The 238725-nt window shown below is 48.3% G+C and overlaps 11 protein-coding genes, 3 long non-coding RNA genes and 1 other non-coding gene across 45 annotated transcripts; 9 read left to right on the top strand and 6 right to left on the bottom strand.

Annotated features, from left to right (window-relative positions):
* Window positions 1-33742: 33742 nt before the first annotated feature.
* PAFAH2 (platelet activating factor acetylhydrolase 2) lies at window positions 33743-64556 on the bottom strand. 11 transcript variants are annotated; one of them, XM_035714047.2, is made up of 12 exons: window positions 64377-64556; window positions 63516-63693; window positions 57012-57149; window positions 55886-56039; window positions 55228-55324; window positions 50728-50796; window positions 49993-50134; window positions 48500-48613; window positions 45155-45246; window positions 43145-43315; window positions 41077-41231; window positions 33743-34253 (listed from the first exon to the last, which is right to left on the bottom strand). In XM_035714047.2, the coding sequence occupies exons 3-12, from the start codon at window positions 57099-57101 to the stop codon at window positions 34159-34161; spliced, it is 1179 nt and encodes a 392-aa protein (XP_035569940.1). In that variant the 5' UTR covers window positions 57102-57149; window positions 63516-63693; window positions 64377-64556; the 3' UTR covers window positions 33743-34158. The 11 variants fall into 11 exon arrangements, with proteins under 11 accessions (XP_035569940.1, XP_035569939.1, XP_025302723.1 ...); XM_035714046.2 differs by having other exon boundaries at window positions 63534-63693; XM_025446938.3 differs by having other exon boundaries at window positions 63603-63693.
* On the top strand, window positions 64480-74245 carry LOC118354145 (uncharacterized). Its single transcript, XR_004814158.2, has 2 exons — window positions 64480-64832; window positions 71767-74245. It is a non-coding gene; the product is annotated as an uncharacterized LOC118354145 (long non-coding RNA).
* Window positions 74246-81376: 7131 nt separating this feature from the next.
* On the top strand, window positions 81377-96766 carry EXTL1 (exostosin like glycosyltransferase 1). 4 transcript variants are annotated; one of them, XR_003136665.3, is made up of 12 exons: window positions 81381-83070; window positions 88983-89073; window positions 89350-89457; window positions 90273-90392; window positions 90967-91099; window positions 91287-91393; window positions 92160-92249; window positions 93080-93166; window positions 93756-93916; window positions 95146-95329; window positions 95457-95751; window positions 95941-96766. XR_003136665.3 is itself a non-coding variant. In XM_025447402.3 (11 exons), exons 1-11 carry the CDS (start codon window positions 82295-82297, stop codon window positions 95625-95627), a joined length of 2028 nt encoding a protein of 675 aa, XP_025303187.3. In that variant the 5' UTR covers window positions 81381-82294; the 3' UTR covers window positions 95628-96766. The 4 variants fall into 4 exon arrangements, 3 of the variants coding, with proteins under 3 accessions (XP_025303189.3, XP_025303187.3, XP_025303188.3); XM_025447402.3 differs by having other exon boundaries at window positions 95457-96766; XM_025447403.3 differs by having other exon boundaries at window positions 81384-83070; window positions 95146-95317; window positions 95457-96766.
* A 1149-nt stretch (window positions 96767-97915) lies between these two features.
* On the bottom strand, window positions 97916-105328 carry SLC30A2 (solute carrier family 30 member 2). Its single transcript, XM_025447406.3, has 8 exons — window positions 105193-105328; window positions 104309-104529; window positions 103435-103581; window positions 102562-102715; window positions 101684-101840; window positions 100876-100981; window positions 99685-99819; window positions 97916-99213 (listed from the first exon to the last, which is right to left on the bottom strand). Exons 1-8 carry the CDS (start codon window positions 105240-105242, stop codon window positions 99068-99070), a joined length of 1116 nt encoding a protein of 371 aa, XP_025303191.1. The 5' UTR covers window positions 105243-105328; the 3' UTR covers window positions 97916-99067.
* Window positions 104987-117758, top strand: LOC118354144 (uncharacterized). The gene is made up of 3 exons (XR_004814157.2): window positions 104987-105218; window positions 114210-114401; window positions 114897-117758. It is a non-coding gene; the product is annotated as an uncharacterized LOC118354144 (long non-coding RNA).
* A 93-nt stretch (window positions 117759-117851) lies between these two features.
* Window positions 117852-185803, bottom strand: TRIM63 (tripartite motif containing 63). Of its 4 annotated transcripts, none has more exons than XM_049098700.1 (9): window positions 185679-185803; window positions 128631-128803; window positions 125605-125773; window positions 124742-124837; window positions 123303-123536; window positions 122536-122558; window positions 122082-122206; window positions 119878-119952; window positions 117852-118445 (listed from the first exon to the last, which is right to left on the bottom strand). In XM_049098700.1, the coding sequence occupies exons 2-9, from the start codon at window positions 128759-128761 to the stop codon at window positions 118435-118437; spliced, it is 864 nt and encodes a 287-aa protein (XP_048954657.1). In that variant the 5' UTR covers window positions 128762-128803; window positions 185679-185803; the 3' UTR covers window positions 117852-118434. The 4 variants fall into 4 exon arrangements, with proteins under 4 accessions (XP_048954657.1, XP_048954656.1, XP_048954655.1 ...); XM_049098699.1 differs by lacking the exon at window positions 185679-185803 and adding an exon at window positions 166123-166312; XM_049098698.1 differs by lacking the exon at window positions 185679-185803 and adding an exon at window positions 129673-130722.
* Window positions 165309-177937, top strand: PDIK1L (PDLIM1 interacting kinase 1 like). 2 transcript variants are annotated; one of them, XM_025447140.3, is made up of 3 exons: window positions 165309-165534; window positions 167923-168224; window positions 173840-177937. In XM_025447140.3, exons 2-3 carry the CDS (start codon window positions 167940-167942, stop codon window positions 174578-174580), a joined length of 1026 nt encoding a protein of 341 aa, XP_025302925.1. In that variant the 5' UTR covers window positions 165309-165534; window positions 167923-167939; the 3' UTR covers window positions 174581-177937. The 2 variants fall into 2 exon arrangements, with proteins under 2 accessions (XP_025302925.1, XP_025302924.1); XM_025447139.3 differs by lacking the exon at window positions 165309-165534 and adding an exon at window positions 165874-166031.
* On the bottom strand, window positions 173240-173312 carry TRNAR-CCU (transfer RNA arginine (anticodon CCU)). Its single transcript has one exon. It is a non-coding gene; the product is annotated as a tRNA-Arg (tRNA).
* A 4181-nt stretch (window positions 185804-189984) lies between the features above and the next one.
* On the top strand, window positions 189985-191944 carry LOC118354011 (uncharacterized). Its single transcript, XR_007404457.1, has 4 exons — window positions 189985-190322; window positions 190404-190512; window positions 190617-190680; window positions 190767-191944. It is a non-coding gene; the product is annotated as an uncharacterized LOC118354011 (long non-coding RNA).
* A 1712-nt stretch (window positions 191945-193656) lies between these two features.
* Window positions 193657-201060, top strand: FAM110D (family with sequence similarity 110 member D). Of its 2 annotated transcripts, none has more exons than XM_035713722.2 (2): window positions 193657-193807; window positions 199801-201060. In XM_035713722.2, exon 2 carries the CDS (start codon window positions 199897-199899, stop codon window positions 200731-200733), a length of 837 nt encoding a protein of 278 aa, XP_035569615.1. In that variant the 5' UTR covers window positions 193657-193807; window positions 199801-199896; the 3' UTR covers window positions 200734-201060. The 2 variants fall into 2 exon arrangements, with proteins under 2 accessions (XP_035569615.1, XP_025303694.2); XM_025447909.3 differs by lacking the exon at window positions 193657-193807 and adding an exon at window positions 197901-198057.
* Window positions 201061-202133: 1073 nt separating this feature from the next.
* Window positions 202134-206817, bottom strand: C2H1orf232 (chromosome 2 C1orf232 homolog). The gene is made up of 4 exons (XM_035713552.2): window positions 205464-206817; window positions 204072-204155; window positions 203855-203952; window positions 202134-202489 (listed from the first exon to the last, which is right to left on the bottom strand). Exons 1-4 carry the CDS (start codon window positions 205671-205673, stop codon window positions 202189-202191), a joined length of 693 nt encoding a protein of 230 aa, XP_035569445.1. The 5' UTR covers window positions 205674-206817; the 3' UTR covers window positions 202134-202188.
* Window positions 206818-207016: 199 nt separating this feature from the next.
* ZNF593 (zinc finger protein 593) lies at window positions 207017-207902 on the top strand. 2 transcript variants are annotated; one of them, XM_025447379.3, is made up of 3 exons: window positions 207017-207216; window positions 207452-207514; window positions 207606-207902. In XM_025447379.3, exons 1-3 carry the CDS (start codon window positions 207017-207019, stop codon window positions 207754-207756), a joined length of 414 nt encoding a protein of 137 aa, XP_025303164.1. In that variant the 3' UTR covers window positions 207757-207902. The 2 variants fall into 2 exon arrangements, with proteins under 2 accessions (XP_025303164.1, XP_048954617.1); XM_049098660.1 differs by having other exon boundaries at window positions 207102-207253.
* A 37-nt stretch (window positions 207903-207939) lies between these two features.
* Window positions 207940-223178, bottom strand: ZNF593OS (ZNF593 opposite strand). 9 transcript variants are annotated; one of them, XR_007404449.1, is made up of 4 exons: window positions 218772-219031; window positions 215425-215524; window positions 213845-214209; window positions 211954-213357 (listed from the first exon to the last, which is right to left on the bottom strand). XR_007404449.1 is itself a non-coding variant. In XM_049098662.1 (3 exons), exons 1-3 carry the CDS (start codon window positions 223005-223007, stop codon window positions 208239-208241), a joined length of 369 nt encoding a protein of 122 aa, XP_048954619.1. In that variant the 5' UTR covers window positions 223008-223178; the 3' UTR covers window positions 207940-208238. The 9 variants fall into 9 exon arrangements, 3 of the variants coding, with proteins under 3 accessions (XP_048954619.1, XP_048954620.1, XP_048954622.1); XR_007404444.1 differs by lacking the exon at window positions 211954-213357 and adding an exon at window positions 213366-213550; XR_004813805.2 differs by lacking the exon at window positions 211954-213357 and having other exon boundaries at window positions 214072-214209; window positions 218772-218890; window positions 219002-219133.
* On the top strand, window positions 213010-222322 carry CNKSR1 (connector enhancer of kinase suppressor of Ras 1). Of its 3 annotated transcripts, none has more exons than XM_025447371.3 (21): window positions 213010-213143; window positions 215002-215159; window positions 215264-215445; window positions 216052-216136; window positions 216552-216593; window positions 216677-216781; window positions 217300-217359; window positions 217475-217543; window positions 217834-217935; window positions 218017-218096; window positions 218210-218283; window positions 218430-218536; window positions 218615-218645; window positions 219026-219198; window positions 220080-220153; window positions 220317-220388; window positions 220667-220740; window positions 220894-220955; window positions 221039-221138; window positions 221240-221421; window positions 221676-222322. In XM_025447371.3, exons 1-21 carry the CDS (start codon window positions 213092-213094, stop codon window positions 221943-221945), a joined length of 2154 nt encoding a protein of 717 aa, XP_025303156.1. In that variant the 5' UTR covers window positions 213010-213091; the 3' UTR covers window positions 221946-222322. The 3 variants fall into 3 exon arrangements, with proteins under 3 accessions (XP_025303156.1, XP_025303157.1, XP_025303158.1); XM_025447372.3 differs by lacking the exon at window positions 213010-213143 and adding an exon at window positions 214028-214167; XM_025447373.3 differs by lacking the exons at window positions 213010-213143; window positions 215002-215159; window positions 215264-215445; window positions 216052-216136 and adding an exon at window positions 216205-216279.
* An 11-nt stretch (window positions 223179-223189) lies between the features above and the next one.
* Window positions 223190-237946, top strand: CATSPER4 (cation channel sperm associated 4). 2 transcript variants are annotated; one of them, XM_025447374.3, is made up of 11 exons: window positions 223190-223348; window positions 223477-223551; window positions 224056-224199; window positions 227722-227823; window positions 233099-233196; window positions 233377-233497; window positions 233700-233833; window positions 235095-235269; window positions 236103-236314; window positions 236658-236823; window positions 237473-237946. In XM_025447374.3, exons 1-11 carry the CDS (start codon window positions 223280-223282, stop codon window positions 237524-237526), a joined length of 1350 nt encoding a protein of 449 aa, XP_025303159.1. In that variant the 5' UTR covers window positions 223190-223279; the 3' UTR covers window positions 237527-237946. The 2 variants fall into 2 exon arrangements, with proteins under 2 accessions (XP_025303159.1, XP_025303160.1); XM_025447375.3 differs by lacking the exon at window positions 237473-237946 and having other exon boundaries at window positions 236103-236323; window positions 236658-236798.
* Window positions 237947-238725: the final 779 nt, after the last annotated feature.

Raw genomic sequence — 238725 nt, 5'->3', positions numbered from 1 at the left:
CAAAGATTTGACAAAGCTGCTGGGAATGCAAGAAGGATTCTTGCATTAGAAGGAAGGTAGACTCCCTTCCTGCTTTAAGAATCTTCTTTCTTTCTTTTCTTTCTTTTCTTTTTCTTTCTTTCTTTTTTTTTTTTTTTAAGATTCTATTTATTTATTAGAGACAGAGAGAGAAAAAAGCAGAGACACAGGTAGAGGGAGAAGCAGGCTCCATGCAGGGAGCGCGAGCCGGACTCCATCCAAGGTCTCCAGGATCACTCCCCGGGCTGAAGGCCGCGCTAAACCTCTAAGCCACTGGGGCTGTCCAAGAATCTTCTTTAATGAGATGGGGAAAGGCTTGTGATATTTACGCTAATGGAAGAAACAAACAAAGGCTACCCAACTGTGTGTACAATATGAACTCAAGTAGGAACAAAATCAAATGCACCAAACTGTTTGCATGGAGGGTAAAATAACAATTGAGTTCAGTTTTCTTCTTTGTATGATTCTGGAATTTCCTAACTTCTTAAAGTGGACATACATTATTTCTATGAATATGAAACAATTATATTTTCAGAACAGAAAAGAATGTTGTCCTCCTGACTGATCTTATGTGCCCGGATGGTTCTGAAACCCCTACCTTCCCTTGACCCCTCCGAATCTCAGCTCTATTGCACTATTCCCAGCTCCACGAAAAATCACACACCTAGGTCTCAGTGTTTTGCTGATACTAATCCTCAGCCTTGGGATCCCTGGGTGGCTCAGCGGTTTGGCGCCTGCCTTTGGCCCAGGGCGCGATCCTGGAGTCCCGCATCGGGCTCCCAGCATGGAGCCTGCTTGTCCCTCCTCCTGTGTCTCTGCCTCTCTCTCTATGTCTATCATAAATAAATAAATAAATAAATCTTTAAAAAAAAATCCTCAGCCTTGAGTCCCTTGACTTTTGTGTCTATTGACATTCTTTCCACCCTCAGGGTCTTGATTCATCTGACTCCCCCTTCCTATGCCTGGTATCCAGTCGATCCATACACATCTTTGTCTTCCTCACTGGAGAAGAATTTCCTTGAGGGCAGGATTATATATGATTTTCTCCTCATATCCCTACAGGGTCATGAAGGGACATTCAAGCAAATATTGAATCTTTTGGCTGATGTCTCTTTGACCACTAAACAACACGGAGGACCAAGGGTCAGACAATATAACTGAGGATTAATCTATTGCATTTCAAAAAAGTACCACCCCAGGGACATTTAAACATATGCATTTTTTTTTACTCGTTTTTAAGCTTTTAATTTTAAAATCATTTCAGATTTCCAGAGAGCTGCAAAGACAGTACACAGAATTCTCATATGCCCTTCGGCCAGGTAGCCCTAACGTTTACATCTTACATAATCATAGAACATTTATTCAAACTAAAACATTAACACTAGTACAGTACTATCAGCCAAATGGCTGGCTTTAATTGGAGTCTCCCTTTTCCCATTGAGATCCTTTTCGTGTTCCAGGATCCAGTTTGGGATATCACCTTGTAGGTAGCATTGTGCCTCCTTACCCAGTGACATTTCTTTCATAGAGGCTGAAAACAATGCTATCTACTATTTCTTCCAACCTACCCTTTTCCAAATAATCAAAATGTGAACAAGAAAGATGGTGTGTGGATGGCGAGGCTGCAGCACTCGCCCTCTCCTGAGCTTCTGGGGCTTTGGACCAGTAAGTGGACTGTTCCTCCCACACGGGGTCAGGAGGATGGCTTTCATTTCATAAGGTCTAGTCTTTTCTTGAATGGGGACCCATAGTCCTAAAAACAGAGGGGAGTTACTAGTTACTTTTAATTCATTAAATTTCTGGGTCATTCCACAGACAATTTCTCCAGGGCCTGGCACAGGAACATGTTCCCAGTTACTTACAAAACCTCCAAGCAGTTGGCATTTATCAGCAATTTTAGCAATTCAGTGAGAACAGAGGTTACAGCTGTCACAGGAAGCTGAAACCAAGTCTGCTGAAATCACACCCATTGGAAGGTGGGTGAAAGTATAGACTGAGTAGAATTCAGGCTGGGAAGGTCAGGGTGGCTGGGGTGTCAGGAGCAGGGTGCTGTACAAGAGAGAATACACAAGGAGAAGAAAAGCTAATGTGTCACTGGAACTCGGGTTGATTTACAGACCTTCATGGGCTTATTGCTAAGCTTTTGTATCGATTAGTAAGCATCAGCACTGCTGGGCTTTGGCAGACCCCACCATGCTCCTGGATTACCACAGCAGCCTCCTAATTGGTCTTCCGCCCGCCCCCTCCCTCACCTCCGTTCTCAGCATGGGCACCTGCCAACTCAGATCTCTGGAGAGTAAAGCCCCCATCTAAGCAGGAGGGTGTGCGATGTATTACTTTCCTGGGACTGCCTTAATAAAGTGCCATAAGCTGGGTGGTGGCTTCAACGACATAAATTTATTGTTTTTGTTTTTTAAAGATTTACTTATTTATTTTAGAGAGGGAGAGAGAGAGAGCAATGGGAGGGGGAGAGGGAAAGAATCCTCAAGCAGACTCGTTGGTGAACGCAGAGCCCACTGTGGGGCTCGATCCCACAACCCTGAGATCATGACCTGAGCCAAAATCAACAGTCCACCACTCAACCAACTGAGCCACCCATGCACCCCTGACAGAAATGTATTGTTGCACAGCTCTGGGAGTTAGAAGTCTGAAATCAAAGGTGATGGCAAGGTAGGTTCCTTCTGAGGGTTATGAGAGCGAATATACTATGCTTCTGGCTTCTGGTCATCTCTAGAAGGGGAAGAAAGTGCCAGGAAGAGGAAACAGGGCAACTAAATGCCCAGAAGAAAGAGTCAGCCAAGCATGGTAGGGAACTGCTAGTGGTCTGTGCTGGCTCCAGCTCTCGGGTTTTAACTGGTAAGACTGGATTTAAGCTGGGGAATGGCCAGGGCAGGAACACCAGGGCCCTTGAAAACACTTCAGGGTGTGGCAAGTACTTTAGGGATGCTGACCTAGAATCACAAGCAGGCTCTTTGAGCTGAGGGATTTAATGGGTCATACAATCACTCTTGAACACCTTCCCTGCATTTTAAAAACTAAAACAAGACCCCAAAAGTACAAAAAAGAAAACAATTACTTACATTCCCCACCACCTGGAATTAACCATTGTTTACATTTTGACATATGTGTTTCCCAGTGTTTTCTTTATGACTGTATAGTTTTAAATTCCTTAGGCAATATATGAACCCACTATCATTTTTTTAAATAAAAAATCAGGGGATCCCTGGGTGGCACAGCGGTTTGGCACCTGCCTGTGGCCCAGGGCGCCATCCTGGAGACCCGGGATCGAATCCCACGTCGGGCTCCCGGTGCATGGAGCCTGCTTCTCCCTCTGCCTGTGTCTCTGCCTCTCTCTCTCTCTCTCTCTCTCTGACTATCATAAACAAATAAAAAATAAAATAAAATAAAAAATCAGAATGTTACAAGGAAAGCTAAAGTTCCCTTCCAACTCCGCCCTTCTCCCCACAGAAAGACATTCTTAGGAGTTGGGAGTGTATCTTTTCAGAAAAAAAAAAAAAAAAGCATTACATATTTTTAAATATACCACAGTTCTGTTTGATACGCTGCAAAGATTGAATTATGCTGTGTGCATCATTCTGTCACTTATTGTCTCCATATATTTTGAGCTCTGCCTGTGTGCCTGCATATATAGATCCAATTTATTCCTTCTAACTGGAACATGGTGATCCATTATGAGATACACTCTTCTTTATACTTTCCCTGTCGATGGCCATTGAACTGTTCCTAGTGCTTTGTTATTAGATATGATCCTATAGTGGCCAGCCTCCTTGAATATACCGTCTAAGTATCTCTCCAGGGTAGAGACCAAGAAATAGAGTCGTCAGGGCACAGGGTATTTAAATCTATTTCCCCACCACCTCACCAGTACTTGACATGGTCTAACTCTATTCCTCATTGCATTTTTGTAGATGGGAAGACAGGCCTGGCGTTGTACCGCTTTCTCATAGTCACAGAGCAGGTTAGGTTCGGGGCCAAAAGAAGCCCCCCATGGCCCCTGGTTCCACGGGGCTCAATCTTTGCACCACACCATGTCATCACTGTCAGTTCTCCCTGGAAAATCAGGGGAAGGCGGTAGTATAAGGGGGAGGGTGGGAGGGAATGGATGGAATTCTCCAGCATGGTGATTGTACTGTGAGTGGAAATGACTCCAAATCCTCCCAGAAAATGGCTTCACTGCGCTCCACGGCTGAGCTCCCACCCGAGGCGGTTTCCACCTGCAGCGGTCACAGCTCCGCGCAAGGATCATGATTGGCTCTTCGGGCCCAGACTAGGGTGGGACAGAAATGGCGTCTCTAGCAGCTGGTTTTTCAGGGCAGCAGCCCGGCTCCGGGAGGTGGGGGAGGGCAGCCTCGCGGCCTCGCGCAGGTGCGGAGCCCAGGACGGCCACCCCGCCCCCGGGCGCCCGCCGACCCAGCATCCCGCTCCCAGCGCGAGCCCCGGCGACCCCTCCCTTCCGCCTGCAGCACCTCGAGGGGGGCTGGCTCCGGCCGGGCCCTGCAGCCACGCCGGAGTGGCTGGAAGGTGGCGAGCGCTGCAGAGCGCGGCGCTAATGACAAGTCGCAAGGATCCCCCCAGCCAGCGGGCACGCGGCCGCCGCGGCAGCTCGGAGATGCTGGACCCGGGGAGGCACAGGCGGCGACTGCCTGCCGGGAGTTCGCAGTAAGAAACGCAGGGCTGGGTCAGCACTTCTCACTTCCCAGGCTCTGCTCGGGCTGTGGAAGCTCCTCGCCGGGCCCCCCACGGAGCATGAAGCCTCACCCCTGCCTGCACGCTCCTCGGAGGCGCACAAGGGGAGTCTGGGTGAGGTCCCAGGTCCCAGCCCCTCTTAAGAGCTAGTCCTAGTGTGAGATGTTTCTCTCCAGGGGCTGGTCGCCAGATCGCCCCCCCCCCCTTTTTTTTTTTCTCCAAGGCAGGAAAGACCAGAGGGAGAATTTGAAGGACAGAACAAAGCTGGCACCGCCCAACCTCCTTTTCAGAGCCTGGAAGCCTCCCTTCCTCTCACAGTTGGGATTACGTGGAGAGCTGGCATTTTTTCCTCAGCAAACTTTTCTTCTTAGCTACCCTGTTTTGAGCCCTTGTTATATGCCAAGCACTGGACTAAGTGCATTAGCTCATCTCCTCCTCTGGATGATCCTAAGACCTTAGCCTCAGAGAGGAGAAGCAACTTCCCAAGGGTCACAAGTGTAGAGTGGCAAAAGTGGGATTATGAAATTTCCCCAGATCCTGTGTTCTAAAAACTGTTTGAGTTTTAAAAGTTTAAAAGATTAACTCTATTTGCTCACTTCCACTAGTCTTTCGCAGATCCTTTTGAAAAAATGACAACCCAGCACAAACACCACAAACGCCAGCCTGCTATTTTTACCCGGTGGGAAGAGGGAACAGGGCGCTGGTATATTGCTGGCAAGGGTGTAAATGGGTAACACTTTTCTGGAAAGCAGTTTGGCCGTTTGAATCAAGAGCTTTAAAAACCGTCATTGCCCTGTAATGAGGAAATTGGCACCTTCTAAGGAGACCGCACTAGCTAGCACTGTGTGAAACGCACATTTCCAGGGACCCAGAGATTCCACTCAAAGAAATCTGTTCTATAGATGGATGCAGTAGCACACGGTCAAAATGGTATATATGTAAGGACATTCATTCTGCGCCGCTCCAACAGCAAAAGATGGAACCAACCTAAAAACATTGCAATAGAATTAAATTCTATGCAATATTTCTAGAAAATGAGGCAGTTCTTTTTATATACGGAATGATCATCAGGAACTATTAAGTGAAGAGAGAAAAATACAAAAGTATGAATCTGATATGCTATTTCTATATCAAAAAGGAATATCTACATATGTATATATGTGTGTATAAATGTGTGCATTTATATGCATATATTTTTTTCCCGAAGAAAGATACACACACACACACACAAAAACATAATAGTAGGGATCCCTGGGTGGCGCAGCGGTTTGGCACCTGCCTTTGGCCCAGGGCGCGATCCTGGAGACTCGGGATCGAATCCCACGTCGGGCTCCTGGTGCATGGAACCTGCTTCTCCTTCTGTCTATGTCTCTGCCTCTCTCTCTCTCTCTCTGTGTGACTATCATAAATAAAGAATAGTTTGTTTAAAAAAAAAAACATAATAGTGTTGCCTTTACGGAGAATACCACAGCTGAAGGACCAAGTATGATAAAGACTTTTTTTCATTGTACTTTTAGTACCTTTGGAATTATGTAGCATGTATGCATATTAGCAATTCAGAATTCCACTTATAGAAATAGATTCACTAAAATCCTACCTCTAGACCCAGTAATTCTCCTTTTGGGACTCTAGATTAAGGAAATTATTGGATTTCAAAGATTTATACAAAAAGATATTCATTGAGGTATTACAGTGAAAAAAATGTGGGCAACTCAAAAGTCTAACAATAGAGGCAGAGCTAAGGAATTATGGTATGTACATGTGATGCTGATCATGAAATCATAAAAAAGGATGCTCACAAGAGTATTTTAGTGGCATAGGAAAATGTTTATTATGTTAAATAAAAAAAGTTGGACAGAAATTATTTCTGCAGTATGATCTGATCACTGTAACAATAGTAGGACATAGGAAATAATTGGAAGCAAACATGCCAAGAAGTAAACAATTGTGGCAAGTGGGTGGAGGGATTGTGAATGATTTTTTCTTCCTATACAGCTTTCTATATTTTTCCACTTTTTTGCAATGAGCATCCATGTCTTGGATAACTAAAAAAATAAAGACACTTGCAAATAAATTCCCACAGTATTCAGAACAATTAAAGATATACAAACATACTAACCTAGCAATTCTACTTTTAGAAATAAACCCTACATAGATACACAAATACTCAGAGCATAATATTAATAACAAAAGGTTATAAACAACTGAAGTGTCTGTCAGAGGAGAGTACTTAGTAAGTACAGAATATCCAATATGGAGTTATGTAGAATGGGTAGCTATACCAATGTGGAAAAACTTACAGGGTAATACATATGTTTTTAAAGATTTATTTATTTGAAGAGAGAGGTGAGTGTGCACCAGGGGAGGAGCAGGGGGGGAAGAGGGAGAGAGAATCTCTAACTTATCCCACATTGAGCATAGAGCCCAAGGCGAGGCTCGATCCCACCACCCTGAGATCATGACTTAAGCCAAAATCAATTGTCAGACACTTAACTGACTGAGCCACCCAGGTGCCCCAGGGTAACATATTATTGTGGCAGGAAAAGCCTCTAGCAGAAGAATATGGATGTTATGATTGCATTTATACTAAAGAAAGAAAAGCTGAAATTCTGTGTTTGTACCTAAATGTATGGAGGATGTTAAACTTTACCAGTAGTTGTCTTTGGTGAAGGGAATATACTAAAAAGGAGACTTCTGCTTCGGACTGTACATTTATGTGCGGTGTTTGTTTCTTTTATAAACTTGTGTTCTCATATCATTTGTGTAATTAAAACAACATAATATGGGGAGAAAGTATATGCATAGAGAAAGATCTGAAAAGACACATACCAAAATTATCACTAGTTTTTAGCAGGAATTGGGGATCGGGGCTTGACGTGATGGGTCATTTTCTCAATTTACTTTATATACTTTGGCACTGGCTTTTTCTTTACACCCACACACAAACTACCTTCATAATTAAAACAGCAACATCATAAGTCCTGGCTGATCGGTAGCCGCCTCTGGATTTCTCCAGCTCTCCAATGTCCTTGTTTGAGGGCTCTGCTCTCTTAGGTAACAATCCCGGTCACATGCACGGCCCAGGCGTGCAAAGCCCCAGACAATACCAGGCTCACTTCTCCTCTTACGAAAGAGGAGGAAACCAAGACACTGAGACACAACCTCTGGCAGTCCTGCTGGGAGAGTGGACTCAGGCGACCCGGATCCCAGGCCCCTTCTCTCGCACCTTCAATTTCCAGAGATAACCCATAGCAAGGGAGAGCCAGGACTGTTTCCATCAGGAGAGTGAGGACAGGGCTCGAAGCCACACGTTAATGATATCAGTGTAGCATCAAATGAGAGAACAATAAGCCCCATCATTTGCAGAGTTCCCTGGAGGCTCAGCTTCAAGCTCCTTTCCCAGACAATGGCTGGTCACATCCCCACACAGCCTCCTCCAGCTTTTCCAGAGAGACTGCAACAGGACAGGACGTGGGGCCAAATTGGCCTCCAGTGGCCAACACTCTGGGACTCACCTAGAAGGAAGAAGCTAGGGAACCCTCCCAGGGCCTAGGAGCTCAGCACTGGAAGATCTGTTTGCTCCAAAAGCCAAACAGGAGACAATTATGGTGCCGCAGGAGGGCACTGGCCTGGAAGGAAAGAAAGCAGGGTTTTGGGAGCCAGTACTGCCATGGCTCCTTTTGTGACCCTGGCAACTCACCAGATTCTGAGTCCGGGCACGGGCAGTGGGACAGACAGGAGCCTCTGGATCTGGGGGAGAAAGGGCGGTGTCAAGCCCCCTCCCCCTCCAAAGCTGTCTCAGAATCCTAGATGTTGGTGAAGCTGCTGGTCCCTTTCCCAGCGCAGCTGCTGCCTGTCTGTCTCCATGGCAACCAGGCCAAAAGACTAATTTGCCAGGGTCCAGGCTCTGGAGCTTACCTTGGAGCAGAGTTTTAACTTGTCTTTCTGGAAGCCAATCCATTGCCACTCCCAGCAGCCTCTGATCACATCCCCTAGCCATTGCATGGGAAGGACACTGGGCCAGCCAGAAAAAAATACTCCATGTGTCCTCTATAAACCCCACCCACTTAGAAGAAAGATAAACAGCCTCCTGCCCAATGGCCTTATAACCACTGGTGATTTGTGTTTCAGAGACCCCTGTCCTGCTCCCTGGTTGCTCTGGGCTGCCAGGAGGGATCTGCAGAAATAGATGGTTTACAGAATAGGTTCACTTGCAGTAAGGTCCCCCATCTTACTCCTTTTCATTCCCTCAGGCTCCTCACTGCTCCCTGCTGGCCTATTGCTGGTCCTGAAGTCCTGCTGTGGCCTATCTGGTTCTAACAAGACCGACCTCTTTTTTTTTTTTTTTTTTTAAATATTTTATTTATTTATTTATTTGACAGAGCAAGAGACCATTTGACAGAGCAAGAGCAGGCAGAGCAACAGAGGGAGAGGGGCCCTGGGATCATGATCTGAGCCGAAGGCACTTACCTGACTGAGCCACCCAGGTGCCCCTTTTTATTCGTTTCTAAACATAAAATCTTGATGATTACCTCTCTCAGAAACTCATGGGTTTGGCAGGCACTCGGAGTTTTATAGATCTCTCCCTTGGATGTAGTAAAATTTGCCTAACTATATTGGCTTCCCCCAGGGCCATTTTAAATCAAACAGCTATCTTTTTCTATTTGTGCTCTGCTCTCCTGGCTGTAAACTTCCTAGAGGACAGAGATTATACGGCTGTCTCTTCCCAGGATGGCATATTGCCTTGTACACAGCAGATGCGTTCATGAACACTTCAAAAGCACAGAAGCACCTTTATACACCAACCAAAAAAATATTTGCCTTGAATCAGAGGACCTTGTTCTGGGCCTAGCCCCGCAGCTAACTTCCTATGCAACTCTGAGCTAGTCTGTTGCCTTTTCTGGGCCCCTACTCTCCCCATCTGTGAAGTAGGACTGTGATCTCCAAAGATTCCTCCTCAGCTCCAACTCTGTTCGACACAGAAATCCACACAGGGAAACTGGGTCAAGATTAGGATCAATTAAAGAAAAAAGAAATCGTGAAAGTGCAACTTTGCACCCTAATGTCCCAACTGTAAAGGGCTCACAAAATAAATAACATAGTCCATTGCAGATTAGATGCCATCCATGAGATGAATTCTGGAAAGCTAAGTTACCTGCCCTATTCACAGCCCCTTCTGAGGAAGGCTTCCTGAGGAGTTCTTTCTGTATAAAGTTATAGTGGATTGTGACGAAAATCAGTCTTGTTTGGACCTGGGATGGGATGGCCTGGTGGATGCCGGGCCCAGTGGAAACCAATTTCTGCCATGGGGGCTTGGCTGAAGGCCCTGTGTCATGGGGCGAGTTATGCCAGTCTGCAGCAAACTGAAGCAAGTGGATTCTCTCTGAGGAATCACCAACATGACTAGGTCCTCACAGAGACATAGGGACCCTATGGCGCAGGTTATAACCTGAAGAGCATTGCACTGATTTAAAAGCTAGAGATCCTGAGCACGTCAGTTAGCAGGAAAAAAAATCTCTCCTCCTCCGATGGAACCTCATAATAAGGTTTCGTCACTGATTTCATTTACATGGGCTTCTTGTAACCCAGAAAGGCAACCCAATACACACAGACATACATACCTAAACATGCCACAAAGAGAACTTCAGGGTGACCACGAGGCTCCATTCCGACATGAGAAAACAGCCACCTCACCTCCTCCAACAGCCCATGCTCCAACCACCTACGGTACTCACGTACTCTTCCACACACGGTATGTTATTTCCTCTGCCACTCCTCCTCCACACACACCCTATCACCTTCCTACTCCTCTTCCTTCTCTGGGGCCTTCTCTGATCCCAACCTGGCTCACCACCACCCTTTCTACATTCCATAGCACCTCGGGTCACCTTGATGAAAGGTCTCCTCAACTGTGGACATCATTTTAAAGTCCTCACATCTAGGTGCCATAATTCTTTGCTTAGATCTATCTCTTCTCCCTTTGAATTCCTCAAAGCCTGGAGATCTCCTTGGGTCCTCAGTACTTAACACAGTGTCTGGCACAGGGGACGTATTCCATAAACATTTTTTTCCAGCACAGAGTGAATGCACGAGAGAACCAATCTGAGGGCCACCAGACTTCATTTTTTTTTTTTTAATTTTTATTTATTTGACGGAGAGTGAGCAAGCAAGTAGGGGTAGAGGCAGGCAGAGGGAGAGAGATGCAGGCTCCCCCCAGAGCAGGGAGCCCGATGTGGGGCTAAAAGCCAAGACTCAGGGATCACGACCTGGGCCAAAGGCTGTCGCTTAAGCACCTGAGCCACCCAGGGACCCCCAGACTTCATTTTTGTATGAAGATATTCAGAATCATGCCTGACATTTGTTACCAGGCTTTTAATATTCTCCAAGCATTTCTGATGTCACTTGTTATTTTGATTCTCATCATACCCAAGAGGTAGGCAAGGAGAGGGCTAAGACTCCCCACAGAAGAGAAGGACCCCAAGACTCTAGAAGTCCAGTGATCTGCTCAAAGCCACAGGACAGATGGTTCAGAGTTGGAGGAGAGCCCTGACCTCCTGACTCTGAAGCTGGGGTTCATTCCACCCCCACCACTGGCTTCTGATGTTCTTGTGGCCTTTCACATGAAAGAGGTTATTGAGAAAAGGAAAGGAGCTTTGAGGCTCCTTTGGGGAAACTTTGAGATCTTTGGCCTTTTGGGGAACCTTCTCCTTCTTAGCAAAAGCCCAAATCCATGGCCCCAGAGAAGGAGGCATCTAGGACTATGGAAGTACTGAGCTTGCAGCCCGCAGAGTTGGGTTCCAAATTTGGGATTTCCACTTTCTAGCTATTTAATCTTGGATAACTTGTTTACTTTCTCTGAACCTCAGTTTCCTAAGAAGTGACAGGTACTTGCTTTACAGAGATGTCATAGAATCTGCGGGTTTCCAGAGCCAAAGTTATACCCTGTTAAAGTATCATACGCATGTGAGGGGACAAACAAACCTGACATGGCAAACAAAGCAGCGCGGACATGGCCTCAAGTCTGAACCTGTGCTAAGACATTCCCTCAGATGTAGCTCTATGTATGGGCAGCAGTCACTGGCACAGCGACAGGGCAAACTGCCCTTGGCCATATCATTCCCACCTCTCCTGCCACGTCCCACAGGCAACTGAGGGAAGGACAGGGTAGATGGTTCCATATTAACCTAAACCCTCAAAAAAACATTTTCCTAAATTCCTTGACCTCATAAAAGTGATCTGCTTACCTTGAGACCACTTTATTCATTTATGTTTTAAAAAGATTTTATTGGGGATCCCTGGGTGGCTCAGCGGTTTGGTGCCTGCCTTTGGCCCGGGGCATGATCCTGGAGTCCCGGGATGGAGCCTGCTTCTCCCTCTGCCTGTGTCTCTGCCTCTCTCTCTCTCTCTGTGTCTCTCACGAATAAATAAATAAAAGCTTTTAATTTTAAAAAATTTTTATTTATTTATTCGTGAGAGACACAGAGAGAGGCAGAGACATAGGCAGAGGGAGAAGCAGGCTTCCCACGGGGAGCCCGATTCAGGACTTGATCCCAGGACTCCAGGATCACGACCTGAGCCAAAGGCAGATGCTCAACCACTGAACCACCGAGGCGTCTCTATTCACTTATTTTTAAGTAATTGCCACATCCAACGAGGGGCTCAAACTCACAACCCTGAGATCGAGCATCGACGCTCTACCAACTAAGCCAGCCAGATGCACTGGTGATCTGTTTCCAGCAGTCACCAGGCTCTGACCAGAAGCCCCTTCCTAAACTATCCTTTAGCCATTTTGTTACTTATTTTCCTCCAAGGAGGTGAGTGGGGAGCCCATGCCATACTAGTTCTGACCCTGCTGGCCTTTACTGGAGGAGGAGTTGATATGCATAGGGCCTTGGAGAATTTCCTTTTATTAAGGCCCTGGAAAAGCCACACTCAGCTCTTCACTTATTCATCACCAGATATTACAAAGACTTGCAGAGGAAAAAATGAAATCACTGAGTACTGTGACATTTTACACTCTCTCTTTTGAAATGGCCAGTTGCTACTTGCTCTTATTATTACTTTTTTACATTTCCATTATTAAGGTCATGGGTTCAGTCTCTGTTCTCACACAAGTAATTTCACTTAGAGACAGGAGATCTATTTCACCACTATAGACAGTGCCACTCCCATTGCGCTGTGTGGTCAATATTTGCTTGCCTGTTCTATCCACAAGACAATCAACCCCTTAAAGGCAAGGAATCTACCTTATTCATGTAAGTATTTCCAGTGACTGGCACAGTGCCCAGCATACTATAGGCATTTAATAATGACAGCTACTGTTTGTCACATACCGGGTTAGGTACTTTTTTTTACATAGTATCTCCTATAATCCTTATAACGAGATCTCAAGGTAGAGTTATTATTCCCATTTTACAGATGGGGAAACTGAGGCTCAGAAAGGTGAAATAGCATGTCAAAGGTGACACAGCCAGTAAAGAGCAGAATCAGGATTGAATAGAGGCTGACTAGCTTTAGGGCGGGTTCTCTTGCCATTCATGTCCCCTGCTGAGAGACCCTTTCCTAGGGCATTTCTGCAGCTGAGGCAGAGGCTGGCTCTGAGCCTCCATCCTGTATTCCTGACTCTCTCTGGGGCCTTCACCTCTTGTGTTCCCAGTTCCTCTGTTTTCCCAACAATAGAATGGGGCACTGATTCTTTTTCCAGGTGCCTTTCCTTATACCTGATGACTGCAATGGTGGAGGCAAGGATTTCTTACCACAAGTGCCCAGGGACTAACTGGAAAGGAAAAATTCGTAATGATTAAAATAATGAGGCAGTTAAGGGACACTTCAGGCTCGTCTGTCCTCGGGGGAGCTTTACATCCTAATCTGGACCAAGCCACTGCCTCCTTCCCCAATGGGGCTGATTTGATGGTCTATAAAATGATGATAATAATGCTGACCCTTCTCATGGGAAGGAAAAGGAGATACATAGGAGGAGTTAAGGCTTAGACTGGGAAAAGATTAGAGATGAAAAAGCACGAGTTTCAGGCTGAATTTAGAGCATGACATCATTTCTTTTCAGAGCCCAAAGTCTCTTTTAAGCCATGTTTATGAAATTGCTTTTGGAGTTCCTTGAACCCCTCATTTTTCCAACTGTCTACCTCCTATAACAGGACTCCAAAAAGGGGAGACCTAAGTCCAGAGGGTGCTGAGACTCAAGCCTTCACAGGACAGGCTGGAGATTCAAAGGCCCACACAGCTCCCACCCCCACCAAGGAGTGAAGGACAGTGAAAACAGAAGGAGGTGACAGCTTGGAAGGCAGCTTTGGCTAGCTCCAGGTGCAGGAGAATTTTCAGTGGGAGACAAACAGGTCATGGAGAGGGAGGGTCACGCTGAGCTAGGGAGGGGTCCCTCACCAGTGTGTCCCTCGGGTCCATGCCTGGACTGCCACAGCAGAGCAGACCCTGTCGTCTGAGGGCTTGTGGGCTCGGAAAGATAAAAGTGGTATTTAGCAGAAGAGAGAAAAATGTATTCAACTCCCAGCCCAGTTATGATTTAGACACAGCCGTGGGCAGAATAGCAATGAGCTCCTTATTTTAAACAAGTGGTAGAGAGATGGAAATAGATCAAGGGTGTTGAATCAGTGGAGGTTTTTGCAATCAGTGAACGGATGGCAGACCACACCCTTGTCAGGCAGGGAAAAGAGAGAAAAATGAAGAACCTTCCTTAAGAACAAAAAGCCACTCTTTTCAGAGAGGAGTGTTCGCGGATTGCTGGCGAGCAGCTTGCGTCTAATCATCACCAGAGAAGGTTCAGATCTCTTCTTGGTGCTGGACTCAGGAATGGAGGAAGCCGTAGCCCCTCCCCTTGGGACTCTGGATCCAAGTAAGATCCTCTAAAACTGAGGGAACCCTAGACTGGATGGACCCTCAAGGTCATCTAACAAAAGCTATGACAGTGGTTCCTATTCATATATTTGGTGCCATTTTCTATATACTTTTGTTCCAATCTTACAGCATTCTCATGAAGTAGGTACTTGTATCTGCATACTATAAATAAGAAAGTTAAAGTTCAGGCTGAAGTCCAGCCCAAGGCCACATGATGAAAAGTGGAGTCAGGACTTGAATTTAGGCCTGTCTGACCCCAAAATCCATGTTTTCCCGACTATACCACAGAGGCCTTGGCTCAATTATTACTTCTCAGTGAGGCCTTCCCTGGCCACCTGAAGTGCCCCATCCCTGGCACTCTCTATGCCCTGCCCCTATTTTATTTCCTTGCTCAGTATTTAAAAGCATCTGACCTACTATATTTTTACTGATTCGTTTACTATCTGTTTTCTTCCCCTAAAACCCAGGCTCAACGAAGGCAAAGATTCTTATCCATATCCGTAGTGCCTAAAACAGTATCTGGAAAATTAATGAATATTCAGTGAAGAGATGAATGTTGAAAAACCTCTTGCCTGACTTTCTACTGGAAAGCTAACACTGAAATGCATACCACTACCACTTTTGATAAAAAGCAACCCAACGGTCCTTTAGAAAACTTGAAGTTTCTAGACTCTGATGGAGTAAAACAGAGAGTAAACAGCAGGTCTGCCTTTTAGAAGAAAGGGGAGCAAAAGATGGCATCCCAGCTACCAAGGTGGGCGAGATGCAGACATGAGGTGCTAGTTCACAAGCTAATTTGAGTGCACACTGGGATCTGTGAAGAAGGAAATAAACAGGTAACTAGAGATGCAGAGACAGACAGTGGAGCTCAGTCTCTAAGAAGAATCCACAATGCCATTCCACGACTTCATTTGGCATGGATCGTGTGTGTGCTTGTTGCCAATAATTCTTACTTCATTTAGGGAGATAAAAAAGGTGGGGTACGCATCAGGCTCCCTGGAGGAAGCCTGCTTCTCCTTCTGCCTATGTCTCTGCCTCTTTCTCTGTATCTCTCATGAATAAATAAATAAAATCTTAAAAAAAAAAAAAAAAAGGTGGGGTGGGGGGAATAGGACTTCCCTGTAGGACAGACATCGACCATACCATGGAAAAGATTTACAAAGTCACTTGAAAGTAGTGGTTCTTTGGGGCACCTGAGTGGCATAGTCAGTTAATCATTTGACTCTTGGTTTCAGCTTAGGCCCTGATCTCAGGGTCTTCAGATCAAGCCCCTCACTGAGAACCTGATTAAGATTCTCTTTCTGCCCCTCCCGGGTGCTCATGCACGAGGAGAAATGGCTATCCCCATTCGAGCACTGCTAAAGGGAGGGCTGCCCTGGTCCAAGAACCTATTCATTTGTCCCTGGTGGCAATGGTTTCATCCTACTATGGAGATACGTGTAGCAGGCCTTAACTTGGTATCTTTAACATTTGAATCATGTCATCCAATTCCCCTGACTCTGCCAATGGAGGGCCTATAGGGAGTGAAAGTTTTGGCCAAGGGACAGGCAGTCTGGTCCCCTCCACTAACATTTCTCATTGTAAATAGTGAACCAGCATTCTGGGTTTCATAGAACAGTCTGTGAGTATGGCTAACCCTTCCTCCTGTGCTGACATACAGATCAGTTTTCTATACCCACAGGGCTTCTTGGGTGACAGCCAGTAAGCCCCAATGTGCTGAGATTGAGAGCTCTTATTTTCTACTACATTTTCTAATGAGTAATTTCTTTTTTTTTTTTTAAGACTATTTATTTATTCATGAGAGGCACACAGAGAGAGGCAGAGACACAGGCAGAGGGAGAAGCAGGCTCCATGCAGGGAGCCCGATGTGGGACTCAATCCCGGGACTCCAGGATCACACCCTGGGCCAAAGGCAGGCGCTAAACCGCTGATCCAGGGATCCCCTCTAATGAGTAATTTCTCACAGAGGAATCTACCTAAAGAAAATAATTAGAAGTTGAGATGTATATATGTACCTACAGAAGATGTCCACTATAGTGGATTTCTAAAAGTTTCTATTTTGAGTTAATTTTTATTTACCATTAAAGATTTATTTATTTGAGAGAGAGAGAGAGAGAGAGTGCAATCGCACATGAGCAGGAAGAGGGGCACAGGGAGAGGGATAGAGGATCTCAAGCAGACTCCATGATCACCGTGAAGCACAATATGCTTGGGGCTCAATCTCACAACCCCAAGATCACGACCTGAGCCAAAACCAAGGGTCGAATGCTCAACCGACTGTACTACGTAGGCACCCGTTGAGTTAATTTTTAGATTAATATGTAGTTGTAAGAAATAATATTTAGAATATATATAGGGAATATTTAGAGATTCCCTATATCCTTCACCTAGTTTTCCCTAATGATAGCAGTCTCAGTCTGTTTAGGCTGCTATAACAAAAACACCAAAGAATGGGTGTTTTAAAAGACAAACATTTATGGGGCACCTGGGTGGCTCAGTGGTTGAGCATCTGCCTTTGGCTCTGGTTGTGACCTCGGGGTCCTGGGATCAAGTCTCATATCAGGGTCCCTGCGGGGAGCCTGCTTCTCCCTCTGCCCATGTCTCTGCCTCTCTCTGTGTGTCTCTCATGAATAAATAAAATCTTTTTAAAAACCCAACATTTATTTCTCACAGTTCTGGAAGCTGTGAAGTCCAAGCTGAAGGAATCAACAGATTACATGTCTGGTGAGAGCCCCTTTCCTGATTTAGAGCGAGTAATAGGGTTTAGGTGGGATTACGAGTGTGGGGCCCTCATGATGGAATCAGTGGTTCTATAGGAATGGAAGACACAGGGAGAAGACAGCTATGTGCAGGCCAGGAAGAGGGTCCTCACCAGGAACCAAATCAGCTGGCACCTGCATTTTGGACTTTCCAGCCTCAAACACTGTGAGAAAGAAATGTCTGTTGTTTAAGCACCCCAGATTATGATATTTTGTTATGGCAGCCCAAGCTAACTAAGACAGCCTCTCTTATTCACCGAATGAGAGTAGCAGGTGTGTGTATGTATGTGTAGAGGGGGGAAAAGGGAAGGGAAACCAAATTAAAACCAAAACTTTTGACTCTAGGCTGAGACTCTACTGTGAGGAGGGACCGCTCCCTGGGGAGGCAATTGCTCTGTTTGCCCCGGGGGCTCCAGGCACTGTGTGCAGCCTCTGGATCTCCCAGGCACCTAGCAGAGTAGAGGAAGTCTAGAGGCTCTCCTGCTCTAGTTTTCAACAGGGTGGAACAAGGAAGTGAAGGCATCCTCTGGGCCTTAGCCTTTATTCATGAAAGACTAGGAGGTTGGAGAGACTTGAGTGGCAGGGGCAGGAGATGGAAGCAGCCAGCTAGCTCACCCTTGCCTGTTTTACCCTCACCTTCCTGATCTGAACCCAGGAGGAAGAGGAAGGGGGTGTGGGGGTCGAGACACAGGATGGGTGGAGCATCTGCTCAGGCAGTAACCCGCAGGACACAAATAAGGGCAGAGTCTGGGGCTTGAATCTGCTCTGCCTTAGACTGGGCCCTTTCTGCAGAGACTGTGTCCTATCTGGTAAGAGTATTGGCCTGAGAGTCTGCTATCTGAGTCTCATTCCAACTGGGCCTCAAAGCAGAGTAGTTTGGCAAAGCGAATTCGATATGAGGGACATTTTGATAGAACTGAGTCAAAATAGAAAATTACCGTTAAAAAAATCACCAAGTTGCCTGGTGGCTCAGTGGACAAGTCGTGATCCTGGGGTCCTGGGATCGAATCCTGCATCAGGCTCCCCATGAGAGGCCTGCTTCTCCCTCTGCCTATGTCTCTGTCTCTCTGTGTCTTTCACGAATAAATAAGTAAAACTTTTTAAAAAATAAAATAAAAATAACTAAAATTTTAAAAATCACTAAGTAACATCTGAAAAACATATCCAACCCTTACTTGCTCTCGACCCTCCCCTTACCCTTGGCTCTCACCCCTGACCATTCCTGATTTCTACCTGTCTCTGACCCCCTCTCTATTGCAGATCATTCATGACTTTCAGAAGTGAGAGCCAGCACTGGGTGGAGCTCAGAGCAGATGTGAGGGTGTCTGCTTTGCATGAACCCCTTGACAGTAAAAAAAACAAAACAAAACAAAAAAAAAACAAAGTTCTAAATTTAATGATTTGGTTTTTCGGGTAGATGCCCTCATATGAATAGTGTTGTGCCAATGCATCCCAGGGTTGAATGGCTGCTTTCAAATCTGCTAAAGTTATTGGAAGTGATTTCTAAACAAAGAGATATCTCTGGGAGGGTTCTCAAGTGAAAAAGCTAGCAGTCCCAGAAGGGAAAAAGAGACAGCTCCGTCTGAGAATGAAATACTCTAAAATCCTTATGAGGATATAGGGGTCTGCCTGTCTGGCATTCTGCCCTTTGCTAGGCTGGCCTGTCCTCTGCCATCCCCCATGGTTCTGGTAAACATGGTGTCATGCCTGTCTCAGGCATAAGAAGTAGGCCATGACTCAAGCCTGGTCAATTTTAGTACCCATCTTCTGGACACAGCAACTGGTCGGAGGTACAGAATCCAAGTAGAGTCAGCCACCTTCCATGGGGTCTAGTGATATGTGCCTGGGAGAGAACACTCTAGGATCTTCCTGTGGGATTGTGGACTATAAAGACGACGGGAGGGGCACCTGGGTGGCTCAGTGGTTGAGCATCTGCCTTTGGCTCAGGGCAGGATCCCAGGGTGGAGTCTCACATTGGGCTCCCTGAAGGGAGCCTTCTTCTCTCCCTGCCTGTTTCTGCCTCTTTCTGTGTGTCTTTCATGAATAAATAAGTAAATCTTAAGGAAAAAATAAAAATAAAGATGATGGGAGTCTGGGGCCGCTGGCAGCCATCTTGCTACCATGCAGATAATCTGCAGCCCTACTATAAACTTTCTAAGCCATAAATTGTTTTTGCTTAAGCTGGATCAAGCCTCTTTGCTGTCCACTGCAACTAAGAGACCAGTAACATATTGTCCCAGTCCTTTATTTTAGAACTTCTGCAATCCAGAGATTGCCTATCGGGAGGCTTGCTTATTGACAGGTCCTGTCCACTTCTCAGAGCCCATAGTCAGAACTACCACAAAGAGATCCTTTGTGGGAAAAAAAAAACCTCTCATGTTTCCGAGGAACCTACACCAGCTATCTATCTAATCGGCCAAGTCCTTTATTCATAAGTGTCTTTCAATCAAAAAGAGATACATCCTAGGCACCTACTGGTGAAGTGTCTGACCTTTGAGGATAAAAGTTGGCCTCCAGAATTCCTAGAGATAAAGGATCAAGACTTAGATTGGCATCAGATCTCTTACCAACGGTACTGCATGCTGGAAGACAAAGGAATGAGGTCTTCAAAGGTCTGAGGGAAAAAAATGAATTTGTATCTAGAATTCTCTCCCCAGCCAAATTAACATACACATCCAAGGTCCTATAAGGACTCCAAGTTTCCCTGTCATACAACCTTTCAAAAAAGTATGAATACTCAAGCAAAAGGAAAAAGGAATCCCAGAAAGAAATGGCCCTGAATGGGATACAGGAAACAGAGGAACCAGACCTATGAAGGTGATATTTTATAAACTCCATGAGTAAGAGTCAAAATTATTGAATCCAGGTGTGTGTGTGTTGGGGGGGTTACAGGTGTTCTTTGTACTATGATTTCGACACTATTCTATGTTTGAAATTTCTCATAATACAAAGTTGGAAAAAAATAGCACAAGGATCAGGAGGAAAAAAAATAACAACACATACCTTTTGCATCAACAAGAAAAAAGGCAGTCCAATGCCAGGATAAATTAAAACACAGATTATTTAAACTTTTTTTTTTTTTTAAGACTTTATTTATTCACGATAGTCACACAGAGAGAGACGGAGAGGCAGAGACACAGACAGAGGGAGAAGCAGGCTCCATGCAGGGAGCCCGACGTGGGATTCGATCCCAGGTCTCCAGGATCATGCCCTGGGCCAAAGGCAGGCGCCAAACCGCTGCGCCACCCAGAGATCCCAAAACACAGATTATTTAATGCTTTGTTAACACAGTTGTTTGGGACGCCTGGGTGGCTCAGGAGCTGGGTTTCTGCCTTCGGCTCAGGTCATGATTCTGGGATCCTCCCTGAGAGGAGCCTGCTTTTCCCTCTGCCTATGTCTCTGCACACCCGCCCTGTGTCTCTCATGAATAAATAAATCTTTTTTTTTTCAAAGATTTTATTTATTTATTCATGAGAGAGAGAGAGAGAGAGAGAGAGAAAGGCAGAGACACAGGAGAAGCAGGCTCCATGCAGGGAACCCGACGTGGGACTCCATCCCAGGTCTCCAGGATCATGCCCTGGGCTGAAGGCGCGCTAAACCGCTGAGCCACCTGGGCTGCCCGAATAAATAAATCTTTTAAAAAAACACATAGGTGTTTCCTAATTTACTATGTTCTACCATCTAGATATTTAAATCTGCACTCATTAAGAAACATGGGATTTTTAGGATGCACAATGTAAATGTACTCAATACCACAGAACCGTACACTTAAGAGGGATTAAAAGGGTAAATTTCACGTTATATGTATTTTACCACAGTGAATTTTTAAAAATGAAATGTGATCTTTAAAAATCCTATCTTTTTATTTTATAAAACCCTAGTTGGAGTTTTTTGGGAAAACAATAACTTTTGCAATGAAGAAACATTTATGTGTTGCAAGAAACAATTTTGTATGTTTGCTTTTTTTTTTTTTTTTTTTTGTACACATGAGCAAGGGTTTCCTCAGGTTTGCCTAGGAGTAGACTTGCTGATTGTAGGGTATGTGCATCTTTGACTCTGTAAGATATTTCCAAAGTGGTTGCACCAACTCACTGCTGTGCCACCAGAAGGCCATGAATATTCCTAATGAGTATTTCCCCGAATTCCACACTTTTGCTGGCTTTCATGTTTTCAGACTTCCGCATTTTGGGTGTGAAATCTGAGTTTCATTTCTATAGAGCAGGGGTGAGTGGGATGTGATTTGTCAGCCTGGATGAATAGCCAAGACAGTGCCCAACATCTGGTCCAGCAGTGACAAAAGCAGGTATGATGTTGGTTGAGTTGAATTGACTAGGGACACTTGTCCTTCATGGAGTCCTTTGTGTGAAGGGGGCACCAGTGTGCAGGAGGACCTGGATGGCAGAAACTAACAACCCTGAGATGTAGATCTCAGGCGCTGGCAGCAGACAGGGCCTAGAAGATGCTGGAGCAGCTTGTGTGAGGCTTGCAGGGTGGGTTTTTAAGAGGAGAGTCTGTGGCAATGCTGGAACAGAATTTGATGAAGAGAAGAGGGGAGAGGGTAAGAAGAGACTAGTGCCTATTCCAAAGCTCAGAAGCAGGAGAAAATTCTGCATTGAAGGAAGAAGATGGGCGTGTTTAGTAGGAAAGAGTTCAGAGAATAATCAGAAATACGGACAGTGAGGTAAGATTATTAAATTGGTGCATGCCTCAGTATCTCCAATCAGAAAAGCAGGCTACTGATGGCACCTATCTCACAAAAGTGTTGAGCTCATTACATAAAATAATCTCTCTAAGGCACTTGGCATAATGCCTAGAACAAAAATTCAATAAGTATTAGCTCTTGTTAAATAAGTTGTCCAAGATCACATAGCTCAACTCATGAGTGGGTGTCTAGGATTTGAATAGTTCTCTGATTTCAAAGCCCAGACCTTAACCACTCTGCTCTACCGACTACCTACCATTTATGGAGCACAGTGCTCTACATACTCCACATTATTTATCTCATTTACTCCTTATCACATCCCTGAGCTGGGTATTACCATTTTACAGAAGAGGAAACTGGGGCATGGCTTAACTCTCACAGTTGGGAGGACTCATATGCAGGCCTGCCAGGCTCCAGGGCCCTCTCCCCACCACTACCCTGGGAGTCTCCTGGCCTGGGTCCCAATCCCAGATCTGCTACTGATCAACCTGCATCACTGAGCCTGTTTCTTCACTTTGTAAATAATGGGTTAGTTAGAGAATGATCTCTCTGGTCCCTTTAAGCTCTACTGTTCTGGGAAGGTAGATTTGATGAAATCAGACAGTGTTCCAGGTAGGAGAGAGGGGTATGAGTCAGACGGATCCCCATCCCCATCTGACTGCACAACATCAACCAACAGACATCCAGAGGCGCCAAGAGAGGAATCCAGGTCTCCAAAGCGTTAGTCATCGTCTGCTCCCGCCCCCCAGGGGACCAGCAGGGATGGTGCTCCAATTATAGTGGATTGATGAGGGGCCTCTAGGATGATGAAAGGGTGGGAGAGGGCATGTCAGAGGGCACACTGGGAGATCAGAACTACTTAGCCCAGAGAAGAGAAGGCAAGACGGGCCAGGCTTCAAGTCTCCAGTGAGTACGGGGTCTGAATGGCAGGGGAGAAAGAACACAAGGGTAAGTCTCAGGGTGCCTGGGACCTGGCCTTAGTCCTGGCTCTGACACTAACAAGCAGTAACACCTTTGTTTGACAAGTTACTTCCTCTCTCCAATCTTCCTTTTCCACATCTAAAATACTAGGAAAATAACTTTAAAGAGAAATCCCACCAATTTATACAAAGAAATGTAAAATATTACAGCCAAAAACAACTAAAAATGGCTCAAAACCCTGGCAATGGGAAAAACTGCTAAGCAGACCTAAACAGGACGGTGGTGGTTGATGCAACAGAATATTAAAGTCATCTGAAATGCTGAACAGTAACAAACATTTATTGCACGCTATGTGCCAGGCACTGAGGAGAGGTCTTGACATGCATGATCTCATCTAATATCCTCAAGCATCTTCTGAGGTAGATATGATTGCATTTTTCAGATGAGTTAGCTGAAGCCCTGAGAGGTTCAGTCCCCCAACATGTTAATAAGTGATAACATCAGGACTCAAATTCAGAGGTCCATCTAGCTCAGAAGGCTCTGGCCCTAATTTACACTCTCCTGTTAGATGGGAGGACCGTGCAGAAATAGAAAAATGGATATACGAAAGTGTGAAGCAGTGGGAAAAAAACTCTCGAGAGTGATTATGTTAATGTAAGAATGTTGGCACCAACACTAGGTTTGGAAATTTATAAATAGGCAATTTAGGATGATGAGAAGTTACTCGGAGCTGCTGAAGTTTAAATGTTTCTGCTTAATTTTTGGTAGTAAAGATGATGAAATGTGGAATCCCTGGGTGAGGGGTGAGTATAGATGATGGGGCCTTTCTAGTTTTACTAGTAATTTTCTAGGTGAGCAGAGAGGGAAAGTACAGCTGCACTTTCTCATCCCTGAGAAGAGATTGGAAGTCTAGTCACATAATATCCCTGCTTCAAGCTTTTCGGTTACTTCATGTTGCCTACAGCACTGGACTTCAACCTTGGCTGCCTATCAGTCACCTAAGAAACTTTTTATTTCATTTTTTTTAGGTAGGCTCCATGCCCTATGTGGGGCTTGAGCTCACGACCCCCAGATCAAGAGTTGTACATTCTACCGACTGAGCCAGCCAGGCACTCCTCACCTGAGAAACTTTTAAAACTAATATCTGGATCCATTCCCAGAGATTCTTATTTAATTGATATGGGTGTAGCGTTGGCATTGGAAGTTTTAAAATCTTCTCATGTGATTCCAATATGTGGAAACATCTGAAAATCACTGGCCTGATAATAAAGGCCTAATTTCTTCACTGGACACAGAAACCCATTTTTTACCTATTTCCTCCAAACTGGTTACAATGTCCTGAATATGCAATGCCCTGCTATTTATATTTCTGTGTCTTCACATGTTATTTCTTGTGCTTGGAAAGCCTTCTCCCTTGGCCATCTGGAAAACTCCATTCATCTTTAATACTGTGGTAGCCAGCTTCCATGATGATCCCCTGTAATCACCACCTCCTGGCATTCACACCCTTGGAGTGTGTCCCCTCCCACACTGAATAGGCCGGGCCTAAATAATATGATATCGTGGATACCATGGAATATGACTTCCAAAGATGGGTCATAACAGACACTGCAGCTTCCATCTTACTCTCTCTTGGATCACTTGTTCTGGGAGAAGCCAGCTGCCATGTCTTGAGCAGCAGCCCCACCGAGAGCTCCATGAGATAAGGCCCTCCTGCCAACAGCCTTGTGAGTGAGCCAGCCTGGAAGTGGATCCTCCAGTCTTAGTCAAGCCTTCAGATGACAGTAATCCCAGCTGACATTCTTTTTTTTTTTTTTTTTTTTTTTTTTTTTTTTTTAAAGGAATTTTTTTTTTTAATTTTTTTTTTAATTTTTATTTATTTATGATAGTCACACAGAGAGAAAGAGAGAGAGGCAGAGACACAGGCAGAGGGAGAAGCAGGCTCCATGCACCGGGAGCCCGATGTGGGATTCGATCCCGGGTCTCCAGGATCACGCCCTGGGCCAAAGGCAGGCGCCAAACCGCTGCGCCACCCAGGGATCCCCCAGCTGACATTCTGACTGCAACCTCATGAGAGATCTTAAGCCAGAACCACCCAGCTAAGCCACTCCAGAATTCCTGAGCCATAAAGTGTAAGATAATGTTTGTTGTTCTAAGCTGCTAAATTTGGGGTTCTTATGCCACAATAACTAATACAAATACCAAGCTCAAGTATATGATACTCTCTGAGAGCTTTGCTCCTCTGCTGAAGTTGAACTAATCTCCCTGTGCCATTTCGGATCCTTAGCACCTAGTATAGTGCTCATGACTTTGCCTAACTGTTGGCCTTTCTCACCCTCTAGATTCAGTTCCATGAAGACCAGGCCAACCATTAGTGTAAATGAACACGTGTGAGAAACGCTATCTGCATTGATTCGCACAGACCTTCTAGCCCAGGTTTCTTCTCTACACAAAAACTCCAAGGTAGGACTGCTGGAAACCATGGATTTCATGGTGAGTGGGTCCTGAGGATTTTCTTAATAATCCAACAAAACAGGGCACCTGGGTGGCTTGGTAGTTGATGGCCTGCCTTTGGCTCAGGTCGTGATCCTGGGGTCCTGGGATTAAGTCCCGCATCAGGGTCTACGGGGAGCCTGCTTCTCCCTCTGCTTCTGCCTCTCTCTCTGTCTTTCATGAATAAATTAAAAAAAAAAAAAAAAAAAAAAAGACCTGTTCTGAGATCAAGAGTCAGACCCTTAATGGACTAAGCCATCCAGGCACCCTCAGATCTGGATTTTAATTCAAATCTACCAACTACTTGCTGAACTTCTCTACTTCTCTGAGCTTTGGTTTGTTCTTCCAATTCTAAAATTTAATGATTCGCTATTTTCAGCCAGTAATTAGTCTTTTTCCACAGAGAAGAGAAAAATAGGCTAATAGTGTTTAATCATAACAGGGGTTCTCAAACTAGGCTGCATATCAGGATATCCCTGGAGCTTATAACACACACACACACACACACACACACACACACACAGATGCGTGTGTGTGCCCACACACCTCTGGAGCCTACCCTATACCTTCTGATTCAGCTTCTCTGGGTCTCTGGAGACATGGCCAGGGCAACTGTATTTTTATAGAATTCCAAAGTGATTCTGATATGCATCTAGAGCTGAGAATCACTAATCTACAATATATAAGTTAGAGATTTAAAAATTTTTTTTTTCTGCCAGTTGTTTGGCTCCATGGCTTAGAGTATAGTACTAATGGGTTTGTTCTCTGAACTGTTAACTTCATGTGAGGTGGATGGATGATTGACTGTTGGAACCAGTCCATCTCTACTGCTAGAAAAGCATTCAAGGTGCACTATTAGGACTCAGTTGGATCCTCAACGAAAATGACTCTTGGTATGACCCAACTAATGTTTAGGGCATTTACTGGAGATCAAATGATGTGTTATTTTAGCTTTTATTTTAGCTTACATGGAGTAAGGAACTGCTTTCTTGGTAAGGTAGGAATGAACAGAAATTAAGAGCACTGACTTTGGAACCCAACAGTTTAGGTTCAAATCCTGGCTGCAGGACTTACGTACAGGCTGGGTGACTGTGGCTGAGCTGGCCCATCTTTCTGAACCTCATTTTCCTGAGCTGTTATATGGGAATAACATGAACTACCTTGCAGGGATGTTGTTAGGATTAAATGATACAATCTATGTAAAACACTTAGCACAGAATCTGGCACAAAACAAGTGCTCATTATGTAGCAGCACACCGGCAAAAACAAAATATGGCACTTTTGTTATTAATAGCAATATATATTTGTCTAGTGCCTTGTAAATTACAAAGTGCTCTTACATCTGCCACTGAAACCCTCTCCTCCTCCCTCCCCTGGCCCCCATCCTGAGGTGGGCACCACAGACATCAGTGACCCCATTTTACAGAAAAAGAAAGAAAGGCTCAGAAAGGTTCGCTGGCTCCAGATCAAATGGCAAAAAAGTGTGTCTGGATTCAGACCTGGGTGTGATACCATGAAAATGAATAATTATACACGCACACTTGGCAGGCTGAACATCTAGGGACCATCTGGCTTAGCAGGCTGAGGAAGACTGTATTTCTGAGCAGCTTCTTTTTTTAGATGAAAGCAAGATGGGGAAAATGAGCTGGCAAACTTTCCCTCATTTTCACTATCAGTGGGATTCGTGCTCAGTTTTGCCTTCCTTCTAACTCTCAGACGCTCCACGTCCATGTATCTCTGTTCACTCCAGCTGCCCTTGGCCGCACCGTCCTTGGCTCTGCCCTGGGCCCCACAGCTGGGATCTGAGAAAACCAAAAAGAAAAGGAAGCAGGGGCAGCTGGAGACATTCAGAGGGTTGGGGAACACCAGCTGTTCCCAAGTCTGGCTGGGGAACAAGAAGCCTGCTGCGAAGCGGGGCAGGATGGGAGGGGACAGTGATCCCTGCTCCCTCACCACGCAACAGGAGGATGCTTTTCCCGGGCAACAGAGGGGTTCTGCTCCTGGAATGATGTAAGCCAGGGCCACACTAAATATGGTACAAATGTGTTTCTTGTAGGGAGTAGGAGGCCAAGAGGCCAAATGATAGCTGAGTCTCATCAAGAAGGCTTTCAGAGAAGAGGGGAGCTTGAAAGGGGCCTAATGGATTAACAGGACTTGGAAGTACAGAAGTGAGGGTGGGAGGCCCTGCAAGCAAGCAAACATCCTGAGGAAGGGCATGTTGGTCTGGGGAATGGGTGGGCATATTAGGGGGTCTGTGCATGTTGGTCTGGGGAATGGGTGAGCATGTTAGGGGGTCTGTGGAAAAAGAGTGTGTGGTAAGAAGCAGAGGATAGGACGGGTAAGGAAAGACCAGACGGAGGGAGGGGGCAAGACACCATCCTACAGAAACAAGGGAGTCATGCAGATTGCTGACAACTCCAGGGCAGAGCCCCACAATGGCAGAACAGAAGGGCCTCGGGGATTAGCCAATTCAACAACCACCATCCCACATCCTAACCTAGACAGGGAAGCCGAAGTCACAAGAGGAAAGGCACATGGGTGAGGTCACCCAGCAAGAGACCGTGACAAGACAGTCCGTGACAGGGTGGAGACAAGAACCCAGGGCTCCAGCCCAGCACTCTAGTCCTCTTCCTGTCAGACCACCTTGCCAGGCTGGCATTCTTCTTCTTTTTTTTTTTTAAAGATTTATTTACTTATTTATTCATTCATTCATTCATTCATTCATTCATAGAGACACACAGAGAGAGAGAGAGAGGCAGAGACACAGGCAGAGGGAGAAGCAGGCACCATGCAGAGAGCCTGACGTGGGCCTTGATCCAGGGTCTCCAGGATCACACCCTAGGTTGCAGGTGCCACTAAACCGCTGCGCCACCGGGGCTGCCCCAGGCTGGCATTCTGATACGAAAGTAGAATGGTAGGCAGATTTGGCAGCAGGACATAGGGAGAAAGAGATTAGTCCAGGGGCAAGCTGCTGGTGAGACTAGCCTCAAAGAGGTGGGAGGACACACAGGGCCTGCGGGGGGAAGTCAGAGCTAGCAGTGACGGGGAGAGCTGTGCCAAGACCTGGGAAGTGTCTCCTGAAGAGGTCACAGGCCACTTTAGCCCCATTATGTCCACCTCAGGGACAGCAGGCAATTACTGTAGCTAGCCTCTACTACAAACTCCCTCCTTCCTCCCCCACTCTACACTGACCTCTGATTTTCCCACTCAAACTGAGGACCTCCAGGTTACACTGATGCATAGACAGGATGCATGGATGATCAGGTGTGAAACTGAAACCCAAACCAGAACCTAAGAGCGTAGACTCCTGGTGGTGAAGGGAGCCTGCAAGGCTACAACGGCAGGGTGGGTTTCAAGTGTTGATTTGAGGAGCAGGGAAATCAGGGAAAAGAGAACAGAAAACCTGTCTATTCATCTACCCCCCTCCTCCTCACACAATGCAAGCAGTTGGGTGGCATTGGGCAGGCTTCTTGTGAGGGAAGTATTGGGGAAGCCAGACAAGCTGCAGGAAGAACTCAGACCAGGACCACTGGGGTCCACTCAGTGAAGGGCAAATAATACCTGACCACACAGGAATGGAAGGAGGACCAAAGAACACAATCCTTGTCATAGCCAATGTTGCTAGAAGCCCTTAGGATAGATACTGTGCTAAGTGCCTTACATGTATTACTTCATTTAATTATTATAACTCGAAGACGTAAATACAATCCAAATTCTCGTTTTGCAAATGAGGAAACCAAAGTTCATAGAAGGAACAGCATGAAGTTTTGGGAGACCTATCTGATTTTGAAGATCATCTTCTCAACCCCTGAACTGCTTTCCTCATGTATTAAACCAACCAAGCACTTAACTCACAGTTCTTGGTGAGGCACACTTCTTTCCCTAACCCTTTTCTCAATAATACTGAGGATGTCACTGAGTCTAAATATAAGTTGTAGAGAAATTGCTGGAGTTTGACTTTTTTTTTTTAAGGATTTTATTCTTTTTTTTTTTTTTTTTTTTTTTTTTTTTAAGGGTTTTATTCTTAAGTGAGCTCTATACCTAATGTGGAGCTCGATCTTATTACCTCTGAGATCAAGAGTTGCATGTTCCACTGACTGAGCCAGCCAGGTACCCCAAGTAGTCTGATATTTTTTATTCAGCTTCTCATAAAATTGCATTCTTCATTCCCTGATAGTTTAAAGAGACAGAGGAAGAAGGTACAAAACTGAGTATGTGGGATCCCTGGGTGGCGCAGCGGTTTGGCGCCTGCCTTTGGCCCAGGGCGCGATCCCGGAGACCTGGGATTGAATCCCACATCGGGTTCCCGGTGCATGGAGCCTGCTTCTCCCTCTGCCTGTGTCTCTGCCTCTCTCTCTGTCTCTCTGTGACTATCATAAATAAATAAAAATTAAAAAAAAAAAAATCAAAACTGAGTATGTGTATCCAGCAGTATCACTCAGTGATTAGGAGCTTAGGTTCTAATGCTGAAATGTCAGCTTTGCCAAATTCTTTCTGTGACAGCTTGATGAAGTCACTTCTCTAAGGTCTAATGTCTGTTTCCTCATTCTTAAAATGAGGCCAACAGCACCTGACCTTAGGGGGCTCCTGTGAGAAGCAAGTGTGATGATGCACATAAAGCCCTAAACATAGTCCTTGACTCATGGAAGGGCCCAATAAACACAGGCTATGATAATCACCATTGAGGTTACTTTGCCATGCAGTGACAGCAGGGACACTTGGCATCTGTGTGTGGTTGTGAAGGGACAGAAAATAAGCTTCCTAATGAGGATGGGTCCTGAGTACAGAGTATGGCCTCTCCTGTCCCTCTGTCACTCTGCAGGCCCAGGGGTAAGTGGTGCCTCAGAGGGAGAGAGGAACAGATATAGGTCCCCACAAGGCCCAGACATGGAGTTGGATCCCATCAACTGACATTTCAAGAGCCCTGTAGTCCTCTTAAAGATGAGCGAGGCAGCTATGTCAGAACATAGGAGAAAAGCACCTGGGAACTCGATGAATTGAATTTGAAGTGAATGAGCCTCAGCCTGATAAGTGCAGGAAGTGGGAGGGATGAGGAATCTTATTCCAGTCTGTTTACTAATCTTCCCTCCTGTTGCATGCACAGAAGCTTCACCATGTACCACTAGGAGGCTTCACAGGGACAGTCCTATAATGGGATGCGGAACAAGATGTAAAAGAAACTCTAGACAACTTCTTTGCTTTTGGAAAGGATTCACTAGAAGGTAATTTGCCAGCAAATGCCAAATGATACGCACGATTACCTTACTTATCTAAAGGCCCATTTATCTGGTGTCTTTCAATCCCCTGGAAGCTAACAAAAAAACAGGACAAAGGACTAAAGGCCTGTGATATCCCTTCTGAGCAGTCAAAGGAAGGATATAAAGTCCAAGAGCTAAAGGTGGTGCATTTTAACTGCAGGAGGGTCTCTAAAGCCCTCTCTGACTACCTAGTTTTATTTTAGACAGTTGTTAATAATGTAGCTGATCAGAAGTCACAGATTTGAAGTGAATGGGGAGGGCTGCCAGGGGCTGGCACGATAATTAAAGCCAATGAAGAGTGATGGCTGGCAGCCTGACCACAGGGGAGACAGCACAAACCCTGAAAGCAATCAAAAGAATTAAGAGGACAGTCACTGGGGCCACACAGGGTAGGTGCAAACAGCTATCCACATCTTTACAGACTGGAGGGCACCACTGCTTAGATAGTAGACCTGGTCACAGATATGTCGGCTCTCTTCGGGTAGTATGGGATGTTAGGTATGGCCAGATTACTTGCTTTGGCTAATGAAATGTGAATGGAAATGGCACTCCTGGGCAGAAGCTTCAGAGCTAGTGGGTGCTCCACCATGGCAACTGGCAATGAACACTTTCAGACGGCAGCAACTCTGCTGGCCTAACTCCCCAAATGAGGATAAAAATGACACGAGGCAGAGCTTCCCCAGCCAACAGAGAACAAGAACATGGGCAAGAAATAAACTTGTTTCTTTTGGGGGTTGCTTGTTACTACCACATAATCTAGTCTATCTTAATAGAAATTTCCTAAAAAGTTAGAGGTCGGGATCCCTGGGTGGCGCAGCGGTGTAGCGCCTGCCTTTGGCCCAGGGTGCAATCCTGGAGACCTGGGATCAAATCCCACATCGGGCTTCCTGCATGGAGCCCGCTTTCTCCCTCTGCCTGTGTCTCTGCCTCTCTCTCTCTCTCTCTCTCTATCATGAATAAATAAAATCTTAAAAAAAAAAAAAAGAGGTCAAGCTCACATTAAGAAAATATGTGCATTATCTTTTTGGTAGACTGCCATTCTAAACAGTCAGCATTATATTTTGTGGATTAAAGGATGATTTTCAATTATATAAAAATTCACCTACTCCAGTATTGCTACTAGATAAATGAGTCATTACCAGAACAGGAACTGAATGGAGGAGATGAATCCAGTTTCTGAGTACCTTCTTTGCAAGCAAAACATACCTGCAATATTTATTTAAGATAGAAGTTGGGTATCATGTGCTAATGCTGCCAGAACTTGTCCCTCAGCATCATCTGCAGAACCAGCCCCAGGCACAAGATGTGGCATCTACTGGTTCTGTGAGTGTAGAGGGGCTCTGCTCCATATGGGGCCTTGAAGGCTCGATTAAATATCTGTATGCATTCTCATAGAAGGAAGTCTAAAGCCCTCTCTGACTACCTAGTTTTATTTTAGACAGTTGTAATGTGGCTGATCAGATGTCACAAATTTGAAGTGAATGGGGAGGGCTGCCAGGGGCTGGCACGATAATTAAAGCCAATGAAGAGTGATGGCTGGCAGCCTGACCACAGGGGTCAGGCCAAAAACTTCAAAATATACAGTCTTTTAAATCATATATGGAATATTTACAAAACTGACCTTACACTGGGCCCCAAAGCACGTTTCAAAAAATCTTGAAGGATGAAGACTACATGGGTTATTTTCTTTGACCACAAAGCAATAAAGCCAGAAAACAAAAAGCTATTAGAGAACTACAAAAACCTCACATGTTCGCAAAGCTGGAAACACACTTTTCAATAACCCATGGGTCATACATCCTTACATTTAATCTTCTTAATTCATGATAGATTCCCAATTTAGAAATTCAGGAACTAAGGATGGAAAGAGAACACGATTTGCTCAAATTTACCCAGTTAGTAGTGGTAGAGCTGGGACACAAAACTAGGATACAGAATTTGAGAGCCCAGTGGTTTAATGAATGATATTCTCCTTATGTTCCATCTCCCCGGAATTTATAAGGTGAATTCCCAAGGTCCACAGACTCAGTGGATCTGATGTTTCATGTCTTAGAAAGAATAGCTGTTGAGAGATGGGAGACATGGTCCCAGGTTGCTTTGGTGGCACTGACCTTGGATCTACTGTGTAGAGATGCATTTCCCTTTTGCTCCTGCCTCATCTGGGGCCCCCTACCTGGGCTGAGGTATGAAGTCTAGAGGAATGGAGAGGAGAGTATCAGGTTGATGTTCTCGGATAGCTTTGAGTTAGATCCCTAGGAAGATTTCCTTTCCTTTTAAAGTTTTTTTTTTTTTTCCCACATGGGCATAAGTGGTAAGCGAACAAAGAAAGACAGAAGGAAAAGTTACTTCCAGATGGCTCGCCATCTTGCTCTAATGCAGATTAAATAAAGAAAATATTCCAACATATCATTAGGCAAACATGAGTATTAATATCATTCGTATTATAAATGGAACAGAATGGAAATTCAGCCTATATCTTGACTTACATTTGAGGCTAGGGCCTAAGAGCCGGAAAACAGACAACTATAGTACCCTGATTCTGAGCAAGTTGGAGGCTCATGATATCTGATGTAAGAGGCAAGACCAAAGTATTCCTAGACATCTCTAGGGGTGGCTGCCTGAATTCTAACTTACCAAACTGCCTCCTCTTGTGGCGAGGGCTTATTCAAATGGCCACTTAACGGCATTAATCTATCTTCTTCACCTCCACCAACTTGTGCTGACTCTTGTCAAGATACACTTTTGGCAAACCTCCATGACATCCAGAGCTTCTACAATACCACTCTGGACCTCTGTTTCTCTCCTTATGCTGTGAGGACAATGTTGCTGCCTCCTCTGTGGGCTCACAAGTCTGAGGCCTGACCATGTTTCTTGCAACAAGAAGGCTTAAAAACAAATGGAAAATCTGATAGTGGTCCATATCCTAGAAAGTTACCTAAAGTGCTCCGAACTTACCAAGTGGCCCTCGGGAGGGAGAAGGCTGAGAGGTAGGAAGAGACAGTGCTAGGCTGGGCTAAAGGTCTCGAAGGTAGGAAATTTACTTCAACTCTTTGGCTTAATTTCTTCCACGCCAGAAGCCACACTGGCTCAAGGGGAGGGAGTAGGCCACTGAGTTAACAGTGCTCAGTTTGGGGTTTGAAGAAACCCGGCACCCCAACTCTACCCCACTGTTTGTTCCCCACACCATCAGGGTTCAGTTCCCAGAAAGCCAGTTTGCCAATCAGTAAGTGATCCAAGTCTCAGCATGAGTTTAAAATCAACAAGTCCAAGATCAAAGTATCCAGTTATCCAATCAGCAGTGTGATTACATCCTCTCAAACTGTGAAGAAGGGTCATCTCAACCAGTTCTTGATAGGAGGCTACGGGTATCCCCGTGCAGGCCCCAAATGGTAACTCAGCCCAGTGACCTTTCACAAATGGCCGGTTGTGCCTACAGGCTGGACAGATGGTGTGGGGCCCCTGGGGTAAGCGATGGTCCGATGCCTTCAATGAGGCTGTTCCACTGGTCATAGTCCTCTTTCAGGTCTGAGTGGGGGAAAAAAAAACAGGAAGGTTAGGGAAATCTTTGTAAGGTTAGAACAAAGAGTAGCTTCCATGGATTTGGTGGGTCATCCTAGAGAGGAGGGATACTAAAAGGATCGGTTATGGTGGTTGTGATGGTGGGGATTCCTGGGTGGCAGAGTGGTTGAGCATCTGCCTTCAGCTCAGGTTGTGATCCCGGAGTCTTGGGATGGAGTCCTGCACTGGACTCCCCACCGGGAGCCTGCTTCTCCCTCTGCCTATGTCTCTGCCTCTCTCTGTGTCTCTCATGAATAAATAAATAAAATCTTAAAAAAAAAAAGAGAGAGGGATCCCTGGGTGGCGCAGCGGTTTGGCGCCTGCCTTTGGCCCAGGGCGCGATTCTGGAGACCCAGGATCGAATCCCACATCGGGCTCCCGGTGCATGGAGCCTGCTTCTCCCTCTGCCTGTGTCTCTGCCTCTCTCTCTCTCTCTCTGTGACTATCATAAATAAATAAATAATTAAAAAAATTAAAAAAAAAAAAAAAAGAGAGAGAAGTGGTTATGATGGTGACCACAGTATGGTAACTACCATTCATTGAGTGCTTTTATAAACATGCTATATAAATGACTTGCTTAACCTGTAACAACTCAATAATGATAATAACAACAGAAGGCAGCATTTACTGAAGGTTAATTCATCCTAGGGACTGTGCCAAACATGCATTGTTTCATTTAATTTTCACAATATCCCTATGTGGTAAGTCCTGTTTTAGCCCTATTACATTGAGAAAACCGAGGTTCAGAGATGCTACTCAATTCACACAAAGTCAGTCCAGGTGAGAAGTGGTAGAGACAGAATTCAAACCTGGGTCAATAAGGGTAGGAAGGGATGCCTGGGTGGCTCAGTGGTTGAGCATCTGCCTTCAGCTCAGGTAGTGATCTGGGTCCTGGGATCAAGTCCCACATCAGGCTCCCCACAGGGAGCCTGCTTCTCTCTCTGCCTAGGTCTCTGCGTCTCTCTGTCTCTCATGAATAAATAAACAAAATCTTCAAAACAAAACAAAACAAAAAGGGTGAGAAAATGGAAAGCCTACTTCCAATCAGGGAAGCCGCACGCATGCTCACCAGTGGATGCAAATTCAGGGCCGCCTCAGTGGAGGGAGGGAAAGAACAAGACAGCAGCATCCTGAAGCAGCGTAACACTGGGTAGGATTCAAGAGAGGGCCCTGGGATCAGAGGCAGATGGGTCTAACTATCCAGCAAGAACAGTCAAAAAGGGTCCAAAGCCTCAGGCTGAGGGAGCAGAGCACAGCTGAACAGGCAAATGGTGCTTTTGTTCAAAACAAACAAAAGCTGGGACAGAAGGCAGGGACCACTCTTCCCCAGCTTGGATTCCCAGTGCCCTGCCAGGAACCTGGCATGGAATAGGTCCTCAACAAGTAAGTGCTACATATTCATTAATTCAAGAGATATCAAGCACACCCATGATGTGCCAATCTGTTTTTGGTGCTAAAAATATATCCACACACAAATAGACACCCTTATCCTCACAGAGCTCATAATCTAGGAGGCAGAGATAACAATAGACACAATAAATTATATAGGATGGGAAAAGGTGATAAGTACTACAGGTAAAAATGGAGCCACATAAGAGAAGCAGTGGTGGTGCCTGGGAAATGGGGATGAGGGGTGGAAGGGAGGGTACAATGTTTTAAAAAGGGTGGTCAGGGGCACCTGGTTGGCTCGGTTACAAGAGAGTCTGACTCTTGATCTCAGGGTCATGAGCTCTAGCCCCAAACTGGGTATAGAGATTACTTAATAAATACATCAACTAAGGGGGATCCCTGGGTGGCGCAGCGGTTTGGTGTCTGCCTTTGGCCCAGGGCGCGATCCTGGAGACCCGGGATCAAATCCCACATCAGGCTCCCGGTGCATGGAGCCTGCTTCTCCCTCTGCCTATGTCTTTGCCTCTCTCTCTTTCTCTCTATGTGACTATCATAAATAAATAAAAATTAAAAAAAAATACATCAACTAAAATAAAAAGGGTGGTCAGAGTGGGCCTCACAAGGTGAGAGTTGCACAAAGACTTACAGAAGTGGGAAGAACCCATGGGACTAAATGGAATAGTGTCCCAGGCAGAGGGAAGAGCAGTAAAAAGGCCCTGAAGGGGGTATGTCTGGAGTGCTGGAGGCTCGTACAGCAACACTGAAGGTGGCCTGGGGAGGAGCAGCAGAAAGGGGCAGGAGGGACCGAGGGTGTATCATATCAGCCCCACAGGACACTGGACATTGGCTTTGACACTCAGAGAAATGAGGAGCTACCAGAGAACTCTGAACACAAGCATGAGAGATCTGATTTACTTTCTATCAGGATCATTTTGGCCACTCAATTAAGAAAAGACCATGTAGGGGATCCCCGAGTGGCGCAGCAGTTTGGCGCCTGCCTTTGGCCCAGGGCGCGATCCTGGAGACCCGGGATCGAATCCCATGTCAGGCTCCCGGTGCATGGAGTCTGCTTCTCCCTCTGCCTATATCTCTGCCTCTCTCTCTCTCTCTGTGTGACTATCATAAATAAATAAAAAATTAAAAAAAAAAAAAAAAAGAAAAGACCATGTAGAGAGGCAAGGACAGTGAGAAAGGACTTGGGACAGTATAGCAGTCGTGGGGGTGAGGACAAGTGATGAGATTCCATACATAGTCTGAAGGTAGAGCCAAGAGGACTTCTGAGGGACTGGAAAGGGGATGTGAGAGCAGAGAAAAGAATGATGTCAGCTTGAATAATTCGGAATCGGGTTTTGTTGGTGATGTCTATTGGAAGGAGAAACATTGGTGGTAGGTTATACAAATCTGATGTTCATGGGAGAGATCAAACTGAAGATATATAGCAGGGAGTGGGCAGCCTGAGACGGTGTTTTAAGCCACAAGAGTGGATGGATGACATCAGGGGGTATGGATAGAGAAGAGGTCTAAGCCCTGAGCAGTGGGAGCAGTAAAGTAGACTGAGGAGGAGCATACATCAAGATGGGAGAAAGCCCACAGTGGGGTGTCCTAGAAGTGAACACAGGGTTTCACAGAGGAGGGCGTCACTGCTGTCAGAAGCTGCTAAGTGCCCCAGCAGATGAGGAATGAGAACTCACCACCAGATTTGAGGCCTATGAGGGTCACAGGCCTCACTGCCAGAAGCAGTTTTCATGGGGAACTGGGGTGCAAAAGCCTGACTGGAGTGGGTTTAAGAGAGAATGTAAAGAGAAGAACAGAGAAAGGAAAGATGGACCTTCTTTTGAGAAGTTTTGCTGTTAGGAGGAACAAGGAAATGGGGGTGATAACTAGAAGGGAAAGTGGGGTCAAGAGAGGGGTCTTTTAAGAGAAATTTCAGGGTGAAACTAACCAAGTAGAGAGAGACAAATTGAAGATAAAGAGGAAAAAATTGCTGGCACAATCAGCTTGAGTCCATGGAAGAGGGTAGAAGGGCTGGCCTTAGACAACTGACTGGGAAACAGTAAGCAGATGCGGGGCTAAGTACCTTCACAAAGGTGGGCAGATGAGGCACTAGGGTTTTGAGGAAGTACTGACTCCTTCCACCTTCCAGTGACAAGGGAGGTGAAGTTCATCAGCTGAGAGACAGGGGAGGGGAAGGTGTCAGAAGTCTGCAGAGAAAGGAGAAGAGAGATCAGAAGAGAGGACGAATAAGATAGACAGAAGGTGCCTACAGAAGCGCCAATCTCTTTAAAAGAAAAGAAAGAACTTCCCTGGGTCAGTGGCAGATATGCTCCCAGAGGTATTTTTAGGAGTGGTGAGAGGTACAGCTCACTACAATCCATTTTAGTTTCCCGGGTGATCATGTACCATGTGGCCACCAAAATGCTTCCCTTTGCCAAGCTAACTGCCCCAAGAGGAAAGTCTTTGCCTTTTCAGACTGTCTCATCTCTTCTTGCCTGGTTACATGAGAGCCTCCGACCGGGGCCCTCAGCCTCTCAGACAGGCCCATCGCCAGTCCTCCATTATGCAGCTGGACCGCACACACAAGTCTAATCACGACATTCTCCTGGCCAATGGAATAAAAATCCACACTCATTTCAGCAAACACATGGCTTATGCATCTGGCTTCTGCCCACTTCTCTGCCTTTATGTTCCACCAACTCAATAACCTGAGTGCCAGATACACTAAACAGTTTCTCGAAACTGACCACACAAGCCACTGTGCCTTCTGTTTAGCAGACTTTGCCCCTTCCCTGGTGAACTATACTCATCTGTTAAGATTAAAGACAAGCATCACTTTGTCCAGGGAACCTCCTCTTTTAGGCTGTTCTTTCCCTTCCGTCAGCTAGGTACCTGCTGTCTGTGTCTCCTCAACACTAAGTGCATATTGTGGTCATCAGAGTCACTGGCATAACAGGGCATCACTAAATCTATGGGCTTTGGAATCAGACAATTTAGGTTACATGCTGGCCTTGCCACTTAGGAATCAGATAACCTTGGACAAATTACTTAAATTTCTTAAGGTTCATATCTTCATCTATAAAATAAGAGTTAAGTACCTACTAGAGAGGTCTATTTTCAGGATTACATGTGATGGTGAATCTAAAGTACTTAGCGGAAGGCCTGACATAAAGCAAGTTCTCAAAAATCTCCCTATAGTCGAAGACTCTCCTTTTCATCTCCTCCTCTGCTGGTCTCCAGCAATGAGTATATTAGCTCAACAGACATTGCTACTAAAGGCAGCCCGCCCCATCACGCCATGGTGGGCTCCCCTGTCATCTTTAGCTCTTACCTAATGACGTGATGCCAATAGTTAACAGAGCAAGTGGGCCGAGGACCATGCAGTCAGTCCCCAATGAAGTCTAGAGTCACAGATCCATTCCTCTCCTACGAGGTGACGGGGTGATGCTCTAAAGTCTTTCGTAACCCTAAAGTCTCTAAATCCAGGCTGGCAGAAAGGCTCACACTGAGCAAGATGAAATGAACAGGCATACAAAATGCAAATTTAGGTTAAAATAGTCAATACATTCATACTAAAACAAATAGATTTTAAAAGTAAACTGACTCCAAACCAAATTTGTTAGGCAATTTTGGAACTGTTAATGCACTCAGGCCATGCAACTAAGAGGCTGGTGTCCAGAGCACAGAGGTGACAATCTTGCTATACCACCTCTAGTACGTAATGTCCAAGTCCGGGCACTACATCTCAAGAAGCACCCTGACAAAGAGTGTATCCAGAGGGGATAATAAATGGCAATATGGGGAACTGCCCCAGTGGGAGTATCCAAAGAGCTGCAAGGGGTCTGAGACCTCCTTGGGGAGTTCTTGTCCCCTCAGGACAATCAGGACATGCAGAGAATGAGAAAGAATCAGATCTTGGTCTTGGGCTAGAGCTAAGTGACCTTGAAAACTCAAGGCAGCCTGGTCCCCTTCTGAAGGAAACTGCACTATACCCAACACTGCCAAGGGATCAGTCTGGGGCAAACAATGGTAGCCTCAGCCATGCTGGCTGGGTCAGAAAGGGACATCTGGTCAAGAGAGCCCGGGCCTAGGTTGGGCAGTGGCCTACAATGCGTTGTTAGGTAAAGGTGGGCTGGGAGAATAAAGTTGTCTCTCTTGGGAATTTTGGGAAATCCAAGAGAATATGGCTACAAGCAGTGGGAATCAGAGATGATAGGATGCCACAAGGTAGAGAGACCAATCCATGAGTGGTTTGAGCCAACTGAAGCGATAGGGAACCAGTAACTATGAATAAGCAGATGCTAGCACCAAGAGAAAAACTAGAGTAGAGAAGAAGAAAAATACAGACCAGAGGCAAGAGATACAGAGATGTCATGAGAGTAAGAGACACAGAGATGGAGCCCATGAGAGAGGAGAGAGGGAGAGAGGTAGAGAGAGAGAGATCAGTCCTGTAAGTTATCTTGGTTCCTGTAACTTCACTTCCCACATGGCGGATATACTTTCAAAAACAAACTCTCCTTTTTATCTCAAGGTAAATGAGTGAATCTCTAGTCTTTGTAACGGAAAAAAAGCCTAATTAGAATATCATTCTTAAAACAGAGAGGCAGACAGGGCTAACCCTCATAGCAGCACACTCCATGCTGCTTGATAGTGTGGCAGGGAAGAAGGAAGAAGAGATCTGCTCTGGGTAGAAGGCTAGACCAAAGACCTCTACAGACCTTGCCATTTAGCTGGTCTGTGACGTATGACGCTAGCCATAAGCTTTCCACGCTTTATTTTGTTTAAAGCACTTCTACAAATTTAGCCCATTTATCATCATAACCTGCTCTGCGGTACAGATGAGATGAGTGGCAAGGAGTTAGGATGAAGGTAATGGAGGAGGGAGAGAGGTGAAAGTTCCATTTATACTAAAGAAACCAAGGATCCCTGGGTGGCGCAGTGGTTTAGCGCCTGCCTTTGGCCCAGGGCACGGTCCTGGAGACCCAGGATCGAATCCCACATCGGGCTCCCGGTGCATGGAGCCTGCTTCTCCCTCTGCCTGTGTCTCTGCCTCTCTCTCTCTCTGTGTGTGTGACTATCATAAATAAATAAAAATTAAAAAAAATAAAAATAAAAAATAAAGAAACCAAGACTCGTAAGTTAAATGAATCAGCTAAGGTCATTTGGGTAGTAAGAGACAGAGTCAGCGTCTCCAAACTTTCATCTAAGTGTTCTTTCTACAACTCTATGCAATTCTCTCCTTTACTCAGGCTTTCCTTTTGCCATAAATCTTCCTGATCTGGGACATGGTAGTAGTATAGGCCACTAACAGGGAAATCTAAGGGACCCCCAAGTGGTAGTATAGGCCACTAGTAGGAAAATCTAAGGGACCCCCAAGGCTGCCCACAAACTCCAGTCCTCTCCTTACCAAGGTGCTTTTGCAGGAAGGCCAGCATGGCCCTCACCATAATCTCTTGACCTTCATAGGGGTCCAAGCTCCCACGGGTTTGAGTGGAGAAGAATTTACCAATCCAGTTACCAGCCACAAAAGCAAAATCAGTTTGACTCCGATGAACAGAACCACTAGAGGAAAAGAGAAACGAATGACTGATCGGGGTCTGGAGGCCAGGGCACACAAATATTTGCTAAGCACCTACCATGTACAAGGGGCTTTGCATGCATTAGCTCACCGAATTTTCATCACAATGCAGGTGTGCCTAGCTTCAAAGCTACCTCAACCCCTAGAGCACAACGTCTGACAGTGCAGAGAAAGGCTGAGTTAGCTGGAGGGGGGCGGACACAGGGCGAGAAGGAGGGACCTGTCACACCTGCCATTCCTCTGTGTTATCAACTACTGCACCATGGCTTTTTCCTGGTGACTTCTGAACATTCACAAAACATCCTCTCCTTCTTCTTCTTCAGAACTGTACCACAAAGTAAACAGGAAAAGGAATCACCTGCCTGTACCTAAGTAATCAGAAAAGTAAGGGCAAACACTTATTTATAAAAGATGGGTTTCTGGATTAGAATTTAAGTTCTTTGATATCAAATATATTTAATTCAAAAGTACAATTCTCACTAGGTTCATTTTGGACTATTACAACTAAATTTACTACTTAATTCAATGAGGGAAGAAATCTAAATGCTAACATTTGGTTGGTATCCTGCAGATAAACAGACTTTAAAAAAAATGTATTGTTTAAGGCACATGAAAAAGTGTAAAGAATAATGTAATGGATACTTGAGTATCCAGTGCTCAGGTTAAGAAGTTATACTATATGTTGGTAAATTGAATTCAAATAAAATATTATAAGAAAAAAAAAGGTAATACATTGCTAATAGTTAAATCACCCTTGGGTACTCCTTCCCAGCTGTTCTCACCTCCCTTCCCTCCAGAGGTCAGCATTACCCTCAATCTGAGTGGCCTGGGGAAACTGTCAAGCAGTCCTCTGCTGCCAAGAGATCAAAAGGTCAGGGGAGGGCTGGCACTAAGGAAGTGAGCCTAGCCAAGATGAGCAAGGGAAGAAGTACTGACTACTGAGAAGACACTCCCAGCATTCCAGGGCTTTGGATTTAACATTTCAACTACCAGAGGTGATTCCAAAAGTCCATGACATATAGTTACTTGTTTTGATGAAATAGGACCTGGGATCCTTAACACATGTGTTGCTCGGCTCTGCCAGGCTCGAGTGTAGGGCAGAAGAAAGTCACAGACTTGTCAGTGAGCCTTCAGCCCTACGCCTGAACTCTCTGCACTTCCAAATTACAGTACTTATCTGAAGATCACTCAAAATTTTCTTTCTGTGATAAACAACTCCCATCTGTTAGTGCTAGGAATGGAAGTGAAGAGAATATGGTTTATCTTGGGCAGAATATCGATGGTTTAAGGAAGATAATCTGAATTGAGGTATTCAAGGTCTCCAAAAGTCTATCTTGTGAATGTCAAGAGTCTATTATAGGGCAGCCCAGGTGGCTCAGCAGTTTAGTGCCGCCTTCGGTCCAGGTGTGATCCTGGAGTCCCGGGATCGAGTCCCACGTCGGGCTCCCCGCAGGGAACCTGCTTCTCCCTCTGCCTGTGTCTCTGCCTGTGTGTGTGTGTGTGTGTGTGTGTGTGTGTGTGTGTGTCATGAATAAATAAATAAAATCTTAAAAAAAAAAAAGAGTCTATTATAGTTACACTCTTCAAAAGGTTCAATAAAATTCCCAAATGAGGTTATGGATCTCTTGAGTCCATCCAGACCCATACTTTCTCTCTCCAATTTACAATCTCCACAATACCCTTTTCCCAGAAAGCAACAGGTAAATTCTGTCATCAGGTCATAGCAGAGAAGGACAGATATGAAATCCTAAAGGAATTAAGACTTTGCACCTCAGGAAAAATTTAAGTATTGAACTAATGGGTAGAACTTATAGATAATTTAGAAGAAATTAAGAGAGCCACTGCTGAGTAGCAAATGGAGAGGACACTGGGGGTGATGATCCTGGGGCTTACTCACAGGACAGTTATGATTCTGGACTGTTCATGTTGAGCACATATCTTCTTCATCAAGTTGACACTCTCCACTGTTTGGAATTTCTCAGCATTGATAAAGAACACAGGGCCTCTGGCTTTGGGGTAAAAGTCATGTTCCAGGGGAAACATCCAAGCATCCAGAGCCACAGCACACCTGTGACAGAACCAGACAATTGGAACTGCCATACAGAAATCCAGGCAAAAATAGTTAGGCCAGTGGGGGAAGTGCCAGGGCTCTTCCCTTCTGTGGGACAAAGGCTCAGAAAGCCAAGAAGGGATTACCAGAGCCCAGGCCCTTCAGTTAGGATCTTGGATAGAGATCACTTTTATCTGTCACCAAAGATCATTCTAGATTTTAATTAATTAACTAATTAATTATTATTATTTTAAATGTAGGCTCCACGTCCAACATGGGGCTTGAACTCACAACTCTGATATCAAGAGTCGGATGCTCTACTGACAGAGCAAGCCACGTACTCCAGATCCTTTTAGATCTCAAACTCACTGACAGCAAGGATCAGACCTTCTCCTGGGTCTACTCTCAGGCAGCTGACTTAGGTTGCTCAGAAGGCATTTTATTCATTCAACATTCATTGAGTACCTACTATGTGCTTAGCCCTGTGCTGTGGATACAGGGATAAGTGACACGGTTCTTGATGTTAAGGAGCTTCCAGTTTAGAAGGGGAGACAGAACAGAAAAGGGAACAAAACAGAGCTTAGTGCCCTGACTGCATAAGGAGCTATGTGAGACCATAGCATGTGTGGATGGGAGGTCACAGATCAAACACATGGCCAGTGTGTCAAGCAGTAATCTGTCTCCTGGGGCAAAACTAAGGCCCCAAGATTAGCACCTCTCCCCCACCCAGGGTTCCTCCATTCTTCACCTCAATAAAAGACAAGCATCTCCTTACCAAAAGGAAAAACCTGACTCCTCTCTTTCCTTCACCTTATAAGTCACCAAGTCCTGAAAATTCTAAAACCTATCATGACTCAATTCCTCTCTCTCCATCCTAATGCAAATCCATCACCTCTGCCCTTGACTGAGATAGCCTTCCTCTAAGTAGCCTCCTGTTTTTCAGTCTTGCCCTGCTACAAGCCACTCTTCATACAGTAGCCAGAGGGATCTTTTATTTGTTTTATTAATTTCTTTCTTTTTTTTTTTTTTTTTAGTAGGCTCCCTGTCCAGTGTGGAGCCCAATGCAGGGCCTGAACTCATGACCCTGAGGATCAAGACTTGGGCTGAGATCAAGTCAGGCACTTAACCCACTGAGCTACCCAAGTGCCCCTTTGAGGGATCTTTTAAATTGTAAATAAGACTTTTCTCGAGGCACCTGCCTGGTTCAGTCAGAGGAGCATGTGACTCTTGATCTCAGGGTCATGAGTTTGAGTTCCATGCTGGGCATAGCGATTAGATAAATGAATAAATAAAAACTTTAAAAAAAAGGATTTTCTTCTGCTTAAAATCCTTTGGTGGTTTCCCATCATACTGGAATAAAATCGAACTCTCTTACTCTGGCCAAAAGGCCATGTGATCTAGCCCATGTTATCTCTCTGACCATATCTTGAACCACTTCCCCCTCACTCACTGTGCCTCTCCCACACTGAAAAAGCAAGTTTCTTTCTACCTCAGGGCTTTTGCATTAGCTGTTCCCTCGGCCCAGAATTATCTTTCCCTAGACCTTCATATGGTTAGCTTCTTTATAAGCCTTGGCTTATGTCATTTTCTTAAAGAAACCTCCAATTACTCCAGTATATCAGCCTAGTTTATTTTCTTCCCTGCACCTGAGTGCTGGGGATTTGGCTGCTAGTTGTTCACTAGCCTGTCTCCTCCCAAAATAACGTAACTCAATGAAATCAGAGACCTTGTTTTCTTGTTCACCATGGAATCCCTAGCTCCCAAACCAGTGCCTGCCACATAACACTTGTGTGACAAATATTTGCTAGATGAATGAATGGTGTGCAGAGCTCACATAAGCATCGTTGGGACACTCACCGAAATTGGGTCTCCTTGGCCAAAGCCAATAGAGCTGTAGCCCCGCCAAATGAATGTCCCATCACAGCCACGCAGCTCATGTTGATGTTGCCCTGAGGAAAGCAGAGAACTGAACCAAATCAGAAATGCATGACTGCTCTTTCAGGAATTCAGAGGCAAGAGGCAAAGAGTGAGGCAATGATGCAGAAGCACAATACAGCGGGTGAGCTCCTGCCTGCATAGTAAGAACCTCTTGCTCCCCAGGCTGAACAACTTTCTGCAGTCAGGAATTCTGAAAACTATGTTTTTCATCTCTGTTTTTGTAATCATACCACCTGTAATACCTGGACCAGGGGAGACATCAAATATCTATGAATAAATGAATAGGTCTAAATGATGTGATTCCATACAGAGCCATCCATGTCAGAGCACACTGGGAACAAGAACTGTCTCCTATCTCTAGATCCCTGTCTTACAGTTGCTCCAACAGGGTGACAGAGACACCAAGTTAAAGACAGAATGGGAAGCTCATGCTGCCTGTCCACTTTCCACTGAAGCAAGGCCGCTCATGCAAAAACAAACTCTGGTTCTACTTCCTCTGGGTATCTGTTCTGACTTTGATCCAGCAGAGTGAGTCTGCTTGTTCCTCCATGCTTTGTAAGTAGCTATTTCTAGTTGTCCCCAGAAGCCTTCAGGGCACGGTTATATAAGAAGCCACTGCAGCCACCTGCTGAGGGGCTCTAGGGAAATCTCTCTGGCCTTTGTGGCCCAGCGTCTGCCCTGAACCTGTGCTCTCCCCAATTTCTATCCTAAGACTCTGTATCTAAATTCTCCCCATTTGCTTAGTATCTTCAGACCAACAACTTGGTTGATGGCCGCTTCAGCTTTTTTTAATAGGCCAATATATTTATATACCTTGAAAATTGGGAGTATATAGTGAAGTCACCCACGTACCACATTCCCTTTCCACACAGCTGCCCAACACCTACCCCCAAATGGGTTTCTTCAGTGTCTTTGCAGAGCGTACTTATGCACAGACAGGTAAATGTGAATCTACACGTCCACTTTTTACACAAAACTTACCTTTGTGAATAATAATATTAGTTTACATAAAGACCTTCCTTATCCTTCTTTACAGTTGCATCTGGTTTCCCCATGGCGTAGACAGCTGGCTAATCAAATCTGTCTCTCTTCTTTCTGGACATACAGCTAGACTCTTTCTCAGCAGTTGGATGTGCCCTTGGAACTGAGTTCTAGCCAACAGAATGAGTGTGAAAGCAAGATCTCCACTTCCAGGGCCTGGCCCATAAAGAGTGTTTCGTATAAACCTCCACACCTTTCCCCACTCCTGGCTTAATGCACACAGTGGAGTTGGGTTTCACAAGTAGAAGAGGGTAGAACTATAAGCTGGAAGGAGCCTGGATCCCTGAGTCACTCCTTGCAGAGGAGCATCCATTTTCAACTTTATGTGGGAGAGAAGTAAATTTCTACTGTGTTAAACTACTGAGATTTGGAACTTATGAGTTACAGCAATTAGCATTATCAAAACGATTAGGTCCATTGTTTCATAATCTATTAAACCACTTCCCTTACTGAAGAACACTTAGGATACTACCAATCTTTTGCTGTGAAAGACAACAGAGGAATGAATAACCTTATACATATATCATGTTGCACGTGTACAGGTATCTATAGAATAAATTCCCAGAACTGCACATTGCTGGGTCAAAGAATATGCACATTTATACTGTTGATAGCTATTGCCAAACTGCCCTGCATGGGGTAATCTGGACTCTCATGGGCAACACAGCAGAATATCTACTTTCCCATAGCTTTGCCAACAGGAGTGAATAACCAATTTTCCGATCTTAATCTGAGAGGTGAAAATGTTCTTAGAGCTGTTTTTATCCTATATTTCTCCAAAATAAAATAGTCCAACTAAACTCCTGCCTGCCCAATGCCTGCCTCAGGATCCCAGGCATGCAGCCCTGCACTTCAGTGCCTGGGTCCCTGCTTGTCTGCTGGGAGCTGGTGGCACACAGCAAATAGCTGTTAAAGTGCTTTAGATGTCTGCCTTCCCAACTGGCCATCCAGGCAGGTACTTTGCCCTGGACGGCCTCAACTCGACCGGAGCCTTTAAAAGGCATTTTCTAACAAGGCTTTGGGGCATACGGCATAGGCTTTGGGAACAAAAAGTCCCAGTTTGAAGTCTGACTACCACTTACTTAGCTATGTGACCTTGGGTAGATACTTAGCCTCTTTGATCCTTCGTTTCTTTCTATGTAGAAAGCTAATAGTGCTTGCTGTATAAGTTTGTATGAGGTACTCTTATCATGGTACACAGAGTAGTAATTGCTATTTTATATATATTTGTGTATATAAATGTACACACACACACACCATTCTCATTCATGCAATGGAATATGACATGGCTATTAAAAGTCATGCCATAGAAAAATATTAACCATTCAGACTATTATGCTAAGTGAAAAAAAAGAGCCACAAAACAGCTTGTATTAAAGTGATCACATTATTGTTTTTAAAAACATATACGTATGTGTTGAACACTTTAAAGGAACTGGAAGGACGAACATCAAAATGTAAAAAACTTTTTTCTTCACATTTTTGTGTGATTTCTTGGTTCTCTAAATAGAGCCTGAGCTACTTTTGAAATTAGGTGGAAAAGATCAGGGGGTTGGGAATGTCTCTTCATGGGTATCAAATCCCATAGCTGGGACAGTTTCTACCCTCCTGGGAGGAATTTTAGGATTTTCTCCAAGTTAGGAATTAGCCTGCTACAGACACAGGTTGTTTGTTGCCTAACACACCTTCCTTTGGGGAACAAACCATCTTTCCTTTCTCCATGTGGACCTTTTGGGATACCAGTTCCTGGTGCTCAGGCTCCCCTGACCCAGAAGTGTGTGTAGAACATAGGCAGGCCAATCAGAATACCCTGTCCCTCTGATACAGTGATGGGTCCAGAAGGGACATGTAACCCAAGCAGGGCCACAGCTTTCCCAGACTAGTGGAAGCCAACAGAGTCTCTTTTCCTTTTACATTTGGAGAGAGTGGAAATACAGACTTGGGCTGCCAGCAACCATCTTTCTTGCCTAATGGAGAGAATATGGTAAGAAGGGAGCCCACACACACAGAGTGGAACTGAGCCAGAAGAAGGAAGAGGGAGTGCCAGAGCTTTGATGACAATGTCTGAGATCCTGGATCTAGCTACATTGGCCTGAAGCCTTTGGTCTTCCTACTTATTTGAGGCAATAAATTGTCTTTTGGTTTAAGCTAATGAGTTAGGTTTCTATGATTTGTAACCAAAAAAGTCCTGATGAATCCAGGTCATCCCAATTGCTACCATACCTTCAAAGTCGTCAGATCCAACCCATCAGGCAAGATATTGAGAACAATCTGCCCAGCAGTGACCTCTTGCAGGATCCTCAACACCCGAGTACACTCGCTTACCCTCTGATACACCTGCAACAGAGACGATGGTGGTGGGAGCTAGAATGCGACACAACCATCCAACAAGAGTCTAACTCTCCAACAGAGCCAAGGAAGGATGCAGGGATAGTTTGCCCACCTCTATCTCAGCAAGCACTGTGGGCTCCACACATCTTGAGAAAGACTTAGCAACCTCCTAGCAGCTCACCTAACAATACACTGGAGTTGGCACTACTACTCAGACTCTACCCACGTTCCCACGGGGGAGTCAGGAGGACCCAATAAGACAACGTATATGAATGTACCTTGAACCACAAAAGGAATAAGAGTATTTTTTTATAAACCCAGTACTGGTTTCTACTTGCCTACTTGTAGTACACATCTATTGTTTTCATCTGCCTAGTACTTACCTGCCCCCACTTCGCTCATTATCCCTGACTTTTGAGGACTATGCCCTCCTCAAATCTATCAATGTCTTTCTGATGAGAATTTCTCATTTGGGTACTTCCTCACCTCCCTCTAGGATTTTTCACAGTGCAGCTTGAGGCAGGTGTGGCGACTAGGGGACCCCCAAACACCCCTATTCTTTCAGGTGGTGAGGTCAAACATGCAAACTCAGTTTGTCAAGAGCTGTGGTTCTGGGGCACCTGGGTAGCTCAGTCAGTTAAGCGTCTGCCTTTGGCTCAAGTCATGATGTCAGGGTCCTGGGAATCGAGCCTCACGTTGGGCTCCCTGCTCAGGAGGGAGTCTGCTTCTCCCTCTGCTGTTTTCCCCACTCACGTTCTCTTTCTCTCAAATAAATAATCTTAAAAAAAAAAAAAAAAGAGAGAGAGAGAGAGAGAGAGTGAGCTGTGGTCTAACCTCACAAGGTAAGCCAGTTTGCAGATAAGATCAACCAGCAGAGGAGACAGAGATGAGAGAGAGAGATGGTATTGGAGTCTGGCTCCAGTGGTCCTGCTCTTCTTCTAATCTGCCTGTATAAGCCAGTCAATCCTCTCTTTTGCCTAACAAGATTAAATTGAGTTTCTGTCATCTATAATAGTTTAGAGTCTTGATTAACACACCATTTCTCGGGATCCCTGGGTGGCGCAGCGGTTTGGCGCCTGCCTTTGGCCCAGGGCGCGATCCTGGAGACCCGGGATCGAATCCCACGTCGGGCTCCCGGTGCATGGAGCCTGCTTCTCCCTCTGCCTATGTCTCTGCCTCTCTCTCTCTCTCTCTGTGACTATCATAAATAAATAAAATTAAAAAACAAACAAACAAAAAAAAAAAACACCATTTCTCTGGCGTGGCAAGCTCAGACCCTCTATAAGTGAGATTGTGGGACAGAAGGTTAGTTACAAGTCTTCTTAGTGACTGTAGTAAGGAAGAGAGGCTTATCAACTCTCCCTCCCCAACTGGCACAAGCCTACCTGGCAATTCCGGACATGGAATTCCTTCTCCCCTTCTTCAATTTGTCGGTGAGGGATCCATTCCTCCTCCAGCGACTCATTAGTGGCCTGGCTCTCCTCCGGGGCCTGCTTGCAGAAACAGGTGGTCGCAGCCGACCCATCCCTGAAATACACATGCCACCAGAGAAACTCAAAGACATTTTTCAGCTTATTTTTCCCCTTTACCAAATCCTCCATTTCCACCAAGACACTCTGGATCCCCTTTTGCCTAGCAGGCAGAAAGATATGGGGGGCATACAGAGGAGAGGAGAAAAAATGGATTTTGAAGACCAACTTGGGTTTGAACCCCAACTCAGCTGTGTCACTTCCAGCAAGAAACCTTTGAACTTTGGTTTCCTCACCCTTTTAAAAAAAAAAAAAGATTTTATTTATTTATTCTTGAGAGACACACAGAGAGAGAGGCAGAGACATAGGCAGAGAGAGAAGCAGGCTCCATGCAGGGAGCCTGATGTCGGACTCGATCTGGGGACTCCAGGACCACGCCCTGGGCTGAAGGCAGGCACTAAACCACTGAGCCATCCAGAGATCCCACTGATTTCCTCACCTTTAAAATGAGTACAACACCTGCCTTGCATGGTCGTTGTGAAAATTAGAAATAATATGTTGATAAGGAACTAGCCTATGTCCTAGGATATATCCCATATCCATTGCAGGCAGGCAATCCATGATAGTTTGTTAGGGCTGTCACCCTCTCACCTGTGTTCTGGTACAGCAACCACAAAGCCGTGGGAGGCCAGCTCCATGCAGAAGGCTGAATACAGCGTCCTAGAGATGAAGGAAGGAACAGAGAGAAGTGGTCTAAAGAATCGTGCTCCCCTGCAGCTCCCATTCCAATCATGCTCTGCTAGTGACCACCTCAAAAGACTGGAGGAAGTTTCATTTGCAGCAGCCCTCCTCAAGGTGTCTTCTTTGGTCAGTACACCACTTGTCTCACAGGGCTCCAAGAAGCAAGTGTAAATCGATCCCTGGTGTTTTCAACCCCACATGAACTTTTGACTGATCTCCTCCACCCACCCCCAATACGATTTGGCTTCTTTCACAATTGCATTTCTATCGTCTATATATTATGGTACATCCTCCAAATTAGTTGGTCACATTTCTGAAGACAGGCACTCTGGCTATTTCTGTAATATGCAAATATGCACCTGTGATTTAGCATGTGAATTTTGTCTGTGCTCCAACTTCTCAGAAAAAAAGGAATATGGCAGACACTATTAACTGTCCAAACACTTTTTTCTCTCCTCCTTAGTAGCAGAATCTGATTTTCAGACGAAGATAGAGTTATGGCATCGATTATGACATTTCCCAGCCTCTCCTGCACCTCGGTTTATCAGTGAGATTAAGTCCTAGCCCAGCAATAGAAATATAATGCTGCTCCCATAAGTAATTAAAATTCTCTAGTAAATACATTTTTAAAGTTAAAAAAACAGGTGGAATCAACTTTAATAATATATTTTATTTAACTCAATAGAGCCAAAACATTATCATTTTGCCGGGCTGCCCAGCATCTGACTCTTGATCTCAAAATCATGAGTTTGAGACCGACATTGGGTATAGAGAATACTTTAAAAAAAGAATGTCTGAATGAATAAAATATTTTATTAAGTTTTTTTTTCCATATGAAGTTTTTGAAATCAGTGTGTATCCTTTACTTCAGCACATCTCAGACAGCCTGGGTGGCTCAGCAGTTTAGCACCACCTTCAGCCCAGGGCATGATCCTGGAGACCTGGGATTGAGTCCCACATTGGGCTCCCTGCAAGGAGCCTGCTTCTCCCTCTGCCTGTGTCTCTGTCTCTCTCTCTCTCTCTCTGTCTTTCATGAATAAATAAATAAATAATTTAAAAAAATACTTCAGCACATCTCAGTTTAGACCAGCTGTATTTGTAATGTTCAATAGCCACATGCGGCTAGAAGCTACTCTAATGAACAGAGCAGCTCTAGTCATTGGGACTAGAAGCAATTGTGTTGTGTAGACTTTCAGAAAAAATAAAAACAAAAACTTTCAGAAGAGTTCTCCTTTCCTACTGCCTGGGATGTAGATGTTATGGCAGGAGCTAGACCAGATACCCAAGGTCATTAGATAGCCTTAGAAAATGGAAGCCACATGTGGCAGAGCAAGGTGATAAAAGAAGTCTGGTTCTCTGGTAATTCTGTGGAAGTACCATATCATCTCTGTCTACCACCAGCTTTCTTTTAGCTGAGCAAGAAAGAAATCTTATGTTGCTTAGGCCACTATTGTTTGGGGTTTTCCTGTTAATACAACTTGCCTGGATCTTAACTGATTCAGGAAGGTCAGAAAGGACAGACATTAAATTTCTTTTCACCTTCTCTCACTTCCCCAAGGGAGGCAGTGAACTGGACACAAGAACCAGAGAGATCTCTGATCCCTTCCCCGTTCAAACTGTATAACCTTGGGCAAGTCTGCCTTTTAGAGCCCTTCTGGTCATCTGTAAAACAAGCATCCTTCACCACTGACCTCACAGGACTATGTGGAAACCAAAGGAACAATAGTACACTGCAGACAGGTAACATTTAAATGCACTTACTCCTCCCTGGAGTGGGAACTCGTAGGTCTACAAAGATTTCAGATTCTGAATTAACCACATATACAACAAGAGGAAACCATATCCCTTTCCCTCCCTGTCCTTTTTCTTGGAATTTCATTTTGGTTAATGAAGTGTATTTATAACTGGCTTACCCAGGTTAATTGAGGTGTGAAGTCTCCATACAGATTCTTAGACCAAAAAGACCACTCTCCCAAGTCATGTTCTCACCTGCTCTCTGTATAAAATAGCTGTGAGCTTAGGAGAGAATGTTTCTTACTTCTTTTTCCTGCTAGACTACAGTCCTTCTGAAGGCAGGAATTCTATCTTAGTCCCTACTGAATACACAACCCCAGCATAGGCCTCAGCATATGCCACGTATTAAATTTACTGAATAAGAGCAACATTGAAAACCATCTAGTTGTTTTGCTGGCCTTATCTTTGCATTTACTCTCCTGCCATGGAGTAGTTATGTGAGTTCACAGTCAGCCTCCCCTAGTGGATACAATTCCTTGATTTGTTTATCTCCACAGAACTCACCTTCTCATGCCACACAGCTGGCACAGAATAGGTGCCCAAAAGATATCTGCTAAATGAATGAGAACCTAGCAAAACATAGCCCTTAATAAATATTCTTTGGGAAACTACTACTTTCCAGGCATTGTCCTAGGCACTGGAAGAGACAGCAGACAGACAAGGGCTCTGCCTTCATGGAGCTGACAATCTAGTAGGAAAGACAAACCCTAAAGAATAATCACACATGTAATTAATTCATTACAATTATGGTAAGTACTGGAAAGTATAGGTTAGCCTATGAAAGCACATCACTGGAAAACTTGAACTAACATAATACAGAGGCCAGGATGGGTGTCCCTAAGAAAGTCATACCCAAAGTAAGACCTTGTGGGTAATTTGGAATTAGTTAGGCAAAGATGAAGGAGCGGAAAGCAGGGGAGGAAGAGAGGAGCAGAATGGCAAATATTCCAGGCAAATGGAATAGCCACAAAACACAGCACAGATAAAAACTGTGAGGCAGAAAATAACATAGTGCCTTCATGGAAGCAAAAGAAGGTCAGTTTGTTTAGAGAGCTGGAGTGGGGCAAGTAGTAAGAAACAAGGTGGGAAACTTTGAGAGCTGTATTAAGCTCAAAGGGCGATTACAAAGACTAAGCAGGGAAGTGACGTGCATTCATCCATTCAACAAATATTTACTAAGCATCTACTATCTGCCAGGCACTGTTCTAGGTGCTGAAATGACACGACCCTATTTGCTTTTAAAATAGATCTCCCATGGGCAGCCCAGGGAGCTCAGCGGTTTAGTGCTGCCTTCAGCCCAGGGCCTGATCCTGGAGACCTGAGATGGGGTCCTGGGTCGGGCTCCCTAGGTGGAGCCTGCTTCTCCCTCTGCCTGTGTCTCTGCCTCTCTCTCTCTCTCTCTCTCTCTCTCTCTGTGTGTCTCTCATGAATACATAAATAAAATCTTAAAAAAAAAAAAAAAGATTAAAACAGATCTCCCTGGGGGCACCTGGGTTGCTCAGTTGGTTGGGCTCAGGTCATGATTTCAGGGTCCTGGGATTGAGCCCCACATTGGGCTCTATACTCAGCAGGGAGTCTGAGATTCTCCCTCTCCCTCTGCCACCCCCCCCCCCATGCTCACTCATGCTCTCTCTCTCTCTCTTTCAAATAAATGGATAAATCTTTTAAAAAAAGCAAAACAAAAAGCAGATCTCCCTGACTGGACAATGGCTTGGAGGGTGGGGACACAAAAACAGACACCTTTAAGATGTGTAACACTCTAGGACCTAAACTAGACTTATGTGTTGATAATGAATGTATAGTCAGAATATTCACAAATTTAAACAGGAACATATAGACTAAAGTTATTAAATTCTAAGACACAGCAAGGTACAGAAATCAGGATTCACGAGAATTTGGAATGGATATGGCCTTACAAAAATCAGGCAGAGTTTCCCGAAGTCTGGTAAGAGAGATCATCCCATGTTCACCATCCCATGTTCCTGCACGTAGAGAAACCGAGAAAACTGTGTGTGTGTACGCTTACTCGGTACCTGTCTAACCGAATCCTCACAGACCATGCGATGGGAGCAGCATTCCCACCTGACAAACGATGAAATCCAGGCCTGAAGAGTTCTACAACCGTCCCGAACTCACACGGAGCACAGGGGTGGTGGCTGAGACTCACAGGTGAGGCTCTGAGCTGCAGGTGTGCAGAGAGTGAGCCCATCTTACTGCTTGGTCAGTGCCACGGCAGAGCTGTCCCTTCATGGATACCGAAGAAATAACTTTGACTATAAAGCTCAAACTCCTAATACTTCTCGTGTTGTTACACGAGCTAAGTGTTTATTTGTAAGTGTTTATGTTTAAATAGAATATAAACGTAAAATAAGTTATGTTTATTTATTTATAAATGCAGCAACATGAGAAGCAAAGGATGTGAAGCCCGATGAAAGACTCCACCAGGTGAAGGGGGCTTGGGGAAGGTGGACCCAGTGCTACGGAATGAAGCAGATGGCAGAAGAGACAGCTGGCAGATGGAAATGTCTGTGTCTCTGCCCTCTGAGAATAAGTTAAGACTCAGCAGCTGTCACCAGTTAAGGAATATGACAAGGTCTGAGGGATAGAAGCTCTTACCTGAAGGCTCCCATGCCATGGGAGAAGATGATCAAGGGGTATCCAGAGTCCTTTGCCTTAAACGGGCCGTTCCAGCTAACAGGCAGGCGACACGATCCTAGCAGAGACACGGGGTATAGAATCTCTGGCTGCCCAAAGTTGTAATCCCAAGGGCAGCCTGGCCTAGGCATGGGTGGGGACATATGCCCCACCTCAATGGAGAACTACCTTTTGCCCTTGAGCAGTCCAGGGCAATCACCTTTTCTTTCACCCTTTCTTCCCTAGAAAGCACAAATATAATAGAAAATGGGAAGATAAATGCAAAGAAGTACTGAACAACTATGGGGTAAACCCCTGAGATGCGAAGGAAGTTGGGTAGAGTTCCTAATTGGTGGGGCCGTTAGGGAAAGTTGATGATTCAATGTGACTTTACCCAGAGAGGAGAGCTAAAGAGAACTGTAAACGATAAAGTCAGGATTCAAATCCAGGACAATCTAATTCTGTAACCAAAACTCTTATGTATATAATCCCCTCCCAACTCTCCACACCACACTGACTAATGCACGCCCCACAACAAAAGGGCTGGACAATGCCAGCAGGACAGTACTGTGTCTACCTAGGGATCTCCTAGGAACATAACCAAGAAGCTAGGAAATGTGGGGGTGAGACCAGCACTTACCCATAGCCAAGCTGAACAGCAGCCCGCCCCAGCGCTTATTAAACCGCAGGTAATTGGCCAGGCCAGTGCAGTACTCATAGCGGGGAATCCACAGAGGCTGCTCGGTGGTCTCCTCTGACTCTTGGCAGGGGTAGAAGAGTCGAAAGAAGCTCCCCTGTAGGAAAGAAGAGAGCAACTGCTCAGAGCAAGAAGCCTAAGCTCTGCTGAATTTCCCAAAGGGCACACTCAGTGGGTATTTGGGGGGGCCAGCAAAGTAAGCCACCAAAGTGGGGCACTGAAGCTTCAATTCATATACCTGAATTTTGCATTCAGAAAATCCAGAAAGAAGCAATATTATTTTTAGCATACACGTCAGGCTTATGCTATTTCAAATAGCCGACTGCATTTTAAATTACGTTTGGAGAACACCAAAATATTTTCAGTCCTTGGATCAGAAAGATTTAAATCTGTCCCTGAGCCCAGGCCTGAAGGGGCCCAGGGAAGGAGATCAGCCCTCATGCTGGATGGGGTGACATCAGTGGGTCACCCAGGCCAGTCGTCTAGGCTGGCCCTTAGGAAGCAGCAGCACACTCATTTCACATGGGAGTAGGAGAGGGGTTAACAGGAAGTATGTGCTTCTCGAAGAGAGATGGGAGTCCAAGGGCCAGCAGAGAAGCACCTAGGAACTGGTGGAGGGAAGGTCCAGAACCAAAGCAGGAGGAAAAACAGATAAAGGCAGGAAAGGAGAAAGAGGAGCATGTCTTCCTACCCAGGTTGGGAAGTCAGAGGCCACCACCATGGTTCACTGCTCCTCCTCATACCTTCAGACTGAGATGAGACTGAAAACCTTTCCAGATAAGACATCTGCTCCCAAGACAGGACAGGGGATCTGAGACCTGCCTTTGGAGCTTGAGCCCCCCTTTCATCCTAGTGGCAAAAGAACCCATCTCTGGCTACCAAGATGTTTCTAACTGGAAATAGGAAGAAAAAGGTCAGGGAAGACAGACCTGGGGGCTCTATAACCAAATCCAGACCAGCTCTAACTCAGTTTCCCCCACTGAGAATCACACCATTAGATTGGCTACTGACAAGTCATGGTGCAGAAGCAGCAGCGGAGATGTGTGGGGACAGAGCTGGAGACACTTACCTCGAGACCCTGGCCCTCCATCACATCCCCGCAGCCTACATGGTGGGGTCCTGTGACAGGTGGGAAGCTCATGGACTGGTTCACCCCCATTTCATCACCAGTTGAAACAAACAACCTGGACAGTGCTGAACTTGATGGCTGAAGGTGGAACACAGAAGAGCCTCTTGCTGGTTTCCTCTTAGCTTCCTGTTGCTTCTATGTGTTATCTGTTATCATGTCCACTTCTATCTGCTATCATGTCCACTGTTATCCCATCTCCCTGCTGGGGACTCACCCAGTCTTCGTCATCTACTTTGCTACACCGACTTTGCCAAGGCTTAAGGGCTGCTTTTTTGGTGTTGAGAGCAGGGTGAAGAGATGGTTGGGAAAAGGAGAGAGCTTCCAATGTTCCCCCAAACCCACTGCCAAGGGGGCGCATGGGTGGCGCAGTCAGTTGAGCATCCAACTCTTGGTTTCAGCTCAGGTCACGGTCTCAGGGTTGTGAGATGGAGGCCTGCAGCAGGCTCCAAGTTCAGCAGGGAGTCTGCTTGAGATTCTCTCCCTCTCCCTCTGCCCCTCCCCTCACTCACACTTTCATGGTTTCTCTTAAATAAATAAATCTTTAAAAAAAAAAAAAAACTGCCAAGTGTTTATACTCAGCACAACCTCTGCAGACAACATAACCTGGATCATGTCCTCATGGGACCAGGAATAATAATGTCTAAGATTCACTGTGTCAGCACTGAACTAAGCTCTTTCTATACAGTACATTATTCATTCTCTCCACAACTCTCTGTGGAAGGTCCTATGGACACCCTGTTTACAGATGAGGAAAGTAAGGCACAGAATGGTTGAATAACTTTCCCAAGTTATCCTGCTTCTGGGCAGCAATGCCAGGTCTGTCTAATCCAGACCCAAGCTCTTAACCCCTACTGATCCTGCTCATGGGGAGACACAGTTATATGTCTACAAAAACACGGACCTAAACTACTGACTATAAAAGCGGAACTTAGGCTAGGCGTGAGATATGAGGAAGATTTAGAGATGGGGAGAGGAAGGAAAGCATTTCTACACAGGACACATGAAAAAGAAAGGGCAGAGACAGAGAAGACTATGATATGGCAGTAGATCAAACAGGAGCCTTCAACGTGGCAGGTGTGCGTGTTCCTGACTAGCAGACATTTCTTTAACTAGGCTGCTCCCTAAATTGGGGCCAATGCCATTGCTCTCTATCCCTCTTTAATCTCATCCCCAGCAGCATCGTCATCATGACATTATGGAGGGCCAGGAATTACACCAAGTGCTTTAATACATTATTAATTGAAAAAATGAGATGAGGAAACTGATGACTGATGCTTGACCAACTTAGGTAATTGCCCCCAAGAACATAAAGTTAACAGAGCCAGAATTTGATCACAGGCAATATGGCTGTAACAGAGGAGAATATGGGCAAACTTGTCGATATCCATTCTATTTTGCCCTCCTATGCAGTACCCTTGTGACTTGGGTTGGGCTGACCTGTAGACTTCTTAGACTTGAGCCTTAATTGACCTGAGCCAATCACCCTTTGGTATGCCCTGGTCAGTATCTGGATGAAGAGTGGCTGCATAACACAGTTGGTCCATTCAGAGTAAAGCCCAGGGCTTTGATGGTTGAGGATGGAAATGTTCTTTCTTGTTTTGAACTAGAGTGATGACAGATACGAAGCCTTGAAATGTTGCAGTCACTTTGCTACCTTGAGGATGAAGCTACCCAAGGAGGATGGCAGAGAGAATCAGAGAAATAGAGTCATTTTTGTGAAGACATTAAGAATCTCTAGATTGGGGGCACCTGGGTGGCTCAGTCGGTTAAACATCTGCCTTCAGCTCAGGTCATGATCCTGGAGTCTTGGGACTTCCAGCTCAGCAGGGAGTCTGCATTTCCCTCCACCCCTCACCCAACTTGTGCTCTCTCTCCCTCTCTCATATTAAAAAAAAAAAACAAAAACAAAAACAAAAAAACAAAAAAAAACTTAAAAAGGAATCTCTAGATTAGACTATACCTGAAAAACCTGACCCACTCCTGGACTTTCTAGTTACACGAGTCAGTAAATCCCCTTTTTGTTAAAATCAATTGACTTGGGCTGCCTGGGTGGTTCAGCGGTTTAATGCTGCCTTCAGCCCACGGTGTGATCCTGGAGACCCGGGATCGAGTCCTGCCTGTGTCAGGCTCCGTGCATGGGGCCTGCTTCTCCCTCTGCCTGTGTTTGTGCCTCTTTCTCTCTCTGTGTCTCTCATGAATAAATAAATAAAATCTTTAAAAAAAATTTGACTTTAGATTTCCATTGCCTGAACCAAAAGCATCTAAACCAATAATACAGTGAGTCCCAGACCCATATTTTTAGCCATTATGCTATTCTGCTTTAAGACACTCTGGGATGAAAAAAAAAAGACACTCTGGGATGGATCAGAAAGTTCAAGCCCAAGTGTGTTTGGGAAAGAAAAGGCCTTAGAGACCATTTCTATCAATCCTCACCACAATCATTTCCCACCCTCCCCACTACATACATGTACTGATGAACAAACCAAGGCCTTCAGAAGTTAAGTGAGCTGCACAACGTCACAAGCAGAACAATTATTACACAAAGATCTCCTGGATGCCAACTTCCAACTGTCTGGTCCAGTGGCAAACCTCAAATAACCAATAATCCTAACATCATTCTATTTAACTTAAGAACATAACAAATGATTTTCTTTCTATTACTCTGTAGTGGTAGAATGCAATTCTTTTAAAAAAGGAACTAACTGATGCAGTCCATGGACTGGTTAGCCAGAGAGAAGTTGAGTACGTGCTGCTCAGTCTCACACCCTGACCTTTTCCCCTTGTCTCTGAGGGCACACACACAGAGAAGACCTACGGCAAGGGCACGTGATACATGTCACCCACATGACAATGAAGCAGCTCCAAGTTCTAACGGCCAAAAATGAGGGACAGTTAAGGTGATCAGATGTAGGAGTTGTGAGAAGCACACTTCTGTAGCTTGGCAGTGGAGGGCAAGGAAGATGACAAAAGTTGACTTTCAAGTAGAAGAAAGTGCATAAGCTAAGACACAGAGGTAAGAAAGCACACGTGATAAGAAAAAGGTATCACGGGTTTGGAGGGTAGCAGTCTCTCGAGTGCTAGGCCAAGGAGCTGGAATCTACTCTGGAAATGAGTGATATTAAGTCTAAAAGAGTCAAGTTTGAGCTCAGTTCCTTTGCCACCTAGTTTAACTTTGGGCAGATCCTCTGATCTCACTAAGTAAGCCTGATTCCTCATCGGTACAACGGGAAACTATCCATCCTCATAGGGTTGCTGGGAAGATAAAATAAAACAATGCATTTAAAGCATTCATGTAGGGGCGCCTGGGTGGCTCAGCGGTTTGGTGCCTGTCTTTGGCCCGGAGCATGATCCTGGAGTCCCAGGATTGGGTCCCACATCGGGCTCCCTGCGTGGAGCCTGCTTCTCCCTCTGCCTGTGTCTCTGCCTCTCTCTCTGTGTCTCTCATGAATAAATAAATAAAATCTTTAAAAAAATAAATAAATAAAATAAAGCACTCGTGTGGTACCTGCCTCTTAGGGACTATCTAGGAAATATTGTTGATCGAGTGAAAAGTAGAAACAACAGGATTTGGCAAATGAGTAGATTTGAGGAGGCAAGGGAGATAGAAGAGCCAAAGATGAGTCAGGGTTCAGGACTGGGTGACCAGAATGACAGTAATTTATAGGAAGAGATTCACCCCATATAGAGAACAGTGCTTGGGACAGAAATCAGGATGAGTGAATGGAGTTAAAAACTGCTAAAGAGGGGATCCCTGGGTGGCGCAGCGGTTTAGCGCCTGCCTTTGGCCCAGGGCGCGATCCTGGAGTCCCGGGATCGAATCCCACATCGGGCTCCCGGTGCATGGAGCCTGCTTCTCCCTCTGCCTGTTTCTCTGCCTCTATCTCTCTCTCTCTGTGACTATCATAAAATAAAAAAAAAAATTTAAAAAAATTAAAAAAAAAAACTGCTAAAGAGAAGGGGAGTAGAACTCTCTAGCAGTCCTAGAAAGTTTCTGGGGGAATCATTAAGTTTGGAAACAAATACAAACTAAAGTTAATTGGCCAGAGTGAGGCATACACAAAAATGAGTCTACATTCCTTGGGCTTACATTAACTGATGTTCGAGGACAATGGGGAGATGGAAAAATCCAATTTTGCCTAAGAAATACCCAGCCAGAGTATCCAGAGTCCTTCCTCATAAATGCCATATAATTTTCCAAGGAAATCAGCCCAGGGGTCTCTACCTTCTTTTGCTTGCCTCATCCAAACAATTTATGGTGGTGCCTGTCTAGAAGCTTCTCCACCCATGTAAGCCTACCCCATTCATAAAGGCCCAGTGAAATCTCTGGTTCTCTGTGTTTTAACAAGTCCTTCCTGCCCCCCTCTCAACTCTAAGCATTGTCCACATCCCTCACCTGCTAGCCAATCATGGGCTGCCTTAAGATAGCTCTAGGATCAGTACCAATTCTGGGCAGTTTTAACTCAGTGACTTGCCTACAAGTGGCCCAGATAGAACCTAGTTCAGAGGTTCCTGAATCTTTCGTCACAAACACCTGGGAAAGTTTCAAAAATATAGATTTTAGGGTCCTCGTTCCCAAAGGTCAGTTTTTAAAAGCTCCCCATGTTTCTCGCAAGGTTTGAGAACTTCTGGTCCAGATGATACATAGGACTTTTTATCCAGGGATGCATGTATGCAAACATTTACGGAATGTATATAGTGTCCTAGCCCACCATTTTAGATTAATGAAATAATGACTATGATTTCACTTGGTTCAATCCCCATGGCCACCTAGAAGCATGTTCTAGGTCTCAATAATTAACTTATCCAATTAATCTGATTTAATTTTTACACAATTATACCTTATACCATTTCTTTGGATATACCACATACTATATAAAGGCTGTGTTTGGCATCCCTGGGTGGCGCAGCGGTTTAGCACCTGCCTTTGGCCCAGGGCGGGATCCTGGAGACCCAGGATCGAATCCCAAGTCGGGCTCCCGGTGCATGGAGCCTGCTTCTCTCTCTGCCTCTCTCTCTCTCTCTGTGTGACTATCATAAATAAATAAAAATTTAAAAAATAAATAAAGGCTGTGTTTTATACTTCTCTATAGGCCAAACCATCTATCTTCATGCTTTCCTTATGTACTAAGAACCCAGTAAAATGCTCCTTTACTTGGCTTTGATTTAAACCCTCTCAATTCTTTGTCTTTTTTTACCCCAAAATAAGTCTATTTGGTATAGTGTATAAAGAAAGGCTTTGGTGACAGTCTGAATTCCAATTCCTAATTGGTCGTGATCTTGAGCAAGCTCGTTAAATTCTAAGCCTCTGAGAATTTACCCATATGACAGAAATAATAGCACTCATGAAATTGTTGAGGATTAAATAAAATAATGTATATAAAATACCTGACATGGAGACGGCACTCTAACCAGAGATGGTAGCTCTAACTACAATAGTTATTATAGTATGACCTCTCTGAGCCTAAGTTCCTTATAAGTAAAATGAAGGTACTTCAAAGGTTAAATTTAAATAAGAAAATTGAGAAAATAAAAAAAATGTTTTTAAAAAGTAAATAAGAAACGGGATATTGCCTAGGGCTTGGTACACTTTAAGTGCTCACAAAATGCTAAAAATTAACAATGCTATGTCCTTCTTTCACCATACCTGGCCAAGGTCTCTTTCTTTTTTTTTTTTTTTTTTTTTTTCTGTATTAAACCCTTTGGCAAAATGGATTCTTTCCTCCCAGCCTTTTTGAGTCTAAAAGACTCCCATGAAAATCAGAGTGTACTTAAAAAGCCCCATGAGAGCCCAAAAGCAATGGACAATGCCTACAACGCAGCTGTCCATCTCCTGCTGGGATCCTGTTTCCAGTGAGGAGAAACCAACCACCCTTTTGCCAGCTGTGTGGACTTTTCATCACTGGCTATTTGAGGACAGAGTCCAAGATAAGCCCTTCTCTGGGGCTTCCTTTCAGACAAAGCTCTCTGGAGGTTTAAAGCTCATTAGTCTGACCTTTGGTCTCTGGAGGAAGTGAGGAAATATCCTGCTCTTAGAGAACGGAGACACGAAGCCCTCAAGGGGCAGACTTGAGCAACAAGGGGGCAGAGACAGAAAAGGAGCCAAGAGAAGAGTGTTCCAGAGCATCAACAATTATAACAAAAATAACCTCTCTCGCTGGTGGAGGCTTCACAGTTTTGTTTTTTTTTTTAAAGCCCTTTCACACCTATTAGCTTATTGGCTCCACAAAAGAGCCTCCGCCTAAGACGGAGGTTTTGTAAACGAAGAGCGGGAGTCCCACGGACACTGCTTGGGCCGCCCGAGGTCACACAGCGAGCGAGCCGCAGAGGTGGACTAGACCCCGGGTCGGCTGAGTCCGGGCTCCGCCACCGAGCGGGAAGTAGGAATGGCGACCCTTCTTCCACTAGCATGAAAAAGCGGAAAGGGAGAGTAAGAGAGAAGCACACAGGAGGCGTGGAGCCTACAGCAGCCCGGGTTTCTGGGAGGTCACGGTGAGCGCTCCGCGTAGGGCGGTGGAGGCTGGGGCCTCAGACCTGGGCTCAGGCGGGGGCTCCAGGCGCGCCGGGAGCGAGGGCGCCAGGTGACAGTGGGAGCGTTAAGGGTGCAGGTAGATACCGGAGGTGTCTGAAGAGGAAACAGAAAAGGATGAAGGATTAATGCAGACTTTCTAGGATCGAGACGAGCAGCCCCCAAACCGGGCTGGAGGAGGACAAAGTCGGCTGATACCTCAGTTCAGAACAGAAGAGCTTCCTCCTCCCCCAACTTACCCGGTCAAGTTGACCCTTCAGGAGTATCCCAGACAGTCGACTCGACGGAAACCGGTGACTACTCCGGGGCTCGCGGCCCTCTGGTAGGTGTAGTTTCCAGAACTCATCATTGGCGCTTAGAAGCCTTCCCCTCCTCCTTGCCTGGAACTACAACTCCCGGCGTGCACCGCGCAAGATCGCGACCTTCAGACTACAATCCCCAGAGTGGCAGGCGGCCCCTCATTGTTGGGTGAAACAAGGCCCGGGCTGCGGCGCGATTCCTCCCCCTGGTGGTCGAGGCGTCGCCGCCACGACTACAAGCCTCGAGCGGAGGGTTACCGCGTATAGTTCCGGCTAGTAACCCTCCGCCTCGCCGCTCCCCAAATAGCTCCCGGGCGTGCCTCGGGATTGCCAGGGCTTCGTTTTAGTCTCAGGGAGGTGCTGGCGTGGGGGGCTGGGGAGAAGGTCGGAGTTTTTTTTTTGATTACCCCCATTCTGCGTTCTGTGAGAGTATGAAGCTGATCATTAAAATGAAGCGCACATGTTGTACCAGCCCGTTACCTGTTGACACTTGGCGCTTTTCCATTGTCCTCCTTCAGAAGCTCCCGGAGGGAGAACAGGGGGGAGGAGGCTGAGCGATCGCTGGTCCTCCCCGCCCCCAGCCCAGCCCCTCCATCCGTCCGTCACCCCTTTGCTGCTCAAGTGCTGGTTCTTAGGGACACGGTGGTGAACCAGGTGCTGTCCCTCGCCTCAGATGACATCACAGTCTAGCGGAGGATTCCGACAAATGAAGAATTACAGCACAGCGCTAGGGGGTTCTCTAGGGGGTTGAGGGAATCCTGAAAGGGGGCACCTGCTCAGGCTTCGGGTAAACGGGACCCTGTCCTTGAGGCTTCTTAGACAGACACTAAGATTGGGAATTGAGGGAATGGGACTTAGGAGTGCAGGGAGTGTGAAGAGTGTCCTACACTCAGGCTGAAGCCCAAGAGTGTGAGGGATGGAGAGACACCCGAGGAGGTAGGTAGAGCCACACCCTCAAGAGTCTTGTAAACTAGAAGAAATTTGGATCATTCAAGTGACTTAAACACTTTCAGCAGCTCCCGACTACCTACTGAATGAGGTCCCAACTTAGCTTTGATGCAGGCAGGCAGGGTCCGAGGAGGAACCAGAGGGGGTCCTGCAGGACGAGGCAAGAGAAGAGGGTCTTTGGCTTCATGTGGGATGGGACTCAAACTCGAGCCAGCAGGAAGTGAAAGCGGTTTATTGAGGCTATAGAAACAGCAGATAGAGTCTCGGAGACTCGGAAAGGAAAGGAGCATGAGTCTGGTCTGTGCTTGGGGTCTGGGGGATTTATTGCCAATGGTGGTGTGATGCACATGTCCTCTCAGGCATCCAGGAACTGCTCAGAACAAGGATGGGGGCCAGATGTCCAATCATAAGTCACTCACTCCTTGGAGCCGGGGGTCTGGGCGTTGAGATGTCCAGCACCAGTGGTCTGGAATATGCACATGATGGCTCTGCCTGTTAGTTCCTTAGATAGTATATATTGTGCTGGAAGACTCCAAAGATATCACTCTTTGTCCCTTACAAGAAGGACGTACATAAAATAAGGCATGTGTAGGGCGGGGGTACAGATCCTAGCAAGAATAGAAGCCCAAAAAGGAGCAAAGGAAAAAAAAAACAGCTTTTTAAAACTCTGATGGGTTCCCTTAGGTTTCCCTGTCTCAGCTTGGCATTGGAGGTCCTCCTCAACCTGGCCCCCCACCACTTCCCTGGAAGTGGTGCTCATGCTGTTCTCTGACAGGGATCACTTTTCTGCTCTGCCTTTGGCTACCTTCACCTCTTGGCCATTCTTGAGATGTGTCAGGTTTCTGTGGTTACCTCAACTCTTTCACTCATGCTCCTCCCTCCACTAGGTGGGTAGCCTGCCTGGTGGCTCCTCTAATCCTGTCTTCCTTTAAAGGTCAGCTAGGCCCTCCTCCCCATGAAGCTTTGCTGATTCCTCCAGTCCTAAAGAACCTCTACCCGCTCTCAGTTGCTGGGATATTTGTGTGCACCTCTCATTTGTGTGCACCTTACCAATCACACCGCCTTGTGCCATCTCCTAGGTGGGAGTTTTAATTCTCCAAGAAATTGTGAGCTCTCCAAGGTCAGGTGCTGAATCCTACAGGTGATCCCCACCCACCCCCATCTCACATACCCTCAAATCAACAGTGTCTGGAGTCCCTGATTTAGTCTTCTTTAGCCTCACCCCTGCTCTTGACACTGTCACCACCACCATCTTTCCAGGAACCAAGATAAAGTCATCAGGAAATAGTGATGGCAGTACCGCACTGTGCTAATTAAGCCTGGGATTTAATTAAAGCTGTGGTCAGTGGAGTGACAGCAGAATATAAAAAGCTTAGTGCACATCCGAGAATGCTCTCTTTGGCACTAATTAATCGGTGCTCTGCAACTGGGCCAGGACACCCATGACTAAACCAGAGTCCCCGGTCATGAAAGGAGCATCTGGGGTCATTCCTCTGTCTCCTACTCCCAGACCAGGCTATGGTGGGTGTATTTGCTGGGCAACTGACTTTTCAACTTCCCAGGCACGGGGACATCACAGCCTCCTTTTGCCTCTTTTGTCACCATTAGGAAGCTCTGTTTGGGGCTGAAATTCCTATTGCAAAATAGAATATTTGAGTTTAATTGCATTTCCTTCTAATCTAGTCTTTTCTGGGATAAACAACCCAAATGCTTTAAGTTTTCAGCAAGCAGTTGATTTTCCAGACTTTCATCATAGATCCCATCCTCCGACAGCCCAAGATTCCCTTCCAGTTGGCTACCATCCTACTCTAGCCTTCTCCTTGTTGCTAAGTTACTAAAGTGATATTTAAGTGACCAGTTTGGATTTCCTGTCCTCCCCACTACCTGCCAAAGTTGTTGGACAACACTTTTAAAAATCAAAGTATAATATGTATACAAAAAGTGTGTAAAGTGTGTTAATATTAAGTGTATCGCTTCATCTTTTTCTGTTTAAACATTTTATGTAGGTTGGGGCACCTGGGTGGTGCAGTCATTTGGGCATCTGACTCTTGGTTTCAGCAAAGGTTGTGATCTCAGGACCATGAGATTGAGCCCCAAGTCTGGCTCCACACTCAGCTCATAGCCACTTCTCCCTCCCCTTCTCCTTACCCCTCCCCTTCTGCCCCTTCTCTCCTCACATGTGTGCACACTCCTGCTCTCTCTCTCTCTCTCTCTCTCAAATAGATAAATAGGGGTGCCCAGATGGCTCAGTCGGTTGAACATCCAACTAGTCATTTAGGCTTGGGTCATGATCTCAGACTCCTGGGATGGAGCTGAGGCAGGCTCTGCACTCAGTGGGGAATCTGCTTGAGATTCTCTCTCTCCCTCTCCCTCCCCCCCCCAAAAAAAATCTTCTGTTAAAAACCCAACATTTGAAATGCAAAACACTTAGTTTGGAACATTTAGGGACACCTGGGTGGCTCAGCGGTTTGGTGCCTGCCTTCCGCCCAGGGTGTGATCCTGGAGACCTGGGATCGAGTCCCATGGTAGGCTCCCTGCCTGGAGGCTGCTTCTCTCCCTCTGCCTGTGTCTTGCCTCTCTCTTTGTGTCTCTCATTAATAAATAAATAAAATCTTTAAAAAAAATGAAATGTGGAACATTTCCAATACCCTGAAAGGTTGCCTCATGTCCCTTCCTAGTTTATAACCACTCATCCTCCAGAGGGAGCCAGTATTTTTCTATCACCATCAACTAGTTTTGGATGAGCAAGGCTTTGTAACTTTTGACAGTGATATTTTATGCTCAATGATCCATAGATGGGTGATACTGTGTTATTTCTACCGCAGTAAAGGACCACCAGAAACACAGCTGTAATTGAGTAAGTTGGATACTCATTGCAGTGAGGGAGAACATGCATGATTGGGAAATGTGGGTCATCACAGACAGAGGGTATCAGAAAAGACTTAGAATTGGGGCTTTTGTTAGATGATTTCAGGGAGGCTTGGAGGAAGCAAGGCTTTGCTCTAGATTGAATGTTATCCAGGAGTAAAGGGTAAATCTATGTTTTAAGATAAAATCTAAATTTTATCTAGAAGGAGGGAAGAGTTCACTAAGGTGAAAGTTGTCATTAGTAAGAAGCAATAGTCTCTTTTATTAGCCAAGATAGGGGATGGTTAGTGTTTTTTGTGTTTCGGACAACGTTCAATGTTCATTTTGTCTACGTTCAGACGTGATTATGACGTGATCCTGTTTGTATCTTGATCCATCTTGGACATGGCCTCTTCTCATGATGCTGTTCTGTGGCATTGTTTCTGTTCAGGTTAGGAACACCAAAGGTCAACTGTGAATCCCAGGCCAGCTCCTGAAGGTCAGGGGCTGCTTTCTTCTTTCTTATATACCAACATATGTTAATGTCTGCTCCAGACTGGGTGCTGAGTGTAGAAATTACTTGCCTTCATGTCCTTGGAGATGTCACAGCTGGTAGGGAAAATGGACAAGAAAACAGATATATACCATTGGAAAGCATTGTAGTTAAGGATCTGGGCCCTGGAGATAGGTTACAAACTTTTTTCAAGGTTTTTTTTTTAATTTGAGAGAGAGAGAGAGTGAGAGTGAGAAGGGGTAGAGAGGAGAGGGGCAGTCCTCAAGCAGACTCCTCATGCAGGGCTAGATCTCACAACCCTGAGATCAGGATCCTGAGATCATGACCCTGAGGTCATAACCTGAGCTGAAACCAAGAGTCAGATACTTAACCCACTGAGCCACCCAGGCACCCTATGAACTTTATTTTTTTTCTAAGATTTTATTTATTTATTCATTAGAGACACAGAGAGAGAAAGACAGAGACACAGGCAGAGGGAGAAGCAGGCTCCCTGCAGGGAACCCGATGTGGAACTTGATCCCAGGACCCCGGGATCATGCCCTGAGCCAAAGGCAGACACTCAACCACTGAGCCACCCAGGCACCCTGACTACAAACTTTAAATCCCAGATCTACCACATCCTAACTAAGATCTTGGGCAACAACTCTTCTCTAGACCTCAATTTGCTCATCTGTAAACAAGGGCAACAATAGCATCTACATCACAAAGTTGACACAAGGATCAAGGAGCTAATCCATGGATCACTGGTTACTTAAATGGCTTGGATCTGATAGGGGGCAGAGGTGGATCCAGGTTTTGTGAGGCTTGAAGCTTATACAATTCTAGGAGACCCCGCTTTAAAAAAAAAAAAAGAATTTTAAATATCTTACTTTTTCAAAGTTTGTAGAACATGTGAACATATTGCTAGGTCCCCTCCCAGGGCCTCAGAAGGGACTCTAAAACTTAAACTTCATTAGTTTTTCTATGACTCTGACCTTGGAAAGAAGCAAAATTATGCAACAGCTTCATTCTTTTCAAATCACTGCCTTCAAACTCTCCCAAAATACTCTCGTCCTGGCTGAAAGCTGCTCAAGTACTCTTAGTTCTTTCTTGTCATATAGCCTGGAAGTTGGTGGGTAGTGTTGGAAGAGTTGAAGGGTCCTGCTCTGAATACAGCTACACCTACTATTTTCAGCCTTGGGCCCCAGCTGGAGTCTGGATGAATCCAGCTAGGTCTAATGTCCTGTTAACAGATTGAGTATATGCTTAATAAAGGTCAAGAATAGTAACTGTCCTTCTCTATTATTGTTAATATAATGATTCTTCTATTCAAAAAATATTAAGCACCTAATATGTCCCAGGCCCTGTGCTCAACCCTGGAGATCAAGCAGTGAATCAAGAAATTAAGTTTCTTTTTTCTTTTTTTTTTAAGATTTTATTTATTTATTCATGAGAGACACACACAGAGGGAGAGAGAGAGAGAGAGAGAAGCAGGCTCCATGCAGGAAGCCCGACATGGGACTCGATCCCAGGTCCTCAGGATCAGGCCCTGGGCTGAAGGCGGCATTAAACCGCTGAGCAACCCGGGCTGCCCAAGATATTAAATTTCTATCCACATGGTACTTTCATTCTAGTGGAGAGAGATAATAAACAAACATGTAACAAGGATAATGACAGGCTATGTTAAGTGTTCTGCAAGAAACAGACAGGATGCTCTGATGGAGAACAATGGTCAGGGAAGGATTCTATGAAGAGCTGGCATTTGTGCCCAAACATACCTAGCAATTCTTGATTGTCTACTATGTGTCAGTCAGGTTGTTAGGAACTTTCAAATACTTTACCTCATTTAACCCACTGGGGGAGTATGTCCTAGTCTTTTTGTTTTTCAGACAAAAGAACAGAGGCTCAAAAAGGTAATAGGAGTGTTGATACCTGCCTTAGATCCCTTCACCCCTTCTCTGAGTTTCCTTGCCAGCGTGGTACTTTCCAGCACCCTGAGGGCCATCCACCCAAGGTCTTGCTTCTGCCTGCTTCCTTGCCCCCAAGGGCTTTCTTAGGCATCTATGAACCAGGAAGGGCAAGAGGGTGATGTGTTCTGCACCCCAAGGCCAACCTTGAGCCATCAAGGAAGTTGGTGCCTCCCATCCTGAGCTAAGATGATTTTGAGGTGCAATTCCACACTGTGTCTCACAGAGTCCCCAGGGGAACTGACCCCAGTGCCTCACGGCAGCAAGCCTCACATGAATGTATCTGGCTCCTATTAGCTTTTCTCCTCTCCTGGACTCACCTCCATGACTTTACTTCTGCTTTTTGAAATAATCTCCCCAGTAGACTACAAGCACCTAAGTCTTGGGGTCTGCTTTTGGGGGGACTCAAGCTAAGATGGAGCCTAAGTGATTTGCTCAAGGCCACCCAAGCAAGTAACAGAACTGGAATTTGAATGCAGGTTCATGGGGATCACATTCCACAGTCCTAACCACTATACTACATGACAATGAGCCTGAAGAGGGAGCCCAAGCCCCTTTAGCCCCACCCTGTGCCCTTCCCACCCTGACTTTCCCTGCTTGTGTCCAATCTCATTCTCAGCCACCTCTTGCTCCAGGCACAGCAAACTGCTTGGGGGCATAACATTCTTCAATCTGGCCATGCCTTCTCACCCTCTATGCTTTTGCAAGGGCTGTGTCCTCTGCCATGGCCACCCATTGTGGTCCATCTAAGGTACCTTCACCCATCCCTGAGCTCTCTAGCTAATGAACCCCAGCTGCGAGTGTCCAGCACTGACAAGAATCACGTTTGTGCCAAGTGTTTGGCATACCCGATCTCGTTCCATTGACACAATAATTCTGAGAAGTCAAGAGTGCCATTCTCAGTTTGTAGGTCAGGAAACAGGGTTCACAGAGGCCACAGGTGACCCATGCAAGGTCTTACAGTTAATAACTGGCAAAGCCAAGACCAAAACCCAGATCTATCTGTTCTGCGACTATACCTGGTACCTGGCTAGAGGGGATGGGTAGACGTTGGAGTCTCTGAGGTTGTTCCAACATTTCTCCTCTGTGAGATCTAACTCTACAACTAAGGGTATAACCTCCAAAGCAGTCACTAGATCACTGGCTGAGAGGTGCAGGGACTATGGAGCCCAGAGGAAGGAGGCCAGACTGAAGGAATTTCCTGCAAAGGAAGAGGCTGGGCATCTGGCCCACCTCCACCTAGGAGGGGAAAAGTGGTGAAGGCGTTGCCATTTCTACTTCCTGGCTCCTTCAATGCCTTCAGGAGTTTACTTGGCCTTGGCAATGGCTTACTTCCCAGAATCTCTCATCATGGTTCTTAGAGGCTAGGCCAGTTCAGAGATGCCCAGAGGCCAAGGAGGTCCTGAATTCCCACTTTCAATCTTTTCTTCCTGGTCCCCTGCCTTGCTATCATCAAGTCCATCAAATGTCTGGTAAAGCCTCGCCAGCCTGCAGAACATGAGCTGGCCTGGTGGGTACCAAGTTCTTGGCAGGTCTGGGAAAATGGGAGTGTGTAGGGGTGGAACCCTTACTAACATAACAATGCCACATCAGCCCCTGCTTAAAATTCTTCTAGGACTGCTTTCAGCCTCCAGGACTAAGCCCACCATCCTCACCAGAAAGCCTAGAAGCTCTTCAAGATCTGAGTTAACTTCCTTCAGCCAGCGAGATTCACTCTTTTTTCTCCTGCAAAGTGACTGCCTAGTCCCCAGACATACATGTACTCAGCCACCTCTGAGTGTTTCTGCTGTTTCCATTTGGGCCTGCTGCACTATTCCATATGCTTCTTGCCAAGTCTTCCAGACGCAGCAGAGATGTCACTTCCTCTGCAGAATCCTGGTTGCATCCCACTGTGCTCTTTAGTGCTTCCCTAACATGCATTGACATCCTTGTGACAGGTGCCTCCCCACATGCTATGGGCTCCTTGAGGACAAGGATGCCATCTTATTCATCTCTGTGGGCCTAGTACAGTGCCCAGCACAGTGGGTGTTGGTTAAGAGAATGCCCTCCACCCAGAGTGGGGGGGTTGGAAACATGATTATCTTCTGATTCCAAGCAAGTCAAGTGAATTGGTGTAAGATGCTGGGGAGCAGGAAGGATGGCGGCAAAGTGGACAGTGATTTGCCTAAAGGAATTTGAATTCCATGAAAAAAAAAAAAATAGGAGAGGGACACCAGGTCGGCTCAGCTGATTGAGTATCTGATTCTTGATTTCAGCTCAGGTTATGATCTCAGGGCTGAGAGATGGAGCCCCCAGGTTGGGCTCTGCACTCAGCGGAGAGTGAAATTCAGCCTCTGTTAACGACAACAACAATAATAATAGCTAATTACGAACTTACTGTGCACCAGGAAATAAGGTACAGTGATTCAGGGTGTGGACTCTGGAAATGGGCTGCCCGTTTCAGTCCCAGCCCTCCTGCCTGTTAGCTATGAGACTTGGGTCCTATCATTTAACCTCTCTGAGCCTGTTACCTCACTTGCAAAACGGAAATAATAACACTTACCTTAGAGGCTTGTTGTGAGGATTCAAAGAGTGATTACATAGAAAGTGTATAAAATGGTGCCTGGCACATAGACAACACCCAAGAAGCGCTACTGTTTTTATTTTGTGATGGCAAGTGTTCAGAAAAGTCCTCTCCATGAAGGCAACAGGCACACAGAGCCTCAGATGGGGGAACTTATGCTGAACTCTGGGAGGGAAGAGCCAAGGGAAAGGTCCTAAGGCGGAAGTGGCTTTGCTGGGTCTGAGTAGTGAGCGGGCAGTGGGCTGGAGTGCAGTGAGTCAGAGAGAGGGGCCAGAGACAAGGTCCTGCAGGGTCGGCAGGGGCTAGATCACGCAGGGCCTTCTAGGCCATGGAAAGAAGCCTGGATTTTATTCTGTGCGATGCAAACCACTGGGATAGGTTTTTTTTTTTTTTTTTTTTTTTTAAGATTTTATTTATTCATGAGACACACAGAGAGGAAGAGAGGCAGAGACACAGGCAGAGGGAGAAGCAAGCTCCATGCAGGGAGCCCAACATAGGACTCGATCCCAGGTCTCCAAGATCAGGCCCTGAGCCGAAGGCAGTGCTAAACCGCTGAGCCACCAGGGCTGCCCCGGATAGTTTATTTTTAAAAAAGGTTTTAAAAAAGGTTTTTAGGTGTGACAAGGCCAACAGATCAGGAGACAACTATGATTGAAAAGACAATTTGTTATATTCAAGGATCCCAAGAGGAGGGGGCATGCCATGCTCCAAGGGATCACATGGGAAAGCACCAGGTCTGTCAGGAGGCAGAGGGAGCCAGAGCAAAGCCTGGGCAAGAGCCTTTATTGTGGTTTCTGTGGGAGGAATGGATAAAGTTCCACTCTGAAATGGATAGAGTGGTTTAGGATTGGCTATTATAAATCATGTCCGCAGGCTCTGAGACATAGGGGCTGGCCCCAGTTGTCTAGCACCCAACGCTGGGGTGAATAGGGCAAGGGGAGAGTGGCCCTGAGTGAGAGAGCCCTCCAGGAGGTGTTTGGGGTATGGGCTCTGGATCTGTTGGCTTGCATTGGAAAGGCAAGCTCCAGAGTGATTTGTTTATTATCTCTCGGAATGGGCTAGACTTGGGAGGGGCAGTCCCTCTGGGGTGAGCAAGGCCCCGATGTCAAAGCATCAAAATACAGAAAATAAAATGACATGGTTAATACAGAGCTAAAGCCAAGGAGGGATAGATTTGCACTTTAACAAGATCTTCTGGCTGCTGTGAGGAAATAGTATTTCAGTGAGACAAGAGGAAGGCAGAGGCCAGAGGCAATGCAAGGATCCAGACACAAAGTGATGATGGCCCGGACTAGGGTGGGGGCAGGGAGGTGGGAGTCAGGCTAGTTTCAGGGTTTGTTTGGAGGTGGGGCCAACAGGACCCAATGGACACGATGAGGATGCTGTTGGGGCTGCAAGAGGCAACTTGCCAGGGTGCCGTCGTGTCTGTATTTCTGGGGTTCACACCTGTGTTTCTTCTCTCAGATATGGACTGTACTATCTCACTCTTCTGATGTTAAACGGCATAGTAAAGAGATTCTAGAAAATGATACTTCCAGATTAGAGATTGAAGTAAAGTGTCTGACACAGTGCCGGCACATGGTAGGTCTCAACAAATAGACATGTTTTTTCTTCCATAAGGGAAAGTATAAAGTCCAGCAGGTCTGATGTCGGATGGATCATGGTTTGGTCCTGGCTCTACGACCCACTAGTTGGGAGACCCTAGGCAAGTGATTTCTTTCTTTCTTTCTTTCTTTCTTTCTTTCTTTCTTTCTTTCTTTCTTTCTTTTTTTTTTTTTTTTACAAGTGATTTCATCTCTCTGCATCTCCCTTCCCTAATTTGGAAGCAGAGATACAAGCACCTAGTTCTTCCAGTGGTGGCAGGGAATAAATGAAGTGATGTATGTAAGGGGCCCAGCCCTTGCATGGGCTCCCATCAATTACAGCGATGATGGGCAGGCCAGGCCCTAAGGAACGTCAGTTGGGGGCCGGGTTTTGGAGGTAGGGCCACGATTCCCAGAGAAATGGGGACTGAGCTGCCTTCATTTCATCCTCTAAGCCCACCTTCAGGCCTGTTTCTTGACCCTGGCTCCCACTATTCAGGCCTGATTCTTGCCTCTAGCTCCCACTCCTCTGTGGGCATTTCCTCAAAGAGCCAACAGAAAGCTGTGTTTACTCTGCCAAGTGGCATCCCTAGGGAGGGAGGAGAGAACTAAATCTTCCTGCCTTGGCTTTGAAAAGCAGGCTGTTAATTACCTGGGGCTCCAAGCAGCCCAACTGCTATGTAAACACTTGCCAAGCTGGCCTGTCAATTAACCCCTTGGCACTCAGGGCTGGGGTGGAGGAGTCTGGGTGTGGGCTGATCTGGGAGGGTCGAGGAACCTTGAGGCCAGGCATGGCTTTGGAGCCTTCGCAGGGGAACTAATTCAAGTGAAACATTCAGGAGGATGGAACAGAATGACTATGACCAGGGGACAGCCCTGCTGTCCGCCAGCCTCCACCCTGAGACCCCTGTCCTGGGGAGGCAGGCCCCAGAGGAATGGCCAGGGCTGAAAACTCAGCCTGCAGTTTCAGGCAGGGATGGTGTCCTGTTTGTGAAAGGCTGGCCCGGGGATGCCTGTTTACCTTAATCCCTTCTGGATTTCTCCTGCTAAGAGACACCCACCCTACAGGAAGCAGAGACCCACCTCCCAGGGGTGAGGAGGCTCAGACCCTGGGCTGTGTCTAGGTGTGGCTCGTTAGAAGGTGGCCTCAGCTGACTCTAGTTATTTACACGTGCACAGGCCTGTTCAGTTTGCCAAGCACAGTCCCATGTGTTACCTCCTTCAACCAGTTGCACAATAAACCTCCAGAGCAGGAATTAGGCCCCTACGATGCACTGACTGAAATATAGGCTCTGTTTACGCATTGGCTCTGTAGCCTTGTGGCAATCACTTCACCTCTCTGAACCTCACTAACTTGACCTGTTCAATGGGGAGAACAGATGCCTATGTTGGCAATGCTATTGTGAGGTCTAAATGAAATCATGTACACAAGGAGCTCAATAGTGCCCGGCATATGGAGAGCAAATGTATGGGCCCCTCCCTCAAATTCCCTTGAATTCCTCTTGAATTTTACAGGAGAGGAAAATGAGGTTCACTGAGCTGTCAAATTATAATCTTCCAAGTGTTTTTTTAAAAAATGATTATACCCCTGCATAGCAAGCACGTGTCAAAGTTGTATTTCACTCATTCATAAGGAAATTATAGGATGACAGAGCTGGTTCAGGAGACTCGTTGAGGATAGTCGATGAATAAGATTGTTAATCAGATTCCAACCTGGCAAATACCCTATAGGGCATGATTTACAAGCTTTGGGGTGATCTCTATTGGTCATAAATCATGTGTATTTGCTGCTATTGGATAAAAATCGTTTGTATCTTACTTGTGTTCTACAACTTAGTGTCTTAGTTCTCATACTTATAAAATGTTTGGACTCCCAATATGTAGGGGGTCACATGACCCTTGCGGGCTTCTTGGATGATGCCCCGGTGGAATAATAAAAGTTCACACTGTCTCATCGCCTTGCTTCCAAGTTTTGTATATTTTTCCTTATAAAGTCAAGTGTCCTTAGGATGAAAAAGGGGAGGCTCGGCCTTCCAAACTGTCAGAATTACTTCTCAATAAGAATTTCAGATCTTTGTGCTCTAAAATCTAGTCCTGCTACCATGTTAGGCTGATGGAGAGAAATTGAAGTTCCAGGAAAAGAGTGTGACTTATCCAAGGTCAATAGCTATACCTGGGGGAGTGGAAGAGACCTGCTTTCCCTGACTTCCAACCCCAGAGCCCCTAGGAGCTTCCCTGGCCCTGCCCCAGGTCTGGGATCCACTTTAGCTGGAGCTGGGTTGATATCATAGAGTCCTGTGGGGATTCACCACAGTTTGGGGTTATCAGTGCTCAGGCAACTGAGAGCTGAGACCCCAGAGCTTCCCATGGCCTCCAGCCTCCCACACTTGTGAATTCTTCAGTGAGACACCCAGAAAGCTCAGAGCTGGAGGAAAAAACAGCAGCAAACAAGAAGCAGCAGATGGGTTGCCATGGTGATCACCTCCTGGAGCTCCAAGTGTCTTTCTTTCTGAACAGAGATGGAGGTACAGCAGGAAGAACATGGGCACAGGAGAGAAAGCCCAAGCCCTGGCCCCGATCTACCCCATATGCACAGCCTGGTGCATGCTCACCTTGGTTCTGAGAGGGAGAGAGGACACATTCATTAGGCATTAGCTTTGTGCCAGGATGATGTGTTAAAGGTTGTCCATTCATGACTTCATTTAATCCTCTTCCCAGAAAGCCTTTGAAGAATGTGCTATGATCAGTATTTCATAGAGGGGGAAACAGCAACACAGAGAGGTGAAGTAACTTGCACAGGAACACACAGCTTGTTAAGAGCCCCTGAGCTAATGCTCCGGGCCCCTTTCTCTTGGAAGACTAGATACATTCCTTCTGGAAATTTCAGGCCTATTTCAGAGAAGGGAGGATCAGAGGGAGGCAGAACCAGGGTGCAGAGGGGGAATAAATACTTCAGGGACAAAAAAAAAAAAAAAAAACTTCAGGGACGCCTAGGTGACTCAGTGGTTGAACGTCTGCCTTTGGCTCAGGTCATGAACCTGGGGTCCTGGGATCGAGTCCTACATCAGGCTCCCCTCAGGGAACCCGCTTCTCCCTCTGTCTGTGTCTCTGTCTCTCTGTATCTCTCATGAATAAATAAATATCTTTTTTTTTTTTAAGGAAAAAAAAAAGAGGGACCCTTCAGATCAAACACAGTGGTGTTAGCTCCCTTTTTCTACCTGTGCGCTTGGCCAGTATGACACCTGGCACCTCAGACAGGTAGCAAGCCCTTGCTCGGGCAGTCCCAGGCAGCATGACACATCCTTGTAGCTCCCCAAAGCAAAACCTGCAGTGCCCCAGCCCCGGGGGGCCAACCCGAGCACGTCCAGTTTCCAATCCACATCAAGGTCTGCATCAACCCTGCCCTCAAAGATCTCTGTCTGCTCCCAGAAGCCTCCCCACACTGCACGGGAGCCCTGGCCTCCTCCTCCTCCTCTCCCTCCTCCTCCTCCTCCTCACTGCTGTCCTTTCCTCCCTGCCCTGTCTCACCCGCCTCTCCCCCAAGTGTTGGCTACCGTGCCATTGATCAGAGCCCAGGTAGAGGTTGGGGACTCCTGGTTGCTTTGAGGAGCCTTGAAGAGCTCAATGGAGGTCACCAGAGCTTTGAGCAGAGCCCAGCGATGCATTTTTAGAATGAGCCCAGCTCAGTCCCACCTGCCAGGATGCCCTGCCTTCTCTCCCTCTATCCAAGCCGCAGGGCAACCATGTGAATCGCAGGCCAGACAAGCCCAGGGGCCAGCCAGTCTGAGAGCCACCCCACAGGGCCGTAGGAGGTGGCCTGTGTGTGGACATGAGTGTGGACATGGGCAGGAGCCAGCCAGGGTGCTCAGGGCTGGGGGAGCAGGAGCAGGAGCCTCTACCTGGCCTCTACCAAACCCCTCTCCAACTGGCCTTGGCCTCCCAGCCCTCTCAACTTTGTCCACCCATCCATCCATCCATTCATTCATTCAGCAAGTATTTGTTCAGCAAGTATTTATTTATTACCCCAGTGCCGGGAAGACAGGGGTGAATGAAACAGAACTCCTAGCCTCAGAACCAGACTCCTGATTGTCTCTCTGGCATTGGCTCCCTACTTGGTCTTCCTGGTCTGGGTTGACGGCAGCTCTATCCTGCTGATGGCATCCAGTCCATCAGCAAATCTGTCATTTTGCCTTAGCTCGAAATATACCCGGAATCCAAGGACTTCTCACTCCTTTCACCCTGCCACCCCAGTCCTAGCCACCATCGGGGCTCCTCTGTGAGATTCCCTGGGGCCAACACAGCTCCCCGCTTCTGTCTCTGCCCGTGTCCAGTGGTGCCACAAAAACAAGTCGGATCATGCCTCTCACATCATCACACGTCCATGCCACCCCCAGAACTTGTGCCCTGGTTTCTCCCTGCCCTGCTGGAGTGACCTGACCTTGCACATACACCCCCCTTCACTCCTTCACCTCCAACATCAGACAGTGTGTCAGTGTGCCCTCCCCTGTTCGTCCCTTTAAGTGTTGCAGCTCCTCCTCTTCTCCACAGCTTTATTGCCAAATAACACAGGATGTGTTATTTGTTTTGTTCACTGCCCATCTCCCCGCCCTGGAACATGAACTCCATGAGCCCAAGGTTGTGTCTGCTTTGCTCCCTGCCCTGAGAACGTGTCTGGCCCACATTCGGGGCTCATGCAGGAGCTGTGGAATGAGGGCCTCTGTGACTTGTGGGGGCGCCAGAGCCATAATAAAAAGCAGTCCTTGCCTCCACTCCTGCCATTTCCTATCTGCTCCCACATGAGCAGCCACAGAGATTTTTCTAAAAAACTTATAGTGTCCTTCAGGTCTTAGGACAGGCATCACTGCTGACTTCTCTGGCCCTCTGAGTTAGGCAGCCCCTCCAGCCCTCAGAGCTCTCCTGTCCTTCCCCCTCCCTGCTACTTCATCCTGTAATTGCCTGGATCCTGGTGTTTCTCTGGGATGTAGGTGCCTTCTGCAGATTGGGGGCGTACCCATCTCACTCAAGAGACAGGATGGTGCAATGGCTGAAGGAATGGACTGCCCAGGTCCAAATCCCAGCTAAGATGTGGGAATTTGGGTGAGTTAGTCAAGCTGCCCGGGCCTCTGTTTTCCCATCTGTAAGATGCAGGTAACAACAATACCTTCCTTGGAGGCCCCTAGGAGAAGATTAAGTGAGCTAATATACTTGCACTTGGAGTTGTGTGTGGAACGTGGTAAATGTAATATGAATGTCAGCTGTGGGACGCCTGGGTGGCTGGTGGTTGAGCGTCTGCCTTCGGCCCAGGGTGTGATCCCGGAGTACCAGGATCGAGTCCCACATGGGGCTCCCTGCATGGAGCCTGCTTCTCCCTCTGCCTGTGTCTCTGCCTCTCTCTGTGTCTCTCATGAATTAAAAAAAAAAAAAAAAAAAAAGAATGTCAGCTGTTACTGACACTGTTACTGTTCTTCAGTGTCACATCTCTAGGGCTTGGCACAAAACCTGGCCCACATTTAGTACTTAATAAGTATTTGTTGGATGAATGAATGAATGAGTACAGGGATACAAGGATGAAGAAGTGACATGAGAACCTAGAGGAGGAGGGCCCAGACCCAGCCCGAGGAGAGTCTGGGAGGCTTTCTGTAGGAAGGCAGCCTTTCACTGGTTCCTGTAGGATGAGGTGGAGTTAGCTGAGCAATGTGAATGGCGGGAGCAGCAAACAGAAAGTACAAAGGCCCCTCTCCACTTGAGAAAGCCTGATGCGTGCAGGGAAAGTCTGCCTTTCTGCCATCACTAAGTGATGGACATTAGGTAAAGAGGCCAGGTTTCCCCTGTGCTGGCCACTTTGAGGGCACTAGGTGAATGAACTGTGCTCTTCCCTCAAACCTGCTGCCCACGGACAGCAAAACATTGTCCCTGGTCAGATCCGAGATCGGGGAAGGCAAGCAAGAAAAGGAAGTTGCCATTTGTTGAGGGATCCCATGGGATAGGCCTGGATTTAACCTGGCAACCATCTCACGGTCAAGCTCTTTACTTCCATATAGAGCTGAGGAGACAGAGGCCCCACATCCCCTAGCTGTTAAGAGGTGGAGGTAGAGTTCACTCTAGGCTGGCAGATTCCATGCAGCCTCCCCCAACAGACTGAGACTCCTGGCAGCCAGGGTCTGTGTCCCCCTTTCACCTCAGCAATTGTTCAGCGGGTGACATCACCTATTCCTGACCCCCTCCCCCTACAGAGCACAGACCAAGGAACTGAGCAGGGGAACCCCTCAATGGCTGTGGATGGTTAGCCAAGTTCAATGCCAGGCAGAACCACATGGACTGGAGGGTGAGCATCAAGACCTTCCACGGGGTGGCTCAGTGGTTGAGCATCTGCCTTTGGCTCAAGTCGTGATCCCAGGGTCCTGGGACCAAGTCCCTCATTGGACTCCCCACAGGAAGGCTGCTTCTCCCTTTGCCTATGTCTCTGCCTCTCTCTGTGTGTGTCTCTCATGAATAAATAAATAAAATCTTAAAAAAAAAAAAAAAAAGACCTTCCCTGCAGAGCTCCAGACAAGTGCAGACCTGGGCACCTGAGTGAGAGGGGCCGGGAGTGGGCCTGAAATGAGATTTGGTGGGCGATGTTGATGGAGGAGGGACTAAACCTGGGAATGGTTGAAAGCATCTTACCCAATGCCACCCACCCCATCCCACCTACTCCCTTCCCCCACTTCACACCTCACTTTCTCATCTGTGGACTCTCTCATCTGCTGACTGACACAGACTCCCCACACTCATACCTGTGGGGAGCACCCAGGAATAGAGTCAGGAGTTCAGGTTTCAAATCCCTGCCCTGTCACATCTTAGTCATCTTCGGAAAGTACCAGTCCTCTCTGAGTTTCACTACTCTCACTTGTTAAAAAAAAAAAAAAAAAAAGACGGTGATAAACCTCTGCCTTGGAGGGTTGATGTGTGAATTAGGCAAACTGTGAGGTGTGGGTCCCGCTCAAGAGGATTATTGGCCAGTGAGGAAACTGGTTTGGAAGGGGTTAAGTGGAGACCCTGCCTCCCAGGCAGGAACGAATCAGAGCTGGCAGGGGAGGAGCCAGGCTGGGAAAGAGATCTAGTCCGGCCAGATGCTGCCCTGAGAGGGAGCGGGAGGAGACACCAGCAGGGCTTAGGGTTATGGGACAGGGGCTTGGGACCAGGTCCCGGTGTCTGCACCGTGATAGCTCATCTAAGTCTGAGGGTGCAGGCCCAGCTGCTAGGGGGTGGGGGAGGAGGGGCCGAGCTGCCTAGGCTGGGGGACAGGGGCAGGGTGGGAGAGGACTAGGGATCCAGAGCACTCCCAGCCCCCCCAGGCAGGGGGCACGGCTGCACCCAGGCCTTGACCTCAGCTGACCCTGAGAGCCCACATGGGGCACGGGGTCTAATTTTAGCTCCAGCCGCAGGGCCCAGAGCCCAGGAGTGCTCACCAGTGGGCACAGTGGCAGCCAGGGCTACTGAGGGGCTGCTGAGGCAGGGGGAGGATTGGGGAGGCCAGCCCCACTTCTGTCCAGCCCCGCACCCTGGCCAAGCCACCTCCTGTGAGAGCCCTGACGGGTCCCCCATGGCCTGGCAGACTGCCCGCCTCTCCGCTGAGGCCAAGGTCAGGGGGTGCAGCCAGGAGGGCAGAAGGACGTGGCCTTGCAGTGTGGTCAGGGATTGCATCAGCCTGAGCAGTGCCCAGGGGCAGGGGGCCTTGCTGGGGGGGGCAAAGCCTGGCTTGTTTGTCCAAAGGCCAAGGAAGCAGATTCCTGACTGCAAGAAGGCAAGGCCAGAAAGCCGGGTCCTCCCTGGCCTCCCGGTGCCTGGCTGGTGGTTGCCGTTTGACCTTACACAGGCAGCCTGTTCTCAATGGGCCTCAGTCTTCCCATCTGTACAATGAAGGCGCTGAACTAGAAGGCCGACTCCAGCTCCAGCGGCTCACCCTCAAGCCCCTGCTCCTCCTGCTTCCCCCAGCCCTGGCTGTGGGTGGCCACATGCAGTCGTGGAGAAGAAAGGCCCTCTGGCTGGCACTGTTGGCCTCTTGGCTCCTCGTCCTCCTGAGAGTCTTCCCCCTTCTCCGCCTGGCAGTGCCTGCCAGACCTTGGGCAGGTGCCCCCCAAGGCTGGCCCCGCTGGCTGGATGCAGAGCTCCTGCAGAGTTTCTCGCAGGCTGGGGAGCTCCCAGAAGATGACCCTCAACCTCCTCAAGTCCCCCGTGGTGGCGGCCACTGTGACTGGGGAGCTTGCTTTAATGTCTCCAAGTGCAGGGGTGGTGGCCTCAAGGTATTCGTGTCCCCCGTGGCTGGACCTATCTCTGACACTCAGCGCGGGATCCTGGCTTCCATTGAGAGCTCCAGCTACCACTCAGTCAGCCCTGATGAGGCCTGCCTCCTCCTCCTCCTCGGTCCCGAAGCCCCGGCTGGAGAGTGCAGCCCGGTGCCCCAGCAATGGAATGGGGGAAAGAACCAGCTGGTCCTCAGTCTCCACCCAGCCCTCTGCCCCCAGACCTTCCCACCGGGACAGGCGATGGTGGCCAAGGCCAGCCCCGCGGTGGACACCTTCCGGCCTGGCTTTGATGTGGCCCTGCCGCTTCTCCCTGAAGCCCACCCATTGCGAGGTGGGGCACCTGGTCAGCTGCGACAGCACAGCCCCCACCCCGGGGTGCCCCTGCTAGCCCTGGCAGAGGAGAGGGGCGGGTGGCGCGTGGCAGGCGCTGACTCCCCTGCCTGCCCCTGGGACGGGCGCTGTGAGCAGAACCGTGGACCCGAGCAGTAAGTGGACCTTTACCCTGGAGGGGGGGGAAGACTGGGAGGGGTCTGCAGTGGGGGTGAGCCCAGAGGCCTGGGTGGAGGGCAGGATTGAGATGGGATGGGAGAACGAGCTAGGCCTCAGCTGCAGCAGGAAAGAATCAGGGTAGACCCAGAGAAACACCAGCAAGATGGTATTTTGCCACAGGAGGTGTCCAAAGTAGGTTTTGGAGTTCTCCCTTGGGGGATCTGTAAAAACAAAAATATGACTCACTCCTATTGACTTTTTCTCCTCTTCTAATTCCTCCTTTCCTAATATTTTAACCTACACGGCTTTTGTGTTCACTCTGTGCTACATTATATATAATGGTTAAAATAAAATCATCCTAACTGCTATCATTTGTGTACCAGACAGTAAGCTCAGAGAGGTTAAGTAACTTGCCTGAAGCCGTCCAGACAGAAAGAGCACAGCCAGTGTTGAAATCCAGAGTTGCCTGTTGGCAAAGCTGTCAGCTTTAGAATTCTGAGTTTTAACCAAGAGTTTATGATCAACCCATCAAATGCCTCAGAGCCATGGTGATTAAGGACTGGTCTCCGATGGAAACCGCTCTTGTATCTAATTTGGGGGATTAATCCCTTAAGGAAACAGCAAATATGAATGAGGTCAGACCTACAGGAGAACTTCCCATCAGCGCAGCTGCCTGGAGACATGGAAGGGGCATGGTGGCCTATGGGACAGGGAGAGTTGTTCAGAAATTCCTCTCCCTGGGTTAGTTGGAGTGACCTCAGGTGATAAACCAGTTAACCCCTAAGCACCCCAACCCTTCTGCACCCCCCCCTGGAAGGCCGGAGGTGTCCAAAGGCTGGTTGGGCAGACAGGATCTCAAGGCCTTTTGAGGTTGTCCAGGGCCCGAGCGGCCGAGTGTTCCTGCTTCATCTCTGGGGCAGACCTGAGTTGGAACCTGTCACTCTGGTGTCCTTCCCTTGCTCCCTCCCTCAGGTATCCCCCTGTGCTCTGCTAGAACAACACGGGCTATTCTCAGCTCCACCTCCCCACTAGGAATTCTTCACGTGGCCAAGCTCCATTTTTGCCTCTGCTTCTCAGGGGCTTCTCTCAGCCAGAGGGCTCCCACGGGAATGCAATCCCTCTACCTCCTGAAGGCACATGGCCTCCAGGGAGCCCCACAGCCAGGGGTAGGAATGCAATGTTGTCTCCTTGGCCCCCAGGCCCTTCTGCGGAGATGCATTCTTAGTAGGTGTCCTGGCATGATCTGAAAAGTCAGGGATCCCCCCTCCCCCCCGCCCCAGGCACCTGAGGCTTGGAGCTCAGACAGGACTTATGGTCAGTGAACAAGTTTCTCTGGCTCACCACGGGCCCCCCCTCAAGTTTCTGATTAGGCTCTTAGCTATTCTTGCTTATAGGAAGTTCCTTCAGCTCACTTTAATTCCCGTTCTCTGCAGCTGGTGACTGGTGAATCTGAAAGCTATTTCAGTCTGAACTTCTTTGAGAAGCTGGAAGTTAGGGAGCTGCGTATAGTAGGTGAATTGTTGACTCACTGAGTGTTTACAGATCGATCCCAAATTAGCCAGAATTGGTCAAGGCTTTCAAACTGCTGTGGGCCACCCCCTGAGAGTCATTGTTGATGAGTTTCTGTCCCAGGTGCAATGCCTGCAGCCTCTGTCCTCTGAACTTTCAGAAGCTGTGTCTGGCCTCAGCCCACCTGCAAGGGACAGGCCTGTAGTCTCTGGAGTAGCTTGAGGTTAGGTTCTCCGGAGGTGTCAGCCAGCTGCCTGATCCAGCCAGACAGTGGAGGGACAGAGTAAGAGACAGAGGCCACCAGCCACAGGGGAGCCCCCAGAAGGTGGCCTGAATAAGCAAGTACTGGCCAGAGAAAGAGGCAATTCACAGTCCCTGCCACTGTCCCACGGCCACTGCCCCACATTCACTGGGCTGGTGAGGAGGGGTAGAGGGGGAGGAGGAAGCGAGCGCATGGGGAGAGCTTGCCCTGGGCTGAGTGCTGTGCCAGCCACCGTCATGCACCCTCCAGCACCCTTCAAGGGAAGTATTGTTATTCCCATTTCAGGGAACAGGAAACTGAGGCTCAGAGAGCCAGCCGAGGCCCCTTGGTGAGGAGCTCCTTGATTCACCAGGGCCTCCCTCGGGTTTCTGATGGGGCAGCTGCGGTAGTGGCAGCAGTGGGGTTGGGCTTAAACCCCATACTTCTGGTTCCAAAGCCCATATTTTTCCACCTTTGGTGAACAGTCTCCTGTTGCTTTGGAATAAACCTCCACCCATTTAAATTGTTATTTATTTATTTTTATGAATAGGGGATTCATTCGCATGGTATGAAATTCCAAAGGCACAAAAGGGTGTACAGTAAAACTCCCTCCCACCCCTGTCTCTGGCCACCCAGTTTCCCTTCCTGGAGACAAACACCATTTCTACTTTCTCTCATGTCTTTTCTGAAGTGCTCTGTGTGTGTGCAAACGAGTGTATATGCTCTCCCCAACTTGGGCTTTTTTTTTTTTAAGGTAAATTCAATGCATGTTTTAAAGTTCCCTGTTTTGTCTTTTTTTTTTTTTTCCCCTGTTTTGTCTTATTTGGATATAGGAGGCACCATGCCTGGGACCCATGGTATTTTCAGGCACCCAGGAAAACATTTTCATTTGTTTGAAAATCAGAAGAAAAACATGTACCTTTAAGTAGAAGAAAATGCTTTAATATACAATATTAATGTTTTCATTTATTTTTAAGATTTTATTTTTATTTATTTACTTTTAAAGATTTATTTATTTGAAAGAGAGAGCGGGATCCCTGGGTGGCGCAGTGGTTTGGTGTCTGCCTTTGGCCCAGGGCGCGATCCTAGAGACCCGGGATCGAATCCCACGTCGGGCTCCCGGTGCATGGAACCTGCTTCTCCCTCTGCCTGTGTCTCTGCCTCCTCTCTCTCTCTCTGTGTGACTATCATAAATAAATAAAAATTAAAAAAAAAAAGAAAGAGAAAGCATGAGAGAGAGAGAGAGAGAGCACGAGCAGGGGGCGAGGAGCAGAGGAGAAGCAGACTCCCTGTTGAGCAGGGAGCCTGATTGGGGACTCCATCCCAGCATCCTGGGATCATGACCTGAGCCAAAGGCAGATGTTTGACTGAGCCACCCAGGCACCCCAAGATTTTATTTTTAAGTAATCTCTACACCTGATATAGGGCTCAGATGTACAATTCCAAGATCAGGAGCTGTACACTCCACCGACTGAGCCAGCCAGGCATCACAATGTGCGTGTTTTTATATCAACAAAGTTATCAAATGTAATTTTTTTGAAGTATTTATTTATTTAGTTAGTTAGTTAAGAGAGAGAAAGATTACACAAGCAAGGAGAGCAGCAGAGGGAGAGGGAGAAGCAGGCTTCCCACTGACAGGGAACCCGACATGGGGTTCAATCTCAGGACCCCGGGGTCATGACCTGAGCTGAAGGCAGATGCCCAACCAACTGAGCCATCCAGGCGCCCCTCAAATGTAATTTATATTTATTTATTTATTTATTTAATTTATTTATGGCAGAGGGGCCCCAAAGGCCAAAGTGCCTGGGATACATGGAAGTCACGATGTGGCCCTGCCTATAACCAGGCCACAAGAGAGCCCAGTGGAGCCATGGGGCCATGGTGGAGCCACACTGACTCCATCATTGGGGCTGAGGCCCTGAGTCTGTGACAACACCTTATATGGTGACCGAACCCTGAGACTTCATTGGCAGGTACTGTGGTGTCCCCTCCATAACACACATGCAGGCAAACATACAAAGGCAGGTGCTCATCAGCTCTGCTTATTTGCCTTCGCCGACGGGGATCTCAGCATCTCCCAAGGCCACCCGCTGGCCACTCTCATCCAGACCCATTACTAGGATTGGTGCTGAGACTGACCTTTCAGACATTTGGCCCACTGGTCCCGGGCCCATCCTTTATTGCACACCAAGCAGCCACTACCTGCCCTGTCTCTGCCAGGGGCTCCACGAGACCCCGGGGATGCTGAGGTGAGGACCACATGGCCCCGGGTGCTCCGTGTTTTGGGAGAGGCAGGCAAGTCACCAGTTGGGATCCACGTTGTTACGCAGAGACCTGCTGCAAGCTGCCTTGCTGGCCCCTCTACTTGGGAGCTGCGAGGCCTCTCTAGGCCTCCGTTCCCTCATCTGTAAAGCAGAGGACTAACCGCGTAGGCCCCCGGTCTCTGAGGGAGTGCTGTGACAGTGAGTGAGGGCGTGCACACATGTAAAGCACTTAGAATGGTGCTCTGTGAAGGTCGGCAGGGCTCACTCTTGCTGAGCGCACACGGAGGCTGTGGGAGCAGAGAGGAGGGAGCCATCTCTGGGAAGATCAAGGCGGGCTTCCCAGAGAAGGTGAGGTTTGGGCTTAGACCTTAAGAACCAGTAGGAGGGGGCAGCCTGGGTGGTGCAGCAGTTTAGCGCCGCCTTCAGCCCAGGGAGTGATCCTGGAGTCCTGGGATCGAGTCCCACGTCGGGCTCCCTGCATGGAGCCTGCTTCTCCCTCTGCCTGTGTCTCTGCCTCTCTCTCTCTCTGTATCTCATGAATAAATAATAAAATATTAAAAAGAAAAAGAACCAGTAGGAGGAATTCCCTGGGCCATAAGGCAGAGAGGGGTGCTCCAGGCTGGGGGCGCATGTGCAGAGACACAGAGTCCAGAACAGTGGAGGTTACGGAGGACCGATGAGTACAGTTTATTCAGAAAGCGCTTTGTCTCTGGGTTCTCAGTAGCCTTGAACTTAGGGCTTTGTTGGGGAGGGGAGGAGGGCTGTGGCCGGCTGGTGCTGTGGCACCAAAGCAGTAGAGAAAGTCCTGGTGTTTAATATGTGGCTTCTTCCGGGAGAAGCCTGGTGACCACCTGAGCAGCAGACAGAAGGCAGGAGACAACCCCTGGGACGCCCCTGAGCCGCAGTTCCGGGGTAGTTCAAATAACCCAGGGGCGGGAGTTAGCCTACCTGGTTCTAGTTCCAGCTCTGCCTTTACCCTTTCTGAGACCCTAAGCTGGAGTCCTTGGGTCTCTCTGAGACTCAGTTTCTCCATCTGTTCAATGGTTCAGACGCAGGCCAGGGAGGCTGTAGCTGAGGAGGGCTCTGTTCATCAGTCCCACTCTGAGCAGGCCTGTGAGTCCAGGAGTCCCGCTCCCTCCACGCCCTCCCCGCACCTCCTAGGAGCTATGTCCTGGGCACTGCTTCCCCGGGTGGGCAGTCCCAGGGAGGGGCTCTCAGGAGGCTGGGATTCAAGCCCTTCCCCCCACAAACACACACAGTCTGAGTGTGGCCCTGGGGTTGGGGGGAGAAGGTGGGAGGAACAGAGGAGGCCTGTCCTCTGGGCGAGGGGGCCTCTGGGCAGTGGCTTCCTGTGCGGTTCCAGGCTGGGGGCCCAGCCCACCTCCTGACAGAAGAGCCTTTCATGGGCCTGGGCTCCCGGGATGGGGGGGTGGGAAGCAGGGCAGGAGGCCACTCAGGTGAGGGCTGCCCGAGAATCTGCGTGGGGCAGAGCAGTGGGCGGGCAGACCGTGCCTCTCCGCATCAGACAGGCCTTGGGAACAGCGGCTCCCACCACCTCCCATTTTGCACGTGAGGAAACCGAGGTCCAGAGAAGAGCAGGGGGAGATGCCTGAACCCGGGAGTGCAGAGGCAGAACTAGAACCCAGGGCTCCCGCCTCCTAGGCCACCGTGGGTGAGGGGCAGGTGTGAAGCTGGTGTCTGTGTCCAGGTTCAGTGCGTGGTTGTGTGCATGCATGAGTGTTTGCTGACATATGAACCCCAGGTGATGGGCTTGCACACTATGAATATGGGAATGTTGGAGGGGGGACACTGGAGGCCATCAGGGAACCGGGTGGGGTGAAGGGCAGCTGTCTCAGGCCTCATATGTTTAGGACCCCCTCCTGTACCTCCTTAGGACCCCCCTTGGGGCAACGCTACCCAATGCCACCTTCTGCGTCATCCCTGGCCACCGTCCAGAAGCCTTGCACTTCCTCCAAGCCCTGCAGGTACAGCCCCAACCTGGGCATCCTCCCCACCCCCCCCACCCCCCCCACCCCCGCCCGAGCTGACAGGCCACTGTGGGCCCAGGCCGATGGGAAGGCACAGTGAGCTGCTACACCCACGCTCACCACACCCTCTGCAGAATGACCCAGCACCCCAGAAAACACTTTCTCCCCTCTCTGCCCCTTGCCCCCAACTGAAGCAGCCGCTAATTTGGAACTAGGGGAGGGGGAGGTGTGTAGGACAGGACTGGGCTCCCCAGTGATGCCCCGTTTCCCCAGGCTGGCTGCATCCCTGTGCTGCTCAGCCCTCGGTGGGAGCTGCCGTTCTCCGAAGTCATCGATTGGACCAAGGCTGCCATTGTAGCAGACAAGAGGCTCCCATTTCAGGTGGCTCAGGGCCCTGGCCACGGGGAGGGGAAAGGGCCTGGGATCTCGGCCCCCGGGCTCCGCTCAGTCCTCACTCTACGTGTATATTGATGGTTTTGCTCCAATCCCCAAGCCTCTGGGGCTCCCATAGGCTCAGAGAGAGGCAGAGACTCCTGACAGTTCTCAGAGCAAGTCCTGAGCCTTTCCTAGCCTCAGTTTCCCAATCTGTACAACAGGATAAGTTAGACCAGATGATGTCTGTGGGACCAGCCCATGACTTGACCAGTTCAAGGGAAAGCCACAAAAGATCCAAAATCTGAGTATCTCCATAGAGGCCGGGGAGGAAAAGCAAAATGCACGGTGACCTTTTCCAGCTGATGAAACTAATTTCTCCTGGCTATAAAAAAACATGCATAAGCTTGAACCCCCTGAGAAGTGAGGACGGTATGGTTGTTAATAATAACGGCCACCAGTCACCGAGCCTCTACCACATGCTAAGCACTTAATGTGATTATCTAATTTACTCCCCACTGCCACCCATGGGGCAGGTACTGTTATCGTCCCCACTTCACAGATGAAGACACAGACTGAGAGGTTGAGTAGTTTGTCCACCGTCACACAGCTACTAAGTGACATCTAGGGCCAGCTGTGTGTGACCCTTGAACTCTTAATTGCTAAGTTACCTGGGACTTGGCCAAGGGTGGCTGCTGCTAACCCACGTGGAAGACCGTGGGGAGAAAGCTTCTGGTTCCCAGACCTCCCACCGAGGTGCTCCCTCTTCAGAGTCAGAGCCTTACAGGGCCCCGTGCCTTCTCCTTCCTCCCTCTGTGCCTCAGGTCCTTGCTGCCCTCCAGGAGATGCCCCCCACAAGGGTCCTTGCCCTGCGTCAGCAGACCCAGTTTCTGTGGGATGCCTACTTCTCCTCAGTGGAGAAAGTCATCCACACCACTCTGGAGGTGAGGGGGACCTCCATGATGGGGGCCTTGGTGCTGGGCTCCTGCCTCAGCCCGGTTCCCTCTCCACACTGCTCCCCGCTGTTTGGACTTCCTTCCCCCTTGAAGAGGCTTCTGGGATGAATCTGAGACTTGGCTCTGAGCTCTTGGACAAGTTCCCTCTTCACTCTTCCACACTTTGCCTCAGTTTCCCCATCAGCAGAGGGTACAGCTCTGGCCAATAGATTCCGAAGCACGTGCCAAGTTGGCAGCCCAGGTGATGGGCAGCGGCTGCCTGGGATGCTGTGTTAAAGGGGAGTCTGGGTCTGGAAAGAATCTCACGACTTGTTAGCAACATCTGCCGTGAGTGAGGAAGGGAAGGGGGGCAGCAAGCTCACCACCATCTGCCGCCTCCTGACACCATCACCGAGTGTCCCCCACTCTGGACTTCTGGACCTGAACCCTTCGGACAGGGATGCAGCTGCTGCCCTCGCAGGAGCCGGAAGGGGGGCAGGGGGGCTCCCAGGTCCACACTTCCCCGACCCTGCCCTCGGCCACACCGGCCACTCCCTCAGCACAGCCCTCTCTCCTTTCACAGATCATTCAGGACCGGATCTTCGGAGCATCTGCTCACCCTTCGCTACTGTGGAACAGCCCCCCAGGCGCCCTCCTGGCCCTGCCCACGTTTTCCACAAGCCCCTCAGACTTCCCATTCTACCACCTACAACGGGGTATGCCCTCGGGAGGGGACACCTTGAAGTCCCCTCACCAACTCTTTCCAGCCTCATCCATATAGAGCCCTGCCAACCCCTCCCTGATTCTCCAGCGTCTCTCCTGGCTCCTGGAGTCCCCAGCTCAGGTCCCTCCTCGGGGGTCCTGTCCCCTCCTCCCCTAACAGCCTGTGTCTCATTCCCCCAGGCTCTCGGCCTGTGGGCCGGTTCAGCGCCCTGATCTGGGTGGGGGCCCCAGGCCAGCCCCCGCTGAAGCTCATCCAGGCGGTGGCAGGCTCCCAGCACTGTGCCCAGGTCTGTCCCCTTTTCCAGCTGGGGTCCTGGGATCCAGGGTGGGGGCAAGGGAAAGACATGGAGACCTCAAGCGTAACCACACATTTGGGGTGGGGGGGAGACACGGGAGGGGCTTTCAAGTGCCATCACTGCCTTCCTCTAAGTCCCAGGGTTCTTATTCCTTTCCTCCCCCTCCGCCCCTCCCTCCATCCCTCGTGGAAACTGATGAAATCATCTAAAAAGCAGGTACCCCTTGGGGAGGCTGGAGAGGTAAACACACATGCATTCACGCGCTCACCCGTCAGTCATCAAGCCCACCCAAGCCGTGGGCTTGATGCTGAGGATGCAGAGAAAAAGCCAGAAAGGTTTCCGCCCCAGATTCAGATTCAGTTAGCATTTCCTGGCACAAGCTGTCAAATCCCACTTCCAGAGGAGCCACATAGACTCTTGAGAGGACTCACAGGGGAGGGAAGCACTTAGCTCAGCCCTCAGCCCAGGACAGACAGAGCAGCTCCACAGATGGGACGTCTGAGCTGAGCAGCCAATGCTATGAAGGAGCAGAAGAGAAAGAAAGCCTCTGAGGGAAGATGGGGATGGAGCGAGGGGTCAGGGCCCAGGCCAGGAGCCACCACAACTGACTCTCTCCAGTTCTGATGCTATAGGTAGCTACCTTCCTGTCACCGGGAACCTTCCAGAAGCCCAGAGGCAAAAACAGGGCAGTGAAGAGAGGGCCTTGGCTCCAACTAAACTCTCCCAGACTCCCCAATACACCCCCTCTTCCTCCTAGATCTTGGTTCTCTGGAGCAGTGAGAAGCCACTTCCACCCAGGTGGCCCAAGACAACAGTGCCCTTGACAGTCCTGGCCGGGCAGAGGAAGGTGAGGAGTGGGGAGGGGCGCGGAGGGAGGGCTCCAGCCCCTGCATGTGGGGGAACCGGGAGGGCACACACAGGGTGCTTTGCTTGAGCCTGAGCCAAATCTGAACTTCCATCAGGCTTGAAGCTGGCTGGGAAGTCCCTCCTCATGACTCACTTAAGTATCTCCCCAGGGTGGACTTTGCTTGCACCGTGTGGGTGTGGCAGAGCTTTCTGGAGTGGGTGGTGGGCTGTCTGTCGTGGTCTCAGCTACAGGCCCAGTAGAAATGATCCGCTTCCATCCCTGGCCCCTGTGGATTGTGCTTCCAGAGAACTGGCGTTTTATGTGATGAGAGAAGGCAGAGGGAGTGTGTTGGCTGTCTTGGATGAGCTAGAGGAGAAACGTGGGATCTTGAGGAAATGAGGACAGATGGCAGCCAGTCGAGCCAGAGGAGGGTGGCTTCTGAGAACCCGGGATGGGATGAGCCACCTGCCTGCTGCGTGGTTCTGGGCAAGTCCCTTCATCTCTCTGGATGCCTTTCCTTCAAATGAAGGATGTCTGACAACCCCTCCCAGGGCTGAGGTGAACATGTCATGTGACGAGAGGAATCCTGAGGTGTCAGAACTAGAAGGGCCCCTAGATACCATCTGCCCCATTTTACCAAGGGGGAAATTGAAGTGCAGAGAGCTGCAGCGAGTTCCAGGTCCCAGTTCCAGGCAGCCAGGCTGCTTCCACTGCCCTGCCTTCTACACCACGTGTGCAGGGGCTCTGCACAGCAGATATTTAGACGGGCACCGTGGGAGGCTGGGGAGCGTTCCCACGGCTGAGTTGGCCTCACCTCCCCCCCACTACAGGTCAGTGATCGCTTCTTCCCTCACCGAGCCATCAGCACTGATGCCATCCTCAGCCTCGATGCACACAGCAGTCTTACCACAAGTGAGGTGAGGACGGGCCGCGAGGAGCCCAGTGTGTGGCGGGGACAGAGCCAGAGGGCCCGGGCAGCCCCTCGGGTCCCCAGGGCAGGGAGGAGCATCGAGGTGCCAGCATAGAGGTGCAGCTTCCAACTGTAGACACCACTCAAGGGAGCCAATCAGCCTCCTCCTTAGCAATCTCTGGAAGCTTTCAGCAGACTCTTGAAGACAGTTCTCAGCTCCAGCTGAGAAAGCATTGTTCCTAGCTCCTAGATGGGCACCCCACCCCCGCCCCCAGCACTCCTGGAAACTCATGCTCCTGTCTCCTCTCCTCTGAGTCCCCTCTGCCAGGCTGGCCTTGCCTCTTTTTTTTTTTTTTTTTTTTTAAGATTTTATTTATTCATGAAAGGCACAGAGAGAGGCAGAGACACAGGCAGAGGGAGAAGCAGGCTCCCTGCAGAGAACCCCATGTGGGACTCGATCCCAGGACTCCAGAATCAGACCTGAGCCAAAGGGAGACGCTCAACCCCTGAGCCACCCAGGCGTCCTGTTGCCTCTGTATCTTGTTCCCAGCTGGTGGGGAAGTCCCTCCTCATACCTCACTTAAATGTCTCTCCAGGTGGACTTTGCTTTTGCAGTGTGGCAGAGCTTCCCTGAGCGGATGGTGGGCTTTCTGACGTGGAGTCACTTCTGGGATGAGGCCCAGGGTGGCTGGGGCTACACGGCTGAGAGGACCAACGAGTTCTCCATGGTTCTCACATCAGCTGCCTTCTACCACAGGTACAGGTGGCAGCCCTGGCTCTGGGAGCAGAGGGCCAGAGACCCCGCCCTCTTTGAATCATGAGCAGGGTGGCGTGAGAGTGAACACAGCAGTCAACCTAGAGCTCAGAGACCCAGGTTCAAGGCCCAGATCCGCCACATCCCAGTTGTGTGATGGGCAAGTCGCCTCACCTCTTGTGAGGCTCAGTTTCCTTATCTGTAGAATGTTTTCATCTCACAGGGCTGATGTGATAATCAAATGAGAAAACCCTATGAAGGCCTTGGTGCACAGATGGTCAACAAATGGTAGCTAGTGTTATTTTAAATAGAGTCTTGTAGAGCTTACAGATTTGGGTTTGGTTTGGTGATGGTGGTGATAAGAGAATGGTCCTAAAGCTTTTTTTTTATTTTTAAAGGATTTTATTTATTCATGAGAGACACAGAGAGAAGGCAGAGACAGGCAGAGGGAGAAGGAGGCTCCCTTCAGGGACCCCAATGTGGGATTTGATCCTGGAACTCCAGGATCATGCCCCTGAGCCGAAGGCAGACGCTCAACCACTGAGCCACTCAGGCGTCCCGGTCCTAAAGCTTTATAAATGTGTGTGTGATGAGCTGGGGACTGTTCCAGTCCTTCCAGAAGTTGATTGAAGGGCCTGTCTTTGGGGTAGGGACTGAATTCTGGGAGGCCCCTTTAGAGGGATTGCTGAGATGTGTTTAAACTAATTATGTGTAACCTGGAACCTCTGATAGACTTCCCTAGGAGCTCTGCAGGGAATTCTTAGCAGAGTGAAAAATACCCCTAAGGTCTGCAGGGTGGGCCTAGGTTGTTCTCTCAGAGGCAAGGCTCACCCAGAGCAGTATCAGTCTGGTTAATCCACAGACTTCCTGAGGCTGGTCTTTGGGGCCTGCCATGTTAAGTGGCCTTGGAACCAGTTGATCCCCCACCTCATTCTGGCCAAGTTCAGACCTCAGAGCCCAGGGGTGGGAGCCCCCAAGGAGCTGGAAGGGATGGGGGCAGGGAGTACACACCATTTGCTGTAGACAAACCACAGAGCACAGCAGAGTAGAGGTTTGTATTTCTGGTGTGGGCTCTCTGAGGTGGCCAGGGCTGAGATGGGAGCAGGGGTTTCTAAAGAAGGCGTGGGGATTGAAGTCAAAGGGAGAGTGAGGTTGGGAGAGATTGGGGCCTGGCAGGGAGGGGTGGTGGTGAATTAGGCTGCAGCCTCTCCCTGTCATCTCCTCTTGCGCAGGTATTATCACACCCTCTTCACCCACTCCCTGCCCAAGTTTCTGAGAACCCTGGCAGATGAAGCACCCACCTGTGTGGATGTCCTGATGAACTTCCTAGTAGCAGCTGTCACCAAGCTGCCCCCTATCAAGGTGCCCTATGGGAAGCAGCATCCAGAGGCTAGGCCTCCACTGGTGAGGATCCAGGTTGGCACTAGGAGGGGAAGGGATTTCCTGTCTAATCCGAATCCTTTATTGCTGCAGGGTATGGGGGCATGAGGGTGGGTCCAGAAGGAGGAGAGAAGACCTCCAACCCATTTCCCCTCCCCCTTAGGCGCCTGGGGCCTCGGAACAGCAGCCGCCAGCCCATGACTGCATCAATCATATGGCAGAGGAGTTTGGCTACATGCCCCTGGTTTCCTCTTGCCTCCGTCTGGACCCTGTACTCTTCAAAGACCCCGTGTCCGTACTCCGCAAGAAGTATCGCAGCCTGGAGAAACCCTAGGAGAGAGCAGCCCAGGCCCCAGGCCTGCTCCCAGGGGGCACTGCATCTGCGGGGTTGGGGGTGTCGGCGGCCCCCATCCCTGGCACATCTGGAGATCCAATCAAGGCTGCCAATTAGCCAACAGGTCAGATCCCTATTGCCCAATCAGCCATTGCACCCCGAGGCGCGGGGGCCTCCCGCACCCTCCAGGCCGCTGCCGGGCAGGTCACAGGTGCAAAGCGCTTGCTCTGGCTGTGCCCCAGCCATCGCTCACCCTTGGCGGGAGTGCCTTTCTCCGCTCCCCCGTGGGAGCTGACTTCTACTTGTCTTTCAGATCTTCGCCTCCTCCACGGGCTTGCCTGACCCCCATCCCCGACCCGGATCCTCTGCGCTTTCACAGTCGGGTGTTTCTCACTGTTCATGCTGCTTTGCAAGGTACATGGTCAGGCCCCAGGACTAGCCTGGAAGCCCCCGCGGTGGGTGGGGCATGTCCTCTCCTCTCTGGCCTGGCAGGTGCTTCACCAATATTCGATGAACAGACGACACCGCTGCGTACCTGGCCCTGTGCCGCGGTCGGGAATGTGGACAGGTGCCGAGCGAGACCGAACTCTACCCCCCACCCCCGGGGTTCCTAGTTTGGCAGTGGCGCAGCTGCCCACAGATGCCTGCATTGGCAGGCGCGATCTTCGCACAAAGAGGCGCCGAGAAGCCAGTTTCGGGGCTTCCTTCCCGGTCGGGCCGGGGAATTGGGCCTGGGGAGGGAGAGGGTGCGAGCGCCAGCGGCCGCCTCGGTTCTGCACTACCAGCCGCGACCACTAGAGGTCAGCGCCGCGCCGCGCTCCCTCCTCCCGGAAAGGGACTGGAGCTCTAAACGCCCCCCTTCGGTCAAGGGGTGACCGGGCAAGGGGATGTAGTGTTGGTGGGGTGCAGCCTGAGGTCTGAAAAACCGACGGAGGAATTTGAAAGAACAGCCCCACTCCTTTGGCCCACGTTCTCAAGACTAAGAAGCCATTTCTAGGTGGGCTGGGTGGGAGATGTGTTGTCGGGGGTGCCCTGGCCGTGACAGTTGAGTGGGGGAAGGGATGCTGGGTTCTCCAGGGTTCATCCACCTGGAACTGGAATTATCACTTCCGAAATAAAGCGTGTGTCCTTGCCCCTCACGCTCACTTGAGCTATAAATACCCCCACAGCAGCTGCACGGGGGAGGGGGAACTCAGGGCTCGCCTGGGAATGGGGTGACTCAAGTGAGGTGGGGGTGATGGGGCCAGTCCAGGTCCAGGGTGTCAGGTGTTTTCCTGCTTTGATGGCCTCGCAGCTTTGGAAACTCTCGTGACTAGCTCACCCTGGCCGGTCAGAACATGCTGTCCCCCAGGGCTTCTCTGAGGCCTCCCACCCCATCCTCCAGCTTGACCTCTGGCCGCTGGGTGACTCGGGTCTCAGGTCTTCCCTGGAACCAATCACAGCTGGGGTGCAGAAAGGACTCTCTTGGGAGTCATGGGGCTACTGGAGGTGGAGGGGCGCCTGGGAGTTAGGAGGGAAGGCATTCTGGCCCCGGGTCAAGAACAGTTGGAGGTGGGTGAGGAAGCACACAGCTGTGGCCCAGGCAGCCTTCCCAGGATGGGGAGGGCTCTGAGTGCCAGGTCCAGCCAAGAGAGAGGCACTCATGGCTTTGGCACCCAGACACCGAACTGCCTCAGCGGGCCCTTACCTGTGGAGGGCACTGCCAGCCCAAGGGCTCGCACTGGACCAACATGCAGCCCAGAGGGTTTTCAGCTCCTGCTGTAGAGGGAAGCCTGGGTGACTGAGGCAGAAACCCTAGACCTGCTTCACAGTGGCTGTGTGACTTCAGACACTCAGCCTCTCTGAGCTTTGGTGTTCTCATCTGGAAAAGTGGAGCACTGCAATGAGTGTCTCTTGAGAGAGGTGTAAGGATCCAGGTTCCTGGGGCCTGCAGGGGAGAAGGGCACTTCCCCAGAGATTGGGGTGGAATAGAATACAGCTAGCGGCAGTCCCCTGCCTCACACTCCCAAGCCACATGACTTCCCACAGATGTTGAGGGGCTGAAGAGCCCACTGACTTGGCTCACATGTAAGCCTGGATGATGATGCTGGAAAGGCGAGGTTATTTCATACATGGGAAGAGAGAGGTTCATGGGGAAGGCAAGTGACTAACTGTCCTCTCTCTGCTATGAATCAGGGCAGAGTCAAGACAAAGTCATTGCGGCTCCTGGGGAGACTAGGAAGCCCACCTGGCTCTTGGGCAAGGCGGCCTCATGCTGGGTCTTTCCGGAATGATCAGAGTACACACTCTTCAAGCAACACCAGGAGCTTGATAGGCTTTGGCTCCAGTCCTCACAACAACCCTGTGAGGTGGGTTCATCCTTGGTCTCTCATTCTCTGATGAGACCTAAGGACACTTGCTAGCAAAGACCAGGGCTACCTAATGAGTGGATGTGCTGCCTTCTCTGAGACTAGGGACAAGTCTCCCCTCTTCATCTCATAAACACAAGCTGCCCCTAAGTCAGGAATCTACATACACCTCAGGAAGCCAGCGTCTCCCACCCATTCATTGTACAACCAATTCCTCTTCATCGTCCATCCTCAAGTTTTGAGCAGATCGAGCTACATTGGCAGCAGAGCTGGCCCAATCACATCAGATTTCAGTTTCTGAGGTCCCTGGGACTCTATCGGGGCAAGAGAAGTGGGCCTGGGGCTGTGTGGCCCGTTAAGGCAGGACCCGAGCTAAAATCTCTGCCCTCACCCCCACCACCTGTGGCAAAGGCATCATGGTGTCAGCACAAGTTTCCTGGGCTGGGGGAATAAGGAAAGAAGAAACCAGCTGGGTGCTAGGTGGTGACAAGCCTCCTCCCTCCAAGAAAGGGAAATGTGTGGCTCATAGCTGAAGTGACTAAGGCACAGACAGGCCTTGGGTGCCCACTGGTTTCCCATCTCAGGGGGACAGGTTGGACAGTGCAGATCCTCACAACTCCCAACCCCCAAGGACTCCTTAAACCATATTGTTATAGGCAGAGGGAGAAACTCTGTCCCAGGGCTTCTTCATAGATTCATGAGGTACAAGCCAGGCAGACTGAAATGAGGACTTGGGCAGGTGGGCAAGGGGACCCTGAAACCAGTCTCCCCTCGGCCACCCGTCACTGGGCCTCACTGTCTTTCCTGAGGCTGGTGGCAAGAAAGCATTAGCTGAAGATTAGGCCCAAACCCAGCCCTGCCAGGCACCAGAAGCTGCAGGAGCGGGGTCATACCAGCTTTTTACACTTGCGGAGTCTCCAGCCTTAAACTGGCAATAGTCAGATGGGGGAGGCAGGGGGCAGTTCCTTCACACCGAACACAGAGCAGAGGTCGGGAGAGGGAGCTGCTTTATAACACAGCCGGGCCTGGGGGACACTTAGCCCCACCACCTGCAGGTCCTGTCCAAGCCTCAGCTAGCACTTGGCCAAGTAGTCAGTCGGAGGGGCCTTGGCACTCCTGACAGTCCTTCATGTCCTCAGAGTAGTCTTCGATCTGGATGGTGATGGTGTGGAAGCGGAACTTTCCCTGTAGGCGGGTGCTGGCTGCCTTCAGCACAGCCTGGCCATCTGCATTCTGAGCTGGGGGCCGAGAGGACACAGCAGGGGAGGCACCAGAGAATGATTTACTCACTCTAGGGCCCTTAGGAACAATCAGGAGCCTATCTCATTCCCTACCCCCCTACCCCAGAACAGGAGACAGGCATCAGGGACAGCCCCCCTCCATTTCACTCCTGCACCAGGCCACCCTCCAGTCCCCACACCTGGCACAATCCTGCAAGAGGAGGGGAAGCCTTGGCCTTAAGGCTAGGAATCTTTTCTTGGCCTGGGCAAGTGACCTTACTGCCCGCCTCCCCAGTCACCAACCTCAGTTCTTTCATCTAGAAATGGGATTGTGATGATCCCAATAATATCTACAAAGCACTCAGTGTGGGACCAGGTTCAAAGCAGCTGTGCTACAAACATCTGAGGTCCCTGGGTGCTTCGGGGATGGCCCCAGGCCTCTGGTGGCCGCTCTCCCTCACCCTGCCCCTGGGGGGCCTGCCCACTCACCGATGGCGATATGGACAGACAGCACAGGCTGGGTCACGGTCAGTGCCCAAATGTGCAGGCTGTGCAAGGCTTCCACCCCTTCGACCGACAGTAGCAGATCCCGAACGGCCGTGAAGTCCACACCCTTGGGGGTCCCTGAAGATGGCAGGGACAGGGGCTGAAGGAGACTGCTCCCTCCCACCGCTGCTCGTTTCTGCTGTTCCAGAGCAGTCTCCTCAGAGCAGACCTCCTGGGCCAGCAGATCTAATGGTGCCTCCACCTTCCAGATGATCTCCCTCATATCGCCCCTTGGTCTTTTCCTCTTCACACTTGACGTCATGACCTTGTTAGTCTCCTGCCTGTGTCCCCCACTAAAATGGAAATTCCACGAGAAATTTCCACGGAAATTCCCCCACTAAAATGGAAATTCCACATCGGTAGGGCCTAGAGCAGTGCCTGGCCCATAGCAAGGGCCCAATGACTATTTTTTGTAATGAAAGGAAGAATGCAGGGGGCCGCTGCCCCCACACTGGGCATCAGCATCCTCCCTGGTACCTGGGTCATTCTCTTGAAGAAGATGCTTTGACCTTTGACCAGACACTTCCACTAATTCCAAATCAGAACCCCACTTCAAACTGACCCTGGCCACCCAGAGCCCCATGACCCGAGGCCCTGGGGCACAGGAAAGCTGGTCAATGCGGTAACTCAGGGTGGACCATTTGCCAGCACTGAGGAATCCTCTCCCCAGCCCCTAGAGCCCAGCCACGTGCTCCAGAGCCAGAGGCCTCAGAAAGGAAGGCACTGAACTGGAGTGGATTGGGGATTCTGAACCTCAGTCTGCCCCCCAGTGCAATGGGAAGTGGAATCCTGCTGTAGGGAAGGTAGACAGAGACTGAGCAGTGTATGGGGGAGGGATGGAGCTTTACCAGACTAGGTAGGGAGGATACACCCCATCAGGGAGGAGATACCTTGGGGCTAGTGGAAAGGGAAGGTAGTCCGGGGGACATTTCTAGGAACAGCCACACCTGAGGGCTCCAGCTCCATGCCAAGACTGGCCTGGAGCCCCAGGAGGTTTTCCAGCCTGTGCCAGGCTCCAGACCATGGCTCCCTGCCAATGTGCTGGGACTTCCCTGCGCCCCCCACCTGCACTCCCTGCCAAACTTGTTAGTGTCGTAGAGTTCAGAACAAAGGAGAGCCCCAAGCCCAGATTACCTTCCATCAGCACCACGATCACGTCTCTCAGGATGGTCAAAGTCGTCCCCAAGACCAGGATGGAGAAGAGGAAGGTGCAGATGGGGTCTACATACTTGTACTCTGGCTAAAGAAAATGAGGAAGGCAGAGCTGTGGCTCACCACCCAACATCTCAGCTTCCCTTGCCCTTCCCATCCACTGCTGAGCCGGGGAAAGGGGCTCTCTCTGCAGGCTGGGCTCTGGCTCTGCCTCCCAGTTCTCTCTACCTTTTATCCTGTGTCCACACAGATCACAGCTCAGGACAAGGCACAGGCAGTCCCTTCCCACGCCTCCTTGATCAAGGGACTGAAGTGTGAACAAAACTAAAAGGAATCTTAGACACCAATGGTCCAACATCTCGATTGATAGATGGAGAAACTGAGGACCAGTTAGAGCACACGGCTATCAAGGAGTGAAGCTGGGCTTCAGCCACGATGCCTGACTCTTTCCACTACACCATTCTGCCTCTAGTGATTGGCAAGGCCCAAGCATTGGCAGCACACAGGCCTGGGTTTGGATCTGACTTCACAATTTCCCAGCTGTGTGACAGCATCCAAGTCACCGAACCTTTCTGAGATGCAGAAAGCCCCACCACCGCCTCTTTGGGATTATTGTGAAGATCATAAGTGCCAACACTTGCTAGGCACTGGGTAAATGTTCCTTCCCTCTCCCCACACAGCTGGGAGGGAGCTAGAACCCAGAAAGGGCCATGTGTGGAGAGGAGCCCCCAGATGATCTATACTCTCTAGCCCACCTCCCAGCCTACCTCCCTCTGTCCCCAGTTCTGACCTTGAAGTACAAAATATAGGCTGCCACCAAGATGCCTACACTCTGCAGAAAGTCTCCAATCACATGGATAAATGCAGCTCGCACACTGGGGTTCTCCTGCTGCTGGCTGGAGTCATGGCTGTGCCCGTGGCTAGACTGATGAAGAGTCAACCCCATTCTAAAGAAGCAAAGACAAAGCCAAGGGCTTACTGATGTAGCAGGTAGAGGCCCCCCAGTAGGGTTCCTGTGGGACAAAAATCCTAATCCCCAAACTGTCGGATCCCTCTGCCTTGTGAGGATCCCGACCCACCTGGCCTTGGTTCAGAGCACCACAGGAGGATGGGCTCAGCCCCAATGCTAGGCTGAATCTGGGCACAAGGATGCCAAATCTCAGAACAGGAGGGCACCATGGAGGTCACCTAGTTCCCCATCCCATTTCACAAAAGAGAAAGCTGAGGCCCAGAGAGGGAGGTGGCTTGCTCAAGACCATTGAGCAAGGGAGAAGCCCAAAGAAGACACCCATGCTCCACACACACACTGCCTCTGACACCAATTTCAGGCACACCAGCCAGAAAAGAACTTGGATTCTCCCCCTAGGGACATCTGCTCCTGTAAGAACTACACTCACCCCTCCCCATTTCAGGAATGAAGGCTCCCAGGTTATCCACTCATATCTAAGAGGGGAGCGAGGGTAGAGTTGATGCTGCCGCAGACTCATAGCTCTCAATGGCCTTAGTCTAGGCCTAAGGCAGAGAGGTGTTTCAGGAACCAGAGCTCAGACCAGGAGGAAATTCTCGTCCTGCGGCCTATGCATGGCCTCCTTCCACTGAGAGCAGGTGTGCAGATGTGTGTGTGAAAAGTGGGAGGGAGGCCTCACAGGGAACTGAGGCCACACTCACATGATATTCACGGCCACAGCACAGCCCGATGTGATCAGCATGGTCCCCCCTTCGATCTCATAGTCCCCAGAGATTAGCCGCTCCACTGCCAGGAACACCAGCACTCCAGTCACGACCCAGATGGACAGTACAGAGAGCAGGGCTCCCAGGATCTCTGAGGAAGAACCCAACCCCCAACACCAATCTTAGCGTGGGGCCTGAAGACTGAGGAGGCCTCCCCATCTCTCATCCCTCCATGATCCCTCCGCCCCTCCCCTGCAAAGTCAGGGCCTGGATCCACCTCGGCTCTGCGGAAGGTATGGCTGGCATGGTCATACCTTACCTCACCACACATATGTCAGATCACATCAGAGCTAGAAGGAGTTTATGAAGTCAACCCTTTTTGTAAAGAAACTGACTTTCTAAAATATGTACCTATTGCTCAGCTGACAAACTGAGGCTTCTGATGGGAGACTGGGCCATCCCCCATGAAGAAAATGACAATGCAGCTCAGAGATGAACCAAAAGGGTTTTAAAGCCTATATCTTCCAGAAGGCTTTGCTGGCCTTTCCCCCCAGAGGAAATTATTCCACATGGAATTACGTGCAGAGTTGATTCCACTGTCATTCGTTCTTGAAGTCTGGCCATTTCATTTCTTAGGAAAGTGAACTCTCCTTCCCTGCAGACCAGAAGTTCCCAGAGGACAGGGAGCCAGGGCTCCCCCATCAGACTAGGACCTAGCAGAAGTCAGAAGCCACAACTCACATCCTCTTCCCCAACCCAAATCACCCTCCTGGACTCACTCAGGGATCCACCTATGGCAGCCACCAAAGAACCTATGTCTTGACCTACCCCTTCTTCCAATCCCATCCGCACCCCAACCAGGGTCCTTACCAGCTCGCTGCCAGCCAAAGTTCATAGTCTTGGTGGCTGGTCGGGAGGACATCCAGAGAGAAAAGAGACTGACGAGCATGCTGGCAAAATCGGTGAGCAGGTGGGCTGCGTCGGTCATGATTGCCAAGCTGTGAGCTAGGTACCCACCTGCAGGAGCAGGACCAGGGAAACGGAAAAGTTTTATCAGCTCCTCATGGAGCCAACTTCCCAGACTGGGCATGCAGCAGAGAAATCACAGGTTCTGGAGAAAGACTGTGGATTTGGGACCTCTGGACCCAATAGCTGTGTAACCACGGGCAAGTGACTTTCTCTAAGCCTCAACTTCTGTCTGTGAAATGGGACTGACACGATCTACTTAGAAGGTGATTGTCAAAATCAAGTTCAAATAGGGCCTGGAAAGCATAGTAGGCACTCAGTAAATGGTCTTTCCTTCTAGGCATTATTCAGGCCATCCCTTACACACTGGATGTGTGTGACCTTGAGCAAATTACTTAACCCTAATGTGCCTCAGTTTCATCATCTGTAAAAGAAGAATAGCAGCACCCACATGACAATACAAGCTTGTCATGAGGACCGGATGAGAAAACCTGTATATGAAAGACTCAGTGTACTGAATATTCAACAGCATAGTGAATATTCAATAAATGGGGCTACTAGTTTTTGTTTTGTTTTGTTTAATTAAATAGGCTCCACACCCAGCGTGGGGCTTGAACTCACGACCCTGAGATCAAGTGGTACATACTCTACCGGAGTCAGGCAAGACGCCCCGGGGGCTACTAGTATAATATTACTGAGAACATCCTGGAGGAAAGCCTTTTGGATCATGAGACTATCCATGTACCCAATTTCATTTAATTAGCACAAAAGTCCTTACCAACGATTTCCCCAATCATGAACACCAGGCAGATGGCAGAGGCCACATAAAGCTGTCGCCGGGCCCGCTCCTTCTTGGGCTCGAGGTGACTGGCAGGACCCTTCTGGGCATGACAGTAATGGTTACTCTCAGCGACTAACTCAATGGCCTGCAAGTCCAGGCCAGGTGAGGGCAGAGGGATCCAGCCAGTCCCCTCCTGCCACAGAGATCCCGTGTAAGACCTGGCCGGAGAGGACGGGAGAGGGCGGACTCAGCTCTGAGTGGGGGGCAAGGAGGGCCGACTCAGTCCTCTCTCTGTGGGCCTGGGGTTCCCATGTGTCCAACGAAAAGAGTAGCGAGGGGCACGCCAAGCCCGACCGTCACTGAAGGGTAACCAGAAACTCATGTGTGGAGTCGGGGTGCTGGGGAAATGACAGTCCAGGAGTCTCGGGGTCTTGGCCCAGGGTGTCCCTCCCCCCCCCCCGCCCCCCTCTCCCGTCCCGGGGCCCGGAGGAGGCAAAGACCTTGGGCACTAGCCAAGGCGCAGGGCCAGCGCAGCCAAGCACGGAGAAGGAACAGAGCTCAGGCTCAGGGAGGAGGGCAGGCGCCCCTCTTGTGCACCTGGGGACCCAGGGCCTCCCAGGGCGGGACTGCCCGGGGGCAAAGTGTGGGGCGGGGGCGGGGCTCCAGGCACGCGACAGCGCACCAGCGCGCGGGGGTCAGGCTCCCGGCTCAGTCGCGAGGTGGGGGGCTGATCCCCCCGCCCGAGCTCGGCATCCCCTCCCCCGCCTCCCGCCGCCCCCTCCGCGTGGGCCCGGCCGAGCCGCCGGCCAAACCGTCCAGCCCGCGGCGAACCAGGAGATGCGCCCGACGCCGCGCCCTGGGCCCCGCGGCTCCCGCCTTACCGGGTTCCGGACTTGGTGTCCACCAGGTGCTGCTTCTCCGTGGGCTCCATGCGGCCCGGGCCGCCCCCGCGGGGTCCGGGCAGCCGCGCGCCGCCGCCGCGTCCCGTGCGCCCTGGGAGTTGCGGGCGGGCCCCCGCGCAGCGCGCACCCACCTGCCGGGAGGGCCCCGCTCGCCGCCCGCCCGCCCGCTGCTTCCCGCCGCCGCTCCCGCCCGCGCCGCGCCCGGCCGGCCCCCTGCAGCCCCGGCCCCCGCAGCCCGTGCGCGCCCGCCGCTGCGCCCCGCGCCCGCCGCTTTATCCGGCCCCGGCCTCCCCGTGTGAAGCTGCGCGTCGTGTGCAAAAGGCCGCGGGGTGGGGGAGGGCAGGCCGGCCGCAAAGGGTTCCCCGGCGCTGCCCCGAGCGCTCGGCCCCGGCGCCCCCGGGCCGCGAGGAGCCGCCCCCGCCCGACTTGGGACTGGGCGGCGGCTGCGCGCACTCTCCCCCGCGCTCGGCCGGCCGCATCCCGCCCAGGAGTTCGCCGAGCTCCGTTTGTGGGATTGGGTCCCCTGAGAACAGGAATGCGGCTCCCGAGGCCAGGTGTGTCTTGCCCTCAGGCTGGAGACTCCTGAGGCCGGCTGCGTTCTTGGGCTCGGGCTAGGGGTCTCCTGGGGCGGGACGTGCCCGCCCTGGGCCTGGGGCAAGGGCCTCCTTGGGACTGGCTGTGACTGACTGGCTGTGACTCCCGCCTCCCGCGCGCCCCGATTGCTATCTGGAGTGGCTTTATCTCCACCCTACACGGAGCAGTGTGGCCCTTCAGCAGCAGTGACCATCTGCAAAGAATCACCGCCACCCTCCCTTCCCTGCCCCGCAGCATCTCACAGAAGCCCCAGGAAGGTGCCGTACGTGGTGTTCCGCGGGAGAAGCTGCCTGTGTTGGCCTGGTGCACCCACCACCCACTTTAAGCTGTGTCCCCTCACAGCGGTCCCTTGGGGGAGGTGGTGTCAGGACCTTATGGCCTAGCCTAATGGATGAACTCTGATGGATTATATAGAAAGAACTCCGGACTGCTGACCTCTCTGCCCAGTCACTCCATCATCCCCAGTGTCCTTGGTCTAGGGGACCGTGGCTTGGCAATGTCCCTTCACGTAGACAAGTGTCTCAGGTGCAAGTCACTTGTCCACACCGCTGGGGATAAAAAGGGGCACCTCAGTCTCTCCCAGACAAAAGTCATTTTATTTGGAGACTAGGTGCAAGGAGAGAGGATGGCAGCACCATGCCGCCCTAGACTGGGTCCCCACTGAGTGCCTTTCCACCTCCTCTGGACTCTGTGAAAAACGTTTACCTTAGGTTTTGTGGTTTTCCTGGTATAGTCTAAAAACCAGTCCAAATCAGCAGTACTTGGAAAAGGTGTTTAAATGCAGGTTTCTGGGACGCCTGGGTGGCTCAGCGGTTGAGCCTTTGGCTTGAATCATGATCCCAGAGTCCAGAGATCAAGTCTATCATCGGGCTTCCTGTGGGAACCTGCTTCTCCCTCTGCCTACGTCTCTGCCTCTCTCTGTGTGCCTCTCGTGAATAAATAAATAAAATATTTTTTAAAAATGCAGGTTCCAAAACCCTGCATCAAACCAACTCAATCAGAATCTTTTATTTGATAGCAAAATGTTAATGCTTTAAAAAGCATTTTTTTTTTTGTATCCCTTTTGTTCCCTTTGATGCAGAGCACATTGATAAGTTCTCTAGAAATGTAGATTTACAAATTGGATTCAGGGGCAGCCCAGGGGTGGCTCAGCCGTTTAGCACCACCTTCAGCCCAGGGTGTGATCCTGGAGACTTGGGATCCAGACCCATGTCGGGGCTCCTTGCATGGAGCCTGCTTCTCCCTCTGCCTGTGTCTGTCTGTCTGTCTCTCTCTCTGTGTCTCTCATGAATAAATAAATAAAATCTTTTAAAAAATTGGATTCAGGTGCATATATTCATTTTATTAAAAACTTTTATGCCAGATTTCCTTTAAATTAAGAAGATGGACTTGACTTACAGGAGCTTGACCAGTTAAGACTTTGATATAGTAAAAAAGTGCTCGGTCTGCTTATATTATACCTGACTACAGATTGCCAGGAGGTCCTCTGTGGAGGTCCTCAGACCTCAACCTGAGGAACTTTATTTTAAAAATATAAATTCCAGGGGCACCTGGCTGGTTCACTTGGCTAAGTGTCTGCCTCTTGATTTCAGCTCCAGTCTTGATCTCAGGGTCATGAGTTGGGGCCCCGAGTTGGCCTCAGTGCTGGGCGGAGAGCCTACAGTTAGAAGATACAGATAAAGATACAGATTTCCACATTCCACAGGTCTGTTTCTGTAGGTCTGGGAACTATAATGTTTTGGTTTTTTTTAAAAGATTTATCTATTCATGATAGACATAGAGAGAGAGAGGCAGAGAGACAGGCAGAGGGAGAAGTAGGCCCCACGCAGGGAGCCCGACGCGGGACCCGATCCCAGGACTCCCGGATTGCGCCCTGGGCCAAAGGCAGGTGCCAAACCGCTGAGCCACCCAGGGATCCCTGGAACAATAATGCTTAAAACTTCAACGTTTGGGATCCCTGGGTGGCTCAGTGGTTTAGTGCCTGCCTTCCGCCCAGGGCGTGATCCTGGAGTCCCAGGATTGAGTCCCATAACGGGCTCCCTGAATGGAGCCTGCTTCTCCCTCTGCCTATGTCTCTGCCTCTGTGTGTGTGTGTGTGTGTCTCTCATGAATGAATAAATAAATTAAAAAAGAAACCTCAACGTTTCATGCTGCTATGAAATTATTGTTTATTTTTTATGGTATAGTGGGTTTGTTTATTTTTACTTTTACTTTTTATTTTTTATTTATTTTTAAGATTTTATTCATTTATTTGAGAAAGAGCACACAAGCAGGCAGAGCAGGAGAGGGAGAAGCAGGCACCCGCGCTGAACAGGAAGCCTAATGCAGGCAGGACTCGATCCCAGGACCCTGTAATCACGACCTAGGCTGAAGGCAGATACTTAAGTGACTTAGCCACCCAGGCACCCCATGATTTTTTTAAAAGATATATTTATTTACTTATATGAGAGAGAGAGAGAGCACATGAGCAGGGGGAGGAGCAGAGGAAGAGAGAGAAAATCTCAAGCAGACTCCTCGCTGAGCACAGAGCCCAACTCTGGGCCTGATCTCACAACCCCAAGATCATGACCCCAGGGGAAACCAAGAGTCAGACGCTTAACCATCTGAACCACCCAGCACCCCTATAGTGGCTTTGATTTTTAAAAATACCTTTATCTAGGGACACCTGGGTGGTTCAGTTGGTTAAACATCCAGCTCTGGATTTTGGCTGGATCTCAGGATTGTGGGATCTGGCTTCATGTCAGGCTCCACACTCAGCATAGCCTGCTTAAGACTCTCTCTCTCTCTGTCTCCTCTCTGCCCTCTCCCCACTCCAGCTCTCAGTCTCTCTCTAAAATAAATAAATATTTTTTTTAAAAATAAAAATACCTTTATCTGAAGTATTGGAGGATAAAATGATATGATATCTGGGATTTGTCACCAAATAATCCCAGTGCTGGGAGTGGGTAATGATAAAGAAACAAATGTGTCATTAACTGTTGAAACTGACCGATGGGGGTACATTACACCATTCCCTCTACCTTTCCATGTTTGAAATTTTTCCTAATTAAAGGTTTGGGAAAAAATAAACCTTTTCTGGTGGTTCTAATGTAGCAGGCTATGGAACCATATTGAAGATCCATTGGACTAACCCCTTTGAAGTTTTCCTCTCTTACAGCATGATCTTAAAGGAAGTTTTTGATCAAGAACCCTTCATATTAGCCTTAAGTGTTCTGGTTTGCGAGGACAAGTAGAGCCTCTTGTGTGGCAAGGTAGAGATCTTCCTACTTGCGGTCAAGAGATACCTCCCTGGAATTTAAACTTTGACTACTGGCTTTAACTGCCTTCCCTCTCTCTGATAAGTGACAAGATAGTGAACTGATATCTGTTTCTCATGTTATCAGTAACCTGGAGAAGAAATCTGGAAGCAGAATGTGGACAGGTTGTAATACTGATTCTTGTGATTTTTAAAAATATTTTATTTTTTTATTCATGAGAGACACAAAGAGAGAGAGAGAGAGGCAGAGACATAGGCAGAGGGCTCCACGCAGGGAGACTGATGTGGGACTCGATCCAGGGACTCCAGGATCACACCCTGGGCTAAAGGCAGGCACTAAATTGCTGAGCCACCCAGACGTCTTGGTTCTTGTGATTTCAAAATGATGAAAACCTCCCTCTTTCTGGCTGCAAATTCCTTCAGTCTTCTATAGGAAGATATTTTGGGACTATAAAGAAAAGCAAGTGTATGGTTATCAAAAAAAGACAGGATAGTGGCTACCTCCAAGGAAGGGGCCACATGAGGGCTTCTGGGGGCTTGGCGGTGTCTTTTTCTTGACTTGCACACACAGAATCTTGACTAGCAGCACAGAATCTCATTATGCAGTAGTCTGTTAAACTCTACAGCTTGTTTTGTGTATTTGTGTGTAACATATTACACAATTTGTGTAGAGGTCGCTTTTAGGCAAACAGGCTTGAGCAATGGAATGTTGTAGAAGGCGCTTCAGCCACCACCTGGCTGAATACAGACAGGCCCACCAGGCCACACCTCAAAATATCCATTGCTCCAAACTAATCAATGGGCTACTTACAGTTAGGCACAGTTACCAAACAAGGGGGAATTTCCATATGCTGCTCTACGGCCTCATCTTCCCCCTTTAAAAACAGCTGCCACCCACTGCCTCCTTGCGGACAATCTCTCCTCTGCTGTTCTGCCCTCTTCTCCCTTACAGGTATATTCAGGAAACTTCTATCTCCTTTGTTCGGCCTCAGGTGAATTCTTATCACTGCCAGCGCCACAGGCTTCACTCGATCAGTTGCCCGCATTTGAGGGGCCCTTATCTGATGGGGAGAGACACCCCATGTAGCCACCACATTTGGTGGCCCTCGTGGGGAGATTTTGTGCCCTCTCCACCCTGACACACATCTGTGCAGGGAGCTTTTGCTGGTCCAGGACTCTTTCCAGATTCTCCCGGAATTTCTCAGGACTTTCCCTCAGTGGACCAACTCTAGCATTCCTTGGGGAACTGAAAATTCCTTGCGAGGTTCCTGTGTGGTAAGGAACCAAAGCCAAAAGGGGGAACCAGCAGGACTACCCTTACCCCAAAGGGTGAGAGAAATCCCCTTCTGCCCTTGGAAGTGACCCTTCTCTCCCTCTCCTTTCTCTTTTCAGCCCCACTTCAGTCTACCCCTAGTACCTCCCAGATGACTGAAGGCCGTGGCCACGACCACGGCTCCCTGGCATGGTCTACAGGTCTGAGGACTGGATGAGCAGGTCAGCCTGTCAGGCCCGTGAGGGAGAAGGACCCACTTCGTCTGCTTTCTTACTCCCTCCCGAGGTCTGCTCCCAAAGTCCAGCACAATTGGCTGCGCCTCCCAGAGAATCCCCTCATGTTAGGGATTCGGTGGAGACCCTTTCCTGAGGCTGGCTGACTTTCAGCCACCTGGCTTCTTTCACCCTCCACCCTTCTTCCTCTTTTGGCGTGGCCCCAGCTTGCCATCTTGATCTGCAGGCAAACATGTTCCCACGCATCTGAGTGGTCAGTCCTCCACATCCTTTTTCCCACCTGGTCTGGCCAAAGGGCATCTGGCTCTACCTGCTGCCAGGAGACACCGCCACAGGAAGTGTTATGCCATTTGCTGCTACCTCTTTCTGAGATGGGACACCACCAGAAGGGTCAGTTGCCTCATAGAGATCTGGTCCTTGCTCAGCTCAGCAGAACTCCTGAGGGAAATGGTGACCAGGAGTGGAATCTCTATTCCCTTTGGCAAGGGCACCCCTCTGGGAATCGGCATCCAGTCTTTCCCACAAATGGGACCTCTCTCTTCCTTTGGACTCGCCCTTGGGCTGTGTTCTTTTTTTTTTTTTAAGAGTATTTTTTTTAAGTTTTTTTTTTTTTTTTTTTTTTTTTTTTTTTTTTTTTTTTATGATAGTCACACACAGAGAGAGAGAGAGAGAGAGAAAGGGAGGCAGAGACACAGGCAGAGGGAGAAGCAGGCTCCATGCACCGGGAGCCCGATGTGGGATTCGATCCCGGGTCTCCAGGATCGCGCTCTGGGCCAAAGGCAGGCGCTAAACCGCTGCGCCACCCAGGGATCCCCTTGGGCTGTGTTCTTAAAAGCTGGAGCAAATTTGACAAACTCCTAGATCAAGAGATATGGCCCTCTCACAGGCCTCTTTCTTATACTATTTTCCAGCTTGACCTTCTCTGCTGAACTCCATATGGTGGCAAGTCCCATACATGTCTCGCTTGGTTTCATAGCCCTAAATCAGGACCTCGACCTAAGGAGCCTCTTACAGAATGTGTTTGCTAACCAGCCACCTCCTGACCTACTGGATACTGACTCTCTGATTGTTCCTCCTCCCAATAGACCTAGCTTACTCTTGCTGCATGTGGGGGCTTCTCCCTCCTTCATTTCCTACGTTAATGGCTATGATAATAGGAGCCAACTGTGGTTAGTCTACCTCCGGATGGGGACTTTAAGGAATATTCCCAAGCAGCTGCCAAAACTCCTTTTGTTTCAGGGACACCCCCTGTCTTCTCTGGCCTGATATGGACTGCCTTTTCCCTCTTACTGGTGGAAAAATAAGGCGTTTGCTCATCTGTCTGAGCTGGTGAACTTTAAGAACCAGGAACCAGCTTTTTCTGTCCTCTGCAGCACTTTACCTCTTCTGCCTCCCTCTCCTCTCCCTGTTTTGGCACCACTTTGGGTGCAGCCTACATAACTGGTCCCTACACAGTGCACGGTGACTCCCATGCCATTGGCTCCTCCTTCTACCCTTGCTATCAAGGAGTAAAGAGCACCCCCTTGGATTTACACCGACCACTTCAAATTTCCCCACCAGGGCCCCAGGTAAAAATTGACAATGGGAAACAGATTGATTGGCTTTTTAGTGAACCTAAGAGGAACATAATTCAGTATTTAAATTCATTGAAACTTCTACCAAGGTTTGCTGAAGATCATTTTATCTCTGTTGCAGTTTGTCAGCAAAATGAGGACTTAAAATTATGGTGAACTTTTCTGTCCTGAAGTTTTCATGGGCAGTTATTAAGATAGTCTTTGGTAACCTGAAACTTCAAAGTTTCGCTTGGATAATAAATTGGATTGAATTCATTGGACATCTTGGTCTTCTCCAAATAGAATGGAGAGCTAGAGCAATGAATCCTGAACGTAGGTTCGTGATTGACTTCTTACTGCAGAGGAACTAAGGATTTTGAGTGTTGAAGAACACGATTTGTGCTTGATTCATAAATTTGCCATCTAAAGAATTCTGGTATAATAATTCACAATTGGTTACTGCTTAGTTTTCACTGGAGACTGAGGTGCAAAATTCTGCTAAATGTAATTTAGGTTGATGAAAAAAAGGGAAGCAACTCCGAAGATAGGAGACTAAGAGATGTGTAAGAAAGATATAAGGAACGGAAATACAAAATTTCCTTTTGTTGAAGAGAGAGAAAAAAAAGTAATTTTGTCCTAAAGTGAAACTGGTTGGAGAGAAACGGCTTGGGACAAAATCTGAATGGAAAAGAAAGTTGTGGAAGGTTTATGAAGGGAAATCTTTGGAAAGGAGTATTATGTGTGGTCAGGACCAACAAAAATTGAAATGAGTGAATTTTTTTTGAAGATTTTATTTATTTATTCATGACAGACACACAGAGAAAGGCAGAGACATAGGTAGAGGGAGAAGCAGGCTCCCTGCAGGGCTTGATCCCAAGACCCCAGGAACACGCCCTGAGCTGAAGGCAGATGCTCAACCACTGAGCTACCCAGGTGCCCCTGAAATGAGTGGATTTTTAAAGTATACTGGTATAAGACTGAAATTCTGCTTTCTCTCTGTTAAAAAGATTAAGTTTTCTTGGATTGTTGGTCTGCTCTTGATAAGAAAATGTAAACAAAGTTGTTTTTTCTTTTCTTTGCCCAGAAAAACCAGTTTCTATGTTTGTCTTTAGCAGGTCTTTGATGATCTGAAATCCTATTTAGGAATGTGCTTTGAAACTTCCTAAAGTTTTTAACAAACTTCCCTGAGATTTGATGTGTCACAGAAATAACTGATTTCCTTGTCAATTGCCTCATAATGAACTCTCATATCAGATCATTACAAATATCCATAGTTATTGTTCTGATGCTTTTTGTGAAATGTGTTTCATCTTCAAGGAGATTCATAAAAAGAGCTTTTGACAAATACAAGTATTTGGTATATTTAAGATCATAAAACTGAAATGGGTAAGAATTTCCAGAACTAACTAAAAAGCTGCATTTGAACTGAACAAAAATTAGTACCATAGAACTAAATGAACTGAGGAAAATGATTATAGTTTCTGTGAATCTTGTTTAAAACATTGCTGGCTCTCCAATGTTTGCTCTTTCAGATTAAGGAAACTTTCTCCTAATATGCTTTATTTTATTTTATTTTATTCTCCTATTTTATTCTCCTATTCTCCTAAGATATTAAATTTTTTTCTTTTGTTTTTTAGAGAGAGAAGGCGCATGCGTGTGCAAGGGGCAAGAGGGGAAAAGGGAGAGAATCTTAAGTAGACCTGATGCGGGGATCGATCTCACATGCCCAACATCATGATCTCAGCTGAAATCAAGAGTCAGAAGCTCCAGATGCCTGGGTGGCTCAGTGGTTGAGTGTTTGGCTCAGGGTGTGATCCTGAGGTCCTGGGATTGAGTCCTGCATTGGGCTCACTGTGGGGAGCCTGCTTCTCCCTCTGCCTATGTCGCTCATGAATAAATAAATAAAATCTTTAAAAAAAAAAAAAGTCAGAAGCTCAAATGACTGAGCCACTCAAGTACCATGAAGCATTTAAATTTTCTCTATCCAAACCTTCTGAAATACAAAAAGTCTCAGTGAGTATTCTTTCATTCGTGGCAATCATAGTTATTTGCATAAATTCAATAAAAATTTGTTCTCCTTGTAACAGGACACCAATGGGAACATCGATTATTTTACGAAGGTGTTGACTAGAATGTCATATTTGAAAGAGATCTGCATAGACTCAGATGCAACCAGACACCTTTAAGAAACTAAAGTTGACTTTATGAACATGAAACCAATAAATCCCCTTGAAAATGTTGGCTTGATACCTGCTTTGAGTTCCCAGCATCTTTACCAGGTAAGTAAAGAATGTCACTTCTTGGCAGGTACAGGAACCTCAAGATATTTGGGGGACCTTAAGAAGCAAAATTTGCCCAATCCACAGGTATTACAAGCATGTCTGATGGCAAGTATTTGGTCTTGGCTTCTGGCCTAGAGACACTACCAAAAGTTCAGTTGAGATTCCTCATAAAGAGTTCCAGCAAAGCAAATTTTGAAAGATCTCTGATCAATCACTATTCTTGCTGAGCTTATTAAATGATTAAGTCAAGTTTGTTAATATTGAACTTGTTTTTCGAATGTGTTATACTTGATTTGCCTATCTCCAGAAATTAGGGTGATCACAGAGAGAAAAATAATGATTCAATAATACACCTCTGCGGACGTTAAATTCGATTCTGATCGTCTTTCAGTGTTTGTTGTTTGCCTAAGCTGATCAACTTGAGGCAAACATTAGAGAAATTGCCATAGTAGCTCATGTATAAACGATCTTTTTGTTCTTGTTATCCTGTAGGGACAACAACAGGACCCCATAGACATATGATTATTTAAACAGCTGGAAAATGGAATGGATTCCCCAACAATTGTACAACTCAACTAGCACCTTGACCAAATTTGTGTAGCTGGGATGACAAAATGGATCCTTAAAAGCCTGAGCCTACCCCTACTCCATTGGGTTAACTACGGACTTGTGGAGAAAATAGATGGTCTCATTTTCCTTATGACTGGATTGGATGATGCACTTGGGGATGCCCGAATTCCTGGATAAGTCTTCTCCCACTTGCCAGCGGTTCTTTACAATCAGGATGTTAAGGCTAGACTTCAAACAAAGAGGGCTTCTTGGGGCACTCTGGGTGGCTCAGTCGGTTAAGCTTCTGCTTTCGGCTCAGGTCATGATCCTGAAATCCAGAGATGCAGCCCCACGTCAGGCTCCTTGCTCAGCAAGGTGTCTGCTTCTCCCTCTCCCCTCCTGCTCGTGGCTCTCTCTTGCTATCTCTGTCTCTCTCTCTCTCTAAGATAAATAAATAAAGTCTTTAAAAACAAAATAAGGGACCCCTGGGTGGCTCAAGGGTTGAGCCTCTGCCTTTGGCTCAGGGCATGATCCCGAAGTCCTGGAACTGAGTCCCACAATGGGCTCCCTGCATGGACCCAGCTTCTCCTCCCCCCACATACGTCTCTGCCTCTCTCTGTGTGTCTCTCATGAATAAATAGATAAAATCTTAAAAAAAACACACACACACAAAGAGGTTTTATCCCTTAGCCATATTCTTGATGGTTTTATTCCTTAGCCATATTTGTCCCAGAAACAATTGGGACTATATCTATCGATGTAAAATTGCAAATGGGCGCTTTAACCAAGCAGTCAACAGCCACCTTTAGCCACATCCAACTTGTATCACTCCACAGATTTGGAGTCGCCCCCCAAAACCAAATATCTTCACTGCAGCTCAAGGAGGAACCTATACTTTAGTAAAAAGCAGAGTGTTATGTATATACTCCAAATTATCACAAAAATGTGACAGGGTTACTAACTGATATAAATACTCAAATTGGTACTTTAAGAGATCTCTCTCTCTCCTTTAATGATTGGTCAGACTATTGGACTGGAAGATTTTTGTCAACTATCAAGGACTTTTAATTGGGCTTCTTTTTCTTGTTATTCTAATTACACAGTATGTTATGTCCCTAGGGCAAACTGTGTCAGCCATTAACCATGAAAGCCAGTACAATCCAAAACCTGACCCCTTTTCCTCAGGTAACATACATCCAAAACTTACTTCCAGGAATTGGGTATACCTTCAGACCATTTGCAGACAAAAAGCTACTCGAACCTATCTGGACCGGACCCTATCATGTTCTCTTGACCACTCCAACAGCGCAAAAACTTCACGGCTTCTCCCCATGGATCCATCTTTCCAGAATCAAGACTGCTCTGGCCCCAGATGAGGAGCCTTCCCCTTAAGTAGAGCTGTTGGAGATCTACACCTGTTATTCAAACGAGACTCAAATTTATAAGTTTGCAGTGTCTTAGGCCCAATAATATGTCTCCTTGGATGCGCTCAGCCTCACCTCTCTCCTAGCCCCTTGGCTCCTTGTTTGTGGAGACCCCGGATGCTACTTCACGTTGGTCATTGCTCAACCATCCCCTAGCACTGGTGGCTGGCTTGGCCTTCCCTGGATTAAGTCTGGGCTACCGCAGAACCACTGTTGCCCACCGCTCCCATGCCACCATGGGGAGTAGCAGCAGCTCCAGCAGCCATATGTCCAGTCCACCTAAGTGGGCCACGGGGGCTCTGCTCATTCCACTGCCTGTAGAGTCAGGTGTAGCCATCTAGCCTCCCCCCACCCCCTGCAGCTGCCCGAAGGGGTCAAGTGGTACAACCCGGAAGTGCAAGGGAATTAAACACACTCTGGGGAGCTGACTTCGATCCTGAGACAGACGAAATTCTTCCCTCTGATGAACTGCTTTGAGTCGTGTTGTGTTCTTTATGGCCTTCTAGAAACATCTCCCATGACTGAGCAAGCAGCAGGAGGTCTCTTGGTAAAGCTGTGGCCAGCTCAGTAATGCCACACATCATATTTGTTTCCCTCTTTTCCTGCCTTGCTGCCACTTCCCTTCACTCTGGCTGCCCTGGGATCGCACCTAGGTTACAGCATGGAAGCTTTGCTTTAGTCTCTGTGTTCTGGAGAATCAGAGAACGAGGCACTGAACCTGTTTCTTGAGGACCCTCTCAGGGCCTGTTTTCCATGGAACTCTCATTGGGAAATGCTAGTTTAAAGAATTTATTCTTTGATGGGATGGAAAATGAGCCTAGCCATTACTTTTTGCTCCACCCTCCCTTTTTTTCCCCTAAGATTTTATTTATTTGAGAGACAGAGCAAGCATGAGCAGAGGGAGGGGCAGAGGGAGAGAGAGAAGGAGACTCCACCCTCCCCCCAGCAGGAAGCCCAATGCAGGACTTGATCCCAGGACCCCAGGATCACAACCTGGGCCAAAGGCAGACACACTCAACTGACTGAGCCACCCAGGTGCCTCTACTGTCTGTCTCCTGCTCAACACTTGCCATCAGGCCTTCTGTCCATCTCCTCTGAGCTCTTCTCTCCATAACAACAGGTTGAATGAAACCTCAGCTTTTCCTCTCTAATTTTTCCCCACTCGGTGTCCCCCCTTCCCTTATGGTCCCTTTCACTATTAGAGAGGAAGACAAACCACGAGAGACTCCTAACTCTGGGAAACAAACAAAAGGTTGCAGAAGGAGAGGTGGGAAGAGGATGGGGTGGGTAACTGGGTGACAGGCATTAAGAAGGGTACATGATGAGATGAGCACTGGGTGTTATACTATATGTCGGCAAATTGAATTTAAGTGAAATTTTAAAAATAAAATTAAATAAAAAACTTAAAAACTAAAAAAAAAAAAAAAAAGAAAGAAAGAAAGAAAGAAAGAAAGAAAGGCAGAAACCCCAGCTCTTTTGGTAATAACAGAAAGAGAGCGCTGTGCATTTATTGAAACAACATGTAACACAAACTCAGTTGCCATCCCCTACGTCAGGGACAGGCATTGACATCTGTACAGTACAGTATCCCTTCGTAGGCCTGTGTGCTACCCAGCCCTCCCTCCCAGGAAAGGAAGAGGGCAGCTTTGTCAGCCTGGCTTCTCTCCCTTCTTTCTAACAATAGCTGGTCACACCATGACCAAGCATTATCATACAAAAGTTCCTTTACAAAAAGCACCAATTGGCATACATATACAAGTATATACAAAAATCACATTTAAAAAATGTACAAAATATTCCATTTTGCACCAACGTAGAAAAGTGTCCTGTGTGGTTGTTTCAAGCACGTTTCCAATTCTGGTCAGTGGCCGCTGGACACAGCAGTGGGGGTCCTACTGCTAGTCCCTGCTCTCTGGGCAGAGAGAAGACACACCTTCCCATTGCCCCTCCAGGGGCCCCGACCCCTCCCACCCTGGGCCTGTCACCAAGGCAGCTGGGCCCATCCCCACCCTCCCCAGTCTCTCTGCATCTAGAAGGTCTCTCCCTCATCCAGTTCCTTACTGGTGCCCTGAAAGAAAAAGACAAAGAAACACAAGGTGAGACAGGACACAGGAGGATCCAGGACTTACCAAGCCACAGTGACAAAATTATCAGACTTCAATTCCTGCCTAGGCTCTTCCTTTTTAAACCAAAACAAGAATTTGGTCATCAAGGGATGTCTGGGTGGCTCAGCAGTTGAGTGTCTGTCTTTGGCTCAGGGCATGATCCCTGGGTCCAGGCATCGAGTCCCATATCGGGCTTCCTGCATGGAGCCTGCTTCTCTCTCTTTCTCTCTCTGCCTGTGTCTCTGCCTCTCTCTCTCTCTCTCTCTCTCTCTTTCTCTCATAAACAAATAAAAATAAATAAAATCTAAAAAAAAAAAAAAAAAAAGAATTTAGTCATCAAAACCCCATACATTGCACATCCAACACAAAACTCCAAAAGAGTAGTCTGTATTTTTCAATTGGATTGAAATTTAGTTCCAATAGTAACTTGGCTTGAAAAATGATATTAGCAAACATGTTCTTTCTATGTGCCAGTAAATGAGATGAAATGTTCATCTGTTACCATTCGTCTGTGGTAAAGCTGTGATTCAGAACTTAGGCACTTAACCACACTCAGCAACCCAGAGAGCTTTCTAAATGACTTGCCCAAGGGCAGGTGGGTGATCAGATGCCTACAGGGGCCTGCAGAGGACAGGACTGAGTAAAGCAGGCAGGCTGACCCGGTGCACTGAGCAAAGGGGGAAGCCCCTGCCCAGCACCAGCTCTCTGGGATTAGGGAGGAGGGAAACCACAGCATTGTTAGTTCTTTCCAAATTTTCACAAGAAGGTAGAAATCCAGATTCTCAGTTGAAATCTCCTTTTAAAAAAATTAAACACAAAAAACAGGGGCACCTGGGTGGCTCAGTTAGTGAAGCCTCCAACTCTGACTTTGACTCAGGTCATGATCTGAGGGTTGTGAGCCTGAGTGTGGAGCCTACTTGGGATTCTCTCTTTCTCTGTCTCCTCTCTCTCTCTCTCCTTCTTTCTCTCTTAAAAAAACAAAACACCTGCCTCCCCCCCGCCCCGCCAAGTCCTAATTTTTTAAATGTTGGCAATTAATTTTAAAAAATTTAAACATTGTGCTGGCCAAAAGTTCTCAGTGGGCCAAGCCTGGCTCATGGTACCTTATCTTTTATGTCTCTTATACTGTATTGCTCTCCACTCAGGAAGGTCATTTAGATATAAAATGGGAGCTTTTTATTATGATTAGTTTTTTTTTTTTTTTCTCTAAGGATAAAGGGAACAGGGCTATATCCTCAAACGGTATAAAACACATATTGGGACCTAACCACATATTGGCATCATCCCAAGAGTCCAGCACAGCCCTTTGCACACAGGACTTCATATTGTTGAATGACTGACTGAATGAATGAATGGATGAATGGATGAATGAATGGAGGTAGATAAATTTCTTACCTTCTTCCTTTCTCTCTGTGGACTCTTCCTCTTCCTGATCTTCTTCTTCTTCAATGAACTCTTCCTCTTCCTCATCTGTGTGTGACAAAGCACTACGGTATTAGGATGGGGCCAGTTCTTCAGAGGAGCTGCTCAAAGGGGCACCAGGCTGGAGACAGCACTTATCCAAACCCCTTCCCACACCCAGTTGGGACCACATGGCCATGCAGTGACATTGGTGGCCCCCGGAGGTAATGGAGATAATGAGCTTCTCAAACCTAAGCTGCACATTCATTCTCCCAGGGGCCTCCTCCTTCCTTCCCACACTCTTCTTGGGGAGGGGAGTCTAAGACACCCCTTTGTTCTAGTACCAATAGCAGCTCCTATCACTTGACCTGCCAGGGACCAGAGGGGGCTTTGGGGAAGCACACCTGGTGCTTCTATACATCTCCCACTTAGATACACATGACCTGGAGAGAATGGATTCCTTGGTTCTCAGGGGTCAGAGTCCTCATCATGAAGGAATTTGCTCAGCCTTTGAAATCTGCTTACCTAGCACTCCTTGTCCAGTCTTCCTCATTCCACAGCCTAAGAAGGGGTGGCTGTGGGGTGAGGGACACTTCTGAGGCCATCTGCTTGATAGTACTCTGAAGCTGAGCCCCAGATAGACAGTGACCTGTGTCCTCACCTCCCCATCCTGGGACATGACCTGCAAGCTCCACTAACAGAGAACATGTCTATTCTCCACCCTTCTTTCCCAAGCCACTTCCGTAATGCTTTGGGGCCCTGAGGGGGTCACCAGAGAGCCAGAGCATTTTCAAGAGTATGTCGGGAAAGGTCTGAAAGAGTGCATGCCTCCAAAATGTCAGCCCAATTTCTGATTACATCGCTGGGATCTGTGCATAATCCAGGGGTTTTCGTTGTTGTTTAGTTATTATCACAATTAACTACTCTTAGCAGCATCTGCTGAGCACTTACTATGTTCCAAATATTGTGCCAAGTGTCTTGTGTGGGGGTGGGGTGAGGTGGGTGGAAGGGTGGATGGGTACGCTGAATGTCTTATGTGCATTGTCTCATAGAATCCTCGCCAGGGACTTGGGAGCCAGATGGCCCTTGGTGAGTCCACGTGGGCTACTTACTAGCTGTGTAGCCTCCAGCAAATCACTGACCTTCTCTTGGCTTCATTTCCTTAACTACCAAATGGAGACGGCAATAGAAACTGCCTCATAAGGTTAAATGACAGAATTTAACCAATGGGCTGTTGTGGGGTTCTGAGCATAGATCCAACACCAGATTCTAAAAGCCTGTGGGAGAGCCAACACAAGAGGTGCCAGCTCTGTCTTTCTCAGCTGGTCATCAGAGCATCAGCTCTCAAATCAATACAACATTTAGCAAACTTGGCTCTGCTTTCTCTTTCTCTGTTGCTAAGTATCTCCCTTGCAACTGTGTAACCTTGAGCAAATTATTAAATCTTTGCTCTTCTTCTGGTTTCTCATTTCCCCTTATTATTGTTATGGTTATACTGTTACTTACAAGTATTATCAAGTATTACTCTATGATTGAGTAATTACAAACCGAAATGAGGGTGTAATGCAGGTAAATTAAGGTGCCCGAGGATCAGCAATGGTAGGTGAAGACCAGCCTTAGGCAAGAACTAGTATTTGTTGAGTATCTGACAAACTTCTCTGTATCAGTGTCTTACTTGTTGCAAGAGCACCATGATGTGGTCATTATTAGTAGGCCCATGTTTAACTTAATTTTTAAAGTTAGAAAATGCTGCTCACGGGGCACACGGCTGGCTCAGGCAGAGGAGAACACAACTCTCGGTCTCAGGGTTGTAAATTCGAGTCCCATGTTGGGCATAGAGATTACTTTAAAAAAATTGAAAAAAAAAAAAAAAGGAAAAATGCAGTGCAGGTAGGTAGAGGGGCTCACCAAGGGTCACACAGATAACTAGAGGTAGAACCAATATTGGAACTTGATCTACCTAACCCCAGTTGCCATGCTCTTTCTATTGCCCCAGGCTTCCTTGTAGGGGATCCATACACAATTTATTGAGCAATAATTATGTATCAGGTACTGTGCTTGGCTCTGGGTGCATCCAGAAGTTAGATGTATGAGTTTGACCATTTGCTAGTGTATCTGCCTCTGCATGGGGCTCAGTGGAAGGGAAGCAGGTTTCCATGGGTTGACCAGGGAAACAGATGCACCACCACCTCCTTTACCTGTCCCAAAGTCGATGGCCCTCAGGGTGTTTGCTATGTGCTCCAAGTCCAAAGTAAAGTAGTCCATGTTTTCAAAGCCCTGTTCTGTCTTCCCCAGCTGACAACCCTTGGAAGCTTCCACAATGCTGTGGGGAAGGAAGAAAGAAAGGGGGAGTGGGATGAGATTTCTGGGCCTCAGTGAAAGAAGGGGGTGTCTTAACTCCAATTCCCATGAGTACACATACTTGTCTCACACCCAGGCTACCTAGAGGCTGCCCTGGAGGCAGGGTTATTTCCTCTCCAGGTGCAAACAGAATGGATGGGCCAAGAAGGTAGGGGATGCAAGGCCAGGAGAGATAGCCTTGGCTGAGACCCTCCCAGAGGACCTAATGCCAAGGGGGAGGCCCGCTGGACCAAGGTCAGAGGCCCTGGTGAGAGCTAGAGCCTTGGATCATAGCCCTGGAGAGACACTGACCTTTTGATGAGTTGCTTGGCGCTCTGTGGGGGAAAGAGAGAGAGAGAACAAAGGGTTAGGACTGCAGAAGAAGTGGCCCCGAGAAATCAGCAAAACCAGTGACGGTGCCACAAAATGGGCACCTGTTGCCGTTCCCTAGCCTAGCCATGACCTGCTCCCTGCCCTAAGTTGAACAGCACTTGGGTCTTTTCCTTCTGTTCATGGTCTGCACAGGTTTTGGTTATCATTCTAGGACCCTTCCACTCTCATAGCAGGAAGGTTGGATTTTAGGGGTATCATTCTAAACACACTTAAACCCCCAAATCTTCAAGATGAGAATCATATCCTCATCCCCTTTTAATACCCAATGTCTAGCACAAAACCTGGTTCATAGTATGTGCTTAGGAAATTTTTATTGAACTGTGAAATCTTATAGTTGATCCATTTCTGTCACCCCCAACAAGCTTTTCTAGCGCAGGGCTGTCTCATTCATCTCTGTGTCTCTACCTCTGTGGTTGACCTATAGTATATGCTCAATGAATAGTCTCTATGGAGGCACTGTATTTTGCAGCTTACAGTACCATTCTGCAAACACTCTTATTTGATCCTCACAAAATCAGTGAAGAGGAAAGAAGGTAGAAATCGTTGCGTGGCCATTTGAGGTCATTGAGGACGTTGACACTGAGAGCTTTAAATGGTTTGGCTTGGGGGGCACATGGGTGCCTGACATGCATCTTAGTCAGAGCTGGTAAGGCCAAGTGACTGTCCACACCCTGCTAGTTGCTCACCAAAAGGAAGATGGCCCCACCAGGCTCATCCAGGGACTGGATGGCCGTCTCCACCAGCTTAGTGGACTTGTCCAGCTGCTCCCGGTACTGCTGGATGAGGCCCTCAATGAAGCTGAGCTTATCCTCCTGCTCCCGCGTGATCCGCTGCAGCAGCTCACTCTTCTTCTCGTCCAGGATAGCATACAGTACGTCAAACTTCTGACTCAGCTCTTCCTTCACGTGGTGACTGTTCTCCTGGGGACAGAAATCTCAGAGTCACACCCTAGGGAGTCTTCCTCTCCCTGGCACATTTTTCCTGGGATGGATGTGCTAGGAATAACAAGTCTGAAGCTGGAAGAGATCTTGCTACACCCCCATTTTACAGAAGACAAAATGAAGTCTTGGCAAAAAGAAAGGATTTGCTGAGGTCTCGTAGCTACTTAGCATACCAGTAACGTTTGGAGGCTAGTGCCGTGGAGAAAGCTAGCCCTTTCCTCAAAAATAGAGACTCCAGGATCAGATGGGATGATCCAGTCTGGGCCTTCTGTGGCCTCCCAAGTCACCCCCCACCACACATACCCCTGGCCCCTATTTTAGGATCAAGACTGGATTCAGGAGGCTCTAGTTGGTTCTAGTAAGAAAGGAGAAGCAGCGACTCCTCTAGTGGCCTCCTCACTGAGGCTCCCTTCTCTCCAACACAGATGCTATACCTACAAAATAGGTATAATAATATATCTCACCAGACTGGAGGCTCTAGTATCCTCTATCAGCCTGGGAGCATCTCATGAGTAGTCCCCTCCTTCCTTCAAAGCCATCCTTCACACAGCTCTTCGTTCATCAGGAGTCTGATGACCCTTTCCCCCCCACCTCATCTCTAGGCCCCACCTCAAGTGGAAATGAAAAATCATGGATTCTTTTTCAGAGATAGAAAAGTTTCCTTCTGCCTCTATGTAGTCTTGCATGGTGTGGTCCGTGGACCAACAAGTTGGGTAAAGCCTGGGAGTTCATTAGAAAGAAATGCAGAACCTCATACCTCCCTCCAGATCTACTGAATAAGAATTTGAATTTTCACAGGATCTCAGGGGGATCTGAACGCATTTTAAAGTTTGAGAAGCTTTAGTCTACAACACACTGAAGACAGTGGTCTGAAAACTACTTGTGCTGAATAAATACTGAGAATTATTGCTGGCATGCTTCCTAAAGTCAGGGATTGGTCTGTCTTGTTCACCACTCCAGCCCCAGCGTCTTTGGCAGGGCCCGACACACAGCTGTGTTCCAGAAGCATTTGGTGAGTGAGTGGATGAATAGATTAGTTGGTTTCCACTCCACCACCCCTGCTTGAACACCCCAGCCTCCAGGCCCCAACCATTAGCCACAGCTCACAGCGGAGCCTTCACCCCAGAGAACCAGGCTTCACTGAGAGGCCTTGGACCCCTAGACAGAACTCTTCTCCCCCTCACCTTGGTCACTCGACAGGAGTCCTCCAGCTGAGTGATGATGGTCTGCATCCGGTCATTCCCCGCTACCAGCATGGAGATACAGTTACTCAGCTCCGTCTAGATGGGAGAGGGGGTGAGGGATCAGGAGAAGAGAGATAAAAAAAAAAAAAAAAAAAAAAGGAGAAGAGAGATGAAATAGTCCCAGGGCCTGTCTTCTCAGGAATGGCACCCTCACTCCCCTCTCTGCTAGAAAAAGCCTACATCTCTAGAGATACTACATCCCTTATTTTACAAATGAGGCCCAGAAAGGGGAAATGACCAAAATACAAACAGCAATGTACTGTCAGAGGAGGGGTTTGTTTTTAGGAACGAAGAGATACAAAAAAGAAATAGAGAGTTCTAGAAGAGAGAGGTCAAGAGAAGAGTGGGAGGCAGGGAAGAAGTGTCCAGAAAGAGGGGCCATAGCTTACTGCATGGGCAGGATTATGGACTCCCACAGGCCTCAGGGCCAGGGAGAGGGCTCTGAGCTACTTTTTCTGCTACAGGAGAGGTAACCAGCACAGGAAGAGGTATCTGGGGCCCCAAGCACACTGGGATGTAGAAGTCATGGCCTGAGAGGACCCTGGTGGCCTGGCCCAGGGGTCTGGTCTCTCGCCTGTGGCCACACCCAGGTGCTCTCAAGTGGCTCTAAGTATAACCCATGAGCTCAGCCACCTCCCCCAGGAAGGCAAGGGCTGCTGTCCCTGTGGCCTGGGAAGTCCCTCCAGAGGGACTATTCCTGAAAGGCCGGCTCAGCAGATCTACAGGGATCAAATCTACATCCTGAATCATCTGGCCATGCCCCACAAGCCCAGGCTGGGGGTAGAAGTGGTATAAGCCAGTACCTTTTGTCCCTGGAAGACGCTCTGCAGGGGGGCCACCTCACAGGCCTTGTGAGCCCCAAACACCTTGCACATGGAGCACGTGGGCATCTCACACGTGAGGCAATAGATGTTGATTTTCTCGTCTTCATGCTCCTTGCACATGGGGTGGCTGCCCTTCTGCAGGGGCCGACTGCAGAAGAATCACAAGTCACACAGTGGGGGGGGGGGTCCCGAGTCCCTGTCTCCCCCCACCCCAGCTCTGGGTGGCAACTCCAGATCTATGGCCTGAGCCCTCAGTGACTGGCTGTACACAGTCCTTTTCATTTTCTGGATACCCAGAACCAGGAAAGCCAGTGACACCAAGGCTATCCTCATATCCTTGGACTCAAACTCCAGTGATGGAGTTGGCCTTAGGCCCCACTAGTGCAGAACATGGGAAAGGTTGTAGAATCCCAGAACTGGAGATATTTTTGAGAAGAAGAAACTGAACCCCAGAAAGGTGAACTGACTTGTCCAAGGTCACCCATCAAGTCAGGGCAGGGGAGGCAAGAGTGCATTTGCTCTAATTATAGTCCCTGTAACTCCTGGTTACTGCAGGCTAACTTTGAGCAAAGCAATTTATACTCATGGCCTCACTTAATTCTATATTTAATCCATCAGACTGTAACTGCATCAAAGCAGGGAAACTTGCCTGCTCCCGGCACCTCTGAATTTGCAGTGTACAGTGTGTGTCATGGAGGAGGTGGTTATTCAATACAGGTGGAGAGACTATACCAGTAAGCACACCATGAGGGTGCCCCCAGGCACAGAGAGGGAAGAAATGTGTGTGCCCCAAGTCACACAACCAGAACACAGGCAGCCCAAGGATGAGTAACAGTTCAGCTCAAGCCTTGACTTAAAGTCCAGAAAGTCTTTCCAGCATTCAGAGTTTTTTCCTTCCCAAACACACATTCTTAGAATGCTTTTCTCCCTCGGTCTGGTTCTCTACTTAGGGGCCTCTGGCATGTTATCTATGCTTCTCGCAGGGCATCAGTTGCTTCCTATCTGAGGCTCAGTTTTTTGTGTCTAAGTCCTACCCCTTCATCTAGACATATCATTAAGAGCCAACACCATGTCTACATCACCTCTGCTTTCCCACTCTGCTTTCCCAGTCCCTAAAACAGCAAGCATCTCACAAATGTCAAATGGTGACTGTCCCTTGTCTATGTCAATGCCTCACCTCTGAATAGCCTTGCACAACTGGCCACACCCCAGACATTATTATCTCCCCAGGTTTTTAAATAAGTCCCTTTTCAGACTTATCTCTTTTTCATCTTTTATCGCAGGGCCCCCCCCTCCCCATGCTGGCAGGAGTCTTCCTTTGCCACCTGTCTCTACCCCCCGGGAGGGAGCTCTGGAATGGCAGTAGCTGCAGAGATGAGCTAAGATCCTGAGGGTCTGGTGCCTGTGCCCACTGCCATGCCAGATGCCCATTCTCCTGAAGCCCGGGCATCAGCATCTGGGTTTAAATCCAGACTGTTCTGCTGCTCACTCATTTTGTGACCTTGGGCAAGTGATTTCACCTCTCGGAGCCTTGGTTTTACCCCAGAGCTACTGGGATCAGGGCAACTATCAGCAATGAATGTATAGAGCCTAGCACAGAGCAGACCCTCAATAAAGGGCATCTCTCACAGCCATTTGACTGTGTAGAAAGGCCCCCGAAGGGTTCAAGCATAAACCTGCTCTTCAGAGGTCGATACTCGAGGTGAGGGGCTAATATTTGGGTGCAATATTAATTTTCTTATTGGAGAATGGTCAGCAATATATCTGTACTTTTATGGAGTTTTACTCCAGGAACATAGAGGCAATAGCAGTTAGGAATATTCACCATAGGGTCAGTTAGGCTCCCTCTCAGCATCACGGCTTGCTGAGCAGCCTCGGGCACACCTCTGACCTTCTAGGAGCCTCCATTTCCTCATTGGAAAATGAGGGTAAGAAAGTCGTATGGATTACTGTGAGAATTAAATAAAGGTCATGCATGGAAAATGCTTAAGACGAGGTGCCTAGACACAGGAGGTGTCCATACATATCTGATACTTTTAACATTTCCCATCAAAACCCTATTTGATAGTCACACTAACAAACCTTACCATCCTCCTCTGCTGATGGATAAAATGAAGGCCCAAAGATTCAACCAAGTTCCCACAATACATTAGTAACAGAGTCAGACTAGCCGACGGTTCCCCTGGTCAGGGCTTTTTCACACTAAGATTGGTCTGTCACTTATCCTGGGGCAGGACACTGCCAGGCGGGCAACACTGGATGATGGTTTGGGACCCAAGGGCCTGAGGGCAGTGGCCTGGGAGTCTTGTCAGGTGTCAAATTTGTAAAGAGCTCCCTGGTGGCCATATCTCTCTCCAGCTGGACACACACACTGCACAAACTCCACTCTCACAAATTCTGCCCAAGACAGAGCTGCTGTTTTACAAACAGGGAGACTTGGGGCCAGATCGGCAGGGCTGTCCTCGGCTATTTCTCTTCTCAGCTGGGAACACTTGGGCAACTGACTTCACCTCTTCGAGCCTCAGCTTCCTCATCCATGAAATGGGGAGGATGAAAGTCATGCCCAATTCCCAGGATTGTTGTGGGGCAGCGGGAGGAAGCATCCCCGGTACCCACGATGACAGCCATTGCCTCCACTATAGAGAGACCGGCTGTGTTCTCTCTGGGCACTTTTCTCTGCTTGCCCGGCCACTTTGCTGGCCCCAGTGTCTCCCTCTCCATGTCACAGTTTGTCCCTCCCCTGGTTCCTGTCTCAGCCTGTCCTAGGAGAGCAGCCTAATGTCTGGGCTCTTCTCATTCACTGAGGGACCGACCCCAAGAGCCAGTGTCGGGGGATAGAGATAAGCCTCTGTTGTGCCTGAAGAAGAGGGAGATGGCTCTCTGGACTGGCTAGTGTAGCTCTCCAGCCAGGGCACTGATCCTGGGCACATGGGGAGGAGCCTGGGAGAGCTGGGCACAGACCAGGTGGGGAGGAAGGATGGCTCCCAGGAGCCGGGAGGACTGACCTGGAGCACTCCTGCTTGTAGATATCAATGATGTTCTCCACCAGCAGATTCCGTTGCAGGCCGTACACTCCGTGACGATCCATGATCACCTCGTGGCGGCAGGAAGGGCAGCGGAAACGGCCTCCAGACATGGACACGGAGCCAACCCGGTTGGTCCAGAAGGGGTTCGCGGCCTGCGGGTGGAAGGGCAGAGATGAGGCCTGGGACAGTCTCTGTCTTTCTTGCTCACCCCAACCATTCTCGTCAAGCCATTTGACGTGGAACTCCCCATCCTGAGATGAGAGCCAGCCCACATACACGAGGAGCACCTGAGAAAGCAACTAAGCGGTCAGCAAGTTTGGGAGGCAGCAGACCTAGGTTCAAGTCACAGTTATCCTCTGAATGACCTTGGGCAAGCCACTTTCTCCCTCCAAGCCTCTGTTTACTCATTCACGCAATGGACATTATCGTTAGAGCCTGCTCGTAGGGCTGCTAATTCAAAGATAAAATTTGGAGAGAACATTAGTACAAAGTGCTTCTGGAACCTTGAGTCCTGCCTCCCAGCCAGGGCACTTCTCCTATTCCTTTGTTGAGGAGATGGATCCCCTCCAGCCCCACATTATAGGGAACCGGTCTCGGCCTCGAAGGGGAAGATGCCTCTACTGCCCAGTGCCTCCTGGCCACCCTCCTCCTCCCAAAGCTCTGGGCCCGCTGCCACCAGGGAGCTGGCTCCAGCCCCAGGGGTCTGGTTTCTCTCTCCTCTCCACCCGCCTCTCCCACTTATCGCTTGAGGCATTTGACTCCTGTTTGGAGAGTCAACTGTGGTCCGGGCAGCAGTGGGGGAGCTGCGGGCAGGGTGGAGACGGGAAGCACACGTCATGGAGAAGGAATGGGGTGGCCAGGGTCACCTCCGAGCCCCCTTCAGCCCAGAGGCCTCTGCAGGGGCTTTGCTCTGCTCGGGAGAAAGCCAGCAGTTTAGAAGTCCTAGACTAAGAGACAATGGCTTTCACCACAGGAATACTGAGCAGCCGCCTGGAGCCCAGGACAAGGCCATGCCCAGCACTGACCTGGAAAATGTCATTGGCACACTTCCGGCAGAGGTTGTGCTGACAAGGCAAGATGACCACCGGCTTGGTAAACATCTCCAGGCAGATAGGACAGATGAGCTGCTTCTCCAGGTTCTCCATGGGGTTCCCATCCTGGATTAGGCTTGATTTATAATCCATATTGTCAGGACGTGTGGAGGTTCACCTGGCTGCCTCCTTTACCTGCCTCACTTTACGTAGACCTGGGGTCTTGCCTTCGTCACAAAATACCCACACAGAGCCTCCTTGCCTTGTTCTCCTGGTGCCCGAATTCTGTCTTGGTCTGAGGCCCCTCTGATATTTATAGCTGGGTCTCGGTCACATGAGCCCCAGAAGGGGACCAGCTGAACATTCCGATGCCAAGTGGCTGGCTGGGTTTGAGTTTCCTCCAGGCCTGAAAGACCGGCCCTCTCAAATCACATGTAGGGATGAGCAATCGCTGTTCTCCTGGGAGGAGGGTCGTAAACAAGAACAGCCTGTTCGTGGGCAGCGTGGGGGGAGGAGAGGGTACCAGAGTTTCCTCCAGAACCTAGTCTCCTATACCAGGCTGGTAAGCCAGGAAGTGGACCCAAGGAGTGGGCCACTGGGATTTGCAGAGTTCATAGCCAGTGATCCCTCACTGTCCTAAATCCCTTCCTCTAGAGTACTGAGTGGCTCCCAAGAAAAGGGGTCAGGGCAGCCCCTCTCTCTGAGCCCATCTCTGAGCATAGCATATTGCTGGAAACTTTGAAACCCTACCCCAGCTAGCCTGTCCCTCCACAGTTTTATAGATTTTGACACTGAGGTCCAGAGAAGGAAAGGATCTTAGTCAAAGTCACTTAGAAAGTCAGTGGCAGGGACTCCTAGGTGGCTCAGTCGGTTGGGTGTCTGCCTTGGGCTTGAGTCGTGATCTCTGGGTCCTGGAATTGAGCCCTGTGTCAGGCTCCCTGCTTGGCAGGGAGTCTGCTTCTCCCTCTGCCCTCACCCCATTCATGCTATCTCTCTCTCTAATAAATAAATAAGATCTTAAAAAAAAAAAAAAAAAAAAAAAAAGCAGGACCATACTTTTAAAAAAAGAAGAGGGCAGCCCTGATGGCCCAGTGGTTTAGCGCTGCCTTCAGCCCAGAGTGTGATCCTGGAGACCTGGGATGGAGTCCCACGTCGGGCTCCCTGCATGGAGCCTGCTTCTCCCTCTGCCTCTCCCCCCGCCACCCTGTCTATCATGGATAAATAAATAAAATCTTAAGAAGAAGAAGAAGAAGAAGAAGAAGAAGAAGGAGGAGGAGGAGGAGGAGGAGGAGGAGGAGGAGGAGGAGGAGGAGAAAGTCAGTGGCAAAGCCAGGAATCTTTCATTCATCAGACATTTCTCTGAGTACTAACTATACTTCAGGCACCAGGGTGACAGATAAATGAGTAATCCTTTTCCCTGTCCCAAGAAGCTCACAGCCTATCGAGGGGGAAAACGAAATAGCTATCATTTTGGTACCATGAAGCCCTACCTGGACATCTAGAGATTATCTAGATGTTCCCCTCTACTCTCTGCACAAATTTGTATTTTTCTCTATGTTCTTCTGGACACCTTCTGTATTGGCACGTAGAAGTCACTAGAGTAGTTCTGATGGCTATTTTTAAGGTAGAATCTCATGCAAAAGGATGTAGGGGTTAGCCAATATTGGTGTTGGGGCAAGAGGGGGAGCAGTGACCGCAGGCCTCAAGGATGAGCCTAAGACACCATAGAATGTACAGGAATGTCCAGGGTCTCACAAAAGAAGGGCGGTAGGAAAGTAGTTGGGTCACCTCAGCCTGAAGAAGTGATGATGGTTGGAGTCTTGAGACAAGATCTAGTGAGTAGTGAGGGCAGAGGAGCCAACCTTGGGGTGAGGGGAGGAAATGGGAGTGAGAACCAGTCATAGAAAGAGGAGGAGGCCCAGAGGACAAGAGGCTGGGGAATTTCTTTTCTTTTTTTTTTTTTTTAAGATTTTAAAGTAATCTCTACACCCAACACAGGGCCTGAACTCGCAATCCCGAAATCAAGAGTCGAATGCTCCACCGACTGAGCCAGCCAGGTGCCCCATGAGGCTGGGGAACCTTAAGGGGAGAATGGTCCCCCCAAAAATGTTAATGGCTGGTTTTTGCTGAGCACTTACCAAGTGCCAGGCACTGTGAAGCACTTCATATGAGTTATTTCATTTTATCATCCCAACAGCCAACAACTTAAGGACTGTTCCATTCCCGTGGAACAGGTGAGGAAACTCCAGTTCAGAGCATAAAATAACTGCCATGAAGTAACACAGCTTGCAAGAAATGGCTCTAAGACGTGAATCCAGATATGCTTGACTCAGGAGCCCAAACGTCTTCTTTGTTTTAATGTGTGTGCTTTTAAAGATTTATTATTTATTTTGTGAGACAGAGAGAGAGAGAGAGAGAGAGAGTGCATGCATGAGGAGGGGGAGGGGTAGGGGGAGAGAGAGAAAAACTGACTCCCTGCTGAGCACGGAGCCCAACTCGATATGGGGCTCGACCCCGACCCTGAGATCATGCTCTGAGCCAAAACCAAGAGTCTGAAGCTTAACCCACTGAACCACCCAGGCACCCCCTAAACTCCTCTCTCTATCAAATTGCAGGTCAACACTGCCAGGCCAGCTAGGGGTTGGAAGAGAGGGAAGGTTGAAAAGAGGCCATCCTTTCCTCCTTGCTCACACCAGTTTTGTTCAGATATCAGACAGCACTGTTCTCCAGGAACGTGGACCTCTCCAAGGCCACACCAGACTAAGGCTTAAACCTCTTATGGTAATCCCATTCTCCCTTGCCTAAGGAGATATAGATATGGCCTAGAGACCCAAGGGCTCATGGATGTGGGCTAAAGATAAAGGATTTCCCCCGATATAAAGTGAGTGCAAAAGGAAAGCTTTGTTTTTGTCTTTGAACAGGCCTGTGAGAGGGTAGGGCAGCTAGCTCGCAGCCAAGAGGGGGGACAAGACTCAGGGAGACATCCAGTCCCTGAAAACAGCAAGGAAGAACTACAGAAAGCACGGGTGACATTGATGCCATCACTGTGCTGCCAATTTCCCCAGTCCTGGCGCTGCCCCCCTCTGGACTATTTAAGATGTGAGATAACAAATGTCATCATAGTGCAATTACTCTGTTACTTGCAGCAGAGAGCACTCTGTATACATTCAAGACTCCACCTCCTATATGCCAGTGACCCTCACAGCTCTAATTCCAATTGAGACCTCCTTCTCCCTTAAGCTGAAGATTTGTTGGAGATCTCTACTGGGATGTCCCAACAGAACCTCTAACTCATCGTACCCCCAAACAGAACACAGCATCTTCCCCAACACCTAGCCCTGCCTTGCATTGCCCTTGTGTCATGTCTCAGTGAACACTACCATCATTCCCCTGTTTGCACAGACCAGAAAGCTGAGAGCCGGTCTTGAGCTCCCCTCCATTGCACATCTGGTCAATCTCTACATCAAGCATGGGTTCATCTTGCATCCCACTGTTGTCTTACCGTTATCTTTTTGTGTGTCTGATTCTCCCTCAGGACCTTGAAGATTTTGAAGGTAAAGACTGTCTCTGTCCATTCTGTACCCCCAGTACCTGGCACATAGTAGGCACTCCACAAGTATTTCTTAAATGAGTGGACTAGTGAATGAGTGAGTTAAGTAAGGGAGCAACAGAGTCACTGTCAGACTTGAGAAAGATTAAAATACTTGAGCAAGGGTTTTTTGGCTGACATATGGGAGAGAAAGTACTGGAAGATTGGGGAGGGGGTGATAGAGTCAATGACCCAGCCTCAGAAAGGCGAAGGACATTCTATGTCTTGAGTTGGGAGGACAGGAACGAGGAGAGGATGGAGGTGAGAATCAGGCATTGGGAAGTGGAGAGAAAGGTGCTCCTATTGCAACCTTGGTCAAGAGGGAGTAGAAGCTAAATTGGAGGCTAAGCAGGGGTAAGGGGAGCACAAGTGGACAAACTGGCCAGTGTCAAGCACAGGAGGAAGTCCCCTAGAGAGGGGCGGAAGGGCTGTGTGAGGGCAGGGGAGCCTTGATGGTGTTTCATAACCCGGGCTTGCTATTTGTGAGGAGCCATTCACATGGTTCTGTTGACTTTCTCCAGCCACACTTGGCAGTCCAGGTGCAAAAGCCACACAAATGGACAGTGGGATCCACTCCAACCTGGGCTTTGGCCAGCCTAGTGCTGCTGAAAGTCAAGGGGTGAGGAAGGGGAATTCCCACGTGGGCCACACTGGGCATCAAAACATGTCTTGTCATTTAATCCTCCTGACAGCTCTGCAAGGTGGAGGGGGGGTAATGATCTCCGTTTTTCCCAGAAGGAAACAAGATTCAGAGAGTTAATTGGATTGGCCAAAGTCACACAGCCACAAGTGGCAGAGCAGAGCTGGGGTTCACATCCAAGGTAGCCTGACTCCTAAACCAGTGCTCCTCACACTGAAGCATTTATTGAGTGCTTACTGCGTGCCAGGCTTTGTGCTAAGCCTTTCCCATCCACGCTCTCTTGTTCAGTCCTCAAAATAACTCCGTGAGGCATGGACCATGATTTTCCCTGTTTTGGAGCTGAGCAAAGAGGCTCAGAGAGGTTAAGTCACTTGGCAAAGTACTCCAGCCAGTGAGTGGCAGAGCCAGGATCAGAACCAGGAAGTTATAAACCAGTAACATTACCAGTTGCTGGAACATACTAGAAAGCTATGGACTGACGGATGAAGAGACAAAAAAGGAGTCTCAGTGGTGCATCTGAGTCCAGAGCTTTCGGCTACTACATTTTACTGCTTCCCTTTCTGCCTGTCTCCTTGCTATTTATTTCTACTCTTTATTTTTTTTATTTTTACTGATTATTAATGAAAATTTCAAACACACAGAAATACAGAGAATAGTATAATGAATTCATATAACCAAATCAGCTTCAACTGCTACCAACAGTTCCTCAATCTTACTTCATCTATATCCCCACATAACTTCTTTTGTCTGAAATATTTTATTTTATTTATTTTTTTTTAAATTTATTTTTTATTGGTGTTCAATTTACTAACATACAGAATAACACCCAGTGCCCGTCACCCATTCACTCCCACCCCCCGCCCTCCTCCCCTTCTACCACCCCTAGTTCGTTTCCCAGAGTTAGCAGTCTTTACGTTCTGTCTCCCTTTCTGATATTTCCCACACATTTCTTCCCCCTTCCCTTATATTCCCTTTCACTATTATTTATATTCCCCAAATGAATGAGAACATATAATGTTTGTCCTTCTCCGACTGACTTACTTCACTCAGCTGTCTGAAATATTTTTTTTTTAATTTTTTTTTATTTATTTATGGTAGTCACACACAGATAGAGAGAGGCAGAGACACAGGCAGAGGGAGAAGCAGGCTCCATGCACCAGGAGCCCGACGTGGGATTCGATCCCGGGTCTCCAGGATCGCGCCCTGGGCCAAAGGCAGGCGCCAAACCGCTGCGCCACCCAGGGATCCCTGTCTGAAATATTTTAAAGCAAATCTTAGACATCAAGTAATTTCAACTGTAAAAACTTTTCAGTAAGTATTTCTAACCAATTGGGATTTTTTTGGTACATAATCACAATGCCATTATCACATCTAACAAAAGTAAACAAGAATTTCTTCATATTATCTAGCTTCTAAGCTATTTTCGGAGGACATGGATTGCCTCAAATGTCTTTTCATAGTTCGTTTGTGCAAATGAGATCCAAATAAGGTCTTATATGTGGCATTCTGCTGTTTTTGTCTCATTGATCACTTTTAACCTATAGTGATTGCCTTTCCTCCCATTCTTCCGTGTCATTGATTTGTCAGAGAATGATTCAAGGTATCATGATTCTCATTTGGACATGTCAGGGACTCAAGTTCAGAGAAGTTAAGTGACTTGCAGAACATCACCCAGCTAAGTGATAGACCTCATTTAGGACTGCCTCCAAAGTCTGTTACTCATGGGAGGAGCTTAGTGCCCAAGGGGGGTCCTAGCTGGGTAGGGTTTAGGTGAGGCAGTGGGGGTAATGGTCTGGGCCTGGCGAGGAAAAGGAGTGATGGAAGATAATAATAACACTATTTTTTATTGATTTACTGCTTGCAAGTGGCCAGACATCTACTAAGAGCTTCATGGCACCATCTCATTCAGTCGTCACGACAACCATGAGTAGGTCATGCTTATCCCTATTTCACAGATGAGGAAACTGAGGCATAGATTGGCATGTGGGATTGCCCCAAATCCCACGGCTAGTGTAGGCAGAGCTAAAAGTGGCCAACTTAACCTCAAATTCTATTCTGTTTTTGATTGTCACCAGAGAGAAGACTTTTGGAAACTTGAGATTTGAGGCCTGTTGCGGAAGAAAACTGTGCTGAGACTGGCAATATGATGCCCAACCAGCCACACCCACCTTCAGTTTCTTATTTGCCAAATGGAGCAACCATTAAGAAATGCTCCCCAAGGGTCCCTCCATGTCCTCAGTGGCCGGGTTCTCAGAGGAGGTCTTCCAGGGATGGATGACTGGCTGACGCAGGGCTGAGGGCGGTGATGCTGGAGAGGAAGCCACCCTCCATCTCCCCTTTCATTTCCGCATAGCTTGGAGCTTGCTAAATGTTTCCTTGGTACATCGTGGATCGGATCCCTTCCACGTGTGTGCTGTTCTCGCCCCGGCCCCCATGACCTCCCCAGGAGTGAGGGGGGCTGCCCTGCCTCTTCCTGTGGATTTCCCCTCAAGCCACTGTGGTGTCTGAGTACCCTCTGAAGTGGGTGGGGTTGGACAAACACTGTTTTTCTTACAGGTTGAGATGCCTGTCACATGCTTCGGTGTCATCCTGGACAAAGAATCATCCCAGATCACAGGATCAAACTGACAGGTCCTTTATCCAGAGGCTAAAGACAAAACAGTTGGCAGAGGCAGGTCAATCGGGTCCGGGGTGAGATGCAGTGCCCCAGGTGCCAGGGCAAAGCCCCCTGGGCCTGGCCCACATGCCATGGAAGGGGAGCAGAGTGTTCAGGGATCTTACCACACAGACCTCTTCCATGTCCTCAAATCCAGACCACCACTATGGGCAGCTATAAGGGCTCTGGAGAGTGGATGCCCTTTAGAGAAATGGACCGCCCCAGGGGAAATGGGATCCTAGAAAGTCTGGAGGGGGCTCTGCACTGATAATCCCAAAATAAAGTATTAAAAGTGCCTTATAAACTGTGAGATGCAATTGTCCTTTAATTAGAAGGCCCTTGAGTGTAGAACAACAAAGAGGCTGCCCAGGCACCTGTGGATCTGAGTTCAAGTTCAGACTCCTCTATATATCAGCTCTTTCACCTTGAGTGGGTTACATAATCTCTGTGTCTCAGAAAATGCAAATTGGGTCGAGTAATGGTATCTCCGGGTCTTTCTACCCTAAGAGTCCAGGACTCTCTGGGTGACTGCCCCCAACACTCTATGCCTTGCTGAAAATTGATGGCATAGAGGTGGGAATCCATTTATCCTACATGTGGCACATATTTGGCACATGACAGACAATTGAAAAACACCATTGCTAATATTTTCTCAGTCAGGGGAATAATAGTGGCTGGCATTTACTGAACAGTTACTATGAATAACCCCATGGTCTGTATTATTTATTGCTGCAGAATAGATTTCCCCAAACTTAGCAGCTTAAAACAATAATCAACACTGATTATCTCAAATAGTTTTCCTGCGGGTCAGGAATTCAAAAGCAGCTAAGCTGGGTGGTTCTGGCCCAGTGCCTCTAAGGAGGTGGTAGTGGGGATGTTGGCTGGGGCTGCAGTGCAGTTTATCTTAAGATTTGACTGGAGGGAAGCCTGGGTGGCTCAGTGGTTGAGCATGTGCCTTCAGTTCAGGGCATGGTACTGGAATTCTGGGGTCAAGTCTCGCATCAGGCTCCCCTCGAGGAGCCTACTTCTCCCTCTGCCTATGTCTCTGCCTCTCTCTGTGTGTATCATGAATAAATAAATAAAATCTTAAAAAAAAAAAAAGGACTTGACTGGAGATGGAAGATCCACTTTCAAGATGGGTCACTCACATGATTGGCAAGTTGGTGGGAAGCCTCAGTTCTTTAGTATGGGCACCTCTCCACACAGTTGCTTGAGCATCCTCAGAGCATGGTGCCCAACTTACCCCAGACAGAGTGCTCCGAAAGAGCAAACAGTCTTTCATGACCTAGCCTCAGACATCACACACCATCATTTCCATTGTATTCTATGGGTGACGCAGACCAACCATGATACAGTGTGGGAGGGGACCACACAAGGACACGAAGACCAGGCAGCAATATTTATTGAGAGCCATTCTGGAGGGTGGCTACTGCGGTCTGCTCTAAGTGTTTTAGAGCTATTAATTAATTTATTTTTTTTAATTTTTATTTATTTATGATAGTCACACAGAGAGAGAGAGAGGCAGAGACACAGGCAGAGGGAAGAGCAGGCTCCATGCACCGGGAGCCCGACGTGGGATTCGATCCCGGGTCTCCAGGATCGCGCCCTGGGCCAAAGGCAGGCGCTAAACCACTGCGCCACCCAGGGATCCCTAATTTATTTATTAATTCATGAAGTTGATACTGTTATCATTCCCATTTGACAGATAAAGAATTTGAGTTACAGAGAGATTTCAGTAACTTGCCTAAGGTTATGCTTCTAGGAAATGGCTTGGAGCATTACTATGGACTCTCCAAAATTCATATACCAAAGTGCTAACCACCGCCCCCCCCCCCCCCACACACATTGTGATGATATTTGGAAATGGGGCCTTTGGAAGGTAAGGACCAGGGCCCTTAGAGATGCTAGAGAGCCTGCTCCTTATCTCTCTCCTCACGCACACGCCCCTGAGGAAAGGCCATGTGAGCACGCAGCAAGCTGGCAGCCATCTACAAGCCAAGAGAAGAGGCCTCAGAATGGAGCCCACTTTGCCAGCACCTCCATCCAGGACTGCCAGCCTCCAGAACCGTGAGAAATAAATTGGTCCCCCCGGCTGTGGTATTTTGTTATGGCAGCCCGAGCAGACTAAGGCAGGATCTGAACTCAGAGATGTGGGGTGCTTCGCCCTTGCTCTCAAATTTTCCTCCCGGGGATCCCTGGGTGGCTCAGTGGTTTAGCGCCTGTCTTTGGCCCAGGGTGGGATCCTGGGGTCCTGGGATCGAGTCCCACGTCGGGCTTCCTGCATGGAGCCTGCTTCTCCCTCTGCCTATGTTTCTGCCTCTCTCTCTCTCTCTCTCTCTCTCTCCATGTCTATCATGAATAAATAAATAAAATCTTAAAAAAAAAAAAAGTTTCCTCCCTCTGCTGCCCAGGTAACACTGGCCCTGACTCACCTGCTCCCTGCCTGGCTCCCGGGTGTGCGGAGAGATTCTCCCCTGAACAGTGGGCTCCAGATGGCACTGAGAAGACTTGCAAAGGGGACCAGAGGAAGCCTTGCAACGAAGGCAAGGTCTGGGGCCCAGGGCTGGCCTGGATGTTCCGGGGCTCTTGAACCCCAGAGACAGTCCTGGGGCCGGCTGCCCATCCGACCTGGCCCACTAACTCCCCCGCCACCAGCTTGAACCTGGGGTTTGCCACACACACCGTCAGGGCGATCCAGATCATAAACAGTAAGCAGGAGGAAAACAAACTATATTTAAACCGGCAGTTGCTCCATAAACAAAGCTAAAAGACAAGTGACGGGTTGGGAACAGTAGAAACACACGGAAACAAGAAGTGTCAATACCCATACCACATTAAAGTTTTAGAACAAGCAAAGGATACAAAAAGGCAATTCACAAAAGAAGAAATGCCAATGCCCCCACCCCCCAAAGCAAAAAAACAAACAAGAAGCTTATCCACACTAATTTTTAAAATCTTATTAAAACCACAACAAAATCTGTTTTTTTTCCTCTATCAGATTGGCAAAACTATTAAAGATTAGTAACATACAAGTTTGGTAGACACGGAGGTCAATGGGCACTGCCACGACTCTTGACCTTGGGGGCGGGCATACAGTTTTACAAAATAAAAATGTAAAATATGTATACATGTGACTCAGCAGTTATATTCTGAGGCATCTACCTTATCCAAAAACTAGAAAGATAGCAACCAAAAGATATATTTAGCTGTAGCTAGAGACAGAGAAATAGAGATACAGAGATCAGAGATACAGAGCCATTTAAATACAAAGATGTTTTCTGCAATCTTACTCATAGTAGCAAAACTTTGGAAACAACCCAGTGTCCGTCAATGGAACAAATAAATAAATTATTATGTGGTTTTATAATGTTTACTGTACAGCAGCGACAGTGAACAAATATTGTCATTGGCAATGACATAGATGAATCTCAAAGATTGAGATGAGCAAAACAGCACATACAGCATGATTCTGTCTTTAGAAAGTTTCAAAAAGCCCAAACTAATCTAAGCAGTTAGAAATCAAGATAGTGCTGCCCTCAGTTGAGGGGAGGAGGGGCTGGATGGGGGCATAAGTCAGGCTCTGGGCATGCTCATCAAGATCTCATTCTGGATCTGCGTGTGGGTTATTCAGGGACACTCCCTTTGTGAGGGTGCTTTGAACTGTACCCTTGCGGACCATGCCCTTTTCTGAATGCATATTATACTCAAAGGGAAAGTTTACTTAAGGATAAAACAAAGCAGGGGCACCTGGGTGGTTCAGGTCATGATCTTAGAGTCGTGGGATCGAGCCCAGTGTTGGGCTTAAGATTCTCTCTCTCCCTCTGCCCCCAACCCTGCATCCCCCCAAAAGAAAACAAACAAACAAAAAAAAAACAAAGCATATCTATGTATACATATATAAGTATTCCTCCAATTTAAAAAATGACATCGAGTTGTCTGTTATTGAATGCCCATATGAAAAGACGTCAGCAATATATTGTTAGCTGCAAGCAGAAAAACAGATGCCATTTATATGTACTCTGATTCTTTTCTGTTAAAATCATATATATGTTTATGTAAATAAACTTATAGATGAGAAGTGTTGTATAGGCACAGAAAATGGCTGGAAAGAAATCCCTTGTTAAAAAGTCACTGTTTTGGGTGCTTGGGTGGCCCAGTGGTTGAGCACTCGCCTTTGGCTCAGGGTGTGATCCCGGGGTCACAGGATGGGGTCCCACATCAGGCTCCCTGCTCCAAAGGGAGCCTGCTTCTCCCTCTAACTATGTCTCTGCCTCTCTCTGTGTCTCTCATGAAATAAATAAATAAAATCTTTAAAAAATAAAAAGTCACTATTCCTCTGGATTAGGTCTCAAAGAGCTGGGGCTTCGTACCAAGGCCCTCTGAGGAAGCCCAGTAGGAAATCTGAGCTGCAGCTGACTGAGCTGGGCCTTCACCTCTATCAGAGCTGGGCCCTAGCCAGAAGGCCAGAGGGGACTTAGGAGTAAGGTTTCTGGAAGCACTGTGAGAGGTGGGCAGCCTGGGACCCCTGGAAGTCATGTCAAGGCCTGGGAGAGTACATTTAAAGAGCCCCTGCTGGGGAGGGGGAGGACAGGAGAAGCAGCCCTGCCCAATAGGCCTTAGTGGTGAGGGGGGAGGGGAAGAAAGGGGGGACACCCATTCAATCATCTCGACCCTATGAAGTATGTATGATTATCTCCATTTCTAGATTAGGGTGCCAAGGTAAGTACCTTTCCGAAGGTCACACAGGTAGTAAATAGAATAGCCAGGCCTTGAACCCAGGTCTGTCTGAACCTTGAGTTAGAGGCTGTGCACTAGGCTGGGGACGGAGGGGCGCAAGACAGCAGAGATGAGCTGCCTTCAGCAAAGACTCAGAAACCCAGTCCACATGTCTTTGCAGGGGTCACCTATTAGGAACGGCAACAGTAGGTTCTTGCCCAGTGCCTGCAGCCATGCCACCCATCTGGGGTCAGGGCTCAACCTCTAAATCTGGCCCCAGGGGCTGCTCTGTTAACTCAGCACTGATGCCTCCAGCTCTGGCTGCCAGCAGGCTAGAGGCTGGCATCATCCAAAATAGATCCCAGATGTGAGAGCAGGGTCAGTTCCTTGTGCCTCTGCATGCAGCCACCCCCTCACCTCCTAAATCCCCTCCTACCCCCTCATTCCTCTGTCCCTATTCTTGGGAAGAAACAAGGTTGGCACAGTAGAGCAGTGGTGACTGGAACAGGCTGGGTCCTGGATTCAAGTCTCTGAAGTTTGAGCCAAAGTGACCTGCCTAATTGTCCTAAGTAACTTAGAACAAGCTAATTTACTGATCGTTAAGGGTAGGGGATGGGAGACTGCACCTAGTGGCAGGGAGCCTACCATGTATCAGTTTTATTTAGTCCTTACAGCTGTGAGAGGTAGGTATTAATATCTCCATTTTACAGATGAAAAAAACTGAGGCTTGGAGGGAAAGCAATTCGCTCAAGGTCACCCACAGCTTTGACTCTGGAACCAACGAGACCTAGATTTTGAGCCTTAACCCACTACTTGGTGGTCTTGGGCAAGTTACTTGACCTCTCTGAGCTTCAGTTGCCTCATTTATAAAGATGATATTAAAGTAATATCCAACTTACGCAATTATTGTGAGGCTTTTCAAAAGTAATGTTAAAACTCTTAGCATGGTATCTGGTACAGAGAATGTCCTCAGTCAACATTATTATAATTGATTCAATTATCTGACCAGTGCGAGGTTTCACTCCCCAAGAGTGGCCGGGCTAAGGTAAATTTTAACCTTCCCAGGTCAATCCGAGAGGTCTTCCTTTTTTTTCAAGATTTTATTTATTTATTCCTGAGGGACACACAGAGAGAGAGGCAGAGACAAAGGCAGAGGGAGAAGCAGGCTCCATGCAGGGAGCCCGATGTGGGACTCGATCCCAGTTCTCCAGGATCAGGCCCTGGGCTGAAGGCGGTGCTAAACCTCTGAGCCACTCAGGCTGCCCTCGAGAGGTCTTCCTGAGAGAGAGCATTTCTGTCCCATTTTACCCTGAGACTGTAAGTTCTCTGGGTGTAGGTGCGGTTGTGGTGGGGCTGGATGTGGGGGTATTTGAGAGAAGGAAGAGGAGCTGAGGTAGAGAGAATTGCTTCAATCTGGCGTGTGGGGGTCAGGTCAGGTCTAAACATGGGCAGGCCACCAGACCTCGTTCTCAGAGGATGTCCCAACAGCCTGCTTGGGCACCTTGGATGATAAACAGGTTTTCACCCTCTGAGCCCCAAGTGAACCTGATAAATCCTGGCAGGGCTGAGGGGAAGAGTGGAGGTCCATCTATAAATACTCCATGACTCAGGCTCAATGTCCTGTTGAAAGAGTTGCTGTGTTTATGGCTCTGTTGCTCTGGGGAGGTGTTCCAGCACAAGGAGGAAGGTCTAGGCCACCCCGAGGTCTTAGACCACCCATTTTGCTCTGGTGGGGCAAGTATAGGTCTGAGGCTTAGTGTCCAGTCCACTACAGGATCTGGGAAATCTCTCACCTCTGGGCCTTCTTTTTTTTTTTTTTTCTAAATATTTATTTGCTTATTTGAGTGAGAGAGAGAGAGAGATCGAGAGAGAGTGCAATCCAGGGGAGGGGCAGAGGGAGAGGGAGAAAGAGAATCTCAAGCAGACTCCCGCGGAGTATAGAGCCCAACCAGGCAGGGCTTGATTCCACGACCCGGAGATCATGACCCAGGTTGAAACCAAGAGTCAGATGCCCAACCAACTGAGCCACGCAGGCACCCCCACCTCTGGGCCTTCTGTCACCTAGGAAAAGAAACATGTTGGCTCCCTCTACTTTAGCCAGATGGGCTATGAGGTAGGATTGTCTAGTGTTGGGCACACATGTTTTTTTTTTAATTATTTATTTTTTAAATTTAAATTCAGTTAATTAACATATAATGTATTATTAGTTTTAGAGGTAGAGGTCATGGCCCCATCAGTCTTATATAACACCCAGTGCCCATCACATCACATGCCCTCCTTAATGTCCATCACCCAGTTACCCTGTCACTCTCCCCTCCAGCAACCCTGTTTGTTTCCTATTATTAAGAGTCTCTTATGGTTTGTTTCCCTCCTTGATTTTATCTTGTTTTATTTTTCCCTCTCTTTCCCTGTGATTGACCCTCTGTTTGTTTCTTAAATTCTACATTTGAGATCATATGATCATTATCTTTCTCTGACTAACTTATTTCGCTTAGCATAATACCCTCTAGTGGGATCCCTGGGTGGCACAGCGGTTTGGCGCCTGCCTTTGGCCCAGGGTGCGATCCTGGAGACCCAGGATCGAATCCCACATCGGGTTCCCGGTGCATGGAGCCTGCTTCTCCCTCTGCCTGTGTCTCTGCCCCTCTCTCTCTCTCTCTGTGTGACTATCATAAATAAATAAAAATTTATTAAAAAAAATACCCTCTAGTTCCATCCACGTCATGGCAAATGGCAAGATTTCATTTTTTAAAAAATATTTTATTTATTTATTCATGAGAGACAGACAGAGAGAGGGAGGCAGAGACACAGGCAGAGGGAGAAGCAGGCTCCATGCAGGGAGCCTGACGTGGGACTCGATCCCAGGTCTCCGGGATCAGGCCCTGGGCTGAAGGTGGCACTAAACCGCTGAGCCACCCAGGCTGCCCCAAGATTTCATTTCTGATGGCTGAATAGTATTCCATTGTATGTACATACCACATCTTCTTTATCCATTCATCTGTCGATGGACATCTGGGCTCTTTCCATAGTTTGGGTATCATGGACATTGCTGCTACAAATATTGGGCTGCATGTTCCCCTTAGGACCACTACATTTGTATCCTTGCAATAAATACCTAGTAATACAATTGGTGAGTCATAGGGTAGCTTTATTTTCAACTTTTTATGGACGCTCCATACTGTTTTCCAGAATGGCTGCACCAGCTGGCATTCCCACCAACAGGGACACACAGGTGTTTATGGTGCCAGAAAAACATGGGCTCAAGTCCCAAAATCATTCCTGAACTAGCTATGTGACCTTAAACCAGTCACTTTACTTTTCTAAATCTCAATTTCCTGAACTATAAAATGGGGATAATAATGGAAATTCCTTCCTAAGTTTGTCATGAGGATGAGAAAAAGAGGGTCTATAAGGCATTTAATATGGTAACCAGCATGTCGTAAACCCTCAGTTAATTGGTAGGTATTATACTGGGGCACCTGGGTGGTGCAGTCAGTTGAGTGTCTGACTCTTGGTTTTGGCTCAGGTTGTAATGTCAGAATCAAGGGACCAGGCCCTGTGTTGGGCTCTGTGCTCAGCATGGAGTCTGCTTGGGATTCTTTCCCTTCTCTCTCTATCCCTCTGCCCCTCCACTTGTGCTCTCTCTCTCTCTCTCTGAAATAAGTAGATAAATTAAAAAAAAAAAAGATATTTTACTTCCAAATTAAGCTATCTGTTTAAAATACTTGGAAAGGGGGATATTTGGGGATTTGGTTTCCCCAGAGAGATACTTAGGTTACCATCTCTCCATTTCCCAAATATGAAGAGCCAAGGTATGCAGAAAATAAGATGGCTCCCAAGACTGGTAGGGAAAGTGCAAGCACTGTATTTATCAAATACCTGCTGTGTGCCAGGTGCTATCACTCACATCACTCTCTCCTTTGACTCCCCAGCCATCATATATAACTCCCTGTAAACCGAGGCCCAGTGAAATACACAGAATGGCAGAGCCGAGGTTTCAACCCATATTTGTGTGCTTCCAACGCACTTGTCATGTGTGGCCCACTACACGAGAGTACCTGGCTGCTTCCCTGGTCTAGGAAGGTGGCCAAAGAAGGGACGGAAGTGAGAGAATGAGAAAGGAAGAATCAAGGAACTTGGCAACAGTCTGACTGAGTGGAGAGAACTAGAAGGACAAGTGAAGATGGGAAGCTGGTTGGGGAAGATGTGACTTTGAGGTGACTGTTTCGTGGGGTCAATCAGCAGACAGAAGTTGGAAGATCAGCCTGGGATGGAGAGAAGAGTTCTTTGTCCAAGACTGTCTGAAATGACTTCTGAACTTACAACTCCTCAAGACCCTCTCATGGCTAGCTTGGAATGTCCTCTCTATGGCACCGGCCTCAGGGCCTTTGCAGGTGGTGTGTGCCCTGCACACAGTCTCCCCCTTCCCAACTAAGATGTCACCTCTCCAAACAAAGAGGCCTTCCTTAATATTCTATTTAAATAGGTCCCTGTCCCATTATTCCTGGTCTCAGCACCTCCTCTTTCCTAATATTTCTCAAAATTTATCATTGTTTTACTCCATTTCCTTGTCAATTGTCTGTCCCCACCTCCTCCCAATAAAGTACCTGTTCCGTGAGTGCAGGGATTAGATGGGCTTGTTTATTGCTGCAGCCACAGCTCCCAGCATACAGGAGAAGCCTAGCAAATATTTATGGAATGAATGAATGCTCCAGCCCTACCTATTTCCTCATATCCTCCTTTATGATTCCTTGTTCTTTTAAGACTGGTTTCCCCATCACACTCTCCTCATTCTCCCTTCCTATGTGCCTCTACTTGGAATGCCCTTTCACCTCTGCCCATTCAAACCCTGATAAAGGTTTAGCTCCTACTGGACCTCCTCTGGGAAGTCCACTTACCCCTGGATCAAGTGTCCTTATACAGTGAACAACCTAAGCAACTGGGCACGATGGCCCTACTCCAAGCACCACTACTTAGATGTGACCTTGAGCAAGTCACTTCAACCCTCTGGGCATTTCCTACATTTAATTCTATCCATGGGGGACACCTGGGTGGTTCAGTGGTTGAGCATCTGCCTTCGGCTCAGGTCGTGAACCCACGGTCATGGGATCGAGTCCTGCATCAGGCTCCCTGCATGGAGCCTACTTCTGTCTCTGCTTCTCTCTCTCTGTGTCTCTCATCAATAAATAAATAACATCTTTAAAAACAACAACAACAACAACAAAAATCTATCCATGGGATTTTATCTAAGGGAAATAATTCAAAAGCAGAGAGACGCCATAACTGCCCCAAAATACTCTCTGAAGCATTATTTAAAATAGAAGAAAAATTTTAAACAACAAAAATGTTAAAAGTTAACAATAAAAGTTACTGCCGACTGACAGACAATTCGACAGACAGTTTTGATAGACAAAATTATCAGAAAAAGTGAGTGGGGCATTAAGAGCTGTGGCGGTCAAGACCACAGGTGCCAGAGTCTCAGCCTCACCACTTGCTCTCTAGTGGCCTTGGGCCAATGACTCACTTCCTGGACCCTCAGTTTCTGCATCTGTAAGATGGGGAGGATAACAGCTCCTCCCTCATAGGCTTTTTGTTGTTGTTAAGCAAACATTTAATTGACTATAATCCAAATACAGAAAAGTGTACAAATAAATGTGCAATTCAGCAAATTTTCACAAAATAGGTATGGTTGTAACCAGGGCACTTTTGAGGATTACATGAGACAACACCTAAGAGTGCTCAGGGTGCAGGTGATGGATGGCTAATGTTACTCTCTCTGTGTTTCCTGTGTGTTGTGCTAAGCACTTTCCGTACATTCTTTTTATTTAGTCCTCACAGTGACTCTATGAGGTAGGCACTAATACTACTCTCAATACAAATATTGTAGAAAACCTAGATTCAGAGAAGTTAAATATACTGGTCAACATCACCAAGTTAGTAAATGACAGAGGTGAGACAAGAACCCAAAACCTTCCTCCCAAAACCCCTAGATGCACTAATTCATCTAGATGCATTAAGATCAACTAATAAGCCAACTAATAACCTAAAAAAATTGGACAATGACCCATTCAGAAAACTGGTCTTCCGAATTCTTGAGTCCATTAAACAAATATTTCTTGATCTACTATGTGCCAGGCACTGTTGTAGGCACTGGAGATACAGAGAAAGCAAGATTGAAAAGTTTCCTGTTCTCGGGGATCCCTGGGTGGCTCAGCGGTTTAACGCCTGCCTTCAGCCCAGGGCATGACCCTGGGGTCCTGGGATCGAGTCCCACATCAGGCTCCCTGCATGGAGCCTGCTTCTCCCTCTGCCTGTGTCCCTGCCTCTCTCTTTTTCATGAATAAATAAATAAATAAATAAAATATTAAAAAAAGAAAGAAAGAAAAGTTTCCTGTTCTCACAGAGCTTATATTCTCTGTTGGGAAAAGACAGACACAAAAATAAAGATAATTTCTGATGATAATAAATGCTATCAAGAAAAGAAAACAGGACAGTGGGATGGAGAGACTTGTAATCAGGGGGTGCTGCTTTCAATAAGATATTCAAGAAAGGCATCTTGAGGAGATGACCTGAATGATGGTACAGGAACCAGCCACATGGCAACCGGGTGGAGCCCATTCCAGACACAGCAGCAATAAGCTTGGCATGTTTATGGAAAAAATAGAATATTAAGCAGCCATTCTAAAATATCATTTTGAGGGGTGCCTAGATGCCTGGGTGGCTCGGTGAGTTAAGTGTCTGCCTTCAGCTCAGGTCATGACCTGAGGTCATGGGATGAAGTCCTGCATCGGGCTCCCTGTTCAGTGGGGAGTCTACTTCTCCCTCCTTCTGCCACTCCCCCTGCTTGTGCTCTCTCTCTTTCTCTCTGTCAGATAAATAAATAAAATCTTTTTAAAAAATAAATAAAATATCACTTTGAAAACTAAAACCTGGAAAAAGTAAAATAAAAAAGCAACCAAAAGGATCACTATGACAGTTCGTGTTTACACCTTGTCCCAAATTTGCTAGATAGATAGAATTATCAGAAAAGCCAAACAGTTGATTTATTGGGTGGCATGATTATGGGTGGCTTTTTAATTTTTTTCCTTTTTGAAAAATACCTGCTGTTGTCACATGACTGTTTATCTAATTTTTTTTTTAAGTCAAGAAAAAAGAAGCGGCATTCCAGGCATCTCAGACAGACCAAATGAGACAGTTTTCTGGCTACTGTGAAGGCTATGCACATGAGATGGATATATCATCCTAGTGAACATGCTGTGCAATTTCAAGCAAGTTACACTCTCTCCTTGGGCCACAATACTGAACATGCAGGATCCCACACTGCCTGGCACATCTGCCAAAAGTGGGGTCCCTCAGAGATGAAGGCACTAGCAAAACCAAGCCACATGCTATTCATGTAATACATATTTATAGCAACACTTTTTTTTTAGTCATAAGAAAAAATGAAATCATTAATAAAAAATTAATCAGGAGAATGAAAAAACAAGCCACAGATGGGAAGAAATAGTTGCAAAAGACATATTTGATGATGAACTGTGATCCTTGGGGCCCCAGGGTGGCTCAATTGGTTAAGCGTCTGCCTTTGGCTCAGGTCATGACCCGGGGTCCTGGGATCAAGCCCTGCATTGGGCTCCTTGCTCAGCAGGGAGCCTGCTTCTCATTCTCCATCTGCCTGCCTCTCCATCTGCTTGTGCTCTCTCTCTGTCAAATAAATAAATAAATAAATAAATAAATAAATAAATAAATAAATAAATAAATAAATAGAACTATGACCCAACATCTACAAAAAACTCTCAAAAGTTAATAAGAGGGGATGCCTGGGTGGCTCAGCAGTTGAGCGTCCTGGAGTCTTCGGATCAAGTCCCATATGGGGCTCCCTGCATGGAGCCTGCTTCTCCCTCTGACTATGTCTCTGCCTCTCTCTCTGTATGTCTCTCATGAATAAATAAATAAAATCTTTAACAAAAAAAAGTTAATAAGAAAATGAACAACTCAACTAAAACATGGACAAAAGCTCTAAAGAGCTCATCAAAGAAGATATACAAATGGTACATAAGCATGCAAAAAGATGCTCAACATCATATCCCATCAGGAACTTGCAAATTAAAACAAAAATGAAACACCACGACACACCCATCAGAATGACCCAGATTCAAAACACTGACAACACCAAGCGCTGGCAAGGATGTGGAACAGCAGGAACTTTCCTTTGTTCTGGTGGGAATGTAAAATGTCACAGCCACTTTGAAATACAGTTTGGCAATTTCTTACAAAACTAAACATACTCTTAGCATAAGATACAGCAATCACACTCTTTGGTATTTACTCAAACGAGTTGAAGACTTATGTCTACACAAAAGCCTGTATGTAAATGTTTGTAGTAGCTTCACTCATAATTGCCAAAACTTGGAAGCAACCAAGCAACCCTCAGTAAGTGAGTGGATAAATAAACTATGGTACAACCATACAGTGAATATTATTCAGCCCAAAAAGAGAGTGAGAGTGAGTAATCAAGCCACATAAAGACACGGAAAAAATTCAAAGGGATATTACTAAGTGAAAGAAGCCAATCTGCAAATGCTATATACTGTATGATTCCAGCCATATGACATTCTAAAAAGGCAGTATGGAGACAGTAAAAAGTTCAGTGGTTGTCTGGGGTTTAGGGAGAGGGAGAGATTCGTAGGTGAAGTACATGGAATTTTTAGGACAGTGAAAATATTCTACATGATACTATAATGGTAAGATACATGTTATATACATCTGTCAAAACTCATACACACCAAGAATGAACTCTAATATAAACTATGGACTTTGGGTAACAATGACATGTCAAAGTGGGTTCATTGATTGCAATAAATGTACCACACTGGTGCATCAGTGGGGGTGATGATGGGGGATGCAGGGAGTGGGGGAAACAGGGGAATATAGGGACTGTCTGTACCTTCTGCTCAATTTTGCTGCAAACATAAAACTGCTCTTTTAAAAAGGTCATTAATTTTTCAAATATTAGTATAAGAAACAGAGGGGCGCCTGGGTGGCTCAGTTGGTTAAGCATCTGCCTTCAGCTCAGGTCATGATCCTGGGGTCCTGGGATTGAGCCCCACATGGCACCTGCTCAACGAGGAGTCTGCTTCTCCCTTTCCCCCTCTCTCTGCTTGTGCTCTCTCTCTGTCAAATAAATAAATAAAATCTTAAAGAAAAGAAAAGAAAAGAAAAAAGAAAGAAAGAAAAGAGGCCTTCATTGATATAATTGTTAGCTCAGGTGGGGAAACAGGAAATTCGTGAAAGATCTTTCTTCCTTAAGGTCTGCCACCACTCAGAAATGAACGAGAAGTCATATATAAGATGAAGGGACTGGCCTCCCAACATCCTCTCTTCACTGGACACTTACTGCCCACTAAGCCCTGTGTTTTACATAAATCATTCCATTTGTTCTTTCAACATCCAAGTGAGAATATTTCTACTACGTGAAAGGGTTGAAAGTTATTATTCCCAGGGAACAGCTGAGGATATAGATTTCCTGGGTCACCCAGCTCTGAGAGGGGAGATTGGGGGGTCCCCTGGCCCTGTCCACCTTTAACATTCCACAATTCCGTGAGTTGGGTTGTCTCTCCTGGGGGCCCGGTTGGGGGGCCCTGCTTGCTCAGACGTTAGATTCCTGGAAGGACAGAGCTGTGCCCTTAGGGGACTGAGAGGCTGACTGCCTGGAGCTCAGCTTCAGGCAGGAATTTCACACCTTCCCAGACCCTAGACCACAGGTGGAGGGTGTCTGGGGGACGGGCCAAGTCTGCCTTCGAGGTTGGGAAAGGTTGTTCCCACGGAGAGAGGGCTCCTTCCCCAGCCCTCAGCCACCTGTTCCCCAGATCCACCCTCCCCACCTCTGCACCTCCTCTTTGGAATGCTAAATCCAAGAGCCGGTGGGGCCGGCAGGGTATTAATAACTGGAGTCTGACGTTTGTGCTGATTAGAAAGGCATTCCCTCCTGGCAGCCAAGACGTCTGAATGCCTCTCAGCCCATCTCTCTCAGCCTTCTATGACCCTGAAGAGGATAAGGGTGGCAGGGTAATAATAATAATAATAACAAGGGCCATTCTGGTTTGAGTGTCCCGGTGCTAAACGCATCACCCACGCTGTTGCATTCAATCCCTTCAGGTACTTTTAGTACTTCCAGTTACTATACAGAGAAGCTGAGGCTGGAGAGAGGTCAAGTAACTTGTCCCAGGCCACACAGCAGGGGAGCAGCTGGGCAGGAGCTCAAATCTATCTGCCAGCAGCAGCAAGCACTCCTATGGGTGGTGGAGCCAAAGACAGGTGTCCTGCTCAGGTGCCAGTAAGCCCTGTGGCCCAGTTCCCTTAACTTCCAGGAGCAGAGTTGACTGGTACAGTGGAGGGAGGGGATGAGCTTCCAGGAAGCCACTTTTCTGGTGGACGACAGGACCAGACCGGACCAGACCTCTTGGCCCAGGCCTCAAGACAGCCCCAAGAGACAGGGACAGGCTGGAAGAAGGGCCCTCTCCTGACTTCTGGCATGGGGAGTCAGGTGACAGGAACAGCCACTCCTGTCCTGGGAAAACTCCGCTCCCCTTGCAGTAGCCCTTCACCCCTCTGCTCACCTCTTCTGGTTCTGGTTCTCTAGCTCTCACTCACCTCTTCACTCCTTTGAGGTGACTGTTTGGGAGAGACAGGCTCAATCACAGGGAGAGGTGAGCAAAAAGGCCTATTTGTCCAGTGGCTCAGAGTCACAAAGGTCTCTAATCTAGGCTTTTGACATTAGCTTTCCAGGGGCAGTGTGGATAGTGGTTGCTTCACCACTGGAGCCAGACTGCTGCTGGGCCCGCTCCCAGGTCTGCCACTTAGGGCTGTGTAGCCTTGGTAAGTTTCTTGAACTGCTCTGTGCCTCAGTTTCCCCATCTATAAAATAGGGATAAATACCTACTTCATAGGGTTGTTGTGAAAATTAACTAGTTAATAAATGTAAAGCATACATCTGAGCATAAAAGCCTGGCACAGATAAACACTCAATCAGTGTTAGCACTCCATCATTTGCTATTTCCAAACGAGGTTCCACACAGAATAACAGAATGGAGAGAAGACACTCATGAAGGAAACTTTAAAAAAATCATCTCAGGGATCCCTGGGTGGCGCAGCGGTTTGGCGCCTGCCTTTGGTCCAGGGCGCGATCCTGGAGACCTGGGATTGAATCCCACGTCGGGCTCCCGGTGCATGGAGCCTGCTTCTCTCTCTGCCTCTCTGCCTCTCTCTCTCTCTCTGTGACTATCATAAATAAAAAAAAAATTTAAAAAAATAAAAATAAAAAAATCATCTCTTCCATCCCGCCACTCAACACAATCACCAACACCATTTTGCTGCACTTGCTTCCAATTATCTTCCTGTCATTTTTACAACACTATAATTACAGTGTACTGGAAAGGGACTTGGGACTTGTTTTCCTTTTTCTTTCTCTCTTTCTTTAAGACTATTTTTGAGGGGCAGCCCGGTGGCTCAGCGGTTTAGTGCCGCCTTCAGTCCAGGGGCTGATCCTGGAGTCCTGGGATCAAGTCCCACATCAGGCTCCCTGCTTAGAGCCTGCTTCTCCCTCTGTGTCTCTCTCTCTCTCTCTCTCATAAATAAATAAAATCTTTAAAAAAATTAAAAATTTAAAAAAAAAGACTTTATTTTTGGGAGAGAGAAAGTGCACAAGTGGGGGGAGGGGCAGAAGGAGAGGGAGAAACAGACTCCCCCCACCCTGAGCACAGAGCCCAATATGACTCCATCCCAGGACTCCGAGATCATCACCTGAGCTGAAGTCAGATGCTTAACCGCTTAATCAACGGAACCAGGTGCCCCAGGTTGTGTTTTTCATTTAACATTTTATCCTAAACGTTTTCTATAATCATTCAGTAGGATTTTACTGAGGGTTTGCTCTATGCTGAGCAGTGTTCTGGGCTCTGGGCACAGAGCAACCAGCAGGAGAGGACAAATCCTTTCTCTCCAGGAGCTTACATTCTAGCAAGTGTTGCTACGTTGCCTTCAGAACTCATTCTTTTTTATGGAGGTCTCATCGTGTACAATAGAGAACACAGATAGGAAGCGTGTTCAATGAATGAAATAGGAAGGTGTTCAATGAATTTTTACACATATATTCATCCATGTAACTGCCCCCAGATTAAGACCCAGAACATTTTCGTCACCCCAGAAGATGCCTTCACCTTCCCCATTAATAACCGCCCCCCCACTTCCACGTAGATTAGTTTCACCTGTTTAAGAAGAGGATCCACTCTTTCGAGAATGCCTGCTTTCTAAAGGCTGCTGAATATTCCATCCTATCAATATATTGTTGGACACATATTTTGCTGTTAGTTTCTCACTGTTATCAACAGTGCTACAAGGAAGGGACATTTTTAATTATCTCCTTAGCCTAGACTCTCAGAAATGGGATCGAAAAAAAAAAAAAAAAAAAAGAAATGGGATCGATTTTTGAAACGGTGCTTAGTAAATATTGACAGAATGCTTCCCTGGAAGGTTATAGAGCTCCACCAGCAGTGGGAAGAGCAAGGCACACAGCATAACCAGAGTCCAGCTCAGTCACCCGCCTTCTGGACTAGAATTACCTAGAATTTTAGCTAGAATGCTCAGCATATGATACAGAAGGGTGTCTTCACAACAAGCTTAACTGGCACAAGAAGGACTCACAAGACAGGATCTCCCTTGGTCCTGAGTTTAGGGCTGGGCTATACAAGTCAGAACCCTGACTTCTCCCAGCACACTACAAAGAGATTCAGGGGATTCATCATTTTTCTTTTCTTTTTTTAGGGGCTTGAACTCACGACCCTGAAATCAGGACCCGAGCTGTGATCAAGAGTTGGACCCTTAACCAACCACGCAGGCGGCCCGAGGAGTCATCTTTCATTGGTGGATGAACAATAACCAAGCAGCAGAGCCGGATTCAATCATTAAAGCAGCTTTCAATCTAGGAATTTACAAGGGTACGCGGAACAGTGAAAGAAACCAGAATGTGCGTACTGGAAGACTAGCGTGCCCTCCCTCTGTTAGAAGGCCACAGGGAAAGCCAAATCACGAGGAAGGTTCTTGGCGGCTCAGTCTTGTGCCCCAGAAGGCAGAGCTGGTGAGAAGGAAACACTGAGCTGTAAAGACAGGACACCTCAACTGCAGCTCAGTGGATTCCCTCAGATCTGGGTCCTTAAGAAAAACTGAGGTCAGCCCAGCATTCCTCAGTGGTTCTTCCTTCCCACGGCACACTTCCAAAGCCCAGATCCTGTGCAAATTCCTACCCGCCCTTAAATCTACTTCTCCCCTCTTTCCTGGTCATAGCCTAGGCCACTCCACCACCATCACCTCTGGCCTAGATCTTTGTTTGTTTGTTTTAAGATTTTATTTATTTATTCATGAGAGACACACAGAGAGAGAGAGAGAGGCAGAGACACAGGCAGAGGGAGAAGCAGGCTCCATGCAGGGAGCCCGACGTGGGACTCGATCCCAGGTCTCCAGGATCACGCCCCAGGCTGAAGGCGGCACTAAACCAGTGAACCACCAGGGCTGCCCTGGCTTAGATCTTTCTAGCTCTTGCCACCCTGGCATCTGGCAGCTAAGTAATCTTTTATTTATTTTTAAATTTTTTAAGTAGGCTCCACACCTGACGTGGGGCTTGAACTTAAAATCCTGAGATGAAGAGTGGCATGCTCCCCTGATCGAGCCAGCCAGGTACCCCTCTAAGTGATCTTTTAAACTAGAAATCTGATCTCATTTAAAAATCTCTATTTAGGGACGCCTGTGTGGCTCAGTGGTTGAGTGTCTGCCTTCGGCTCCGGGCTTGATCCTGGGGTCCTGGAATCGAGTCCCACGTCCGGCTCCTTTCCTTGCATGGAGCCTGCTTCTCCCTCTGCCTGTGTCTCTGCCTCTCTCTCTCTCTCTCTCTCTGTGTCTCATGAATAAATAAATAAAATCTTTTTTAAAAATCTCTATTTAAACCCCTCTGGTGAAGGAAAGATGAATGGATAAACAAAATGTGGTGTATACATACAATGGAAGGTCATTCAGCCTTAAAATGAAGAAACGCTGACGCATGCTATGTGAATTGCAGGCATTATGCTAAGTGAAAGAAGCCGGATACAAAAGGACAAATAAATATACAGTGCTTCTATGGGGCACCTGGAATAGTCGAGTTCTTAGAGACAAAGCAGACTGGTGGTTGCCGAAGGCTGAGGGAAAGAGGGAATGGGTAGTTGGTGTTTCATGGGGACAGAATCTCAGTTTGGGGAGATGAAAAAGTTCTAGCAATGGATGGTGGTGATGGTTGCACCACAATGTGAATGTACTTATGCCACCAAACCATACTCTTAAAAATGGTCAACTTTATATTATATATATTTCATCACAATTAAAAAACAACTTCAATGACCCATTCCTTCTATCTCAAAATCCATAACAAGGTCTACAAGGTCCTGCAGGATCTGGCCCGGGCCTTGTGTTGGCCTTTGTGTGTGTGTGTGTGTGTGTGTGTGTGTGTGTGTGTGTGTTGGCCTTTTAAGGCTGATCATCATACCCCTACCCTCTTCAACTGGAGTCAGACCCTACTGAGAAATAGGATCGGGAATCAGACAGGTGGTCTGCTGAGGATCCGAGCTTTATTACTAAGATGTTGGGCCAGAGACAGGCTCTTGCTCACTTGCCTAATTGCTTCTCATCATTTGTTAGCAGAAATGGCACATGTTCAGAGGCCTGTGGGTGGATCAGTCAGTTAAGCGTCTGTCTTCAGCTCAGGTGGTGATCCTAGGGTCCTGGCATTGAGTCCCCCATGGGATCCTGGCTCAGCAGGGAGTCAGCTTTGCCCTCTCCCTCTGCCCCTCGCCCCACTCGAGAGCGCACACTCTCTCTCAAATAAATAAATAAAATCTTAAAAAAAAAAAAAGTCCCATGTTCAGAGAGGCCTTCAATGACCCAAACCACCATCCTACCTCTGCTACCTGCCTACTAACAAGTCTTGGACCTCTAGAGTTTCCACAACTGCATTTCTGTGTCTCATTGCTTGATCATTTGTGGAAGTAATTAGGAAGGTAAGCTCCATGAAAGCAGCTTGTTTTGGATATGTTTTGTCAGCACATGGCACAGTGCCTCAACAGTCCTGTATGCTGTTGGAAGGAAAATGTGGGTAAGGCTTTGGGGTGGGAGGTCATGGATAAGCCCAAGTAACATCTGATGCTACACTGAGTAGCAGGCCTTTTTTGTTTTGTTATATGCACTCTGCAGGTTTGTAAGGATGAGGTTGCTCAGGACCATTGGGAAGCTAAGTATGGTTACCTGGGGCCTCCTCCTCTACCTTTTCCCCCAAACAGCATTCAGCCTCTGCTCTTTTTTTTTTTTTTTAAGATTTTATTTATTTATTTGAGAGAGACACAGAGACAGAACATGAGCAAGGGGAAGGGGGCAGAGGGAGTGGGAGAAGCAGATTGTTTGAGGAATGGAGCAACTGACTTTCTCATTCCTACAGGTGTATACTCCTGGGGCTCAATCCCCAGGTGCTGCCTACCACCTGAGCCCATCTGAGAGGCCAGTATTTTTTTTTTTAAGATTTTATTTATTTATTCATTCATGAAAGACACAGAGGGAGAGGCAGAGACACAGGCAGAGGGAGAAGTAGGCTCCCTGCAGGGAGCCCGATGTGGGACTCGATCCCGGGTCTCCAGGATCACGCCTTGGGCCAAAGGCAGGTGCTAAACTGCTGAGCCACCCAGGGATCCCCTGAGAGGCCAGTATTAAGACGTAGTCAGCAAAGTGGAAGGCAGAATAGAGGAAGCTGAGTCTTTAGGCAATATGTGAGCTGTGGGGTCAAACCTTTCCTGAAACCCGTACTCCCATCTCAATTCTTTTTAGACACACATGCCAAAAATTCCCTCTAAGTCAGTTTGAGTTGGGCTTCTGCCCTTGTATCACACAATGTCCAAAAGGGTCAAAGGCAGCCAAAGCTCCAACATCTTAGTAGCTGCTGAGGAGCTTTGTGAATTCTCAGTCTGAGATGCTTTTGGGACCTTGTCTTGCAGCTCTCAACTCAACCATCATGGCTATCAGATGGGGACACCCCTTAGCAGCAGCTCTTGGCACCCCTAGGGCAGAGGATATGGAGTTTGGTCTTTTTTTTTTTTTTAAGATTTTATTTATTTATTCACGAGAGACACAGAGAGAAAGAGAGAGAGGCAGAGACACAGGCAGAGGGAGAAGCAGGCTCCATGCAGGGAGCCCAACGTGGGACTCAATCCCAGGACTCCAGGATCATGCCCTGGGCCAAAGGCAGGTGCCAAATTGCTGAACCACCCAGGCATCCCTGGAGCTTGGTCTTAATTACCAGCAGCTCCAGCTATTCTCAGTTCTCATGGAGGAGACAACCAAGACCCATCCAAAAACACAACAGCTAAAGCTGTGGCTGGCACATGACCTTCCTGGGCCCCTAAATCACTTGTTTGGGGGCTGGATCAGAAATAAGCATTTCAAGCTTCTTGATACAAGCATAGTGGAAGTGTAGGACTGAAATCAGAATGAAAGAGCTAGAAGGATCTGTAGAGATGAGCTGGTCAGACCCCTCATTATGCATATGAAGAAACTGAGGCACGGGACAGGGAGACTTGTTCAAGGTCACACAGCATGTCAGTGCCAGAGCTGGCGTTCTCCTTAAAGGAGTTTCTCCATCAGCCTCCTCCTGCAGAGTTGGGGCTGGGAGGAGAGGGGAGAGAGCATGGATGGGGATTCTTCTTGCTATAGCAAGATAGGAACTGCTCCCCCAGTCACTGGTACACCTACTTACTCGTCCTTTAAAAAAAAAAAAAAAAAAAAAAAAAAGATTTTATTTATTTATTCATAAGAGACACGGGCAGAGACAGAAGCAGGCTCCTAGCAAGGAGCCCAATGCAGGACTTGATCCCAGGACCCTAGGATCATGACTTGAGCCAAAGGCAGACACTCAATCACTGAGCCACCCAGGTGCCCCTACTTGTATTTAATAATTTGGCAGCATGGGGCAGCCCGGGTGGCACAGTGGTTTAGCACCACCTTCCGCCCAGGGTGTGATCCTGGAGGCCCAGGATTGAGTCCCACGTCAGGCTCCCTGCATGGACCCTGCTTCTCTCTCTCTCTCTCTCAATATCTCTCTGTTTCTCAAGAATAAATAAATAAAATCTTAAAAAAATAATTTGGCAGCATATCAATAATACCTTGTGGCTGACCCAGGGTAAGAGGATTTCAGAGGGTACTAGGTCTCTGATGAAGCATCAGTGATGCCTCCAAAATTTCCACAGAGAAGAAATTTAGGGCCAGTAATCTGGGGGGAAGGAGATTAAGAGACCTTCTCTGAAGGTGTGTTTGCATAGCAAGTCTACCATTGTCACGTAGATCAAGGCTTCTCAATTTCCACATTAATGAATTTTGAGCAGGATAATTCTTTGCAGTGGGGGACTGTCCTGTGCCTTGTAGCAGCACCCTCACTCTCTACCTACTGGACACCAGTGGTGCCTACCCTCCAAGTGTGAAAATCAAAAATGTCACCAGTCATTGCCAAATGCACACTGAAAGGCAAACTGCCCCATTTGAGATCCCCTGACTTAACTGTGTTTAACTGGTTGAGAGAGCATGATGGAGATTCTTCTAAAAGAAGAGAGGAGATAAAAATAGGAGCCACCCTTTCCTACAAGGAAAAAAAAATCTCTAGAGGGATGGTCAGCTTTAGGCAGAACTGTGACTCTCACCTTAGCCATGCACCCTTCCTTTGGTGATCATGTTTTCCCCTTTCATAGCTCCCATTCCTATGTAGAAAAAAATGTAAAAACTATCCATGAAAAAAAATTAGTATTTGTATTCACGCTAAAAGTGAGATAATCAGGATACAATACTTACTGGGGGTTAAAAAACACAAGCATTCTATTCTTAAGATGTGAGCATTTCACTGTATATAAACCATATCTCAAAAAAAGTAAGTAAAAAATACATAAATATTGTAGTCAGACCTGGGTGCAAGTCCCAATTCAGACGTTTCCAAGCTACGTGACTTTGTCCTCTTAGAAACTCCATTTTCTCAGTTGTAAAAGGGGAGTAATAATAGTAAATACGTCACAGGATAACTATGCAAAGTGAAATCATGTATAAACAGACTTTGCACAGCGCTGGCACAGGGGGTTATATGATTACCTATTTTTATTTACAAGTATAGTACCTACTGATACTTATCTGTATTTTTAAAAAATATTTTATTTATCCATTCATGAGAAACACAGAGAAAAAGAGAGAGAGGCAGAGACACAGGCAGAGGGAGAAGCAGGCTCCCCTCAAGGAGCCTGAGGTGGGACTCGACCCCAGGACCCCAGGATCACAGCCTGAGCTGAAGGCAGAAGCTCAACCACCGAGCCACCCGGGCATCACTTATCTGTATTTTATAGGCGAAATTGCTGCCCGATTATCTGCTTCCTGTGGACCTATTCTAATTATGGGCATCTCCACTTGTCTCTTCTCATGGGACCCCTTTGTTTAAATACAAAAAGTAAAGTCTGGAGACACAGCAATTTATGGGGCTTGGAACCTGGAGTCTTGGCTCTACCAGTGACTTATTAGAAACTGAACTTACTCAGTCCCTTTCCCTAGCTGTAAAGGTATACTATTACTACCCATTTCCTAGGGTTCTTGTGAGATTTATAATGTCACTCTTAACAGCTCTGGGAATTCAGGCCTGCCTTCAAGGCTGGGGCAGTAGCTGTACCAATGGAACCTACCACAAGGGGGCAGGATCGTTACATCCAAGTTCCCACCTATCTGTGATATTTCATTTTTTGAGTGTACTTGTCTAACTTGTTAAAATCTATATATTACTTGTATATTCAGACATATACATAAATAGAATAGTATAGTGGACCCCATTTACCCAGCACCAGGTTTCAACAACCATCAACATTTTGCCAATCTTCCTCCTTCTTGTTTGCTATACTGCCTGTGGAGTAGTAAAGCACAGCTCAGACCTCATCGCGTTTTATCCATAACACATCAAGGTGCCATTCTAACTGAAAAAGGCTTTTATTTCCATGAGCACTATGTCATTATCACACCTAACAAAAAATAATAATAATTCCTTAATTTATCAGTCCATATTCAAATTTCCAATTGTACCACACATGTCTTCTGACAGCTGGCGCACTTGAATCAGAATTCAAACAAGGTTATTGCATTTGGCAAGTGTCTTGAGTTTTATGCTTTAACATTCTATCTTCCTTTTGTAACTTCATGCCATGAATTTGTTGCAAAAACCAGGTCACTTGTCCTGTAGAATGTCCCACATTTTGAGTTTGGCTGATTATTATATTTGTCCATCCCCCTGGTTTCTGATAAACTGGTAATCAGATGGTGGCTTGATTAGGCTTAGATTTTTATTTTTATTTTTTTATTTTTTTATTTTTTTTTGCTTTTTGCTTTTTAAGGCAACAATATTTCATGGAAAGGGATGAATCCTCCTCTTGGTACTGTTAAGTTGGGTCACTGGCTTCAGGCAGTGTCAGCCGAAGCTTTCCATTACAAAGTTCCCCAACACCCATCATCCAATTGTTTAAGCATCATTTCATGATTGTTGCCTAGACTCATTATTTCATTAAGGTTTGCAAAGTTGTGCTTTTCTAATCCTACCGTTTCTTTTGCATTTATTAGTTAGAATTCTTCTACAAAAAATAACTTTTTCTTACTTACCATTTGGTTATATGCAATATAACCGATCAAGGAATGACCAGAAAAATGTTTCTTTTTATCAACATTCAATTAGTTGATTCCCTATAAAACTCCATTGATAACAAATGTGTTTTCCTTAAGTATCATTATTTTTTTAAATTTTTATTTATTTATGATAGTCACACAGAGAGAGAGAGAGAGGCAGAGACATAGGCAGAGGGAGAAACAGGCTCCATGCACCGGGAGCCCAACGTGGGATTTGGTTTCCAGGATCGCGCCCTGGGCCAAAGGCAGGTGCTAAACCGCTGTGCCACCCAGGGATCCCATCCTTAAGTATCATTATTAATTGGGGCACCTGAGTTGATCAATCTGTTGAACACCTGCTCAAGTCGTGATCCTGGGGTCCTGGGATTGAGTCCCACGTCAGGCTCCCTGCTCAGGAGCGGGTTTTTTAAAATATTCATAAAATAAAATATTTAATATATTTATGTTATGATCTATGGAAGTTATCATTTTTCTCTTAAAGCTCAAACTGTTCCATCTTTGGCCAGTAGGGCTCCTTCATATTGATTCTTCATTTTCACATGACCCCAATAGTATTTGATAGCTTCCTGGCTTCCAGGCACAAGATGACCCAACCTCACCTTTCTGGCTCCAGATCTGGAATAAGCCATTTATCAAAGGAGCCTTGATTTTCTTTTTTTGTTTTTTGTTTGTTTGTTTTGGAGCCTTGATTTTCTTTGCTTAATTTTTAATTTTTTTAAACTGTAAAATGGTGTTTAGAGACCAAATCTGTAATATTAGGGGTGTTCATTATTACTGAATTGGTGATTGTTTCTAGGCTTTTTCAGCAGAAAACACTTTTTTTTTTAAGAGGAACATACAAACTTCATTCATTCTGCTAAGTCAGATATAAGATTATCCTAGGCTTTTTTATTTTTTCTTAAAAGATTTTATTTATTTATTATGAGAGACACAGAAAGAGAGAGAGAGAGAGGCAGAGACACAGGCAGAGGGAGAAGCAGGCCCCACGCAGGGAGCCCGACGTGAGACTTGATCTCGGGTCTCCAGGATCACGCCCTGGACTGAAGGCTGTGCTAAATCTTTGAGCCACTGGGGCTGCCCCCTAGGCTTCTTTAATATTTTTTTAAGATTTATTTATTTGAGAAAGAGAGAGAGAGAGCATGCATGGGGGCATGCATAGAAGGGGGCAGAGGTAGAGGGAGAAAAAGTCTTAAACAGACTCCACACTGAGTGCAAAGCCTGATGTGGGGGTTGATCTCATAACCCAGAGATCACAACCTGAGCCAACACCAAGAGTAGGATGTTTAACTGACTTTGCCACCCAGACACCTCATCCTAGGCTCGTTTTTTTAAGATTTTATTTATTTGTGAGAGAGAGAGAGTAAGAGAGCACATGAACAGAGGGGGTAGGGAAAAGCAGGCTCCCTGTTGAACAGGGAGCTCAATGTGGGGCTCGATCCCAGGACCCTAGGATCATGACCTGAGCTGAAGGTAGAGGCTTAACCAACTGAGCCACCCAGGTGCCCCAGGCTTGTTTTAATATTAACTCTTTTTCTCATATGTTGAAAATCTTGATGCCTAATGTTATTAACATCCTTATTTGCCTTATCCTTAAATATATCTATCATAGTTTCAAAATAGCAATGTCAATATTCTTTTTTTAAAAGATGTATTTATTTGAGAGAGAGAAAGAGGGCATGGTGGGGAGAGGGACAGGGAGAGAAACTCAAGCAGACTCTGTGCTGAGCACAGAGCCCAACATGGGGCTTGATCTCACCACGAGAGCCGAAACCAAGAGGCCCTGCTTAACCAACGGCACCACCCAGGGACCCCAGCAATGTCAATATTACCTATAACAAGACGAATGAGTGAAATTTAATATTTGTATGCACTTCTAGTTGTCCTTAGACTATAGCCCATTAGGGAGGTACAGTCAAAAGACTTATAAAGCCACTTGAAATTATTTTCTCTGTGTAGTTATACCATGCAGATGGCTCATTTGTTTCTAATTTTTATGGAGTGTTTTATTCTTTTTCTTGAATTTTGTTTTATAAATATGCAAAACATTTACAAGCTTCCAAAATAGCCACTATATAATAAGGTACATTCACAGAAGTCTCATTTACATGTCTACCCTCTCCATCCCACAAAGGAAACCATTTTTAGAAGACTGGAGTTTATTCTTCTGTTTAACTTTTGAATATAAGCAATTAACGTTTATTTATATCATCCCATTATTGGGTGATGTAAACACTATTATGCCCCTTGCTTATTTCACTTAACAATATATATGGACAACACTCCAGATTAGCATGTTTATTAGTATATGTAAGAAGTCTCCCACATATCTTTTTATCGTTGCATAGCACTCTATTCTGTGCATGTACTGTAATTTATTCAGCCAGTTCTTTATTGCCATGTGAGCAGCTTCCAATCTTTTACTACAAAAGTACCATAATGAACAACTTTTTGTATTTTTGCCAAAATATCACTAGGATTGATTCCTAGAAATTTAGGATTTAACCTAGGATTGCGAGGTGAAATAGTAAATATATATGTAAAGTGGCTATGTGTGCGAAATATTCTTAATGAGTTACATCATTCTGCCTTCCCACAAGCAATGTAGGACAGTATTACCCTCAGGTGTATTCTGGTACCATAACAGAGGAGGCTTCAGAAATGAATCATAAACAAGGTTCCTTTCCCCAGGAACTCTCAAGTCTAGTAGAAGTCCTATGGGCAAACTAATAATGATATTTTGTAATAAGCAGAGGCAGATTTACCCCGAAGCTAATGAAGCTTAAGCCTGAGACCCTGCCTTACAGAGACACATTCCAAGGCCCCAGCTATGTGTTCATGGGACCGTTCTGTAATCTTTTTCTTAAAAAACACCTCAAATTTCTTAAGCTTCAGGCTCTGTATGACCTGAATCCACTTCACAATCTTTAGTCATCCTGGGGTTCCTGGGTGGCTCAGTCAGTCTGCCTTCAGCTCAGGTCATGATCCCAGGACCCTAGGATGGAGCCCCACATTTGGTTCCATGCTTAGCAAGGAATCTGCTTCTCCCTCTCCCACCTCCTCTGCTTATGTGCTCCTCTGTCAAATAATAAATAAAATCTTTTTTTAAAAAAAAAACCTTTAGTCAGCCTATCTTAGGAGTTCCCAAATTGAATTTCAAGTCTCAGTTCTGCAGTCAGCTTGAGAAGAGGGATTCCTATAGTTAATGACCGAGACAGACAAAAGGAAAAAAAAAAAAAAAAAAAAAAAAAAGCTCTTCTAACCAAAGGAGATACCACTCTCCTGATTCTGATCAATTACCCACACAAGCATTAAGGCCTTCCATAGTTTCCCTCTACTTTGAAGGGCAGAAACTAAGCCTTGGCTGGCATCAATACCCCAGCAGACAGCTGATGAAGACTGATCTATGATACTCAGGACAAAAGTCTTAATAGATGACAGAGCTGGGTGTCGTTGGGTTTTTTAGCGGGGTAATTACACCGGGAGAGTGGGTATTCAAGGCAGGTACACCGGAACACACACACACACACACACACGCCCCAAACTACACAACTTTTGGTCAAATAAGGCAGCATCTGTGTCCTTCACCTGTAAAAACAGGGTTAGTAATAAAGCCTACCCTGTGGGATTTGGTCAGGATTAGAAAAGCTAATTGAAAGACCTAACCCAGTCCCAGACTCTCAGGACACGGTCCATAAATAGAGGACAGCAAATAAAAGGGGTAAGTGGCTGATCTTGAGAGCACCGACAGGGAATCTCCGCACGTGGAGCCTAACGCCGCACCGGAGAGGAACCACCACTCTACTGACAAACAGCAGGTGCAGAACTCAGTAGTGAGGAAGGGACGGACGCTTCAGGCGGACGCGTACTGGGCCGCGTGACTGACTGAACACTGGGCTGGTCCGAGTCTCTGAGCCACCGACAGTCTCGGGCCGGCTGTCAGGCGACTGCGTGCCGGGGTCTGAGGGGCCGCTGTCCGCCGGGCCGCGAGAGAACCGCTGTCTCCGCGGCCCACCCCGGCCCCGGGCCGCCCCACACCGCGGCCCGTCGCCGCGCGCCGGCTGGATCCCGACTCCCCGCGGGGGCCGCCGCCCGGCAGGGCCAGGTGCGGGCGCCGTCGTCCCTCCCGCCCCGCGCCGGGCAGGGCGCCCCCGACTCCCCGCGGCCGCGGCCCGGGAACAATGAAGCGCCGGCTTCTTTAAGGGAGATACCACCGCGCCGGCGGGGCAGGGGACGGCGTCCTCCCGGATGATCGCACCCAGTCCCGCGCCGCCGCCGCCTGGGCAACTACACCGTCCGCAAACATGGCTCAGTGACTCTGACAAAAGGTGCAGCCTCCCTCCCGGCGGGGCGGACGCCAGGCCTCCCAGCTCGGGCCGCGCCTCCCCGCGGGCCAGCCGAACAGCTCCGCGGCCCGCAGGAACCCCAGGCCCGAACCCAAGAAGATGCACCAGGCGTTCCGCCCCAGCGACCCCCGCACACCTGCCCGCAGCTCGGTAGGTGGGAAGGGGGGCGGGGAGGCAGCGGGGAGGCGCGCCGGGCGCGCGCACCCCCAGGCCCGGACCCGCTGCCGCAGACCGTCCCCCGGGGCCGCGGGCCGTGCGCGCTCGCTGCGGCTGGACGGTGACCGAGCCCCGGCGGGCAGCGGCCTCCCCGTTCCGGGCCCGGCCACCCCTGCAGGGAGGGGCACTAGTGGTGCGTTCCGGGGCGCGCACACCTTCGGCGACTCCCGGCTCCCGCGAGCCACAGGAGAGGGAGGAGGCCGGCGGAGCGCGGGGCGCGCGCCCAATAGGGACGGCGCTCGGCGTCCCGGCTCGCGCTACGGAAAGCCGGAGGGGGGCGGGGCCGCACGGCGTAAGGGGGTGTGTCCGCGCGCACCACGGGGGCGCGCGCCGGTCTCTGACTGGAGGCCGCGGCGGCTGAGGCGCGAGCTGCCCGATAATGGCGGCCTGCAGCGCCCGTGAGAGGGAGAAGCGGCGGCGGCTACCCTGAGGTAAATCTGGCCCTTAGGCCTGGCACCGAGGCCCTGCTGCAGAGCCAAGGACCCTGCATGCGCCTCCCTCCCCGGGAGGCCTGTCACAGACCTGTCAGCGGAGTCATCCTACGGAAGGCCCCGCGCTGCTCAGGCCTCCGGCCCGCACCCCTCAGGCCACCGGCGCCAGCTGCGGCCTCCTCTTCTGCCCCTGGGCTCCTCCCCAGGCCCCGGGCCTCAGCCGCCAGCCCCGAGGAGTTGGGGCCGCCGCGGGACTGGCTCCTCGGGGTGAAGGGCCTCGGGAGGATCCCCTCCGGGTTTCCTCTGGACGCCGCCGGGGAGGGGGAGGGCCTGATACTCGGCCAATGAGCGGGGCGCTGAGCCGCCGCGTCGGGCAACACCTCTGCCCGGGACTGGCCCTTCCCGGGCCGGCAGGTGTGTGGCCTGGCCCGCCGGCGGCCGTGCGCGGGCTCGGCGGGGCCCGCGGGAGGCCGGGGAAGTGCCGGCCGGCCGGCCGCGGGGGCTCGCGTCCAGGGGCTGCGTGAACGCCCCCTCCCCCTTACTCGGGTGCTCTTTCGCGCGTGGCCATGGGACAGCCTGCAGGAGACGAGCCGCTTTGAGCTGCAGAGTAATTGGCGCTCCACGGGGAGCAGGGGAGAGCGCCGTGGGTGGACCTGGGGCAAGGCGTCCGTGGCAGGGCATCGGGCGCTAGGAATTGCGGCAGGAATTTGAAGGGGGTTCCAGTTAGAGGAAGTGGGACCAAGAAGTAATCTCAGAAGCTTTCATTTTCTTTATTAAATCCATCCTATGAACTTAAAGTAGCTGTACCCAATTTTTCAAGCTCAACAGCCAATAGCTTCTTCCCCTCCTCTCCAAACTGCACGCTGTAAAGATTGTACAATCTCTTGCCCATCGTGGCAATCTACAAATGAGAATCTGTTCCAGAAACTCGTGAGGATTTTAACATTCTTTGGAGAATGAGGTGGCACGCTTCAGAATTTCTTGATTCAACTCACCAGCATTTCTGTGTCAGGCCTTTGCTTCTAAGCCTTTAAATGATTTATCAAGTTGAATTTGAAAGCACCCTGTCCAAGAGCCCCATCATATAGAGGACAGTTTTTGGTGGCAAAAATGGCCTACATCTAAATAGGTGTTTAACAACAGAAAGGTAACAATATTCTAAGTAGCTTGCTTTATTTTTAAAGGACCATTTTTTCTCCACAAACTTCATTTATTTTGCAAGAAATGAGAAATAGCAAAATTAAAATAGGGACATATACAGTTTGTTTACTTTTTAAAAAAAAAACCTACATATTTTCAGTTCTATATGTAACCTGGTTCACTTTCAGTCCCTAAGCACAAGCCAGTTATATTTCTGTGAGAGGGTTTTTTTCGTTTTGACATGTTTATGAACTTTTGTGTGTGTCAGCTTTAAGGAGAAGCAGTGGAGTGCTCATCATAAGAATGATTAATTCTTTGGTTTATTTTTAACAGTAATATTTTGAAGCAGTTTGTGCAAGAGGCGGTATAGTGTAATGGTTATGGTTATGAATGTCAGAGCCAAGTGGCCAGGTTTCAAAACCCAGGTCTACCAGTTAGTAGCTGTTTGACCTTAGGCATGTTGCTTAAATTCTTCGTGATTTAGTTTTCTCAACTATAAAATGATTGTAATAACATCTATTTCATAATATTGTTTGAGGATTAAAAGTGCTTGGAACAGTTCCTGATACATGGTAATACCAAAGTGTTAGCTGCTTTATTATTATTATTCAAATATTTAGATTTGCCCATGATATAACAAATCTTTTTCAAGCATTGCAAACAGTGAGACAGATAATTAAATCATACATAAGAAGGTATACAAACCAGTAAGTATACTTAATTTCAACAGAGCACTTTGTTGATTTTCCAGAAACTTTGACCTTGAAGATGGTGAGTAGCCAGCCAAAGTACGATCTAATACGGGAGGTAGGCCGAGGCAGTTACGGTGTTGTGTATGAAGCAGTCATCAGAAAGACCTCTGCACGGGTGGCAGTGAAGAAAATTCGATGCCATGCACCTGAAAATGTTGAACTAGCCCTGCGTGAGTTCTGGGCACTAAGCAGTATCAAGAGCCAACATCCAAATGTGATTCACTTGGAGGAATGCATCCTACAAAAAGATGGGATGGTGCAAAAAATGTCCCACGGCTCTAATTCTTCCCTTTATTTACAGGTATGTATGGTTAATGGGAAATAGAAATGACTTGAACTTCACATTGGTCAGCAAGAAGAGGAACAAAAGTGTTGAGTGAACTTTTACTTTAAATACAGGTGTTTATATAGTTAGGAGTAGGTAAGGGTCTGCCAAGAACTGAGTAGATGTTTTCTTTAAAACAAGGTTTTATTTAAACCTGTGATGCAAATACCTAAAAATAACATAAGCCACCTGTTATGCCATGATACTTGCCAGTCTGCATGGGAATGGGACAACATAGGAGCTAGAGAAGTGATCGAGATTAGAGTCTAATAAATTCACCTATTTGAAATCAATTTTTTTTTTTTTTGGAACTGAAGCCAGAAGAAAAGGAAAAACTCCATAATCAGCAGCACCCATATAGATAATTGGGCATTTTAAAATAAATCTGGTTTGAATATAAGCCTCCTCTATTTTAGAGGATTGTGTGGTTTCTTAACCATGCAACTCTAGTTAATTTTCATGAAGTATATGGCATGGCACTTGAATGTTTTTTTTTTTTTTTTAAGATATCATTTATTTATAAGAGACATAGAGAAAAAGAGGCAGAGACATAGAGGGAGAAGCAGGCTCCATGCAGGATCCCCCATGTGGGACTCCAGGAGCATGCCCTGAGCCAAAGGCAGATGCTCAGCCGCTGAGCCACCCAGGTGTCCCAACACTAGAATGTTATTAATAGTGCTAAGAGCTAACATTTGGGTTCCTACTCAGTTCCACACTCTGCTAAGTGTTTTGTTTTTTATTTTTAAAAGATTTTATTTATTTATTCATGAGAGAGGCAGAGACATAGGCAGAAGGAGAAGCAGGCTCCATGCAAGGAGCCGGATGTGGGACTCGATCCCGGAACTACGGAATCATGCCCCAAGCTGAAGCCAAACACTCAACCAATGAGCCACCCAGGTGCCCCTCTGCTAAGTATTTTAAAGGCAGCTGCTCAGAACAATCCTATGAGGATAGTACTATTATTATCATCATTATAGATGAAGAAACAGAGGCTTAGAATACATAATCTATGCAAGTCACATATACAGCAAATGGCAGAATTGGGAGCTGAATGTAGGACTGTATCTGACTGCTAAAACTTTTGTTCCCTTAACTTCCAAATTACTCTTGCTCTCAAATTACTTTTTGTAGACCTGGGGAAAGCATTAACATAGGAAAACAGAAAATGTTTGTTTGTTTAAGGTTGGCTTCTGGCATAGATCAAAATCTCTAGTAGGTCTATATTTGCTGAAGAGAAAAGATACTTAAGACATTGTTAGTTGAAGACCAGAGAAAAAATTCCAAGTCCAGTCATTCTTGGAAAAGAAACAACGTTCCATTAGTATGTCTAAATTCAGAATTTTACCCTCAAGGTTCAGAAGTATGATTTTAAAACAACAAAAGCTTTTGGACTAGGAACAACAAAGAAAACAAACACATTAATCTGTGTAATTAGAAACTTGAAAAAAAAAAAAAAAGAAAGAAACTTGCTGGTTTCATTATATGGTGAATAAATACCAATCTGGAGAACCTAATTTATATTGCAGTTTTAGCATGCTATGTCCTGAGGTTTTACCTCTTAAGGCAGTGACTATTAAGCACAACTATTTAGCCTCTATTCCATTTATTATTTACTTTTCTAAAAGTGCTTAGTATGTAAGTTGCACTGATAGAAAATATTAGAAACATTCTTACCGCATTCCCTCTTAAAAGTGGATAGAACCTTGATGAACTTTGCATTGAATTTTGGAGACAAAATGTACAATCTCTTTTGGTCTACAAAGATATTTAAATATATGATTTAGGGCAGCCCAGGTGGCTTGGTGGTTTAGCACCGCCTTCGACCCAGGGTATGATCCTGGAGACCTGGGTTCGAGTCCCATGTCGGGCTCCCTGCATGGAGCCTGCTTCTCCCTCTGCCTCTCTCTCTCATGAAAAAATAAATAAAATCTTAAAAAAGGGGGGATCCCTGGGTGGCTCAGCGGGTTAGCGCCTGCCTTTGGCCCAGGGTGCGATCCTGGAGTCCCGGGATCAAGTCCCACATCGGGCTCCTGGCATGGAGCCTGCTTCTCCCTCCTCCTGTGTCTCTGCCTCTCTCTCTATTTCTATAATTAATAAATAAATAAATACATACATACATATATAAATATTTTTTAGATTAAATAAATAAATAAATATGTGACTTCGTGCCGATGGTATCCTTGAGTCCAGATCAAGCAACCTTTATAGTAATTAGGCATTAGGTAGTCTTTCTAGACTTTAGAGTGTAAAGTATTAGGGCACCTGGCTGGCTCAGTTGGTAAAGCACACAACTCTTGATATTAGGGTTGTAAGTTTGAGCTCCATGTTGGGTGTAGAGATTACTTAATAAGATGTAAAGTACTTCCAAACTTGACTCAATTATTTTTTTAGTCTCTTTTTTTTTTAAAGATTTTATTTATTCATTAGAGACAGACAGACACAGGCAGAGAGAAAAGCAGGCTCCTCGCAGGGAGCGTGATGCAGGACTCGATCCCAGAACCCCAGGATCACACCCTGAGCTAAAGGCAGATGCTCAACCTCCTGAGCCACCCGGGCGTCCCGATTTTTTTTTTTTAATCTAAAGCACCTCTTTATTGAGTACTCTCCTTTATCTTTTAAGGCCTGATAGGCCTGTGTTTGACTTGTAGCATTTTGCTAGCTGTATGATCTTAGCTAATTAACTCATCTCTCCCAGCATCTGTATCTTCAAATGTATAATAGGAATAATAATTTTTTTAAAAAAGGAATAATAATTTTTACCTTCCATGGAAGTTGTCAAAATTAGAGATGATACAGGTATAATATTTGGCACATAGGAAGTACTCAGTAATAGTACCTCTATGAAAATTGTCTTTTCTATGGACTTACTTAGTTAACAAGACATTGATCAGGTCACCTGGGTGGCTCAGATGGTTAAGCATTGGCCTTCAGCTCAGGTCATGATTTCCAGGTCCTGGGATTGAGCCTCATATGGAGCTGCCAGCTCAATGGGGAGTCTGCTTCTGCCTCTCTCTCTCTGCCTCTCCCCCTCCTTGTGCTTCCTCTGTTTCTCTCTCCCCAAAATGAATTTTAAAATCTTTAAAATTTTTTTAATTAAATTAAAATAAAAAACAACATTGATCAACACACTTATTAATAAGCAAGTGCCTTCTCTAAATTTATATCTAGTAAAAACAAATCTATAGTATGACCACAGAGTCCCTATGCATGGCCTTCTCCATTCCTTACACAAATTTTTGTTTTTCTAGATATTTTTTCTAGATATCTTTCCTAGATATTTTCCTTGTTCTGAATGATTAAGTCAGTTCCTACTAGCTAAAAAACTCACCTAGGAGAAAGTGCAAAGTAATTAACAAAGGTTACAGTTTCAACCTCAAGGATATAGGAGCATATGAAAGAGACCCTGACATAAATTGAGGATTTAGGAATTATGAACTGTTACAACTAAAACTTGAAGTTTAAAGAGGAATGAGCCATGTGAGTGAGAAGACTTTCCAGCCAGAAAGAACTGACATACAAACGTCTTGAAGCAAAAAGTACAAAGCATTCTAAGAATTGAAAAAATAGTAAGACCTGGAGAGTTGTTTTAAATGAGACCAGAAAGATCAGCAGGGTCAGAGAATCCCACAGCCCATGTTAAAGAGCTTAAACTGTATCTGAGAGAATAGGGAAGCTGTTGAAGGACTTTAGGCAAGAGAACCAATGGCTGATGACATCCTCTACACAGGGAAATAAGTGGATTGGGCTCTGTACTTCTGTATCTCTCAACCAGTGGCCCTTAAACTGTTGCCCTCAGGCAGTTTTTATGTGGCCCAGATGATAAAACTAGTTTTCACATTTTTAAAGAGTTTAAGAAAAAGAAAGAAAAGGAAGAATATGGAACAGAGACCTTATGTGACTTGTTAAACCTAAAATATTTACTGTCTGCCCTTACTCTAAGCCATTCTTTGAATGCTGGGACTCTGCATGAAGTTTGCTTTTGAGAGTAAATACAGAAGATGAGAAGAAATGAAGTAAGAGTGATGGCACTGGTCTTTAATCTCAGCATATTTAGTTAACAGTGCATCTGGTAAATAATTGTGTGATGTATAACTTTCTAGTCTTTCATTTTCTGGCTCACTGGCAAACACATGCAACAAAGAAAATGCATGCAAAAGACATCTGCAGACCGTTGCAATTACAGCTGTTTGCCATTGGGGGAGATGTGAAAAGGTGTTCTTTGCTTCTGCCCTCCAAAATGACAAGAGGAAGTACTAGTAGACTTAAATGTAAAATTAGCAGTTCATTCATTCTTCAACAACTCTCCAGCTTCCCTACTGAGTTTTTATTCAGTGGGTCTGAAAAGGCACCATGGGACAAATGTTTTCAAAGCACTATATGCTGTATTTTAAACTGGTAGCTCATATTTGGTGAAGTAATCAATATATTCTTGAATTTTAGGTAATAGTTATAATTTGATAATGATAAAATAGTGATTTATTCTAGGTTTTCAGCTTGTAGCAAATATACAAACTTATATTTGAATTTTTATATTAAAATGTTAATATGTTTTTTATAAATTGGTTTTTAGAAGCTATCCAGTGATAGAGATTGCTGATATATTTGCATTCTGCCTATAGAAGTTTATGAAGTTATAATGGCAGTTTTTACTTTTATCAGTGACTAAAGGAAGGCTTTATTTCTGAAACAACTAATGTTCCTTGATCATTTTTCTCTGAATTTTACAGATTATATAATGTTGATGGTGTATGCCCAATGAACAAGAAACATATTTTAGGCAGTTTAATTGAATAGAACTTCCTAATTGATGTTTATACACCAACTGGCAATCTCCCAGGTATAGCTGCTGAAATACCAGTTTTTTCATGAAGCTATTGGCTATGTAGGTAGAGTTTAGCTCCATTAACACATGCAGAAAATATATAGTCAGTTGGACACTTTTCAAAATAAAGCATTTATTTATTTACTTATTTATGATTTAGTAAGCTCTATGCCCAACGTGGGGCTTGAACTCATGACCTTGAGATCAGGAGTCCCGTGCTCTACCAGCTGAGCCAGCCAGGTGTTCCTAAAGCTATTTTTAAATATGCTTTTACCTCTTTTGACTTAGAGATTTGGTATGTATTCATTAGAGGCAAAGTGACAGTTTGAAGTACTGAAATTTAAAATAAAATGCACATATGAAAGCACTGACCAAATAAAACATTCATGGATTTTCCATTTAAAATTGGGAGTCCGGGCAGCTCGGGTAGCTTGGCAGTTTAGCACTGCCTTCAGTCCAGGGCGTGATCCCAGAGACCCGGGATCGAGTCCCACGTCAGGCTCCCTGCATGGAACCTGCTTCTCCCTCTGCCTGTGTTTCTGCCTCTGTGTGTGTGTGTGTGTGTGTGTGTCTATGAGTAAATAAATAAATTAAATAAATAAATAAATAAATAAATAAATAAATAAATAAATGCTTTAAATAAATAAAATCTTTAAATCAATCAATAAATAAATAAAATAAGGAGTCCAACTAAACCAGTTATTCTTTTTCTGTAGCTGAATTGTATAAACTGTGCACATGATTGTAATCTTTTTTTCCCTTCTTATAGCTTGTAGAGACTTCATTAAAAGGAGAAATTGCCTTTGATCCCAGAAGCGCCTATTACTTGTGGTTTGTGATGGATTTTTGTGACGGCGGAGATATGAATGAGTATCTGTTGTCCAGGAAACCCAACCGTAAAACTAACACCAGCTTTATGCTTCAGCTGAGCAGTGCTCTGGCTTTCTTGCATAAAAACCAGATCATCCACCGAGATCTTAAGCCTGATAACATCCTGATTTCGCAAAGCAGGTTGGATACCAGTGACTTGGAACCCACACTGAAAGTGGCCGATTTTGGTCTCAGTAAAGTTTGTTCAGCCTCTGGGCAGAACCCAGAAGAACCTGTCAGTGTAAACAAGTGTTTCCTTTCCACAGCCTGTGGAACAGATTTCTACATGGCTCCTGAAGTGTGGGAGGGACATTACACAGCAAAAGCTGACATCTTTGCTCTGGGGATTATCATCTGGGCAATGCTGGAAAGGATCACATTCATAGACACAGAGACAAAGAAGGAACTCTTGGGGAGTTATGTAAAACAAGGAACTGAGATTGTGCCTGTTGGAGAGGCGCTTCTGGAAAATCCCAAAATGGAACTTCTCATTCCTGTGAAGAAGAAGTCTATGAATGGGCGAATGAAACAACTGATTAAAGAAATGCTGGCTGCAAACCCTCAGGATCGTCCAGATGCTTTTGAACTAGAACTCAGATTAGTACAAATTGCATTTAAAGATAACAGCTGGGAAACGTGACACATATATTGTTTGCAAATATCTTGGATGATATGCTGCTTATGTTTTAACAGTGATGCAACAACATAATGTGGCTGAAAAAGAATATAAAAAGCTAAACTCCACCTTCTAAGGGTTTAGATTTTATTGTGGGGTGTTTTTTTTTTTTTTTCCTCGTTTTTCTTAAGTCCAAGCTGGCCATTTTGTTAGTATGTTTTAAATGTGTATTACCAATGTGGGTGTACATTTTTTAAAATGATCATTGGTAGAAGTTTGGCAGGAAAATTCTCTAAGAGCCAAGAAGAGAAGAAAGTCCAGTTTTCTGGAAATAAGTCTCTTAAGTATTTTAGACATTCCTTGTCAGTATTAGGAATTTCCATGGAAGAAGAGGTTTGCATGCTGGTAATGCAACCTTTGAAGCTTTGTAAAGGAAACATATATGTATATATTTATGTATATGTAAGTATGTGAATGTGTGCATTTTGCATTCCATATGAAGAAAATGCCACTTCTGTTTAAATTATTTGATGTAGGTTTGGGTTTTTGAGATTTGCTGGTGAAATCAGTGATGAAAAATAAAAGAACCTTCCCTCATCTTCCTACCCTGTCCCTCCCTCTAATGAAATCATACTACATTTTTTATTTTTGTAATATTATACAGCTTTTTTTAAGGCATCATTTGGAGGGTCTAAAATTATCCAATTAAACATAAACAAAATTAAGTGATCCAAAGCTGCTGAAGTATGTTTGAGCTCTCCAGTGCCCTATAAGCTGCAGGAGTTGCATTAGCCATGCAATCATGTGGTAGCAGGTTGGCAAGGACCTTGATTCAGTCATACCTTCTTTAGGTAACCAAGCATTCAATTAACCAATTGAACCACTGCACTGGAACATGTCTGCACTTGAGCATCTGCAATCTGATATGAATCTGAACACAGGATTCCTCTGCAATATATATGAACTATCCTACTTGATATATTAAGTTTTGATTTCAAGACTGTCTAAGCCTCAGCATAAAGTTGAAGAAATCAAATGAGCTCCACCCTCACATTGCCTGCTCTGATATGGTCTCTTGTTTAATCACTGGAATTCCTTTCATTTTGGCACTAATGCTGTTTTCTCTTGTCTAATTTAACACAGTAATGATGATATGGTTGTGTTAAATGTTGATCACCTTTTTCTAAAGTGGGGAGATGATACCTATACAGTGTGGCAGATGGATAAAATATTGTCGCATCAACTATATCTTTCAAGTAGAAACTTCCAAGTTATTGATTTTATACAGTCACTTGGTATGGTCTATGTCAAAAACCAGTAGACTGTTACACTAATTGAAGTTAGTTTGATTTTTAACCCTATATGGTTGTCTCCGATTTGTTTTCCTATAAATGCAGATAGTTAAACTTTCTAAGGAAAGTTTTGCTAAAACAGAATATTAGCCTTTAAGGTTAGATAGACTTTAAGACGATTGCATCTAGGTTAGTCTTTATAAAGCACTAGAATCTTTGGTCAAAGTTTAAAAAAAAAAAAGTATTAGAATACTGAAATCATTAATAGTTTGCGGTCTCCTCAGCTTTTTTTTTCCCTAAGGTTTTTTGTTTTTAATTAAAGTGTAGTTGACACCCAGTGTGTCTCCCCAGCTTTTTGGAACATCCATAATTTTTGGAATTTTGGTATCATAATTCTTTCCTTATTTAAAATGTGTTTGGGAACTAGAGAAGGTAAAAAAAAAAAGCACAAAAAATTAAAAGTATATAAAATTTCTGAACTATGCGTTACTTGGTCTGGAAGTTTAAAATTTGGACTGAAAGGTTTTATTAAAATAAAACCTTTTTTGAAAAAAAAACCTTTTAAAATAAAAATCATATACTTTTAACATCACTTTCAAGCTAATAAATATAAGAAATTTTTTGGAAATGAGAGGTGGAATACACTGGAACCTCATGATAATTGACCCTCTGGATCACCAAATCACTGTAACACAGATCTGGCCAAGGGGACTGACTTACTGGAAGTGAAAAGTATTATAATGTTGCATCAATAACATGGCACTTCAGCAGAGATTCATGATGATTCAGGTGATAGTATGCCAGTGCTTCATTTGCTCTTCAAATATCTGTGTACTTGGAGCCATGGTTTCCTAAGTACATAGTTTTTGGTCTTGCCTCATTTAAAATAGTTAACGATTATCATTTATTTTGAAAGTTTTCACTTGTGAAGTGAATCTTTCATTGACAGCAAAGGTATGAGGTGATCAGGAAGTTTCTCATAGAATTTTCTCAAGTCCTTGTATTCTAAAATAGCCTATGATACCAATTCTTTGTCTTTGTTTTTTCAATCAGATGGTATTTTATTCAGTACCTACTGTGAGCTCAGCACTAAAGGTCAGTTGGTAAAATGACAGTTTAAAAATGGCATATAGCCACAGGCCTTTTCCAGCTAGGAGTAAGAAATAAAAGGTTAATGATACTTGGAAATTCCTGGATATTTGCTAGAGGAAAAATGAAAGCAAAAATTTGTGCACAGTGCCTTGCCCATAATAGGTACTCAATAAACAGTTATTCCTCAGAGTCTCTTGCCATGGTTTATAGTGTTTTATGAAATTTGTCTTAATTGAAAAAAAGACCAAATATTTCAAATAAGCTTATAGGCAGCTGTGGCCAGTTAAATATGGGGTTGTACAGTTAGTTCCTAGAATGTTATTTTGCACTAGTTGTCACTTAGAAAGAAGGGGTTCCTGTAGATTTTTGGTGCTAAGGGATACTTTGTCAATATGATGAAGTAAATGTTAAGTGTCAGATAAATAGCACACTGAATAGTTCTTTCTGCTGGTCTGTTTTTTCCTCTTTGTTGTTGGTGTTGTTTTTAATTGTAAAATGTTTATCAATCAAACTATTGTAGCAGCTACAAAATAATTCACCAGCATGACAAAATGGTCAAAAAAATAAGTCATCAGCACTTCAAAAATGAAAGCAACTTTTGAGATTTTCTTTTAAAATTGTCAAATATATTTTATGAAGAATTTATAAAAGGGGGAAATGATTGTAATTTATTGTTCATGACTGTTTTTTTTTTAATAAAGTGAGTTTCAACAAAAAAACAACCCACCCTGAAAATTTCATATTGTTGAATTTGGTGGCTCTGTATAGTTCTATAGTGCTTTACTTCATGAACATAAAATAGAGGGTATAATATTTGAATCAATGTCATTTTCACCCTATTAGGTGAAACTTTCTGTAATAGAAACGATTGCTGAGGAAAAGATTATTGAATTCTAGGAATTTCTTTCAGCATTTCAAGTTCTCAAATTTTAATGCTTACTATCTTGTATTTGTCAGAAGAACTTGTACTGCCTGAAATAAATGATTTTTTCATTAATCCTTCTATCTCATTAAGATAAGGATACATCCCAGACTCAGAATGAAATATAGTAAATGTACCAAGAGGAAGTAATTTTTCAACCCATAACTTGAAGGCATAGTTTCCTTTCTACAAAGTCATCTGACCTGCTTTTTTTCTTTTATAGGTTTTATTCTGTATTCTCTAGAATAAACAAGTACTGAAGACAGTGCACTTAGTGGTCCCGTGGACCACCAGAGGGAGAAATGGGAAAAAGAGAACAGTGCTATATGTGATCTAGCGACAAGTAGGAAAGAAGGCATCAGGAATTGCGGCTGCTTCTGACTCTGCCACCTTCCCCTGGCATAGCCTTTGTTGACAGGCAAATTTTGCTTTCTATTTAGATATTAATTTTTTTTAGATATTAATTTTTTTAATTGCATCTCAAACTATAAATACTTGCATTTACTAGCTTTTACGTAATCACTTGGAGTTTACAAAGAGCCTTCACATGGTGTTTACATAGCTTTTCAGTGGTGTTTACATATCTTTTAAAATAGAGACTGGCTTTTTGATGAGAAAATGAATGAAATATTGGTGTAAGGTTTTTTTTTAAAAAAAAAAACACAATTACTACTGTATATAAGGCCGCTAATTGTCCTTTTTTTTTTTTTTTTTTTTAAGCTTTTATTCACGAGAAACAGAGAGGCAGAGACACAGGCCGAGGGAGAAGCAGGCTCCACACAGGGAGCCCGATGTGGGACTCCATCCCAGGATCACAGGATCACCACCTGAGCCAAAGGCAGACGCTCAACCACCGAGCCACCCAGGTGTCCCCGGTGTAAGGGTTTTAATGCCTAATCTCAGGCTCCAGTTGGAGTTTTCTCTAACAACAAAGCTTTATCTTTCTCACTGAAGGAACACCCCTGGTTGTTTTGGTCTTTAAATTCAAATGTTGCTCTCTGAGTCGACCAATCATAGATGTCCTCTAAAATGCAGTGTAATGATAGACAGTTGGTTTGTGGTTAGATAATAACTTCTACTTGAGAAAACCTCCCGCCACACCTCTTGAGGGCACAGTGCGTCTTGCGTCATTTAAAGGCAGTACTTTCTCTTTTGCAATGATTTCTCATTGGTCAAAAGGAAATTGTTTAAAAAAAAAAAAAAAAAAAGAGGTCTTTGACTTCACTCTTTCACTTCCTGTTCAGCCCTGGTATTTCAACCTTAGCTTGTTCTGAGCAGAAGTTAGGCAACTTGGTATTACTGAGGGCATCACAGCCTAGCGGCTAAAGCACAGGTTTGCTATATCAGAGATGGTGATACGCACATTTCAGAATTTTTATAAAGGTCAAATACTCGTAACGTGCCTTGCATAGTACCTGGCATATTTAGTTCTCAAATGGTAGCCATTGTTGTTCATTGTGTTCTGATTTAAACAATATGTTGAATGAATGAATGGATTCTCAATAAGCCAGGCTTCAGGTGCAGCTTTCATTCTTTTCCTTTTGGGAGAATCTGATGAAGGCATTACATCCTCTCCTCAGGAAAATGTTTGTGATTTCAGGGGGAACTTTGGGGATGATGGGTATGTTCGTGAGTTTCATACATATATCAGAAGTCACCAAACTGTACTTATATTTGATGTGCTTTATTTTACATCAATTATACTTCAATAAAGCCATTTAAATTTTAAAAAAACTGATGCCTAGGATCCATCCCATATTAATAAAGTGAGAATTTCAGTAGGTCATGCACTCAACAGTATTTTTTAAGTATTACCAATTCTAATGTGAAAATGGTAAAATATTAAAATTGAAATAGTATTGGTCAGACTGTGGGGTAGGAAGAAAAGTCATAGGTAGTAGTATTTTTTAGATTCGCTTACCTCCTAGCAACCAACGCCCAGACCCGTTTCAGCACCCCACCCCAAATTCAAGTCCCTATCTTCACTCAGACTGTCTGCCTCATAGTAGAACACAGGTTGTGTTTCTGAGAAACAGAAGGTGTAATGCATTAAATCACTATCAGGTATGTTATTGTAGAGTCAGGCTTTTTAAGAATCCACCAAAGGAATCCAGTCTTATCAGGGGATCCACTAGAATTGTAAGCAAAATTTTATGTGAATATGCATTTTTCCATGGGGACAGTTCATAGTTTTTAGCAAATTCTTAAAGACACCCAAAAGACTAAGAACCACCATGCAAGTCATATCAGGAAACACTGCATGAGAACTCTGGGTGCAGGGTACATGGAGTGGATGGACATTGAAAAGAAAAGAATAGACACCAAACATATTGGGAAACTAAGTCACCAATCGGCCGAGGGCAGGCTGGAGTTGAGTGACTGACAACAACCATTCTTGCCTAGGTCTATATGTCAGACTACTCTGTTTGCAGAGGCTCTGGCCCCTCTCCAGCTGGCTCACAAACTAATCGGCCTGCTCCAGAGACTGGTTGGGCCGTGCCTTTTCCAGTTTAGCAGACAGGACTTCCTGAGGCTGAGATCTGGTGGGCCCTCAACCCCTCTGCTCTAACCATATCAATACCAGTGGTTTTTCTAGTCTTTCCCAAAGGCATGTCAGTGCCTGTGGGCTACAATGGGCTGTGGAGAAGAAAATGTTCTTTGAGGATAAATTACATGTTTATCTGGACTCACTTTCAGCCTAGGCCTGGGTCCTTAGACAAGAAACTTCCCAACTTCAGGATATCTTTTAGGGACATAGGACCCAAAGAGTCCAATAGGGAAGTGTCTTCTGCCTTCATAATAATTACTGTCAGCAGTACTAGGAATAATTTCTTTTTTTTTTTTTTAATTTTTTTTTTTTTTTTAATTTATGATAGGCACACAGAGAGAGAGAGAGAGAGAGAGAGGCAGAGACACAGGCAGAGGGAGAAGCAGGCTCCATGCACCGGGAGCCCGACGTGGGATTCGATCCCGGGTCTCCAGGATCGTGCCCTGGGCCAAAGGCAGGCGCTAAACCGCTGCGCCACCCAGGGATCCCACTAGGAATAATTTCTAATAGCCCTTCCAGTTCTAAGATTCAATGATTCAATTCAACATGGAAAATTATTAATGAAAGGATCATGAGATTTACAAAGAAAGGTCACATATCCCTGCCCTCGGTTGAGAAAACAAATCACACAGTGTATCCTTATAAATTTCCTCAAAGACACCAAGAGATAAGAAGTGTCACGTTCCTTCATCCTTCTAGGACAGTCAAGATTATAGGGAATTTTTCCAGAATTATCCATCAGACTTGGAGAAAGTCCTCTGGTCCTCTTCTGTCCACTGAGATGCCTAGTGACCAGATCCCTAGGCCAGCCCTATTCAGACACAGAGGCCTGAGTCCCATTCCATCCCATCAGAAGTCTCACTGCCATGGGTCACTATTAGAACTCAATTCTCAAAGAAATCAACCACATGTCCACCCCTTCAGTCTCAGGAAGTCCCACTTTTGCAGAGGTAGGTAGGATTGCTTATTTCCATCTTGTAACACTTTGAGCCATTTCATCACCCTTGAGACTTGAAAAGCAAAGCACTTGTCTCTCCACGGGGACAAGTGAACCCCTAGGACTCCAAGACAGAAAGCACTATTACCCTCTTCAAATGGCAACAGGAAAATTGCCTTTCAAGAAATTAGCACCACTGTGTGCCCAGTACTTTTTAAAATACTTTTGAGAACTATTTAATCTATGTATGTTAATGAACTGGATTTGAAATAAAAACTTGAAACTACAAAAAAAAAAAACCTAAAGTGACAATGTTTGGTTTCAAAAATATAATAATAAGGAATGCCTGGGTGGCTCAGCGATTGAGCATCTGCCTTTGGCTCAGGGTGTGATTCTGGGTCTGGGGATCGAGTCCCACATCCGGTTCCCTGCAAGGAACCTGGTTCTCCTTCTGTGTCTCTGCCTCTCTCTGTGTGTCTCCCATGAATAAATAAATTTTTTTAAAAAAGAAAAGAAATAGAGCCACAGAGAGGGTGGTACATAACCTGCCTGTGGTCTACAGTTTGCTCAGGATCTGAACCCAGACTGTGAGAGCCTGTAATCTTAGTCACTGCTTCTCCCCACACAGAGGCAAGCCACAAACAGAGCCCAGAAGGACTACTTCAGGGAATGTATGTCAGAAAAAAAAGAATGAAGACAGCAGGATCAGAATATGAAGGGTCTTTGAAGACAGGCAGAGGAATATGAACTTGTGATCAAAGCTAAAAAATTAATGTGTCTTTTTGTGCTAGCATCTACTCTCAGCATTATAACACACATAGGTTCTCCCATGGTATTATCCATGGATGGACTTCGTAGCATCTGGAACCCCCTACAATTTTAGTGTATTGTATCAATGTACATATTTTTGGGAAGAGGAGCTAGAGCTTTCATCAGATTCATATGTGGGCCCATGTCTTCCAAAGGCTAAGAAACTTTGGAGGGTGAATATCAATGGCTAAGTCCCTGTTCACCCATATGGTTGGTGAAACCTTGGGCAAAACTCAGAGCCTACATTTCCTTATCTGTAAAACAGAGATAATAGGGGATCCCTGGGTGGCTCAGCAGTTTGGTGCCTGCCTTCAGCCCAGGGTATGGTCCTGGAGACCCAGGATCAAGTCCCACTTCGGGTTCCCTGCATGGAGTCTGCTTCTCCCTCTGCCTGTGTCTCTGCCCCTCTCTCTGTGTGTCTCTCATGAATAAATAAATAAAATCTAAAAAAAAAAAAAAAAACAGATAATAATGTCTACCTCTCCATAGTAAATGTGGAAGTGTCAAATCACGATATTGTACAACTGAAACTAATATAGCACCATATGTTAACTATACTGAAAATAAAACATAAAGATAGCTCCCTGAGTTAGTTGTGAGAGTTAAATGTCATTATAAATAACATACACAGTCATACCATATAAAACTCATACCATTAAAATGTAAGAAGACTATAAAAATGTTATGAAACAAATGTGAGTTGTGATCATGAAATCCATGTTTTAAACTTTTTTCCAACAATATAGTGGATTAGAAACCTAAATAACCCTCCTGATGAAAAAAATTAAAATGTTGTATAAAGGAGAGTTGTTGGTGCTTTTTAATTCTTTTTTACTATGCTGCTGAGCTGCCATGAAAGTTAGGAGTATGGCCCTGCCCCAAAATGAAGTGAAACCAGGAACTATGGAAAGTAAATGCACAAATTATCTTTAACCCTCAGGGTGCCTGCCAACACCTGCCCACCATAACATCCTCCTTCCCTGTCTGCATAGGACATATAGGAGACAGATAAATCCCAGGGCCTCTCCAAGATGGGAACATTAATATGAGACCCCAAAGGATTATAACTACAGCACAAGGACTAATATGAAACAAACACTAGCACCCAAAAGGGAGGAGAGTTAAAACTTCCTATGTCAATTCTGGCCCTGGGAAAAAGGGGCAAATAAAATTTCCTTTAAGAATTCATAATTTGAAAAAAAAAAAAAAGAAAAAGAAAAAAAAGAATTCATAATTTGTAGGGCACCTGTTAAGCATCTGCCTTCTGCTCAGGTCATAATCTCAGGGTCCTGGGATCCAGCCCCGCATCAGGCTCCCTGCTCAGTGGGGAGTTGGCTTCTTCTCTCTGCCTCTCCTGCCCTGCTCCTGTGCGTGCTCTCTCTGCTCTTTCTCTCTTTCACTCAAACAAATAAATTAAAATCAAAGAAAGAAAGAAAGAAGAAAGAAAGAAAGAAAGAAAGAAAGAAAGAAAGAAAGAAAGAAAGAAGAGAAAGAAAAAGAAGAGAAAGAAAGAGAAAGAAAGAAGAAAGAAAGAAAAAAGAAAGAAAAGAAAAGCAAGAAAGAGGGGCACCTGGCTCAGTCAGTAAAGTGTGTGACTCTTGATCTTTAGGTTGTGAGTTTGAGCCCCATGTTAGGTGTAGAGATTAAAATAAAATCATTTTTTAAAAAATATTTTATTTATTTATTTATTTATTCATGAGAGACACAGAGAAACAGAGAGAAGGGCAGAGACATAGGCAGAGGGAGAAGCAGGCTCCCCGTGGGGAGCCCAATGCAGGACTCAATCCCAGGACCCCCGGGGATCATGCCCTGAGCCAAAGGCAGATGCTCAACCACTGAGCCACCCAGGTGTCCCCTTAATAATAAAAATCTTAAAAAAAAATTCATAATTTGCAAGCCAGCTCCCTCATGAAATAGGAAGTCAAATCACATTACTTATGTAATCTTAAAATCCTCAAGTAAAGAATTTAATTTAAGGTGGTATGGGTTAGTAGTACCAGAGCATTATTGACAGAAATAAATACAAATTGTCTTTGGAGGAACTTGATGTCAACACAGGCCTCAAATAATTCCTACAAATTTCTAGGCAATGTGAGCAGCTCACGGTAAGAAAAGAACCAAACACACAAGGTGACAAGGCACATGAGGGAAAACACATAGAATTGATGTGGCAGAAACAGACCTTCAAAGATATCGGAATCACCAGACGCACAATATAAAATAACCTTAATATGTTCAGAAAATAAAAGAGAAGCTTGATGTATTTGGGAAGTAGTAAACTTGAAAAAGAACCAATTTCTGAAAATGAAAAAACATGCTGATTGAAATAGAAAATTCAGCAGACTAATCATCAGGTTAGAATGGCCAATGTAACAGCTGAAAGACATAGAACCTGTAAATTCTAAACAAAAAGAGGCAAGGGCTGGGGATCAATCCAAAAAATGTTTTTAAGAAAATAGAGGGTAGCGCCTGTGTGGCTCAGTCAGTTGAGCGCCCAACTGTTGGTTTGGGCTCAGGTCATGATCTCAGGGTCTTGGGTTGGAGCCCTGCCAGGCTTTGCGCTCAGCAGGGAGTCTGCTGGGGGTCCTCACCCTTTCCCTTTCCCTCTGCCCCATCCCCTGCTCACACGCACTCTCTCCCTCTCTCTCTCAAATAAACACATCTTTAAAAAACTTTAGGAAAAAAAATAGAGGGGGGGAAGTACAAAAATACAATGCACATTACAAGCTGAGAAAAGTAAATAAAAATAAATTCATCTCAATGAACAAATTCAGAGATAAAAGATGTCAGATCAAATAAAAGAACAAAACCCAATCATGTTCTGTTTACAAAAGGCAGATCTAAAACATCAGAACACAGATTGACAAAGTTGGGGAAGAGGAAAACTAGGTTAAATAAATAAATGAAAGTGATATCAAGGGAAAAAGCATCACTAGAGATAAGGAGGGTCATTATATAATGATAAAGTTCAGTTCACCAGAGGGAGGGAGATAGAACGTTTCTAAACTGGTACGCATCTAATAACATAGCCTCAAAATGCTTTGGACAAATTTGGAGAAATGGAGAAATCCAACATCCTATGATGGGCTATATTAACACACCAATCCTAGTAATCAATAGGTTAGGTAAACAAACAAAAAATCAGTAGGAAGATGGGAGATTTGAACCATGTCATTAATAAGTTCTATATGTCCCAGTCATCTATTTGTCTATCCCTACTGTCAATACTTCATGGTTTCATTTACTGCAGAATTAAATAAATTACAAGCCAGCTTGTACATCATCCTTGGCACATGGAAAGTGCCCAATAGGTGTCAATGACAGCAGCACCAGGAATTCACTCTGTGACTTTTCCAAGTGTAGACACTTCACCTCTGTAAGCCTCATCACCTCTTCTAAAAAGTGGCCCTACAATAAATGATTTTTCCAAGTGGTTTTGCAAACCAAATGAGAATAATGCATGTGAAGGTATTTCATAAACTACAAGAAAAAAATATAAATGAAGGAGTGGCTGCTCTTACCGGTTAGCTGGTATTGCACAGCACCAAGCATCAAGGTAAATAACGTCGGAGTGGTCGGCAGAGGGAACAGCAGCGCTGAGATGCCCGGGAGTGCCGAGTAATGCCAGGCAGCCCTGTGGACCCTGCGGCTATGGGAGCTTGGAAAAGAGAGTCCGTAGGTGAAGGCGAATCAGGAAGGCTTCTCGAAGGCTGAAGCCTGCCCTCTGGTGGATGCGCCCGGGATACTCGGCGCAAACGCGAGGTGCTCCGTGCCTGTCCCTGGGAAACCTCTCCCCAGCGTAAGCCCCTACATCCCCTCGGCTCATGATTCCTGCAGACACTGGAGGGTAGAGTGGGGTGATTTGGAAACAAAATTATCACTGTGGCCTGTGTCTCACAGTACCAAGCTCGCCTCATCTCAGAGGCTTGTTGGGCACCCTCCCAAAGAAGGGGTGGGGGGCACCTGGGTGGCTCAGGTCATGATCCCTGGGGTCCTGGGATTGAGTCTCACATCAGGATCTCCGCAGGGAGGCTGCTTCTCCCTCTGCCTATGTCTCTGCCTCTGTGTGTCTCTCATGAATAAATAAATAAAATCTGTATATTTATTTATAAATAAATAAATAAAATCTTAAAAAAAAAAAAGAAGCAATTAACCACAGATGCCAGGGAGGGGACGTGGCCTAGGCTCCTGACCACCAACCTGTTTCAGATCACCACTAGGACTGGCAGGGATGGCCTCTCTACCTGTGGCTGGAACCTCAGGAGGCCAAGTGGAGCAGTCCACGCAGGGTTTAGGCCCTTTATGGAGAAAATATTTACTCCCATTCTCTCTGGAAGGCGTTTAAAAATTGTCAAGGCTCTGGAACTAGTGGGTGCTTAATATTTGTTTGCAAAGCAAATGTTGAAGGGAGGAGGAGGGATAGGATGTGTAAATCTCAAGTAGAGTAGGAAGCCTTGTTGGAGGAGCTGCTCAGAAGCCCCCTTCAGATGGCCTTGGGCTCTAGGGAGAAGCCGGAGACAGAGGCGAATTGTTCCTGGGGACTTGTTATGTTCCAAAGGTAATACGTCGCTGATGTCACAGCTGAGTTCTCTGAAAGCAGAGCCCGAGACAGAGTTTGGGTAAAGGATGTTTATTAGGGCCTCAACCCCTATGAGAGAAGGGGCAGGAAGCTGGCTCGGGCAGGGGAAGGGGTTGAACCATGGTCCAGGCTGGCAAAACCTGGCTCAGAGGACCTGCCCAGAGCTCTGGCGTGAGCTAGGTCAGTCCGTGTCCTGCACTGGGCTGGAAAGCCTCGACCTTCACACCCCACCTCTGCCAGTCAGCAGATAACAGGCTGCCCTTGGAAGGGTATGACTTTACCTGAGGGGGATCTGGGCAGGGGAGGCCCGCCCTAAAGGAGGGGACAGCTTCCGGCCGACTGCACTCACCACAAATGGGCAGCAAGCCCCTTCTCTAAAGTCTGGTGTCTACCACAGACTGCCCTGGAACTGCCTGAATCTGCTTCCCCGTAAACATTCTGAGTCCACTAAGAGTCATTCAGGAGTCCACTGGCCAGCGAGTCCAAGGAGGAGAACCTGGGAGGAATGTTAGTGGGACAAACTAGATCCCCCGCCACTGCAGACTGGCTCAGGGCTGCAGCTGATAATCATCATGTCTCTTCTCCTCTATGATTCCACCCTACTGTCAGCTGGCCTCAGTGGCTCATCTGGTGGCATGATCCGGCCCCTCCTCCTCGAGGAGCCTGAGCCCCTGGTCTCCAGGACCTTCTCAGGCCAGAGTTGTATTATCTGGCCATTTATAGTCACAGCTGTACCAAGGAGTATCACGAAACACTCCAATAGATCACCTGGAATCGATTATCCTAATTGTGTAACAGCAGCTTTATTCCTTTTATAAGCAGGGTCAACCCCTCCCCCTCGCCCTCCCCAGCCTGGCCATGACAGTGGCAGCTTTTCTGACTGTCAGTCCCTGGATACAAGGAGCTCAGAACACCCAGCAGGCAGATTATAATCTAATGCAACTCCTTTTGACAAAATGTGCCTCCTCTGAGGGCCAGGACCTCTTACCTGCAGAGCCCAGAGTGGCAGTGTTGTGCCCAAGATTGCGAATCCGAGAAACCACCAAGGAGCCAACACCGATGCAAGCGCACGAGGGTTTATTAGCAAGCTCGAGCTTGGGTCCAAGTATACCTGACACAGCGGAGCAGGGACTTGGACCCCGAAGTGGTTTACAGCTGGGTTTTTTATAGGCTGGTCTAGGGGATTTTCAGAACTCTGCCGAGGGCAATTCTAAGCTCTGTTGTCTTTCTGATGTGGGATTCCCTGCCGAGGACATTCTGCAGTTTTTCCTGCAAAGTTCAGCTCTTATTCACAGGGGCCTAAGATGGCTGTACTCGTGCTAATGCTAAACTTTAGGCGGGATGGCCTTAATTTTTCTCAGCCTCCACAGCAGGACTGAGAAGCACGAGGTCTCCAGTGGGATATTAGATTGATAGTAAGTGGGGTCACTCCTGCTTTCACCCTTGGTTCCTGTACTCCTCTATTCTTCCTATGGGGACACAGTGCCACATAAAGGTCTTTGAATTAGTCAATGCTTTGGAATAAGTATTGTTCATCGGTGTCCCACTTGGGACCAAAAGGGCAGATCTTTATACCCTCACCTGCCTCAGTCACCAGATGCGGGCCACCTAGGGAAGGGCGTGACCTTGCGTAAAGGGGCTCTCAGCAGTTGAGAAAGACAACGAAGGAGGTAAGAGGCACAGGCAGTTTGACTGACTGCACTGCCCACAGATGGGGGCACTGAGCCATTCCTTGAGGGTGCCTGAGTAAAGGACCCAGATGCTCCACACCTCCCACCCGCTGCATTTTCCTTAGACTGACTCTACTCGTGGTCCCCAGATGACCAGAATCATTCTAAAAATCACATCTAGGCAGCTCCTCTAGAGGAGGAAAGGGACCATTTCTTCCCGTGTCTCCTTGAGAGCAGGGAAATTTTCCCTAGGATCCTGCAGGAGACTTCCTTGCATCTCACTGGCCAGAAAAGGAAATCATGTGATTTTAGAAGGCCTTCAGGGGCCCAAACTTGCATCACTCTGGTCCCAAGACCCTCAAGAGACCCTCTCAAGCCCCTTCCACAGTCTTTCCATGATTTCTTCGAAATCCATTCATGAAACAAATGTATTGAGCACCGCTAAGCACAAGGCACAGTGCCAGGTGCTCAGAATGTATCAGTGAACAGAATGAAGGTCCCTGTTCTCACTGAACTTATATTCTAGGGGGGAGACATTTATGAGCATAAATCAAGAAGTTATTTAGAATTATAGAATGTGCTAAGTTCAAACAAACAAGAAGATGCAAAGAAAAAGTAGAGCAGGGCAAAACGTGTTGGGGATGCTGCAGAAAGATGCTGGCCGAATTATTAAATGAAGTGGTCAGGGTAGATCTCGCTGGGGCAAGAGTTGAACCACATCTTAAAGGAGATAAAGGAGTTAGCAAAGTGGAGCGCTAAAGGAAAGGCATTCCAGGCAAAGGGTCAAAGCCCTAAGGTTAGACATGGTCGCGTGTTCCAGGAATAGGCCAGGAAACCAAAGGACCTGGGGCAGGGTGGGTGAGAGGGAGGTTAGCCAGAGAGAAGATCTGGGTCCTGGAAAGCCTTGCAAGCCTTTGAGGGCTTTGACTTTCACTCCAGAGAAAAGAGGTGGGGCCTTTTTCAGGAATTTGAGTGGAGAAGTGATAAGGTGATTAACTTCCACACTGAAAGGATTGATCTAGCTGCTGGACAGATAAGGTTAGGTGGGAGCCCCAGAAGCTATTGCAGTGCGGCAATCCAGGCAAGGAAGGATGATGTTTGGATCAAGGCGGTAGGAGTGGGGTGAGACAGGAGTGACCTAAGTTAGGGTGCGTTATCAAGATAGAGCCAACAGATGTTGCGAATGGATTTGATGTGGAATGTGAAGGAAAGACATGTGTCCAAATGACTCCAAGGTTTTGGCCTCAGCAATTGGAAGAACGCTGAGATGGATCTGGAGGGATAAGAGATAGATGAGTAGTTGAGTTTTAGACATGTTGAATCATGGGTTCCCAGATCTTAGCATCAATTCAAAGTCAATGCCTAGTAATGTCTAATAGGTCTGAATTTTCCCATCCCCCTTCCTTGGAGAAAGACATACACTATACACTCCCCCCCCCCCCCATAGCAGTGCTACAAGGTCCTCCCTTAAGGTACCTGGCCTCCTATTCAGTGGGGACTTCAGCTCTGTGAACCAGCTTGGGTGTGGAAATTAGCCGCAAGGCCGGAATGTTCCATTGTGACAATTCACATTAGATTTCTGGCCATAAGACATGGAGCTTTTACTGTTCTATGTAACTCAAGGATATCTAATAAGCTGCTCATCTATTTCATTCCTAGGGCAACTCTGATCAAAGGTCCCTGCAAGTGAAAACATCCTGGTGATCACTTCATCCTGCAGAGAAAGCATCTACCTTGACGCTGGCAGCTCAGCCCTGCCGCTTGCCCTCTACTCCTTCAGGAACCCATCACCCCTAATGAAATCAGGGAGCCACCTCAGCACTGCCTCTCCCGGTATACCCAAACTGCAGAGGACATCCACCATAAAATTTCTCAAGGATCCTGGTGTTCTCACTTGTGCTTATCTCAACAGCAAGGTGGGGGATGTCCTCAATGGGATGAGGGAATAGATGCAGTCTCATGTGATAAATCTCCAATACTCCTGTCTTCTTGGACAGGAGAGACATTAACCAGAGAAATGCTGACATCTCAACCTCAGTGTATACGGGTCATGTTGAACACCGGTTTCCGTCAATTCAACAAGCAATATTCAAGTTACTTTCAGCTGTGAGAGTTAACACGTTAAGTCTAGAAGCTCTAGTAAGGGCATTCATATCAATAAAATCACACTGATCAACTATTATATTCTTTCCTTCTTGACTCCCCACCAGATCTACTAAATTAGATTCTCTGAGGGCAGAGGTCTGGCATCTGTTTCATTAGCAAGCTCCACAGGTAAATTTGAGGTAGCCAACCAGAATCCACCAAGGAATAGCATTGGGAGACCACTGGTCTAATCCACTTTCTTCCTTTTTTAACAGATCAGAATCTGAGGTGTGAGAGAGAGCAGCTTGCTTCAGACCAAGAGTGAGTTGGACCAGAACTCTAGTGTCTTGACTCCTTATGAGAACTTCTGCTCTTTCAAGCCAGCTTTACAGTGAACCTGGAGGCATTTGTTCAGCATTCTCCAGAAATTCGTGCAGAGACGGGTTGCAATGATAAGCCAAAAAACGCTGCACATGTCCAATGCTACAAGCCCTGTGATAAAGGTGACCCTAGTTTTGGAGAGCATGATGTGTTTCTTTCCAGTTTATTTTGGTTGTGACTGAAAAACCAACCCAGCAGGGGTTAAGCCAAAAGGAAAGGTATTGGCTTCCCCAACTATAAGAACCGCTACAGGTTTGCTTCAGACATGACCAGATACAGAAGCTTCACTCCTCAAGGTCGGGTTTTCACTGTCTCTGACTCTTAAAGCTGCTCTCTCTCTGCTGACTCAGTCTTCAGGCAGGCTAGACCCTCTGGGCTCTGTCTGCTTAGATTCCTGCACAGCAGGGGAGATAGAGATTTGTCTCTGCAGTCTCAGCAAAAGTCCCCTTGGCTGTAAGTGAGTTATATGCCCATCTTTAAATGAAGTGCTGGGGCCAGAGAAACGCGATAGGCTTTTTGACCCAAGCCTAGGTCAAGTGCCCCACTCTGAGTCAAGTTACACCACTCTGAGAGCACAGGTGGCCAAGGTCAGGGCAGGATGAGAGCAATTGCTGAATGGCAAAAGCCTCCGATGTTCACAGTGCTAGGAACCATGGAGAAGTTGACAATCACTGTGAAGGAGGTGACGATTTTAATCTAGGGGTAAGGGGCACCTGGGTGGCTCAGTGGTTAAATGTCTGCCTTCCGCTCAGGTACTGATCCTGGGATCAAGTCTCGCATCCGGCTCCCTTCAAGGAGTCTGCTTCTCCCCCTGCCTATGTCTCTGCCTCTCTCTCTCTGTCTCTCATGAATAAATTTTAAAAATCTTAAAAAAATAATAACAATAATCTAGGGGTAACATTAAGGTGTTAGTTACAATGCTATGGTGAGGAATGAGTGGGTGGCTCAGTGGTTTAGCGCCTGCCTTCCGCCCCGGGCATGATCCTGGAGTCCCCGATGAGTCCCACATCAGGCTCCCTGCATGGAGCCTACTTCCTCCCTCCGCCTGTGTCTCTGCCTCTCACTCTCTCTGTGTCTCTCATGAATAAATAAATAAAATCTTAAAAAAACAAAACAAAACAAAACAATGCTATGGTGATATTAGCAACGATGGTTATTGATGTGGGAAACAATGGCAGAAGAGAAATTATTAAATTTCCTTACTACCTACAGCCCATCGACAAGTCCTTGAAACAGTTACATTCCTCTAGGGACTCAACTGCCTCATGTTAATACTTTGCTAAGGGCAAAAGGCAATCTTAGCCTAATCCCCAGGATCCTGTAAGTCTACTTTAATATATAAAAATTCCTTTAGAAATTTCCTTTATCTCTAACATCCCCAAGATACATGTTGGCAATCACCTCCCAAGCATATAGCCCACTGATACACATCTGAAGAGTCTCCTGCCTAAGGTTTTATTAGGCGGTAATAAATGACCTTTTTCTAACAATAGCTAGCCCCCTCAAGGTCCTGGGAACCTTGCTTCCAAAATTCCTTAGAGACTTACACTATCATACCTGACCCCCTCCCAACTTGAGAGTATAGAGTAGGTCACTCCTCATAACCCCAGGGCAGTTCTTTCTGCCCACAGGTCCTGTCCCTATGCTTTAATAAAATAACCTTTTGCACCAAAGACATCTCAATTCTTTCTTGCCGGTCAGATTCGAAACTTAACGCCTTTTCCTACATCTTATAATAATAAGTCACCTTCTTGGGCATCTACCTAGATCTCAGCTTCTACATTCTCTGGGAACTTGCTCATATACAGAAGGACAGGTCCCCACCATCAGGTATATTCAATGTGACACAACACCTTTCTGGCCATCGCTCAGTGCCAACCTTAAAACCAGCTAGAGGGATCCCTGCCCTTCAAAGGGGGCTCCAATATCAAAATCGCCCCCAAAGTCATTTATTAAAGACCATACAGACATCTCAGTTCGATACAGTGTAAGCTGTAATCCTCTACATCTGCTATCATACCTAACATCATTCAGCCCCAGGGAAACAAATGCTTCTCCACACCTCTTGCTCTCTGTCCTTGAAACAAAAGATCACTGCATCCAAATACCATGAAGCTTTGCACAGCTGCTGGCATCACAAACATCCACGGTTCCAGGCTGTGGAGTTCGGAGTGGTAAGGGACCTTAGGTAAGACAAATGAGAATTTGTCTCTCTTGTCAAATTCTTCCTCTCTGAGAGCAGGAATGCTGTAGCGAGAACATACTATCCCCCAGCAAATGCTGAACATCATTTTCTTGCTCCACTTCAAGAGTTTCAAACAAGTAGATGATTTTTGCAGTAGTAACATATGACAGCAGAGGAACATTTTTGCGATGTTAAACAATGTAGTTTACTCTTACATTTGGTTTTTTGTTGTTGTTCTTTTAAGTAAACTCTACAGGGGCTTGAACTCCCAACACTGAGATCAAGAGTCAAATGCCCTAATGACTGAGCCAGGCAGGGCCCCTGAAATTTTTCATTATAAGAACATACTTGGTCATTTTGCTCCAATCAAGGAAAGAAAAAAAAAATAGATTTCATGGCATTAAGATGGAACAATTTGTGAATTATTCACATCTTTATTTTCTTACCCATCCAGTACAGCTGGCCCTTGACCAGAATACCCACAAATATGTTCAATAACAATTACATTCAGTCATGTTTGATATTTTCATGACTTTGTGTAAAAAAAAAAAAAAATCAAAACATTTTTCAACGTGTCATTAAGGACCGTGTATCTGTCAGTATTTGCAGGAGGATAGATTTCTCGGGGCTGCACTGCTCGGGAACCCCGGTTCCTTGCCCACGTGCTCGCTACCGTGCTGGGTGGGGACCGGATGGCTTTTGTCCCTGGTCCTGGATCTGGAGGCGCCTGGCTGAGCACAGCGGTGGAAGGTGAGGACGGAGGTGACGCAGGTGCGGAGGAGGAGGCGGGCACCAGGTGTCGGTGGCGAGCGCCCAGCCGGGCTGCCCTGGGCCACCCCCCCCCCCCCCCGCCCCCAGGAAGCCTCCGGGCTCCTCCTCCAGGCGGGCGGCGCAGGGGCGCAGGGGCGCAGGGGCGCAGGCGCGCGCGGGACCGAGGCCGGCGTGCAGCTGGGGTGGGGTGCGGTGGCCCGGAGCCCCCGGGGCGGCCCGGCTCCCCGGCCGCGGCTGCGTGGCCCCCGCTGAGTGCCCCCCCCCGCCTGGGCGGCTCCCCCCCCCCGCCCGCGTCCGCGGGGGCTGCGCGGGAAGCAGGTGGCGGGCGAGCGGGGCGCGGGGTCGGGTCGGGTCGGGTCGGCTTCCTCATCCTGCCGCGGGCGGTCCGCGCTGCGAGAGCCGAGGCCGATCCCCCACTCGCTCGCTTCGCCGGCGGCGCGGAGGAGCTCCGCCAACAGCGCCGCAGACACCTTCCTCTCCGCGCCCCCGGTGGGTGCGGGGCGCCGGCTCTGCCCAGAGGCCGCACCCCTCACCGGGGGAGAGCGGGAGCCAGGCTATTGTTGTGGCTGAGATTCTTTCCTAAACGGAAGGCCCCGAATTACGGGATAGCTGCTCTAATCTCTGTGGGGGTGCACAGGGCGGGCGGAGGGGCCCCACCGACGCCAGCGTGAGCCCCTCCTCCTGGCTGAGCCAGACCCCACCTGGAGCCCCATCTCCCCTGTGAGCTCCCTTTTCTCAGGACCCCCATCACCTCTTTCATCTCACAGATCCCCTCCCTTCTTTGTACCCTGTCTTCCCTCTCGGCTCTGCTGAGCCTCTTCCTCCCTCCCTCTTCCTTTCCTTCTCACTCTCTGTCTCTTTCTGTCTCCCCGCCCCCCACCCCCCCAGCCCCTTCCTTCTCTAGCCTCAAGGTCCTGGAAACCTTGCTTCCAAAATTCCTTAGAGACTTACATTATCCCTGATCCCCTCCCAACTTGAGAGTCCCTCCCTGACCCCTCAGGGAGGCTCTGGCTCCTGCTGACTTTAGGCCTGTAGCTCTCACCATCTCTCCCCCAACACCCCCACCTCCCATCCCAACCAGGCCAGAAATCCCTTCCAGGGGCACAGAGAAACCCACTCTTTGACATTGCTTCCTCCTGCCCCACCCCCTTTCTCTGGCAGAACCAACGTCCTCCCCTGTCCCCTGCTTTGATGGCCTCTGTCACAGAAGCACTGCCCTGGCTGGAGTTGGGATGAGTCTATTACGCCTCTGCCCGAGCCCCCCACCCCAACCCCTAAGCAGGCTGAGCTTCCTGAGAGCAGAAACCATGTCTGACCTATTTGCTGACCTCACAGCACAGAGCATGTTCAGAATGATTTGTCGGAGACAGAGAAAGGATTTAGGTCGGAGGCATCAGCAAGGTGTCGATGCAGGGCAAGGGGTAAAACGCAGATTCATCTAACATTTATGAGCCCCTTAAGGCACCAGGGACCTTTCAGTTGCCACAGCCATTACTTCTTCATGCCACTCAGGAGCTGGGTCTTGTCGTTCCCATTTTACACAGAAGGAATCTCAGAGAGGTTAAGTTCTTGCTCAGGCCACACAGCCAGTGAGTGGTTTCACCAGGGTTAGCATCAAAGCAGGCTGAGGTGTGGGTGGTGTGGTGAGAGGGCTGTAGCTGGTGGCTAAGGGAGGTAGGTACCACTGTGGGTCTGGGGTCTGTGGCTAGATGTCCAGGCCCCCCCTGAGCCATCTCTTTATTCCCGACACTGACCAGAGCTCCTCCCTCAGCCTTCCCTGACTATCTCCTCCGGAAGGAACCAGTTCTGACTCAGGCTTATTCCAATCGATCATCAAGGTGATCCGGGAATGAGCTTGGACATAGGAAGGAAACACCTCTCGGGTTTGGCCTCCCACTGGCCCGAGGTCCTTGATCTAGCACCAGAAGGAGCCACTTTAAGGATCTCCCTAGGGATCCAGGACCAGAAAGACAGATGATCTGTTCACAGAAAGAGTGCCCAAGACACCCTGCAGGGCAGACAGCACCCTCATGATCTCCCTGCTCCCACTGACTCTTTCAAGGCTCTTTCACCCAGAAAGCCAATCCAGTCTGACCTCTCCTCTAAGAGCCTACTCTGGTCGGTTGATAGGATAGAGGGTCTGTGTCCATTGGCTTCCTGGGACAGGGAACTGTCACCCCTCAGACTGGGAGCTCCTGAGAGCAAGGCTCCTTGACCACCTCCCACCTTGGACTCCTGAAGGCAGAGCTTCTGTCTCCTGTCTCCCCTCTCTGACTGGGCACTCCAAGGTCTGGAGCTGGTCTCCAGCAACCCCCCCATGGAGTGTTCCTGCAAAGAGGTGGTGTCATTTCCAGTCCTCAGATCAGGGGCTCCCCCAGGATGGCACCTGAGTTCCACTCTGAGTCTCCTTTTTCTGTAGCTCAGCATCTGTCTTGGTCCCTAGAAAAGAGTTGAGAAGCCCACCCCCCACCTCCCACCCTCATTCCGCTTGCCCTTCCACCCAACCCGGATACTCCTTTAAGACCAAAGCGATGGGGGTTGTATCAAGTCAGACACAACAGCCCCATCCTCCCCCTCCTTCACAGGCCAGGTTTCCTGCCATTGACAGCATCCCAGCTGGGCCCTGCCCTGCCTCCATGCTTAACCCCTTCATGACCAGATCTCAGTGCTAGGGGCCTGTACCCCAACCTGTGTCTGTAAAATTAGAATAAAAGCACCCCTTTCACTGGGTTGTTGTAGTTAATCACAGAACAGTGCCTAGCATATATTAATCCCCCAATAAAAGTTAGCTATTAGTCTCATTATGTGAGCTTGGATGGGTCATTTCACACCTCCGAGCCTCAATATTCTCAGCTGTTAAGTGGGGAAATAAAACCCATTACTCCCCAAAGATTGTCTTAGGGATGAATTGTGATCATGTAGATGAAAGTATTTTGCAAAGAGCCATAACCGTACAATATGGAACTATCATGGACCCAGAAAAAGAACCCAAAACAAAACAAAAAAACAAAAAACCTTCCCTTAACTAGGTGGGAAAAAAAACCTCTTACTACAAATGGGCCTCCTGTTTTTTTCAGATTCATTATCTTGCTTGACAGGCAGAGCGGGCAGTGTAAAGAGTGGTTTTGGAACTGGATTTTGGCAAGATCCCATTTCTTCATCCATCAAGTGGAGTGGTCACCCCTCCTAGGTCCCCCTCTAGAATTCTTGAGAGAGACAAGGGCGATCCAAGAGCACGGGTGCAAATGTGCTTTGCAAACATTACAAGTTCTACAAGGGAGGGGAAAAGGTTTGTGGGAAGTGGCCAGCTAGAGGGAGGCAGGGGCCCCTTGGCAAGGGTGTTGATTTTTGAGCTCTGGGTGCTGCAGTTTACTAGGCAGAGGGGAGGTGATCTCCTGGCACTAGCACTTTGGGGACATGGCTCCCCCTTGAGACAAGAGAAGTCCCCAATGGGGCAAAGGAGAAAGGAGGCCAAAGGCCCTGGAATCATCCATTCATAACCCTCTTCCCATCCAATTCCATTGGCCATGGGGAAGACTTGGGCAGAGGCACCTCAAATAGGCTCCGAGGTGACTGTCATGCCAAGACTTGCTAGGACTGGCTCACCTTGCACATCCGCAGCACCAGTGCCCTCACCCTTCAGCTGCAGATTCCTGGCCTCACCTCTAGGGAGAGCGGGCCTGCCACCATCCACACACCCCAACTAGGACAGGCCTAAACCTGCTACAGAGGAAAATAAGCACAGTCAGCTAGAACCCTGCTCTGCCTTTGCATTTTAACCCACAGGTTCTTCCGAAGCCTAGCAGAGGAGGCTGACCCCCCCCCCCCATGAATAGCATATCCCTACCCTAGGCCTCTGGAGGAAGCTAGGGAGTCAGGAGACCTTGTCTGGGTCCTGGCTGTACCCCAAGCTCACTGCACCTTCATGCAGATCGCATAACCTGTCAGGGCCTGTGTGATCATCTGTATAAAATAATGAAAGAAGCTGGACATGGTCCAAAGGTCCTCTCCAGCACTGAGACTGTGACCAGGAAGGAGTTAACTAGAGACTAGGCTCTGGGTCAGGAAGGCGAGGGTTAATCTGGGGGGGTGGGGGTGGAGGCTCTCTCTCCTTTTCCTGTGGAGAGTGAGGTTTGGCTGCCACCAAAGTTACTTCCAGTCCCTGCTGTCCCTTCTGCCCTTGTCTGATCCTGCCCAGGGACCCCTACATTCAGCCTCCATACCCAGAGGTGAGTGTGTCCTGAACCCAGGGCTGGGATGGGAAGGCACTGGGGGACCCAAGGGCAGGGAGGCTGGAGCCAAGCCGGTGAGCAAGTTCCCAGCCCACGTCCAGAGCTGAAGCCATGGGCAAAGTTCAGACCACTAACCACAGGACTGGGAGGAGGTGGGCGAAGGGACAGAGGGCACAAGGATGTCTGCCAGGCTTCTAGGGTGGAACGTCCGTGGTGAGCATCAGGGCCAACCCAGGAGGCAGGGAAGAGACAGTGGACACAGACTATTTTGGTCCTTGTGTTTAGGAACTTTTTATAGCCTTGCTGCTCAGGGCTGGGAAGAGGAGAGAGCGCTGGGAGGATACCCATAAGGTCAGACAAGCACAGTGCCCTCCCGAGACCTTGGAATCTGACCCATTGCCTGGTAGAGTTCTTGAGAGCACTGCCAGGCTCTCCTTGCTGCCTGGGTTCCCAGTTACCAACTACCTATATGGACTGACTTACTAGACACTAGATAGGGGTTTGTGAGAGAGAGAGACAGAGCAAGGACAGGTCTGGGCGGTGGGGGGGGGCTCCCCCCAACCCTGCAAGTTCTGTTCTTTTGTTGCCTGCTGACTAGAGGTCCCTTCAGCTCTCAGAACTTCTGTGCCCCTTTCAGCTGAATGGAGGATTCGGGAAGGAGGGAGCCGGGGTGGTATGGGGTGTGCTGAGCTGTGTGGGTGGCCCATTCTGTTACTGCCAACAGAACTGTCAGCTCTTGATTTACAGCCCCTCCTGGTCCCCTTCCCCAGTGACAGAGGGGAGGTGGCGGACAAGGGTCACAGGGTCTCAGGATGAGAAGAAGGCAGGGACCCTAAGGGCAGATTTCTGGGAGCCAGTTATTGGGAAGAATTCGTGGAAGCAACTTTTTAGTGAGGCAAAGGGCCCATGTCTAATGGCAATAGCTTGGTTTTATAGCAGCAAGAATAGAAGCAAAACATAAGAGGGAAGTTCTGATCGGCTATGAGAGAAGCCATCTGAACTAGTTCTGCACTGCAAGGCTAGAGACCTGGGTTTCAACCCATCTCTAACTCTCAGACCTGAGCAAGCCCCTTCCTCTCTACCAATTTCCTTTTCTGTAAATGGAAATGCAGAGGTAGGCGAGGTGGTGTTTACAGGTAGGCATTGAGGAATTCCCTTGGCAGGGGTACAGAGGTGGCAAGTAGCTGACTGACATGACCTGGTGGCCACCTCTCTTTCTTCCCCCTTGGCCCTGCTGGGACTGGGCAGGGCAGTTGGCTGCAATTACTGGAGGCTCCTACCCTGTGGTTATATCCCTGACCTCGGTGCTTGGGGGCGGGAAGGGTGGGCCCTGCTGGAGCCAGCCTGTGGCTGGGGAGCCTTCTTGTCTTGGACTCAAAGTTGCTGGGTTGGGAAGAGGTATTTTTTCCGGTTGAGGCCACTTTCGGGAACTGAACTGGGACCAGCCCCATTTCCTTTTCCAAGTGTCCCACTTGCTGATACTTGCTTGGCATGGCTCTCTGGCCAGATTGGGGCACCCTCAAAGGGGCATGTTTCTGGGTGACCAGGGCGCCCCTGCTCAATGTCTTTGAGGGATAGAGGAGGGGGGAAGGGGTAGCCTGAACCTCTGCCCCTTAGGCACGGTCTGGCCCTTTTAGTTGGGGGAGGGGTGGCTGACTGATCCTATTCCCAGGAATGCCTGCAGGAGAGATGCAGGGACATCTATTCTCTCCCTGACTGACTGTCCCTCTTTCCCTGTAGGACACCCCCCGCCCCCCAGCCAACTGCTCTTGGCTCCTCAAGTAGCTGCCTACATCCAGTGGCTTATGGGGTACTATCCTGCCCAGCTCTGCTAAGATGATCCTGGCCTCTCCCTCCACCCCATCCAGGGGACGGACCCCCAGCGCGGTGGAGAGGCTGGAGGCCGACAAAGCCAAGTATGTCAAGACACACCAGGTGATAGCACGCCGCCAGGAGCCAGCTCTGCGTGGGGGTCCCGGACCGCTCACCCCGCACGCCTGCAATGAGCTGGGCCCCCCTGCATCGCCCAGGACGCCCAGACCCGCCCGCCGGAGCAGCGGCAGGCGGCTGCCCAGGCCTGACTCCCTCATCTTCTACCGCCAGAAGCGGGACTGCAAGGCTTCGGTGAACAAAGAGAACGCCAAGGGCCAGGGGCTGGTGCGGCGCCTCTTCCTGGGCGCCCCCCGAGACGCCCCCTCGAGTAGTCCGGGCCCAACGGAGCGACCAGCGGCTCCTGGGGTTTGGGCAGCGCCCCAAGATGCCCCGGAAGCGGCAGGAAAGCGGGCGCTGTGCCCCACATGCTCACTGCCGCTGTCGGAGAAGGAGCGCTTCTTCAATTACTGCGGCCTGGAGCGCGCGCTGGTGGAGGTGCTGGGCGCTGAGCGCTTCTCTCCGCAGAGCTGGGGCGCGGACGCCAGCCCCCAACCCGGAGCGTCGCCGCCGCCCGGCTCTGGGGACACCAGCGACTGGACGTCCAGCGATGGCGACACGGATCGCCCGGACGGTGCTGACCGCGGCGGCGGCGGCGGCGGCGGCGGCGGCGGCTCAGAGGCGGCGGGCTCGGCGCGGGACGGGCGCCCCCCGGTGTCCGTGGTGGAGCGCAACGCGCGCGTCATCCAGTGGTTGTACGGCTGCCAGCGCGCCCGCGGCCCGCCGCGCGAGTCGGAGGTGTGACTGCCGCCGCTGCGGCCCGAGCGCGCTCCGGGGAGTCCCGGACCCCAGGAGGGTGAAGGGGTGGGCGCAGGGCTGGTCCCGGGCACGGGCAGGGACGCTCCGCCTCCGACGCGCCGGGTGCCTCTAGGGAGCCCTTCCCTCCGGGTTCTTGGTCTCTCCCTGTGAACCTTGGGAGGATGGGACAAATCATTCCGAAGGCCCTTCCCAGAGTAGACGACGGAGGGGGAGGGGGCAGCTACGTGGCTCCTGTGGAGGCCGGGTCTGGGGAGAGAAGCCTGGAGTGGGGGATCCGAGAATCTACTGAATAAAGGCAAAACGTTCATTAAAGGAGTCGTGATGCTGGATTAGAGAGCAGGTATGGAGGAAGGAGGGCCGGGTTTGCGGGGTTACACCCGGGGGTTTTGGAGTGTGGGTTCCAGGCTCACTGTGTGACCCTGGGGAAGCACTTAACCTCCTCGAAGCACAGCTGCACCCCTCGATGATCAGGGTATTTTTGAAACGGTCTTAAAGCACCTTGCAAAGTGCCCCCCCTGCATTATAGAAAGTGTTCGATAAACGACAGCCGCTAAGACCACTACTGATTAGTACTCTTGTGATCATCTCCTCCACCGACCCCAGGTCTCCCAACCAGATCCAGGAGCCAGGAATACCGCCTGTGAAGAGTTTTGGGGAGGGGTCTGTTCCAGAAATCTGGGGTCCCCCACCCGAAAAGGGGCCCCATTCCTGGAGATGTGCAGCCTCCTTTTGGTTACTAGCTATGGATGGGCTGAGAAAGGAATAATTCAAAATTGAAGGGACCCGTTCAAAGCAGGATTTTGCTAACCTGCAGCCTCACATCTGGCCACTATCTTCCTTTCCCTCAGAGACACACCAGGTCCTTTGTTTGCTTCATGCGACCACACCTTCAAGTCCCTGCTTAGGGTTCCCCTCTTTGCCTGGGCTACCTTCCCCTTTCTTTCCACTCAATCTTTCCAAGATTACATTTATTCATTCTCCCTCAGAAATTCCTGAATTCCCCGGTCGGCTTCATCTCCTCTGAGCTCCCAAGTGCAGCCTTATTTTTGTGACTCAACTTGCCACCTGTGTGGGACCCGCTGGTCTTCCCCTTGTACAGGGATGGTGCACATAGCAGGGCCACAGGCTATTTGTCGAATTAAAGAGGCTGAACAGGGCAATGAAGCCTGTCCTCTGGGGCCCCCCAGTTTCCTGGAAAGTTGCGCCCTAAATCGGACTAAATCTATCCTTACACCAGGACTGTCTGGTCATTTTTCCCTTGTAGGTTTGTGGGACAAGGGAGGGGGAAGACCCTTTGAGCTAGACCCGGCCTTGAGGTTGCCCACCCAAAAGCAGTCATCCCCGCTGTCCGGACAAAGACACGCGGTCACACGGGGGGTCGGGTCAGGGTTTTTATGGGCGCGGGGGAAGGAAGGAGCGGGTGCCCTGGTGGGCCGCAGGCTAGTCGCCCTTGGACGCGGCCTTCACCCTCATCTCGGCCAGTTTGTGGGTGAGGAAGCCCCACTTGAAGCCGGCCACGGTGTCGGCCTCCCCCGGCTCGGGGCGCTCGGCAGCCTCCTCCGCGGCCTCGTCCCCCGCTTCGGGGTCCGGCTCCGGGTTGGGTTCGGCGCCGCGCAGTATGGACGCCGCCGCCGCCTGCTGCTGCTGCCACCTGCTGGCGAACGCGTCCCAGAGCCCCGGCCCGCGCGGCTCCGCCTCCGTCGCGGTCACCGCCTGCGAGGGGGACTGCGCCGCCAGCGGGCTGCGGGAGAAGGACGAGCGTCACCGGCCCAGAGGCCCGGGGAGAGGACGAAGAGGGGGATGCGGGGCGCAGGCGCTAGGAGTGGGGCAGGCCGAGCCAGGCGGAGGTCTGGTGACCTGGGGCGCAGGGTGACTGCAGGCCAGGGGAGGAGCTCAGAGGCACAGGGAAAGGGGGCTAGGGTGGGACAGGGTCAGGGGGTGAGGTGAGGGGTCTGGGAAGAGGGAGGCGACACCGGGATTCCCCCGGGAGAGAGTTTAGCAAAGACTCGGGGAGAGCGCGCGGCCTCCGCGAAGCGCGAGGTGCCAGGTGTGGAGAGCGGCGCGGGGAGCCCGGGAGAGGGGCGGGGCCCAGCGGCGCTTGCGGCGGGGTCAGGCTCCCGGAGCGGGTGTCGGGGAAGCCAAGGTTGCGGCCCCGGGGAAAGAGGCAGGGCGGGGGCGGGGATGAGGGTCTGTGATGGAGGGAAAGGAGGACTAGGAAAATGAGGGGACGCTAGAAAAAAGCACGGGTGGAGCGACCCAAGGAAATGAGAAAGGCTTAGATCAGGGCTTAGTGGGGAGGGGCGGGGGGTGGGTGGCAGGGAGTGTGGGGGGAAGGGTAGTCAAGGATTGGTGAGGAGTCTTGAGGTGGGAGCCTCAGATCTGAGGAAGAGTCCTTGGAGCCCTGGGAGGGTCAGGCAGTGACTGCCAGGAGGGAGAAAGGAAACCTTGCGAATGGAGAGATGGGTGGGTCTGGGGGACCCCCGGGAGGAAGGAATAGGGGAGTGTCAAAGAAGGGGGGCGTTGCTGGGCTGGAGGGAAGGCCGGAATAGAGCTAGGAGAGAGGAGCTGCCTGGGGTCCCAACCCCTAACCCCTCAGCTTCAAAGCCTTTCTGATTCAGTGGTTCCTAAATTAGTGTGCCTCGGGTCCTCAGGAGCATGCTGCAAGTATAGATCCCAGCTTCAGGCCATATCCGCTGAATCAGAATCTTTGAAGGAGGGTCTGGCACAAACTCCCTAGGAGGATGAGGGTTTAGACCGGTATCGGGAATCACTGATCTGGGCCACCCTCTGTTCCAAACATCTAAAGTTTCACTTTTCTGTTCCCTGACTGTAGGGAGATGGCCTCTCCCATGTGGATGGAGAGAGAGAGCACCTAAAATACCTTCTAGCACCTCAATCCCAACAGCCCTTTAAGTCCTCCTGAGATCTAACCTAATCTCCAGATATGTTGATTTGGCCTCTTTCCTGCTGAGAGAAACTGAAACAGCCAGGGGCTGGCCCTTCCCCTCCCTCCTTGATGAGAAAGATACACAAATAGACCAGAAAGAAAGGACATGGGAGAAGGGGGACCCCAGGCCCATCCCAGCCCCCACCAACACACACATACTGGTCAGCACAGGGCTCCGGTGGCAGCAGCTTGTCCTCATCTTCTTTGTTAAACAGAGATGACACTGTCAGCCAACCTTTCACCCCAACCCCCTGAACCTGGGAGGAAGGGGCTGGGAATCAGGGAGGGGTCACAGCACCACCTCCCAGGATTCCACAGTAGCCTCTACCGGGTTCCCCCCACCCCCAGGAGTTGGGGTGAAGAAGGAAGAACTCACCCGGCGGGCCAGCTGTGACATGGGATGGCAAGCCTCTTCCGCAGGTCTTGCTGGCTCAGATTCCACTAACGCTGGGTTCCCTCGCTGGGACACAAGACCCCCTCCCTAGCATGAGAAAGGCTCCAGACGAACAGGACCTCCCTCCCCCACTGCTAGCCTGGTATGCACACCCTGGCACCCCAAATCCTCACACCTAAACACCCATCTAGTCCCTTCACACCATCCATCCATCCATATAGGTTATACCTCTACACAAAGCTCCCAATCACATACCTTACCTGTATAGTTAATCCCTGCAGACACCCTTGAGCACACATACCTGCCCTCCCACAGACATATCCACACACACCCAAAAATGTGTGGACAAGGGTATGCATGCTGATGTGGACACACACCCGTACTGCACATGCCTCCACACGGCTATACCTCTTCACCTGTACGTAGATGTACATGCTGTGAAGCACCTACATAAGGACACATACACAGTTATACCATTCATACCTGTGAACTTATACGAATGCAGACATCTGTGCCAAGGCCCACCTGCAGCACACTAAACCTCTCCATCCATCCACAGACACGAAGACAGACATGTACACACACACGCTATACAAACCTGAGACCTGCAAATGCTTTCACAGAGGGATTCAGGAAGAGACTTACACACACCCAGAAATACTTCTATCTGGTTCACACCTACACATACAACTTCATGAGGTATTTTACATGGATTCCAATCCTACTACTGACCCACAGATACTTCTACACAAGCCCCTCCTTGGACACCATGCCGTCTAGACATAAACTTATTTACAAACATACACACACACCCTTCAGAAATATTTCCCGTCCCTGTGATATCTGTTTGCAGAACTGCCACTTATCACAGCCTCTAGATGCAAGATTGTTCCCAGTTTCAGAGCTTTTTTGATCTTTAATGTTAGGATAAACATGATCCAAGTCTGGCTCTAATCTGATGCTGCGACAGTGACCTATGTGCAAGCACCACTTTTCCTATTTCCAGCACCATAGAGCTCACTCCCTCTTAAGGCAAGCCATCCCAGTTCTGCAGCCCTGCTCATTAGAAAGTTGTGTCAAGCTGCATATACCCTGTGTGGCTACTGCCCTTTGGTCCTGGAAGGATATCTTCCATGTGGTCGCCATTGAGATCTTTGGAGACAATAACCATTCTTCTGGGGGCCCCCAAATCTTCTTCCTCAGTTTTCTTAAATGCCCTGGCTTTCTGTACTATGCCATTTGTCATCTCTGAATGTGCCAACTGCTTCTGCACAAATATGTCCCACCCCAAGCCTGTCCCTTGCCCTTCATTGTACCTTTCACTCCTGCTGCCCCTCTGCCATGACCCACCCAGCAAACATGGATGGTACCCACCTCCTCTGCCAGGTCCTCCTCAGATTCCCCACTTAGGGTCTGTAACACTTTGGACTTGTAGGTTTTCCAGAATGCCTGGTTCATGGCTGCAGGGGAAACCGACCTGGCACCCAAGCTCAAGAAGGCAATTGACTCAGTGGGCACCCAGTGGGTCTGGCTCCAGGAACTTGGTGAGGCCGAGAGCCTGTCCCAGGGATCAGGTGACTTCATTAAAGATGCACCAGGCTCCCCAGCTGGCACAGTGCCCAGCAGGTGAACCTGATCCAGAGGAGTCTGGGGTGGGGGTGGGACAGAACTGGCTTCTGTGGCCTCAGCCCCTTGTCTTGACCCATATTGGCCAAGAATAATGAAGACATCTCTATGGAGTCCTCCTTCCTAGCCCTAGGGGTACTTGAATTTGATCTCTTGGAATGGCTCCAGAAAAATCTTTCAGCCACAAAGTCCATTTATAAAGTCCTTGGGCCCAAGACCCACACTGGACTGGTGCCTCTGGGACTGTAGCCATACCAGTTGTGCCTTCAGGGGGGCCTGCCCTATATCCCTACTTAGCTGTGAACTGGGTTGAGGAGGTCCCAAGGCCCCCAGTTGGCACCCTGAGCTTACATTTCACTGCTTTGTCTGGTCTGGAAACTGATTCCTGTCCCCAGGGATGCACGTGCATGTCTCCCTGTTTCCTGGCAACAGGTTCCAAAGAGCTGGAGTCCCTGAATTATTGCTGAGCTCCTCTGGTCAGCCAGGAAGGCACCAGGCTCCGATGAATGGGGAGAGGCTCTCCGGCCCTCTCCCCGCCCTGATCACACAGCCCCTAGGCTGGCTCTCTGCCTTGGCTGCTAGCCCATGCCTGGGAGTCCAGAGCTCAGAAAAGGGGGCAAAGGGGGGGAGTCCTTCCGTGAGCACCTCCTCGGGGAGAAGCTGACCCCCGGTCAGTCTGAGGGGGTGCCTGAGCACTGCGCTTCCTGAGGAGGAACACGGCTTGCTCACGGATTTGGACGCGGGCGGACGAAGGATGGAGACGCAAGGGAGTAAGGGCGAGGTGGTGAGAAGGCCTTCGTCGGGATCTGGAGGGATCTCCCGAATCCTGTGGGGGCCGGCGCACGGACTCACTCTCACTCATTAATTCATTTATTCACATCACGGACATTTTTCAGTGCCTCCGGAGATGCTCAAGGCATTTTCCCTCTTCCCACTGACCGCGGAATCCAAGATCTGGGAACCAGCAAGGGGAGACGGTGCCAGGGGATGGCGCAGAGGCAGGCTGGGCCCGGCGGGACGCGAGGGCGGGGGCCGGAAGCCCGGGGCGCGCTGCACCCGCTACCCCGCGACAGCCTCGCCCAGGCGCAGGACGCTGCCCTGGGCCCCGCCCGGCCTCCGTCACTGACGTCGACCGCCGCCCGCGGGCGCTCGGGCTGCGAAGCGCGATGACGTCATCCGGGGCGGTCCGGAGGAGCCCGCGCCGCCCCCGGGCGTCACGTGACGTCACCCAGCAATCCGGAAGCGCCCGCACGTGTGCTCCGCTGCCGGCTCTGAGCCCCCCGGGCCCGTTGTCCCTGGCCATGGGTCGCGCCCGGCGGACAGGTGCGCACCGAGCCCGCTCCCTGGCCCGCCAGATGAAGGCGAAGCGGCGGCGGCCCGACCTCGATGAGATTCACCGCGAGCTGCGGCCCCAGGTCCCCGCGCGGTCTCGGCCGGACCCAGCGTCTGAGCCCGACCCCGACCTGCCGGGGGGCGGCCTGCATCGCTGTCTGGCCTGCGCGTGAGTCCCGGCCGGGCCTGGCCCGGGGAGGAGAAGGGTAGGCGGGACGGGACGGGGGCGTGTGGTCCGGCCCGCGGGACGCGCGGGGTCTCCTCTCGTGGGACCCGTGGGTGGGCTGGCCTCCCATGCGTTCAGGCGCGCAGCCTGGCGTCGGGAAGAGCTCGGTTCAGGGAGGTAGGCGTTACCTGAGAGGCTTCAGCTCACTCTTCTCCTTACCCGCCTCCCATCGCTGCAGGAGGTACTTCATTGATTCCGCCACCCTGAAGACCCACTTCCGATCCAAAGACCACAAGAAAAGGTATGGAGTAAGGAGAGGATTGATGGGTGAGTGCTGGGCACACAGGGCTTGCATCTGGTCAGCTCCCAACTGTCATTCTTCTTTCTCCCAGGCTAAAGCAGCTGAGCGTGGAGCCCTACAGTCAGGAGGAGGCGGAAAGGGCAGCGGGTATGGGCTCTTATGTGACACCCCAGCGACTGGCAGTGCCCATGGAAGTATCCACTGAGGTCCCTGAGATGGTCACAACTCCCTGCATGACCTGAGGCTGCAAAGTGCGGGAGCTGCCCATGGACAGCACTGCAAGGGCTAGGCTGAGAGGGACTGTGCCGGCCTCTTTGGGCCCTGGGTTTGGGGAGTGGATGGCCTCTCCTGGGTACTCTCACCCCCAATAAAGGAACTGGATAGAGAAGACTTGCCTCTGACTGTAATCTCCAGGCCACTCCCCCAGACTCCTGGGCTGTGGGGTTTCTCTGTTACTCTTGTTTACAGGACCTAGGGTGTCTGTTCCCCACTTGGTCCAGCTTTTCCCTACAGCCTTGCCTTCCCTCAGGGGTCCTGGGCATCTGAGCTGGAGCCTCCAGAGGGAGCCCAAGTCAGTAAAGGAGAGAGGGAGGGTCTGGTTAATGCTGTCCTCTTCCCCATGAGAGCAGGAACTGACCCTCAGAAAAGAAGTGTGTTCCCAAGATTGCAGCCCCTGCTGAGTCACCTCCCCCAGGACCCAGGTGGGAGGCCACCTACTTTATCATCAGGCCTGTGGCGGCCGCCGCTGCCCCACCATCTTCCAGACAGCATAGCAGGAGCCACCCAGTCCAAGGACAGCCAGCAGTGTAGCCACAATCCCAGCCAGTGGACTGCGGGGCTCTGCTTTCAGCTCCCCAGCTATCTGCATCTGAAGGTACACAGAGGGTCCATCTGAGGGGTCAGTTGGAGACTTCTCGGAAGGTAGTGGGTAGGAAGGAACTGGAAGGTACAGTTGGGTGAAGAAGGTACGGATGCCACTGCTGCCCCAGGGAGATTCCACCCCAATCCCTCTCGCTTCACTGCCCATCTGGGCCCTGGCTGCTCAGGCGGCAGGAAACGTGACCGCCTGGCTTCTGGGGGTGTCAGCCCAGCGATGGTAGGGGAAAGTAGGGGGTCGGTGCCAGAAGCCATCGGTGAGAGGTACTTACCTGTAGTACACGGAAGTAGCCAGGGGTCAGGCGTCGAAATCTCATGGTGGATGCCTCTAGTCTCCCTGGCGGCCTGTGGGATGGAAGCAGGAATGAGGATAGCGGTGTTCATGATACCAAGGAGCAGAAATCCAGGCATAGAGGTTTCCGACTTCTCATGTACATGAGAGCCATGCCTCAGAGGATGCTCACCAGCGTCTGCCCTCCCAGGTCTGGCAGGGGGCGGGGCAGATGGACCTTTAAATCTGGTCCCTTCCCCCTCCTGCCCGTCCTGCCAGCCTCAGGAGCAGCTGTCAAGAGAGATCAGCATCAGGCCTGAGCAGCACCTCCCCCACTCACCACGGAGGGCAGGCTGGGTAAGCAGGAGAGGCCTTGCATGATAGCACTTGGGAGTCTTAGACCTGGACAGGTACAGGAGACCCAACCAGAGTTGGGTCCTGGCTCTATCCGTACCCCTCAGATGATTGGATATCACCAGTCAGCCCTCAGCAAAAGAGGGGCAGGGTGTCTTATTAACCCTGCCTCTCCCCGCAGACATTGGTAATCCTTTTCACTTGGTTTCTGTTAGATCAAGGGCCCCTACCTTCGGGGAGGGCATATATCGCTTCTTTTTCCAAGATGAAGTTCCCGCAGGGACTTTCCTATTCTTGGCTTGGGGACAGTAATAAAAGGAGTTTAGTATATACTGATTAAGAAAGCTGTCCACGGCATGCTAAAATACAGTAGCTGACTGTGCTAGGCAGTATTCTAAGCAGTAAATGTGTATTATTTCATTTGGTATTGACTATCTCATAAAATGAAAAAAAAAATTAAAAAGCACATTTTCAGAGTAGCATGTAAAGTATCTGCCCGTGTAGAGAATAGAAACTGGTCCCCACTCCAGAATGGAATAGAGATATAATGACCTGCTGTTAACCTTTGAATGTTTTACAATAAACGTGCAGAAGTAACTTTTATAAACTCAGACAACTATCTTTACTTTTTTAAGATTTTATTTATTCATGAGAGACAGAGAAAGAGAGAGAGAGAGGCACAGGCAGAGGGAGAAGCAGGCTCCATGCAGGGAGCCTGACATGGGACTCGATCCCGGGACCCCAGGATCACGCCCTGGGCTGAAGGCGGTGCTGAGCCACCGAGGCTGCCCAGAAAACAATCTTTTTTTTTTTTTTTTTTTTTCAGAAAACTATCTTTAAAATAGAAGCTACCATTTACTCTGTCCTTACCTCCCTAGCCCTGGCAGGTGACGGCGGCACAAAATAAAGGCAAGATCTTGAATGTTAGGCCCCTAGTCCTTTTAGGGGAGCACGTGAGCACAAGTGGTGAGTTCCTGTCCATTTCTCCCCTGCAGGATTACGTGTTTAGGGAAGGCAGGGGCTGGCTGACTCAGGGTAGGTGTTTGATGGAACTAAGATGGTGGAGACAGGTCTTTGTTTATTGGGCTTCCCCAAAGTGCCACAGGCAGGTCGTTGAAATGAGAGGCAAAAATGTGAAAGAGGGACACAGCACGGAGTAGTGATGAAGGAGCATGTGCCCCACAGGGTGTGAGGGGCATGAAGCAAAGGAGGGAACCAGAGAGGTGAGGGCTGTGTTGCACCTTTGGAGCCTACTGGTTCACCAGTGAGGGAGCAAGGCCTGCAGGGACCTGTGGAGATGTTGAAAATAGCAGTCAACAATCTGCATTCATGTTTGATGCCACATGTGAAGATGGGAAGGGGGTCAGCAGAGCTGGCCAAGTTCCAGAGAACTGGATTTATCTGCGAAATTATGGAATGATAACAACTGAAACACACACACTGTATGAGCCATCCATAGGCCAAGTACAGAATTTGGATTTGGGGCAAGATCATGACAGCCTTTGAAGGCTGGGTGTTGCTCCCCTGGTAGGGATTCCAAAGGGATAGTCAGAGGCCCAGGCTCCTCTTCACAAAATGAAAGCAATAATAACTCAGCTCTATTCCATAAGACAAATTTCAAAATACTTCAAGCAAATCTCCACAGCACTAAGGTCTAGGTGTCCCTGTTTTGGACAGGAAGAAACAGGTTCAGAGAGGTGTGGAGATTAGGTACAGTCACACAGCAAATGATACTGATACTGTTTCTGATTCCAAATTCCTGGGAGTCTCCTGGTCTGGGATAATGGTGGTGATGGTGGTGATAATGGTGACAACAATAAGCAGTATGTTTCAGACTACTGTTTTAAGAGAAAGGCTCCTAACTGGGATTTAGAATTTAGGGGGCCCATAAACTTGGATGGGAAAAATGATATGTTTTTGCTAACTTGTAATAGAAATTTACCATTTCTGGGGTGCCTGGGTGGCTCAGTTGGTTAGGCATCTGCCTTCGACTCCCGTCATGGCCTCTGGGTCCTAGGATTGAGCACTGAGGCAGGCTCCCAGCTCAGCCAGGAGTCTGTTTTTCCCTCTCCCTCTGTCTCTTCCCCTGTTGTGCTCTCTCTGTCTCTCTCAAATGAATAAATACAAATTTTTTTTAAATTACCATTTTGGGAATCCTTGGGTGGCTCTGTAGTTTAGCGCCTGCCTTTGGCCCAGGGCGTGATCCTGGAGTCCCGGGATCGAGTCCCATATCGGGCTCCCTGCATGGAGCCTGCTTCTCCCTCTGCCTGTGTCTCTGCCTCTCTGTCTCCCTCTGTGTCTCTCATGAATAAATAAATCTCTTAAAATAAATAGATAAAATTACTATTTCTTTCTACATGGATTGAAGTATGAACAGTATCTGGCTTTGTCACCTATTAAAATCACAGATATTTTTATACCAAATTATAATTATTCAAATATCTCAACATTGTATATGCTCATAATTATTTCAAAATCATGATAGTTATAAACCCATTTCAGACACTCCTGCTATGTAGCTGCCATGGATTGGGCACCTCTAGGTCTAGTAGAGGGTCAGTGACCAAATGGTGAATCTCCCTGTTCTCACACTGGTGACCCAGGCTTCTCCATTATGCTCCTGCATTCCCTATGTTTACTTGTTAACTGATAATGTGAGAGAAGATGAATAAAAGATCACACCACAGTTTAGTGTTCTTAAAGTTGAACACCATGCTGATAACATTAAAAAGGACAATTTAACTTAACAGTCTTGTTATATTTTTTAAAGATTTTATTCATGAGACACACACAGAGAGAGAAGCAGAGACACAGGCAGAGGGAGAAGCAGGCTCTCCTGAGAGAGCCCTATGTGGGACCCAATCTCTGAACTTCAGGATCATGCCCTGAGACAAAAGCAGAGCTCAACTGCTGAGCCATCCAGGCATCCCCTTGTTACTTTTTTTTTTTTTTTTTTTTGAGATTTTATTTATTCATGATAGAGAGGCAGAGACACAGGCAGAGGGAGAAACAGGCTCCATTCAGGGAGCCTGACACAGGATTCGATCCCGGGACTCCAGGATCACGCCCTGGGCCAAAGGCAGGCGCTGAACCGCTGAGCCACCCAGGGATCCCAAGATTTTATTTATTGATGAGAGACACACAGAGAGAGGCAGAGACATAGGCAGAGGGAGAAGCAGGCTCCCTGCTGGGAGCCAGATGTGTGACTGTATCCCAGGACCCCGGGATCACCTGAGCCAAAGACAGATGATCAACCACTGAGCACCCAGGTACCCAACAGTCTTGTTATCTGATGCTGATAAACACATTACTGTATCATCAATGTATGTATTTTTTTTAAGACGTTATTTTTTCTCTACACCCAACGTGGGACTCAAACTCACAACCCCAAGAGCAAGAGTTGCACACTCTACTGACTGAGCCCGCCAGGCTCCCCAATCATAAATCCGTGTTTTAAATATGTTTTGGTTATGATTCTCTTCCTTGTAATCTTCAGCATTTCTTTAATGCTTCCAAAAGCCCAATTCTGAGAAAGGGTCCATCGGTTTCACCAGACTGCCAGAAGGGTCTGTGTGTGTGCCCAAAACAGAGGGGGACTAGAAACCCCTGTTCCAAAAAGTTTTGGCGCTATTAAGACAGGTACTCGGCACAGCAGCCCATTTTGCGGAGAACCATGCACGGTGGGTAGGGTTTTGGAGCTAACAAGCTGCAAAGCTGGTTTTCGCTGCCAGGGTTCTGGCTCCTTCTGTGCTCTGACTTGTTTTGTTTTGAGGAGCCTCTTTTGAGGTCAAAGTGCAGTTTGGGGCGGGATCCCGGCCCGCTCCAAAGTCGCCAGGGTCGCAGAGCGGCGGCACCGCCCCGGGTCAGGCGGCCGGGCAGCCCGCGGGGGCGGGAGGCGGGGCGGCGGCGGGCCAATGGCAGCGGCAGCGCCTCACCTGGCCGTGCCCGTGCGCCCAGGTGTGCTGCTGGCTCCGCCCGGGGCCCGGCCCGGGGCCCTCCCCAGGCCGGACTCCGGGAGCGGAAATTCCTGCGCGGGCGGGCCCGGCGGGAGCGGCTGCGGGCGGGCGGTCCGGGCCATGGAGCCAGTAGCGACCTGGAGCCCCGGGAAGGTGGCGGCTTGGCTGAGAGGTGGGCCTGGGCAGAGTCGGGCTGGAGGGGCGCTGGCACGAGCAGACGAAACGGAAAAGGGACGTGCCAGGTCTGTCAGCGGCTTGGTCAACAAGTAGTTCGGGGCGCCTGGCCAGGCGGAGGGATCGACGAGACGCCCCGGGGGCCGGGAGCTCAGCAGGGGTCCCCCAGCGCCGCGCCAGGGGCCGCGGGGGTGCGGGCGGGGAGGCGGCGCCTGCGGGATGAAAACAGAGGGACGGGCCGGCGCCCACGGCCGCCCAAGCGCCTTCATCTTCCCTCCGCCCCAGGGCTCGGTGGGCTGGTATTAAACCCATTTATCAGAAGCGGAAACTGACGCACTGAGCCAGGAAGTGATTTGCTAGGGCTGGGCAACAGGGCCCGTCCTCCTGTCTTTTCCCTTCTCTCCACTTTGAGAGAAACAGAAGGCCCAGTCAGACCGAAGGGGTTGGCACAGCCGCATCCTGGGGCCCCGGGGGAGAGGACGTGGTGGCCAGAGTCACTGAGCCCCGAAGGCGGGGAAAGGGCCCAGACTGCAGCTGGAGAGGGGAGGGGAGTCCTGACAGCCCTCCCGGGGAGCCCGAGCGGGGAGGGGAGTGGAGCTCCCTGCTGGCAGGCTCAGGCCGAGCAGCCCTGGAAAAGCAGGGCTTCAGGGCTGGAGTCAGACTCCCAGGCTGAGTTCCAGGCCCCACCGCTCCACTTACCAGCTCTGCGACCAGAGGTCTCGGTTTCTCTGTCCGTAAGATTAGAAAGTCAACAGCCATCTCATGGAGTAGACAAAATGAGACCATCGCAGCAGGTGCCTAGCCTGCGTGGCTCAAGGTAGACTTGGGAGGAAGGCGGCGCAGCAAGGTCACCGTACTCGGCAGAGGAGCTGCCTGAGGGCTGGAGCCCTGGAGTAGCAGGTCCACCAACTCCCAGTCCAGTGTTCTTAATGTCACACGGGGAACGAGGAAGAGCTATTAATGACCGCTCACATTCCCTAATGATGGAGCCTCACTTGGGATGGAAGGAACTCCTTCAAAGAGTGAGCAAGCTACTTCATCTCTATTTGTATCCATTTTCCCACCTATAAAATGAGGATAATAATAGTCGTTACCTCCTACATTCAGTGAGCACCAAATGTGTTAATACATAGAAAACCCTTAAAATCTTGCCTAGCACATAAGCTTTCAATGGAATTTTTCCTGTCTTCGGTCTGCCTCGTCTACCTTGTGCCAGGCATGGGCTAGAGTTAAGGAGGAACAGTTTTGGATGGCCTAGAGCATGAGGGGCAGTGGGAGCTGGAGAGATCCCAACCCACCCCGGGGAGTTATGGAAAGCTTCCTGGAGGGAGTTAGATTGAAAGGGAGGGTGAAGGAGCTAGAAGAATCCAGGCAGAAGAAATAGTGCATGTGAGGACCCTGAGGCAAAAGAGCATTCCAGGAGCTCCAGGGAGTTAGGGCTCTGGATCTAGAGTATTGAGTTTGAGGGGCTGTGCCAGAGGATGAGACTGGAGAGTCAGGGGGGGCCTGATCATACAGGGCCTTGTAGATCAGGGTAGAGTCTGGTGATGATACCATGGCAGCTACTACTGTCTACCGTGGAATGTAGGGAATGGTCCAAGTGCTTCACGTGTTCCATGTCATTTAATACCCACATGATCAGAAAGTAGGTGCTTTTATTGTTGCCATTTCACAGGTGAGGAAGCTGAGGCATAGAGTGATTAATTTACTTGCTCAGTAAATTAGTCTGATCTAGTCTCATCTGTGAAATGGGCAGAACACGCCCTGGGTCCCAGGATTGTTGTTACGAGCAGATGGGAGGAAAGAGGGCTTTGTGAGAATGAAGAAGTGGCCTGAAAGCCCTGCTCTCCCTCTAGGCCTCCATGACTCCCTACAGGACTACTGCTTTGAGGAATGGGAACTGCCTGGCAAGTACCTGCTCCAGCTCTGTCCCCGAAGCCTTGAGGCTCTGACCGTGTGGCCTCTGGGCCACCAGGAGCTCATCCTGGAAGGGGTGGAACAGCTCCGGGCCCTGGTGAGTGAATGGTGGCCACACTTGTGCAGCTTCCACCCATCTGGGGGTTGCTGATGAGGGGCCGTCTACTGCCAGGAGATAACCTGCCTTTTTTTCTGGCACAGAGCTCTGGGCTACAGACAGAGAACCTTCAGAGCCTGACAGAGAGATTGCTGGAGGGGATCTATGCTTTCCAGAGCTTAGTCCAAGGTCACCTGGAGGGCTGTGTGGAGCCCCCTGCCCATGTCCTCAGTGCAGCTGTGAAACTGATACATGAGGCCCATACCCTCCTCTTCTGGCTCAACAGGTACCCGGGGCTCCTCCTAAGACCCTGGTTGGGCCAGCTGATGAGGGGGACCCTCCTCGTCCTTGGCCTCCTCTGGGACCTGGGAATGAAGAACAGAGCTTGGCTGTTCCGATGTGGAGCAGGGCAAGAAGATTATTTGGTCTGTGTTGGGGGCATCAGGGCACCTGGCTTCCCACCCACCCCCAGCTTGTAATCAGAACAGTCAACACTGCATGAAGAGTTTCTTTACTCCCTTCAACTGCTGCCGCTTATCCCATAGGTCCCGGCTCAAATGTCACCTCTCTGGGAAGCCTTCCCTGTTGTACGTTCTCAGAGCTCCCTATACTTCACAGCAGATCAAATCATATCATTATTGATGTAATCATAGGTTTAAGGTCTGTCTCCCCGGTGCCTAGAACAGGGCTTGGCATGTATTATGCACTTGACAAATAAGTCCTTTGCTAAGCTCTTTAGATTTATCAGTCCTCTCGTTTACCCCAACCAAAACCCATCAGGGCGGATATTATCTCTCCCCATGTGTCAGACAGGTAGTTGGCTCTGAGTGGTTCCATGACTTGACTGGTCATCACAGTCCCCTAATCACTGTTCCACCCTTCCCCCTGCCAGATACCTCTTCTCCCACTTAAACGACTTCTCGGCCTGCCAGAAGATTGGGGAGTTGTGCGGGGAGCTGGGCCAGGCCTTGCAGGAGGTAGGAGAACCAAAGGCCGGGCTTGGCCTGGGCCATAGAGACCAAGTCAGGCTAGAGCTTTTTATAACCTATGAATCAGCACAGGATCGGGTGTGGGGGTTGGGAAGAGGCAGGCACAGGAAGAAAGGAGGCCTGGCCACTGCGTAGGGGCAATGGGGGTGTGGGGTCTTCTAGCTGGCAGGGGTGGCTTGGGAAGTTTAACTCTCAGGAAAAAGTGGAGCCAGGGAGGGCATGTATGGTGATTTCTGGGCTTGGCGTCAGGGGATGAGACCTTGGAGCCAAAGCTCTGAGGCTGTGTAGTTCTAGAAGGAGACCAGCACGCAGGACAGAGTGGGACTATAGGGAAGCCCCCCCTGCCCTTGGGAGAAGGCAGTGCCCCTGACTCGGGGAAGGCTGACGCCCTCTCTGCTTCCAGGACACTCCAGCGGCTGAGAAGGAGAGCAAAGTCCTGAGGATTGTGAGTATGGGTTTGGTTGAGTGGGGAGTTGGGGTGGCGGTGGGACGAGGTTCAGGCTGGCCATCCTGCTCCCCCTCCCCCAGTGCAGCCACGTGGTCGGGATCTGCCACAACATCCTGAGCTGCAGCCCCCAGGAGCTGCTGGAGCAGAGGGCAGTGCTGGAGCCTGTGCAGCTGGACGACCCTTTGGTGAGCCCTGCTCTCTTGGCAGCCTTGTCTGGGCCCTGAAATATGGCTCTAGGAACCCGCGGAATCCTGTATTCTGTACAGCTCTTAAAGGCCCAGAGGGCTTTCCTGGGGTCTCATGTCGTTAAGTACTTTCTCCAATTTTGAGGGGCTTTAGCTGGTGTGGTCTCAGGTGACACATTCCAGCCCTGGGACACAGACATGGCAGGTTAGGGGACTGGGACTTTCTTGCTTTAATCTTTGACTGCTTGAGAAAACCAGAGACCCCAGCCCTGCCCCTGTCCTGCCCCAGCCCTGCTTATCCTTTCTGGAGGGCTGCTGAGAATCTCATTAGCCCACAAGCCCCACTTCCCTCTGGCCCCTATTGGAGAAGGAGGCGGGACCCAGAGAAGAGTGGCAGGCCCAACGTCACACAGCAGGTTGGGCAGTGCTGTCCTGGGGCCAACTAGCTCCCCAGTTCCACCCACCCAAGAATTCTGGTCCCCCATTACTCTCGGTGACTGCCGCCTCTGCCTCGGCAGGGCCTGGAAATCCACACCACCAGTAACTGCCTGCACTTTGTGTCCCGTGTGGGAACCCAGGTGAGAATCCCACGCCTTTCTCAGCTGCCTGCCCCAAGGCCCCCTTATTACCCTCCAGCTGAGCCCACTTCAGGCCCATGGAGAGCAAACCCTATGAGCCTACCCCACCTACCAGGTCCCTGCCAACACTCGGCTGCAAATCCTGCCTGGAGACGAGATTGTCCAGGTCAATGAGCAGGTGGTGGTGAGTGAGAAGGGGAGGGACATAGGGGGTGGGCGGCAGTGAAGGGACTACTGAATAGAAGCCAGGGCTGGTGGGTGGGGAGGGCCCCTTGTGGAGACCAGGCTTATGGGGGCTGCCATCCGGGTCAGAGTGGCCTTGGTAGAGTCAAGGTGAAGGGGCTGGTGGGGGCCTCCTGGAGGAGGAGTGGCAGGAGGCGGAGGGTGAGGGCAAGGGCTGTTGGCTTAGCTCAGAGCCTCCTGGGCAGTTCCAGCAGCCCAGCACCCCTGCCCGCCCCCTGCTCTGTCCCCCAGGTGGGCTGGCCCCATAAGAATGTGATGAGGGAGCTGCTGCGGGAGCCAGCCGGGGCCACCTTAGTGCTGAAGAAGGTCCCGGTGCCAAAGACCCCTCCACAGGTACCTGCCCCCAGCCCTGCCCCTGTCCTGCTCTCAGACCCCTGTCACCAGCTCCATCACCATTTCTGGTTGTTCCCCCAGACCTCTCCTCAACCCCTGGGCTCTCCACAGCAGACAGTCCCCTCACCCCCCTCACCGGCTCGCCCCCCACTGTCTCCCAGGTAACGGGCTCTCCCCCCCCCCCACTATCTCCCAGGTAACAGGCTCTGCCCCAGGTGGGTTTTGGTGTCAGTGCCCTGGGCTCACTCATCTCATCTCTCCTCGCTCTCCCCAGCACCCCATCTGAAGACATCTTTGCCTTTGACCTGACTTCAAACCCAAGGCCTGGACCCAGCACTGCCTGGACAGGTAGTTTCAAAGTCCCACCAGGTGGCAGATGCCCTGGGCAAGACATGTTGGATGCCTGGCTCTGACCCGCAAAGTCTGACATCCTCACCCTACTGCCTAGCCTGGGGTTGGGCTCATGGACCCTCCTCTCTCATTCCTCCTGACAGACTCTACCTCCCTCGACCTTGAGTCCCTGCCCATTCCCCCTGCATCCCCAGCCACACTCCCAGCAGGAGTAGCAGATACTCAGAAGCCCCCAGAACACCCTGACAAGGTAAGGTGAGGGCTCGGCAAGGACAAGTTGTATGGCTTCAGACCAGGACCCTTCTGTAACCCCTTATGGCCTTTTCAGAGTCCTGTTCCTGGTCGGAAGAAATCAAAAGGTAAGAGATGTACTTGACTAGGTGGGGGTCCCTTGATATGAGGTCTTCAAAGTTTTTATAGTATCTGGCAAGACCACCCCTCACATTGCACACACAGCCTCCCCTGAACAGCTGGGTGTGACAGACCTGTGCTTCCAGCCTGGGCCTCTCACCAGCTCTGTGACTTTGGGCTAATGGCTCATCCTCTGATCTTCCATTTCCTCTTCTCTAAAATGGGAAGAGTCAGCTCTACCTCAGGCAGACACCTGTGACATTTCAAGCACAGAGCACGGGTTCAGCAGTATCAGCTGGGAATGCTGGTAGGGGGGCAGGGAGCAGGTTTGGGAGTCCACGACACCGTGTCAGCCCCTAATCACCCAGGCCGTGCTGTGCTGCTGCAGGCGTGGCGACTCGACTGAGTCGCAGGCGGGTGTCCTGCCGGGAACTGGGCCAGCCAGACTGTGACGGCTGGCTCCTGCTGCGCAAGGTGCCTGGTGGCTTCATGGGCCCGCGCTGGCGCCGCTGCTGGTTTGTGCTCAAGAGACACACGCTTTACTGGTACCACCAGCCCCAGGTGAGCCCCCCACCACATACATGGGTTAGCAAGTGAATCAGAGCCATGATTTTCATCCTTACTCCACCAGTCTGCTCCCCCTGTGGTCACAGGAAGGCCACAGGCCCCCTCCCTGAGCCCTATCTATAGAATAAGATCACTCTTTGGAGAAAGATGAACTAATATGTGTGTAAGAGCAGCCTGAGAAAGGTATCACGGGCAGTGTAGAGAGAGTCACCTTTACTCTGCCCACCTTTCCTTCCTCTTCTGTTACCCTGTCTATCCTAGTGATGGGCCATTTGTTCAACTTCTTATTCAATGAATGTTCAGGTGCCTACTGTGTACCCAGCTCTGGGCTGCGTACTAGGGACAGAGGGAGGATGGGACAGTCCCTGCTACTCCAGGCTGGTAGTGGTGAGGATGAGTGCACACCCCAGGCCAGTTCAGCGAACCCATGCTATGATAAAGGAGAATCCCAGGGGTGGGTAGGAGCCCTGCAGAGGTGGACAGTCCAACCTGGAACGTCAAGAAGGCTGAGAAATCAATGCCTGGAGGTTAGTCAGATGGAAAGATGAAAAAACCAGGAAGGGAGAAGAGAGTTTGCAAAGTTCAGGGGTATGGAGCAGCTTCCTGCATCTCTAATAACACAACAAATGCATAAGCAGTCTTTTCTTCTGTGGCCGTCTTCCTGGATATCTTTGGCTCCTCTTTCCTGGCTCAAAGGCACCTCTTGGTCACACACTTTGCCCCATCCCAGATTCCTGCCCTGAGCTCTAGGCATTGGGAGATTTGTGGTTGGAAAGCCCAGGAGCTGCCCCTCCACCGCCCCACCCCCAGGAGCCTGACTGGGCCTCCAGGGTCTTGGGGCTGCAGGCTGACCCTTACCCTGTAATTCCCCCCAGGATGAGAAGGCTGAAGGTCTCATCAATGTTTCCAACTACAGTCTGGAAAGCGGTCAGGATCAGAAGAAAAAATAGTTAAGTCTTGGAGTGTGACACTGGGGGGTGGGCTGAGAAAGGGAGAAAGAAGGAGAAGTAGGGGGGAGGAGGATGCACCAGGTAGCTAGGGTTCCCAGTGCAGCCTCATGGGTTCTGGATGGGCACAGCCAGGCTGAGTGAGGCCTCTGTGCTCCCTGGCAGTGTGTTCCAGCTCACCCATGACGTGTACAAACCCTTCATTTTCGCTGCTGACACCCTGGAGGATCTGAGCATGTGAGTGCCAGCCCCCATCCCCACCCCCTTACCTCCCAGCTTCCACATGAGTGCTTGTGAGCCTGGCTTAGGAACCTGGATTCCGATCCCTGTTCTCTGATGGTGGCTGATCAAGGCACTCACTTCTCCAAGCCTCAGTTTCATCATCTATAAAATGGGTTAGTTCGAGTTCCTACCTCTCAGAGGTACTCTGAGGGTTAAGTTAGAAGATGATAACAGGTGAAAATCCCCTAGCATACAGTAGACGGAAACTCCAAGACCCATTTGCTCCTACACAGGTGGGTGCGCCATCTAATTACCTGCATTTCCAAGTACCAGTCTCCACGCCGGGCCTCCCTGCCCCGAGAAGAAGGTGGGTGTCTCACAGGGGTAGGTCTCACCAGGTCTCAGCTGAGCCTCTGTCTTTCCTGGGATGGGGGCTGGGAACTCCAATGCCCTAGCCACTCTCTGGCCTCCTAAAACCCTGTGATGCTTAGTGGGCTCCCAATTGCTCCTGTTCCCCCAGACTGCTACAGTGAGACAGAAGCAGAAGACCCTGACGATGATGCTGGGTCCCGATCAGCCTCGGTGAGTAGGAGATGAGTGTGTGTGGGGGGGTACATCCGTAGCGCTCAGAATGATACCCACTTCTCCTCCCACCCTGCCCACAGCCCTGCCCAGCCCAAGTCTGGGGTCCGCTCCATGGAGACACATCACCTGCAGCTACCCCGACGCAGGGCAGTCCACGGACATCCTTTGGCTCACCAACAGGTGTTGTGCTGGGGTTGGGAGCGGAGATGGAGGGCAGGGGGTGGGAGCAGAGATGGAGGGCAGGGGGTGGGCACATGGTCATCTGCCCCCCTCCCCCACAGACAACAGTGAAGGGGCGCTGGAAGGAATGGTGCGGGGGCTGAGGCAGGGTGGCGTGTCCCTCCTGGGCCAGCCGCAGCCCCTCACTCAGGAACAATGGCGGAGCTCTTTCATGCGGCGCAACCGAGACCCCCAGCAAAATGAGCTAGTGCACCGCGTACGAGCACTACAGAGCACACTCAAGGTCAGCTGGAGGGCACTGGGCATGGTGGAGGACAGGGCTCCGGGCTTGTGGTTCTGCTTCCTGGCCTGAGCTCTGGGCCCAGCTGTGGACCGAACCAGTTCCAGGCTCCCAGAGCCTGCCTCTCCTTGTGAGGGTTGGGGCTGGAGCGGGCCAGGTGCTGGGTTCCAAGCACTGGACCCCAGAGTGAGCCCTGAGCTCGGGCTCTGCCCCTCTCCCTAGGTGATCATGCCCCCGAGCTCCCACTCTCTTCACAGGCAAAGCTGCAGGAGCTTCAGGCTTTGGAGGAAGTGCTGGGTGACCCCGAGCTGACAGGAGAGAAGTTCCGACAGTGGAAGGAGCAGAACCAAGATCTCTACTTGGAGAGCCTGGGGGCCGGGGCAGTGGTGCAAGCTGAAGGCCCCTCCCAAGTCCTGAGCTCTGACCCCAGAGAACAGCCTTCCCACCCCCTGCCCTCTGACCCTGAGGAGCAGTCCCATCTCTGCCCCCGGACCCCAGAGAGCAACTTCCAGCCTCCTGACCTCTGACCCTGGTCAGTACTCTGGCTCCTGACCTCTGGCCTCGAAGACCACCTCAACCCCCCAGCCTCTGACACGCCCAGGACAGGGCCCCTGCCGGCTCTGTTCAAGGTCAGAAGTAGTGCTACCCCGAGATGGCCCCCTCTGCCTAAGTGTCCACCATTTCTGCTCCTCTCTCCCCTGGAGTGGGGTCAAGTGAAGTGAACTCTGTGCCATCCTCTCTCTTGCCAATGAAGTGGTGGGAAGCTGGCCTGCAAGAAATTCTCTCCCACCTCATCCTCTGACCTGTGGGGGCACAAACCCGTTCCCTGCCTAGTCTTGTATAGGTGTTCATTTTACACAAGAAACACTTTCAACAAAATAAAATCAATCATATCTAAAATGAATCCACATGTGCCTTTGCCTTCCATATTAGAACCAGGAATCTGCTCTCAGAGGGGACAAGCATGGAAAGGTATCAGGACAGGAATGGGCAGCTCGGGTGGCTCAGCGGTTTAGCCTTGCCTTCGGCCCAGGGCCTGATCCTGGAGACCCGGGATCGAGTCCCAGGTCGGGCTCCCTGCATGGAGCCTGCTTCTCCCTCTGCCTGTGTCTCTGCCTCTCTCTCTCTCTCTCTCTCTCTCTCTCTCTCTCTCTGTGTCTCTCATGAATAAATAAATAAAATATCAAAAAAAAAAGGGGGGGGGACAGGAATGCTCTTGGTAACTGGTCCGCCATGTGTGCAGACCACTGGCCTGAGCCCTATTCCTGAAGTTCTGTGCCTCTCAGGATGAGAGCTGCTGATCCATAGCCAGTGAGGGCCTCCGCTTATGCCCATCTCTTTCCCACCCTTCAGAAACCAGGGGGTACTCTCCTGCCCCCTCCCCAGGGAGGCACAGAGAAACAATAGACTGGCCTTTCTCTCGATGGAGAAACATACCTGTGTGGAAGGACAGGGTGGATGGCCCTGAGACGGGTTATGGATGGTGAAGCTGGTGGGGACAGGTACAGGTTAAGGTCTTCTGGGAGGAGGATCTCTTCTCTTCCTCCTCCCAGTCTCCCCTCCAGCTCCTGGACCCAGAGTAAGGCCATGCCCCTCTGTCTCCATCCAGGGGTGTACAAGAAACCTGACTTGTTCCCATCAGCCTCTGACCCCTGACTCCAGCCCAGCCCCTCAGTGCCCCAGGCTTCCTCCGTGGGGTACCCAGGGGAGTCAGTGGGAGGAGCTTTTCTTGAAGCTCAAGAATTCCTTGGTGGAATGTGGACAGCTGGAGGTCACAGAGTCCTCTATGATATCACCACGAGGGGGAGCAAGACCACTTGGAATGAAGTTTCTTTGACAGGTGGGAGGAGACTGAGCAGCTATGATAGACAGCCAAAAGAAGTGGTGGCAGCAGTGGACTGACACCAATGTTAAACCTTTTAATATCATGGTAGGTGGCCCCTGCCTTGGCCCACCAAGCTGGGCACATTGGGGGGTGAGGGAGTGGGGGTGCAGGTGCATCGTGCTGGGTCCCAGGGACAGAGGCTGCACTGATGGGCTCTCTCCTCACCCTTGCAGAGGGCCACTCATGAGCCCTACGCCTGGCCTGAGGAGCAAGTGCTCATCAACCGCCAAGACATCATGAGCACAAAGGTAAGGAGGAAGCTGGGGCTGCACCTGCAGGCCCCCTGCCTCCCGCCTCCATGGTCACCCTTGTGCAGCAGTATTTCCTGGGGAGGGGGGGAGGCAGCAGGCTGTCACAATGACTCTCCCTCTTCTAATTTCTAAACATCCTCCCTGAGGACCCTCCCCAGCGGTGACTTCTGCAGTGACCCCATCATGGTTTGTTAGGACCCACCTGGCAGTGCTCCCCACGGGAACTTCTATATAATGACAGTCACTCTCTGCCAGAGCCCCTAAAGGTCTCCCTTGCAATGACTCCCACAAAGATCCCCCAGCAGTCACCCTCTCTTAGTGGCCATTTAGGTAGTGGCTCCTACACTGATGCCCCCATTTCATGACCCCTCTCGGGCAACTTGTCCCCCTAGAGCAGCACCCCCCCCCCCCCGAGGGCCCCCATTCACTGAGAACAAACATTCAGGCAGAGGCCTCCCACAGTGATGCCTGCCTGAAGGAAGGTCCCCCACCCTCTCCCAGGATGCCTGGGACATACAGGAGTTCATCACTCGCATGTATGTCAAGCAGCTGCTTCGACACCCGGCCTTCCAGTTCCTGCTGGCCTTGCTGCTGGTGGTCAACGCCATCACCATTGCTCTGCGCACCAACTCCTTCCTTGGCCAGGTGGGACTCCAGCCTGACCTCTGCCCCCACTGATCTCACGGTGGACCTGGGCAAGGCGCTTTTGTCTCTGGGCCTCAGGCTCCTCATCTGTTCATGATGATTGCATCGAATGTTCTTCAAGGGCCTGTCAGCTCTGACCTTCTAGAGAACTAGAGATCAAGGAAGACTTTATGGTGGAGGGGACCCAGAATTGAGGAAGATGTTGGATCTGTAGAGAGGCAGGGCAGGAGAAAAATGGTGTGTGCAGAGGCAGACAGCTGGGTGCCTGGTGGGGAAGGGTATCCCATTTTAGTCAATAGTCACCATGAGAAGATCACTCTGTGCCAGGGTTCTAGGTATGATCACAGCAGACCTAAGGCTGTCTCAGACACAAGTGTGTCATTACAAATGCCTGCCTGAGTGTCACGGAGTACGTGGGCGCTCAGAATTAGCATCAAACCTAATTTGTACCGTCAGGGAAGGCTTCCTGGGGAGAAAAAGAATGCTTCAGATGAGAATAAAAGTAAGTGGAAGTCAGCCAGGCAGAAACAAGTGGGAAAGCATGTTTGGGGATGGAAGAAACAGCTTGTGAGCAAGTTCTGTATGTCCATCTTGAAGTCCAGTATGATTTTGGTCCTATCCTTGATGTTTTAATTTCCTACAAGGAGTATACTACATCCACAAATTGCGCCATTTGAAATCAGTATTTTAAAAATGTCCAGTGTGGCAGCTGATGATTTCATAGAGGTGGTTAGCAGCAAGCTGGCGCAGGGTCTTTATGTTCTCTTAAGGAGGATGGCTTCTGTCATTGGAAAGCCAGGAGATGGTTTAAAGCTTGGAAGTCACATGACCAGACGTGTGTTTTAGAAAACTTATACTCACTCCCACAGGGTGGACCATAGAAGAGAGGGTGCTAGGAGCGGGAAAAGATGGGCCAGCAGGACTATATTGTGATTTTAAGTGAAAGATGGTGGGGCTTAGATCTGGGCAAGGGTCATGGATAAAAGAGATTGCATACATCGAGGAGTCAAATTCATGGGCCTTCCTGATTGCTTTGCTTTGCTTGCTTGCTTGCTTGCTTGCTTTCAGATTTATTTATTGGGGCACCTGGGTGACTCAGTTAAGTGTCTGCCTTCAGCTCATGTCATGATCCCAGGGGCCAAGGATTGAGCCCTGCATTGGGCTCCCTGGTCAGTGAGGAGTCTGCTTCTCACTCTCCTTCTGCCTCTCCCCATGCTTGTGCTCATGCTCTTTCTCTCTCAAATAAATAAAGAAAATCTTTTTAAAAAAGATGTATTTATTTGAGAGAGAAAGAGGAGAGAGTGAACAGGGGGAGGGGCAGAGAGCTAGGGAGACAAACAGACTCCCTGCTGAGTGAGGAGCTTGATGAGGTAGGGCTAGATCCCAGGACCCTAAGATCATGACCTGAGCTGAAATCAAGAGTCAGTCACTTAGCCAACTGAGCCACCCAGGCATCCCCTGTCTGCTTTTCTTTACAACTAACACTTAGTGAGCACTTATTACCTGCTGCCTTGTTTAACATACCTTGTCACCTCACACATGTAGAGAAAGGGAGAGCAAGGAGTTTCATTTCTAGCTTGAGCAGCTGTGCGGGGACCATGGTGTTTGTCGGGATATTGGGGACATAGGACCATGAGCAGCTTTGGGGAGGATGCTGAGGTCAGTTTGAGTTGAGTAGTGTTCGAGATGTGCATGCAAAATCCACACAGAAATGTCTAGGGAGAGGTTAGAGGTCAATTCTAAAACCCTGCCAAGAGGTCGGGGGTAGAGATGGCAAAATGAGGGTGGACAGCATCTGAGTGGATGGCTGCCAGAAGCTAAAGGAGTAGAGGAGGCCACCTGGAGAGTATCCAGTGAGAAGGGATGAACGCCAGGACAGAGCACTGAGGAGAGCATCCCAGTGAAGGACAGAGAATAGAGGATGAGGCACAAAAGGAGACTGAGAACAGGTGGCCAGAGGACTGGGAGGCCCCGGGAGAATGTGCTGTCAAGGAGGATGTGCAGGGCCAGAAGAGGCACAAGAGGAGGCCAGGGAAGGATCATGGTGCATCCCTGGGTTTAATGCTTGTGGCCTTGACAAGAGTGGCCTCTAGTGTGGTGGAGGCATAAACCCAACAGCCAAGATGGCAGAATGAATGTGCTTCCATCCGTCAACTGTGAAATCAGTTCAGACTGCAGATACCAACATTTTGATATAGAATGAAATAGAAGTTGTATGTGTGTATGTGAGGGAGAAGGGGAGGTGGGAGCAAGAGGGAGGCTGAGTATTTTGCTGTGAAATATAAAACACATCTCTTACTGTGGGTCCCAGTCAAACATGCTAAAGGCCCTGGTGGAGGATATGTATCCATGAAGGTCAAATCCTAGGGGACTGTGAATGCCAGACTGGTTTTGAACCTTGCCTTGCAGGCTACTGGGAGCCATGGCAGGCTTGTGGGTAAAGATAGCAACTCTGATTTAGCCATAGATGCTCATGACTTGAAGAAGGAAGAAGGACTATTTAGGAAGCTCTTACAGTAGACAGGGAGGAGGGCTTATTGCCTCCTGGGGCCAGCAGAATCGAGCTGAGGGGACAGATGAGGGAAAAGAAAGTGCTTCCTCATTGTAGGCTGACATCCCTGGCCTGTGATACCCTTTGGGAATTTGGAACAGGTAGGAAGCCCATAACCTTAACCTCCTGTCTGGGTTTAAGAAGCTCTGCCCAGCCTCTCTTTGGCCAGTGGATACAGGTGATGGCAAGGTGTGGGAACCAGGAGGTCTCTGTGTGTAACAGTGACTCTTGAGTCACTGAGTCTGTTGGCCATGGAAGTGAAGGAAGGGAAGAGTCCTTACAAGACTTTGGTAACTGCCAAAGTGGAGTTGAGGGCTGGGAGCTGTTAGTGGGGTCACAAACTATAGTAGGGTCATAGCCTCATGAAAGACTGGGAGAAAGTGAGTTGGATTTTAAAAAGAATTCAAGGTCATCAAATCTTCCATCCATCATCCATCAGTCCACCCAGGGAACTGGATCCATGAGTGTGAGGGATGTGCAGGAGTCTGGTCAGGCCTTCCCTGGGGAATTTGGGTGCTGGAGCATCAGGAGTAGTTGGGACAACCAGAGAAGGAAGGATGGGGCTTGGTGTCCAACATTTCAGGGTCCAGGGCTTTTTTTTTCCCCCAATCCTGGAGCCTGTCCTGCCTCTCCCCAACTTCTCTTTCTCAAGTACCCCTATTCTAGAGGTTGGGAGCAAAGGTTTATTGTCAGACAACAGTCTTTACTGCTAACTGGCTGACCTTGGGCACCTCTCTGATTCCTCTTCCTTGAGATGGGAATAAAACCAACTTTGTAGGACGATGGTGATGCTACCATGAATGACACATGTACATGGAAAATGTGCTTTAAAGAGAACTGCAAAGAGCTGAGGATGAAGAGCAGCAGGGATATGGGCCTTCCTTCCCCCACAGGTGCTCCTCTCTCCGGCCTCACCCAGGCTCTGCTCCACTGACCTCCCTGACCTCTCTTTTTCTCTGTCTTCCATGTAGAAACACTATGAGTTGTTCTCTACCATAGATGACATTGTGCTGACCATCCTTATCTGTGAGGTTCTCCTCGGCTGGCTAAATGGCTTCTGGATTTTCTGGAAGGTGAGATCCTGGGCCCTCCCTGCCATCGCCCCAACTCCTCCTTAGGGACTGTACCCCACCCCTGTGCTTTTGACCTAACAAGCTGAATGTGTGTGTGTGTGTGTGTGTGTGTGTGTGTGTGTGTGGTGTGGAGAGACTGACTGTTCCTGACACGTCTGTGATGCAGCAGAAAATAACTTGCAGCCTCCCAGAGTTCCAGCCCCTGGGTTAGCCTTCCCCTGCTCTGTGATCTTGGGAAAACCTTGATTTCCTTACCTGAGAAATGAGTTTGAGGGTTTTCACCTTAATTTACAGAGTTCAAGAGCAGAAGTCAGCTAACTTTCTGTAAAGGGCCAAATAAATACTTTAAGCTATGTGAGCCATACAGTCTGTGTTACAAACACTCACTTCTGCCGCGGAGCACAAAAGCCCTGTGGACAGTGCAGACAAACAGAGCAGGGCTGTGTTCTCGATAAGTAGTACTCATGGACACTGAAATTGGAACTTTATATCATTTTCACTTGTCACAAAATATTGTTTTGAATTTCTCCCTAACCATTAAAAAATATGAAAGCCATTCTCAGCCTGACAGCATTACAAGGAAAAAAAAAAAAAAAAAAAAAGGTCCCTGGCTAGATTTGGCCCAGAGGCTATAGCTTGCTGACTCCGTTCTGGAGAGTGTCAGCGAACTGTCTGGGTGGGAACAGGTCTTAATGTTACGTTAAATGACACAAAGACTCAAACTTTCTTCCAATAGGACTTCTACAGTCAAATGATTTCTGAAGTCAAGGGATGTATTTTGCCTTTGGGCATGTTTGAGAAGAGGCTTTAAAAAAACCTATCAGGGGCGCCTGGGTGGCTCAGTGGTTGTCTGCCTTTGGCCCAGTGCATGATCCCAGGGTCCTGGGATCGAGCTGCGCATCAGGCTCCCCACAGGGAGCCCACTTCTCCCTCTGCCTATATCTCTGCCTCTCTTTGTGTCTCTCATGAATAAATAAGTAAAATCTTTAAAAAAAAAAAACTATCAGGGGGGCCTGGGGGCCTCAGTCAGTAGAGCTAGCAACTTTTGATCTCAGGGTTGTGAGTTCAAGCCCCAGGTTGGGTATAGAGACGGCTTAAAAATAAAATCTTAAAAAAAAGAACTGTTGGGATGCCTGGGTGGCTCAGTGGTTGAGTGTCTGCCTTCAGCTCAGTGCGTGAACCTGGAGTTCCGGGATCAAGTCCCACGTCGGGCTCCCTGCGTGGAGCCTGCTTCTCCCTCTGCCTATGTCTCTGCCTCTCTCTCTCTCTCTCTGTCTGTCTCTCATGAATAAATAAATAAAATCTTAAAAAAAAAAAAAGAACTGTCAAGTATTTATACCTTTCATGAAAAGAAAATATCATCTAAATACCATTACCAGGAGGTGCCTGGGTGGCTCAATCCATTGAGTCTGACTTCGGCTCAGGTCATGGTCTCCCAGGCCTAGGATGGAGCCCCTTGGCTGGCTTCCCACTCAGCGAGGAGTCTGTTCCTCTGCCCCTTCTACTGCTCCTGTTCTCTCTCTCTCTTTCTTTCAGGTAAATAAATAAAATCTTTTAAAAATAAATAAATACCATTACCAGGACAACCATTTAGAATTATAAGCTTTCCAGGGGTTAGAGGTTTCACTCCATAGAACACAGAGCATAGAACCCAGAACATTTCTGAAGTCTGGATGTCTTAAAGACTGCTTTGTACAAATAACATTTGCAGTGATGTTTATTAACAGAAAAGAATGGGCTGGTGCATATTTACATGTTTCCACACTTAAGAGGAGAGTAGGTGCCATGCTTTTTGTCACCATTTCATTGTACCACTTTACCAGAACTAGCCCCAGGACACAGGCAGACACCTGTTCCCTGAGAGAAAACATCTCCTTCTTCATCTCTTCTTGAGGTTTCAGCAGAGTTAGGGAGTCCACATTTTCTTAACAATGTTTTTTAAATTTTTAAAAAAGATTTTGTTTATTCATGAGAGACACACAGAGAGGCAGAGACATAGGCAGAGGGAGAAGCAGGCTCCCTGCGGGGAGCCTGATTTGGGACTCAGTCCCAGAACCCTGGGATCACAACCTGAGGCAAAGGCAATGTTCAACCACTGAGCCACCCAGGTGCCCCTATTTTTTTTTATTCTTTTGTTTGTTTGTTTGTTTTAAGTAAGCTCTATTCCCAGTGTGTAGGGCTTGAACTCATGACCCTGAGATCAAGAGTCACATGCTCTACTAAGCCAGCCATGTGCCCCAGGGGGCTTGTACTTTCAAGACTAAGCCCCAGCGTTTCGTTAGCACAAAAGAATTGAAGCAAGACTGAGAATCTTGTGTTCCTCTGAGGCACTCTGCTTATCTCCTAAATCAAGGTTTCTCAATCTTGGCTGGCACTACTGACAAATTTTGGCCTGGGTAATCCTTAGTAGTAGGGGCTGTGGACTGGAGGATGTTCAGAAGCATTCCCAGCCTCTCCCCACTAGATGTCATTAGCACTTTCCTAGTTGTGACAACCAAGAATGTCCTCAGACATTCCCAAATGTCCCCTGAAGGGGAAAACCATCCCTGGGCTGAGCGCTAATGTCCTAAACCCTAACCTTCATCCGGGCCAGGATCCCAGTGCCAAAAGCCAGGGCTTGTTAGAGACTGCTTCTGCTTCCTCCTTCCTCACCCCCCTCCCTTCCCCTAGGTCCTGGTTTACAAAACCTGCTCCCTGTTGAATGGCTCTCGTGGAAGGGGAGGCAAGAGGAGGGAAAGGGGAAATGCAGGAAAGGGAGGAAATTCTGTAAATTAATATCTCAAAATATTACCCAGCCCCATAGGAATCCTCAAAATTTTGTCCCCAGCTCTTCCTTTCTTCTGCCCTGTGGGGTCCCTTCCTCCTCTTCACCCCCACAGCCTATTAATCACTATTTCACCACCTAAATATTTCTCAAATCCTTCAAATTACTGCAGTGGTTCCCTACTGTTTATAGAATCGGGTCCAATTGCTTTATCGTGCTGAAGGCCTTCCGTGATGTGGCTTGCTTACTTCTGCAGCCTTATTATTCTGTGCTCTGCCCTTGATGTACCAACCACCAAACTGCTTGTAGTTGCATTCCCCAACACACACACACATGCACGCACACACACACAGCTGCTGCTTCTTACCTCCATGCTTTTGTCCAAGCTGACCCCTAGCCCAGATAGGGAAAAAGAGAGCTCCCTGACACTTTATTCATTTACTTTATTCCTGCTTACAGCTTAATACTCAGTTTAGATGTCTTCTCTTCCAGGAAGTCCTCCTGTCTCTGCTAGACCAGTTTAGGTGTTGCTATCCCTCCCTGATACTGTGTAATTATCTCTCTCATATGGAGTTTAAATTTACTATCTCTCTTCCTGGAGATAGTCTGTGTGCCCCACAGGGCAGAAATCCTGTTTCTTCACGATCCAGTTCTGGGTTCAGGGTCTGGGCATATAGTAGGAGCTTCATACTGACTGGGGAGGGGGCTGGATCTGTACAGACTTACATCTCCTTTTGGATGTGTAGGCACAGGCATGCTGAATGTGGGATACCAGGAGGGCTTGTGTTCATTGGAATGCCCGATACATTTAAAAACATTTTTTTCCATTAAAAAATAGTTTCCAGGGCACCTGGGTGGCTCAGTGGTTGAGCATCTGCCTTGGGCTCAGGTGGTGATCCTGGGGTTGAGTCCCACATCAGGCTCCCTGCATGGGGCCTGCTTCTCCCTCTGGCCATGTCTCTGCCTCTCTGTGTATGTCTCTCATGAATAAATAAATAATATCTTTTAAAAATAGTTTCCTTTTTGAATATTTAATGCAGGTACAGATTGGTCAAAACTATATTGAAAGGTACGCAGAGAATATTTCCTTCCATTCCTTCTCTTCATCTCTTCCCCTCCCCTTCCCTGTAATCTGTTTATATTCATCATCATTTGTTTATCCTCACAGTGTATTTTGCAATCATAAGCTAATATGTACATGTTTTAACCTTCACTTTCCTGTATCCTCCTCCCCTTGTATTTTGCTTTTGTCACTTAATGGATCCTGGTCACCTTTCTATATCATCAGCACATGGATCCTTCTCATTCTTCTTTTCTGGCTACACAGTGCTCTATGGTTTACCCAACCAGTGTCTCATTGCCAGACACTTGAGTTGTTTTTAACCTTACACAAATGTCATTTTGTATTGGGACCAGAGTTCCCACGAGTCAGATTTTCTGAAGTGGGATCACTGGTTAAAAGGTCAATGTATCCAGGGGCACCCTGGGTGGCTCAGCGGTTTAGCGCTTCCTTCAGCCCAGGACCTGATCCTGGAGACCTGGGATCAAGTCCCACATCGGGCTCCCTGCATGGAGCCTACTTCTCCCTCTGCCTGTGTCTGTGCCTCTCTCTCTCTTTCTCTGTGTCTCTCATGAATAAATAAATACAATCTTAAAAAAAAAAGGTCAATGCATCCATTGTTTGCTACCTAAATTCCCCTCTTTGGTGGCTCTGCTTGAACTTTTTGTACATGGGAGCTTCCTTTGTCCCCACTCTTTTCTTTATCTTTTTTTTTTTTTTTAAGATTTTATTTATTTGAGTGACCGAGAGAAAGTGCATGTGTGCCCACAAGCAGGAGAGACAGAGAGAGGACCAGATTCACTGCTGAGCAGGGAGCCCTTACATGGGGCTCCATCCCAGGGTCATGGGATTGTGACCCGAGCCAAAGGCAGCCACTTAACTGACTGAGCCACCCAGGCATACCCTCTGTCCCTGCTCCTATATGACTCTGTGCCTTCCTGAACAAAGCACTTGTAAAAATTCTCTGTCTCTCTCCCTCTCTCTCTCATACAGTGAGAGCTAGTTCACTTCTGAATGGGCCACTGAAGCAGTATTCTTTAATGTTTTTCTTAGTATTTATTTGTATTATATTATTGTCGTGTGTGTCACACGAAACCTGAAGCATCCAAACATTCTCCCATCACCTAACTGTAGGGCAAGGCCATTTTCAGCATTGCACTAGCCAAGGTGGGTGCTCAGCTTAGAAACTAGCTGTGTGTATGTGAATGTCCACTGTATGCCTCTGAGATGGCACTTGGCTGTTGATGTGCATATGAGACAGCGAGTGCCTGTGTGTTTTGTGGCACATTTGGGGGGCAGCAGAAGTAAGAGCAGTGGATGGCAGATGACCAGCCCTGCCCTGAGAGGAACATTGACACTCCTATCCTTGGGATGGTGGGAGGGCAGACCCAGGATGTCCCCAGGGGCTGGGCCTGATAGACCCCACTGGGGCTGGCCCACCCCCCTCCCAGGACGGCTGGAACATCCTCAACTTCCTTATCATCTTTATCTTGCTCCTGGGGTTCTTCATTAATGAACTCAATGTCATCGCTATCACCTATACCCTCAGGTGAGCTGGGAACTCTGGGGTAAAGAGGGGACCAGTAAAAAAAAGGGGGGGGGACCAGTCTGGACCCTGGGAAAGAGATGGATGGTGGGGATCATCTCTGCCCATCTGGGCAGGTCAGGGGGCAGTGGGGAGGAGGGTCTCGGAAGGGCTGAGGGGCACCCCTGAGAGGCTGTGACACAGGGCGCTTCGTCTGGTACATGTATGCATGGCGGTGGAGCCTCTGGCCCGGATCATCCGTGTCATCCTGCAGTCGGTGCCTGATATGGCCAATATCATGACCCTCATCCTTTTCTTCATGCTGGTCAGTGCCCTCCCCTATCCCCAGGTGCTCCCCTTCCCCGAACAGGGTCCCTTGGGTCACTGGGGATACGGGGTGTCTGGAGAAGAAGAGAAGCCTATGGGCCTGCATCCCCGTGGTTCCCTTGCCGGCATTCATTTGCATGGCATTTGCATGTTCATTGTCTCCAAGGTCCTTTAGCCATTTTCTTTGGTCTCTTGGACAGGTGTTTTCTGTGTTTGGGGTCACCCTCTTTGGTGCGTTTCTGCCCATGCACTTCCAGAACATGCAGGTTGCCCTGTATACCCTCTTCATCTGCATCACTCAGGATGGTTGGGTGGACATCTACAATGACTTTCAGTAAGTGCCTTAGGGGTGTCTCCCACATCCCCTCCCCCAAGCAGGGCAGGGCAGTGGGGGTAGGGCTCCGGGGCTTGGAAACAGAATGGCCCAGCAGGAGGGGGCTGCCTGGGGCTCCAAACTGGTGAAAAGGAGACCCCTGGGACTGGTCGTGGTCAGCTTGAAGCCTTGTCCCCCTTGAAATTCACCCCTACGAAATCCTAAGGCAGACCTGCTCATGAATATTTTCCCCTGTCAAGCTCAACAACTGTGTAGTTGAGCAAGAAAGCAGATCTGAGGCTTCAGGACAGCCTCCCAGCCCACATTCAAGCCCATTGCCTGGACTCCTGGGAACTTAGAGTCTCATTTCATTCACTTTTAGACTTGCTGCCCAAGGTCATTTTTGGTCACAGATGGTCACCAGATTCTGTTCTTTACTTCTTTTCCATTACATCTAAACCCTATTTGTGTCCAGTCCACTCCAGGGAATGGGTCCCCAGGACTGATTTCTTTTTATCACTTGTGAGAGTAGAAGCACAGTTGGCAAAGGGCTTTTGTAGGCATTGCCCATTATGATATAGGTAGTAGAAAAATCATAGGGTGTGCAATAAAGGTAGACTGGAGACTGGGCTTTTGAGTCTTTGCTCCATGACACTAGCCATGCAACCTTGGACAAGTTACTTCGTCTCTCTTCCAAGCCTCAGCTTGTTCACCGGCCACTTGGGGATTACAATAATTAACTATGTCTGAGTTGCTATGAGAATCAATAGAGAAAAGCTGTACAAATCTCTTAGCAGAGAGCCTGGCACAGAATATATATATACACATATATATGTGTGTGTTGTGTGTATGGAAAGAGAAAGAGAGAAAGACCTTATTACCTAGGAAAATATTTTAGGGGAGATTCATAATAAAGTGTTAAAAATGGATAAGCTTTTTTCCTATATATCTTCCTTCTGATCCTTCTATAATGAGCTTGAATTACTTTTGATGATAATAAGAAAAACATAGAGTATGGCCAATAGATTAAACTTGATAATGCTGATGTATAAATCCCCACCTTAGAGGGCTGGCTTGAGGCCCATGCCTGTCTCTGGCAGTACAGCAGGTGCTCAGCAAAGAGCAGCTACTTAGACGGTCAGAGCAGGCATTAGATCTGCCCAACAGCAGTGAGGTAGCAGAAGTCCCAGTAGGCCTTGAAATAATGACCCCATTTCATAGATGGGGAAACTGAGACTCAAAAGTCCAGGGAGGTGATGGGGCCCCTGCCTGCCATCTCCAGGATAGAGACAAGAGAGTATGCAATGGAGATTGGGGGCGCCATCTACTTTGCCACCTTCATCACCATCGGTGCCTTCATTGGCATCAACTTATTGGTCGTTGTGGTGACCACGAATCTGGAGCAAATGATGAAGGCAGGAGAGCACGGGAAATTGTGTCAAATAAACTTCAATGAGGTGAGTGGGATGGGGAGGGCAGAAGGGAAGAGAGGGTGAACGTAAGAGTGCTGACTAGAGCGCACCCGTGTGTGTGTGTGTGTGTGTGTGTGTGTGTGTGTGTGCTCGCACGCACACACGTGCACAGGCACGCTTGCACACTCAAGGGCCTGGAGAAAGTCAAGCCTGAGACCTGGGGGCACCATCCCCTACCTTGAGTGCCATCTGAAGGGTGTGGATTTCTTAGATGTCTTGTTTCTGTGGCAACACAAAACTGAGTGGTGAGGTGACCTTAGGGCAGGTAACCAACCTAAGCCTTGATTTCTTCCTCTGTAAAATGGGAATAATAATCATACTTCCCCCATAGGACTATTATGAGAATTACATGGATGAATGAGCAGTAGTTGGCACACATGTAGAATTCATTAAATGTTAGTTACAGGGTTATTCATTCAAGGGTGGAACTTCCAAAAGGTTGGTGGGAGTGGAGGGTGGAGTACTTTCCAAAGTGTCTATAGACTGTGGGCTATGACTTGAGAGTTGGCCAGGCTTTAGAAGTTTGCTGGGTAGGATTTATCAGGAGTGAAACTGGGCCCTAAGTTTTGAAAAGGAGTGAGAATTTTCAGAGGTGGGGGAGGGGCTTATGCATTTGAAGTTGAGCTCCCACAGCAGGGTAGGGGGTGCTAAGATTGGACCCACAGCAGGGTAGGGGGTGCTAAGATTGGAGCTGAGATGAGGGGCTTTAGAACCTTGGTGTCCTAAGAGACTCATCCTCCCCGCAAGCCAAGCAGGAAGGAGCTGGGGGAGGGGTGGCAGCTGAGCTCTCTGTCTCCTCCCCATTTCCTTCTTCCCAGAGAGGCAGGGAGGTGGAGGATGGAAGAAACGAGTTGCCACTGGTACACTGTGTGGTCGCCCGTTTGGAGATGTCTGGCCTCCCTCTGGAGCCATTTTCGGGGGGCAACCTATCTAACCTCTCAGAAAACACCTGTGACAACTTTTGTTTGGTGCTCGAGGCAATACAGGAGAACTTGATGCAGTACAAGGAGATTCGAGATGAGCTCAACACGTAGGGCGGGTACTGGGGGTACCCCGAGTCCCGTGAGTCCCGGCTGAGCGGAGCCTCAGATTCTTCTGGCTTCACGCCCTCACCATTTTTATAATGTGGACCCTGGGGCCCAGAGAGGTTTAAATGACTTGCTGGGGGTCCGTGGGTGGAGGAGCGGGAATCCAGATCATCCTGTTCCTTCCATCTCACAGGAGCTCACAGCCTGGCCTGGATCTCCATAGAGTGAAGGGGGAGGGCGAAGCGGGGTGGATGCCAGGGACGAGGTGGGAGGGCAGCCCACTCTTCCGCTCCCCCCCCCCATGCTCCCCCAGCCCTTAGAAAGTACTCACCCCTCCGCCCCCAGGATAGTGGAGGAGGTACGCTCCATCCGCTTCAACCAGGAGCAGGAGGAGGAGCTGATGCACAAGCACTTGTCATTGAACGCGTCGGTGGAGAGCGGGTCCTCCCTGGACATCCGCGACATGACCTGCCAGCAAGACTTGATCACTGCGCTCATCAATAGGGAAAAGGTGCATGCAGCTTCCCCCTCCCACCCAATAAGTGCTCGCCCGGCCCCCTCCCCCAGCCCAGCCTAGCCTCTGCCCCATTAGTCAAACTTTCTGTCTAATCAGAGATCTGATCCCCTGCGTGGCCTCCCACGCACTGCAGCAGCCACCGCTGATCCGGTTAGGTTCCACCCTTTCCTACTCCTCCGAGAGGCTCTGCCCCCACCCATCAGGCTCCTCCCACTGAGTCACTTAAGTCTCTTTTGCCCTCAAACCTACCCCTTCTTAGGATGGCTGGAGCCAGCTCAGTTTCTGCCCGGTGGCAGATACGTAGGCCCACGGTGGGCAGGGGATCCCTGGGTTCTCGCTAGAGTGCATCAGAACAGACTCCTCCGGAGGGAGGAAGCTTCTAGGGAGAAAAAGGCACACACCCACAAGACTTAGTTACTTTCTCTGCTTCCCACTGCACCTGACTGAGCTAGAATGATCCAGAGCCTTGTGAATGTCCACAGCCTGGGCTCCCAAGCTGGGAGAGGATACTAGGCAGCTAGAGTCTGATATATGAAGGACTTCCCCGGGAAGCCTGGTGGGGTAGCTGCTGAAGCTAGTGGAGGGCAGTGAGGGAGTGTGTGCCGTGTGAAGGTAGGGGATTGACAAACCCCTTGGTTTGCAGGTTCAGGAATCCAACCCGAACATACTCCTTAACAAACACAAGACTAGCCGATGAGAGGCAGGATGGGAGCCAAGAGGCCTGAGCACACACACCCAGCCGCTGCATCTTCCTGCATCTCTGCATGACTTGGCACAGCTTGGCCTGAGCCCATCCTCTCCCTTACACCTAGGCAGAGGCCTGGGGCAGTAAAGGGGGTGGCGGCTCCAGGGCTTGTGCCTGTGAGCCCCAGGTCCAGAGGAATTCAGATGGACAAGGATGCTGGAGAAGAGAGGGAGCCCCACAGCAAGGATGAGCATAGAAGGGGGGTGCTGGCCAAGGCAGCCAGGATTTGTCCCAAGGGTGGACATCTCTAGCCCCCTGCTTGAGGCCAGAGCTAGCTGGGGCCTAAGTGGGCTTAAGCACCAAGAGGAGAAAGGTGAGGCCAGTGAGGCCAGGCATCTGTGTACTGACAATAAAGTTTTGTGTTGGGATCAATATGTCTGAGTGGTGGATCTCCAATCCCCTTGGGGCAATCTTGCCTCAGTCTGATGGGCAAGACAGATCTTGCCCCTTAAAAGCCTGATTGTCTAGAGGGAGAGTTGCTGACTGCCCTCTAGAGCTTTCCAGTCTGATGGGAGAGCGAATCTGCACCCTGAAAACATAATCTCCCCTTAGTGTTCTAATTTTTTTGTTGGGGGAGGGGGTGGGAATCTGCTTCTCATGGCTGGAAACCCCAGTCTGATGAAGGAGACAGCCTGAAGGTAGAGAAGACTGGCCCTCATTCTGGGATGCTCTTCTCTGATGAGATCACCCACTGACCAAGTCATACAGGTACAGGCACTTCTATCCTGGGACAATGGAGAGCAACTGGGAAAGCATGGATCTTGGCAGCTTTCCAGAGGTGAGGAGCACTGAAGTTTGCTGGAAGATAGGAGGAGGAGTTTGTGGGTCAGGTGAATGAAATCTGGTGGGGTACTTGGGACCTGTGAGGTCTCCTTGGGACCTTCAGACTAAAGACTATTGAGAGCCACAGCAAGTTCCTGAGCTAGGCCACCCAAGAGTTTGAGAAAGTTGCAGCAGTCCTAGGCACTAGGAAGAGCTGCCTTAGAGGACTGGATTCTCGTCCTTGAGTAAGTTACTGGGCCTCATTTTCCCCATCTGTGCAGTGGGGAGAGGGTCAGATTGATCTCCAGCTCTAAAATCAACTGGCCAGCTCTTAGCCCAAGAGTTGGGAGACCAGTAAGTTCATCCATGTTGCTGAGACTCTGATTCCC

The sequence above is a fragment of the Canis lupus genome, chromosome 2, assembly GCF_003254725.2.
Source record: "Canis lupus dingo isolate Sandy chromosome 2, ASM325472v2, whole genome shotgun sequence".
NCBI lineage: Eukaryota > Metazoa > Chordata > Mammalia > Carnivora > Canidae > Canis > Canis lupus.
Note: the sequence above shows the minus strand (reverse complement) of the source record. Positions and strands in the feature narration are given on the sequence as shown.

What these genes read in the sequence shown, in the direction of transcription:
- PAFAH2 (XM_025446931.3), bottom strand. Translation starts at nt 57,429, where the DNA reads ATGCGCCCCCTTGGCAGTGGGTTTGGGGGAACATTGGAAGCTCTCTCC. An exon ending in GCTGTTCAGCTTGGCTATGG is followed by an intron (nt 55,325 to 55,885) that starts GTAAGTGCTGGT and finishes TGTCTCTGCTAG; the next exon opens with GATCGTGTCGCCTGCCTGTT. An exon ending in GCCAAGGAGACCCAATTTCG is followed by an intron (nt 43,316 to 45,154) that starts GTGAGTGTCCCA and finishes GTTCTGTCACAG; the next exon opens with GTGTGCTGTGGCTCTGGATG.
- EXTL1 (XM_025447402.3), top strand. Translation starts at nt 82,295, where the DNA reads ATGCAGTCGTGGAGAAGAAAGGCCCTCTGGCTGGCACTGTTGGCCTCT. An exon ending in ACAAGAGGCTCCCATTTCAG is followed by an intron (nt 89,458 to 90,272) that starts GTGGCTCAGGGC and finishes TCTGTGCCTCAG; the next exon opens with GTCCTTGCTGCCCTCCAGGA. An exon ending in ATTCTACCACCTACAACGGG is followed by an intron (nt 91,100 to 91,286) that starts GTATGCCCTCGG and finishes TCATTCCCCCAG; the next exon opens with GCTCTCGGCCTGTGGGCCGG.
- SLC30A2 (XM_025447406.3), bottom strand. Translation starts at nt 105,242, where the DNA reads ATGGAGCCCACGGAGAAGCAGCACCTGGTGGACACCAAGTCCGGAACC. An exon ending in GATCGTGGTGCTGATGGAAG is followed by an intron (nt 99,820 to 100,875) that starts GTAATCTGGGCT and finishes TGCCATCTTCAG; the next exon opens with GGACCCCCAAGGGTGTGGAC. An exon ending in GTCTGTCCATATCGCCATCG is followed by an intron (nt 99,214 to 99,684) that starts GTGAGTGGGCAG and finishes CTCGGCCCCCAG; the next exon opens with CTCAGAATGCAGATGGCCAG.
- TRIM63 (XM_025447136.3), bottom strand. Translation starts at nt 129,835, where the DNA reads ATGGATTATAAATCAAGCCTAATCCAGGATGGGAACCCCATGGAGAAC. An exon ending in GTGCCAATGACATTTTCCAG is followed by an intron (nt 128,804 to 129,676) that starts GTCAGTGCTGGG and finishes TTCCACCCGCAG; the next exon opens with GCCGCGAACCCCTTCTGGAC. An exon ending in GTGGGGCCATCTTCCTTTTG is followed by an intron (nt 122,559 to 123,302) that starts GTGAGCAACTAG and finishes TTTCCCCCACAG; the next exon opens with AGCGCCAAGCAACTCATCAA.
- PDIK1L (XM_025447140.3), top strand. Translation starts at nt 167,940, where the DNA reads ATGGTGAGTAGCCAGCCAAAGTACGATCTAATACGGGAGGTAGGCCGA. An exon ending in ATTCTTCCCTTTATTTACAG is followed by an intron (nt 168,225 to 173,839) that starts GTATGTATGGTT and finishes CCCTTCTTATAG; the next exon opens with CTTGTAGAGACTTCATTAAA.
- FAM110D (XM_035713722.2), top strand. Translation starts at nt 199,897, where the DNA reads ATGATCCTGGCCTCTCCCTCCACCCCATCCAGGGGACGGACCCCCAGC.
- C2H1orf232 (XM_035713552.2), bottom strand. Translation starts at nt 205,673, where the DNA reads ATGAAGTCACCTGATCCCTGGGACAGGCTCTCGGCCTCACCAAGTTCC. An exon ending in TGTCACAGCTGGCCCGCCGG is followed by an intron (nt 203,953 to 204,071) that starts GTGAGTTCTTCC and finishes CCTTCCTCCCAG; the next exon opens with GTTCAGGGGGTTGGGGTGAA. An exon ending in CCGGAGCCCTGTGCTGACCA is followed by an intron (nt 202,490 to 203,854) that starts GTATGTGTGTGT and finishes CTTCTCCCGCAG; the next exon opens with CCCGCTGGCGGCGCAGTCCC.
- ZNF593 (XM_025447379.3), top strand. Translation starts at nt 207,017, where the DNA reads ATGGGTCGCGCCCGGCGGACAGGTGCGCACCGAGCCCGCTCCCTGGCC. An exon ending in CATCGCTGTCTGGCCTGCGC is followed by an intron (nt 207,217 to 207,451) that starts GTGAGTCCCGGC and finishes CCATCGCTGCAG; the next exon opens with GAGGTACTTCATTGATTCCG. An exon ending in TCCAAAGACCACAAGAAAAG is followed by an intron (nt 207,515 to 207,605) that starts GTATGGAGTAAG and finishes TCTTTCTCCCAG; the next exon opens with GCTAAAGCAGCTGAGCGTGG.
- CNKSR1 (XM_025447371.3), top strand. Translation starts at nt 213,092, where the DNA reads ATGGAGCCAGTAGCGACCTGGAGCCCCGGGAAGGTGGCGGCTTGGCTG. An exon ending in TGGAACAGCTCCGGGCCCTG is followed by an intron (nt 215,160 to 215,263) that starts GTGAGTGAATGG and finishes TTTCTGGCACAG; the next exon opens with AGCTCTGGGCTACAGACAGA. An exon ending in CGCCCCCCACTGTCTCCCAG is followed by an intron (nt 218,097 to 218,209) that starts GTAACGGGCTCT and finishes CGCTCTCCCCAG; the next exon opens with CACCCCATCTGAAGACATCT.
- ZNF593OS (XM_049098662.1), bottom strand. Translation starts at nt 223,007, where the DNA reads ATGGCCTTACTCTGGGTCCAGGAGCTGGAGGGGAGACTGGGAGGAGGA. An exon ending in CACCCTGTCCTTCCACACAG is followed by an intron (nt 208,736 to 222,855) that starts GTATGTTTCTCC and finishes TCCATCCCACAG; the next exon opens with GCCGCCAGGGAGACTAGAGG. An exon ending in GCTACTTCCGTGTACTACAG is followed by an intron (nt 208,383 to 208,662) that starts GTAAGTACCTCT and finishes GTGTACCTTCAG; the next exon opens with ATGCAGATAGCTGGGGAGCT.
- CATSPER4 (XM_025447374.3), top strand. Translation starts at nt 223,280, where the DNA reads ATGATAGACAGCCAAAAGAAGTGGTGGCAGCAGTGGACTGACACCAAT. An exon ending in GCTTCTGGATTTTCTGGAAG is followed by an intron (nt 227,824 to 233,098) that starts GTGAGATCCTGG and finishes CCCCCCTCCCAG; the next exon opens with GACGGCTGGAACATCCTCAA. An exon ending in ATTCGAGATGAGCTCAACAC is followed by an intron (nt 236,315 to 236,657) that starts GTAGGGCGGGTA and finishes CTCCGCCCCCAG; the next exon opens with GATAGTGGAGGAGGTACGCT.